The 286,725-nt window shown below is 46.2% G+C and overlaps 1 protein-coding gene across 9 annotated transcripts; it reads right to left on the bottom strand.

Moving 5' to 3' along the window:
• Positions 1 to 85,415: 85,415 nt before the first annotated feature.
• On the bottom strand, positions 85,416 to 264,008 carry SLC33A2 (solute carrier family 33 member 2). 9 transcript variants are annotated; one of them, XR_014961368.1, is made up of 7 exons: positions 263,138 to 263,420; positions 257,798 to 258,584; positions 230,906 to 231,053; positions 215,436 to 215,542; positions 120,355 to 120,464; positions 91,537 to 91,948; positions 85,416 to 85,881 (listed from the first exon to the last, which is right to left on the bottom strand). XR_014961368.1 is itself a non-coding variant. In XM_085604374.1 (6 exons), exons 2-6 carry the CDS (start codon positions 258,501 to 258,503, stop codon positions 85,708 to 85,710), a joined length of 1,245 nt encoding a protein of 414 aa, XP_085460500.1. In that variant the 5' UTR covers positions 258,504 to 258,584; positions 263,138 to 263,420; the 3' UTR covers positions 85,416 to 85,707. The 9 variants fall into 9 exon arrangements, 8 of the variants coding, with proteins under 8 accessions (XP_085460500.1, XP_085460499.1, XP_085460496.1 ...); XM_085604374.1 differs by lacking the exon at positions 91,537 to 91,948; XM_085604373.1 differs by lacking the exons at positions 85,416 to 85,881; positions 263,138 to 263,420 and adding an exon at positions 263,713 to 264,008 and having other exon boundaries at positions 86,064 to 91,948.
• Positions 264,009 to 286,725: the final 22,717 nt, after the last annotated feature.

Raw genomic sequence — 286,725 nt, 5'->3', positions numbered from 1 at the left:
TCGCCTTTACGACCTACATGACTGTAGTTGAAGAGAAGCTCGCGACAGCTCCAATCTGTCACTACAGTCCGCGCCCAGCACACTCTACAGATTTGCTCTGCAGAACTGAAGCAGACTCCCCCGCCATCGCAATGAGGGCTGGGCATCCACGCGAGAGCCGAGAGTAGACACCATCCTGTCACTGCAGTGCGCGAATTGAGCAGTGGTTTCTCAATTGTATCCCTCCTAGTTGTCTGATGTAGATGGGACAGTGGTCCTGGCTTCAGAGCAAACAGGGAACGCGTTTGTCCTATTCACTGTAGGGGTTCAAGGGAACATAGTCAACTAAAGGAGTCAAATAGGCATCTGAACATTGCTGTGCTCAAAATAAACTTCTTTAATATATGCAATGACTCCATCATTGACACTACGGAGGAGTGTTTGACAAAATGTAAATTTCATCATTAAAGCATTACAACATTAAGAATATATCAAAGGGCATAGCTAATGTACGTTTAAGGTTGTATATTACTTCATCACTGCGCCCCTTCTTCCAGCTGACACTACTACTGCATTGGGCTGGTGCTTATATAGTGTAATTCGCCCCGACATCAACAGAAATTTACATTTGGACTGTCCAGGCAGACACTAATTTCAACAGTAAATCTTAAGCTTGCCCAATCCTCAGCCAACAATGCGCCTAAATATATGACTATGCAAAGCCCATCCGAATCCTATACTCAGCCCCATAATTACCGAAGAATCATACCTTTAACCTTACCCTATTACTAACTTCAGGGCTATAACCTTAGCCTCAACTCTAAACCTTACCATACTTCAATCCTGACCTGAGACCAAGTCTAAACCCACCTCTTACCCTAATCTTAAAAACAACCATAAACCTTACCCTAAACACCTAACTTGCAAGTAGTGGTACATGTCGGATATATTGGTTTATATGGAAGTGTACACTGATGAAGTGAATTTGAGGTAGTGGGGTGCGCCACCCACTGAGGAACAGATTTCTCCAAACATTTTACTGCAAAGATAAGGCCCCATCCAACAGAGTACTGCCTCTACCTACATCTTTTGTGTGATACAAATCCAAAGAAATGCAGTAGGAAAGGGAGGAAGCAAGATGGCGCCCCCGTAACGGAGGCTGATGCAGATGGGCAGTGAGGACATTGAGATGCGTTAAGCTCCTAGGACACGGTCCGACCCGACCCGATCCGACCTGATTCCGGCAAAAGAAAGAACAAGCTTCGTGAATACAGCAACGAAACTCCGATATGCCGACGGCACTTACCGGGTGCCGGTTCTCGAGACATGCTCTCCGTCTGGCGCTGGCCGCGTTCGCGGCTCTCACGTCTGCTCACGGATTCCGCGAGCTTCCCGAGAAGGGGCGGAGTCGGATCCAGAGGCCGCGGAGAGTGGTGCCGTGCAGTCTGCGGCCAAGAAAGCTGGAAAGGGGTAGTTCTGACAATCTCTGTAGGAGATCCACGGTTTCCAGAACACAGTGGGATACCATGGCCCCCAAAGTCGCTGTTGGCTCCAAATCTATGCTCCATGGGGGAAAAAAATCTCAGAAGGAGGAGATGGAGGCTGAGAGGGCTGAGGACCTGCGAGGACTCCAGTTGCCAGCAGGACAAACAAAAAGGAAACAGCAGGGGAGAGGCAGGACCCGGCCCGCAGCAGCTTCAATCGCGGATATCTTCCCTAAAGTAGGTAAAGAGGAGGAGAAAGAGAAGACTGTCGAGGTTGTTGTGAACGTATCGGCGGATACTCTCTCTGGTAATTCTTCTTTGACTGTTGAAGAGCGTATTGACTCTGCCACCCCCAATGGTCTATCCTCAGTTAACATCTTAAGCCCCCCAGCTGCCCCTGCAGATAAGGAAGCCCTTCTAGTTGAGCCTCCCCCCCCTGCTGAGGCCGCTACAGCTTCTTTGGATGTGGGGAAAGGATGCCGTAGTGTAAACAACGAAATGCAGTAGGAAAGGGTAAAATTAACAAATGCACCAGGCAGAACAACATATACATGGAGGAAACATAAGAAAGCGGAAGCAACACCTCCACCCTAAAACTAGCCGCCAGAATTATAGGATTGAGTTGCATGCTGTGGACGAGAAGCTTGGTGCGTAAATCAAATCAGGAGGGTGGTTAGGTAGTTGGATCGGGAACAAAAGGAGAGGGATAAGACATATCATTCACAGGGGAGTAATTACAGGACAGCTAGAGGTTCAGTCACTGGCCTATTAGGGAACAGTAAGGTGTGGGAGGTGATTACAGGTTATTCCAAGATCTTTAAAAGTTGACATCCAGTTTGTCAACCATTAGATTTAGATTCTGATAAGAGAAGGACCCATTTTGTCATCTGAGGGATGAGTTTTACAAAGAGTGGAGACGGGGGCCTACGGATTTTGACTACACAATCAACGAGGAGCAGGAAACCACAACGCGAATAATCTCCCACGTGATGATTGGTAGGTATGGGTGGTGGTGGTGTGTGTGTGTGCGTGCGTGTGTGTTCTCTTCACAAGCTATTCACATCTCGATTGCTCAAAGCTCATTTAAACATGAGGTGGCCAGCCCATTGGGTTCTATGATTGGAGTGTAGCAAGCCTACAGATGATGAGTTGAAAAATAGACCTCTTACCGTAGTGCTATGTAAGTTTACTGTTGCTTAGGAATGATATGAACCCAGGAGCTAGCACCTAAATTGTCATAAATCTGGGGAAAATGTTTCAGAGGACTCCTTCAATTAAGTGGTAGCATGATCAATGCACTGCTGCATAAATGCTTTTCATCCTTCGCAAAGAGTCGTGCGACTTGAAACCTCAGAGCCTGTGGTAGAGTGCTCACTTCTGCCATTGGACATTAAAACTAAGGGAACGGCTGTCCAAATAAGTTTGAGTGTTGATCATTTCTGAGAATCATGGCAGTGCGACCCCATGAGGACCGGAATGACGGCAATAACCCAGGAATAAAGGAATTCCATACTAGGGTTTCAACTGTGGCTGAGCAAAGTGTCATGTGAGAATGATATCTAGGAATCAGTTTTAAGGATGACAAAAAAGGTGTCTTTGGATGTGGCAGATTTCAGAGAACCAAGAATTGGGAGCATCTTTATGAAGGGAGTAGAATACATGCTCTATGAGAGCGACCTCTCCATTTTCATAAATCTGAATCCGGGTGTTTGGGGCTTCTTCATACTCAAACTTTGGGGGTGGAGGAGGTTGACTGCTTGGTGAGGACCACACGAGCCTGTAGAAAGACTGCTATTTGCCCCACCTTATCATTGAGGATAGGGGCTTAATCGATTAAGCCCCTTGTGGTTTCTCTGTCCTTTGCAGGTGTTCATTGCTTCTGTATTGAAAGGCAAACAATGAAAAGGCAGGCAAGCCTTAAACACCCATAAGCCACATCTTGAAGATGTCAGTGGCTCATTTGGTAAACTGGGGGTGTTTCTGTTGCATTGCGTTTGTATTATATTGTACACAGTATTGTACTGTGTTACTTGCATGGGTGTTAATGGACCTAGTCCATCTGCATTCCAGACACACTGAGTTGTTTCTAGTGATTGGTTTGGGCATAAGAAAACTACCTCTTGCAGTACTATCCGCTCCCTAAAGGAGACCTTGCCCACAATGTGGAAAGCGCTTAATGCAAGAACGATAGTTTATTTGACATGGTTGCAGCTGTCTGAAGAGTAAGTGAGTGCCTAACAATACTGGAATGTTAGACGAAGGCGCATGTTTCAGCTTGAGGGGAATGGCGAACACTCTAAACATCCAGCAAAAGACCAGAGCAGTTCAATGGAAGCAGGACAAGAAAAAGCTGTTGTTCCATGTTCTCCATAATCCAGTACTTACACAGCGAATTTATATCTCTAGTAAGGTGGTGCGAGGATCTTGCAGCCTCCCTTTTTTCCTTCCAGGTCAAGAATTCATCACCATCTCAGAACAGATATTCTGCAATTTTGTGGCGACACTAAACTTGACTGGTAGTATTATTTCCAACTGTGTCTTCATTGCCAGCAATTCTTTATTGCATGATTAATTTCTCTTCTCTTTTCTGCCATGGCTTCAGATACATCTAAAATGATATGGACAGGGCTACTGTTTATGTTTACCCTCCTTGTGAAACAAAATGCCTCCAGTATTCTGTGTCTGCTTTCCTCATCTCTCAGTTAGACCCTTCAGCATGCTAGGTCCTGGAGTCCCAAGACAGACACAATGATATATTTCCTTTTTGAAAGCCTTGACTGGTATCCCTAAGGCCTCAAAAACTATTTCACTAGAAAGCCCCTCATTTCCTCTTTCTCTCTATCCACCGGGACTACCAATGTGCTCAAATTCCTTGCCTTCACTGCATTATCTAGTCATTCCAGCCTCCTCTCAGCTGTGGTTTGATAGCTGATTACTTTTATCCGTCCTTTCTTCTACAACTGCTTGGCATCTAAGGGCACAGACTATGATCTTGCCACCAATCTATTCTATCCTCCAGTGTGTTATCTGATTTCTGAAATTTGTCAAACTTATTATTCAGAAGTGCAGCGTTTGGTGTCAAGGGGAACCTTTCTCGCTCTTGAATATTTTTTTTCCTTCAGCTACTTGGCATGTAAGGTTGCCATTACCCGAGCCAATGCCTTAAGAGTACACTTTTCCTTCTCTGTGCCCCTATCCCACAAGGTATGCAACCCTAATTGGGGCCGGTACTCACGCTTCAGCTATTTTTTTCTCTCATAACAGCCTAAGAGAAGTCGATTATTTCTCCATTTCTCCACCAGTCACAACCGCACCTCTCCAATCACTGCTGTGTGGGGATGTAAGTGCACTGGTCAACCAGGTGCTGCTATATTTGTGAACCTGGCCCCATTCACCCCAGTGTCTTCAACCAATGTAATCGCCCCTCACTGGCTGGACCAAGTTTGGGGTTTTAGATATAAGCTGTGAGGTGGGTATTCCATTTCACCTTTTGACTAGATCATTCTGCGGTGGTAACACAGATGAAAGGCCTGAACCAGAGGCAGGACACTTGGCTGTCTCCCCTGATTAGCAGGGAACAAACTCGAGGACTACCTAAAAACATTGGTGTTACTGCAACCTGAGAGAGATGGAGGTAGCCTGCCTGGCGCTCTCATAAACTGCTTTATTCAACACCACAAAATAGCCCAGCTGCTGTGAGGACTCTCTACCTGAGAGCAAGAAATGCATCACACCAATGACCACACTGAACCGCCTCTCTTCCTGTGCCCCTTTTGGGAGTGGAAAAGACCCTACTAGATCCACACGTTGGCATGGAAAGGAGGAAAGAGTCCAAGAAGACTGAGGTGCTAATGAGATCCACAGCACTGATCTCACAGCCAGTCACATGTGAGACATGAAGCCGGGGAAGTCGCTCCAACCCTGCTGCACAGGGAGGCTGCAGATGAAGGCAGTCAGCGCATGGATCACTTTGTTGGAGTACTGAGAGACAGACAAGACATGACCATGAAGTTCCAGACCCCAGGCAGGCTGGCGATCTTCGTAACCGTGCCGGACTCACAGACGCGAAGCACTCTAAGACTTCCAGAGCACAGACTTACAAAGGGATATCCTTGACTGTGTTAAAGGTATAAAATCCAACCTGTTACTAATTGCAGGATGGTTGACATTTGTGCCTTCCTCCTGAATGTACTGCTATCCTCTGTAAAATACCGGATTAAAGGCCACTGTGAGGGTGAATTACAGCCAATCTTAACAAACAAGATGGCTTCTAAGAAGTTATTTACAATAAACCTCTTAAACACAGATATGATAGATAGATTTCTCTCTAGGCCTAGACATTAAGTTGCAGATAGCATATCAATAAACTACAAAAACATTAATAAAGACCACACAAATTCAGACTAAAACATGTGATGCGTTCAGTCCATAAAAACTGAGAATGAGAACAATCCTGGACCTGTGAAGAATCAGAAGAAAGACTACCCTGCTGTCTGAAGCCAAAAGGAAGACTTGACCTACTTACCTAGACCCAGGACCGCAGAAGTGACTGCCCTGATGTTATTTGTGAAAGTTGTTTTCTTTCTCACTTAAAAGCATTAGAACTGAGCATATGCAAATATAAATCTGAGTTTAAACTGTCCTCCCTCTTGAATCACGGTTGTAGTATGTCACGCGATGCCAAAAATCACGGGTGGCTCAGTGGACTAATGTGTCCCCAGCATGGGCCTGTGTTCGACCTCATGGTCACAGGTTCAAATCCTGGCAGGTGTATTCAGACTTCCATCCATCTGAGGTCGATAAAATGAGTACCATTGGGTAATAATAAACATCTGTTATTCAGTGCCAACATACCTATGGGTGAATGTGCGCAAGAGTGACTGAGAACTTGCCAGAATGGGAAATCCCTTGTTGAAGGAGAAAGACATCAATAACGAGGAAAGCTTTACCCTGAAGGTACCCAGTTAGTTGATGGCACCTACGAAAGGGTTGCACATGCGTATGTGGCTTAGCTAATGGCATGAATACGTTATTACCATTGAGCGGGACCTTTCATATACCTCGAAAAAAGAATTTGCGGAGAAGAATGTATGAGTTAAAGCCACTGTGTTGGACACGGTCTTTCTTAGGGGAATTTACCCCAAAACCTTTTGCTCTTTCCTCCTAGTCTTTGCCGACTCTCTCTGCATGACCTTAGTAACTTGGCCACATTCCCACTGTACTGCCAAGGGAAGGTGGCGTGTGCTCGGCTCGCCCGCACTAGGCAGGGGGTGCTTACACAATGGGTTTAGGTGCCGTACCTCCATGTGCCCCGTAACCAGTACACCAATACAGGTATGGCACTGGCTAGAAGTGGGACGGAGCACTGAGCATGCCACCCGCAGGATAGTCAATCACCAATGCATTGGGCATGACATCACAGGTCTGTGTGGCGACATTGCGCCCCTGTCTATACTGGTATCACGTATGCCTCAGCCAAACTGAGTGGGTTGTCCCATACCATGAGGGCACCCTCCCCTCCTCCAGGAAAGTCCTAAAGGGCTTCCCTGGGGGGCAGGCCGGGCAGGTGCATGTGCAAAGTCCCTGCCATGGTAGTGAGGAACCTCCCCACCCCCCATGTGGGGCTTCCCCTGCCTTGGAGTTCAGCTCTTCCCATGGGATATTCCTGGGGTGTAGCCGATTCTCTTGTATGGCCTCAGGGCTCTGAGCAGGTCCTCACTGTCAAGGCACTGTGAAGTGCACGAGCTAGGAAGAGACACTGACATGATGTTCTGAAACATGGGCCGGTCTGCCTACGCAGACCTGGGAGTGTGCACTTGCACCTGTGGGGTGTTAACTGTGCGGCCAGCATGCCATTACAGGCCTAGGTGAATGCACCAACCCCCATGGTGTTTCGACTACATGTCCACGCCTGTTGTTGCAGGCTTGATGATTCGCCCTGGCTCCAATGGCATTTGTTATAGGGTGCCCTGTCGGCTATCGCAAGCCGGGAGGGGAGAGGGAAGGTAAGCCCATGTGCCCGGCCTATCAATGCACTCTTGTGGGATGGCACTGGCACCTATGGGCCTGGGAAACATGGTACTGCCTGCCATCGCAGACCGGTGTGCGCGCACTGGCATCTATAATGATTAAACTCATGAGCAGCCTGCCATTGCAGGCTGCTGTGTGTGCGCATCCGCACATATGGTACCCGTGATTGCATGTGCAGCCTGCCACTGCAGGCCTGTGCATGCGCACTGACACAATTGTATTAGTTAAACCTGTGTCCAGGCTGCTGTCGCAGATTTGTGCGGGCACGCTTGCACCCCTGGTGCTGGATACTATATGTCCAACCTGCCATTGCATGTCTGTGTGCGCCCAGGTAGTGAGGAATACTTGTGTGTGTTTTCACTACCTATGAGGCTTGCTCTTCCCATAGGCTAACATGGGGAAGTAGTTACTTAAGGCTGCAATAGTGGATTGCAGTGGAGTACCCTCATGATGTTTCCTATCAATGGATTCGTCATGCCAAACCGTTTCCAGTGGTAAAGGTGGGTTGTGCATAACTCGCTTAGAAATACCACTTATAGAATATGTTTGATAGTAAAGGGGGTTTGGCCCAGATGCGGTCAGGAAGGGCCCACACAACTGTTTCATTAATAAACAGCCTCACTAAGTCACTAAGTCAGCGGTTAGGAGCTTTATTCGAAAAATAAAACGTATAGAAAATGGGCATTTTTATGCTCTAAGAGTCTTGGGCGCCATAGTGCCTGGCTCCAGTGAACACCATGGGTGGGGGAAGCACATCTGTGCATTCCCCATCACCAGCCATAAACCATGGGCATCCCACGGAAACGGCAGACCTTTGCCATTTGAGAGTCGCATGGGATAGATTGGAGGGAGAGGTTTTGACACGTGGACTCTAGGGGTCAGATCATGGCCTCACTAAAGATTAAGATCTACATTCCATGGCAGACAGGTCTATAATTTAGGAAAGATATATGTGGTTCAAAGGGCAACCCCTTAAACCACCCTTAGTTTCAAAGACACACAACAGTATATATTCTGGTGCCATTCTTCAGCAAAGGGTGAGATAGGCTTGTGGGGTTGCAGGATCGGAGAACGTGGACTGTGTGGTGCACTCTGACAGTGAACTCTGTTGTGCACATGGAGGATTACTGCCATTGAAGGGGACCTTTCCGAATTGTGGCTGACCTGGGCTGAAGACCTGCTGAAGTGCGGCACCCTGAAATGTTCTCTCCAAGAGAATAGTGGTGGGCCTCCTGTTCTCTCGGAGATCTCAGGGACATCAGAGATCACCCACAACGGACCTACACCATCTACCTGTGACATCTGGCGAGCGGTGCCCTCTCAAGTGCCCACATTGGCGACTGAATCCCGACAGGTAGCGCGATGTGAGCGTGGAACTAAGACTTGTGCCAGGAGACCAGATTATCTAGTGCGGAGTCCAAGAAATCTTGCCCACATCTAAGGCATGTGGTTCCTGTACCGCAGAGACCCTGACACTCATAAGCGTTTTGTTGGTGGTAAGCGGATTCACCAGTAGTGGGACCCTGTTTGGTCAGTTTCGTCGACCGTGCGTATCTCTCTCGTGCCTCACCCGACTGCATGGTCATTGCGTGCGTCACGTGGCTCTGCTTACTGGACTGGTCTGGTGCAACCTGTATCACTTCGCACCAGACATTGTGTGTCATTTCGAATGAGGTATGGAATCTGCAACTCTTCATTGTGTGTGACCGGAATTGCCTGGTGCAACCCATACCAATGTGCGCCAGTCATTGTGCCTAATTTCCAGTGAGGTACAGAATTTGCAACTCTTCGTGTTTGAGACCTGAAGTGTCTGGTGCGACCAATACCAATGCGCACCAGACACTAGGCCCGGATTGCCTGGGCATAACCCAGATCAACATATACCTGTCGGGGTGCATCCTCCTACCGAGAGATTCACCTATCTCACTTCCTGCTCATCGGTTGTTCCCCTTTGACCCTTTTCGCGGCGGACCAATGGTCCTCACCACACCTGGCCCCTCCCAAAGACATCTTGGTGCAGGAAGTAGCGAGCGAGAGTGACTGAGTTGAAGTAACGCTTACAAGACAGTTAAGAAGCAGGTCAAGAGACTGTGTTATGAAATCTGTGGGTGTCAAGTCAAGTCAAGTTTTATATGATTTCTTCGAAGGAAACCATAAAAGCATGTACATAAAATGGATACTATTAAAAAAAAATTTAAAATATATATATTCCATACAAAAATACAGGAATTATTATATCACCATAAAATAATTCCTATTAAAAAAGGTATTGCTCCCTCAGTCCCAGTCTTTAAAGACCTTACCATAATTACAGACATTTTATAGCACCATAAATAATTCATATTAAGATAGTCTTTCTACAACTAGTTACAGTCTTTAAAAATCTTACCATAGAGAAACTTATGTACTCATTAGGTAGAGACTGTGGAAATAAAAATGCAGATCAACATTGTCTAAACCCATGAGACCTCAATATTGGTAAAACCCAAGTCTTTCTCTGTTCATTATAAAATTTTATAGAATAATACAGTGTGAATTGTTTACTGCTGTGACATATCACAGTGACAAGTACAAAGACAATGCGACCAATCGTTTACCTTAGTTTATCTTGGCTGATTTTCGTTTTTTCCCCTGATTTTATCCATCGCTCTGCTGGGCTTCTGTCCCCTTACTCGCATTTAATTTGGTGAAAACTCACCGCCATTTGGCGGGTCCGGGTCCTGGGGCTGGATAGCTGTGGGTGCCATCTTTGATTGGGGTGAGTGTGTCCTTGCGCGGGCGCCATCTTGGAGCGTCCCGACGCTCGTGCTGGTTGGGGAGACGCCTATTTAAAGTCGTCTTCCCCCGCGCAGCGGGAACGCGCAGTGGGACGCCGTCGCTTAGCCGGAGTCGTGCCAGAGTCCTGCCCGTCTGCGCTCGTCCGCGTCGAGGTAGCGGGTGCGGGCTATGGACTCTGGCTTCCTGCCATTGCACCATCATGTGTAGCATAGCGGCACTCAGGTACGGTCGTGCTGATCTCTTTTCCATAAGAGACAGCCTTTTGGCGTGTAACTCTGTCCCTGTACCTCCTCTCTCGGGACCTTATGACTGTTCTTGCGGCAGTTTTTCCCTGGCTACTCCCAATGGGGTACGACTTGCTCTAGGGACTGCTCGTGGCATTCATACAGATTGCACCGAGCAGGAACTTAATATATGGAGCTTGAATGTTAGATCCTTGGTCAAGCACCATCAGTCACTACGGGACATGATAGATACGGACCTTCCTGATATCATTTTTCTTACCGAAACTTGGTTACAGGACGCTGACACTGCCATTATAAATCTGGCTTTCCCCTCTACCTACACGGTGTTTACCTTGAACCGTTCGACTAGGGGAGGTGGTATAGCCATGGCGATTAAATCCTGCTTCCCAGCTGAGTGGAAGGTTTTTTATCTTCCAATGTGTGAAAGCGCCTCGTTTAAGGTAAGGGTTAGTCATCAATTTACCTTCAGTGGTGTGCTTATCTATCGTCCACCGGGGAACGACACTGCTTTTAAGGCTGCCCTTGCGGATGTGGTTGGCTCGCTGGCTCCTAGGTGTGCTAACTTTAGCATAGTAGGTGACTTAAATATACATCTTGATCAGACGTCATCTCTATCCATCAGCTCCTTTTTAGCGGACCTGGAAGCGATGCAATTTAACCAACTAGTCACCTCCCCCACCCATATAGGAGGTCATATACTTGACCCCTTTTTTACCACCCTAGTTCGGGCTAGATCATCTGACCCGATGGTGGTGGGTTGGACTGACCATCTGTTGGTCAAGGTGTCATGCCCCCTAGAAAATCCGCAATTTAAACCTGTGGATAAACAGATCTTAAAGCGCAATTGGCGTAAACTCAAGTTGGAGGAGTTTGTCAGGATATTGGAGGCACAACCCCTGGGCAAACTGCAGAATGTGGAACAGGGATATGACCAGTATTGCAACTGGGTCCTTACTGCCCTCGATTCTCTTATACCTCTGCGCTGGGCTAAATGTCACGTAAAAAATCGCAGCCCTTGGTATAATGAGACTCTTGCCGAACTTAAGAGAACTTGCAGGCAAGCTGAGAGGGCCTGGCGAAAATCCTTTGATCCCACGTTAAAATCACTGTACTTTGCCCAGCTTAAGACCTATCACAGAGCTATCTGTCAAACCCGGGCCGCTTACTATGCAGCTGAGTTTTCCAACAGCCCTAACCCTTCTAAGTTAATTTTCAAGGTACTCAAAGACCTGATGGGGAAACGGGCTACCTCGCAAGAAATCTGCACGGACTCTCACTGTGAAAGTTTGGCATCCTTTTTCGTGGGGAAGGTGCAGACAATCTATCGAGGATTTATACCATCTGTCTTCGGGGATGCTCTTAGTGATATGAAGGTCCCGGTGTCCGAAACTCTGTCCATCCTGCCGGCTATGTCTAACGAGGTATTTGACACTCTGAGCCTTAAAATTAAATCTGGCTCCCCCTTAGACCCATTGAAGCCGGAGTTCCTTATTCGTCTCCCGCCTCTCTGTCGTGAACCCATTTTGGACGTGATTAATCTTTCCCTCAGTGAGGGCGTGGTCCCGCCATCCTGGAAGCAAGCTGTGGTCAGCCCTATTCTGAAGAAATCCAACTCTGACCCCTTGCTCCCGGAGAATTACCGGCCCATCTCCCTCCTGCCTTGGACCGCCAAGGTCACTGAGGCACACGTGAATTCCATCTTGTCTGCCCACCTCTCTCGTAATAACATTCTTGACGAGAGTCAAAATGGTTTTCGCGCCCAACACAGCACTGAAACTGCTTTGCTCTTCATGACCGAGCATTTGCGGTCAGTGCTGGATGCGGGGCAGACTGCGGCACTCCTATTGTTGGACCTGAGCGCCGCGTTTGACACGGTGTCTCATGACATTCTGATGCGGCGCTTGGAGGAAGTGGGTATTGGGGGGAAGGCTCTTCAGTGGTTCCGCTCCTTCCTCTCGGACCGGTCTTTCAAAGTAGCCATTCCACCTGGCCAGTCCTCTTTCCATTCTTTGGAACTGGGAGTCCCTCAGGGTTCTGCTTTAAGCCCCACATTGTTCAACTTGTATGTGAAACCGTTGGCCGCTGTCGTCAGGCAATGTGGCCTTACCATGACATCGTATGCCGACGACACGCAGCTGGCGGTGACACTCAGTGGGGACCCTGAGGTGACTGCGCCCAGGTTCCGTGCAGGACTTATAGCTGTGGCTAGCTGGATGCGTAGCAACTGCCTACAGCTTAATGCTAAGAAAACCGAGGTCCTGGTTGTGGGGAAGCAGGCGGATCTTTGGGGAGACCAGTGGTGGCCTTCTGAACTCGGGGTGTCCCCCATTCCAGCGGCCGAAGTTAAAAATCTGGGGGTGTGGCTGGATTCCAATCTTTCTTATACCAGCCATACAAAGAAGACAGCAGCTACCTGTTTTGGTATTCTGCGAGGGCTGAGGTCAGTCCTCAAATTCTTTGACCCCCCCACTCGGCAACTGGTGGTTCAGGCCTCTATTCTTTCCCGGCTGGACTACGGGAGTGCCTTGCTTCTTGGAGTCAACCAGGCTGAGGCTACTAGGCTTCAGAGGGTGCAGAACGCTGCTGCACGGGCCATTGTTGGCCTTCCGAGACGTGGCTCTGTCTCTGCTGTTCTGACCTCCCTTCACTGGCTTCCGGTCAGACAGAGAATCAAATTTAAGGCTCTCTGTCTGACATTTAAGATCCTGAAGCTTTCCTCTCCCCCTGCTTTGGCGGGCCTTATTTCTCCTTACGTCCCCACGCGGTCTCTCAGGTCTGAATCTTACCATCTGGCGACTAAGCCTAGGTTCAGGCTGAGTAGGATGGGAGGACGCTCTTTTCGTGTTCTGGCGGCTGATCTATGGAATTCCCTTCCTTTACATATTCGCGCCCTAAACAGCCTGACTCTTTTTAGACGCGCCATTAAAACACATCTGTTTGCCCCTGCTATCTGATTTCTCTTTTCTTGGCCTTGACCTGTTGTGTTGTGTACCTGATCAGGCGCCAGGACGCCCCTTCGCTGGGGCAGCTGTGCGCCTAATAAAAGTGAATAACATAACATAACATAACATCTCTGGGAAACTGATCAAGCGGTGGAATATACCCACCCATACACGTTAGAACAAATCTATCCTGTGTCCTCTCAATAGATTTTAAATATTGCTGCATGTCATAAGTGACCAAAATCATCTGAGTATTATGGACACTCGGCTTCAATTATTTATGGTTTGAATCTTTTTATTGAAACAAGCGCCATATAGTGCGAGGTTGCGGAATAGCAGTGCGACTAAGTGGGCCACGCAGGGCTCCAATGCAAATGAATGGCATACACATGTAGCAGCAAAATCAAACAATAAGAATACTAAAGAGATAACCCCCCTCCCTCCCCAACCCCAGAAAAAGAGAAGGAAAAGAGAAAGAAGATAGAGAAGTGTTGTCCCCTCCGCCCTTCCCACGTCTCCAAATACCACCCACGGAAAGATAAGCGGTTACTGCTCGGCAGGACTCGCCCCCGACGCAGGGATGACTGGTGGTGTCAAGCGCAAAAGACGTAGGTATCTCGGACACGTCAACTCTCTAAAGTCTTTTGCGAGGAGGGCCAAGAAGGGCTGCCATAGGTCGTCGAAATCCCGAGCCATTGCCAGCCGCGGTGAGCGAGATCTTCTCCATGCCCAATATATGCCAAAGGCGATAAAGCCACCCTGTGAGCGTTGGAGTACGTGTAGATTTCCAATGTGTAAGGATATTGTGTGTGGCAGAGCCAAAGGCAAGCGCCACTTGTTTCCCCCTAATGGACTTTAGCGGATAGGTAAGCGGGTTGGGGACCCCCAAGAGCACGTACTCTGGAAGCCGGGGGATCTCTGTAAGTATTTGTCGACGTCGTCAAGGGCTTGAGTCCAATAATGGGTCAGGTGTTCGCATTCCCATAGAAGATGGACAAGCGTACCCATTTTCCTGCATCCTCTCCAACAGTCCGGACTATGTGCGCTGTCAATGCAGTGCATGCGCTCAGGGGTGTAATACCAATAATATGCACGTTTCATGAGGGTTTCGGTGAGGCCTACGTGAGCCGCCATGTGTCGTGCCCTATAGCAAATCCCCTCACATTCCTTGCTAGTGAAATCACGACCAAAGTCTTTCTCCCTATAGGGCCCGGCCTGCATGGAAGGTGTGAGTGTAGCGGGAGAGGAGCATTCTATACAGGTCTGAAATTAGCTTCTTGTCCGAGGTTCGGGTGATCAGCCATCTCTCGTACTGGGTGAGGTGTCTATGGGCCTCTGATCTAATGTCTGGGTGTAAAGCTCAATGCCGTAGCTGCAAATAGTGTAGACATTCAGATTCGGGGAGACCGTAATCCACACGAAACTGTGCGAAGGGCACGACTCCTTCGGCATCGTAGAGAAGGCCTAACACGCGGCAACCAGTGGTTCTCCAAAAAGGGAAGGAGGTCTCCCCCGGTCTGAAGTCTGAATTGCCAAAAAGAGAAGTGAGCGGGGAGGGGAAAGTCGTCTGTTCGTGTCGCCTGTTGGTCTTGTCCCAGACCAACAGAGTTGTGTGGGTTATTTGAGTAGTGTATAGATATGGGGGGCGCTGGGCCCTCCGGAGGAAAGGGATCTTCATCAGGGATGTGCCCGCTATCGCCCGGTCTTGAAAGAGCCAGTGTTTTTCGGATTTGGCCCGGATCCACTCCACAAGGTGTCGGAGCTGCGTAGCTTTATAATACAGCACGAGATCGGGCACCCCTATGCCACCCTCATTCGGAGGAAGGAAGCTGACCAACCGCTTCATCCTTGGTTTACGGCCCTGCCATATAAAGTGAGAAAGTTCCGTCTGCACCCGCTGGAGCCAACCAGTGGGAGGCTGCAGGGGGAGCGTTTGAAACAAATAAAGAAGTTTGGGGAGAATCGTCATCTTAACCGCAGCGACACGGCCCAGCCAAGAGATTGGGAAATGTTTCCAACGCCGCAAATCCGCACGAATGTGAGATAGCAAAGTGGTGTAGTTGACCTCCCTCATCTCCTGTAGGGTGGGGGCTAGCTGGATCCCCAAGCAGGGGACAATATTGGCTGACCATTGTATAGGATGGCGCGCCTGTAGGTCCGCCAGCATCCGGGGCGGCATGGAAAGGTTTAGGGTCGTGGATTTGATGACATTCATTTTGAACCTGAACGCCCCCCGAAGGAGTACAGCTCCTCCAGGAAGGTGCCCAGGGCCGTCGGAGGTTCTGACAGGGTGACCAAGACATCGTCTGCGTACAAACTAATGGTGTGGGCATCACTACTGAAGCGAATTCCCGGGATCCCCGGGTGCTCACGGACTCGCTGCGCCTGGGGCTCCATATATATGGCAAAGAGCAGGGGTGACAGAGGGCACCCCTGTCTAGTGCCCCTATGGATGGGAAATGGGGTGGATGCATGTCTATTAACTCGCACCACAGCCGCTGAGCCACGATAACAATTAAGGATCCAGGACCTCATCGTCTCTCCCAGGCCAAAACGAATCAGTACCTGTTCTAGGTAGGGCCAGTACTCGCGATCGCAAGCCTTCTCAGTAGCGATAGCTAGGAGCATGTAGTCACCCGGTATGCAGGAGGCTTTTTCGATGAGACGGAGCACCCGTTTCGTATTGTCACTGGTCTGTCTGTGGGGTATAAACCCTCCCTGGTCGTGGTCGATTAACCCAGGCAAATAGGGAGCTAGGCGTCTGCCACCCGGTCCCAAGTCCGCCGATTCAGGTGATGAAGTAGGGTGACCAACCGTCCGTAAATTTCACGGACAGTCTGTAATTTCGGCCCTCTGTCCGTTGTCCGTGAAGGATTCTTTAACGGACGCCATTTGTCCGTAATTTTAATTGGGCACCGGTTGCACCACCCTAAAGCCGACGTTCTGTTGTTTCCACCCACCTCCCGTTCTTGACTCCGATGCTGTTGAGGTCGGGTGTAACAGACTCCGATGCAGTACCAAAGCTCAGATACCCAGCAGCATTGGAGAGGCACAGTGGGATGGCAACCATCACACCTTCAGCCCTTGATGAGCTGTTAAGAGGTGCTTGAAGGTGATTGAGAGGGAGGGGCTGCAGCTTCAGGAGCAGGGGCATCTATTCAGATGCAAACAGCCCTGAATGCTTCACACATTCCCTTTCTGCCCAAGACCCCAAATATCCTAGAACCGGCCCTGATTACACCGAGGCAGCACGTGTTTCTCTGCACAGAGCTTAATTACTGTCACTAAAGTGTAGGCAAACCTCGGTTCTTCAAACATGCAGTCTATAATGTAATAAAATTAAGAAATGGCACAATCGCACCCACACTGATTTAAAAAGTATGGAGGACAATCAGTTAAATCAGTTCTCTTGGAGTATCTCCTTTAAGTACTGTACATCACAGTGGGGGGTGGCAAAACTAACATTTTGGAAAGAGAGCCTGTCTTCTCGTTGTCTTGGCTAGGAGGGTGTGAGGAGCCCTACCCCACCCTGGAAGAGACCAAGATGATACTAGAATACTGCATGCCCACCCCTGTGGATCCTGTCCCCCTCCTGTGATGGCTCCTCCCCCCCCTCAGTGATGGCTCCTCTCCCCCCTGTGGTGCATCCTGTCTCTGCCCTAGGTGGCTTCTGTCCCAGTCCTGGAATGGCTCCTGCAGCAAGAGTGAAGTTCTTGATGGGCCTCTTCTCAAAAAGGCTCAGCTCAAAATTAATATGAAAAGGTGGGCGAGTGAGTAAGTGAAGGGATGGGTGGATGGCTGGATGAATTAGTGAAAGGGTGAATGGATGAATGAAAGATTGAATAGATGGATAATGAGAGAGGATGAGTAGATTGATGAGTGAGTGGAAGGATGGATGAGAGAAAAGATAAATTGCTGGGTGGAAGGGTAGCTGGATGGGTAAAAGGGTGGATGAATGAGTGAAAGGATGGATGAGTGAAAGGATGGATGAGTGAAAAGGTGGTTGATGAGTGAGTGGGTGGATGGATAAGTGAAATGATGGCTGGATTGACGAATTGATAAGTGCAAGGGTGAATGGATGGACGGATGAGTGAAAGGGTGGATGTAAGGATGGATGAGTGAGTGAAAGGGAGGGTATATGGACAAAAGGATGAATAGATGAGTGAAGAAGGAAAGGATAGATGGATGAGAGAAAGGATGGATGAGTGATATGGTCAATGGATGAATTCATGAGCAGATGGATGGGTGGATGGATGGATGGATGGAAGGAAGGATGGCTAAGTGAAAGGGTCGATGGAGAGAGAAAGGGAGGATGGATGGATGACTGAAAGGGTGGATGGGTGGAAGGATGAGTGACTGGGTGGATGGATGAGTAAGTTAAAGGATGGCTGGATGGATGAAAGGGTAAATGGCTGGATGGATGAGTGAATGGCTGGATGGGTAGAATAGTGGATGGATACGTGTACAGATGGATAGGGTGAAAGGGTGGATGGATGGATGAATGAAGGGATGGATGGATGAGTGAAATGATAGATGGAAGGATACATGATGGATAGGTTTGCAAATGGTTGAATATGTTTGGATATGGCTGGGCTTACTTATATACTATTGCGCGACCTCCTCTGATGTGTCTGTAAAACGTACCTATTGTCCTGAAGTTTTGTCCTGAATTTTGACCTCCTGTCCTGAATTTGTGTCTGAATTTTGACCCTTTGTCCTGAATTTTTACACTCACCGTCCTGAATTTGCACCAATGCCAGTTGGTCACCTTATGATGAAGGTGGAGGCCGGGCAGCAAGCATAGCAACAGGGCCCTCCCCGGGGCCGGTGCCCACCGGCAGGAACAGAACAGCACAGCTGAGCCAGGGGGACGCACGGCTCGACGTGGTGCGGTCACCCGCGGGGAGCAGGCCGCTCCTCCGCCGCCCACACAGTGACCTCGACCTCCGGGTCCGCCGGGAATAGGGCTCGGTCCGCAGGCGATCCGTAGCTTCCCCGGGTGAATCGTGCCAGGCGGCCCCCGGGAGGCTCTGGGAGCGAAGAGGTCGGGCGCCAAAGCTGCGCAACAGCCACGGGCCGCGGGCGCCGATGACGAAGGTCGGACGTCACCAGCGGTCGCGTGCGGGGCCGCAAAACGTCACCCTGCAGCAGGCCACGGTGCTGTGGCCCAGCGGAAGAGCGTCACTTCCACCAGCGCGGCTTCGGAAGACAGCGGGTCGGTGCTTGAGATCGGCGGGCGGCGGAGAGGCGGCAAAGCATACAGGCCACCCCCGGCTTCAGTAATTTAGAGGACAGTCTTAGTCCCTCCAGTAACGATCAACACTCACTTTTAAATGTCTTTCTATCGATGTGTTCTAGGTATCATACAATTCGGGATGGCCCAGATCACTTATTAAGTCTTAAATATATTTCAGCCATGGTATATGGAGAGCCAACAGTAATTTTAAGACCCACTCTAATAATGTCCCAATTAGGGGTGGTTTTCTCAGTGGACCAGATGTAAGCCAACAAAAGAATTGGCTGGATCTTAATTAGATCAGTTAAGAAGGTTAATCCCAGCTCAGCAACCTGTGGGTGAACTGACCAAGTGGCTGCTAAACTCCTCTTGTTTACATCTACCTTCTAATTAAAACTTGCTACCTATCCCCACCTGCTTCACAAGGACACAGACTAAGTGTGATTTCGGTCACGTGCAACCTAGTATCCGGGAGGAGGGGCTGGATAGCTTTCATTCGGGGGTATAGGACAGGTGAGGTAAACTAGAGCGATGGAGGGAGGAAGCGAACACGAAGTCTGAAGGGTGTTATATATTGACCTGCCGAGTACCTGTGGCATTGCATCAGGGTGCTGAGTGCATATGTGTGCAAGAGTATTCCGTACAGACTGGGCTGATACCTGTATACGTGTAGCGGCACGGAGTGAGTGTGTGTGTGAGTGAGTGATAGATAGTCTGCGGACCGCCTGTGATTCATGACACCAGCCGGCGGTGGCGCTTCCTACGTTGATTGTATGCCAAAAGCACAATACATTTGACATTGGGTTTACCCGAAAGGCTTCGGCCCGCAGTGCTGCAAAAAAGTGTGCTAGTTTTGTGTATGTACATATCTTTCATATCTTTGGGACACGGGGTGTAACTGTAACCTATAACTGTGGGATTGCATTATCAGGATTGCTAGGATGAGCCTGTGAGGGACAGGGTGTCCTCTCTGGGGGGGAGGGGGGAGGAATATTTAGGGTGGGGGGGGATGGGTTGATTAGGAATTGTCCCCAGTGTGAATACTATTGCTATCATAACGAGACAAGTGGGCCTACTACTGCTAGAAATAATTCCAAATGTGCTTTATGTCCAAAAGTAACATGATGTTCATGTTGTGTGTTTCTTTTTGTTTTTTTAAATTTCTTTTTATTGAACAATCCAATCAACACATTAACACATCAAGTGACATCCTGATAAATCTTCAATATTTCACATACCATACCATACAGAGTCTGTACAATGAAAGAATTTAGGGGATCAAGGGGACTCGGGCGCTTCCGCTTCCACCTGACAGGTCGGCGGGTCACAAATCACCCCTATAATGATTCCAGGCCTCCCAGACCCTGCTCCACTTCCTCGGACATCCCCTTGCGGAATAGACTGATCTCTCCCTAAACATACACCAGTCCAAGTCCTCCATCCACTTCCCAATCCGTGACGGCTGGCTGGCACCCCACAGTTGGGCAATGTTCCGTTTCGCGATCATAAAAGCCAACGTTGCCCACTGCACCTTGTATGTGTTTAGGTCTGTGGGCTCCCAGACATTCAGGAGGCATCTGCGGGCCTCTGGCTGAAGATCTGTGCCCAGGACCGCCCCTAGTGTGCAGTGAACCTCTCCCCAATATGTTTTTACCCTTCGACAGTGCCACAGTATATGCATAAACGTCCCAAGTTCCCCGCATCCCCTCTTACACTCTCCGCCCTCTGAACAAACCATCTGGATCAAACAGGGTCCCGTGACATATGACCTGTGTAGTATCTTAAGTTGCACCAACCTCAGCCTCATTTGGATTGCCACCACCCGTGGGAAAAGAAACCGCCTCCCGCCAGTCCTCATCATCCAGTTCCAGGCCATCCTCAGACCAGTGGCGTCTGACAGTTACCAACGCGTCCTCCATGTTGTTTATCAGCTTCTTATATATTAAGGAGATTGTCTTCTCGGGAAGATGCCCATCTAGCACTCTGTCCTCGAGGGGAGAGGCGCCTGGGAGTGTCATGCCCCTAGGGATGTGTGTGTGTAGCGCACGTCGGACCTGGAGGTAGCGGAAGTACTCACTATCGTTCAATTGGTACTGCAGCTTTAGGGCATTAAATGTTTGTATTGTCCCCCCCCCCAGACGTCTTTAATGCGCAGGATCCCAATGAGGACCCACCTGTCAAACCCCTTAGATTTCCATAGACTTCCCTGCCTCTCCGAATTCAAAAGTGGGGTGGCAAGAGTGTATTTCCCCTCCCACTTAAGGTGCCTGTTGGCCGTGTGCCACACATGGACGGCATGCACCGTAGGTCCTGTGAGTGGACATCTGTGGGGCCCGGCATACAGTGCCCTGGTGTAGTCTCCCCCGGGTAGCTGCCATCAGTCCATACCATACCCCGGATCGCCGGGGTATGGTATGGAAGTATGGAAGTACTGCCCTGCCTAGCAAGGAGACTGGGAGAGCCTTCCAGCGTGCCACGTCACTTCTACATCTTGACAGGGGGGGGGCACAGGTTGTTAGTGTAGCGGAGCCTCGAGTCCAGTGTTATGTAGATGCTGAGGTATTTAAAACCGTCAGTAGCAATTTGTATCGGGCAAGTTGAGGGAACGACCGGCTGGTCACCCCTGAGAACATATAGCACTGATTTAGACCAATTCACCGCGAAGCCCGAATACCTCCCGAAAATTGCTAACACATCCAAAAAGCAGATCAGGGACCCCCTCGGGTTGGTGAGGTAGAGCATAATATCATCTGCATAAAGTGATATTTTGTCATCCCACTCCAATGTCCATCGCATTCCACGTATAGAAAGGTCCTGACGGACCCTTGCCGCCAGCGGCTCCAAGGCCAGGGCAAAGAGTAATGGAGAAAGGGGACATCCCTGTCTGGTGCCCCTGCACAGATGGAAGTCAGGGGATCTGTGATTGTTCACAACCACCCGGGCCATTGGAGCAGAATAGAGAAGGCGTATCCAGCTCATAAATTCCAGGCCAAAACCCAGTTTGTCCAGTACTGCAAAAAGATAGGGCCATTCAACTCTATCGAACGCCATAGTGGCGTCCAATGACACAAGGGCCACTGGCTCCTGAATTGTCGGGGTCCTACCCAGTACACCGTGCAGCCTTCGCAAATTAAGCGCCGTATTGCGGTGTGGCATAAAGCCCGATTGATCCGGGTGGATCAAGGTGGTAATGACTTTAGTCAATCTCGTTGCCAGCAGCTTTGCCAGGACTTTAGGTTCCACGTTTAGCAGCGAGATGGGCCTGTATGACGAGCAGCTGGTCTTAGGCTTGCCATCCTTATAGATGACCACTATATTAGCCACTCGCTGATCATATGGAAGCTGCCCCTCGTCCTTGCTTTCCACAAACATAGAACGTAGAAATGGCGCCAGTCTACCAGACCCCAGTTTATAAAGCTCTATGGGGATACTGTTCGGCCCGAGGCTTTCCCAGAGTGCACTCCTCTGATGGCCTGCGCCACTTCGTCATCCGTGAGCGGGGAGTCCAAGTAATCCCGGTTTTCTTCTGATAACGTGGGCATTTGAATATCCCTGACCATTTCCCTGTTGTCCGTTTCTGTGTGGACACTCGCCGAACTATACACCCCACGGTAGTAGTCTGCAAATGCGTCAGCTATAGCTTGCGGGTTTGTGATAATACTGGAGTCTTCCCCCCGTAGCTCCAGCACCAACCTCGATGCCCACTCCCTCCTTTCCAGCCACGCAATCAATTTTTCTGCCTTGTCACCGTGCTCATATACTGTACTCTGAGTCTCTCCGTTTTGTGCCCTAGCGCAGTCCCTAGCTATATTACTAAACTCATCCTGGCTCAGTTTCAAATGGTGAAGGCCCTCAGGAGTCACTGCACGAGATGTCTCCCTTTCCAGCCGTAGCACCACTTCTTCAGCTTTTACCAAATCAGCCTGTCGTTCCCTCTTTCTCCCTGCGATCAGAGATACCGCCTCTCCCCGGATAACAATCTTATACGCCTCCCACAAGGTCTGTGCCGATTCGACCGTGCCCTGGTTCTCCCGGAAAATACCTATTTGTGGCTTTAACTATGCTGTTCTTCGTTGTGGGGTCTCTCAGGTGCCATGGACTAATAGGGGCTATTCTGCCCGCGTTCACCTGATCAAATGCCATTTGGAGCCAAATTGGGGAGTGGTCCGAGACACCCCTTCCATGATGTCGCACCTCCCGAAGGGCGTGTGTCTGGGCGGCTGGGACCAAAACGTAGTCTATTCTAGACAAGCTATGGTGTGCGCTTGATATGTGTGTATAGTGCGTGGCACCTGTGTTGCGTACTCGCCAGCCATCTACCAGCCCCATTGTGTTCAGAAACTCAGGGAGCCACCTCTGCGCCGGTCTCAGCATTCTAGCGGGGTGACAGTCCAGATCCCCGTCCATCACTGCATTAAATTCGCCCCCCAACACCAGGAGGCCCAAGGGTAGGGTTAAGAAGATAGAACACAGGTCTTTAAACGTCTCCGACTGTAGGCCCGGTGGTACATAAATGGAGACCAAGGTAACCGTCTTCCCTTCCCACAGCCCTGATATACCGATATACCTCCCCCGTTGATCGGACCAGGTAGCCTGAATAGTCACGGGAAATGAGGTTTTCACCAGTATGCCGACTCCCCTGGACCCTGTAGTAAAACCTGTGTGTGCCACCAGCTTGTAGCCACTTCTGTGGAGGGCCAAGCACCTATTCCCAATCAGATGCGTCTCCTGTAAGAGTACCACATCTGGCGAATGACGTCTGATAGACTGGTTAACCATCCCCCTCTTTATTTTGTCACCCAAGCCGTTCACATTCCAGCTCAGCACTCTGATCTCCGATCCCGTTCTATCGCTCGTCATTTAACTGATTTAGGAACGTCATGTACACCTTGCTGTCACCTGATGTTGCAAACCTCACTAAACCTACAAACTTTCCCCAGAACAGTTAGCCCCTTAAAACAGGGATCTCCACGAACCCCATAACCCTCCCCCCTCCCTGCACCTCTGCTTACGCCCATCCCCAACTCGCAGTGTGCCTGTCGCCCCACACTCTAAAGAACTAGTTAACTAAAGGTAGTAATGAGGAGGAAGCTGATGTCCCGTCTTCCCCCCCCAGCCCAAATCCAAACAGTCTCTCCGGAGCTGTCTCAGTTCAAGGGTATCACAGAGTCTATCAATTTAAGTAGGGGAAGTAGCCGTGGGTCAAATCCCGCTACCTAGCAGTGCTTCGGAGTCCCGTGACTCGAGCGGTCTCTTTCAGTCCCGCTCCTGCAGTGCGTTTTCTCCCAGTCGATCTCGCCCCTCCAGGGCTCCCGGGGGACGGCTGTCAATCCAGTCCAATGCTACCTCTAGGTTATCGAAGAACCAGGCCCTCCCCTCGACCTCCACCCTCAATCGTGCTGGAAACATCATGGCATACTTCAGCCCTTTATCTCTTAGTTTTTTCTTCACCGCAAGAAAGTTCCAGCGTTGTTTCTGAACAGTTTGTGTGAAGTCAGGGTAAATGAGAGGGTGGCATTTTCATACCTTAGGGGGGCCCCAGATCGAGCTGCCTGCAGGATCACATCTCTGTCTCTGCAGTTCAACACCCTCGCAATTATCGGGCGCGGGGGTGCTCCCGGCCTGGGCCGCCCTCCCGGCAACCTGTGCGCACGTTCAATGGTGAAAAAGTTCCCCAGACCCTTAGGCTTAAGGTGATTGAGGATGAGGTCCTCCACGAATAGGTCCGGTGCTGGGCCTTCGGATTTCTCGGGCACCCCAAGAATGCGTATGTTGTTGCGTCGGGCCCTCCCTTCATAATGGTCCAGCTTCCGTTCAGTCAGGTCATGAGAAGTTTTGAGGTCTCTCACTTCTTGTTGGAGCAACGCCACATCGTCAGTTAAGCTGGTAATCTTGATATCCAGTGACTTGACTTTTTCATTCACTTTTGTGAGGTCCGCCCGGATGAGGTTGACCTCTATGGAGACCGTATGAATTTGTTGTCAAGCGACTCCATTTTCTGTCCCAATGATGACTTAATCCCATCTATGGCTGCCATGATGTCCAGAAGCGTTGGCTCGACCGCAGGGCCCGGTGAGTCTCCCCCTGTCGACTGAGCCTGTCTTGAATCTATAGGGGAGCCCCTAGGCATTGTATAGCGGTCCAATTTGTTCGTCTGGACATGCCTTACCCCTTTAGAGGTTCGCAATTGGTATCTGTCATTCTCTGGTTTGGTCGCCATCAGGGACGCTATGCAACGTGTGCGCCGGCACTCCGTCATCCAGCGGGCGCGACGATGTTCCCAGGCCAGGCCGGCCCCTTCAGCAGACCACTCCGCTCCGTGTATGCCTTAATGTGTCAGGTAAGCCCAGTCACGAGCCCCGGCGATCCCACAGTCAATGCAGTGGCGCGCAGCCTCCGGCGCCCGAGGAGTAGCCTGAGTGTGGTAGGTCCGATGTCCGCCGTGGACCGCAACACCGCCACCACGACGATAGCGCTCCCTCGAAGGCCACACTGCCACGGCGTTTTCGGGGCAGGCCGATGGTCACCGGGGGCCCCACCAGAGATCACTGACCCCCCGGAGCCTAGAGATCCATCACAGGGCCAACCGGCAATCCACCGCCCCTGGCAATTCGCACTCGCACAGTTATTCGCCCCACGGGGTGCATCCTATGTGTCACCAGGATATAGGAAGGGGGGCCCTGTCAAACAAGTCTCCGCCCCCCACGCACCCCGGAGCCCCCTGTACCTCTGGTGCCCCCCTCTGGGCCACGCCGCCTCATCGCTGTCCTTGTTCCGTCCTGCTGCCCGATGTTTCACTTGGTTCGTCCCAGTCCACAGCTCACCGCCGCTGCGCAGGGAATCACATGCGAGGGGACAGAGGGAGCCTCTACAACATGCCCCCACTCGTCCGTCCTGCCGCTGAGGATCGTCGCAGTCCCGGCAGTGCTCTGCAGGAATGCCGGGGCCGGACCGGTGACTTCCGGTTTGTGTCCCCGCTGTTGTGCGCTTTGGGCCAGGCCACGGCCCTCACTCAAGCCCCTGACTTCAGAGGCAGACTCAGGCCGCACACCCCAGGCGTCGTATCTCCGGCCCCCGGTGTCACAGCGGGGCCGGAGTTGTTGTCGGGAGCTCCGCTTCACTTCCCCTACCGAGCCGTGTGCTCCGTGATCAGGATGATGAGCAGGATAATAGGACTGGGGGACGGGCGCCTCGGAGCCGAGGTACTACACTGCCATCTTGGGCTGGTGCGTGACTCCTCCCCCTTCATGTTGTGTGTTGAATACAAACGTTATTTACATACATCCTGTGTGAAGTCTTTTTGTGATGCTCAGTAATTTATCAAGAATGATTGCTGTACCTTTACTTTAACAGTGCCTCTGTGTTAAGCCTAACTGATCAGTGTCAAGCTACCCAAGGGTGAGCGCAGGTTATACAGTGTGTGTAATCACCTGCCCCGACAGTAGTTGGCAGATTCTACCTGGCTGTGGTCTTGCTTCAGCCAACCAGAAAAAGCAAGTTCCAACAACAGCGTACTGATCAAATTACTCCCCCTGTTACAGTAAAAATAGGAGCTATCAGAGAATAACATCAATTTGTTATCTGTGATTCTAGTCCTGTAAACTTGTTAGGAAGAGATCTCTTTTGTAAACTCAACTGCATCATCTACTGCACGCAAGATGGAGTCAGAATTGAAACCGAAGCAGCCGATGCAGAGTTTGAGTTAACAATCGCCGGAGCTTGTTATCAGGTTATTCCCAGTAATTACAAAAGAGGACCTACCAGTTGATTTGAGAAAGACAGTTAGAGAAGTTGTCTAGGATTACACAGAAAGGGAAATTAAATTGATCAAAGGTGACAAACCCCTAAAGATCACCCTTGGAGCCACTGCTGTCTTTCCACACATCCACCCTTATTAACTGACTCCAGAAGCCATCATACAATTACCCCAGCATTGTGAGCATGTCCGAACAGAGCATTTTCAAGTTAGATATCTATGTAACTCACAAATCATGGCTTTACAAAAAGCAAACAAAAAGTGAAGGATAGTTCAGGACCTCTGGAAAATGACCACATTATCATTCCATGCTATCCTGTGATACTGCACCCTTCTGTAATTTTGTGACAAATTCCCCGGGGCCAAGTGGTTTACGGTCATTGGCCTCTGTCCATAATTTCTTATTGGTTGCCTTACATGAAAAGAGCCAGTTTCTCTTTGCGTTCTGGTTCCAAGAGAAGACTATTGCGTGGTGTCCCGCCCTTCAAGGGTATATTGAAAGCCCATCCTATTTCAAGCAGGTACTTAAAAAGAATCTATCAGCTACCATGTAGTTTAACCTTAATCCAATACATCAGTGATCTTTTGATTGCATCAATGGCCAAGGAAGCTTGCAAGCAAGACACAATTGCTCTGCCCAACAACTTGGCAGAGAACCGGCATAAGGGCTCTCCTGAGAAATTACAATACTGTGAAAAGGGAGTCATATATCTGGGATACCAGATGGAAAAGGGAGTGATGCGAGTGTATCATGAACTCATAGAGGCAGTTATTAGAATGATGTTCCCAACCAGTTAGCCAAAAGTGCAAATGTTTCTAGGCATAGTTAGCTACTGCTGACAATGGATACAAAACTTTTCTTTTGTGGAGAACCCTTTATTGAGGCTGACGTACACCCATGCCAATGAAGTGGTAATAAAGAATGATGAACGCATGGAGCCTTCTTGGAGCTTAAAAATTGACTTTGTTGCGCACCAAATCTTGGAATGCCAGACTATACAAACTAATGTGTACTCTTTTGTCATGAAAGAGATGAGTGTGCACTGTCTGTACTAACAAGCCCAAGGGAGGACTAAGCACCCTATCTGATACTTCTCAGCCACTCTTGATTCGGTGGAAGCAGAGTTGCCTGGTTGACTCAAAGAGGTTGCAGTGGTGAACCTTAGCATTCAGCAAACCGAGGGGATAGTGATGGGTTTCACCAATTGTGATGGTCCGTCACTCCACTGAGATTCTTCTTACCCATACACACACACAACATTTGACAAACAGACTCTTAACTCGCTATGAGAGAATAAGTTTGGCAGCAGAAAATTTTCCATCAGTAAATGTAACACGCTAACCCTGATTCTCTGTTGCAGACTCCAGAGGTTTATGATGAGGGTGAATTTGATTGTGACTGTTTTACGTTACTTCGTTGTGCACAAAACCGAAACCCAACATCTTGGATGTACCCCTTCCCGTATCTCACCATACTCTCTTTGTTGATGGATTCTGTTTGAGAGACCAACGTGATATTCTAAGAGCCATTTATGCTGTGTGTATGCTGAGTGGATTTGTGAAGTGGCTTACTTTTGAAATGTAATGTCCACGCAAGTAGCCAAACGGATGGCCCTTACCAAAGCCTCCTGCACTTCAGAAGGCTCACAGGTCTCCATTTACACAATTGTGAAAGACTTTGGGCAGTTGTGGTCGCAGTGAGATTTCACTGCTGGTTCTCCCATTAGGAATGGCCTATATAGCTCAAATTTGTTTGATGCTTCACAATTGCCAAGGGGAATTGCTGTGGTGAAGTGTGCTGCACAAAATAATGGCAGTGATTTGTTTTACCAGGCGCAACTGCTATGCAGATAAAATTGCCCAATATTGCGCTCTTGACTCTAGCACCTTCCACATGAATGAACAATGCAAAGCTGAGGAAGGAACTATTTCCAATATGCCACTGAATACTGTACATAATTTCAATGAGCTGAGAGAACTGCAACATACTGTCCCAGAGCTAGACAAGGCCAAATGGGAAAAGATGGGGTGTATGAAGGATGCCAGTAATATTTGAGTGTCCGGCAACAGGAAGCCAATTCACCCTGACTCCTTCTTTACCCACGATGGGGCGACACATGCATGGCCCTACACATGTGGGTACAGATGGAATGGTGTCTACCGTCAGGCGTTATTGGTTCAATCCCCATTTCCGATCAATGGTAGAAAGCTTGTGCCAACATTACCTATCAGAAACAGAAAGTGGGGAAAAGAGTTGTAGCGGCCATGAGCCACATTGCGAAATACGATGAGCCTCCATCAAGCAGAGCCAGTTGGTCTAAGGCTGCCTGTTTTGTGTGATTAGTTAGTGACAAAAGAATCTGGCTTAGTGGGCGTGGCTGACTGCCGAGCATGGCGGCCGCAGAATAAACGAGCTCCGCGCCCGGACCTGCTGAATCCTATATGATCCTGGCAGTTTCGGCTCCTACCTGACATGCAACCTCCGGAGAAGCAACCCCTGTGGACCGAGCAGGCTCCTGCCCGGAGAAACTGTCTCTACACGCTGTTTGGCCCTTCTGAACACCGGTGTGGGCCGCGCTGCCGGAGGCCTTCCCCGGGAGCAGGTAGCGGAGACGAGGGCCGGGACTGGAGCTGCTGCGGACTTCTGTGCCCCCGCTGCCGCTGGGAGGGGTGAGTGCTGGGGGCTCGAGACTGGCCCGTGGGACGCAACTGCCTGCTGTTCCCCTGACTGCTCCGGGGAGCATTGAGGCCCGGTGCTGCTCCGGGGAGGATTGAGGCCTGGTGCTGCAGAGGCGGAAAGGGCGGAGTGACGCCGCGACTGCCGCCGCTGTTGGCTGCCTAGGACCCTGCGGTGTAGGGCTGACTCTGTCTGTGGTGCTCTGCGCCCGGGGCCCACCTCGCCGCTGCCCTCCCGAACCGGCGGCTCTGAACGCATCTGCGACCTGGGATTCCCTATGCGGGCGGGGCATACCCCTGGTGCTTCCTGCTTACTCCCTTGAATTGGCTGCCGCCGCTATAAGTTCGGGACTCTGCGGTGCCGGGTAGGAGTGATCTTGGCTTGTCTCTCTGCTGTGCCTAGTGCCTGCTCCTCTGACCCGGCAGCTTTGAATAAGCCTGCGGCCTCGGGACTCCGTGAGCGGGCGGGGCCTGCTCCATGGCGCTCTTCCTTGCTCCTACTTGACTGTATGCAGCGGCGGCATCGTGGAGAGCGTCTAGGGAAGTGGTGCCTGCAGCCTCTCTGCTTATTCACGATCACTGGCTGTCTGCTGTGAACTGCCCCCCCCCGCCTCGTATCCTTGAGCGCTGGCCCTGACTTGGGACTCTGGGATCACTTGTGAGTTAGCATCCGCCTGGACCGTGCAAAAGGAGATACTCTGCCTAGGGCCTGAGGTACCCCTTCTCACTTGCCGTGGTTCATTGTGCACATCTTGATCGTGCGTAATACCTGCTCCCCCCGATCCCCCCCTGCGGCGCTGAGCAGTGATCCCCCTGAACCGGTGGAGAAAGTGCTCTTAACGATTGTGGAGGATCTCAGCCATCTCCGTAGCGGTGTCTATCGGCCTGCCTGGGCCTGCAGCCAACACTAGCTCGTTGCGCCGCAATGGGCCGCCCCAGGGTCAAGGGGACGGAAGCTGGCACTGTTGATAGTCAGCAGATTGATGACACTACGCCCGCCACGCAGCCACCTACCAGCGATCCGACCTCTGCCTTGGGGTCTCCCCCAGACAAATTGGACCTTATTCTAAAGGAGGTGCGTGATTCTCGACAGGCCATTGAGAAGCAACTTGGGACTTTGACGTCTGGGTTCACCCTCCTTACAGCCGACCACGACAAGCTTGCTGCGGTTGTCAAAGAAAACAAACTCACTCTACTGGAGTTGGCGCCACAACACAAGGAACACGGTGCACAGATTACACTGTTCCAGAAACAGGTTACGGATCTACGGGAGAGGGCGGACGATGCGGAAGGACGTGCCCGACGCAATGACATCCGTGTCATAGGCCTGCCAGAGCGATGCGAGGGATCTGACGCTACTAGATTTATGGAGCAGTGGTTCAGGGAACATGTGGCTCCGGAGGGCATCTCGGATCTTTTCTGCGTGGAAAGGGCGCACAGGGTGCCGACAGGTAGACCAGTGGCGGGAGAACACCCTCGGCCCCTGATCGTCAAAGTACTGAATTTCAGGGATCGGGACATCCTGCTACAAAAAGTGAGGGAGCTGTCCCACATACAATATGAAAATCAGCGGATATCCCTGTACCCGGACTACACCGCTCTGGTCCAACGCCAACGATCCCACTACCAAGACGTGAAGGTCAAGCTCAGGACACTGAATGTTAAATACGCACTGCTATTCCCTGCCAAGTTGAAAGTGATTCATGACCACAAGACACAATTCTTTGACTCCCCGGACGAAGTGGCAGAATGGATCGAAATTATGTTCCCTCCTGGGGGATCTGGGCCCTCTTCACAAACAGTCCCTGCCTCCCCGCAACCACGGCGAGTACGTAAATCAAAATGTCTCTGGAGGGGGGGGGGGAAGGGGGGGGGGGGGGGCTCGCCGCTAAATCCGGGACTCCCGCCCGGGAACAGGCCTTGCGGAATCAAGCTGAGGCACTGGAGACGGCCGCCCGGTTCAGGGATGAAGCCCATCCAATCCTATCAGACTCCTCTGATGAGGCATCAAACCACTCGGACTCAGGATCTAGTATTAATTTGTTCAGTAACATTCCACAACCCAGACTGCTGATGGTTATCTAGGGTGATGCTGGCTTCCGCTCTCTGCAGAGGCGCGCTGTCTACTGACCCGCCCCTTATGTCTTGCACCTAGCGGCATGATGCCATACCTCTAGTACCGAATCTGCAAAATGTGAAGGTAACAATAGCGGTCCGGGCTGCGTGAAGCTCGTAACGCTCTAACTCAGCTGACCTGGCTGTAGGCATACACCCCCCTATGGCGAAAGCAACACACGCAATGTTTTTAGTTTGCACCGTTGTGCACTGGGTTTGGGCCAGCAAAGTTCCGATAGCTGGCCCGAGTATTGTAGATGGGAGTTCTATCATTTTTAGGTTCTGGCCCGCCACCTGCTCCTACCGACACCCTGCTGCTTCCACTTTACTGCGCAGGCGTTATATGGATACACATCTTAGATATCAATGCAGGATAGCTACAACTTGATTACCTGGAATGTCAGGGGACTGGGGTCGATCCATAAGCGACACAGAGTACATGCACAGTTGAACAGGCGATGTGCGCATATAGTGTTCCTACAAGAGTCCCACCTGACAGCAGCCGAAGCGGCTAAGCTTCTCAAAACATGGAGCGGTCAGATTTTTTTCCACGTCATATTCTGCATTTGCGAGGGGCGCGTCCATATGGATCAGGAATGGGGTCCCCTTTGAGGCGCTGGAGCAGCGGGTGGATCCATTGGGCAGATATGTCTTAGTGAGGGGCACACTCGATGGTGCACAGCTTGTCCTTGGCAGCATATATTCGCCCAACTTTGACCAGGATGCATACCTCTTAAGCCTCAATCCGGTCCTGGCGCCTTGAGCTGAGTGTCCGTGGATACTGGGAGGGGACTATAACACTGTAATGGACCCATCTATTGATAGATCTCACCCCCTAGGAGGAGCAAACACTGTTCAACAAGCGGAGGCATTATGCAGTTGGGCCGATGGCTGGGGCCTGGGTGATGTCTGGCGTTTGAAAAACCCCACCAGTAGGGAATACTCATTCTTTTCCCACCGCACCAACTTCATACCCGCATAGATAGGATACTTTGCTCCAACCACATTACAACCCAGGTAACACATGCAACATATTTGGGTCAGACCCTTTCTGACCACAACCCATTGGAGGTCTCCCTCAGCTGGGGCAGAATCCCCACTCCGGTTCCTACCTGGAAATTGGGGCCCCTGATGCTTGAGGACCCAGTCTTCCGGGAGGCACTGGCGACTGGCATAGACAATTACTTTTCTGAGAACACTGGTACCGCATCCACACCCCAGGTGGAGTGGGATGCATTCAAGACAGTGATCAGGGGGATAGCTATCAGCACCACAGCTAGGGCGCGACAGGAACTACATAATAACTTGAAAGCTGTAGAAAACTCTCTAAATAGTCTCGAACAGGCTGCAGCGACTGACCCCACGAAGGGAACGCACCTACAAGACCCCCGAATACAACATGCAGGGTTGCTGGATACGCTTAGGCAAATAGACTATACTGCCTATACGCACGCAAGACATGCTGATGCGGACAAGGGGGGCCCGCTATTAGCACGCATACTCAGGGATGACCCCCCACATTCCCCAATCCATGGGATCATCACTAGCAGCGGGGACACAGTACATACGCAACAGGACATTAATGTGGCCTTTTGCGACTACTACCAGGCTCTATATCGGGCACCCCCCCCCCCCCCCCACCCCCCCATTGGTGGAATAGGCTCTTGACACCTTTTTAGCTGATGTACAGTTTCCACAATTGGACAAATCAGGGCAGGATGCTCTCTCCGGCCCTATTACAAGGACCGAAATTAAGGCGGCCATCAGGGCCTTACCCCGGAATAAGGCTCCAGGTTTGGACGGCCTCCCGGCCGAATTCTTTGCCACTTTTTCGGTCACTCTGGCACCGCAACTAGAGAGCTTGTACAAAGCCGCGCTGTCCTCAGGGTCCCTGCCCCACTGTACTAGGCAGGCACTGGTAGTATCTTTCCCTAAACCAGGACGTCTGTTGACGGACCTGTCTGGATAAAGACCACTGTCCCTACTCACCAGCGAATATAAAATATTGAGTAAGGTGCTTGCTAGCCGCCTGCTCCCATATGTGCACAAGCTCATACACCCAGACCAATGAGGCTTCGTGCCGGCGCGTTGCACCTCGCTTAATATCAGGAGGTTGTATCATGTCATGGCAGCCACCCCCGAGGAGAGAGCCAACGCTGGATGTGTCACCCTAGATTTGAGACAAGCATTTGATGCGCTCCGGTGGGATTACATGTTCCGAGCGCTAGAACGCTTTGGTATACCCCCGGATTATTTAAAGTGGGTGAGGCTTTTATATACGGACCCCACAGCGTGGGCCCGCACAGAACGACATATCTCAAAGGAGTACCCGGTTGGTAAAGGCACCCGCCAGGGATGCCCTCATCCCCCTTGCTTTCTGTGCTAGCCCTGGAGCCTTTGGCCCTTAGGGTGCGGCTATCGGCGACGCAACAGGGGATCCGCCAGGGGCAGACGACACATGTAATTTCCACATATGCGGACGACATAATTCTGTACGCTGATAACCTCGCCTCTCTCTCACCCCTCCCGAGCATTTTTGATTCTTTTGCGCGGCTTTCGGGCCTTAACATCAATGAAAGTAAGTCTTATGCCTTCTTTTGCCGGCAGGGGGATCGCCCAGAGACTGTTCAGTTTGGCTCCCATTCCCTAACTGTTGCCGCACACACTTTTAGATATTTAGGCATACAGATTTACCGATCAGCGCCAGACCTCATTGAGGGTAATTTGGGCAAAGCTGTACGATTGCTCCTCTCCCAGGTCAATTTCTGGTCCTCCCTACCACTCTCGGTGATGGGCCGAGTAGCGATCTCAAAAATGGTAGTCCTGGCCCGGCTTTTATATTTTTTTACCAACCTACCGGTTGTGATCCCGACCCCGATGCTCAACTCCCTGAACACTACACTCTCCGCTTTGATCTGGGGTAATGGCCGCCGTAGGGTTGGGCTGACCAAGTTACAATTAGACACTGATACGGGCGTGCTGGGTGCCCCAGACTTCCGAGCATACTGCTATGTGAGGCAATTGCAATGGCTATCGTATTGGCTGGCAGAGCGCAACTTACAGGAAATAGATTTTTCCCCTGCAGATGTAGACCGGGGGCGGCTCCACTCACTGCTGCTCCCGCAGGTTAGGATACCAGCGGATGCCCCGCTGCCCTTGCGCACGGCGCTCACTTATTGGAAAAAAGCCACTCATTACACATGTAGCTGCCTTTCCTATTCCGACACTACACCACTTCTTGGGATCCCTACCCCCACTGGACTGCTCACTAAATGACGATTGCTTCCTTGGGCGGAGGGTGGAGTGACCACAGTGGGTGACCTATTTGACAACGGCAAACTAATGGACCATGGTAATTTTGCACGACATCAGTGGGTCACGGATGCATTGTACCTACTGCATGCTGCACTTGTGCAGTATGTGAAGAAACATTGGGCCCCACACAGCGAGGATCCCCCACGCCACGAAATGGTCTTTATGACCTACCTGATGGGTCACGGCCACCATCTTACCAAATGGCTCTACAAAGACATTACCACCCACACCAGAATCCCACTAACGGACCTACGCAATAAATGGTCTGCAGACCTGGGGACAGACCTGACAGATAGGGACTGGGACAAAGCTTTAGCATACCCCAGGAGAATTCCACGGAACGCCAAATTCAAATTCATCCAATATATGGTTCTACACAGAGCGTATCTTACCCCGCACCGCTTACAACTTATTTTTCCGGCCACACAACACTGCTGTCTGAGATACAAATTAGAGGATGCTGACTTACTACACATGCTATGGCAGTGCCCCGTGCTTACCCCTTATTGGTCCGAGGTACTGTCCTTGCTTACAACTGCGGTTGAGATCCCCGTCCCAGACACGCCTGCAGTTTGTCTTTTGGGACTGATACGATGCCCTAAGGCACAGAAAGTGCAACTTCGCTTTGTAGACCTGTCTTTGCTTCTGGCTAAACGCTCCATTACGATGCGGTGGAAATCGACCACACTCCCCCCAACTTTACAGCTGGCATGAGGAAGTAGTGAGATGGGGTGGAGCGGAGAGCGCTGCCATCCGCCGGGAGGAAGCCCGGGGATTGCGCAAAAGAGTTATCTCTTTAGACTGGGACAGTATCCTGGAAGCATTCAGGGCCTTGGCACCGCCACCTGTGCCGATAGCTCGGACGTAACAATTGTTTTATCATCTAGCCCCTGTTTTCCAGTTTCCATGTTTAGGGAATTCCATTGTTTGTGAATCCTGCACCATGGGGTGCATACATACCCCTTTGAATGCTTGTGCGCAGTCGGGAGTAGACACGGGAACACCTTGACATATGCGCTAGGAATGGTTGGTGCCAGATGAAGTTAGGGGAGGGAGGGAGGGATGGGATAGTTGTATTCCTGTGTCGTACACTTACTGTTGATGATAATGCATGTACACTGTACGATGACTTCAATGTATTACGATATTGTGTATGACTGCAAAATGTCGAGATTGATCGGTTGAAAACTAGAAAAATCTAATAAAATGTTTTTTTTAAAAGAATCTGGCTTATCTATTTACTCACCCATATTGAAATGAAGGTAAATGTCATTGACCTTGTTTACAAAAATGATCTGCAAAGCCAGCGCACGCTTTTTTAAAATCATTTCCTGATAGTCTTTAATCACTCCTATGTATTATAGGTTTTTTACAATGCATCTTTTCTGCAAGCATTGTTTCATTGAACTAAGCAGCTGAAGGCTGGTTCCTAGTTCTGCAAGGCCTAACAGAGGTAAGAGCTCCATGAGACCTCGCCCACTGATCCTTGCCTGATAACCAGCTCAGGCTTCGAGAACCCAGGCCTCAGATTCATGGGTGGCTGGTGTTTAAGAGCGTGAGAGGCATTGCCCTACCAACGATGGGGAAGAGGGGAAGAAAATAGAGCAGCCTAGCTCATGATACATCAGCCTAGATTGGGTTTTTTGAGGGGCAGGAGATTAAATGAAACCAGTGTATTATACATCACAGAAATTTTTGATGCGTCATTGGAATTTATGCAGAAATTGATTTCCATTTGGGGAGGTTGAGGATGAGTCTGGCATCTGTGTTCTGTATGGTCTGGAGTATCTTGAGGAGTTGGGTGGTGCTACCGGAGTAAAGTGTTTTTCTGCAGTGTAGCTGGCTGGTGACAAGAGCCTGGGTGATGGCCTTTCTGGTGTTGACGGGGATCTATCTGAAGATTATTCGGAGCATGCAGAGGGTGTGAAAGCAGAAGCCGGCGACTGCGTCGATTTGGTGATTCATGGTGAGCTTTCTGTCGAGGATGATGTTGAGGTTGTTGGCATGGTTTGTTGGTGTGGGTCCATGCTGGGGGGGCCACCAGCTGTGGTCCCACAGTGAGGTGTTCTTCCCAAAGATCAGCACTTCCATCTTCTTGGTGTTGAGCTTCAGGCAGCTGGTCCTCATCCAGTCTGTGACACTGGTCATGGTGTTGTGGAAGTTAGTTCTGGTGGTGGAATGGTCTTCAGTGGGCGAGAGGATGAGTTGGGCGTTGTTTGAGTAGGATATGATGTTGAGTTCATGGGTTCTGGCGATGTCGGCGAGGGGTATCATGTAGGTGTTGAACAGGGGGAGGCTGAGGCACGATCTTTGGGGAACGCCGCAGATGATGCTGAAGGGTGGCAGGCAGATTCTCTGAGTTTGCCCTGTGAGGAAGGATGCGCACCATTTGAAAGTTTCCCCTTGGACGCTGATGCTGTTGAGTCTGTTGATGAGGGTTTAGTGGGATACAGTGTCAAATGCCACAGAAAGATCGAGGAGGATCAGGGCTGCTGTTCCACCCTGGTTGAGGAGGGATCTGATGTTGCCGGTGGCAGGGATCAGGGCAGTGTTATACTGTGACTGGTGCAGAAAACGGATTGGAAGGTGACACGCAGGATTTCTTTTCCAGGTGTTCAGTGAACTGGTGGTTGATGGCCTTCTCAAGGACTATGACAAGGAAACGGTAACTACAAGACTACGGTAGAAATTTTTGAGTTTGGTGGGGTCGGAGTAGGGTTCTTCAGGAGGGGACTGACAGAGTTCTGCTCTGATGTCTTTGGTTCCGAGGTTAAAGAAATGGTGGGGGCAGGAGTCCATGGATGCTCTGGAGTGGATGGAGGCCATGATGGCTGTGGTGATATGCGTGATGAGCGGATTCCATGAGGTGATCGAGTGGCTGGTGTCAGTGGGAGGGCGAAGGTTGTTGAAGTCGAAGTTGGTGGGTTGGGGGTCGAAGTGTTTGTAGATGGGGCTATCTTGCTGTGGAAGTGGTCCGACAGGGTGTCGCTGAGTTCTTGGGAAGGGCGAACTGTGTTCTCGGTGGCTGACGGAGCAGGAGAACTCTGATGATGTTGAAGAGTGCCTTCATATATATGCAGCTAAATCGTTGCTTCACTCACTTATTCCTTCTACACCTGGGAGGTTTACACCACACTATTTTCAAATTTCACCAGACCCCACTGCTCAGAGTCCCTGTTCCCACTAAGGGCGAGCAAAATCCTTTTGTATAAGTCATGACACAACCAGATGGCCATCCGAGTCCAGGCATCTGGTCAGTCCAAACCCCAGACATGGTTGCATACAATAAGCTTCTATGGTGCGCACAGGTAGTCTAGAAGAGGGTTCATTTGATTATTTGAGCCAAGAAAGAGGGGTAGCCCTACTCCAGATTAGTTGGGACAGGGGCCCAAAGACCTCCTTGTTGCCTAGTCCTTCTCACCAGGGTGATGCCAGGGGCTACACAGCACCCCTGGAGCCTAAGTCTGCAGCTGCCTTACAGCACTGCCTTTTGGACCTTCCCTCAAAGCTTTGCATCCTGGAGAGCAGGCAGGGATGTGAAGCTGACATCCCAGTGCAAGGCAGCCTCTTCTGAGGCACTTTAGCCAGCACTGTCCTGTGATCGTGATGACTGGGCTGAAGGGAAGTCCCGAAGATGGCTCGTTTGACTCTCAAAGCACAGCCACGGTTCCAGGAGGTTGGACATGTTCTCTCCAAAGGGCCCTTTAAACTCTGCAGGCATGTATTACAAAAAAGGCAAGAAGCCTTCCTCCAGATTATTAGGGACAAGGTATGAGGGACCCCATTTTCCTCCTGTAGTGTATTTCCTTTTTCTCTTATAGGCTCTGCGCATTGTAATAATATACACTATAGTTGTGGCATAGGACTGAGGTCAGTATGCCTCTATCGAGTACATTAAACTTAATTACTTTGTGTGCCAGCTAACTCAGAGGTCACTAGAAACTTCTCGAATAAACATGAAGGGAGATGTTTCTGGCAACCGCATAAACATGACAACTTTGTTTCCCTTAGAATCGGAACGTGTCTCAGAATCGTGGAAACAATAGATAACAGTTTCACTCAGTCAATCGTGCATGCTTAGTTTCTTCAGAGTTACACAGAAACAGATAGATGGGCGCTTCAATAAAAAGGATTTATTGAACGGTCTTGTTTCTCGTGTAAGAGATATGAGCTGTTACAATCATTAGACAGTAAGCAAGATATAAAACGAACAGCGTAAGCAGTAAGAAGAAATAATATTGCAATAGCATTTTCTTTTACCTATGACATATATTCATATATACATACAATATTAACACAGGCTAAAAAGTGAATACTCGTCTGATGCTTCTAAATAGTTCTACCCCAGTGTACCTAACCTAAGTGTAGTACAAGTTAAGAAGTGGGTGCTGTTTTCTATAGTATGGTATATACTAAGTTTATATGCCAAGAGTCCCTCTAGGTTCTAATCAGCTCCATACCTTAGAATGAGAGAAGTGAGAATCTCTTTGCGAATCTCAAACTCCAACACCCCGCGAAGGGAATCAGAACACTGGAAGCTGGATTCTCTGCGAGCAGGGATGACAGCGTCTGGTCAGTGCGTCTGGCAGGAACTCGAGTTCCTTCCGAACTTGCCGTGGCGAGCCGTATCGAGCTGAGTCGTGCCGTGCTTGCCATGGTAAGGAAAGGTATATTTATACCTGGAAGGTGCTTAGGAATGCTAGCATTGACGTAAAGTCGGGCAGAGGAAGACGTCATGAATGAACCCCTAAGGAATAGTAGTTCATGCATAATAGATGAGTTCTTGGAGAAATCAATAATCCTAGCTGGGGAAAGTCCCGATGGCTTAAGGGTCTGGTTTCTAAGAACTCGTTGTGACGTGGGGTGGACGGATGTAGGTGACCATGCCTGTATTTGGATAGCATGGCTAATGCCTAAATAAGGACTGGGATTCTATGCCTAAATAAGGGCAATGGGAATTGTGCCTATATAAGGACACGATTCTGGGAAACCTATGTACGGGCATCTAAATCGAAACACAACACTCCTGTCTTTCTCCCCAGGTACTACAAGGGCCTGGTCTGGCCGCCCCGGGTCCCAGGGGCCTGAGTATGTGACCATCTCCCAGCCCTGTCCGATTGGTCTTTACTCTGAGTACTGCTTACTAGTTACGCGACCCCCAAGCGACCTTATGAATCGAGGACACCCATGTGAATTCAAAGTATTGTGTGAAAAATTTGGAGTAATATACCTCTTAGCACTTTCTTGAAGGGTGACCTTCTTTTGAAAGGAATGCTCGTTGGTTAAAAAATTTAAAGCATCCTTATTTACTAATAGGATAATGAGAAATAGTACATATATGTTTTGATTAGGTGTAATTATTTTGTTTTTGTTTAACAAAAAATAATATATTGTATATAAGAATATATGATTGTATATATGCATACATATTGAAATTCAAAACATATGTATAACAAACTTTTGACTTTAAAAATTTCTTTCGAGACTTGTGTTTGAACTGCTTTTAGACCATGATTTGAATGGATATTTGATTAATCAAGAGAGTGAAACTCGTAGGAAGGAATAATTCAAGTTTTTCTTCATCCTAATATACAGAATAGATATTTGTCCAAAGCATTATTTGTATATAATATTGCTTCCCAGAGTGCAGACAGGAATATGAAACTCATATCTCCATGAAGGGAAGCCTGCTTGGGGTTCGGTTTACCCAGCACTGTATTGTGATAGTGATGGTTAGGCTGACCTTGAAGTCCCGATGACAGCTAATAGGATTCGCCAATCACAGCCAGGAGGTTGGATGCGTTCGTTCCGATGGCCCCCTCTCACTCGGTGTGCATGGATTACGAGAAAGGCACATATCCTTCATTGGAATTATTGGGGACAACATATGAGACACCCCATTGTCCTCCACTCCTCGCCAAAGTGCTACGAGCGCCTGTGCTTGCGTCACCTGCGGTCCCAGGGACCCCAGTCTGTAGCTGTCTTTCAGACATATCCGACGGGCCTTTCCTCCGAGCCCTGCTTCCAGGAGAGCAGGCAGGGATGCAAGGCTGATACATCTGTGCAGGCGGCCTGCTCAGGAGGGGAGGATGTGGTTTAGCCAGTAATGTACTCTGATTGTGTTCAGAAGCTCTGACCAGACCCTGGGTCAGAGGTCAAGCTGGCCCAGGGGTGGGGTGGAAACCCCTGGCCCTGGGCCCCCTTCTCTGGCCAGCTGTGTTGCAAGTGCCTGGGACAGAGCTCTCACTGGGCTCTGGATCAGTGATCCGTGAGGCCCCCCGAGCCTCAGGTGAGAAGATTCCTTTTTTTTTGTTTTTTAACTTTATTTATGAATTTTCATATATGAACATAATCGTCCACTGTCACAGTTCACACATTGAATAACACATAGTCAAGGATGTACAAACATGTTGTGCATATTGATATCAAAGAGTCCCAGCTGATAGCGAAGATCAAAGTCCTATAATCACAGTCAACCCTACAATGCAGGAGATCTCACCACCCGCCTGCCTGGTGTTAATCTCTCCCGATGCATCATAGACATAAGAGCAGAAGATTCCTTTTTTATAAGACAAGGCACAACGAGATGGTCATCCTTCAAGTCTGGGCATCTGGTTGCACACCATGTGTACTAATGGTGTGCCCAGATGGCTGGGCTGCCCTGGAAGTCCTGATGACAGTTCATTTGACTCCTCAATCCCAGTCAGGGTTCCAGGTGGCCGGATGCGTTTTCTCTGTTGGTCCCCTCTGTCACTCGATGTGTATGGATAACGAGAAAGGAGGATAACCTCGCTCCGGATTAGTAAAGACAGGGTACTCAGGACCCCCTTGTCTGGTGGTTCGCATCCAGGTGAATCTGGGTCTATGGCTGCCTTTCCCAAAGGTCCAATGGGCCTTTCCACTGACCCTTGCTTTCCAGAGAGCAGGCAGGGATATGAGGCTGACATTCCAGTGCAGGCTGGCCAGCTCGGGGGCATTTTAGTCAGCACTGTACTGTGATTGATATGGCCGGGCTGGTCTGGAAGTCCCAGTGAACGCAGATTTGACTCTCCAAGCCCAGCGAGGACTCCAGGAGGTCGAATATGTTCACTCTGATGGCCCCCTTTCACACAGTGTGCATGGATTACACGAAAGGCAGGTAGCATTCCTCTGGATTATTAAGGACAAGGTATGAGGGGACCCCTTTGTCCTCTGTTCTGTCTCCCCAGGTGCTACAAGGGACTGGGCCATCTCCCCAGGGCCGGAATCTCTGGCTGCCTTCCAGCCCTGTACGATGGCTCTTTCCTCTGAGCCTTGCTTCCCGGCGAGAAAGCAGGGATGCAAAGCAAACACCCCTGTGCAGGGCAGCATGCTAGGGCTTGGTTTAGCCAGCACTGAACTTTGATCGGTTGGGCACTTAAAGATGGACTGCTTGACCAGCTTTGGCTGCTGTTTCAAGCAAAGAGCTTCCATCCCGCCAGGACTGTCTAAACAGAGAGTCTGCCTTTGTGGAGGCTACTCAGCAGAGCACATGCCAAGCAGCCTGGCAGCTTGCGAAGTGGTCTGACCAGAGGGGCAGAGGTAACTGCCATGGCCTGAGAATGCGGATGACTTGCGCTCCTCGCTGCCCACAATTCCCCGGCAGCACTAGCTTGTATCACCTACACCTGTAGCCACATGAGTGGTATCGCTAGGCGGGTGCTGACCCTCTGGACGCAGTTTTGGGGGTGAAAACGAGCCACGACAGGCTGAACCGCCACTAGTTCTCTGAGCCTTCCACAGCCATCAAGAAGATGGCTCTGCTTTGTGCACACCAATAGATTTCAGCAGCGGCCATGGTGCAACTCCCTGTCTCCTCTTTGCTCTCATTGACTGAGCAGGGGGCCTCTGGGTTATTATTTTGCTTGGCCCAGAGGCTGTGGTACCGTGAGTGAGGGGCGCGAACAGGCTCAGCCAATGCCCAAGATGGCAGACCCACTTTAATTGCGAAGGCCGCATTTTTCTTCAGGACACGGCCACTGCTCCCTCTTTTCGCTTCTGGTGATTCTTCCAGGTGGAGCTATAGACAGCAATATTACCAAGATATACTGCACTAAAGGACACCAACATAGCAAGGACTTTGTTCACCAACCATTGGAAGGTGGCAGGGGCATTCTTTAGTTCAAAGGGCATCACAGTAAACTGGTAATGGCCAACTGGGGTTGAGAATACTGCCAGTACCCTGATGTCAAATCCAAAGTACTGAGAAACTTGAGTTCTCCAAACCTGTCAATTAATTCATCAGCTCTTTGGATAGTGTGCGCATCTGTCTTAGTGACAGCATTGAAACCTCTATAGTGCACAAAAAAAACCCAGCTCTGGTTTACCACCCTTGAAATAAGGGACGGCCCGGGGCATTCGTATTTTGCTGCTAAATGTGAAAATTTGGACTGACGCAAGATGAGCCAAAGCAAAAGTATTTGCCAAGAATGTCAGGGATTTGAAGACGATCAGATACCATTGTAATTCTCACCATAAACGATGCTGACTAGCAATCCAGCTGCATTACTCCCATGACCTGCTGAGTAGCTTCTGGGAAACCAAAGTCTTTGGGATCAGGGGAAAGTATAGTTGCAAAGCTGAACCTTAAAGCAATTGACGGAAGGGCACTACCAGGAGTGAAGCCTGCGGCTTAACTTGACTCAACATGGGAAACTTAATCTGGCCCGGACACGGAAAGGACAGATAGATTGATAGCTTTTTCTCGAGTCTGGCCGTTCTCAGTTAGTGGTTAATTCCAATAATGAGCGAGACTCCTTAGTGCTAACTAGTTATGTGACTTCCAGTGGTTGGTGTTCAACCTCTTAGAGGGACAAGTGGTGTTCAGCCACATGAGATTGAGCATTAACAGGTCTGTGACGCCCTTAGATGTCCAGAGCTGCACACACATTACATTGAACAGATCAACGTGGGCACGCTTAGCCAACAGATGCAGGTAACCTGCTGAACCCCGTTTGTGATAGAAAATGCAATAATTTCCAGTGAATGGGTAATTTCCAGTGACTAAGCTTGCATTGATTAAGTTCCTATCCTTTGTACACACTATACGTCGCTACTACTAGTTGAATGGTTTAGTGAGGGTCTGGGATCAGCCCCACTGGGGTTGGCAACTGCTCTGGTGGAGTGCCAAGAAGACAATCAAACTTGAATATCTAAAGGAAGTAAAAGTTGTAACAAGGTTCCCGTAGGTGAACCTGCGGAAGGATCATTAAGAGTGGAGTAGCCCAAGTGACTGACAGTGATAGCCTGAACCCCAGATGGAACCCCAGGCACAGGGCCTGGCACTCCCCTTGTGTGTCCTGGCTGGCGGAGCGGTCTGCTGGGCACTTGAGTGAGGACTGGGCATGGGGTCGTCTACCTGGGAGGACTTGGCCGACAAGTGAGGGACCGAGTGGGTGAAAGGCACGATGCAAGAGATAGCCCTCCCAAAAGGGAACCTATTCTCACAAGGCATGCACCTGGAGGTAACCAAATTGCAGTGCCACCTTAGGCTGGCACTCCGGTGAAATGCACTGATACTATAATAATAATAACTTTATTGTTGGTTAATTAAAACCCTTAGTTAATATAAAAACACTTGCAGCATATTCTTTTTTTTTTTTTTTTTTTAATTTGTTAATTTGGTTTTAATCAAAGCCATACATACATTATTGGACGACATACTTGAGACAGTTAACAAATCAAGGAAGAACCATTAGTACTTGAATTAAGTTATGCTCTCACCTCACGACTCCCTTCCTTATTCATTTCCATTTCAACAGTAGGCGACACACAAAGGTTCCCTCGATACACATTCCAATGCGACCACTTTTTATCCCATTTCTTTGGGCACCCCCGAGCCCCAAAGACTGCGGTCTCTGCCAGCATGCATCTATCCATCTCGTTAACCCACAACGTGACACGTGGTGAGTGCTCTCCCCCCCAGCGCCGGGCCAGTTCCCGCTTAACCAACGTGTAGCCCAGTGTAGCGAAGTGCTGTTCGGTTTCCGTGAGATCCGTTGCCTCCCAGATGTTTAGCAGCCCCAGTTTTGGAGTCAGTTCCAGGTCCTTCCCCAGGGATGTCTGCATGTGCTCCGAGGCTCCCTCCCAAAGTGCACGTATTACTGGGCAACTCCACAACGTATGATAAAATGTGGCCTGCTGTCTACACCCCCGTATACACAAGTCGTCAGGTCTGGCTCCTATTTTTGCCAGGATTTTCCCTGTGATGTATGAGAGGTGCAGTATGCGAAGCTGAATCAGCCTGAATTTTAGTGTAATTGGCGCCTCTCGAGGGGACATGAGAGCCGTTTGCCAATCTTCATCATCTATGGGGCCCAGATCGTCCTGCCATCGCTCTCTAAGCTTTGGAAATGCATCTGGCAAGTTATTGCTTAGCTTTTTGTAAGTTAGGGATATTGCCTTCGAGTTAAGAGGTCCATCTAGTAGGCGGTCTTCCAACGGCGACGCTTCTGGTATGTCTTTAAAAGACGGGAACGCCGCCGTCAGTGCGTGTCTTATTTGCAAATATCTATATATTTCTCCGTGCGCCATCTGATAGCGCTTCCGGAGATCATCGAACGTGAGTAATGCTCCCTTCTGTACCAGGTCTTTCACCGTCGATATCCCGATCAGGTCCCATTTGTCGAACCCGGGCTGATAGCACAGCATGCCTAGCTTCTGGGAGAACCACAATGGTGTGGCCCGCGAGAGGATCCCAGCCCACCCGAGCCGCGAATTAACTAGGTGCCAAATTTCTAAAGTGTGTCGAGTAGGACCGAAGAATCTCCCCCTACCTTTTCTCTCGGTAGTGTACAAAGCCCCCAGATATCCGGCTCGATCTGTTTGGTATCGGTCAAGCAGGTACGCCGGGTCGTCGGGAGGGTGGTATACCCAGTGATTGACAGCAACCAGTTGCGCAGCCCAGCTGTAAGTCCGGGAGTGCGATACCTCCGTCGTACCAACCCGTCGTCAGTTTTTTCAGCGCAATCCTAGAGGTCTTTCCGTCCCATAGTAGTGTGCGAAGCTCGCCTTCGACCGCTTTGAAATACACGTCCGGGACTCTGTGGGGGCAATTTTGTAGTATATAGAGGAACCGAGGAAGGGCCAGCATCTTGAAAAGTGCAGCTCTCCCTAACAACGATAAGGGCAGCGACCGCCAATGCTGCACGTCGGCTCGTAGTCTGGCCAGAGGGGGGGCCAAGTTGGACCTATAAAAGCAATCTGGGTCAGGCGTCACGAAAATTCCCAAGTACTGAAACCCTTCAATCTCCACCTTTATGTTGCAGTCCGACGGGAGTCGAGGGGTCTGGCCTCTCAACATATATAGTGTGGATTAATGCCAGTTAATGGCATATCCCGAATATTTACCGAAGCTTGTGAATATGTCAAGTACCGCAATGATCGATTTGTGTGGGAAAGCCAGATACAACAGCACATCATCCGCATATAAGGATATGCGGACCTCCAGGCCTTCCGCCCATCGCAGCCCTTGCACCATTACATCTCTTCGCACCCAGGCCGCAAGAGGCTCTAGTACGGGAGAGAATATTAGCGGAGACAGCGGGCATCCCTGCCTAGTACCTCGTCGCAACACGAACGTCCGGGAGGTATAATTGTTCACTCTCACCTGTCCCATCACTCCAGTATAGAGAAGCCGTACCCAGGCCACAAATTTAAGGCCCAATCCCATCTCTTCAAGTACCGCGAACATATAGGGCCATTCTATAGAGTCAAATGCCATTGAGGCATCAAGAGAGAGCACTGCCACATCCTCTTCAATATACTCCCTGCGGGCCATCACGTTATATAGGCGTCGGATATTGAGGGCAGTGTTTCTGCGATGTGATAACTGTCACCAGCCTATTCGCCAGGACTTTGGCTAGCACCTTCGTCTCTACATTGATCAGCGAGATCGGCCGGTACGAGCCACATTGGTTTGCCGGTTTACCTGGCTTGTGGATGGCCACTATGGTGGCTAATCGCTGGTCCGCCGGTAGACTACCTGTTTCCAGGCTTTTTGCATACATGGCATTCAGATGCGGTACAGTCAGGGAAGCAGTTGCTTTCAGAAACTCTATCGGGATTCCATTTGGACCCATGGCCTTTCCGGACTTGATCTGCCCCAGTGCTTTACGTATTTCCTCGTTCGGGAGATCCGCCTCCAAGGTCTCTCTATCTCCCTCAGAGAGCCTCGGCACATCACTATCCTGAAGGAGCAGACGCGAGTCTTCAGCTGTATAGTGCGTTGAGGGGGTGTATACTCTTTCAAAATACTCAGCAAATTGATCCGCTATTTCTCGCGGATGCGTTACCGCGTCCCCTCCCGGTGTCGTCAGCTTATGCACCCATCTATCTTCCTGCTCCCTTCGTTCCAACCATGCCAGTGTCCTACCAGCCCTATCACCGATTTCGTAAAGTCTGTGTTGGGTGGCACGATGTTTAGCCACCATATGTTCCCTGGTTTTCATCCTATATTCCTCCTGCTTCAGTAGAAACCTGTGGCTCACCTCTGGGGAGGGATTCTGTACGTGTTCCATCTCCATCGCTAGGAGGTCAGATTCCGTCTGGGCAATTAGTTCTCGTTTTTTGGCGACATAACCAACTTTCAGGGACAGCGCTTGCCCCTTGAGAACTACCTTGTACGCTTCCCAGAGTGTTTGTGCGGAGGCTACCGAGCCCACGTGTTCGGTAAAGTAGTTCTCGGTTTGTCTACGGAGTTCCTCTCTTATATCTGGTACCTGCAGAAGCCATGGGTTAAGAACTATGGTAGTGCGTGGTTGTCGTTCCCGGTGTGTGTATTCCAGCCAGACTGGGGAGTGATCTGATATACCTCTTGGTAAAACTTTATACTGGGCGAAGTCACCTGTCGAGGTCAGACGGGTTAAGAAATAATCTATATGTGAGAGGCTACCGTGAACATTCGAGAAGTATGTAAATAGCTTACCCAGTGGGTGAAGCGCACGGCCTACATCCGTCAGCCCTATTGCCATCGCAAAATCAGCCATTAGGGTGTTGGCTTTCCCTTTGGGTTTCGGAGGTTGGCGATCAATCGTGTCATCCAATGTGATGTTATAGTCTCCCCCCATGATCAGTGTGCCCTCTCTAAGTCCCACCAGTTTAATCCCCAGGTCCCCCAGCGCTACCCTGCCCAGCGCGGGCGGCAGATACACTGAGAGGATATTTATATGTCTCCCATCCCATTGGGCCTCTGCCCCTGCGAACCGACCCCCAGCATCCGCCCATGTCCTGTGAACAATCAGGGGGGTACTTTTTTTGACTAATATGGCTGTTCCCCTGGAGTCTGTGGTGTAGTCCGAATGTACAATAAGTTTGTACCCCCACCTAGTGAGGGCCTTGGATTTGTGGCCTACCAAGTGTGTTTCTTGCAGCAGGACTATATCCGGCGAATGTCTTTATAGATACTGCTGGACAATCCCTCTCTTGATTCTATCGCCAACCCCATTGACATTCCAGGTCATTACGGAGAGCGTTCGGTCCCTATCCCCTTCCATAGCTTAGCATCACACAGTACACCCATCTCCGGATAACCACAAATCGGGAAGAAGCTTGATGTCCCCCACCAATCATTTGTCGCCCCACATGCAGCGTGAATATTTTACCTTTCAAAAGCGTAGTATAGCAGAGTTTACCAATAAAGCCAACAAATAAACAACCCGCCCAATTTCCGGGTCCGCCAGCTTTCTGCCCTTCTCCCATGTTTCTGCCTGCTAGACAATTGGGTTTCAAACACCCTCGTTCCCCCCCCACCCTAACCCCCCTCCCCCCTCCCTGCCCCCCTGCCCGTGGATTTAGAACTACCCACCCCCAAACATGGCAGAGTGCCTCTCTCCCTCCCCGGAATGCTAGTTGTGCACGGGGTGATCAGCGCCCCTCCCCGCCTGTTCATATCACAGTTAGCTAGTAATTCTGCCATCCACGATTCTTGCTACCGAGATCTGAGCAATTTCCAGTACTTGAAACCCAGTAGTTCTATAATCGCTCACTAAGACCTCCATGGTAAGTCTTACTTTACTGGGTTTAGCAACTTCTACCCCTGGTCCCCCCCCAACTCTGCCCTTTCCAGTCTGGCTTCAGCTCCCCTCCTGTGGGGCCGGGGATCAGCACCTTGACTCTTTCAACTGTCCGCTCTCCTGCGGGTCCCTCCTTGCTTCCTCCGCACGGGCAGACTTGTGTTGATGAGGCCCCCCAGAACGTGGTCTTCCCTGGCCTCCGACCGTACTCCAGCCGTCCATCCAGTCCAAGGCAGCCTCGGGCTAGTCAAAGAACCACGATTTGCCATCCGACTCCACCCTCAGCCGAGCAGGAAAAAGCATTGCGTATTTCACCTCACGATCCCTCAGTTCTCTATTTACCGCCTGAAAACTTCGACGTTGTGCCTGGACCCTGGCCGTGAAATCAGGAAAAAAGGCCACCTCATAGTTCTCAATCTTCAATGGGGGGGTATCTCTCGTGGTCTGCAGGATACTGTCTCTGTCGCGAAAGTTGAACACTCGCGCTATAAGGGGCCGTTGGGGTGCCCCCGATTTTGGTCTGCCTCCCGGCACTCTGTGGGCCCTCTCAATGGAAAAGTAACTGGACAGCGTCTTGGGCCGTAAGTACTTCGTGATGAGGTCCTCCACATATAGGTCCGCCGCCAGCCCCTCCGTTTTTTCAGGAACCCCTAGGATGCGGATGTTATTTCGGCGTGCCCGACCCTCGTAATCATCAAGCTGTTGTGCCATCCTTTCCTGCTTCTTCTGCATGTCGAGCATCTGTTGTTGGAGTTCCGTCGTGTCCGACTGCAAGGCGCCAGTGACCACCTTAAGTTCCTTGACTTTTTCGTCCATCTTTCGGAGATCTGCCCTAATGAGAGAGACCTCCACCGTGACTGAGTCCACTGATGCGCGCACTCCGCCGATAGCTGCCATAACGTCATGTAGGGTGGGCTCCGGTTCCCGTGCGGCAGCCGTCGCCCCCCCGTCTTTCTCCCCTTTCGGCTGACCATTCGCCTCCTCTGCCTTGGACCAGGCGTATTTGGCCAGCTGCTTCTGGGCATTTGCCCTTGGTCCTTTACCTCCCGAGGCCATGACTGCGGCCCCAGCAACTATCTCCTTAATTGAGAAATGGGGGGCAGCCCCGGGCAGATTGTGCACGCACTGAGTCCGCAGGTTTCACCCCCTGGCTCGCCCTTCAGTCCTCCCGGCACCTACACATAGACCATCCAGGATGAACTGTCATATTCAGCGTATTCACCACCAGGGCAGTGCAGCAGCTTGCGCAGAGTTCTCCCTCGGAGGCACCTTCACCCCCCGACGAAGGCCACCTATGTCAGCGTTTATGTTTGTTGTTTTTTGGGAGGGGGGAGAGGACTATAGCTCTCTTTTACATGTCCCGCTGGCATCGGGGCATGAGTGTCTTTTGGAGCCCACCCTATCTCCCCCGTCGCCGCAGGACCACTCGATCTAGCTGCGGCTCGGCTCCCGCCGGAGACACCAGTCGCCCTGCTTGACCAACAAAGTTCCTCCAGTGGGCCAGCAGGCGTCTGCCTTTTTCCTTCCACTCCCTTCTGTGCCTGTCCTCGGGGTGACCCTCTTTTGTGTTTATTGATGGGGTCAGAGGCCCGCAGGTCCGCCGATCCCGGCCTCCCTACGCCTCGTTGGCCCAGGCCTCCGCCGCCGACCCCAAGTAGGTCCAATGTGCCCAATCCGCAATTAGTATGCCCCGAGGGGGCCCCCGGCCATCCACCCCAGGATGTCTCTCTCCGTTCGGCGGGTTTGGCTCCCCAGCCGACGCTCTTCCCCTCTGGCACCAGCACGGGTGGTGGCGCAGGCCGCAGACCGGGGCCTCAATTTAGGCCGCTCCCGATTGGGACTCGGGCTTCTCTACTTCGGCGGGCCCCCAACTGGTCACTCCCCCGTCATACCTCCAGTCATCCGCTTCACTTGCCTGGCGTCTCCGTCGAAGCCAGAGCCACGCCGCCGTCGCCGGGCCGTAGCAATCTCAGGGCCCCGAGCCAGATCCCCGCTGGCGGCAAAGCTCACCCGGGCCCACTGCCGATGGCCGCGCTGCAATTCAGCGTCCTCCACAGGCCTCCCAGACGGCCCCTTCGATCCTCAGCTAGCGCCGGAGGCCCCCTTCAATCTCGCGCAGAGCCCCTCAGGGCCGACCAATTCACCGCTCCGGAGGCAGCCGCGCCACTCGCACCCCCCTCGGGGTCCGGAGCCGCCGCCCAGGCCGCAGGAGACAGCGGGAGCCCGTCCTCACTTCTTCTTGCGCAGGAGTCTTCACGAGGGGGGGTCCAACCGGGACAGGGTCTAATTCATGGAAAGTTTGCCGTGGATGGCTCCATATAAGGCAGCACAGGCTCCGTGGAAGCAGGAGCTGATTCAGGCGGCGGCCATTCACCACGGCTGCTCTTGCAGCATATTCTTAAAAAAAAAAAGGCTCTGTATAAAATTGCAGATACAAAATTGACGTTTTACTTAAAACTCTGCAGAGCTTCTTGGCAGTTAGTGATCGACTCGGGTACCAGGTTGGGGTCAGCAGATTGATGGTGGTTGGAAATCAATTACTTCACCCAGGCATGAAGTGCCGCGCTGCCATAATGAGGAGTGGCTGGGAGCGCCAATGACTTCCAGCAGTTTTTGCACCTTGGTGACAAGTTTTGTTAACCCGATATTCAGCTTCGTGTTGTCTGGGTTTAAGGCTGCTATTACGGCTTGGCGGCATGATCGAATTCCGAGCCTAATCCATTCTTCTCACAGTAGAAGTCGTCTGATGGTGAGCGTTGCGGGACATAGACAAACTATGTGTTCCATTCCTTCAGTATGGTAGCCGCACAGCCTGCACTGGAAGTGATTATCTGGTCGGCGCCATTCTTGAAGGTTCTTTAAAAAAGGCCATTCACCCATCCTTAGAGCCAGGAACTTTCTTTTCCAATAAAGTGTGAACGTGCTTGATAAATAGAAGGGTACAACTCCTGGTTTAAAATTTGTAATCACTGCCCAGGCGTGTTTCCTTTTTGACAATATTGCCCTATCTGAATGAAAGGACCACAACCGGACGTTCTTTTTGATGGCTGCTTTCAATGCCGACTGGGAGGGATTTGTTCCCCAAAATTCCTTGACACCGATTAGTTGTAAACTATGATTCAGGCGAAGCCGATATTTGTGACTGGCGTGACTTTTCTGGACTTCTTGCCAAAGTCTGGCCTCCAAGGAACCCTCCCGGGTGTGGCACAGTCTATTGCAAAACTTTATAAATGCGCTGGCCTCTACACCATGATTGTCAAATAGACCTACTTCGAGGCGAACTTGTGCTGGCGATGCTGACTTTTGCAGATGAAATGCATGTTTAAAGATTTTGATTATTAGTTTGTTTAAAAGAGTGTTTGGAGATACCCTTCGTGATCTCATGGCCCTACGTCAATGTGTTAGTTATCATCGCCTTCATCACTTACAACATTGGAATTAAACTGGGACCAAGCAGTTTTTTAGACAGTTTCGTGGCGGCGACCTCTAAGGCCAAGGCTTTAGTCCTCAGTGCTTCTTTCTGTTTGACAAATGAGCTTCTGGTATCAAGAAATATTCCCAGGTATTTATAGTGTGGTGTTGAGTCAATTTTTACTTTGTTAAAGTGCCACCCTCCACGCGTCTTCTTCAGCATCCCAAAGGAAATTGTTTTTTTTTTTTATAAGTTCAACTCTAAGAAGTTGCTTGTAGTATAGGGGAGCAGTTCATCAAGTAGTCTCTGTAGGCCCACTTTCGTATGGCTAAGCAGCATCAGCTCATCAGCGTATAAGAGGTTGCTGATATGTACTCCATCTAATTGAGGTGGGTGGCAGTTAACATTGTCAAGAATTTGCGAGAGATCCGATATAAACAGGTTAAAAAGGAGTGGAGCCAGCACGCAGCCTTGTTTTACTCCGCTACTCGTCTTGATCTTCCTAGAGACATGGAAGCCTTCACCCAGCTTGATTCTAATCCATGTGTCAGAATGGAGTTGATCTATTGCGAGTAGCAGAGGCCGGGGTACACCCCAGGACTTTAATTTTTGCCACAGTAAGCCCCGGGGTACTCGGTCGAAGGCCGCTTTAAAATCTACAAAACAGCAGTGCAGTTGGGTTTGTTGGACTGACGCTTTCTCTATCAAAACAGACAGGGTTAGTAGGTCCGTTGTTGTACCAGAGTTGGCCACAAAACCAATCTGATTGAAGGGGAGGCGCTCTGTTTCGTTGGCCCAGGCCAGCAGCTCTTCTAACGAGATACTGGCGTAGTATTTAGACTCGACATCAGTGCAATCATTCGATAGTTACTGGGGTTGTTTCTCTTCCCGCTCTTGTATATGGGATGAATGATAGCACCTCTCCAGGACTCCGGAACAATGTTGTTTAGCCAGCAGTAAGAAAACAGGGGGGTCAGATGGACTGTCCCGAATTCGGCCTCCGATTTAAACTAGGCCTGGGGAAGACTGTTTGGCCCAGGTGCACCATCAGCTCTGGCTTTCTTTATTAAACGTAGAATCTTATGGTTTAGTTCTTCCGGTGTCGCTGTTGACTCAGAGAGTGGATCTATGCTGTCCCCACAAGCCACATTTACTAGTTCTTCAAGAGGACTAATGACTGAGAGGCTAGGGCCATGTTGGCTTCGTAGCCTCCGTGGAGAGTACCTTTTACCTTTATGTTGGATATATTCGGGAATTTGGGGCTGTCGACTTTGTTGTTGTTGCTCTTAAAATTAGATGATAAAAAGGAGGACCAATTATCAGCACTGATGTTTGCACTGTCATAGCCGCTTCACCTCGCTGGCCCCTGTTTACAAGAGACCAGAATTGGTTTGAGTTTGTTTTCTTACTTACGTAGAGGAGCGTTAGCCAGAAATGATCCGAGACCACTTGTTTTTCTCTGCGTACTGCGAGCTTGAAGGCAGCTTGAGCTTGCTTGTAATTATTAGAGTTGATTTTATTACCTGGGCTCTTCCTAGATTCCCGAAGGGCACGGTTTCTACGTAACTTTAGTTTTTTTAATGCTGGTGAAATGTGTAGTCGAGATATGTACTGCTCAGTGCTCCTCTTAAATGGAATTGCTTCTAGTAGTTGGTTGGTAAAACGAGCCCAGCTGCTAGTGGGAGAGGAAGCCAATATCTGATAGTTGGCTTAACAGTGTTCTGCATTTTTCCATCAAGAGTGGTGCCGCGTCAACTGACCATTTCATTTGTTTTAAATTCTCGGTATAGCAACCTACATGGGTGTAGGCAAGCTCCTGATGACGCGGGGTGTTGGCAAGAATTGTTATAACTTCAGGCCGATGATCACTCTCACTTTGTGGTGCAATATGATAACTTTAAATCAAAGGGAGAATTTCCGTGCTCCCTAGGGAAAAGTCCAGAAAGGAGAAGGTTCAGCCGTCGGATCGTGTCCAAGCTGGAGGAGTATCTGTATGGAAACGACCATTACCAATACAGTATCACCTACGCTGCCTAGCTGAATGACTGCATACTCACCCAATTTTGAAGGTCTGTTTCCTACGGGAAACTGACTGTGTGGCAAGATGTGATGGAACCATTGAGGGGGCGATCTTTGGTTCCTCAAAGTAGTTGCAGTAAAGGTTGGTATTAAAATCTCCTGTAATTATACTTAGTATACTACCATGCTCACTGAGCAGGTTGCAAGCGGTGTTGGCCAGACAATCCAGTTTAGATTTTTTCTCAGTGGTGCATGGGGATATGTAAACATTCAGAAGAAGCAACTGACTATCAGTCTTTTGACTGCACAGAAGGATTCCAGAGAGCCAGTCTTCCTCAAATTTTAGCTGCTTAGTGGGCTGGGATAGTTTGGTTGACACAGATCGCCAGGCCGCCCCTCGGCCTGCCAAACTTGAACTGTCTTGATGAAAAAGACGCGAATTCAAGGTAACCTTCAATGGGAATACTGTCTACTGCCCAGGCTTCATGCAGTAGAATAATATCATGTTCCTTTAAAAAACCAAGGGTGGCTGCTGATTGGATTTTGTGACCAAGGCCATTGATGTTCCAGGAACATATTGATAGACCGGGGTTGGGGGTATTTCAAACTTTCCGGCTTCTCACTAGGGCCCCTGGGAGCCATGACCAGTCGGCCTTTTTGGGGTTTTGCTGGTTTGTTCTGTGCTCTTGGGATGCTGTGGGCGAGCGACTTCTTGCTGACTTTAATACAGAGAAGGGGACCGAACTGTCACTTAGAGCCTGGGTCTGATTATTTTCCAGTATTGATGGATAACAGGGGGCACTGAACGTTGACAGTGTTATGCCCCAGTTTTTAAATTGATCAGTTTTTGACTGGACCAGTTCTTGAATTGCTGAGGACCCAAGCGTTAATTCGGTTGTTTTGCCCGCTCTAGTACCTGATGATGGGATACATTTAATGGCGATTATGTCGTTGGATTGCAAGGCGCACAAGTCTGGAAATGATTTAAGAAGTCTTAATATGTTCCCGCGATTTAGGATGTCGTGGGGGCCTCTTGAGACATACTCTGGGGTTAGCAGTAGTGTGGTGTCTGAGTTGGTGGTAGGCTGCGTGGGAGCTTCATCAGTCATAAAAGGTTTGATTTTCTCTGAATTGTCGATAGAAACCTGCTTGGTCGTACATGTAACTGCCGATGAAGAAGACGGCTCACAATATTTAATAGTTGGTGGTAAAGCAAAGAGTATTTTGCTCGTGGGCGCCAGCAGTTGGTCGCTTGACAAATTTGAAAGATTCGGGTGAGCGTGTTTTTTGACTGTGCATTGCAGAGCGTAATGGTGGTTACCCACCCCTGTTGATGGACAATTGGGGCGGGTGTCTAAGGGCAGTGTCAAGGGAATTTCGGTTCCCAGATGCAATATACCTGGTGCAGGCACGCCTATTGAAGGTTGACTGGAGCCAGATATTACTTGCGTGGAATACTGTGAGTGGGGCTGTCGATCTTGGAGGCCCCTGTTGGGTATTTGGTTGTGGAGGATCGGTCTGGGGAGTCAGGACTTGTGCTGCTGAACTCGGACCGAATTTGCTCTGGATGTGGGCAACTGCACTCGTGCTTGTTCTAAGTTGATAGTGATGAGGCTGCTAGCATTTCATTTAGGATTTTGGTTTCGGTTGCGTGTTTGTTCCGACTCTTCCGTAGTCTTTTTCTTTCCCGTTTTAAAAACCTGTGTGTGTTGTGTTGTTGAACTGATTTAGTGGGGGTTACTTTACTATCTTCAATCTCCGTACAATGCAGGGAAGTGGGTGGAGATTGGTGTTCCATGACAGGGGGTCCCTCGACTGAGTTGAGAGCTGGGGGCAGGGTGTCTGATGGCCCTGTCGATGATAGCTTTTTGATTTCGGTTAGCATTGAAGAAAGAAATTGTGGTAGGGATGATAAAGAATCAATAATGGGGAACAGCAGCATACCGATTGGACCAATTGGGCTTGGGCTTTAGTAATGAGCAGATTGAGTGCCTCAAGCTTTTGGTCTATACCTGCGGTGTACACCGCTAACGTGTTCAGAAGGTGCACCTGAAGGTCCATCTTGTCTGAGTGATAAGCTAGGGCAGCTGCCGAGGTTTGGAGAGTTTGCAGTAACTGGGACCAAAGAACATTGAGGTCAATTGATGATGAGGTTGCCTGGGCAGCGGGTATTTGAGGTTCGTTTGAAAAAAGCAATAGATCTAGGGGGGGAAAGGATAACATTCTCTCCCAGCCCTTCTGAATTACTCGTTAGGTCGCCTTGGTCGGCCTTTTTTAGTAGAATTTCGGGGTTGAGGTTATTGGATTGAGGGCGGGATGAAACACAACTTGGGGGATAGGAACACTTGCGCTCTTATTTTGGCTGTCAAGTAAAGTTGCAGTTGGAAATTTTGATGCTGGTGGAGAAAACTGACTTGAGTTCTGAGCGGACTGAGCAGTTGACGAACTGGCTTCTTTGAAAAAGGGGACTTGGGAAAGGACCTGTTCTATTTCAGCTGACTGTTCATCCAAGAAGGGCTGTCCTGATGTTTGAGAAAGTCAACTATCTTCAGTGGCATCTGGAGAGTCCGTGTTGTGAGGGTCCGTGGTCGCTGTAGAACATAATAGCGAACACAGTAGCTAAGAACTTTCGGCTTCATTGGCAGAGGCGTGAATCATGGGCTGGATCAGAATTTGATTCAAGGTGGCAACTGTTTTCGTAGGGGGGGGAGCCTGAGACAGTTCTGCTGGACTGAGGTTTTTCTTCGAGGACGCCGATGGTGCTAGGCTCCTTAATGACAGTCGTTTAGTCAGTGGGTTTGGAGGGGCTATTATGCCCGGTTTTTGCGCCTCGTTTCTCCAATGTTCCTCCGCTGTAGCCATCCCCCCTGCAGCGGGATATGGCAAGTGGGTTTTGGCAAATTGTTCTTGTACTGAAGGCTGCCAGGGTTTAAGGTCGTATCCTAGATCGGGGTCAGAGCCTGTATGTAGATTCACGGGGGGTTTTGGTTGGGGTTGCTCGAGGGATTCGGCCAATGCTTCCGGGATATTGGAGGAGGCCTTCACTTTTGTGTTTTTTTTATTTACAGGCTTTGTTGATGCTTTTCTCACCCGCCCCGATCTTATGCTTGAAAACGCTCTTGCTGGAGGGGGGTACAGCCGGGTCCCTGAGAGTTCAACTATACAGAGGGTTGATGTAGTAAAAAAAAGGAGCTGAGGTAATTAAAGTCTGTTTAAATCAATTTGAAGACAAAAGAATAGCTCCGATGGTTGTTGCGGGGCTGTAGGCTGTGTGGCTGTAGGCTGTTAGGCAGCTGTGGGCGGCTGAAGCAGATTCAAGGTGTGGAAAACGGGGCTCACAAGTCAATTGCAGGCTGTAGGCTGCACCTGATCTAACAGGCCGCCAATGCAGATTGCCATGGGCACTCACTTGATGCAGCCACCCGCTAAAGGGCAGCCGCGCTTGCCCTTTTCAAGCGGTCTGCTGCGGTGGTGCTAGCGCTGCAGACCGTATCCTCTAGCAGCTAATAATATTTTTTTTTCTGAGGAGCCGAGCAGTGCCGAACAGCGCGGGCAGCAGGGGAGTGGGGGGAGGGAGGCTAGAGTGGGGGAGGTGATCAGCTACTCCCGCGGTGCCAAGCCCAAGCCTGGCACCAATGGCCTTATTGCTTTTACCCAGCCGTATCACTCCCGTTGCCTTCTCCTTCAGCCGGGTGCCACTGAGTGCCAATTAACCTCTCCGGTTAACCTTGTTCTGGTGTCTGCTGTCTGGGTTGCGCTGCCGCTCGGTCGCTCATCCACTCGTTCGCAGGCTGACCGGCTTGCAGCTCACACTCTGCTCACACCACTAAACGACCGTCACATGACTGGAAAGTCTGATACCTAATCACACTCAAGTCCGACGCCAGCCTGCTTGGGCTTTGAGTGACTCAGGAGTGGCTTGTCTTAAGTGGCACAGCAGCCTGGATGTGAACAAGCCAGACCATGAGGGCCCTCTTGGAGATGCCATGCCCCTTCAAAGCCAGTGTGAACTGCTTCGAGAGGTGGGAGGAGATCCTGGCCCTAGCTTCCATGTGTGTACCGGAAGCAGGTGAGTTGCTTAAATGGTGTGCTCTTCTGCCCTCTGTGTCTCCAAACAGGGCAAGGGAGACCCCCAGCCTGCTGGCATGGCTCACGGCTTCTGCCTCAGCAGGGGACTCTTGGCATGCAGTGGTCGTGCCCTGGCTCCCACCCGTCCTGGTGGGTTGTGGATGGCTGATGTGCAGGTGGGACAACCCTCCCTTGTTGCCAGATACCTGGTGAACTGGTCCTATGTGGCCAGGTTTGGGTTTAAAGACTCGTATGGTCCTGTCCAGGATGGCCGGTGGTGGAGCTTCCAGCCTCTGCTGCAGAGGGAGCCTCTCGCTTGCCTGCCTGCTGTGGGGGTGGGGCTCTCGGGCTGAGTGTCTGTAATCGCTTTTTCACATTTTGGAGGCCGGCTTCCACGCTTCCATGCTTGGGTACCAGGGAGGTGGAAACGCACCAACATGGGGCACCTTTAGAGGTGGACTGAAGTGACAGTTTCTACCAAGAGCATGGTGGCTGCAGACTGGGGAGGACTTTTTTTTTTTTTTTTTTTTTTTTTTTTGTGTTTTAAAAACCTTTATTGTCATTTCAAACTGTACACCGCTATTTAGCCAACAACCCGGAGGCAGGCAGCAAAGTGACGTGGCGGCACACCGCCAAAGATTATCCACCGTGTACATCTGAGCGATATATCCAAAATATGAATATACACAATTTACAGTAACATACAACCAAAAAGCGACAGTCGAAGAACAGTAGCACATTCCAGTCATCAGTACTCCTGCAGTTACTAACGCGCACCTATGCAATGCCGCAGCCTCGGGAACCCTAGTCGTCCCATCCAGTCATATCACAGCCCAGCCACCAGAGCAGCAGCGGCCTGGGCAGCGCAGCCCCAACGCCAATCAGCCTCCACATGCAGACCCAAAGTGCGCCCATATCAAACCACCAGTCCACTCTCCCACGGCCTCAATCCTCGCCAGCCGCATCTCTACTCGCCAGCCATTCTACTAGCGGCTGCCATATATCCTCTGGTCGTGAACGCTGCGGCATCTGATCCCAATAGGCAGTGAGTTGGTCCTTGCAGTATATCGCAGACCTAACCCATCCTGCAACAGCCGGCGGAGCCTGCTTCTTCCAGTGTACTGCCAGTTGGCGCTTAGCGAGTAGTAGGAGAAGGGCCACAAGGCGACGCAATGCCGGGGGTATATTCTTGACGAAGCCCAGGAGGGCCACCAAAGGGTCCGGAACAATGCGCATGTCCACAATTTCACTGACAGCTTTAAATATGGCATCCCAGAAGCCGTCAATGGGACCGCATGTCCACACCAGATGGAAGAACGTAGCGTCCCTCACACCACATCTCCAGCACTTCGTATCGGCCTGCAGGCCCATCTTGAAGAGCTGCATAGGTGTACGGTACGTCCTGTGTAGGTAGTTGAAGTGTACCAGCCGCAGCCGGTAATTGGGCGACAATTGCTCAAGCTGGGCACAGCAGAATTCCCATTGTTGTTCCGTGATGCGCACGCCCGCCTCCTCCTCCCACAGTGTCCTGGAGTCCATATGCGCAACCGGCGTCGCACGCTGTGTAGACCTGTATATGCGTGTTATTAATTTCCGCGAGGAGGAGTTGGACAGCACGTCCTCCAAGGCCGCCAGTGATGGCGGGGCCTCCGGGAACGTAGGATATCTCTTCCTGCATGCCGACCGTAATTGATAGTATAGCAGCAGCTCCGATGCCGTCGGTTCAGGGGTCGCGGCCATGTCTGGCAGTGTGATGAAAGTATCGTCCGGATACAGGTCACCTGCCACCGTCAACCCACACGCACCGGCCCGGCGCGCCACCGCCGCGTCCGTCAACGGACCCAACAGGGGATTTCCCTCCAGGGGCATGCTCGGGGCGTAGAGATCAGAGACGCCCGCGCGTCTGGCAATGCCCGCCCAGGCCCAACGCACCATTTCCACGGTGTTGATATCTTCCCTGGGTCATTTATATTTCTGGTACACCGCCGTCCGTATCGGGCAGGGCGCCGCCACGTCCAGTTCTATCGCAACGTGTGGCTGGTAAGGAATCGGGTGGTGCCAGTAGTGTAAGTATTGTGCCTGCGCGCTGTACGCATACAGCTCAAAGTCCGGGGCTGCCAGGCCCCCCTGACTGAAGGGAAGTGTGAGGAGGTTCCAAGCCACTCGAGGCTGCCTGCCCGCCCAGACCAGTTCGATCACGGCTGAGCGGAGGCGACGGAAGAACGCCTTTGTTAGCGGTAAAGGGATGTTTACAAATAGGTAGAGAAACTTGGGCACCACGACCATTTTCGCGATGGCGATGCGGCCCAGCATGGACAGCGGCAGCGCCTTCCATCTCTTCACCTTGGTCTCCAGCCATTCCATGGCCACCCCAAAGTTAGACAGCCACACTTCCTGAATTGAGCGGCTGATCTGAATGCCCAGATACTTGACCTCGTCGGTGGCCCACTCAATCGGGAATTCCGTGTGACACACAGCCGTGCCGTCCGTCAGCGGCAGCATCACTGACTTCGACCAGTTAATATTTATGCCGGTTAGGCCGCTATAGCGTATCACCTCTCTCATCAGCGGATCAAAATTCTCTGCCGGGTTCATCATATATATGGTAAGATCATCAGCGTACAGCGAGATTAATAGGCCACGGGACGTGAAGCCTATGCTGCGCTGGGTGTGGTGCTGCCTCAACCGAGCCGCCAGGGGCTCCGTGGCGATGGCAAAAAGCAACGGCGAAAGCGGGCAGCCCTGCCGAGTCCCTCTGGTTATGCGTAGGGGCGCAGACGTTTGACCATTCACCCGCACCCTTGCCGTCGGGCCATTATATAGAACACCGATACGCCTAGCAAAGGGCAGGCTAAAGCCCATTCGAGTAAACAATGTCCGCAAGAATTTCCACTCCAGGGAGTCAAACGCTTTGGTCGCGTCCAGCAACGCCGCCGTCGCCTGCACCCTGGGGTCCAGGTAGTGTAGGAGCCCAAAGAGCACCCTCAAGTTCTGAGAGGTGGACCTCCCCATGACAAAGCCCGACTGATCCGACAGCGCTATCTGTGGCAGCATGAATTTGAGGCGGTCAGAGAGCAGTTTCGCATATATTTTAGCGTCAAGGTTTATCAGGGAAAGTGGGCGGTAGGAATCCGGGCTAGCGGGGTCCTTTCCTGGCTTCAGCAGCGTGATGATCAGCGCCTCACGCATTGACTGGGGAAGGATCCCCGTTTCTACCGCCTCCTCAAACACTCTGTGTAAGCGCGGGACCAGGATGTCAGCATATTCCTTATAGAAGGCCGCCGTAAGCCCGTCAGGGCCCGGTGCCTTACAGAGGGGTAAGCCAGCGATCACTGCCCTTATGTCATCCGGCGTAAATGGGAGATCCATGTATTGTCTGGCTCTATCATTGAACCACGCAAGCGCTATAGTGTCCAAGTACTCGCGGAGAGCAGTGTCGTCCGGATCCACCTTGGAGGTATATAATTCTGTGTAAAAGTCTGTCATAGTAGCAAGTATATCCGGCGGCTCCCGCACCACCTCGCCATTCTCCCTCCGTAATTCCAGGATATGATCCGCCCCACGCGGTGCCCGCAGCAGGTTCGCCAGCGTGCGGCCCGCGCGGTCACCCTCTCCATACCGTCTGGCTTGACAGTCTTTAGATAGGTACGCGACCTCACGGTCAGCTTCCTCCTGATATTTAGTCAGTGTCGATCGGAACATAGCCCTCGCGCCATCAGAGGGCGCCGCGAGTAACGTGGACTCAAGCCGCGCAAGTTCCGCCTCCAAGGACTCAAGCGTGCGCCGTATGGTTCTCAAAACTCCCGATTTTAGTGACATGCAGTACCCCCTGGTGACTACCTTGCAGGCCTCCCACAGTATTCCCGGGGACTCTACGGACCCCTCATTAAGCTCAAAGTACTCCTCGAGCTTCTCGCGGAGACCTTGCTGGAATACCTGGTCGCGCAGCGCTCGGGAGGGGAACCGCCAGCTAAAGGGCGTAGCATATTTGGAGGGGGTAGCCAGTGACAACAACACCGGGGCGTGATCAGAGAGTGACCTCGGTAGGTGCTCCACCTCCAATACCGAGGTGTGCAGGTCCCTGGACAACAGCCAGTAGTCCAGCCGGGACCAAGCAGCCCTATGCGCAGTGATGCACGTACCCGCCCGATCTCCGGGGTGCAGCACCCTCCAGGAGTCCACAAGCCCCGCATCTTGTATAATATCACCGAGCGTTTCCGCCGCTCTAGGATGATGGTCCCTGGCCGCGCCCTGCCTATCCATCGTGTCAGAGAGCACAACGTTGTAGTCCCCCCCCCACAACACTGCCGCCGGCCCCCGGGTCTGTACCTTATGCCATAGTTCTTCATAAAAGTCAGGGTTGTCATCATTGGGGCCGTATACATTCACCAGCACCACCCTCATACCATGCAGCGCCCCCACCAATATGATATATCTACCATCTGCATCCCTAATCGTCTCATGGGTGGTCCATGGGAGCCCTCTCTTTATTAAGATCGCCACCCCTCTGGAGTAATTGGAGTATGCCGCATGCACTGGCTCTGCCCAACGATGCCGCCTGAGGAGCTGTGTCGCGGTAGCAGTTAGATGGGTTTCCTGCAGGAGGCAGATGTCTATGTCTTTCCTAAGTAGGTAGGCCTGCACTAGCCGGGCCTTGCGGCCGTCATTCATACCGCGCACATTCCAAGTCAGGCACCTCACTCTCTGCACTGCGCCAGGTACCTCAGAAGATCAGAAGCCAACCGCAGGCCATGATCGCTCAGCTCGCCACTCTCGCCCCACCTACAGACACTAGGGTCAAACACCTGTCGCACGGCTAGTAGTCTGGCACAAAAAGGAGCGCGGGACAGCGTGCACCATGATGGAAAACATTGCAGTGTGTACTGTACAGTAAAAGATAAATCACAGCGATGTGCTTCTTCTCGGTCGTCGCCACAAACCCCCCAACTACCCCGAACATCCTCCCAACTCCCAAAACCAGAAACCCCACCCGCTCCAACCCCCCAATCAGGTTGTGCAACTGCCCCCCCAATTACCCACCCCACCCCACAAACAGTCGCTAAGGCCATCGATAGCAGCCCGTAAATGGGAATCATCCCCTGAGGCGCGCAAGTTGGCCACCTACTAACCCTGTACTTTTGACAGGGCGATCGAGCGCCAGTGGGTTGTGCCAGCTCGAGGACCCCCACCCCCAGAATCAAGAGGTCAGATTAATAGCAGCCCAGCCATCTGGAGGAATTCCCCAATGCCCACAGCAGACACCAGTGTCCGGTCGAGCCCATACAGGCAGGTCATAGGGAAACACCAGAAAAAAAACCCCTGCGGACACACTCATTCCACATCACTTAGCCTGTCCGGAAGTTCTGGTCCCTCTGCAGGCGGGCGATTCTTTTGGTCTCTGGCTAACTGCTTCGCGTACTGCATGGCTGCCTTCGCATCCACGAAGAATGAAGGTTTCCCGGGGCCATGCACCCGGAGCTTGGCAGGGTAGATCAAAGAGTATTTCGTGCCCGTTTGTTGAAAAATTTTCTTCGCCGGCATGAATTCCCCGCGGGCCATCTGTACCTGTAGCGTGAAGTCCGGGTACAGCGCGATGTTGTTTCCCTTGTATTGTACGTCCTTCATGTCGCGTGCCATTCGCAGTATCGTGTCCCGATCCCTGTAATTTAGGATGCGTGCAATAATGGGTCTGGATGGTGCTCCCGGCTTAGGTCTAGGTCCCAGTGTCCTATGCGCCCTTTCAACAAGGAACATCTGCGAAAGGCCGGACCCAAACAAGTCCTTCATCATCTGCTCGACATACTGCTCCATGCTGGTGATGTCGGTCGACTCCGCCACCCCTGTGATGCGGATGTTGTTACGCCTTGAGCGAGCCTCCAAATCCTCGTTCTTTTGCTGTATGAGTGCCAAGACTTTTTCCATGCCCTTCATTTGCGTGGCCAGCGCCGTCTGGCTCTCCTCCGTCTCCGCAACACGAGCCTCCAGCCCTTCCACTCTGCCCTCCTGCTTGTCCATTCGCGTCGTAATGCCATCCATGCGCGCCGCTAGCGCGTCCATCTTGCCATCTATTCCCTGCAGGCTTGTTTTTAGGTCCAGAAACATTGATTTAATGTCCACGTCTTGAGAGCCGCCCTGGGCATCCTCCACCGCATCGGGGTCTCGAGTGTTCGGATCCGGCGCTTTTTGCTTGGATTTGTCAAATGTCAGGCGCGGTTGGCGGGTATCAGGCTTGCCCATTGTTACCTCGCAGCGCCAACTGTGGAACGGGGCCTACGCTGTCCCCAAGTCGTAATCCAACCGCAGGCCCGCGCCGCGGAGTATGTCCTTCCACGGGGTAGCACGCTTCGTCTGATCAGTTGCGGCACAGATCACCATCCGCCGGCTGCCCCCAGCGCGACCTCCTCACTGCGGGGCTCCCAGGTCAGGGCTTCGCAGCAGCACCTCACAGCGTCAGCATCGCTCCAGCCCGGCAAAATGGCGTCGCAGTCAGTGTCGGCAAGGCCCAAGCGCCACCACAGGCACAGGCCCCGGACTCCGGGGGGTGCCGGCCCGCTATCTCCTGTTCCTAGGGCCCCAGCAGTAGGCACTCCTCACCGTCTCACAGCCGCAGACCTACGCTACCGGGTGCCCCCTCGCAGGCCCCCGCGTCGTCGCCGATCCAGGCGCGGCGATCGATCTTCGTCCCTGATCCCAGGGCACAGTGCGGACCCAATAGTCAAAGGGGAGCAGAAGCGACCCACGATCACAGCACGGGTTACCCTGCCGGGCGGATTAGCAGTTCGCGCCCAGCTCGCGGTCTCCCACAGGGCCTCTCTCTGGTCAACAGGCCAGGCGCTCGCGCCACGACCTCCGTAATGGCTTCCGAGCACGGGGACCCAGAGTGCCCCGATCTCCAGCTCCAGCTCCGCCAGCGGCGGATCCAGTCCAGGGCGAACCGCCTTCGAGTCCCAGCGTCCCCCGAGGGGGCAAAGTCAGTGATCAGGCCTGGGAAGAGCAGCCTCACGCCCGCGAGCAGCACCGCGCCGCTCCGGGCACCAGTCCCACGCCAGTCCCCGGCTTCTAGGAAGGTCGTAGGCCCCGCCTCCGGTGCTCCGCTCGGCAGGCCGATAGTCGCCGCCGCCGCTCACGCCGCGGCAGGGATCCTCTCCGGCCGGGCCCCCACACCAGGGGGTTCAAGCGGGGGCGAGAGGACCGAGACTAGGCACAATTTCGACGGATATTCACCGGATTAATTCGCTCGATCGGCGGAGCTGCGGTTTCAGGCAGCCATTCCGCCTCGCAGCCAAGCCACGCCGACTGGGGAGGACTTTAGTGCCCTTTCAGAGTGTGGAGCGGAGACGGGACCAAAAGTGAAGGCCCAAGCAGATCCCGGGGCAGGGTGGCATCCGCCTGGGGACCGTGACAGCTGAACAGCACCAGTAATCCACTGTGAGAGATGGGGGAAGCCATGGCTTTCACCTGGGAAGCCCAGTCCCTGCAGGCCAGGGCTACAGGCACCAAGCAGGGCCACCTTCCCTACCTGGACCAGGGTGAGGTCAGACTGGGGAGGAGTCTGAGGCTCCTACAGGCTGAACAACTTTTGTAATCCCCCCTATTAGAGGCCCAGTCCCTGCAGACCAGTGGTGCCAGCCAGCAGGCATAGCCTCTCTGACCCTGCTCAAGGCAGGGTGGCACCCCAACTGTAAGGCTTTGGCAGGTTTCAAGATATCCACCAGTTAGCTTGTCAGCTTCGTGTGGGCAAACTCCAAGAACGATTCAATCAATGAACGAATATGGGTGTGCCAACTCAGTGACCCATATCACCAGTTTAACCTTCTTAATATGAATTATGCCCAGGTCTAGAAGGTGTGCACTTTTAGACAATGCAAATCGGCAAATGGCCAATGTGTACATGCACACGTGCATACACACACACACATGTTGAATGTAATGATTCCCATGACATCCCCCAAAATACTTATTTATTAACTGCATGAATATCTTCATATTTTCAGCCGAATTATCTCTGATCAGTAAGCTGCAGCTTTTAGTCTGAATATGCTCCTTTCTTTTGTAGGTTTGCGGTCTGGCACCATTGTCTTCTTGCCTCATTTATCCTGCCTCTTTTTTCCTACCCACTCCTCAAGCTCACCCCTGACTATCCCTTCCCTCTCCCACCACCTTCCAGGTTCCACATTTTTTTTTTTTTTTTAATGAGAATAGTTCATAGAAAATATTTCAGAAGTGACAATATGTAAGGAGTGCACTTAGGATATGTCTTATTGTCTTTTAATTTACTTTAAGTACATGCTCAAAACCCTTAATAAAAATTAATAAAATGAATGGCAGCTGTGGTACAAACCCAGTAAACAAACGTGAAATCAGTGCTTCTTTTTAATCAGTGGTCACTATATTCAGTCGCTGCACGGTCCAAAAGGCCTGCCACCATCATTTTAAGCCCATCAGACGTGGCAGAGCCATAAAGGTCTAAACAAATTCCAATGTTTGAACGAGAATGTTGAGTGAGAATATTAAATTTGCCGTACAGTGTTTCACAAACTGTGGTTTATAGCCGGCCGGTGAGTCGCAAGTACATTTTTGGTGGGTTGCGAATGTCCAAGCTATAATTAAAGATGCCTTTAAATTCTGGATTTGTCTTGTCACATTTGCTGTGCTTCAAAGACAAAGGGAAACTGTTGGGCTATGTCTTTTGAGAAATTGTTGCTTATTTCTTTAACATGAGGATTGGTGTTTACACATTCCTCACTTTGCAGTATGAGAAGGAAAAGTAAAGTGAATTATGTGACAATCTTGCTGCAGTACAGGAAGTGTGAAAGGAAAGGCTATAGGATGTATTTTTTGTAGACAACAAAAAGTGAGTACCTGTAAATGAACTCTTTACATTCAGCAGTTATGGAAGCAAAAAGGATGCAAATTTTTTGTAATTCTAACTTGTGATGGAAACAAAGAGTTTAATAGGATCAAAGCAGAGGGCGTGGCTTGCCGGGCTGCGGAATGGCTGCTCCCTGAGCGAGCTCTGCCGGCCGAGACAGAATCCTTCACTTATCCGCTCATAATACAGGGACGGATTTCTGCTCCTGTTGCTATCCTGACATCGGAACACCTGTGGCCACAAGCGGTGTTCATCTGTGCCAAATCTGATGATCCCGAGAAGACTCCGTGACGCGGTGGGCGGGACACGCGCGGCGCGCTGTGGAGCCGGGCTGCGGCTGCCTCGGGCACCCGAGGCCGTGGTCTGAGATCGGACCTGGGGGCAGAGGCGGCACGGCTGTGTGTAGGGGCGGCCTCTCTGGCCCGAGAGCGCGTCGGAGACTCGGAGGAAACTACTGAAGGCTGCCGCCAGTTTCTGAAGGCACAGGCACTGGAGGGGAGTCGGGTGAAGAACCCTGCCGCCGCGGCCGCCATTTTATATGCTGGTGAGGACAGACTGGAGGCAGCATAGGAGCATTGAGGAGTATCAATGCAAGAGGATTCCGGCGCGAGGGGTCACTGCCCCTGGGTTGCAGCCTGACCAGTGCTCGATTAGGGGACTGACCGGCCACGAGAGTACATCGTGAGAGGCTGGCTGGATATTCCGTTAAAGTGGGCAAATTGGCAGCTTTCCACCGGCGAACATAGGAGAAACCCACAGCTCACTGAAGGGCGCAATAAAGGAACGGAGGCCCAACCATTGGCAGGTACCTGCGTAATTTTGGTGTAGATGGTGGAACGCCGCACTTACCTGTCTGGACGCTATAGCCAGGTCCTGCGTGCGATTGTGGAGGGGAGTGTCATGGATGCTACAGGCACACTGGGTTTGCGCGGACCATTTTCATGCCAAACCAGAAAGAAGGTTGTGAGCGACACAAAGACGCTGGACTGCCATGAACATTGTAGTTTTTATAACTTTATTTTGTATTGTCAGATTGAAATTAGTCTAATGCACAATATTTAGGTTTGATTACATGTGATTCTGTTATGGCATCGTGCATATACTCTGGTCGCGCTATTGGCTGTACCTGATTGTAACCGCAAGTGGAGGTGGGGCGAGGTAATTTTTACTTGAGCCAATGGGTTGTTCCTGCTGAGACACATTGCAAATTCCATCCCTTGCAGTTTCTTGGCCACCCCATGCAAGTAAGGGATACCGCTCGGCACTCACTCGTCCCCATGGGAAGTTTCCCTGGTGTATTCTATTGGATGTGTTTCAAGGGGGGGGGGGGTTGCTTCAACCTAGTTGGGGGGTTGATGTGGGTGGGAGGGTGGGGTTGGGGTCAGTTTCATATTTGATTGGTGGTGTGTGGCCATGCCATGGTTGGTACGACGTACGATACAGAGAAACATTCACTTTTATGGGGGGATGCTATGATGAAACATATATGACTGATATAACATACACGAGACTACAATAAATAGTTTGACCTGGAACATACGCTGCCTTAACGACGGTAGGAAGTCCCGCATGGTACATGCTTATCTTGCAAGACACAATATTGATATATGCATGTTGCAAGAGACTCATCTCAGTACCCCAACATCTGTAAAGCTCAGACACAAAAGGTAGGGGTCATCATATGCCTCAGTATACTCCAACTATGCCAGGGGGGTGGCTGTTCTGATAAAACGTGGTTTAGACTGGAGGGAGCGGGGGGTATACACAGACACCGACGGACGATACATTATACTCTTGGGATACCTGGGGGGTACGTTGCTGACACTGGTTGCGCTGTATGGCCCAAATGTCAATTCGCCAGATTTTTTTCAGGAAGTCTGGGCCAGGGTCAGGGCTACTGGGTGCGCCACGATCCTCTGGGGTGGGGACTTTAATGCCATTGTGCATGATGATCTAGATAGAAGATAGACAGGGGACAGCGAGGACGCACCACCCTGCGGCCGGTAAGGTCCTAAATGCCCTGCTGGAGGATGGAGATATGGTAGACATTTGGCGACTCCGAAATCTTTTGACTAGGGAGGGCACATGTTTCTCGGAGCACCGCTGCACTTGGTCTCGCCTAGATATATTGGCTGTTGACGAGGGATGTGTCCAGTTGGGTGATCGGGGTGAAACATTTGTCGAGAACAGTATCAGACCACTCCCCATGTTTGCTGACATTATCCCTACCCAAAACTACACGCAGGGAATTCACCTGGAGGCTTCCCCCAAGGGCGCTTCTGGACGAGTCATTTAAGGAAGAAATACGCACAAATATATCTGAATACTTTGCGTTGAACACTGGGTCTGTGGATACAGAGGCTTCGCTTTGGGAGGCTTTTAAAGTGGTTATCAGGGGGAAGTGCATCTCTAGGCAGGCCGGAGTCTTAAAGGCCATTAGAACTAAGTTGGGCAACACTGAGTCCCAGATAAAAGAGTTGGAGACCCGCATACAAAACGGGGGAGGAACTACCCTGCTTGCGGATCTGAAAAGCAAAATGTTAGAATACGAAGAGGAAGCACACAGAGAAATAAAATTCTTCGGAAAATATGCTGAAGCGCGCAGAAATGGCGAGGGGGACAGACCAAGGCGCACGCTTGCAGGTTTGCTTAGAGTCCAGCGCCTCACAGCCTTTGTTCCCGAAATTATCAACAAAGGGGGCAGCACGACAAGGGGTTCCCCTGCCATTTTAGAGGAATTCTCCTCGTTTTATGCGCAGTTATATAAAGCCACGCTAGCAGAATGCCAGGAGGGCATGCAGGAATTCCTAGATTCCGTGGCTTTGGCATGGTTTAATGACAGACACAGGGAATACATGCATTTGCCATTCACAAAAGAAGACGTGACTAGTGTCATTATGAGCTTGCCATTGGATAAGGCCCCGGGGTCGGACGGGCTGACTGCAGCATTTTACAAAGCGTAGGTGGAGGAGCTTGCTCCTCGACTCTTGGCAGTTTATGAGGAAGCACACGAAACAGGGGTATTGCCTCCATCCATGCGTGAAGCCATTATAATTACATTACTGAAGCCGGGCAAACCTGATAATGAGCTGGACTCATACAGGCCATTATCACTTATAAATGTAGATGTAAAGATTCTGGCCAAATTGATAGCTAACAGGCTGCAGCCTATGCTCCCCATGATTGCTTTGCCGGATCAATCGGGGTTCATTCCCGGCAAATCCACTTCCCATAATCTCCGAACGTTTTTTTCAATGATACACTACCTCCATCCGGACGTGCAGGCGGCGATGGTGTTTTTGGATGCCACGAAGGCATTCGACACGCTCGAATGGCCTCACTTATTTAGAATGCTGGAAAGGATGGGATTTGGCCCGCTGTTCCTCCGATGGATAAAGCTGTTGTATACTAAACCATCCGCCCGGGTGCGAGTCAACAATCTTATTTCGGACCCTCTTCCGATTACATGTGGCACACGACAGGGGTGCCCGCTGTCCCCATTATTATTCGCAATAGCGATGGAACCCCTGGCTGCGCGGATTAGACAACATCATACTGATAAGGGGATCGGTTTTAGCGCTCAAAGTCTGCTAATATCGCTCTACGCAGATGACGTCACGCTGTACATTTCGAACCCGGAACGCAACCTGGATGTGGTGTTGAGGGAATTTATCAAATTTGGCGGCCTGTCCGGAATATCAATTAACTGGAATAAATCGGTGATCTTTCCCTTCACAGACAACACCAAGGCGGTCACCTCGGAATTCCCGCTACAGTGGGAAAACGACACAGTGAAGTATTTAAGTATATGGATTAGCCGAGATATGCAAGAACTCTGGAACCTGAATTTTTGGCAGGGCTGTTAATTGGTTGGAAGACAAGGTAGCCTTGTGGGGCAGGCTCCCGCTGTCGCTGGCTGGCAGAGTTGCACTGAGCAAAATGGTTATCCTGCCTAAATTTTTATATCTATTCGCCACTCATACTCACTCAGTCCTTTTTCAATACGTTACGGTCGTTGTTGATCTCGCTGTTGTGGGCGGGAGGTTAGGCTAGGGTGTCGTGGGACCTGTTGACATTTCCTACTAGGCTGGGCGGGCTTGGTGCCCCAGATATGAAGTTATATGCAATTTGTGCGCAGGCGCAATTCTTACAATATTGGGTCCATCAGACACCATTTCAGCCGCATGTCGCTGTTCAGGAGGATGCGGTTGCACCGGTGCTGTTGCGTGTGGCAGTATATCAGAGCTACAAACGCCCCACGGATGGGTTGGATACTACTGAAACGTTCAGATGGGCGTGGGAGGGACTGCAGAGAAGACCAAAAATACCAGTACTGTACGCTCTCTCGATCCCAATCGCACAAAATCCACTCCGGCCTAACGTGCGGGACGAGATAAATAGTAAAATTGCACAGGTGATGAAGCTCCATACCTTTGCAGACCTATACCCTGGAGGGATATTCAGGGACTATCCGAAAGCAGTGGAAGGAGAGAGGGTTCCCTTCGGGGAGGTATTTTTGCACCACAAACTTCGAGCGGCTTGCCGTGAGCTGCACGCAAATTTCCCATCCCAGCCACCTACGCTAAATGCCCTGGAGAATCTGTTGACTACACCGTCGCCACGCAAATTGATTACCAGACTTTACACACGCATGCAGACAGATGCCCCCGCGGTTACCTCCGGTGCCCGCTCTAAATGGGACGTCGAGCTACCCATGCCCCTGACAAACGTCGAATGGGCCTACTGTTGCGCCCAAATGACCGAAATGTCACCTAACTACAAACTTCGACTAATTCACTTTAAATTTTTACACCGTTAACATAGGACGCCAATTGGCTTACATAGGATGGGATTAAGGGACGACGATTGCTGCTGGCGTTGTGGAGCGGCTGCCGCCTCGTTCCTCCACATGGCTTAGGAATGTCCGGACATTGCTGTATACTGGACAAAATTTTTCGAAACCATCAATCAGATCCTGGGCATCCAGGTGCCTCCATCCCCGTTGTTGGGCCTACTGGGATATGTTAAACATACGCACATTAAAAAGCGCAAGTTGCATGCACTGCTTTTGTTATTTGCTAGATGACAGATAGCTATTGTCTGGGGGAAGCGAAGGAAAAACACAATTAAAGAATGGTTGAGGGAAGTCACATATGGCCAAACTCAGTTGGCAGCGTACTGGGAGCTTATGCCACCTGCCTCCAGGCCCAGGGAGGTTTGTGAGCCGTTTCTTGACTGGGCCCGGGCGAAATCTAATGATCCTGTCAACCACAGCGAGACTGGGGCAGTACATCATATCAAACAACAATGTCTCAGAGTGGATTTCATTTGGGGAACAAATGCGATAGGCAAAGTCGAGTTGCTAAAGATTCAATCAGTGTAGGGAAAACACAGGGAGACAAGAATATATGGGATTTTCTGTATTTAGAAATCATTTAAAACATGTTGCACATATTCAACATCATATGTACAATCAAAAGGAGAACAATCACTGCATTACATTACTGGAAATGTAACCAACAGGATACTGTGCACAAGTGCTCGTGAGAATTGTGACGGCGCAAGTGACACATGAATTGGTATATACAGCGGTAGTGAAGGGCGCAACAAGGAATTAAATAGTACAATAATTTTCAATAATTCGGGACAACCAACAGTCAATGGTAGGTAAATTATAATGAACAATGAGTAGGATGTCCGTAATAAGGGGGCGTCAGGATTTACGCTGTTGGAGTCTACGGTGTTTCGGCCTGTGGAAATCTAGGCCATCATCAGGACTGGTTACATACAATTTAGGGTAGTGCTAGGGATGGAAGGGAAACGAATCACAAAAAATGGAGTGGACCACGGAAAGACAGAGGAGAGGTCAAGTGAAAGGAAACAACGCTTAAGGTTCAGAGCGCGCGCAGTGGTGTAGGATAGATGCAAGGACGCGAAGAAGATGAGGAACGTGGAAGACTCCACGGTCGCCTGTGTGGTACGGCTAGACTGGGGAAAGTCAGAAGTACAGGGCGGGGTGAAGTGAAAGGAACGACGAGTTAGAAGAGTGGGAGCAGGGTGGAGGCAAGTCAAAAGCGATGAGTGTGAAGCGCATGGAAACGGAAAAGGGTTGCCAGTGCTGGCCACAGAAAAGGGGGGGGGGGGGTATGTGGGGAGGGAGAAAAGGAGGGGTTGTTGTGTTGGTAGGTGGTTGTATGGGCGAAACCAGCAAGGCCTAAACGGAGGGCAGGGTGATAGGACAGATGGCTGGGCTGCCCAGGTGAAGGCACCGTGAGGCGAGGTGTGCCGAATACCACGAGTTGTGAGAAGGCCCGGCGGAAAGGGGAGGTAGGGGGAGGGGGGGGAAAGGGAAAGGAAAAGGAAGAGTGTAGGGGGCGGTGGTGGTGGAGAGGGAAAAGGTGTATGAACGGAGGGGAGGGAGGGAAAGGCCGGTGGGAGAGCAGGAGTGCTAGCGAGTGAGCGAGACAATACAACAACACACTGCAGGGCTGGTCAGATGGTCAGGCTTGTGGCGGCGAGGTCCAGCAGGGAGTGAGTGATGGATGGTGGCGGACAAAGGTAGAAGATGAAATGGTGAAACGGTGCGACGAGTGCGCGAAGGGAGGTCGGAACTGAAAAGGTAGACTTACTGCGGTAGAAAAATTTAAACCGCGGGCCGCCCGGTGTGCCCGGCAACGGAAGTGCGGGTCCCTTGTTCGGGCTTTGAGATGGCTGAAAAGAAGGGGAGCGAGGCGAGAAAGGGCGGGGGTGGAGGTAGGCAAAAGGACAAAGTGGTCGGAAAGTAACTTACGCTGGGCGGCGATCCAGAACCCAGTGTATAGGTGACCTGAAGGGAAAAAAATTAAAGGGGAGAGGTAAGGACAGGGGTCCGCATGAGGCAGTGGCAAGAATGGCTCGTAGAAAGGAGCGCAATTGGCGAGATACTTACAATTCAGGAGATGGAGTAAATCACGCGAAGGAGGGAGGGGGATGTGTACCAAGCCGGCGTGAGTCTGGTGGGAACTGAAGAAGCCAGGCAAGGGGGCATATACAAGTAAGGGGGAGGTCACGTGGGGGATGGCCCGGCAACTAGAGCGCGCAGGAGAGCATCAAGAGAGTAGCGATAGGAAGAAGGTGAAGAGCGAGAAAAGACTAAAGTGGTCATACAAAATCCATGGACAGCGAACGGATCCAAAAGAGAAAATATATTTACAAATTGAAGATTGAATATATGGACAATTCAATTGGCATCATAACTTAAAATGACATCAAAACATAAATATGAGAGTGCAATGAAAATACAATTACAATGGGAAAAAAAGTTACAATAGATAAAGGGGAAAATGTTGCAACAATTTGGATGAGACCCTTCCCGACGTAAGGAGCGAAAGCGAGGAATGGTGGTGGGAGGTACATGAGCCAGAAGGGGGACGGGTAAAAAAGGGAGGGGTGTTGGGGGGGAGAAAAGGAGGGGGGATGGATGCGGGGCAGGAAGGGTGGTTCAAGGAAAGGGAAGGAGAAAGTGAAGGAGGAGAAAAAAGGAGATAAAACCCAATTGCAAAGGGGGTTGTAAGTGGGTGATGATAAACGGAGGGAAGCATCAATAGTATGTTACATTCTTGGATATGCAGGGACAACAGTAAAGGCTAGGAATGCAATTACGTTAGTGTGAAATTCCATTCGTCAAGAGTGTTCAAGCCCTGTTCAATGGTATTACAACGGGCTATCGAGCAGCATTCACATCTGTTAAGTAGTTTTTGGATATTGCCACCTCTTATGGGTTTTGACGGTTGGTCTATCACCATCCAGGTGAAGTCAGATTCATTGTGATTTTTTTCTTTGAAATGTGAGACTAAGGGTGCTGTAAGAACCCCACATCTGATGTGCCTTCGGTGTTGCAGGATGCAGTCCTTGACCATTTGGGTGGTTTGTCCTATGTACAGCATGTTGCAGGGACATTTTATAGAGTACATAACATTCTTAGATCTGCAGTTAGTGAAAGAATGTAGATCAAATTTGAATCCGTTGTGTTCAAAGGTTTTGGTATTGTTAGTGGAAGAACATGCCGAGCATCTGAGGCATTTGTAATGTCCCAACAACGGTGGGAGGTTCCAAGACCCCCGGATGGTTTCGTCCCTGGTGGTGGTTTGAGGCCAAGTGATGGCGTGTACCAGGTGGTCAGATATGTTTTTTCATCTACGATAAGAGATTAGAGGAGGTTCCTTGAAGATAGCTAGAGGACCTAGGATATTCCAGTGTGATTTGATAATCTTGGATAGCTTATTGCTGAGGGGAGAGAAAGTGGAGACAAAAGGGATGCGGGTATTGGACCTTCTTTCCTTTGGATTGAGTAAGGTCTCACGATGGTTGTACCAAGCTCGTTTACGCGCCCTGGTGACCAATTTCTTGGGATATCCACGGGCGATAAGTTTAGAGCTGAGTATGGCAGCCTCCCTGAAGAAGTCCCTGCGCCATTTACAGTTACGTCGAATCCGGAGAAATTGGCCAAACGGAAGGCCATCTCGAAGGCCTCGTGGATGGTAGCTAGAATAGAGGAGTAGGGTGTTCCGTTCCGTTAGTTTTCTGTAGAGTGTTGTTCCAATTTTCTGGTCTTCTACCCGTAATGTGAGGTCTAAGAAAGGGAGGTCCTCTTATTTAGGATCAATGGTAAATTTCAAATGTTGTTGGCAGCTGTGTAACCAATCAACAAAACGTGACAGAGTAGCCTTGTCGCCTGTCCAGATGAGCAAGATGTCGTCTATATATCGACGCCAAAATGTGATGTTATTCCTAAAGGAATTGAGGTTGGTAAGGAATAACGTGTTTTCCAAGAGGTGAACATAGAGAATCGCAAAATTGGGGGCAAAGCAAGCGCCCATAGAAACTCCTTTAATCTGTAAGTAGTAAATGTCTTTGTATAGGAAGTAATTGTTCTCTATGGCAATTTCTAGGAGGGACATCACAAAGTCAGTGGGTATTCTGGTAGGGAGTGGTCGAGTATTGAGGATGGATCTTATGACTTCAAGGCCTTCTTTGTGGGGTATATTGGTGTAAAGCGACATCAATGTCCATACCGACCATCAAATTCATGCCTGGTGTGAAGGGGGTATCTTCGATGAGGTTAATCAGATCCATACTATCGCGGACAAAAGTGTCAGTCAGAGGAACAAACTCTTTAATCATACTATCAATGTATTTACCAATGGGCTCCAATATGAAACCACACCCAGACACAATGGGCCTACCAGGAGGGTTCTGTCAAAACCCATAAGAGGTGGCAATATCCAAAAACTACTTAACAGATGTGAATGCCGCTGGATAGCCCGTTGTAATACCATTGAACAGGGCTTGAACACTCTTGACGAATGGAATTCCACACTAACGTAATTGCGTTCCTAGCCTTTACTGTTGTCCCTGCATATCCAGCCGCCTGAAACTGAACTCGGACAAGACGGAGGTCCTCATCCTGGGCTCTTCACCCTCCGCCTGGGACGACTCCTGGTGGCCTCCCGCCCTGGGCATCGCACCCAAACCGACAGACCATGCACGCAACCTGGGCTTCATCTTGGACTCCTCCCTCTCCATGACCAGGCAAGTCAACAACGTCTCCTCGGCGTGCTTCAACATCCTACGCATGCTACGGAAGATCTTCTGGTGGATCCCCACCGAGACCAGGAAGACCGTCACCCAGGCCCTCGTCACTAGCCGACTGGACTACGGCAACGCCCTCTACGCCGGTACCACCGCCAAGCTCCAGAAGAGACTCCAGCGGATCCAGAACGCCTCAGCCAGACTCATCCTCGACATCCCACGAACCAGCCACATCTCCGGACATCTGAGAGACCTTCACTGGCTCCCCGTCAACAAAAGAATCACCTTCCGCCTCCTCACCCACGCACACAAAGCCCTACACGACCAAGGCCCGAGCTACCTCAACAGCCGAATCAACTTCTACGCTCCCAAACGCCACCTCCGATCAGCCAACCACGCCCTCGCCGCCGTCCCCCGCATCCGAAGAGCGACTACAGGAGGAAGATCCTTCTCCTACCTGGCCGCCAAGACCTGGAACTCCCTCCCGACCGACCTGCGCCTGACCCAAGACCACCTCTCCTTCAGGAAGAAGCTGAAGACCTGGCTGTTCGAGCAGTAGCGGCACCCCCCCCCCACCCCCAGCGCCTTGAGACCCTACGGGTATGTAGTGCGCTCTATAAATGTCATTGATTGATTGATTGATCCAAGAATGTAACTTACTATTGATGCTTCCCTCCGTTTAGCATCACCCACTTACAACCCCCTTTGCAATTGGGTTGTCTCTCCTTTTTTCTCCTCCTTCACTTTCTCCTTCCCTTTCCTTGAACCACCCTTCCCCCCCCCCCCAACACCCCTCCCTTTTTTACCCGTCCCCCTTCTTGCTCATGTACCTCCCACCACCATTCCTCGCTTTCGCTCCTTACGTCGGGAATGGTCTCATCCAAATTGTTGCAACATTTTCCCCTTTATCTATTGTAACTTTTTTTCCCATTGTAATTGTATTTTCATTGCTCTCTCATATTTATGTTTTGATGTCATTTTAAGTTTTGATGCCAATTGAATTGTCCATATATTCAATCTTTAATTTGTAAATACATTTCCATGGATTTTGTAAGACCACTTTAGTCTTTTCTCGCTCTTCACCTTCCTATCGCTACTCTCTTGATGCTCTCCTGCGCGCTCTAGCTGCCAGGCCCTCCCACACATGACCTCCCCCTTACTTGTATACGCCCCCTTGCCTGGCGTCTACAGTTCCCACCGGACTCATGCCGGCTTTGTACACATCCCCCTCCCTCCTTCGCGTGATTTACTCCGTCTCCTGAATTGTAAGTATCTCGCCAATTGTGCTCCTTTCTACGAGCCATTCTTGCCACTGCCTCATGCGGACCCCTGTCCTTACCTCTCCCCTTTAATTTTTTCCCCTTCAAGTCACCCATACACTGGGTTCTGGATCGCCGCCCAGCGTAAGTTACTTTCCGACCACTTTGTCCTTTTGCCTAACCCCCCCCACCCTTTCTCACCTCCCTCCCCTTCTTTTCAGCCATCTCACAGCCCGAACAAGGGACCCGCACTTCTGTTGCCGGACACACCGGGCACCCTGTGGTTTAAATTTTTTCTACCGCTTTCTACCGCAGTAAGTCTACCTTTTCAGTTCCGACCTCCCTTCGCGCACTCGTCGCACTGTTTCACCATTTCTTCTTCTCCCTTTGTCCGCAATCATCCATCACTCACTCCATGCTGGACCTCGCCGCCACAAGCCTGACCATCTGAGCAGCCCTGCAGTGCATTGTTGTATTGTCTCGCTCACTCGCTAGCACTCCTGCTCTCCCACCAGCCTTTCCCTCCCTCCCCTCCGTTCATACACCTTTTCCCTCTCCGCCACCATCGCCCCCTACACTCTTCCTTTCCCTTTTCCCCCCTCCCCCTTCCTCTCCTTTCACCCGGGCCTACTCAAAACTCGTGGTATTCGGCACACCTCGCCTCACGGTGCCTTCACCGGGCAGCCCAGCCATCTGTCCTATCACCCTGCCCTCCGTTTAGGCCTTGCTGGTTTCGCCCATACAACCACCTACCAACACAACACCCCACCCCCTTTTCTCTCCCCCCCCCAAAAAAAACCTTTTCTGTGGCCAGCGCTGGCAACCCTTTTCCGTTTCCATGCGCTTCACACTTATTGCTTTTTACTTGCCCCCACCCTGCTCCCACTTTTCTAACTCATCGTTCCTTTCACTTCACCCCGCCCTGTACTTCTGACTTTCCCCAGCCTAGCCGTACAACACAGGCGACCGTGGAGTCTTCCACGTTCCTCATCTTTTTCGCGTCCTTGCATCCATCATACACCACTGCGCGCGCTCTGAACCTTAAGCGTTGTTTCCTTTCACTTGACCTCTCCTCTGTCTTTTCGTGGTCCACTCCATTTTTTGTGATTCGTTTCCCTTCCATCCCTAGCACTGCCCTAAATTGTATGTAACCAGTCCTGATGATGGCCTGTATAAGGCCGAAACGCCGTCGACTCCAACAGCGTAAATCCTGGCACCCCCTTATTACGGACATCCTACTCATTGTTCATTATAATTTACCTACCATTGACTGTTGGTTGTCCTGAATTAGTGAAAATTATTGTACTATTTCATTCCTTGTTGCGCCCTTCACTACCGCTGTATATACCACTTCACGTGTCACTTGCGCCGTCACAATTCTCACGAGCACTTGTGCACCGTATCCTGTTGGTTACATTTCCAGTAATGTAACGGAGTGCTTTTTCTCCTTTTGATTGTACATATGATGTTGAATATGTGCAACATGTTTTAAATGATTTCTAAATACAGAAAATCCCATATACCCTTGTCTCCCTGTGTTTTCCCTACACTGATTGAGTCTTTAGCAACTCGACTTTGCCTATCGCATTTGTTCCCCAAATGAAATCCACTCTGAGACATTGTTGTTTGATAACTGTGGTTCAAGGTAGATAATGATCGCATTTAATGGCGCGCTCCGGGAGGGGTACCATCCCTGGTTGCTAGCTTAGTTGAACAGCGCTGACTTAAAAATCAATGCAAAGTTAGATGTGGTCTCTCTGCAATCATCGGGCATCACGGATATCACTATGTAGTTGATTTGGACAAAGTGAATATGTTTCACATCTCCGCTATGTATATGGCTGTTACACACCACTATAATGTTATGCGTTTTGTACTGTATTGTATCATTGTTTGAATAATCAAAATAAAATTTCAAAAAATAAAAAAAATAAGATCAAAGCAAATCAAGACACTTTAATTGGTGATGCAAAAATGAGAAATATTCACTGAAACCCTATTCCTACACGTTATCGTTTGTGTGCAATATAGTTATTTATATCAGTTAAACTTCGTGTGTGCAAATGTAGTGTCCATTTCGATGAAAAATATGCTGTCTGTAAATGACACTGCACTACCACATGATACATTACATTAAAGAATCCCTCGCCTCATTTCCATTAAAGCCAGGTGGGTCGTGAAAGTGTGTTGTCCGAATTATTGGGCGTGGTTCTGAAACGTTTAGGAATCACGGACTAGAAGGTTGTATTGGTTTTTATTTTCCGACCATTTATGCTTGGTTCCTGGATACTGTGAAATGCTTAGGTACTTGGTGAATCATTTACTGGTGACCAAGGCACTGGTACCAAAATGAAGCCAAGACGTCTGTCGCATACTCCAAGGTCCCTTGCCCAGTGTGGAGCCTCCTCTGCACCAATGCCACTAATGTGTTGAAAGAGAGCAGATCAACAGGCATATGGTCCAGTGGTAGTCTCTATGCCAGAGGCAGCAGATGATGCACATTGTGCCTCTTCGACGCCTTGTTTTGAAGATGTCTACTGGGTATGGCGTGAGCCCACGAGGGTCTAGTGACTTTAGATCTCATCCTCCAGTGTTTTGTCTTTCGGTTCAGCACTCTGGGATTTGTGACCCTGTTTAGCTCATCGTCCACAAATCTGCTGAAAGTGTAAGGTGCATTTTCTGAGCGCCCATTTGGCAATGTCTGCATACCAGGTGCTCTGAATAGTGGGAAGGCCAAAGAGGAAATTCTAGAGTTAAGCTGTTCCCAACATCTTTTCGTCACATTTGGTACAAAACATGAAGATCTTTTTTTTGAGATTTTACCACTAGGCCTCAGAACTTTTACATAACTTGCATAAATGACACAGGCTATCAAAAGCAGAAGACATTCAAAACCACTAAACAAAGATGTATTAATACAATCTGAAGGTCAGACCATGTTTGAACTGAAAATGGTCCCCTTTAAACCAAGAACTGTAGGAGAGGACAAGTTCAACTGCCCTTTAAAATACTGCAACATGCAAAACCTACGTCTGAGAACTTACAGACTAATAGCTATAGGCTTATGTAAATTGAGTGTTAAAAAAAATGTTGAGGCCTTAATCACAGCTCCCCCAAAGCCCAATAGAGATCCTAAAGCGAGATCCTCTTACAGGCCACTTTCTATATTAAATGCTGACTACAAAGCGCTAGCTAAAGTTCTGGCTAATGGATTCCTTCCATTATAACCTACCTTGATCCATCATGATCAGACGGGATTTATCCCTGGATACAACACTCAACCTGCGTATGAGACACCGCTGCCTTCGTTGCTGAGGTATGCCCTTGTGCGGCTTCTATAGCTCTAGTCCTCTATAACGCCTTGGACTCCTTGAATTGGCATTGCATGGATAAGATACTTGAATCATATGGGGTTTGTTCATACATGCACAAATGAATTCAGATCCTTTATACCAAACCCACTGCTAGGGTGAAGACTGGTTGCTGTATCTCTGCTTCTTGTAGTATCCATGGGGGTACTCTGCAGGGCTGTCCTTTATCACTTTTGCTTTTTTGCCACGACTATTGAACCATTCGGAGGACACACAGGAGTGGTGGTGAGTTTGAACCGGTCTCCTGATAAGCTGACAGCCTTCTGATTTATGTTAAGGATGCCATGATGAGAACCTCAAGTATCACCCAAATGCTGAAGAACTGTAAGAAGATATCTGGACTTAAATTCGATTGGACTAAATCATGCTATTGCCCTCCGAATGCGCACTACATTGCTCTGCTTGGTCGTAAACTCTGATCAACTGCTTTGGGAAGTAACAACTTTTCGCTATGCAGGTAACCACTCTGCGTCCGACCTGCAGGATGGCAACCTTGGTAAGGTGGTGCAAAACCTAAAACTGAAATTGCTTCGTTCCTCACAACCACTCTTAGTGATGGGTTGAGTGTCTTTAGTTAAAATTACTATATTTCCGTGAGCACTGATTTTACCGCATTCCTTTTTCAAATTTTTGGACCAACCGAATACTACTTTGGTGTGGGCAGGTGGTTGTCATAAAGTAGCCCTGGCAGCATTTCGACTACCAATAGAGGCGAGTTGGGTAGGCCATCCAAACTTGAAACATACTATCTAGCAGCCCAAGTGCAATGGCTTAGCAGAGGGATGGAAGGAAATTCCTAGCCAGGGAAGGGTTTCCAGGGGAGTCATTTGACAGATGTCTCCCTGTCGATATGAACACATTCCAAACTGCAGTCTGTTAGCTGCAGCCTACATTGTTGCACACTGCCTTGATTTGTTTAAAACATGCACTCACTTTGACGAAACATGTCATCCCTTATGCACCATCCATGCCTTCCATTACATTCTCATTGACTTTCCACTGCAGCTGGACCACTAAAGGTATAGATACTGCTGAGGGGTTGTTCTATGGTGGGTTCTTGATGCAATTTGAAACACTTATACAAGACTATGGAAATCTGCACACAATAAAGAATTTGGCATGAACTCCTGGAGTTATGGCAAATGCGTGACACTGAACCACCTAGACATGCAGTTGTTAAGACCTTACACAGTAAGGGCAATGGCACATCTCACAAATGCTTGACTCTACACACCGTGGGCAATGACGCATCTCTCACAAATGCTTAACGCTACACACTGTGGGCAATGACACATGTCTCACAAATGCCTGACTCTACACACTGTGGGCATTGGCACATCTCACAAATGCTTGACTCTACACACTGTGGGCAATGGCACATGCCTCAAAAAATGCTTGACTCTACACCCTGTGGGCAATGATACATGACTCACAAATGCTTGACTCTACACACTATGGACAATGGTACATTTCTGAACAAATGCTTGACTCCACACACTATGTGCAATGGCAGGTCTCACAAATGCTTGACTCTACACACAAAGGGCAATAGCACATGTCTCACAAATGCTTGACTTTACACACTAAGCAATGTCACATGTCTTACAAATGAGTGACTCTACACACTGTGGGCTATGACACGTCTCACAAACGCTTGACTCTACATGCTGTGGGCAATGGCACATGACTCACAAATGCTTGCCTCTACACACTAAGGGCAATCGCACATGTTTAAAAAATGCTTGACTCTAGACACTATGGGCAAGGGCACATGTTTCACAAATGCTTGACTCCACATACTACGGGCAATGGTACATTTCTCACAAATGCTGGACTCCACACATTATGGGCAATGGCACGTCTCACAAATGCTTGACTCTACACACAAAGGGCAATGGCATGTCTCACAAATGCTTGACTCCACACACTGTGGGCTATGGCACGACTCAAAAATGCTTTACTCTACATTCTGTGGGCAATGACACATGACTCACAAATGCTTGACTCTACATACTACGGGCAAAGGTACTTGTCTCACAAATGCTTGCTCTACACACTATGGGCAATGGTACATGTCTCACAAATGCTTGTCTCCACACACTATGGGCAATGGCACACGTCTCAAAAATGCTTGACTCTACACACTATGGGAAATGGGCATATGTCTCAAAAAGGTGTGACTCTACACACAATGGGCAAAGGCACATGTCTCACACATGCTTGACTCTACACACTAAGGGCAATGGCACATGTCACAATTGCTTGGTTCTTTGGGCAATGGCACGTCTCACAAATGCTGGTACAAAGCATTCGCACATCATCTTGATATCACTAGACAGAGGTTCTGCACACAGTGGGAATGTGACTTACCTAGACTATTACATGATTTGGAATGGAAATAGGTTTTAGCACCCCCTTCTAAGATCTCACGCAATGTGAGGTTTACATTAATTCAGTTGAATATAGTGAACAGAGCCTCTTCAGTTTTCCCACCCTGTAAAGTACCTGCTGCTAATCTTCCATATATGATTTTGGTCTTGTGCCTCCTTGCATACTTACTGGGTGGTCATTACTGCTGCATCGCCTTAGGTTGCGGGTGAAACCACACGTAATACACTCAAAACATGTATCCTTAGCATCCTTTCACAACCTAAACCAGACAAAGCTACTGGAAAGTTTATCGACTTGGCAATAATATTAGCTCGTCCGAACCCTACCATGAACTGGAAACATGCTAGTCTATCACCACATGTCATACAACCGCTCTCGAGTGGCTCGAGGCCAAAAGTAACATATTGCATAAAGAAGAACATGCTGGCCTGAGGAAACCCTGTATCACTCACAGCTGGGATATAATGCTGGAAGCTCTGAAGGCATACACCAAGTCGATGCAGCCCACTCTTAACAGTTTATGCTTGCCTTTCTGCTAACTTTCATTCTTTTCCTCTGCATAATTGTACTATTGTTTTAAATGAATGTCATTGATAGTCATCCTTCAAAGTAGGGGCTGAATTGTTCTTGGCATTTATTCCACTAGACAGCACATGGGGGTTCACATCTGTAATATATACGGATTGTTTCCAGCTGAGCGACTGAGATGAGGACAAATGCAGTAACAATAGGGTTAGGGAGGGGCGTAGATTAGTAGATCACAGTTTTGTTGGGGAAGTTGCATCATGTTACCCAAAAAAATGGCCTGGAAACATGCGACAATGGAACCGACTGTACATTAAGCAGTGAACAATAGGAAGATGTGTTGTACTATTACAGTTTCAATTGTATTACAAATGCTGTCCCGCTCTGTGATTCTATTGCCATGCCAATACAAATCTAGTCAAAAAAGAGCTTGAAACCGGATCTTGTTTCATTAAGAAAAATAAAGGTTTGCTTCTGGGAAAAAAAATGCACTTTAAAAAAGAAAACTTTTTTATTCAAAATGAAAAACGTGAAAGCAAAATAAGCATAGAGCAATGCTATTAAATAGTAAACACCTAGGTCACAAGTTCCAAATCTTCAAATGCCTTAGAAAGCGAGCATTGACAAAGCCAATATGTCTCGCCTTTTGGATCTATATGTTCTGCCAATGCCTACAGCATCGTGCTTTTCTCGACACTGTGCAGCACTGTCAAACAACATGATTGCTACTGGTAGTTGGAAACTGGTATGAGCATGCCTGATGTCATATGCTGGTACAATTTGCTTTAGTTTTTTATTTATTGATACTAAATGGCAGAGAGCACTTGGATTGGTAATTTTGTTTTTTCAGCACAAAAGCGCACATTTACCCCAAAAAAGAATGCAGTGTGGGGTAATGGAGGAGCGAATGAGGGAACAAGTGGTGGGGAGGAGTTGAAAAGCATTGTAGGATGAAGAGAACTAGTCTGGTGCTGTCTTGTGTGTATGCTTCATTGACTGACTGTGTGGCCGCTTTACACCCTCAGCTGCTCTTCACAGCTTTCCCTTGAGAGCTACAACTATCACTAAGGGTTGCCTGGACTCAGTGCAAGGTGCATCAACAATAGGTGTACACCATGTATGAGCCAGCCTCCTGCAGTGTGTGCAAGAGAAGGGCTCCACAGAAATGCACACTCCTATGATGATACCTTCGGCAGAGTTGTCTGCAAATGAACTAGTTAACATTCTGTACTTCATCAACGTGTCATTTCCTTATGTTGTGAAAAACAGTATTATGTTAGTATAGTGGCGTGTGCCTGGTAAATAGAGGCAGATTGACACAATGACACTCAATAAGAGTTAGTTTTTCAGATAAACTAATCATGCACAACATTTTATTACATTCAAAGACAAACACCTAGGTTTCCAGGGAATCTCCTGAGGGTGATGCTCTCATTACGCTGCGTTTCCTGCACTGTTCAAATACGTATGTGGGATGGTGTTAGGTAGACGGCAGTCAAAGTCTCCATACACGAAAGGACCCATAGAGTCGTCCAGAGCACAGCTCTAGGATGGACACAGGATCCGTGCACTGCATTGGGAAGTCAAGACCACTGACGACAAGGATATAAAAAACATGTCTCTTTCACACGTGGTCAGCTTAAAGTAACAGGTGCTTTAAGGATATGAATGACAGTCAGCCCAGACAGCAGAAGGAAGAGGAAATAGCTGGGAACAAAACCAACAGCATCCACGAGTCCACCAGCAAAGGCACTGAAGGTAAGCTTGCCCAACACTTCCACTGTGGCAAGAAAACTGTAGTGAGTGGCCTGCAAGAGAAAACATAGGACTTGAGACCTCTTTCACTGTAATGCATCACATATATTTCAAGTTCCGATCATGTTACTGCCCTGCCCTTGGAAAGTTTGCACGTTCCTGGGTAGGAGCGTGTCACTCGTGTTGCACTCAAAAATGAAAATTCTTCAATTCAATGGAATAAAGTAAACGTTGGTTTTGCTCCAAGGTCAATTGTATTTTATTGAACCTTTCAATTTTAGGAATCCATAAACATTCTCAGATTAATTACTTGTGGCACTTGTTATTCGTATTTGCCTGAATGCCCAATGCATTTCGGGCTGTCAGAGCCCTTCGTCAGGGGCGGCACTACAAAAATAGGAGGAAACGAGGAATCAGCCTGATTTTTAGCGATAAAACATCGTATCATGTGTAATAGTAGAATCAAAGGGAATGAAGTGGGTGAACTGGTGAAGAAACAAAAACAGAAGAAAGTGAAAATGGTAGTCCCAACGTACCAAAAGTTGTGCTCTAAACAGGAAGGTAGTGTGTTACTATTCTAAACATTCGTAAACCAAGCCGGTACTTTAGAGTCTTGAGAATGGTAAAAAATACTGCCGTAGTGAGACTAGTGCGTTGAAATGAGCGGAAAAACTGCGTTGACAAGAACAGCGTGGAAATACATCGTGATTCAACCGGGAAACTAGTGCATTAGAATAGACGGGAGGACTGTGTTGACAAAAGCAGCGTGAGAATGCACCATGATTAAAACGGGTGAACCCACGAAGTAAATAATACTTTGACTGTGATATCACCAATAACTAAAAGACGTGACCTGTCATAGAGATTTAAATGTGAACTTACGGGTTAGAATCAAAGTACAGTGTCTTCAATCCGTGAGACGATCATAACGTAACCGGAAGGGTTAGCACGATGTGGCGTGTGACATCTAGTCAGATGCGCAGCATTCAAATAGTCGGCAAGCAATGTGAACTACAAGAAGAAAAGACTCGTAGTTTTAACGCTACAAATATTTTTGCCGAGGAAAGAATATAGCGGTGAAGGGTGTCAAGTGCTGAAAATATAAAAAGTGGTGTGGAATGAAATGATAGAAGCCTGAAGTGTACAAAAGCCACTCAGTTGTAAATTATAATAAAAACGGGATCAAAAATGGAAAACAGTGTAGATAGCATGTAAAGAATAACGTTTGAATAGATGTACACACATGATGAATTTGACCGGCAAATTAATAAAAACTAATTGTAATTGAGGACCTGAGTAAAAAACGTTTATAACAGTGAAATAAGTCAACAGTTGGAGCGACATAATAACAAATGTTTAGAAAGCTGGCAGGTGTTTTTTAGAACATAAACGTTTGCGGTAAACGGGAATATGAATATAAGAACAGGAATAAGAAAATAAGACAGTGGCAGGTATCAGAAGGTTATACAATCGTGTTCCAAGAAGGGACAAAATGTACAGTCAGTATCGCGGGTTGCAGTTCAGGTGATTGGTTACAGGAAACAGCCAAGGTCATACCGTTCGTTAAGACCTTTTGGGTGAAGGGAATCCAGTTTGTTTATCCAGAATATTTCTCTTTGCAAGAGAAATTTAGTATTGTTTCTTCCCTTAATGATGGGTATCTGTTCTAGAATTAGAAAACGTAGTTGACAAATATTTAAAAACAGTGGAAATGGTTGGCAATCGGAGACTTGACCTGTTGAATTCGGATATTGCTTTTGTGTTCATTAAGTCTTATGCGGACTTCTCTTTCAGTTTTTCCCACATAGACTAAGCCACATGGGCATTTTAGCATGTAAATTACGTTTTGACTGTTACACGTCGCAGTTACCTTCAGTTTAATCGAGTGGCCTTTGTGGGGATGTTGAATAGTATTGCCTTTGATAATGGAGTTACAGTTGCCAGTTTAGACAAGGTGTAGTTTCTTTGAAATCGGACGTCGAGGGTGTACTAGAAGTAGATAGAATTTGTTTGAGATTGTGTGCTCTTTGGTAAGCAAATCTGGGAGGTATTTCAAAGATGTTTCTAAAATCTACTTCATTACTTAACATTGGCCAATATCTAAGAATGTTTTTATTAATATGATAACTTTGTGTAGAAAATTTAGACACAAAAACCATCTTGGGTTCTGTCTTTTTTGAAGGTTTCTGTAGAAGTAACATTTGTCGTGTCGATTTATCCGCTTTTGAAATGGCTTTTTCCAAAACTTCTGATGGATACTTGCGTTGTCTGAATTTTTCAATACATGAGGCTTTACTTGTTTCGCATAGATCATTGGTGCTTGATATCCTTTTCAGTCTAAGCAATTGCGAGTATGGAAGATGCTTTTTCAGTGATGGCTGATGAAAACTGTAGAAATGGAGTAAATTGTTACGATCGGTTGATTTGGTATATACTTGTGCAATTAAATGTCCCTTGTTATTCATTATGAGAGTGTCCAAAAATGTTATGGTACTCTTGCTGATAGAGTGAGTGAATTCAATACGATGATCAACAGTATTGAGGATTTTGATAAGAGACTCAAGGTGATGGGTTGAGCCTTTCCACAAGATGAAAATGTCATCGATGTACCTCTTGTAAAGGATGAGGTTTTCAGCCCATTCTTGTTTGGTTAGGATGTTATCAAGTTCAAATCTATACATGTATAGATTCGCGTATGTAGGAGCGGCACAATTGCCCATAGAAGTTCCAGAGCACTGAATGTAGAATCTTCCAGACCATTCAAAGTAACTGTGGTACAGTGTAAAATGCATGAGTTCCATCAGGAAAACCTTTAAATCATTGGGTTTGTCTGTGTTCAAAAGAAACTATTCAATAGCCTCTAATCCTTTGTCATGAGGTATAGAGGTATATAACGATTTAACGTCTATAGTGCAAAGTGTGGTATCTGGAGTGATTTGATCTTGAGTGGATTCGATTATGTTTAGAAAATCTGTGGTATCCTTGATATATGTAATCATGGACTGAACTGTTGGTTGGAAATGTTTGTCCAAATATCTTCCAACAGGTTCGTGTAGTGAATTGATGGTAGAAACAATGGGTCTGAATGGCGGTTTGGTGGCATGTTTGTGGATTTTTGGTAGCATGTAAATATAGGGTATTGATGGATTATCCTTAATTAAGTATTTTTTGTCCTCCTTATTGATGGTCCCCTTTTCAATTGCAGTGTTAATGATCATCGTGAGAATATTGAGGAATTCTTTAGTGGGATCAGATGATACCTGCATGTATACTTCTAAATCATTAACATGTTCATTCACATTGTCTTCGTAAAAGGATGAATCCATAATTACCAATGCTCCTCCTTTGTCAGCTTGTCGTATGGTTATTTCTCGCTTCGTGGCTAGTTCTCTTAAGGTTTGTTGTTCTTTTTGAGTGATGTTACTGAAGTTGTTCCTGTTGTGATACGTGATCTTCTTGAATTCTTTGCACACAATCGTTTCAAAGGCGTCCAATACTTTGTGGCTGATGGGAGCCATGTAAGTACTCTTATTGCGAATTCCCAATAAAGTGTTGTCCCGTGGAATATCTGGTGTGTTCATGATGTTTTGAAAATAGTGTTTCAGTCTCAGTAGACGCATACATTTGAAAAAACGTATTTCTGTCTCAAGCTGATTGGAGTGATATGTCGGAACAAAGGAAGTTCCTTTCTGTAATGTTTGAATTTGAAAATTCGTGAGATGATGACTGGAAATGTTAATTATGAGATTTTCTGACTGCGGGTACTCTTTGCCACTGATTTTGTGATTGTTTTTCCTCCTGGATCTTCTAGTGGCTTTGGGCCTAAACCTAAAAAATGTTGCCTTGTGTCGCTGGTTGAAGGACCTTCAATGGTTGGTTGCTGTAAGTCACCTGTATCAGCTGGTGTGATGTTTATGGGAGAGGCTCTAGGCGGTCTGTTCCTAGTAGAAGAATCGTTCGATGACGTAGCATCCGTGTCTGATGTTTGACCTGTCTGTTTGCGTTGTTGTCTTTTGTATGCATATGCTTCAGCCCACATATACACTTCTCCTAGCTTGTAATCTACATTGTCACGTTTAAATTTTCTGATTTTTCTCTCAATCTCCTTGGTGTATTCTTCAAGCTTCTTATTAAGGTCTGCTAAAGTGGCATTCCAATCTACATCTGATAATTTAGTGGAAATTTCTTGTCGAAGTTCTTCAATTTCTTTATTTAACTCTTCAAGTAATTTGGATAGTTCCTCAACGATTAACAAAATAAGGTCTAATGAGCATTTGTTTAAGATGGCTTCCCATTTTTCAGTAAATCGTGGGTTGTTTTTGCATAAGGTAGATTTTAGAGCGATTCTTAAGCCTCTTGGAATCCGTTGTACTTTATGATACCTGATTAGAGTACTTGCGTGGAGTCTTTGGTTGATGGCTCTTTTGGAAGTGTATAATAGTTGTCTGATATTGGATTGGATTGATGTTATACTTCAGCTGGTTCCTGTAGTGTCCTCAAAAAGTGCATATATACGTTGTGTTTCTTCATGGGTATTCATGAAAGTTTCAGCTCTGCGTTCAGACGAGTTATCGATATCATCCATGGTATGTTGGTGCGCGTTCTGTGTCACTCAGAAAGGGACAAAAAAGTGTAAATGTAAGCAGAATTGTATTACAAATGCTGTCCCGCTCTGTGATTCTATTGCCATGCCAATAAAAATATAGTCAAAAAAGAGCTTGAAACTGGATCTTGTTTCATTAAGAAAAATAAAGGTTTGCTTCTGGGAAAAAATGCACTTTAAAAAAGAAAACTTTTTTATTCAAAATGAAACATGTGAAAGCAAAATAAGCATAGAGCAATGCTATTAAATAGTAAACACCTAGGGCACAAGTTCCAAATCTTCAAGTGCCTTAGAAAGCGAGCATTGACAAAGCCAATAGGTCTCGCCTTTTGGATCTATATGTTCTGCCAATGCCTTCTGGTGATGCTCTACAGCATCCTGCTTTTCCCGACACTGTGCAGCACTGTCAAACAACATGATTGCTACTTGTAGTTGGAAACTGGTATGAGCATGCCTGATGTCATATGCTGGTACAATTTGCTTTAGTTTTTTATTTATTGATACTAAAGAGCACTTGGATTGGTAATTTAGTTTTTTCCGCACAAAAGCGCAAATTTACCCCAAAAAAGAATGCAGTGTGGGGTAATGGAGGAGCGAATGAGGGAACAAGTGGTGGTGAGGAGTTAAAAAGCATTGTACGATGAAGAGAACTAGTCTGGTGCTGTCTTGTGTGCATGCTTCATTGACTGACTGTGTGGCCGCTTTACACCCTCAGCTGCTCTCCACAGCTTTCCCTTGAGAGCTTTGGTCATCAGGAACCACTACAACTATCACTAAGGGTTGCCTGGACTCAGTGCAAGGTGCATCAACAATAGGTGTACACCAAGTATGAGCCAGCCTCCTGCAGTACGTGCAAGAGAAGGGCTCCGCAGAAATGCCCACTCCTATGATGATACCTTCGGCAGAGCCGTCTGCAAATGAACTAGTTAATATTGTGTACTTCATCAACGTGTCATTTCCTTATTTTGTGAAAAACAGTATTATGTTAGTATAGTGGTGTGTGCCTGGTACATAGAGGCAGATTTACACAATGACACTCAATAAGAGTTAGTTTTTCAGATAAACTAATCATGCACAACATTTTATTACATTCAAAGACAACCACCTAGGTTTCCAGGGAATCTCCTGAGGGTAATACTCTCATCACGCTGCGTTTCCTGCACTGTTCAAGTACGTATGTGGGATGGTGTAAGGTAGACAGCAGTCAAAGTCTCCATACACGAAAGGACCCATAGAGTCGTCCAGAGCACCGCTCTAGGATGGACACAGGATCCGTGCACTGCATTGGGAAGTCAAGACCACTGACGACAAGGATATAAAAAACATGTCTCTTTCACACGTGGTCAGCTTAAAGTAACAGGTGCTTTATGGATATGAATGACAGTCAGCCCAGACAGCAGAAGGAAGAGGAAATAGCTGGGAACAAAACCAACAGCATCCACGAGTCCACCAGCAAAGGCACTGAAGGTAAGCTTGCCCAACACTTCCACTGTGGCAAGAAAACTGTAGTGAGTGGCCTGCAAGAGAAAACACAGGACTTGAGAGCTCTTTCACTGTAGTGCATCACATATATTTCAAGTTCCGATCATGTTACTGCCCTGCCCTGGGCATTCTTCAGCAGGACTGGAGGTACAGATTATGCTTTCTTCCTTTGCTTTAATATACACTATTTCAAAACAGCAGCCATTTTAAACATCTCAAAACTACTAATAATTTTCCTATGAACATCAGATAAAACAAACAGTTCAAAAGTCCTTCTTTAATGTCCGCAGCGTGGCCCCAATATAGTCCTCTGTCCTTGCTTGTACTCTCTCTTTCTTCGCTGCTCAGCAGCCAGTTAAGTGTTCTGCTTTGTTTCTCAGGCAGTCAAACAAGTTACTTACCTTCGGTAAAGCCTTTTTGGGTAGAGCCACAGATTCCTCACCTTTTAATTTCCCAGGCGTCAGACTGTTTCTGTAAGATTTTTCTTCGGGCAATAACCCTGCGAGTAAGTAGGTGGTGTCGGTCGGCTTCGCGTGACATCGTCGTCTGCGCTGGAAGTGACATCGGCGTCACCTATATAGGCTCCACCTAGGCACGCTGACGTCAGTTAATATTTCACAACTTTCCACACCAGAAGCGTGGAGCCATGAAGTGCACTTACATTGGTGTGTTTATGAACAACTAGGGCCCTGAAAGGGATCAGCCCTGACCCTAGAAACCTGTCCGCAGTGCAGGGAGGATTGGTGGATAGGTAAGGAATCTGTGGCTAGATCATGTCTCTACCAAATAAGACTTTACCGAAGGTAAGTAACTTGTCCATCTGATAGAGACATCTAGCCACAGATTCCTTACCTTTGAATAGATACCCAAGCAATACCATTCCCAGAGGAGGGACTGCGGACAAGTTTAGACCTGGGAGCCCTGCAAAAATGCCGTCCCTGTGGACTTGACTGTTCAGGCACAAGTGCTTGGTAAACGTGTGCAGGGATACTAACGTTGCTACCTGACAAATATGGAGGACTGAAACTCCATGTTGCATCGCCGTGGTTGCAGCCTTTGCTCCGGTGGAATGAGCCCTTGAGCCTCCAGAAGTTTGCTTTTTGGCTAGAGCATAGCAAACTTTGATGCAGAGGACGACCAGTCGCACGATAGTCAACTTCTGCACTGCACAATCTTTCTTTGTTTCAGAGTACCCCACGAACAGTTGGTCGATATAGGAGGCTGGCTTAGTATATTGTGCACACTCATTTAAGTAATTCACCCTGCACTAATCCAGGCAACCCTTATAGTAATTTAGGGGTTTTTGATAGCCACAGAAAGCTCTCAAAGTGATAGACGTGGAAAGAAGCCTTCAGGCTTATCTTGAAGGAGCGTTCAGCAGTTTGTTTTACCAGTTTAATCCTGTAGTGTAGGTTAAACGAAAAAGTATCATACAATGTTTATATAAAAATACTTCTATTTATTACACAACACTCACTAACACATTGGTATATCTCCATCCCGGAGAGGTCAACATAATATACGACAATACTTTAATTGCAATAAGGTTAGTAGTACAAAATGCAGTGGTCTCCAGGGGGAAACCAAACCATATACTAAGAAAGGGGAATTCAAACTGTAGGAGAAGACGGGACTTGCACCAGAAGATCCAGAGCAGCCGGGTACACACGGAACTACCCAAGGTAATTTTCCAGGAACCCCAAGGAGGCTGTGTGCAGAGTGGAAACACAACCGTGTCCCCAATTAAAGTCAAAGGAGAAGTCGCTGTTGCAGTTTCGGAGAAGAAGGACCCTTCCCAGAGGACCCGGAGAATTCCCTTGGAGGACGATAGGTTGAAGAGCCACCCCACCAGTGGATGATCCAGAGACCAGGTTACCTACACCAGGAAAGCCAGGTGCATAGGGGTGAAGAGACGTCGGAAACCACCGTAGATCACAATGGAAGACTTATAGAAAAGTGCCTCTAGAGAAGAAGGTGAAGCAGTCCGGTGGAACCGATGGGTAGATTCTGGAAGTGAAGAACCTGCAAGCAAAGGGGACAGAGTCTATGCCACCCAGGAGTGACCAGAAGGCATAGAAGAGCAATGCCCACCGATGTCGGGCGGTTCAGACAAGTTAATGGTGACCTTGGCATTGCAGCTGTGAGGACCAGGCAACTCTGAGGAAGACCAAGAGACATGCAAGAGCTGTCCCATGTCGGTGACCAGGAGGTCGGTGTCCAGCGGGAGCACCAACAAGCCTGGGAAGGCACAAATGGCATGGAGAACAAAGAAGGAGCAACGTTGGGACCAACAAGATCCAACAAACTTACCAGAAGCAAGAGAGTCAGAACAGGCCTGAGCAAGCAGGGGAGTCAACTGAGGCAGGAGAAGACCCTCAGGAGGACCCACAAGCCAAAGACACAGGAGCCGCAAGAGGACATAAAGCAGCTCACCAAGAAGGAAGGCATATGGTGCAGCAGATGCGGTGTGAAAGCTGTACTTGGCTGGAGATTCTAGTAGCCTGAAGATCTCTGGAGTGCAGAGCCAACAAGCCTTGGGAACTTCAAGTCAACGCGTTGCACAGGGGTTCAGTCGTAGCGGTTCTGACAAGGTATACTGGCCTCAAAATTGCAGAGAGGACAGGTCAGGACTCGAGGGAGTTGTAGAACCACCACCTATGTTGCTGAACCTTTCAAAGTCCATGGGATATCAGGAGTAGCAGACCGATCAGCTTTGCTGCGGTGCCTGCAGATGCAGGGGAGCGACTCCTTCACTTCAAGGGAGATTACTTTGGGTGTCCTTGATGACCACAGGTCTTTGGAAGAAGCATAGACACAGATGATGAAGAAGACTTGCACAACATGGAGACCAGGAGCAGCAGGAGTCTTCCTTGGTGCACACTTGGTTCCAGATGAAGTCCAGCAAAGTCCAAATGTGCAGACGGTCGAAGAGTGATGTGGTTTCAGGCTTGAGTCATGTCCCATGACGAATCTGAAGAGCCACCCACAGGTAATCCCTTAAGAACCCCAGGGAAAAGGGTTGGAATGACTCAGGGGTCCCTCCCAGAGGAGGGGCTGGACAGAGGGGAGAATACTCTCATGTCCTTAGTTCAGTTTTGCGCCAGAGCGGGAGCCAAGGGCACCTTGAACTGTCTCAAACTGGAGTATGCAAGGAGGGTACCAAATGTGCCCTTCAAAAGCAGTCTGGTGGCGCTGGCAAGCACCCCATACCCCAGCTCAATAATTAGGTTTGTATCTTGGGGAATGCCTCCGGGTGCGGTCGGGGGGACCCTTCAGGTTGAGGCTGCAGGCGTCAGCTTGAGGGAGGTCAGGGATCACCAGATCCGAGGTCAGGATCGCTGGGGAGACCTCCTTGGGGTGTTGGGCCACATGTTCGCCTGGACCACGGTTATGACACTCCTGGGCCCTGGCACTGTGTAGATGTATTATCTAATTAGCTTTCCATATCGGTGCTGATGAATTGCTGCAGATCATTTTTTTTACTAAGTTAAGGCAAGAAACATGTTAAACTCACAATAAATCACCCACCAGAGATCATTGCCTCCGCTGGTGGCAACCATACTTTTAATGAGACAGGTGGACACGCAGAATAATAAGTCCCTAGTCCTGTACCCTACCTGATCTTTTTTAATCACTTACCACTCTCCACTAACACCAGCACACATCTACACCTAGGGCCCTATACAGACACTTCACAAAACGGCCTAGGATAAAAGATCCCTGCTTAAGAGCCCCCTTGTGGGGGCCCATCAAGGATTGCAGCGCCACCTTGGCGAGGAGCAAAGGCAAAGGCTCTATGATGAAGCATGGCACCCTGTAAAGGTGTGTGAGGGCTCTAATTACAAAAGGGACAACCCCCTCTTGCCACTGTACTTCACTTGACAGGTTACAACATTTGAAGATGTTACTTCTCTTTCCTACAGGAACTGCATACCTAAGAAAGACAGTACTAGAATAACGAATGCTCTACCAACTTCTACCCGACAAGAGGACAACGTTTCTGTGGCGGATGCAAAGGACAGGCCAGTAGCATCAAAGCAAACGGTAAGTATCCTTCCTTCTGCCCAGATGAGAGTAGGGGTGCGACTGGCAGGTTTCCTCCTGGCCTGGGCTTCAATCACTTCAGACGCATGGGTATTACAAACAGTGCAGAGCTTCCACATAGAGTGTTACGGTTGCCCTTACCAGGTTATCTGCCCAAGGCCTATATGCTTCTCTGCCTGCGACGCAGCGCTTATAGACGACAAGGTCTGGCCCTCCTGCACAAAGGTGCCATCTGTCATCCGGGTTGCACCCCAATGGGTTTCTAAGCAACATTTTTGTGGTCCACAAGACCGACAAAGGCCCCAGACCAGTTATTAATCTCAGGTACTTCAACGAGTGGCTGGTCTACTGCCACCTCAAGATGGAAGGACGTCATTTCCTCAGGGATGTGCTGCTTACATCAGATTGGATGGTGTGCCTGGACCTGAAGGACACATACCTGTCAGTCCCAGTGTTTCCTCACCGCGGATTCCTGCAGTTTCTGTGGCAGTCCCAGACTTTCAAGTTCACTGCGCTCCCATTCGTCTCTTGTCAGCCCCTTAACCCCCGTAGTGCATCACAAAGGTCCTCAAACCGGCTGTAGAATTCCTCAGAGTGTAAGGGATCGGGCTAAATGTCTACCTGGAGGAGATTCACCTCATTGCTCAATGCTCCAAGAAACCTGTCTCCCACTTACAGACTGCGATCAACCTCTTGCGCGGTCTAGGGTTGTAATCAATGAAAAGTTGTCGCTTCTCTCCCCTGTCCCAAAGAGCAATTTTCTTAGACTTTGTCGAAGATTTTTCTACGGTGTCCCTCAGCCTTCCTTCTTGGAAGATGATAAAGATCAGGAACGAACACCACCAAACCCTAGCCAAGCCTTAAACATCACTCAGACAGATTTCCTGCCTGGTGGGCCTCCTCTCTTCCTCGATCCAGGCAATCTTCTCAGGGCCGCTCCATTATCGAGCCCTACTGCGACTAAAGGTGCATCATCTGAGGAAGGGTCTGACATACACCCAGTCAGTTCCGCCGACAGATGAGGTCCAAGAGGAAATAGGATGGTGGCTTATCCATATGGAAGCATGGAATTGGAGGGCAATCCTTGGTTCCACTTCCGACTTGGTGATTGAATTGGACGCCAGCAGGTCTGGCTGGGGTGCCCGGTGTGGACATTTCGCCACAGCAGGAAGTTGGTCACCGAAGAACAGAGCTTACATATATATTGTATAGCGCTCCTGGTAAGATAATTTGCGGTCCTGTTTTGGACCGAGAATCGAATACAGTCTTGTGTCCTGTTAAAAATGGACACTGTCTCAGCAGTGAGATATATCAATCATTTGAGAGGCACCATGTGCCACGCCCTGGCAGAAATGGCAAATGATTTCTGGAACTTTTCTCTGGAAAATCAGGTATCTGTCACTGCGGAGTACCTCCCAGGCTAAGTGAACCAAATAGTGGATTTGCACTCCAGGTACTTCCAGGACTCGAGTCTATGAAAGCTGGATCCTCAGGTCTTCCAAAGACTAAAGGACTCCTGGGGCCCTTTCTTGATGGACCGGTTTGTGTTGTGTCTCGATCACCAGCTGCGGCGGTTGTTCAGCTAGAGACTGGACCTGCAGGCGATGGCAACAGATACATTTCCACAAGACAGGAATCAGGAGCCAGGTTATGCTTTTCCCTCCTTCATAAAGATCACTCAGGCGTCGGCTCAGATGCACCAGCAACAGGACGAGGTGGTCATGATAACGTCTGTATAAGGGTCGCAGGAGTCGTTTCCGGTTCTTCTGGAACATTCTTGGGATTCTCCAATCCGACTTTCTGGGTTTCCTCACATTCTGTTCAATCCGGATCTAATGCTACATCGGCAGGTAACGGACGGATACTTGCAGTTACTGGCGTGGCAGATAACAGACAACCCCAGGCTTTACATGGCATGTTGAAGTCCTCCTATCCAGCGCCTGGGTGGACAGTACTTCCAAATGATAACCGCTCTTCTTGGACAAGATGGGTACATTGGTGTTTGCGATGAGGTGTGGGTCCCGTGGGCACAGATATAGTACAGGTGCTGAATTTTCTGCCCAGTCTAGCAGAAGACGAGTTAGCATACCATTCGATTAATGCCTATGGGCCCGCTATTTCTGCGGGACATGCTCCCAATGACGGGGACCCGGTGGGAGAACATCCGTTTGCTTGCCGGTTGCTTAGATACATTCACATTTATCCCCCTCCTTAACCACGTTATTTAGTACTTTCAGACATGATCTTGGTCCTGAAACCTTTCCTGTCACGGCAACCGAATAGGTTTTTATCCGAGAAAGAACTTTCAACTAAATTAGCAATGCTTCTTTGCTTTGTCTTGTGCAGGCAGGTTTTGGATGCGCATGCATTGTATTTCACAGCCAGAGTATTTTCTCGAGATGGGGTAGTTTTTACAATAAGTAGACATACCAAATCAAATGCTCGTACAATATCTTATCCAGCATTCAGAAACTCTCCTAAGCTGTGTGCTGTGCACTGCCACAAAGCATATGAGGAAATGACTGAAGAGGTCTGACCTCCGGGCGAAAAGCAGCTTCTCATTGCATTCAGGAAACCATACAAAGTGGTGTTGTCTCCAACAATAGTCCGATGGGTCCGTTGGGTGATGCAAGAAGCTGGCATAGATACCAAAGTGTTCGGGGCACAGTCCGCACAGTGAGCAATGGTTTAGAAAGTTTTCTAACTGGGGGCACACCCAGAGGATCTATTGCGTGCAGCGGATTGTACCTCAGACTCTGGTTTTGAGAGAGTCGATTTTAAGCCGGTGGGGGAAGTGGCTGAATTGGTGGTGAGTAAGCTTTGAACTAGCATAATCCTCACCTCCGGTTCTAACGTAGAATGAACATTTGCCTAACTGTGTGAAGGTAAGTTTCAATTCTATTAAGGAAATGGAGGCGAGGATTATCTTACCCGGCGGTCAAGAGAGACACGCACCCGCCCTGTTATAAAGTAAGTAATCTTGTTTCCATGTTAAAGCTTACAATCCTATAGTGTCCAGCCGTTAATATGGTTACGTTGTCCTTGTCTCTGCATGCAGTAATGGTTATACAGTGTTACCTGCTTTTGACCAAGGATGGTTTGGAATGGAATGGAAACGTTGCAGGGATTGGCGGATCGAAATCAGATGCGTGAAATGGAATTTACGGCATGATTCATGCAAAGAAAGAGGGAGTACAAGCAGAGACAGAGGATTATGTTGGGACCACTCTTCGAACATTAAAGAAGGACTTTTATACTGTTTGCATTCCCAGATGTTCATGGGAAAAGTAGTATTGAGATGTTTAAAATGGCTGCTGTTTTGAAATGGAGAATATTAAAGCGAAGGAAAAAAGCATAATCCACGCCTTCACATCCTTAATAGAATTGAAACTTACCTTCACACAGTTCAGCAAATTTTCATTCTTCTGTGTAAATAAACAATATCTACAGGGATGGTTGAGTGAATCAGTAATTGGAGGGAAGATTACAGAACGCTTTATTTACTTTATTAGTTTGTCAATGTTACTGAGTCTTTCACTTTCATCTTTGGGTTCAAGCTTCTCCTTTCAGTATATGTAATTATCCATTACATATACTGAAAGGAGAAGCTTGAACCCAAAGATTTCTCTAGGGACACTCCTCGTCAATAGTTTATAATGGTGAATAAATGGGTAAAGGGTGGACTTAATAGCAACACAGCAATTATTTGTGTTCAAAATGCCCTAAATTCTGTTCACGCGGTTAATATGGCAGGTTTTAAATCGAGGTTGGAGTGGGGGAGGTTTCTGTGTGGTGCAAACTTCATAACTACGCATACATGGCAATTTTTTTACGTTGATGAAGGGCATTTGCTAGGCATTATGAATTGATATAAATAGAATGCATGTAATTATAATCCACTCATTCATTGAAGTTTGTTAGACTAACAGGGGTTCTTTCTGATTTCTAGACTTATACAGCTTTCCCTGACGAAGGGCATCTTCAAGGCCCGAAATGCATTGGATTTAAGTTCTCAAGCTGTTTTTTGTGAAGTACATGGCCCTACGTGGAGCAATAAGAGGCCTGGATGGGCACAATTGCCTCATGAGAAGCAAACGGGGTCCTTTGAATAGCATTGTTGTCAATAAACTGTGTTAAGTTACAAAGATGGATTATGAAGAAAACAAGGAATAAAAATGCTGAATTTACAAAGGTTGGAATTTCCCCTTCTTATGCAGTGCGATTGGAATGCAACAGATCTCTGCTGCTATTTTGTCTGATATTATTATTCACGTGCCACGAGGCGAGGCACGTTTCCAATCTGCACGCAAACTTGCCTAAATGGATTACTATGAGAAAGTCGATAAAGAAAGGTGTGCAACTGCATCTCTATGAGCATTTAACAATGAATTTTTTGCCTCACCAGCAGGACTGCACCCGCACTAAAATGACTCTTTTGTTCGCGCTACAACTCCGGAGACAATGCTTCCTTAATTCACAAACCAGAAGTCATATCCGACCCGTGGAATGGTGGCATAGACAGCCATGAACTAACAAAGTGACCATAGGTCTTAATTCGGACATGTTACATCAAGATGAATGAAATTATTATTCATTGTTTAATCTGTTTAGATTAATGTATTTAACCCTATTCAATTGCCTTTTTCAATTGTAGTTTTTTATGTTAGTATAGCATCATTGAACTTTTATAATTTGACACGGGATGTGGGAGGTCGAAAGCTCCTTTTATTTTGGAATAGTTTGAGAGCAATGGTAGATGGGACCTGTAGTTGTTTCAGTTTACTAGGATGCTGGTTTAGTATTTCAAGTATTCTTTTACGACACAAGACTGCATATAGTTTAAGTGAATTGTGGTAACCCATCGCGATTGGTTCAATTCAGCTCAGAAAGAGAGGTTAAATTACAAACGCAGGTGAAGAACATTTAGCTGCTAGCCGTCTTGGCAGAGAGAGAGATGAGCGAGTTGCGAGCAGTCACGATCAGTTTCAACAGATTAACTGGTAAATGGGTTTAACTCGGGGTGGAGGGGAGCGTCATTATAGAATTAATTTCAACTCTCATTTTCCTAAAGTTAAGAGCATCGGAAAGAAAAAAAAGGGTTCACTCAGGGAACATTAGGCAGGGTGAATGTTTGCTTAACCACGCGGTTAATATGGCAGGTTTTAAATCGAGGTTGGAGTGGGGGAGGTTTCTGTGTGGTGCAAACTTCATAACTACGCATACATGGCAATTTTTTTACGTTGATGAAGGGCATTTGCTAGGCATTATGCATTGATATAAATAGAATGCATGTAATTATAATCCACTCATTCATTGAAGTTTGTTAGACTAACAGGGGTTCTTTCTGATTTCTAGACTTATACAGCTTTCCCTGACGAAGGGCATCTTCAAGGCCCGAAATGCATTGGATTTAAGTTCTCAAGCTGTTTTTTGTGAAGTACATGGCCCTACGTGGAGCAATAAGAGGCCTGGATGGGCACAATTGCCTCATGAGAAGCAAACGGGGTCCTTTGAATAGCATTGTTGTCAATAAACTGTGTTAAGTTACAAAGATGGATTATGAAGAAAACAAGGAATAAAAATGCTGAATTTACAAAGGTTGGAATTTCCCCTTCTTATGCAGTGCGATTGGAATGCAACAGATCTCTGCTGCTATTTTGTCTGATATTATTATTCACGTGCCACGAGGCGAGGCACGTTTCCAATCTGCACGCAAACTTGCCTAAATGGATTACTATGAGAAAGTCGATAAAGAAAGGTGTGCAACTGCATCTCTATGAGCATTTAACAATGAATTTTTTGCCTCACCAGCAGGACTGCACCCGCACTAAAATGACTCTTTTGTTCGCGCTACAACTCCGGAGACAATGCTACCTTAATTCACAAACCAGAAGTCATATCCGACCCGTGGAATGGTGGCATAGACAGCCATGAACTAACAAAGTGACCATAGGTCTTAATTCGGACATGTTACATCAAGATGAATGAAATTATTATTCATTGTTTAATCTGTTTAGATTAATGTATTTAACCCTATTCAATTGCCTTTTTCAATTGTAGTTTTTTATGTTAGTATAGCATCATTGAACTTTTATAATTTGACACGGGATGTGGGAGGTCGAAAGCTCCTTTTATTTTGGAATAGTTTGAGAGCAATGGTAGATGGGACCTGTAGTTGTTTCAGTTTACTAGGATGCTGGTTTAGTATTTCAAGTATTCTTTTACGACACAAGACTGCATATAGTTTAAGTGAATTGTGGTAACCCATCGCGATTGGTTCAATTCAGCTCAGAAAGAGAGGTTAAATTACAAACGCAGGTGAAGAACATTTAGCTGCTAGCCGTCTTGGCAGAGAGAGAGATGAGCGAGTTGCGACCAGTCACGATCAGTTTCAACAGATTAACTGGTAAATGGGTTTAACTCGGGGTGGAGGGGAGCGTCATTATAGAATTAATTTCAACTCTCATTTTCCTAAAGTTAAGAGCATCGGAAAGAAAAAAAAGGGTTCACTCAGGGAACATTAGGCAGGGTGAATGTTTGCTTAACCACGCGGTTAATATGGCAGGTTTTAAATCGAGGTTGGAGTGGGGGAGGTTTCTGTGTGGTGCAAACTTCATAACTACGCATACATGGCAATTTTTTTACGTTGATGAAGGGCATTTGCTAGGCATTATGAATTGATATAAATAGAATGCATGTAATTATAATCCACTCATTCATTGAAGTTTGTTAGACTAACAGGGGTTCTTTCTGATTTCTAGACTTATACAGCTTTCCCTGACGAAGGGCATCTTCAAGGCCCGAAATGCATTGGATTTAAGTTCTCAAGCTGTTTTTTGTGAAGTACATGGCCCTACGTGGAGCAATAAGAGGCCTGGATGGGCACAATTGCCTCATGAGAAGCAAACGGGGTCCTTTGAATAGCATTGTTGTCAATAAACTGTGTTAAGTTACAAAGATGGATTATGAAGAAAACAAGGAATAAAAATGCTGAATTTACAAAGGTTGGAATTTCCCCTTCTTATGCAGTGCGATTGGAATGCAACAGATCTCTGCTGCTATTTTGTCTGATATTATTATTCACGTGCCACGAGGCGAGGCACGTTTCCAATCTGCACGCAAACTTGCCTAAATGGATTACTATGAGAAAGTCGATAAAGAAAGGTGTGCAACTGCATCTCTAAGAGCATTTAACAATGAATTTTTTGCCTCACCAGCAGGACTGCACCCACACTAAAATGACTCTTTTGTTCGCGCTACAACTCCGGAGACAATGCTACCTTAATTCACAAACCAGAAGTCATATCCGACCCGTGGAATGGTGGCATAGACAGCCATGAACTAACAAAGTGACCATAGGTCTTAATTCGGACATGTTACATCAAGATGAATGAAATTATTATTCATTGTTTAATCTGTTTAGATTCATGTATTTAACCCTATTCAATTGCCTTTTTCAATTGTAGTTTTTTATGTTAGTATAGCATCATTGAACTTTTATAATTTGACACGGGATGTGGGAGGTCGAAAGCTCCTTTTATTTTGGAATAGTTTGAGAGCAATGGTAGATGGGACCTGTAGTTGTTTCAGTTTACTAGGATGCTGGTTTAGTATTTCAAGTATTCTTTTACGACACAAGACTGCATATAGTTTAAGTGAATTGTGGTAACCCATCGTGATTGGTTCAATTCAGCTCAGAAAGAGAGGTTAAATTACAAACGCAGGTGAAGAACATTTAGCTGCTAGCCGTCTTGGCAGAGAGAGAGATGAGCGAGTTGCGAGCAGTCACGATCAGTTTCAACAGATTAACTGGTAAATGGGTTTAACTCCGGGTGGAGGGGAGCGTCATTATAGAATTAATTTCAACTCTCATTTTCCTAAAGTTAAGAGCATCGGAAAGAAAAAAAAGGGTTCACTCAGGGAACATTAGGCAGGGTGAATGTTTGCTTAACCACGCGGTTAATATGGCAGGTTTTAAATCGAGGTTGGAGTGGGGGAGGTTTCTGTGTGGTGCAAACTTCATAACTACGCATACATGGCAATTTTTTTACGTTGATGAAGGGCATTTGCTAGGCATTATGAATTGATATAAATAGAATGCATGTAATTATAATCCACTCATTCATTGAAGTTTGTTAGACTAACAGGGGTTCTTTCTGATTTCTAGACTTATACAGCTTTCCCTGACGAAGGGCATCTTCAAGGCCCGAAATGCATTGGATTTAAGTTCTCAAGCTGTTTTTTGTGAAGTACATGGCCCTACGTGGAGCAATAAGAGGCCTGGATGGGCACAATTGCCTCATGAGAAGCAAACGGGGTCCTTTGAATAGCATTGTTGTCAATAAACTGTGTTAAGTTACAAAGATGGATTATGAAGAAAACAAGGAATAAAAATGCTGAATTTACAAAGGTTGGAATTTCCCCTTCTTATGCAGTGCGATTGGAATGCAACAGATCTCTGCTGCTATTTTGTCTGATATCTAAATTCTGTTCAGGCACAGCCTTTTCTCTCTGGGACCACCTTGAACTCCTTGATCAACTTCAAAAAAATTGTGGGACAGAGGTGAAGACAGAATAATGGCTTTCCACATTTGAAAAGATCCCCTGAACCAATTAAGGATATCGTGAACTCCCATGACACATTGACGGCACATACAAACAATTCCTTTAGGGTGGAATGATTTAGAAAACATGGCAAGATAATGTCACACTTGGCAAGATATTCTGATACTGCCCTTGAATAAATACAAAGGGACTGAAATTGAATTTTATTTTATCTGAGGGAACATCCTTTCCACCCATAATGAAAGCAAAATTGGAAGCCCATTCAAACAGCATTAGATTTAGAATTTTAATGAAGACTTACATTGTACTATTTTTGCTTCCTTAATCTGGACATATGTCTCTTTTGGAGAAATCTTTGGCCAGCTCTGCACAACAGCGGGATAGAGAGAATCTATCCAATTAAAATGGTCTTTTCTAGGACCATGACCACCTCAACCTTGTTTTTTCATCACAGTGGAAAACATCTTCTTGGCCTCCAACACCAACTTGGCTTGAAACATTGTTAAGTTCCTCAAGTGGTATTCCTCCAAGGAATAACTCCGATAAAAGTGTCAAAATCTTGTCTTCTTCGTGAGTGGCATAGCATGTTTTCTTGAGATGATGGAGAGCTGTAGCAAAGACAGCTGCATGTGTACAGTGGATTGTTGTGATCCCCAACCTGGCCACCATTGTGCACGAGTGGTGACTGAATTGGTTCTTGCTTGGCTTTGAGTATTTATTAGGCTGGTGAGACACAAGCCTTTGGCGAGAAAACAATATAGCTGAGCAATTGTGTTAGGGAAGAACAACAACCCAACAAAGAACGCCCAACAAAAAGCCCATACTTAACATGGCCTGTAGGGTAGGCTGTCAGAATAAACTTAAGAGTGCAAGTGGACCTAAAGGACTGTAGAGAGCAATGGTTGGCTACCTTCTGCCATCATTGACTATTCCTGTTCACGCAAAAGCCTCACAGCATTGCAGCCTTCGCTCACAGTCCAGCTGCAAGTGAATCGCGTCTTTATATTTTCAGCAAAGGTGACTATTCTACTCTGGCGATCTCCACCTGGAGATAGGGACATTATGAATGATATTTGACATCACAACAGGCAGTAAGCCGAGGAGTACAGCACACCTTAATAAAACTCAACATGAACACACTAGCATCACAAGTGCCCTTGAAGACTCAGTATTTCAAATTCAGTTATCTGAATAAGCTGTGCCCTCAGCAATGAGAGTTTGGTATTACATGCTGTCTGCATTTATTAGATGCACAAGCTTCTGACTTTTGATTCAAACTATCTTTCAGACTCAAAGCCATAACACCCATCACTCGGTCACACATATTCCCTTCTTCTAGTATAAGTGAGCCATACCTGACTACTGTCACTCGGTCACACACATCACTGATCACTGGAATAGGTGAGCCATATTTGTACACTCTCACACGGTCACATATAGCCCATTCTCTGCAACAGGCAAACCTTACCCGAACCCTGTTACTCGGTCACATATATGCCATACTCCAGTGTAAATTAGCTGTAGCCCCCTGACTCTGGTGTGGTTGAGTCATACACGTAGCCACTTATACAATCACATATATATCCTGTCCTCTCGTGTAGGGGAGTCATAGAAGTCAAATCTAATACAATCATACATATCCCGTCCTCTGTGATAGGCGAGTCATACATGTAACCTCTAATACAATCACACTTATATCCTGTTCTCCGGGGTAGGTGAGTCATACATGTAACCACTAATACAATCACATATGTCCCGTCCTCAGGTGTAAGTGAGCCATACAGGTTACATCTAATACAATCACATATATCCTGTCTTCTCGTGTAGGCGAGTCATACACGTAACAACTAATACAATCACATATATCACGTCCTCTAGGGTAGGTGAATCATACACGTATTATCTAATACAATCACAAATATCCCGTCCTCTGGAGTAGGTGAGTCATACACGTAACCACTATTACAACTAGGGGTGGGCGGAATTTGCGTAATCGCGTTACGCAAATCTCCGCGAACATGCAGAAATTCCGCGAACACGCGGAATTGCATGTTCGCGATGCTTTTTTCCTGTTCACAGTTGCTGTTTGCGTGCTCAGGGAGTAATATCTCGCGAACACGCATTTTGAGAACGCGAACAAGAAAAAATTTCGCGAAGTCGCGGAAATCAGAATTTTGGGCAATTTCGCGTTCTCCGCGGAACGCGAAATTACCGAAATTCCGCGAGCGGAACGGAATTTACCGCCCAGGCCTAATTACAACCACATAGAGCCCTACCTCTGGTGAAGGGGAGTCATACATATAATAAAATCAAATATATATATCCCATCTTTTGGTGTAGGTGAGTCATACACGTACGTAACCTCTAAAACAATAACATATATCCTGTCCTCCGGTGTAAGGGAGTCATACAAGTAACATCTAAAACAATCACATATATCCCCTCTTCAGGTGTAGGTGAGTCATACACGTAACCTCTAATACCATCACATATATCCCATCCTCCAGGGTAAGTGAGTCATACACACAACATACAATAGAATCACATATATCCCGTCTTCTAGTGTACGTGAGTCATGCACATAACCTTTAATACAATCACATATCCAATCCTGTGGTATAGGTGAATCATAAACGTTAAATGTAATACAATCACATATGTCCCGTCCTCTGGAATAGGTTAGTCATTCATGTAACCTCTAATACAACCACATACATCCTGTCCTCCGGTGTGAGTCATATATGTAACCTTTATAACAATCACATACAGCCCGACCTCTGGGTTAGGTGAGTCATACATATAACATTTAATACAATCACACATATATATCCCGTCCTCCGGTGTAGGTGAGTCATACACGTAACTACTAATACAATCACATATATGTCTCATCCCCTGGTGTAGGTGAGTCATACACATAACCTCTAATACAATTACATATATCCCTTCCTCCAGTGTAATACGTGAAACATCTAATACAATCACATATAAAACCCATCTTCTGGTATAGGGGAGTCATACACCTAACCACTAATACAATCACATATATCCCACCCAAGGTGTGGGTGAGTCACAAACGTAACCACTAATACAATCACATGTATCCCGTCCTCTGGTGTACGTGAGTCATACACGTGACCTCTAAAATAATCACATAAATTCTGTCCTCTGGTGTAGATAAGCCATATACGTAACTTCTGATACAGTCACATATATGCCACCCCCCCGAAGAAACATCTAAGACAATCACATATACAACCCATCTTCTGGGGTAGGTGTGTCATACACCTAACTAATAATACAATCACATATATCCCATCCTAGGTGTGAGTGACTCATACAGGTAATATCTAATACAATCACATATATCCCAACTACGGGGTAAGTGAGTCATACCCGTAACCTCTGATACAGTCACATATATCCCATCCTCCGGTGTGAGTCATACACGTAACCTCCGATACAGTCACATATATCCCGTTCTCCGGTGTGAGTCATACACGTACCCTCTGATACAGTCACATATATCCCGTTCTCCAGTGTGAGTCATACACGTATCCTCTGATACAGTCACATATATCCCGTTCTCCGGTGTGAGTCATACACGTACCCTCTGATACAGTCACATATATCCCGTTCTCCGGTGTGAGTCATACACGTACCCTCTGATACTGTCACATATATCCCATCCTTCCGAGTAAGTGAGTCATACACGTAACCTCTGATGCAGTCACATATATCCCATCCTTCGGTGTGAGCCATACATATAACCTGTGTTACAGTCACATACATCCCGTAGTCCAATGTATGCGAGTCATACACCTAACCACGAATACAATCACATATATCTGATCATAAATGCGAGTGAGTCATACAGGTAACATCTAATACACTCACATACAGCCCATCCTCCAGTGTAAGTGAGTCATACACATAACCTCTGATACAGTCACATATATCCTGTCCTCCGGTGTAAGTCATACATGTAACCTCTGATACAGTCACATACATCCCGTAGTCCGATGTACGTGAGTCATACATGTAACATCTAATACAATCATACATATCCCGTCCTACGGTGAGGTGAGTCATACATGTAACCTCTATAACAATGGAATAGTTTCTTCCCTATAACTCCAGTTCTCTCGTAGGGCTATTTCCATTATAGTCCCAAGCACTGAATAGTCCCGTCCACGTGCGGGGACCCCGGAGCACTTCAATATATCTTAAGTGTAGACTTTTGCCTTTCTTGAGGAATGCCTGCAAAGACAGTTAAGTAAGAGACAGATTATGCAGCCTATAACCAAGGTTACAATGGCCACATTCTTCATCATGAAGACAAAAAAGGGCCAAATTAAAGTAAATAAGGACAAAATGAGATGATTTGCAAGCAGCATAAATCCCCCTCACAAACTCTTTTTTATGATAGGAATACAGGAGAGCAGGACAGAGTAGCCTCATAGGCAGTTATTATCTGGCTAAAAAAGAAACTGCACCTTTAGGAACCCTGAGAACACCAGTATCCCATCATGCTCAGCAGATGGCAGTTGCTTCAGTTCTTTTTGAAGGCGAAGTGAGAGCATATGTATTTTGCATAAATACCTCTTTCCATTCCACCGTGGAGGTGGTAGGGTTGCTTATCACTATAATGGAAATGCTCCTACGAAAGAACTGGAGTTACAGGTAAGAAATTGCTCCTTCTCTTGCAGGGGATTCCCATTTATAGTCATAAGCACTGAATAGAATAGCAAGAGCGGTGGAGGGGACCGAGGATGAACTAGGATGTTCCAGCAAAGAGATTCCTGAGGAAGCCTGCTCCACTTGAGCATCTGCTCAAGCATCAGAGTCTAGGCAATAATGCTTTTTGAACGTATGAACTGATTTCCAAGGGATTGCAGTACTAATTTCTGGACTAGGCATGTTCCTTCATAAAGCAGCAGTAGTCAGCTCACCCCTAGTGGAGTGTGCTTTACGGTTAGGTGAGAGTGTTTTGGTAGCTTTTTGATAGCACAATAGGATACAAGAAAAACTATCCAACGGGGAAAGGATTGCTTGTAGGTGGCTAAACCTGTATGGACCGGATCATAGTTAAAAATCAATTGGTGCAATCCGTGGATATTCAGTGTTTTCTCCTCACATCCAGGGAATGAAGAGTTCTTTCCGCTGGAGTAGAGGGATTCTGAAAGAATGTAAGTAATGAGATAGTCTGGTAGACATGAAAGTCTGACATAACCTTTGGGAGGAATTTTGGGTGAGTTCTTAGAGCCACTTTGCTAGGGCGAAGACAACAGTGTATGGTTCATTGTAGAACAGAGTTTTGCTCTCATTAACCATGCAGGCAGATGTGATCGCCACAAGGAAAAAGATTCCCAAGATAGATGTTAGAGAGATGCTTTGTGTATGGGCCCATGAGGAGTCCTGTATAAAGCATACAGGATCTACAGTAAGTTCCCCTGGAGGGGAAGGGTACAAAATGGGAAGGAAAAAATTGCTTCAACCCCTTTTAAAAAATCCTTGATGACGGGAATTCTGAAGAAAAACAGGGTTTTGAAGGATGTTTTCTATAGGCAATAAAAGATACTAGGTGGAGAGAATTGAACGCCAGATTGAACCAACTGGAGAAAGTAAGGGGGAATTACATTTTTCTGGCAAGGTGTAGGTTTAACATTCTTAAAGGAACATCATATGCAAAATCTCTTCCATTTGCGACACCTGTGGAAGGCCATTTAGCCTCTTTAAGAATGCCTATGCAGACTTTCGGCCAAAATAATTATCCGAACAGCACTAGCTCAGAAGCCATCCTGTCAACTATAAGAGGAGAGAGCTGGATGTCCCATCTGGCCACTGAACTTCGTTAGCAGGTCTGGGCTGCATGGTAGTTTGAGATGTGGACAGACCGGAGAAGGAAGCCCATGAACCACCACTGAGGTGGCCACTCCTGAGGTATGAGGATAATCTTGATTCTTCATTGAGACAATTCGTGGAAGTCTGTTGGGTTCAGGTGAATCGGCGGAAAAGCAAAAAGCAATTTGCCGGACCAGTAGACCCGCAGCACATTTCCTAGTGTGCTAGGTTGGAAGTACCTCGAGGAGAAGCTTCAGTATTTTCTGTTGTCCGTAGTGACGAAGAAGTAGATGGCTGAGTTCCCCACCTTAGGAAGGTGATTTGGACAACGTCATCGTTTAAGACCCACTCGTGGTTCTCTTGTAAGAGTCTGTTGAGAGAGCCTGCCTGCCTGAGCATTTTATACACCTGAAAGGTGAGCTGCTTTTAGCGTGCGGTCCCCAGCTAGAAGCCATTTCCAGAATGTCTGGGCCTTATGTGACCAGAGCCTGGACCTCGTCTCTCCCTGCTTGTTGAAGTAGTACATGATTGTTGTATTGCCCGCCTCAAACAGCAGAGAGTGGGATCTGGCGGACGGATTAAATGCCTTCAGCGCTAGATGGAGAGCGCGCGGCTTGAGGATGTATGTCGATTCCCTCTGTGCCCAGTTGCCTTGGATTTGGAGGCGATATATGTGGGCTTCCCATTTCAGTAGTGAGATATCCGTGACTATCGTTTGAGGAGGGATTCTCTGATGAAATGACATACTTCGAAGTAGGTTGGTTGGAGAGCACCACCATCTGAGGGAAAGCTTAGAATGAGGGGACAGCTGTATCCTGTCTTCTCAATTGCTTGCCAGTTGGAATCTCTGGTCCACTAAACATTCCTGCAGAAGGCGCCTGTGGAGACAGGCCTTCAGAGCGAGAAAGATGTTGGAGGCTATTGAGCCGAGTGGCAAGGATACTGTTCTCACCCTTGGATGAGCGGCTTTCTTGAAAACCTGACACTTCCTAAGGATCTATAACCGTTTCTCCTCCAAAGGACACAATCTTGCCTGTATAGTGTCGATGGAGGCACCCAGATAGTGTATAGTCTGGACCGGGAGAGGTGTTGACTTGTTGTGGATGACCCTGAAGGCCCAACCTTTGGAGGAGACTGCACGTAAAGTGAAAATGAAGCTGAGCTTCTTGAGGGATGGACGCTTTAATCAGCCAATCGTTTAAGGGCAGACAAATATTTTGTGTCTCCAAAGGGCAACAGCTACTGTCATGCACTAGGAGAATGTACTGATTAATGTCTTCAGGCCAAATGGAAGTTCTTGATACTGATAATGGTCTCGCCGAATTTTAGGAGCGACCTCAATTATATGCTTTGCAGCTGGCTTCTGCTTGAAAAATTGTGAGATGGAGTCTTCTACTGGAGATAGTGACAGAAGAGAGGAAACAAAGGTTAATGGCTTAGTGCCTATTGTCTATTGTCCCTTACTTGATACTAAAATGGGTATGAGGGAACATTTTTGGTCCTTGAGCCTTTCCAGGCCGAGCGCCGGACAAATCTCCATTTATATATTCTATGTGCGGCATCTTATTGCCGAAGAGGGGAAAAACTCTGGATCTGAAATATCAAGTATTGTCTGCTGAGACTCTGGAGTAGGACCCTAAGACGGAGCCAAGAATGCTGGGTAAAGGGAGGAATCAGTTACTCCATTGATGACCTTATTAAGCACTGTGAAGCCTGTATTGACTATTTGTAGGAAGACTTCCCGTTGTACCCTAGGAAGATCATTCATCAACTTCACAATGGATTCCCAGAGCGCTGTCTCATAACATCCTCTTGTACCAGTATCTTTCATGGAGGTTGCGGCCGTGATTGATGGTCAATACAATCTGTGAGACAGAAGATTCTGAGCAGAGGACAAGAGAATCCTGCTCGAGAGAAATCGATATAGCAGAGGCCGGATGTAGCACAATTCCTATGGTAGCTTAAGAGCATCGGTATTAAAGAACGTAATGGTCACGAAGCTGACCATGATATGTTAAGTGGTGCAGCATCTCTTTCCAGAATCGTTTAGAAAGAGAAGAGCCTCAAACTATTTCTGAAGCCAAAGACAATGGAACTGACATCTGTAATGCAGGCCAGCTAAGAAAAGCAAGACGGCGGAGAGTCCGACAGAGTTGGCATAATTCTCCCTGTAGAAATGGAGGAAGAGTATTGTGATTGACGCCTAGATCATGTGCGTGATCTGTCTTGATCAAGACACAAGACTTTGGAGGTGAAAACGCCTATGAGATGTGATGGCACAAACAATGGTGCTTATTTTTATTTCATTTATTATTATTATTATTATTTTATTTATGTATTTATTGGAGGAAAAAGGAATATGCTACTTACCAGTATGCATCTGTTCTTGGCATGTAGAGCTGCAGATCCACACACTAGCATAGAAGATCGCCATCTGGTGTTGGGCTCGGATGCTTGCACGTTGTTGTTGTCTTGGAAGAAGTCTTTGTAGTCACAAGGTAGATGACTCCTCCCTTGGACGATAGTGCGCATGGGCATCAACTCCATCGTTAGATTGTTTTTCGCCATGATGGGAAATGATGGAGTTAGAAGAAGAGAGAGAGATGTCCAAGTGTGATATCTAAGTAAGATAAAGCTGGAACAGATACAGGTCCCGGGGAGGTGGGTGGGCGTGTGTGGATCTGCAGCTCTACATGCCAAGACCAGATGCATACTGGTAAGTATTATACTCCGTTCGAGGCATATGAGCTGCAGATCACACACTAGCATAGACTATATAGCAGTATGTCCCCTAGCGGTGGTCACCTGTATCGGTTGCAGCAGTTTGAAATAAAGTTTTAAGGATAGCTTGGCCCACAGAAGCTTGTTGCTTTGCTTGTACGTCAACACAATAGTGTTTAGTGAAGGTATGTGTTGTAGACCATGCGCTGCCTTACAAATGTCTTCTAAGGGAATGTTCCCTAAGAATGCCATGGAAGCCCAAGGTTTGCATGTGGAATGTGCTCTAGGAGGAACTGCTAGTGTGCGTTTAGCTTTCTGGTAGCATATTTGGATACATTTAACTATCCACCTAGCAATCCCAGATTTGGAGATGGGGTTGCATTTATGTGGTGGAGAGAAAGCTACAAACAATTGTTTTGTTTTGCAGAAAGATTTAGTTCTGTCAATGTAGTAAAGAAGGGCTCTTTTAACGTCCAAGGTGTGAAGAGCTCTTTCCGCTACAGAGTCTGGGTTTGGGAAGAACACTGGTAACTCTATTGATTGGTTGAGATTAAAAGGAGATATGACTTTTGGAAGGAATTTTGGATTTGTCCTAAGAACCACTTTGTTACGATGTAATTGTAAGAATGGTTCTTGTATGGTTAAAGCCTGGATTTCACTTACTCTTCTGAGGGATGTGATTGCGATAAGGAAAGCTACTTTCCATGTGAGGAACTGTAGTTCGCATTTATGTAGAGGTTCAAATGGGGGTCCCATGAGCCAATGGTTAGATTCCACACCGGAGAGGGTGGTAATCTGGGAGGAATAATTCTCTTTAGTCCTTCCATGAAGGCTTTGATCGCAGGGACTCTAAAGAGTGACAAGTGCTGTCGATTTTGTAAGTAAGCTGCTAATGCTGCTAGGTGGAGACGTATGGATGAGTATGCTAAATTACATCTTTGCAAGTGTAGTAAGTAGCAAATGATGTTCTGGATGGATGCATCCAGTGGGTGTATATTATTATTAGTGCAGTAAATGGCAAATCTTTTCCATTTTGCAGCATAGCAAGCTCTAGTTGTAGGCCTTCTGGCTTCTTTTATAATATTCATGCAGTCTGGTGGTAGGCTAAGGTAACCGAACTCTAGGCCTTCAGGAGCCAGATCGCCAGATTCAGTTGACCTGGGTCTGGATGTCTGATCTCTCCATGGTTCTGGGTTAAGGACGGGGAGAGATACAGCTTTTGGTGTGGAACTAGAGAGAGTTCTAGCAGTGTTGTGAAGCACGGCTGGCGTGCCCATGTGGGAACTACTAGGATTAGTTTGAGAGACTGCTGCCCGAGCTTGCGTACCACTAGTGGAATGAGTGGGAGAGGCGGAAATGCGTACGCAAATCTGCCTGACCAGTTCATCCATATCGCATTGCCCTTTGACTCCGGGTGGGGAAACCTGGCGGCGAAGGTTGGGTATTTTGCATTTTCGTGTGGCGAACAGATCTATGTCTGGTTGGCCCCATTTTGAGAAAAGGGGCAGTAGAACTTGGGGATACAGTTCCCATTCGTGGATCTGTTGTGTCTGTCGACTTAACAGATCGGCAATCTGATTGTGAACCCCTGGAAGGTGTTCTGCAAGTAGGTATATGTTCTGAGGAATGGCCCATCTCCAAATGTTCTGTGTGAGCTGGGACAGCTGCAGAGAATGTGTGCCTCCTTGTTTTTGTATGTAATACATGGCTGTCATGTTGTCTGTCCGGATAAGGACAGCCTTGTTTTGTACATGTATTTGGAAGGATTTGAGTGCTAGGAATACTGCTAGCAGTTCTAGGTAATTAATATGGAGCACTTTCTGTTGAGTGGTCCATTTGCCCTGAGTGGTGTGTCCGAGTAGATGGGCTCCCCAGCCTATGAGCGATGCGTCTGTTGTCAGCACTATTTGTGGAAGAGGCTCCAGGAACGGCCGCCCTTTGGACAAGTTTGTTATGTTCTACCACTGTAGAGAGCGATGTGTGAGGCTGTCCACCTACAAAAGATCTGTAAGTTGTCCGTGAGCCTGGTTCCACTGATGTGCTAGACATTCCTGTAAGGGACGCATTTGCAGTCTTGCATAAGGCACAATGAAGATGCAAGATGCCATCATGCCTATGAGCTGCATGAACACTCTGGCTAGAAGAGAGTGTTGGTTTTGAAATGTTGTGATAAGAGTTTGTATACTGGCTATCCTAGCTGGACTGGGATATGCTAGGGCAGTGGAGGTGTTTATTGTAGCACCTAGAGATTGGTGGATATGAGAGGGTTGGAGATGAGACTTGGGGTAGTTGAGGGTGAACCCCAAGTTGTGTAATAGTTGGATGGTTTGGTGAGTGTGTAGAACACATTGGTCTAATGACTTGGCTTTTATTAGCTAGTCGTCTAGATACGGGAAGACATGAATTTGTTGTCTTCTGAGATGTGCTGCTACTACTGCAAGACATTTTGTGAATACCCTGGGCGCGGTTGTTACCCCGAATGGGAGGACTGTGAACTGGTAGTGTTGTCCGTCCACTACAAACCTGGGGTACTTCTTGGGAGCAGGATGTATAGGAATGTGGAAGTAGGCGTCCTTGAGATCTAGTGTGGCAAGGAAATCGCCTTGTTGCAGCAGTGGGAGCACTTGCTGAAGAGTGATCATATGGAAATAATCTGAGTGTATATACAGATTTAGGGGTCTGAGGTCGGGTATTGGTCTCAGAGTCCCATCCTTTTTGGGGATTAGGAAGTACAGTGAGTGCACCCCTGTCCCTTGATGCTCTAAGGGAACTGGCTCTATTGCGTGCTTATGAAGCAGTGAGAGAACCTCTTGTCTGAGGAGCGTAAGATGGTCTGCGGACATGGGACGCTGTTTGGGCGGCATGTGTGTGTGTGTGTGGGGGGGGGGGTAGCTGTAAGTTCCAGGCAGTAACCATACTGGATAATTTGTCTTACCCACTTGTCTGTTGTGATGGAGTTCCAGACAGGTAGGAACTGTGTTATTCTGCCCCCGACTGGAGTGGAATGGTCTGGGGGGAGCGGAAGAAAGTCACTGTTTTGTGGCAGGGAAGGTGCGAGTGTTGTTATTACCTTGACCTTGACCTCGACCCTTGTTGTTGCTCCCTCTGTAGCCGCCTCTAAAATATCCTCTACTGGGGGATGGTTGTGTAGTGGCTTTGAATGTAGATGAGGTGTCTGCGCCCATATTTTTGGAGGCTCCTCTGTAGAAGGAACGCCGAAAGGAGCCACGCGTTTGTGGAGACTGTAATGCTCCCATGGACTTAGCAGTCTCGGTGTTCTTTTTCATTTTTTCAAGGGCAGCGTCTACAGCCGGCCCAAATAGCTGTTCTTGGTTGAATGGGTGACTGAGTATGGTAGTTTGTACCTCTTGATTAAAGCCTGCAATGCGGAGCCAGGCATGTCTGCTGCGTCAAGTGCACATTTAATTGAGGCATTTGAAATTAGTTTGCCCTCTTGGATAAGGTCATTTGCCTGGGTTTTATACTGGTCCGGCAGATGTTGTAAGAGATTTTCTAACTGGTTGTAGTGTGCCCTGTCATATCGTGCCAGTAGTGCTTGGGTGTTGGCAATATGCCAGTGATTAGCTGCTTGTGCTGCTACTCTTTTGCCAGAAGCTTCTAGCAGTTTGGATTCTTTATCCGGGGGTGGTGCATCTCCGGAGGTCTGGGAGTTGGCGCGTTTCCTAGCATTGGAAACGACCAGAGAATCCAAAGGCAACTGTCCTTTGATGTAAGTAGGATCATCAGGGGCAGGCCTATATTTCTTTTCTATTCTAGGGTTAAGAACCCTGGCACGGACAGCGTCTTTAAATACTTCAGGGGCGTGCTTAATGACTCCTTTGATCATAGGTAATATTTGCACTGACTTTTGGGATTGTTCAAAAGTGTCTAAGAGGAAATCTTCCTCTGGTGCGTCGGAGTGCATTGTAACCCCATGGTAAAGTGCAGCTCTATTTAATAATTGGCCAAACCCCAAGTGATCATCTGGGGGAGATGGTGTTGAGGGATATGGTTGTGGGTCTGGGTCTGGTGGGATAGGGAATGCCCAATCATCAAGTGGTGAGGTATCTGGATCCGTGAACGGGTCATTAGGATCCCTACCCCCCCCAGGTCATCATCATCTTCATCTGGAGGTGGTGTATGTGGTGGAGAAGTTACCAGTAAGGGTGGTGTAGGCAGCGGAGGTGGGTTAGAAGGCATTGTAGGAGAAGAAGGGGGCATAGGCGATGTTGCAAAGTCCTTCTTGTGTAGAGGAACTGGAGCAGATGGTGTGTCCAGTTTTCGTTTTTTACATGGCACAGCCGTGACATGTCCAGTTTTTGGGTTGATATAAATCTTTTTCTGCCTCGGATCGATGGGATCTGGGTGAAAAAGTTCTTGTTCCCCGGTAACAGTTTTCGGTGCCGATTTTTTCGGTTCGGAGTGAGGTTGTGTTTGATCCTTATAGCTTTTGGAGGTGTATGAGAGTCCTTAGCCGTTTGTTTCGGTGCCGAGGATGTTTTCGGAGCCGAAGCTGGATCTTTAGGCTTGGGAAACTTTGAAGCCGGCTCTATGGGCCTTGGCGTTTTCGGTGCCGATTTGGAGGTGGAAGGCGTCCGAGCCGATTTCGGCGCCGAGTGTTCTTTTGGCTTCGGTGCCGATGGTGCGGGCGGGACGATGACATGCGGTTTGCTTGGTCCCGGGTTACCGGAAGGCTTGTCTTTTTTCTTCGGAGCCGAGCCCGGATGCGGGCTTCTGAAGATGTTTTCGGTCTCGACTGGGGCCATCAGGCGAATTCTTGACCAATGCCTTTGGTTTTGGAGGGGTTGGGGCAGGAGCAGTAGTACTCACACGTTGCCCAGGAGTGATGAGGTTGTCTGAGTCTTCTGCCTCGGAGATGATTTCGAGATCCTCTGAATCTTCTTCTGGGACATCAGGGCCTTCATCAAAGATGTCCTCTGGTTCCGGAGCTGGTCTCTGTGCCATGATGTGTCTTCGAGCCCTTCGATCTCGGATGGTCTTTTTGGATCGAAAGGATGCACAGGCTGGACAGCTGGACTCGTTGTGTTCAGGTGATAGGCACAGGTTGCAGACCTTGTGATGGTCACTGTGCAAAACTTTTGTTCCACAACTGGGGGCATTTTTTGAAAGGCGTCCTTTCCATGAGCCGTAGGCCTTACGGCGTGGATAGGCCCAGCGGCCCGCGTCGATGTCCGGAATTGAGCCGATGAAATCGACGTCGAAGATGAAGGTGATTAGATTGTTTTTTCTGTAAATTTTGCGCTTCGAGAAGCTTGGAATTAAGATTTCCAACCGGAGCGGAAAAATTGCATCCAAACCCAATGGCGGAAAAAAACTATCTAAGGATGGAGTTGATGCCAATGCGCACTATCGTCCAAGGGAGGAGTCATCTACCTCGTGACTACAAAGACTTCTTCCAAGACAACAACAACGTACAAGCATCCGAGCCCAACACCAGATGGCGATCTACTATGCTAGTGTGTGATCTGCAGCTCATATGCCTCGAACACTGTTGTTTCAGGCAGTATTAGCACCGGAATGACTCTGAGAACAGAGAGTAGAGGTAGAGGAGGCAGAGGAACAGAGCTATTAATGACCTTAACATCAGCTCTCGTCGGCACCGAGATGGCGACATGCTCCTCGATGCTGACCTCCTGTAACAACACCTCAATGTTGATATGTCTCAAAGTCGGTATACTCCTCCTTGTTCTGACTCGCCTTGACGCTGAACCATTCCTTGACGTCAACTCTGACCTTGACATCGATGGTCATGGCGTTGAAGCTCATGGCGTCGAAGCTCATGACGTCAAGAGTCATGACGTCGATGGTCATGACGTCGATGGTCATGACGTCGATAGTCATGACGTTGATGGTCATGTTGTTGATGGTCATGATGTCGACATTCTTGACATCCATGACGGCAAAGCCCATGACGTCGATGGACATGACGTCGAGGGTCATGACGTCAAGGGTCATGACGTCGAGGGTCATGATGTCGAGGGTCATGGTATTGATGGTCATGGTGTCGATTGTCATGACGTCCGAGCCCATGACGACGATGAGCATGACTTTGATGATCATGCCATTAATAGTCATGATGTTGACACTCTTGACGTCCATGGCGAAGACCATGACGTTGGCACTCTTGACATCCATGACGTCGATGGTCCTGATGTCGATGGTCCTGATGTCGATGGTCCTGATGTCGATGGTCCTGGCGTCGATGGTCCTGGCGTCGATGGTCATGACGTCGATGGTCATGACGTCGATGGTCATGACGTCGACTGGAAAATATGTTGTTTTTGGGCTAAAAGCCTCAGTTTGGACCTTCCACGTCCTTTAGAAGTAAATGGTAGAGCCCTGGTAGAGGTCTAACCCTCTCCTTGCTCTTCAAAGGCAAATGGCAGAGCCCTGGTAGAGGACTGACCCTATCGTCGCTCTGAAGTCCTACCTTCAGACAATATTCTCTTCTTCATAGTATGCTAGAAATTTCCCGTAATCCGAAAATATTCAGAGATGGTCCCCCAGGCAGGTCATTTGGACAAATAAAAAAGGGCATTTTATTTGACAAAAAAACAATTTTCTGTCAGAAAAAAGCAAAGCTCAGTGCTCCAGGATCCTGTCAGCAGGAGCTGGAAAAAAGAACTGAAGCAACTGCCATCTGGTGAGCACGATGGGATACTGGTGGTCTCTGGGTTCTTAAAGGCGCAGTTTATTTTTTAGCCAAATAATGGCAGCCTGTGAGGCTATTCTGTCCTGCTCTCCTTCATTCCTATCATAAAAAAGGGTTTGTGAGGGAGATTTATGCTGCTTGCAAATCATCTCATATTGTCCTTATTTACTTTATGTTGGTCCTTTTCTGTCTTCATGATGAAGACTGTGGCCATTGCAGCCTTGGTATATAGGCTGCATAATCTGTCTCTTTCTTAAGTGTCTTTGCAGGCCTTCCTCAAGAAGGCAAAAGTCTACACTTAAGAAGATATATTGAAGTGCTCTGGGCTCCCGCACCTGGACGGTACTATTCAGTGCTTATGACTATAAATGGAAATCCCCTGCGAGAGAACTCATATATCCATCCCGTCCTCCGGTGTAAGTGTGCCATGGCCACTAACTCGATCACATATATCCTATGCTCTGGTTTTAAGGTTAGCCGTACCTGTCCACTCTTGCTCTCTCACTTGTCCACTCTTGCTCGGGGGTAGGTGAGCCACACCAGCACTCTCACTGGATCACATACAGTCAACCCTCTGGTACAAGACAGAAATACCTGGATACTCTCTGGTGCCTTCTGTGTGCACTGCATCATAAGGCTGAAAGTGAAAGTAGTGATCATCCCGGCCAGGAAGTGCTGTATGATGATGCTGGAGATTGCAGCCACTGTCACATTCACAAAGAAAGAAAAACAAAAGGTTACCTCTCAGTGGCTCTTTACCTAACTTTCAACGGGGAGCTAGATAGAAAACCGGGAATGGGAAGAGAGTGGGCTAGAGAAAGACAGATGGATAGGGTGGAGGTAAACAGACTTCACCAGATGGAAATGGGAAGTCAGAAGTACAGGAGAAGAAACAGCAGTGAGGAGACACTCAAAGCAGAACATACTCAAAGAGGGGAACAGGTCTCTAGGGAGCACTAGCCAGGTTTCTCTGATTAGACAGTAGTATCTCATTGTCGTGTATACAGTCGTACATTAATGCGTTCAAATAGTTAAGACAAAATGTGAATAAACAGCAGTTGAAAATGGGAGGGCATGATTTGTAAAGCACAGTGTAGATCTAGATTAGGCTGACAGAAGCTTAAAAATAAGACAGTAATTATTAAAGAAACTGCAGAACATACACAATATTACTTAAAATGGGGCCAATGCTGGAAAGAGGAAAAAGACAACAGTGGTCAAATATATCCACGGACTTCACGGCTGTGAAGAAGGAATTTTTGACGTTTTTCTTGAGGGTGAGAAAACAAGAGGCAAGCTTGATCTGGGTGCCTGGTGCATTTCTTAGGGTTTTTTGAAGTAGTTCACCTGGATAGGATCATTCTGGGATAGTCATACTAAAGGATTTCCCAAATGTAGAATGTGTAGCGAAGGATTCTACCCAGCCTAGCAGACAGCTTCCTCTGATAAGAGAGGGTTCAATAATAATAGAGGGAAGAGGGCATTGAGAGCACAGAATGCCAGACTACAGCTTTGGACCAAAAAGGGCAGAGCTCTGTCCTTTCTAATTCATGTAGCTATGTAATACAGTCAATATTTGGTGCCCTTGAAAGAATTGATAAAAAAAACTGCAAAAATCTGTGGCCAGGAAAAGTAAATGTTAGTGAGAGGGCTGAAGCTTGGAGAAAGCAGGACAAGAGAGGCGTGTGGGGCTGCCCAGGACCCTGGCGAGCAGAGACTTTCGACTGGAGCTACAGGGGAAAGAGGAACAGTATCCACTAATGGAGTTTGACTGTGCGAGCTCCTGCAAACGATGCTCTACAACCATGGTACAGCAAAATAAGAAAGAAAGCAAGGTTCATGCTCTTCTAAAGGACGTGGACTATTTCGCAATCAAAAAATCTTTCTGGCCTCTTGAAAATGGGAATCGATTGCAGCTTGACTTGTATTGATCTCGTAACTTGACCCAAGTTGCGAGAAAATTACTTTACAGATGACTTTCCATGTGAACTGCTGGAAACACTGCAGGACTGGAAGATTCCTGGGCCTATTGTCGGCGAAGGGGGGAGAAGGCGGGAAGCGATGTGATGTTTTCAGTGTGTGTTTTGATCCTGGCAACGCAGTGCTCAAAGTTTAAATTTCTGAATGTGTTTAGTGAGCCTTGTGAAATACACGTATTGTTTCTTTTGTATTATTGTCTGTCCCTAACCAACCTGGGGAGGGAACTGTCACATATCTGGAAAGAGGCTCGGTGCCAAAGGTGCACCCATTGACACCAAGTTATTTTTGGGCTACAGCATTTCACATGCCGAGCTTTTGCAGCACAACCTTATAATGGAGAAACACTAAGTCACTACTCCCAGAAACATAGGTCCTGCTGGTAAAAACAGGCAGGTGTGGCTGAAAGTGTCACCTGCAGCAAAGGGCAACTCAACAGCAAAGCTCTCACGTCAGACTCGTCTTTGAGAAACACTGGAAGAGTCAGGGCTGTCAAGGGTCAGCATTCGCCCTTATTGGCTGAGGAATGGTCAGTCACAAGCCAATATCAGCAGCAGAAGGCCAGTAGGGCTGGGTAACGATCGGTCCAGTGGCAGATTTGGGTCTTAAATGAATCTAGGGCTGGCTAAAATCCAGTCACATGTCGAAGCGGGACTGAAAGGATACTGGTACTGGGTATGTCATTCACATGGCAGGGTCACTTCTGAAACAGCAGTTGAGATAGAGGCAGAATCTTTTGCGTGGCAGCCTGTCACCTGAAGGGCGACAGAGCTAGAAAACAGTCTTGCCCCAACCACCTCATGTACCTGTCTGACTTTACTCCCACGCAATTAAAGGGGATGAAAATTAAAACTAAATATACAATATTTTTAAAAAATTCTGTAAGAAAACGAAGTTGACTGGAGACCTTGTTAATGGAGTAACTTTATGGAATAATTGGACCTGTGTTTCTAGCGGCTACCAGTTAATGTAAAACACCAAACATTAAATTCAATTACTGTCTTGAGGTAAACAGCTTTTAGAAGACAGACATTTCTGCGGGCATACCTTTAGCAAGCATGCCTTTACCATGAGTGTATTTAAGATAAGTGTGTATGTATATTTTACCTACTGGCTGTCGCTACTAGGTCATTTAATCAGGTCTGCTTTTCCATAGATAAAACGTTTTTTGGTTTGCGAATTACTTTAGCCATGTTTGACGAATCTTCACGAAACTTTCCCCAAAAAAGTTCAGCCACCTCAGCTCCTTCCTGGAAAGTTTCAGGGTGATCCGTCAAGCGGGGGACAAGAAAAAAGGAGTATCAAAACGTAAAATCTCCAGCATTTTCCAGACTCCTTTTAGATTGATTATAACAAAAACTGCTGAACGGAATTACACCAAATTTGGCAGGAAGCTAGATCTTGGTCCGCAGATTGTGTTTTTTGTGATTTGGTGTAAATCAGTTTAGTAGATTTGAGATGTTAAGAGTCATGAATAATTAGATATTTTGGCAGTTGGGCTCGCAAGAGTTTCGGAGGAGTCCCGCGAGAGGGTGAAATCATAAATGGAGCCCGGTGATTGGTCAAGAGGCCTATTTTTCTTGTGAGCCTTCATGCTCTCGCGGGAGGGACGGTCTCCTGCAAGTCCTGTGAGAGGGAGCGCTCTGATTGGCAGCCTGTTGAAATGTTAGTTTATTGTTAGAAATTGAAGGTGTTGTGGAAATGAAGTAAAAGAGCTATATAAGGGGGCAGCAGAAAGGCATGCTGTCCCCCTAGATTTAGAGAGGGTGTGTCTAAGAAATAACTACTGTGAAGAAAATAATTGCATATTGTTTTTGAGTTTTCAAAACACTATTAGTAGGAATGAATATTGTGGTCCTTGTTTTTGAGAGAAAATGTGTGAGAGATAAGTAATGTGATTACTTCACAACAAAAAGAAAATGCTACGATCTTGAGAGACTCCTGCGGGATTGTGAAAAGTAGGAAGTAGTAGGTGATGTTTGAATACCTTTGGCAGGCACACTTGTTACTGTAGGAAGGAATCTTACTGGAGATGGTGCTTATTAGAGTATACTAGTTATGCCCATCGGCTTAGGTAAGAGTTGTGAGTGAAGTACAGTCTCTTTCCATGCCCTACTATGCACACCTATTATCAGAGAGAGGGGTAATAGCAGGGAGTACAGTCCCTCTCCACTCACTACTGCACACAACTGTCATATGAGAGAGATGTGTCAGTAGACAGGCCAGTCTCTCTTACACCCTACTATCCACACCCGACATCTGTGAGAGGTATGACAGGACAGGCCTGTCATTCTCCACACTCTGCTACGTACACCAGTCATCTGAGACAGAGGTCTGAAAGGAAAGGCCAGTCCATTTACACACACTAATACGCACAAGTGTCATAAGTGAGAGGGGTCTCAGCAGAGAGGTCAGTCTCTCTCCTCAAACCTTATCACACTCACCTGTCATCTGAGAGAGAGGTCTGGCCGGAGAGGCCAGTCCCTCTCTACGCACTACTATGCACACCTGTCATCTGAGAGTGAGGTGTGAAAGGACAGGCCTGTTATTCTCCACACACTACTACGCACACCTGTCATCTGATAAAGAGCTCTTAAAGGAAAGGCTTGTCCATCCAGACAACCTACTGAGCACACCTGTCATCTGAGAGAGAGGTCTCATCTGAGAGGCTAGTCTCTATCCACACACCCTACCACGTACACCTGTGATCTGAGAGAGAGGTTTGAAAGGAGAGGGCTGTCCCTCTCCACTCATACTATGCACACACGTCATCAGAGAGAGAGGTCTCAAAGGAGAGTTTACTCCATACACACACCCTACTAAGCACACCCGTCATCTGAAAGAGAGGGCTGAAAGGGGAGGTCAGTCCCTCCCCCCTGACTACTATGCACACCCGTTATCTGAGAGAGGGGTCTGAAAGGAGGGGCCAGTCCCACAATACACCCAACTATGTACACCCGTTATGCAGGAGAGGGGTCTCAGCGGAGAGGTCAGACTGCACACACCCAACTATGCATAGTTGTTGTTTGAGAGAGGGGTTTGAAAGCAGAGGGTAGTCCCTCCTCAAACTCTAGTATGCACACCCATTATCACATGGAGGGTTTTTAGTGAAGAGGCTAGTGCTCCCCATATACTACTGTTTCCCTACAAATCTGGTGTGATCCAACAAGAGTTTTGTGATAGAGGGGTGCAAGCTTCAAGGAGCGAAGCTTGCCACATGGGGCTTGTCCGGTCCCACAAGACATTTGTGAGACCTACATGGAAACTCACTGGGCCTGCCACAGGGTGTTTTACAATCCCTCAAGAGTCTCACAAGATCATATGGGGACAAGTAAAAAATAAAAGGGCCAAGGCTCAATCAATAGTTAGCATTCTTATTACATGGTTAAATAAATGCTGTGATGTGATTGGGTGCAGAACAAGAGATAGTTCAGTTTGTTCTTGGTGCTTTGCAGGAAAAGGATATTGTTTGAGTTGTACTCAGCAGAAATGAATTTATTTGAAGCTGAAAGAGACTGGTGTCTTCATCTGCATTTAAGAAAGAACTCCAAGTGCAGGTTATTAATAATATATATTTAAGTTTGTTGTGAAGTGTCAGTAAGTGTACTAATATTGGTAAACTTATTTATACAGCATGTTTACAGAGCGAAAAGATGTTTAGGGAGGTGTAGATCTCTCAATATAGCTTTTGAGAGGTAGACATTAGAATGTAGAAAGATATCATTAAGTATTGAATATTGTATTGAAAGATGAAGTGTTCCAACTGTATGTACTGGTAGAGGCAGTCTTTCTCAAATAAAAAAATAAAGAATATGGATTGAGTTAATAAAAGCCCTAGCGTTTTTATGAACCTAACTGTACATATACTTCAGCTCTATGAGATGTTTGAGTGGTGATAAATCTATTTCTAGAGTGAAACACCGTGCTCAGTGTTAGCAAAGGATTCTCAAGAGGAATGTTACTTTTATTGATTATTTTGTCTTTTTGTAGGAGGAACATGGAAAACAGAAGTTGTTAACAATAAAACTAGCTCTCACCCGAGTGATGGCGGCAGTGGTGGGTTCTCAGGTTCCAGAAGAGGGAGATGACATATACTGAGAGTGACAGGGAAGACATGCTGGCCGAAGTACACCAAAATATGGCTGGTAGCAGGTGTGGCAAAAAGGAACATAGCATGAGCGTGGGAAGGGTCAACCGCCCCAAAGATTGAAGACTGGAAAAGAGATGTGGACTGGTGCCAGCAAGCCGAAAAGATTATCTACCAAAGTAGGAGCTGCAGCCCGAAGTGGGAAATGATATGGACTGCGTCGACTAACTACAGAACCGCATCATGAGAAGTGAGGTTGGGAAGAGCGGACGGGAGGGAGGAGGGGCTTGGGTATGTAAGTTGTGTGCTTAAAGTTGACACTCTCCTCCTTTTACCAAATGATTTGTATATGTGACCAAGTTGTAAACGGACCCTCTGATTTGTTGCCTAAAAGACTTACTTCTGTAAGTGTGCTACATGGAAAGATGCAAGAAGCAATGGTTGAATAAAAATAATGTTTTAAAAAAAAAAAAAACCTTTGCAGGTCTACTTGTCTCTGAGGAAAAATTATCTGCTTAAACAAACGGCAAAAAAGAGCCTTGTTATCTTAAGCAGGGTTATTGTCTTGTTGAGCAGTAACTATCTTGCCAGGCAGAGTGTATTCAAGTTGAAACGATGTGGAAGGACCTAAAGAGCTTTCCAGTTCTGTAACACCAGCTAACACGGCCCGAGCTATTCTTTGTGAGCTCTTTTTTAAAAATTGTACCTTGCAGATGTGCTACTTTAATGAGACTATTTTGCCACATTGCCTGCTATGAAACAGGATAAAACCCCCGACTCTTTGGCAGGATAAGGTGGCTAGAAGGCAGTAAAAGAAGCTCCATGTACATCAAAATCCAGTAGGCAAATGAAGAAAAAAGTGGGGAGACATTAGCGCCTGCTGATGTTTCGTGTTAAGTTACAATATGAAAGCAATTCCCTTTCAGAATAATGTCTGCACATAGGTTATATTATTCAGTTATTCTACCATACACACACTTTTTTTTACAATTTACTTTTAAAAAAGCCCTAGACATTCACACAAAAAAACAAAAGTTAAAGTAACATTATAGTTAGGTCTATTTTCACCAAAAAAAAACATAGAAATTCACTGAAAAAACCAAAGGTTAAAGTAATGTAATACTATGCTGTGTTCTGAACTAAAAAACTGCACAGAAATTCACCAATAATAGTTAGCAGCACTAATTATAACATGCACTTCCGCCATGCACTGCTTATGACCTCACAAACATCACCACTCATGGCATGTTCTCTGACATCACTGATGACATGATGACAACACTGACGACATCTCAAATGACATCACTGATGGCATCATCCAATGAGTGTGCTAGTGTTTTTTTAGTTTAAAACATTAATGTCACTGAGAAATTCACCTGACTATAACGTTACTTTAACATTTTGTTTTTTCATTGAGACATATATATATATATATCACAGCAACTCGCGATATTCACCCGCTTGCGCGCGGAAATCACCAGCGTAGACCAACTTTGTGCAGCATTATTTTATTTCCTCTGTGTCATGACGCGTTTCGGCCGTCCAAGCGGCCTTGATCACCTGATCATACGTCACAGAATTGCCCATTTTTAAAGTGCAAGTGCAACATAATCATTGATAAACATGGAAGACATACTAATGTTTGTATGAACATATTTCATCATTGTTAATACTTTTTGCGCGAGTGCAATTCCCCATATATAAAGGAAATCTAAAACATATAATAGAAGCATAAATGCCCTGTTTACCTCATATATGTATTGTTAATTATATTACTCAATCTTATGGTGGAAAAATAAATTTTGCATTTTATCCAACCTTTCTCATGAATCAATTAGTTGCACAATATACATCATATAATATTGAGTGCTCACCGAGACCATAAAAGATCCCAAAGATTTTTTCTTTTTTCAAAATAAAGTGCTATAGTGCTATCATTCTAAGCGTATAAAATACCTAAGGGCCTAATACGCTAAAATCCAAAAAAGTGACAAGTGCATTAAAAACCATTGCATAAATCCATTGGACACAAGTTTGAAAAGACTACAAATTCAGAAATAAGAGATACTGTTCATACTTATAGAGGTAGAATGTATAAGATCAATGAGAATAAAATACTAAAACATAGACAACAGCCCAGTGACATGTCTAAAACAATCAATAAAAAGACACATAGATAAAAACTACCCATGAAATTCTTAAAACTAACTGTAAAAAACAATGTCATAGGACTACAGCCCCTGTAATAAACAATTTTTCCTCTATTCCCATTATTATTGTTTTAATTAGTTAACCCTTCTCACCAAGTTTTAAGGGACTGGGTATTCTAGGTTTACTTGTATAGATAGTATAGCCATGTTATTGACGATCAGAAATTTATCAAAAATTGTTAGAGATTTTTTAAAAATGTTTCACTCAGGTGGCATATAAATGTATTTTTCCTTTCTTTCTGATAATACAGCACCCTACATTCCCAATTTGTCTCATAAAAGGGTATGTAGATCTTCAGTTGTGTTCAAACCACCCGGCCACTTACAATTAAACTCCAATATATAATTAGTCTCAAGCCTTCGTAGGGAAGCCTCCCTGTCCCCTCCTCTCTTTGTTATGGGGATGGATTCAATGGCAAAATAATGAAGAAATCGAGGATCACTATTATGCGTGATTTCAAAATGCCTTGCAACGGGATAGTTCTGATCTTTATTTGTTATTGCCCTTAAGTGCTGTAGGATTCGCTTATGTACTGCCAATTTGGTGCTGCCCACATATTTAAGATGACAGTCACACTCCAGGACATACACACAATATTCAGTTTTACATGTCAAATGTTGTTTAATTTCTCAGAGAAAAATGTCCTGTAGGTTTTGGTATTAATTCCAAAATGGCATGCCCTACAGCTTGAGCATTTATAGAATCCATTTCTGGAAAGTAGCCAGCTCTCCTTTTTACAGATCTCCTGACTATTTTTGGCCAAGACATTGCCCATGCTAGTAGATTTACGAAAAGCTATGGCAGGGTTAGGGGGCATTAAGCCACCTATCACCGGATCATCTCTGACAAAATGCCAGTTACGTCTGACAATGTTTCTCAGCTCCTTTTCCTGTTTTGAATAGGTTAAGATTAGGCGAACTGGCTCCAATTTTTCTTTTTCTATCTACGTTTTGTATTGAAGAAGTTCTTCCCTAGGCTTGAGCAGTGACTTAGTCATGGCTGCTTTGACTACTCTGGGGCTGTATCCTCTATCTAAAAACCTTGCCTGGCTTTCAATTTGTTTTATTTTCATAGCCACTGGATCACTACATATGCGTCTGATACGGAGCATCTCCCCATAAGGTATACTATTTATTAAATGTTTGGGGTGTGCACTCGTGGCATGCAGTAGTGTGTTGCCTGCGGTAGGTTTTCTAAAAAGGGTAGTTACCAGCATATTGTTATATACTAAAACCTGTACATCTAAAAATGTCACTGAGCTTTTACTGATGTTAGAAGTAAAATTAAGGTTAAGATCATTATGGTTAATACTTTCTACAAATTGTAAAACACTCTCCTCAGTACCTCGCCAAACAATAAATAAATCACCAATAAAACGCATCCAGGAGACTATATTGCACTTACAGGTTTGTTCAAATTCCCGCTTGATGACCAGCTCCTCCCACCAGCCCATAAACAAGCAGGCATAGCTGGGGGAGAAGCTGGCCCCCATAGCCACACCCTGTACCTGTTGATAAAATTGGCCATTGAAAAGGAAGTAATTATTCTCTAGACAGAAAGATAACATATTGAGCAGCATTCGTGTATGTTCTGTATGTTCCATCGATCTCCTGCTCAAAAAATATTCAACTGCTCTTAGACCATCCATATGCCTAATGCATGTGTATAAGGAGGTTACATCCAATGTTACTAATAGTAGATCTGTATTCCATGCTAGATCTTTGATTTTGTTAAGAAAGTCACTAGTATCTTGTATATAAGAATCTAGCATCTTCATGTGAGTCTGTAAAAAGTAATCTATATATTTGGAAAGATTTTCTAGAGGCCCATTACATGCTGCAATAATGGGTCTCCCAGGTGGAGCTGTTAGACTTTTGTGGACCTTGGGTATGAAGTAAATATATGGTACAAGTGGATGTTCTTTTTTTATAAACCTATATTCATCCCAACTCAAGAGTCCCAAACCCTTCCAAGCTAACAGACTTTGGAATAACATGTCTTGCATTGCTTTGTATTTCAATGGATTGCTTTTCCTGTAACATTGGATGTCATTTAATTGTCTATGTGCTTCCTTAAGATAATCCGATACTGGCCATAGGACAATGTTTCCACCTTTGTCCGAGTTTCTTATTATCAAGTCCCCTTTCTGCAGTTTCTCCATCAATTGTTGATACTTTCTTTCATCATTTGAATATTTTTTCTTTTGTCTATTGTTGGCGAGGGTCAGTCTTTTAACTTGCGCAACCACATGTTCATTGAATGCATCCAAGCCATCACTTGACGAGATAGGAATAAATATGGATTTTGGTTTAAAATGGGTTTCCGATTTCTTCTGACCCATAAACGCTGCTGCTTCCTGTATATTGCTATTGTCCCCTGAAGCAAGTTGACACATATCCTGCAAGAGGCCTAGGTCTGAGATCTTCAAGCCTGGAGCCTCAATTTCATTGGTTGAATTCAATCCTTGATCTGTAGTGGCTCTTTGTAGATGATATTTCTTGAGCTTAAGTTTGCGGATAAATTGGTATACATCAGCTCTTGTTTTGGTGTATTGAAAGTTTGATTCTGGACAAAAGCTGAGTCCCAAACACAGTAGTTGTCTTTCTGCTACCGACAGTTCCATTGTACTGAGGTTGATGATAGATTTAATTTTCTCATCTTCTGATATCCTGCCGTTGCATATTACTTCTTTCTCCTTTGCCTCTAATACCTGCGACCTCTGCCCCGACCCCGCTTCTTTTGTTCGACATTGTTTGCGGGCCTGGCGTTTCCCCCTTCTCCTCTGGCATCTTGTTTTGCCTTTACTTCTTGCGGGCGTGGTCTCAATGTGTCCCTCCTGCTTTGTTTCAGGACGTCCAATTCTTCCCCCAACGTCAATATCACTCCAGTTGTTCTGTTAGCACATTCACTATCTGATTCACTTTCTGGTGCTGAACTGGAGGCTGGAGACATTTCTTCTTGCTGTTGTTGTGCCCCTTTAGTTACTTGAATGCGTTTTTTAGCTGTGGCTGCTCTAAGCGAGTCATAGCGACGTGCAAAGGTGAAAATCTGACCATGTAGATAGTCATCTCGATCTCTTTTGAATTTGTACGTTTTACGTATTTTAATTTTGTCTTCTTCTTTGGTTAGTCTAGTGGTCATATCCTTCCTCAATTTTGTTATCTGGTCCTGGTGGGACTCTTCACTCTGCTGTTTTATTTTAGCTTCCAGGGCATCAATTTTGACCTGTAAATCTGCCCGGTCTATCTCTGCGTATTTAACCAAAATTTGGATGAGGCGTTTAGATGAATCCAGGTTACATTGTCCCCATTCCGCCATCATTAAGGGATTGGGCGCCTCATAACTAGGGGCCAGCATAATACGAAGCCCTCTGGGGACTCTCCCCACATCCAAATATCTTTTGAGTGAGCGTGCTTCCCACCATTTGGCCTGCTCTTGCTTTTTGTATTTTTCCAGTAACCTGAAGGATTCCTTTAACCCAGTAGGTTCTGTCCCGGTATTTATGCATGCATCATTATTATTGGTTGCAGCTTCATTTTCTAAGGCATCTGAAAATATATCGTCCGCGGCGAGCTCACGGGCTCTTCGTGCGTCATCAGACATTCTGCGAGAAAAAATTGAAAATATGCTTAGCTTGTCCAAAGGTCGCCTCTATGTGTTGTGGGTTAATACTAAACCGTGTGACCAGCCGGTCCTTGCAGTATAGTTACCCACTCTGTTCCGGCCTCCTCTGTAAGCTGTAACCACCCGACCCACGTAGCTGCTGTACCAGGGCGCGTTTACCTTGAATTTGTCAGAGAGCTCCTCGTATTGCCTCCGTCTCCTGTCTGCTCAGCCGAGCGACTTTTTTGACAGCAGCAAGATCCTCCGTTACTTGACTCTCTCTGATCAAATGTCCACGCTACTTCCTCCGACAGCAATAGCAGTATCGCAAAGCCACATGGGGGGCTTACACCATATCCTTATTCGAAACTCCACTGAGTGCCCCCGGGGTCCACGCCAAATCAGCACCACGAGCCCGCAGTGTTGAACGCCGAGAAACGCCGAAGGGCAGGTAGACTGCCTGTGGTGAAGCCTTCTTTCTTTGGGGGGGGGGGGTCTACGAACCGGCGGCAATCCAAAGCCGCTAATACTTCACAGCAACTCGCGATATTCACCCGCTTGCGCGCGGAAATCACCAGCGTAGACCAACTTTGTGCAGCATTATTTTATTTCCTCTGTGTCAGGGCGCGTTTCGGCCGTCCAAGCGGCCTTGATCACCTGATCATACGTCACAGAATTGCCCATTTTTAAAGTGCAAGTGCAACATAATCATTGATAAACATGGAAGACATACTAATGTTTGTATGAACATTTCATCATTGTTAATACTTTTTACGCGAGTGCAATTCCCCATATATAAAGGAAATCTAAAACATATAATATATATATATATTGAATATGCTACTTACCAGTATGCATCTGTTCTTGGCATGTAGGGCTGCTGATATTCATATCTGTGCATAGATCGCCGCCTAGTGTTGGGTCCGGATGTTTGCACGTTGTTGTCCTGGAAGAGTCTTCGAAGTATCCTTGGATAGGTGACTCCTCCCCTGGACTACAGTGCGCATGGGCATCCTCTCCATCCTCAGATTGTTTTTCGCTATTGTGGCAGTGATGGAGTAGATATAGAAAGTGATGACCATACTTTACAGTAATTCTGAGAGCTGCAGCTGCTACAGGCGCCGGGGAGGAGGGAGGGCGATATGAATGTCAGCAGCCCTACATGCCAAGAACAGATGCATACTGGTAAGTAGCATATTCAGTTCGAGGCATGTGGGCTGCTGAATTCATATCTGTGCATAGAATATATAGCAGTGCCCTCTTATTAGCGGCGGCTACCAGTGCCAGCTGCAGCGGTCTGAAAAAGAGTTTTGAGTCGTTAAAGTGCGTTTAGCCTTTTGATAGCAAATTTGAATACATTTAACGATCCATCTGGCTATACCTGCTTTGGAGATAGCGTTACCTTTGTGGTGTGGGGCAAAGGCAACGAAAAGTTGTTTTGTTTTCCTAAAGGGTTTGGTCCTGTCGATATAATACATGAGGGCCCTCTTTACATCTAGTGTATGGAGTGCCCTTTCTGCGATAGGCTGTGGGTTTTGAAAGAAAACAGGCAGTTCAATAGTTTGATTCATGTGGAACTGCGATACCACCTTGGGCATGAATTTGGGGTTGGTACGTAGTACGACCCTGTTGGCGTGAACCTGTATAAATGGCTCTTGGACGGTTAGTGCCTGGAGTTCACTAACTCTTCGTAAAGAAGTTATCGCTACTAGGAAAGCTACTTTCCAGGTAAGGAATTGAATCTCGCATGAGTGTAGAGGTTCAAAGGGTGGACCCATCAGGCGTGTGAGGACCAAGTTGAGGTTCCACATTGGAGCTGGTGGGTGGCTAGGTGGAATGACTCGTTTGAGTCCTTCCAAGAATGCTTTGATGGCAGGCACTCTGAATAGAGAGAGGTGCTGCCTGGTTTGTAAATAGGCTGAAATTGCGGTCAAATGGACACGTATAGAGGTGTACGCCAGATTGCATCTGTATAGGTGTAATAGGTAACAAATAATGTTTTGGATGGATGCGTCTAGCGGGTTAATGTCATTATTATTGCAATAAATGACGAACCTTTTCCATTTGGCTACATAGCAAGCTCTGGTAGTGGGTCTCCTGGCCTCCTTAATGATGTCCATACAGTCAGGTGGCAGGTTTAGGTAGCCAAACTCTAGGACTTCAGGAGCCAAATTGCCAGGTTCAGCTGTTGCGGATCTGGGTGCTGAATCTCTCCATGGTTCTGCGTCAAATGCTCGGGTTTGACCCCCAGCCTTTGATGCGGCACCACGGAAAGTTCGAGAAAGGTGGTGTACCACGGCTGGCGTGCCCACGTTGGAGCAACTAGGAGGAGTGTCAATGAGTGTTGTCTGAGTTTGCGTGCCACCAGCGGTATCAGTGGTGCTGAGGGAAAAGCGTACGCAAATCTGCCGGACCAGTTCATCCATATCGCATTGCCCTGCGACTGCGGATGTGGGAACCTGGCGGCAAAGCTTTGGCATTTTGCGTTTTCGCTTGTGGCGAATAGGTCTATCTCTGGATGACCCCACTGCTGGAAGTACGGTTGGAGTACTGATGGGTGTAACTCCCATTCGTGCATCTGGTGGCTGTGTCTGCTGAGCAGATCCGCCACCTGGTTGTCCTTGCCGGGAGGTGTTCTGCCATGAGGAACATGTTCCTCTGAATGGCCCACTTCCACATGCTCTGAGCCAGATGAGACAACTGTGGAGAGTGTGTTCCTCCCTGCTTTTGTATGTAGTACATGGCGGTCATGTTGTCCGTCCGGATCAACACGACTTTGTTGCACAAGTGTACTTTGAATGCTTTCATTGCGAGGAAGATTGCCATCAATTCCAGAATGTTGATGTGCATCTTCCTTTGTTGTGTTGTCCATAGTCCCTGCACTGTGTAGTTGAGTACATGAGCTCCCCATCCCTGGAGAGACGCGTCCGCTGTCAGTATTATTTGTGGAACAGGCTCTTGGAACGGTTAGCCCTTGCAAAGGTTTTGTGGATTCCACCAATGCAGAGAGTTGTATGCCCGACCACTCACCAACACTAGGTCTTTCAACTGTCCTTGAGCCTGATTCCACTGACGTGCTAAGCACTCCTGAAGTGGGCGCATATGTAGTCTCGCGTGTGGGACTATGAAAATGCAGGAGGCCATCATGCCTATCAACTGCATGAACACTCGCGCGGGAAGGGAGTGTTGTGGTTTGAACTTGGAAATCAGCATTTGCATGCTGTTGATTCTCACTAAATTTGGCTGAGCTGTGGCCGCCAGAGTGTCTATAGTCGCACCTAGGTACTGTTGTACGTGTGCGGGCTGGAGATGGGATTTTGGGTAATTTAGTGAGAACCCCAGACTGTGAAGGAGGTGAATGGTGCGGGACATGTGGCTGGCACATTGCTGGGCTGACTTCGCTTGATCGAGCCAGTCATCCAGGTAAGGGTAGACGTGTATGTGCTGCCTCCGTAGATGTGCCGCCACAGTAGCTAGGCACTTTGTGAACACCCTGGGTGCTGTTGTTACGCCGAAGGGAAGAACTTTGAATTGGTAGTGCTGCCCCTGAACAGTGAACCTGAGGTATTTTTTGTGTGAGGGGTGAATGGGTATGTGAAAATACGCATCTTTGAGGTCCAGTGTGGCCAGGAAGTCTCCCTGCTTGAGCAGCGGGGGGACTTGCTGTAAAGTGAGCATGTGAAAATGCTCGGAAAGAATGTACCGGTTCAGGGGTCTCAGGTCTAATATAGGTCTGAGTGACACGTCCTTTTTCGGTATTAAAAAGTACAGGGAGTACACCCCGGTACCTTGCTCGTGGACGGGTACGGCCTCTATTGCGCCTTTTAGTAGCATACTTTGCACCTCCTGCTGTAAGAGCGTTAAGTGCTCTGAGGACATAGGACGGGTTTTTGGAGGTATTGTGGGTGGAGTTGAGGTTAATTCTAGGCAGTAACCGTATTTGACAATATCTTTGACCCACCTGTCCGTGGTGATGGAGTTCCACGTGGACAGGAACCTTTGTAGCCTTCCCCCGACAGGTGTTATGTGGTCGGGAGGAAGGGAGAGGGCGTCACTGCTTGTTCTTGGGGGAGGACCTGGTGTTGCCGTAGCCGCGTCCTCTGCCCTTTGTGCTGGAGCCACGATATCCACCCCGGGTGTTTTTATCGTAGGTGCTTTGTGTGTTGCCCTTGTTGTATGTTTGCTGTGACCCCTGTCCTCTACCTGCTCCTCTATTTCCGGGGCGACGAAAGGAGCCGCTCCGAAAGGACTGCGTTTGTAGGGCCCCCATGGACTTTGCAGTGTCTGTGTCCTTTTTTATTTTCTCTAGGGTGGTGTCAACCTCCGGCCCGAATAAGTAGTCGGGGTTGACAGGTTGGTTGAGGATGTTATTTTGTACCTCAGGTTTGAATCCGGAGATTCGCAACCAGGCGTGTCGTCGCAACATGACGCTAGTGTTTATGGCTCTGGCAGCTGTATCTGCGGCATCCAGTGCACATTTAATGGATGCATTTGTGAGCAGTTGTCCCTCCCTGATGAGGATCTCTGCACCTTCTTTGAATTGGTCAGGGAGATGTTGGAGTAGTTGTTCTAATGTGTCGTAGTGCGCTCGATCGTAGCGAGCGAGGAACGCCTGAGTATTGGCAATGCGCCATATGTTAGCTGCCTGGGCGGCAACCCGTTTGCCGGAGGTCTCTAGCACCTTGGACTCTTTGTCCGGGGAAGGAGCATCACCTGTTGTTTGCGAGTGTGCCCTCTTGCGAGCATTCGCAACTACAATGGAATCCAGAGGTAACTGGCCTCTAATGTAAGTAGGGTCCCCAGGCGCCGATCTGTATTTCTTGTCGATCCTGGGGTTTATCACTCTTGCCCTGGTGGGTTCCTTGAAGATGTCCTTTGCTGGTTTGAGGACACCCTTCAACATGGGCAGAGTCTTTATATTCCTTTCTGAGGATGCGAAAGTATCCATGAGAAAGTCGTCCTCGACGGTGTCAGAGTGAAGTTGCACCCCATGATTGGCCGCAGCACGTTCAATTAGAGCGTTGAACGTGGCAGTGTCCTCTGTGGGAGATGTTTTTGCTCCATAGAGTTGCGGGTCCTGTGCATCCATAGGTGCACCTGAGTCTACAGGGTCATCTCAAGCTTGATCAGGGTCCTGTTGGCCTTCAGGGTCCATCTCTCCGGGGTAGGGGACTTGGTCACCCATGTATTCCTCCAAAACATCTGTGTCGGAGTGTGTGGGAGAGAAGGACTGTGGATCCTGGTAGGGGGAATGGAGAGGTTCGTAAAGAACTGGTTCCGAAGCCACTGGTAGCTTTCTTTTAAGTGGGATCCGGAAGGAGTCCAAAGCTGGCTCAGAAGTTATTCTCCTGTTGTGGAACATCATCCTGCCGGTGTCGGCGTCGATGAGATGTGATGGAGACGTCTCCGCAGGAGAGCGTTCGGCAGGCGTGATTGTGGTGTGGGTGACCCGTGTCCTGATTTGGAACAGTTTCGGGGCCGTGGATGGTGGCAGGCCAAAAGTAATGTTGGCCGGTGCCGAAGAGGCTCTTGGAGCTTTTATCGGCTCGGAGCCCGACGAGTCCTGGAGGACTGTTTTGTTCTTGGTGCGTTGCGCAGCAACGGGTCGCACCTGGAGCGCCATCGATTCCTTTGCGCCGACCGGTTCTGTAGAGGCGGGCGTGGACTTTTTTGGCGCCGGTGAGTCATCGAGTCGAGGGGCGGTAATGGCCGTCGACGTCTTCGATGAGTGTGCCTTTGGTGGTGCTGTCGAAGCGGTGTGAGACGCAGCAGGCAGTTTGACCTTTGGGGTCGGAGCCGATTGCGTCGGTGCCGGGAGCCGAGTAGGTTTGGTGGCACCGAAGGTCTTTTTCCGTATGTCGACTCCGACGTCGGCTGCAGCAAGCTCGGCACCGAAGTCTCGTTTGGTGCGCTCGGTGCCGACGGGTTTTGCTGGCGTCGAAGGTGTGGTGGGCCTCGATCCGACCAGCGTCACTTTCGGTTTCGGTTTCAGCTGAACCAAGACAGCTTTTGGTTTCGGTTTCGAAGAAGGGAAACCAGCCGGTTTGGGTGTTAATGGCTGCCGCTGAATGTCCGAGGCCGGGCCAGAGGGCGGGGCCGAAGAACTACGGGATAGGTCTTGGGTAAGGCCCGAAGGCGATCCCTCGACCGGAGCCATAGACTGGCGCACTGGGATATCCTCAGTCTGCACGGGTAGGCCTTGCTCGTCACCGGAGCTACTCTCTTCGGCCCCTAAGGCCTCATTGTAGTCTCCTACCTCGATGTCGTCTTCATCTCTGCGAAAGAGTCTTTCTTCGACGTCTTCCGATCCGGAGTCATGTTCGGAAGCGGGACTGGAGGGTAGGTTCTCCACGTCTTCGACATCTTCGTTCTCGGCGCTGAAGTTGTCGGCCGGTGGCCGGTGCCGCTTGCTGCGCCTCGAGTCTCGCTGCTCGTCGATTCCGGAGAGTCTTCTTGGATCGGAATCGGGCACAGGCCATACATGTAGATTCGTCGTGATCCGGTGAAAGGCATTTGTTGCACACCGGATGGACGTCGATGTGGGGATATTTCGCATTACATACAGGACACCGCTTGCATGGTGTCCTCGATTCCATCGTCGATGACGGGTCGATGGTCGGGTAAGATGCGAAAAAGTTGGTTTTTGAAAGTTAGTAAACTAACAAGATACTATCGATACCGATCGGGAACAGTACCGACGCGAACTAAAGGCCTTTTGGCCTAGAAAAAGTTTTTCCTAACTTGAGTCAAGATAAGCACATCCGAACCCAATGGCGGAAAAAAACAATCTGAGGATGGAGAGGATGCCCATGCGCACTGTAGTCCAGGGGAGGAGTCACCTATCCAAGGATACTTCGAAGACTCTTCCAGGACAACAACGTGCAAACATCCGGACCCAACACTAGGCGGCGATCTATGCACAGATATGAATTCAGCAGCCCACATGCCTCGAACATATATATCCACAAGAAGATTCCTCCCCACCAAGGAGAGAATATATATATTAAAGGCCAACAAGCAGCACTGACATCCCTGAAACAAGCAAGTTCCTTTGTGATTAAGCCTTCAGACAAGGGGGTATTGTTTTGCTGTGGGACATCAAGAAGTACATGGCTGAAGCCAAGAGACAGCTTGACTTTTCCGGAAGCTACACTAAGACTAATGTTGGGCAATATGTTGCCACTATTGATTTTTCGATGATATGCTGTCCAAATGGCACACCTTGGGGCTTTTAAATCAAGAGGAACTTTTGTTTTTATCAGTCAAGAAACCCGTTAGTCCTTGTTTTTACATGCTGCTCAGAGTCCATAAGCACAGTACCAATCCACCGGGTAGGCAAATCATCTCAGCCAATGGTAGTCTTTTGGAGAATGCTTCAATTTATCTAGGCCATTTCCTGTTCCCTTATGTCTGCAGCTTATCTTCTTATTGCCGCGACAGTATGGACTTTATATCCAAGGTCTCTGGCATACCATGGCAATCTGACTACATCTTTTGTACTGTGGATGTGGCCTTACTACATAATTGCATCCTGGGAATTCAGGCTTGCAGACATTTATTAGGGACAGACCCATAGCCACATATGACCACACTAACATTCTGCTTGAGATGGTCCATTTTGCCTGGAAAATAACCATTTCCTGTTTGGTAAGTGTAGGAAGGTGGATATCTGACTATGGTTACCCCCAAATTTTTGCCTAGTGTCTAGCTGGTTTTTCGACTTAGTTGGCCTGAGATCCTGCCATTCAGGATCTCAGCCTGGCTGTTCTCTCTTTAAAATGGACTCCATGTACCCTAGGTACATACCCAATTGGTTGGATCACCCTGTGAGCCCCTGTACCAGTGTACACTAGGTACCCAGGGCATTGGTGTACCCAAGGCCTGCCAGGGGCTGAAGCATGTATTATGCCACCCCAGGCTTGGCCTAACAAATTTGACACCACTGGCTGATCACTCAGCTGGGGTAAGTTGGTGTAACCACCTCTTACTTAGGTGTAGTATATCTATACCTAACCTTAAATGGGACACCTGGTAACCTATAAGTCACTCCTATGGCAGGCCTTAACAATCCTGAAGGCAGAGTGCTTGGTTCCATGTGAGATGGTGCTCTGGCATGAGCTGAGCCTGTCTGCAGTGGTCGGAACAACTTCCTTCTACTGTTTCCAGATATCGTCATACCATATACTCTTAAGTGCATTATGAACCTCGCGGTTAAATGCTATCTTTGGTTTGGCTTTATCAAAACATGTCGAGTAAGGTGTCATACGAATTGGAATACTAACCCCTCGCCAATTCTGGCGACGGGGTTAGCATTACACCCTGCTAGAGGGACACGACATGTACAGTACCTGAAACCCGGGTAAAATCAGACATAGCCTCAGCTCCACAAAATGGATGCTGCCACCACAGACACAAGTCTGCCCTCCTGCTGCTGGGAGTCCTTCCAGCTTGGGAGGTGTGGACAAAGGGTTTCCTGCCAGGGGAGGTGCATGCACCACCCCAGACAGGATTTTGTGTATTGGTCAGGTAGGGCTTGAAAGAAACCAGACATGCCTGTGGCTCACAAGGAGCCTCGGTGCATATGCCAGTTCAAACCGGTCCTGGGGCACACCAGTCCCGGGCCTGGGGCGAGCTGGACAAAGGATTGGGGGTGTAACCACCCCCCTTCCTGGTCCCACCCATAGGGAGGGACCTAGCAGGTAGTCCGGCCCCTAGAATCCGCTTAAAGGTAGGAGCTGTGTCCTAAGACTTCAGACATCCTGGAATCAACTTGAAACTAAGAAGAAGACGGGAACTTCGACGCTCTGCCGCACAGAGGACTGAAGCCAATCTCCCCTGTGGTCAGGGAGTGACCACCTTGCTAACGCAAGCACCATCCAGCGAATCAACGTCTGCTTTGCCGCCGCCTCTCGCCGGAGCCCGAGCCCAGAGACTGACAAGACCTGGACCTCCAGACCTCTCACCGCCCGATCCACAGTCCCTGAAAAGAGGAGACCCGTGGAGGCACCGAGACACGTGGAGCCAGCCATCTTGAAACGACCACGACAAGCTGACAAGTGCAACAACCGAGGCTCCCTCCAAGTTGTGCTTTGGGATCTGAGAAGCCCAACCCTCGAGCAGCATCTGCACCAAAGGTGAGCCCTCCAGCATCTCCACGATCTTCGTGGGGCCCTTCTGCATTTTGCCACTCGACGCGCCTAACCGGTTGCTGGCCCGCTGGCTAGTAGCCATCTTGGCGACGAACTTTACGAAATACACCGCTGGTCTGGTTGCTCCAGACTGGGCCTTGCTCCCCTCCAAAGGCGCAGTTCCTATGACCTTGCTGGTCAGAACCATCAGCTTATTTCATCTCCTACAACAATTGCTTTTGCCAAGGCTTGTTTGCTTCGATCAAGTCGCCGACACCGCCGACAGCGAGAGCCTGCGTGGGACAGCTCGTGACCCGACTCCTGGACGTCGTCGACCTTCAGGGACCACGTGGCTGCAGAGACAAGCTACACCTTCCTCCCTGTTTGCACCCGACATCGCCTGGTACCCACCTGGTGCCACGCTGGTCACTGGCTAGTGACTGTGAACACTGTCCCCTCTGCTTACAGGTCTTCAACATCTCCGATCCACTCTTGGATCCACCGCATCTCTTCCGGGGCGACCGCCTGCAGCATCTTTACCTACAGGCTCCATTGAACAGATAGAAGAAACCCGACGCACTTCGACGCCTATGCACCCGCTTCCTGTGGGTGAGGTAAAGCTGGCACTCCGGTGCCCAAGTGTAGAGTATCATCTCTAGTGTCTGTGTTTCGAATCTGAAGTTCATAGTCCATCCGGAAGATCCTCTTTGCAGTAACTTTGTACTTTTTACGCACCCATTGAAAACCTATGGGAGCTTGCGTGTGACTATTTGCTCTGCACACGCAACCCGTGGACCTCCTGGTCACTAACTAAAGTTAGTTCCTTGTAGGCCCAGCGATTCTAGAGGCCCTAGGCCTTTTCCCTTTTTTGTTCGTGGTACTTATACCACTATTTTAGTATAAGGTTTGAGCGGCCACCAGGGCCTATCCATATAAAGTGCAACTTCTGTGTATTCTACTGTAATCTTGTTTGACGATTTGTGCTCCTGTGCTCATAAAGAGACTAGGGGTTACTTTGAGAAATAAATACATATATATTTTGAATATATATCTGTGTGGTGTCCTTTCATTGGTATAAAAGGGGGTTACATTTGGTAAAACAGCCTGCTTAACACGCTTCACGAGTTTAGCCTCAAAGACTGCTTAGCCTACGCTACCACTAGGGCAGCTAGTCCGAAAAGGTTGACTTACAACCACACCATAAGGGTTGCTTGGCATGGTACAAGGTGGTCACTTTAACTAGTGAACATCATATACCAGGCCAACTTCTCACAGTAAGCAATAGTATAGGCAACTCACCAGGGCTGCCATGGGCAGTTGCTTCACGCCAGGGTACACCTGCATGTTCATGGGGTGGTGGGAATCAGAATGTGTCTGGTCTGAGGCCTTGGACAAATACACAAAGCATCTGGTCCTTTGGACCAGATACATTGATGATATTTTTCTCATTTGGGATGACCCCCAACTCATCTTGGATGAGTTTCTGGATATCATATCTGGCAATGACTTGAACCTCAAATTTACAAGCAAAGCGAGCACCAACAGGATTGATATCCTGGATGTTGGACTATACAGACTAGTATCCACAGAAAGGAGACAGCTGGCAACAGTATCCTGCATGCCAGAAGCCACCACCCACCTAAACAGTATCCTGCATGCCAGAAGCCACCACCCACCTAAACCCAAATGCAGCATTCCCTATGGGGAACTCCTTAGAGCCTACAAACTAGAGGAAGGGAGGCTGGTTGGGAGATTCCTGCAGAGGGGTTACACGTGTAAGGTTTTGGAGGATGCCAAACGCAAGATCAGTGGAGTGCAGAGAGAGACTTTGCGTAAACCCAAACCACATATGAACACCAAACCCGAGATCAGGCCTATAACTACATACAACTCGAGCTGCACCGAGGGTCAAGCAATAGTCAGGAAAAACTGTCATTTGGTCAAATTGGATCCTGCAATAGGCAAGCTAGTTAGCCCAAGCCCACAAATCACATACCACAGAAGCAACTCGCTGAAAGACATGCTGGTGCATACCATGATTGAACCAGGTCAGTTGCAAAGCGGTACATGTTTGAGGGAACTTCCCCGTTTCCATAAATGTGGCAAGTGCAACGCATGCACCCACAGTACCAACATAGAGTCTGTTCCCTTTCCCAATGGCAAACAACAAAAGATTACGCCGTTATTAACAGTAACAGTGACTTTGTTGTTTATGTTTTGACATGTGTGCGGCATGAGGTATGTGGGGAGTACGATTTTTCCATTGAAGAAAGGAGTCCTGGAGCATCTCAGGGCCATTCGTAACAATGACACAACATATCCCATGGCAAGACACTGCAACACTATGCATGGCTTAAACTGAAGCTCAGAATCTCCAAATTCTCTATTTTGGAATTGGCAGGGTTCCGGCCAAGAAAAGAGGTGGTGACAGGGAACGGTCCCTCAGAAGACTGGAATCCCGATACATACTCAGTCTCAACAGCAAACACCCGGGAGGCCTCAACCAGGATGAGGATCTACATGTACATCTGGGATAGCACACCCAGCGGTGATATCTGTCCTTTTCCCATCAGTGTTTTCTTCATCTTCCGGCTGCATATCCTTGCACTTCTTTCATAACCAGGGGGTCGGGGGCTCTGTGACACTGGAGTCTTGCACTTGCATTTAAGGAGCCGGGATTCCATATGAGACATGAAACTATACTTTGTGTGAGATATTACAGGGGTAGATGACATTACACCTTATACAGGCTACCACTGCCACACTGGCACTGTATCATCCTCCAGCCTTGTTTGTCTCTATTGGGTCTCTGTGAAGATCTCTTTTTCTCTACCTCTGGTGTGTCTACTCTTGTCACTTCACATCCCACACCCAGTTCCTTCCCCCCACCCCCCATCAGTTAAACCCCCCTGTGTGTTCTTGTATGTCACTTGACCGTCATTCTCTTTTTCTGGACTCTGGTCTGGGCACCCATGACAGAGACTGTATCACCAGTGATCATATGCACTTGCATAGTATTGCACCGTTTCTTATTTTGTATTTTTTTCTAATTTTAATTTGTTTTTTCAATTTATTCTATTCTTTCTTGGTGAGATGCTATGTTTATTTATTTTTAGGGAAGAAACATTTTTTATGTTAGACTTATGAAGTCTTTTTTCCTATTACTGATGAGCACACATTATGTAAAAGTGCTGAAGTCTTTTCCCTATGTTTATTGATCATGCAAAAGCGTCTCTCTGAGTATATAGAGAACACTGTCACAATGTTTCCCCAGCTGTGAGAAAGACCGTTTGGATGAAACGCGTCAGCAATAAAATAAAGAATCTTTTGGACTAACCTGGAGTGCGGGATATCCTTGCAGCGCGACGGTGTGAGCAGTGGATGTGTGTGTGTCTGTGTCTGTGTTTATGTGTATGTGTATATATATATATATATATATATTCACTTAAAAAACCATAGGTTTCACACATGTTATAGTTAGCTGGACATTTCACTCGTAAAAAACCAATGAAATTCCCCCGTTATAGTTAGTGCAGGCAACTATAACTCACGCGACCGCAATCCTCTGCTGATGACGTCAGATATTACATCACTGTATTTAGACACTTATTTACCCATGTCTTCTTCCATTAATCTTTAGCTATACATATATTACAAATAGAAAGACACATGTCATCAGTGATGTAATATCTGACGTCATCAGCAGAGGATTGCGGTCGCGTGAGTTATAGTTGTCTGCAGTAACTATAACGGGTGAATTTCATTGTTTTTTTACGAGTGAAATGTCCAGCTAACTATAACATGTGTGAAACCTATGGTTTTTTAAGTGAATTTGCAAGGTTTTTTAAATGCTAATTCATAACTATAACGTGTGTGAAACCTATGGTTTTTTCAGTGAATTTGTACGGTTTTTTAAATGCTAAGTTATGTTTTTATTTATTTATTTTTTTTCCAGGCTTTACACCGTGCGCGCACCGTGCGCGCTCTGTGGGCACTCGGTGCGCTTCGCGAGAGACAAAATGGCGGCCGACACTTCCTGGTTTCGACCGATTCGAATGTTTACCGACATCTAACAACCAATCAGAATTGCGCTCGCGCACGGCAGGGTGCGCACACAGTGCGCGCGTATAGATATTGATATGCTTTTAAATGCTATTTTCTCAGGAAATACTGAACAGATTTACACCAGACCTGCAAAAGGCACTTCCTTGACCTTATGGCTACCTCTCTGCCAAATTCCACGTAATTCTGTTCAGCTGTTCGGGCTGTAGCTGCGTCTAAAGGTCCTATGGAAAAATGCATGGGGAAAACGCGTTTTGGGACCCCCCCTTTTTCTCGGCGCCCGCTTGATGAATCACCCTGAGACTTTCAGGGTAGGAGCTGAACGGAGCGCCCCTTTAGTTTTGAAAATTTCGTGAGGATTCGTCAACCGGCGCCAAAGTTATTCAAAATAGAATTTTGAGATTTCCTATGGAAACTAGGTTGTAACTATAACTATCTACATGGTGTCGATTCGTCCCACTCCACAGCCTTTCTCATTTAGAAATGGTGCTTTGGGCACTTTGGTTTCAAAATACTTACACGGCAGCCCTGCCGTGGAGAGCTGCACCATTTCTTCATCAACGAGAGGCTGGGAGTCGGAACTGTGCCTTGACTCAATTTACAGTCCTTCAGAGGTGAATAATACAAACTGGCATCAGCTTCATGGCCCACTGAAGGGAAATAAAAGATCAATAGCCCACCGAGGTTAAAAAGTGAATAGAGACTCTGATTTTGGACTACAAGTCCTAGCATGCAACTGACTAAGCAATGCACTTTGCGAGGCCCACCAGGGATATTTAAATGAGACATGTTGCAAGCGAAGCATCTGTAAAAATTGTTTGTGTTGAAGATAAAGTGGTTTCCCTTTAGTATGTTGCTTTTCTTGCACCACCACATCAGAGACTGTTTGGCTTGTGTGATGAGAGAGAGTTTGTCTTCCCAATTGTCTTTCCAGGCGGGACCATTGTTCTTCATGAAACAAAACTGTTGAAAAGTTCTAATTTGTAGAGGTCTATCTTATCTTGTCTTGGTGTTGACCCTGCTTTCAACGGTTGACTAACCGGATTTATTAGAGAAATAGCGCTGGGAGCTAAGTTTAGAGGAGTAAGATGTTCAAGAACAGGATCCTCTTGTGGAATTATTAAAGTTGGTCTAATCAGATTTTCTTCTTCTGGTTGATGGGTATTAGAAACTGATCAAATAAAAATTTCTGAATGTCTCCACGTCGATCTCCTTGACATTGTGTATCTTGAGGGAGATCTCAACGCTGACATCAATGAAGTCGATCTCCTTGACATTGACTAATGATGTGTTGGAGTCGAGTAATCTGCCATCTAAAATTTCACCATTGACGGTTGCGGTGTCAGAGCTGGAATTGACGTCGAAGGTGGATTCAACAGTACCTATGGTGTTGTCATCAACATCGGCAGTGTTTTCGTCACTCCTCAACGTTGACTGATGTTCTCGAGGGTTGGTGAGAATGTCCAGACTGATTGTGGCAATGTTTTTTATGCTTCCTCTCTCTAGATCCTTCTCTACGGAAGTCTTTAGTGCGAGAGGTTCTGGATTCAGAAGAAGGAGCCCATTCTCTGTCCTTTTTTCTCTGTTTTTTCTTCTCTTCCTAACGCAGGTTCTCAAGTTTTCCTCTCAGGTGAATATCCTCGCAATCTTTTAGGGATTTCTTTGACATTTTTGACAACATTCTCACTCCTTAACTGAGTGAGAGGCAGGAAGACATACAACACACATAATGTGGGTCTGATGAAGTCTTTCTTCGTCCACATGAAGGACATTTCACTAGAAGTGAAGGCATTTTGAGAAAATAATCGCCACTTTTGATGAAAAATTGGGTGAAGAATGTAGAATAGCCTCTAAGATATTGAATGAAGCAAACTGACCTAACATTTAGTGGCAAAAAAGTTAAGAAAAAACTGAGTAAAGTAACCCAGAGAGCGTTCAGAGATCCTCTCAGCATGAGCTGGAAAAAATGAACTGAAGCTGCGAAGCAAACTGACAGTGTAGTGCATGCTAGAAAGCGAAGCTGCTGTCTCCTTAAAGTGACAGTGCATTTTCCTTGCAGTCCCTGAACTCTGGACTTGACAGGCTCTTTTTTTTCTTTAAGTTTTCTTTTTCTGTATGTGCTCAATTAGCGTTTTAGAATTAAACCCAGGGTCCTTCTTGTCAGATGCTGCAATGTAGTCACATTGTATTGATTAGATGCCTATTTATGGCCGTAACAATTCAGTAAAAATGCAGTCCTGTCATGTTTTTTTAACCAAGGTAACTCTTAATCTATGGACATTGAGGTGGTTACCTCCATCTAAAGATTGACTTTCAATAATTGAAGAAGTGTTCCGGGATCCCAGCAAATGCACAAGAATATTCTATGTTTATGACTATCAGTGAGGATACTATGATACAGAACATGAAGGATACAGCCCTGTGCAGTGCGTGCATGTTGAATATATGTGCTGGGTGTATGTGTGCCTGTAAAGAGTAAACTGCATGTAGGACTCTGGATTCCATTTAAGTAGACCCAGGGCTGCAGGGTGAAACATGAGAAGAGGAGGTGGAGGAATCCCTCAGACAGATTATTTATCTGAAAGAGATTCTCTCTCCGAAAGAGGTTCTGACAGTTGTATTTTGTTTAAGATCGCTAGTAAATCCTGCTTCCTCTCTTTAAGTAGTTTGTTTTGTGAAATTTTGCAGCAAATATTTTCAGAAAGCCTCCCCCCTCCCATTTCTCTCCAATAGAGCCGATTCGCTCGTATTTTCAGGGCTGTAGCAGAAGAATCACAAATTTTTCTCCCCACAGCATCCATCTTTTTGCTTTCCTTCTCTGGAAGGACATATGTTTCAGGAGTTGAAGGATGTTTCTTCCTGATAGCAGAAATAATTACTGAATCATGATTAGGTTCTTGCCTGAGATAGATTGGGCCCTATTCTGCTGCTTTAAATATCTTCTTGGTGTTGCTGACTTCAAAATGGCTGGTGTGAGGAATTTTTCTTCTGACAATTCTGAAAACCCTGGAAATAGAGGTGCAAAATCTTCATAATGATTGAGACTGTTGGTATTGAGACCTCTATTTGATTGCCTAATTTTGCAGCCCTTTTGAAAAGTTAAAAAAATCAACAACTGGTGAAGCACGTAGAGGAGGAAATGTAGGAGTGTATGACATGTCTGTGTCATGTAGGATGGCGTTGAATATGTTCTCCTTATGCGTCTGTCCGGACTGGGAGAGGCGCTGTTGGTTCTGTTGGTCTTGGCTCAAAAGGTAGCGTTGGACCTTGTTGGGACAAAGGAATGGAAGGTGTACACCCCCCTTGAGGATCTGGTGCATTGAGAGGTGTCCTATCCTGCACAATCAGAACAAGCATTGGCATAGCCAATAGGTCTCGCTTTTGGGACCTTTAAGTACTTCGTTATGCAGCACAATATCCTTGGTGAAACAACATGAACCGTTACATGGCTAAACACTTATAAGGTCCCAAAGACAAGACCTATTGGCTATGCCAATGCTTGGGGTGATGAACAAGTTACTTACCTTCGGTAACGCTTTTTCTGGTGGATACAGTATCTGCCTGTGGATTCCTCACCTTGTGAATATCCCTTGTGCCAGCAACATTCGGAAACTTTTGTAGCAGTCCACGCCGATGAGGCCGAAGACGACGTCACAGAGACACGGCTCCGCTCGCAACTCCGCTGACGTCACCGGCTCCATAAGAAGACCTCGTTGGCGTGATGACGTCAGTTCCGCCCCTTTTTTCCGTGCCTTCGAGGCACACGGACGGACTGACAGCAATATGTACATAAACAGTATACACAGTACACAATATGCATATCAACACACTCAGTGTGGAAAATAAATAACAAAACAGAAATACCAGTATAGAAGGATGGACAACGGGGAGGCGGGTGGGTCAGTGAGGAATCCACAGGCAGATACTGTATCCACCAGAAAAAGCGTTACCGAAGGTAAGTAACTTGTTCTTCTGATGGATACATCTGCCAGTGGATTCCTCACCTTGTGAATAGATTCCACAGCAGTCCCCACTCCCGGAGGAGGGTGTCCACCCTTCTATACCAGAAAGTCCTGAAGGACGGAACGAGCAAAGTGTCCGTCCCTCCTCACCTCGGTGTCTAAGCAATAATGTTTTGCAAAGGTGTGGAGGGAGGCCCAAGTTGCCGCCCTACAAATGTCCTCCACAGGAACACCCCTAGACAAAGCAGACGTAGAAGACTTTGCCCTGGTAGAATGAGCCCTCAAACCCTCCGGAGGCTCCTTACCAGCTAGGGAGTAGCAGATCTTGATGCATAGTACAATCCATCTTGAAAGGGTGCGCTTGTGCACTGCACGACCCTTTCTGCAGCCAGCAAAACCCACAAAGAGCTGGTCATCAATCCTGCAGTCTTTTGTCCTGTCCAGGTAAAAGCTCACCGCCCTCTTAGGGTCCAAGCGGTGAAGTCTCTCCTCCTCCTTGGAAGGGTGTGGGGGAGGATAAAAGGAAGGAAGGGTAATGGACTACCCCAGATGGAAGGGAGTTACCACCTTAGGCAAAAATGCAGCCCTGGTCCGGAGCACCATTCGTTCAGCATGCACAGTCAAGAATGGAGGTTTTGAACTAAGAGCTTGAAGCTCACTTACCCTCCTTGCCGAGGTGATTGCAACGAGGAATACCGTCTTAAAAGACAACAGCCTCAGGGGACACTTGTGCAAAGGCTCGAAGGGAGAACCCATGAGATAGGTTAAGACAAGGTTCAAGTCCCATTGAGGCATAACAAAGGAAGTTGGAGGAAATTTGTTTACAAGGCCCTTTATAAAACGAAGAACAATAGGAGACTTAAACAACGACGGCTGATCCGGCAAACAAAGGAAAGCCGATAAAGCCGATAAATACCCCTTCACTGTAGCCACAGCAAAACCCTGCTGAGCAAGAGAAAGGGCAAACTGTAGAATATTAGACAGGCGAGCCTTCAAGGGATCAATGGACCTCTCACCACACCAGAGAACAAATTTAGACCACCTATATGAGTAAATAGATTTGGTGGAGTGTCGCCTGGCCGATAAAATAACATCCACCACATCTGGCGGGAGAGAGAAAGAATTCAGGTTGCCCTGTTCAATCTCCAGGCATGAAGGTGTAAGCTCTGGAGGTGGGGGTGTAGAACCTGCCCCTCCGACTGCGAGAGGAGGTCTGCCCTCAGAGGGAGACGGAGCGGAGGGCACGAGGAGAGGTGGAGAAGATCTGTGTACCACACCCTTCTTGGCCAATCCGGGGCGATCAATATGACTTGGGCCCGGTCTTGGTGAATCTTCCTCAGGACCCGAGGAATCAAGGGTATGGGAGGAAACGTAAAGGAGTCGTGAGCCCCAACTCAACTGGAACGCGTCCCCTAACGCTCCCTGCAACGGATACTGGAGACTGCAGAATGACGGGCAGTGCGCGTTCTCGTAAGTGGCAAACAAGTCCACCCGAGGAGTCCCCCACGTCTGAAAGACATGACGAACGACCTCCGGATGGAGCCTCCACTCGTGGTCGGCGGAGAACTGTCGACTGAGACTGTCCGCACGCACGTTCAGAACTCCGGCCAGATGATTTGCCATCAGACAAATCCGATGGTCCTGAACCCAGGACCATAGACGCAGGGCCTCTCTGCAGAGACAAAGAGACCCCACTCCTCCCTGTTTGTTTATATACCACATCGCGGTTGTGTTGTCCGTCAGGACTTGAACAGACTGACCGCGAAGGGAAGGGAGAAAAGCCTTGAGCGCCAAACGTATCGCCCGTAACTCCAGAAGGTTGATGTGAAGCAACCTTTCCTCTGGAGACCAAAGACCCTTGATCTCCAGATCCCCCAGATGAGCACCCCACCCTAAGGTGGATGCATCCGTTATCACTGTCGTCACCGATGGAGGTAGATGGTAGAGCTTTCCTTGGGACAGATTGCCCTCCACGCTCCACCAAGATAGATCCGCTGCAGCTTCTCTGGAGATCCTCACAGACTCCCTAAGATCTCCCTTGTGCTGATACCACTGCTTGCGGAGGCACCACTGGAGCGCCCTCATGTGCCAGCGTGCATGGTTGACCAACAGGATGCAGGAGGCGAACAGACCGAGCAGGCGAAGGACCTTCAGAACTGGAACGACCGCTCCGTTGTAAAATAAAGGAATCATTTCCTGTATGTCGAGAATCCTTTGTGGAGGAGGGAATGCTCGACACACAGTAGTGTCCAGTACCGCACCTATGAACAGGTTGCGCTGAGAGGGCACCAGGTGAGATTTGGGCACATTGATCGAAAAATCCAATCTGTACAACAGCTGAGTTGTATCCTGCAGATGGCACAGCACCTTCTCCGACGACTCCGCCTTGATCAGCCAGTCGTCCAAATAAGGGAAAACCGAAATTCCCGATCTTCTGAGATGGGCTGCCACCACTGCCATCACCTTTGTGAAGACTCGAGGTGCCGAAGTAAGACCAAACGGGAGGACCGCAAACTGATAATGTTGCGACCCTACCGTGAAACGGAGATACTTCCTGTGCGACTTCAGAATGGGGATGTGAAAATACGCATCCTGCAAGTCGAGCGACACCATCCAGTCCTCCTGATTCAGTGCCTGAAGAACCTGAGCAAGGGTGAGCATCTTGAACTTTTCCTGTTTCAGGTAAAAGTTCAGGATTCTGAGGTCTAATATCGGACGCAATCTGCCGTCCTTTTTCGGGATCAGAAAATACCGGGAGTAGCATCCCTGACCCCTCTCCTGCTCCGGGACCACCTCTATCGCACCTTTCTGAAACAACTTCAGGACTTCCTCCTGCAGGAGAAGACGGTGGTCCTCCGAACAAACCCCTTGGCAAGGAGGGTAATTTGGAGGGAATTCCCGAAAGGGAAGGGCGTACCCATTTTCCACAAGATCTAGAACCCAGAGATCTGTAGTTACAGATTCCCAATCTTGTAGAAAATGGGTAAGCCGGCCCCCCACAGGACCAACATGATCCGGAATGTCGGATCTAGGGCTGTTTTGCAGTGGTGGGAGGGGCTGAGGAAGAGGAAGAGGAAGAGGAGGAGGAGAGCTGACGAGAGCCACGTGTGCGACCCCTGATTCTTCCTCTGTAACCCCTGGACGAGGAACTTTGCTGCTGCTGCTGCTGCTGCTGCTGCTGAGTCTGCCTATAGGTACGAAAGGATGCTCTTCCAAAACCTCTGTACCTCTTAAAAGACCCTCTCGACTGAGACTGGAGTCCCAAAGATTTAGCAGTTGCCTTGCTCTCCTTGAATCTTTCCAGAGCAGCATCTGCCTTTTTCCCAAATAGGCCAGACCCATCAAACGGTAGATCCAATAAAGTAGACTGTACATCCTGAGAGAACTCCGACGTTCTCAACCAAGCACTTCTCCTAGTTGCAACAGACGACCCCATGATCCTTGCAACAGAATCTGCAGTGTCCAGCCCACTTTGGATCACTTGCCGCGCAGCCGCCTGAGCATCAGCCAAGATGTCATTAAATCCAGATCTATCATCCTCAGGCAATTTCGGCGCCAGTTTCCTAGCCGAGTCCATCAGCGCGTGAACATAGCGTCCCAAGAGACATGTGGCGTTAGTCGACTTCAAAGCCATGCTGGCTGATGAAAATACTTTCTTAGCTGACTGGTCCAGCCTTTTAGCCTCTCTATCCCCAGGGACCTGTGGAAAAGCCCCCTTAGACTTTCCAGAACAAGCCGCTTGAATCACCAGACTCTCAGGTGACGGATGGGACGACAAAAATTCAGGATCTCCTGGGGCCACTCTGTATCTCCTTGCAATCGTCTTTGAGACCGCAGGAGCAGAAAAAGGTTTGCGCCACACATTCAATACAGGCTCCACAATGGCCTCATTAAAGGGAAGCAGAGGCTCTGATACCGTCGCTGGAGAATGCAGCACTTCAGTCAAAATGTTTGACTTAAACTCTGTTGTAGGAAGCTGGAGATCAAGCAACTCCGCAGCCCTCCTTATGACTGCATGGTAGGGTGCGACATCCTTGGATGGCTCATCAGATGGCGGAGTAATCTCCCACTCAGGAGAAAGGTCCAAGCCACTAGCTTCCTTAAGCTCATCAAAAACCTCATCCGACTCTACCAATTCGCCATCCTCCGCCTCCTCTTGAAGGTACCTCTGCTCCTCAATAATCCTCTGAGTCTCCCTCCTGGAGCGAATTCGAATCCTCGGCGTCGGCGGCGCCGAAATCGACTCCGACGGCGCCGGTGCCAGTGGAGCCATCGGCGTCGAACGTGGATCCAGCGGAGCCTTCGACGTCGAACGAGGTCGAGCCGGAGCCGGCGAGGATGGAAGCGGCGTCGACGTTCTCGGAGCCGGAGGATTCCAAGACGGCGTCGCTGGATAAAATGGGTAGAAAGGAGCCTGAGGATACACCTGCGGCACTCCCAAGTTAAAGGCCAAAGGACCCATCGGACCCGTAGGTGCACCAGGGGCATACATGGCACGAGCAAATACCCCATACATCGCATTTAAGTAATGCGAAGGGTCCTGACCTGGCCCAGGAAAGGCAGGATACTGGTCAGGCCCCACCGGACTCGGGCCAACCGGCGCCGACGGTGGATTCAACGGCGTCGCAGGCTCACCCGGGGCTTGAAGTTCTTCCGGGGCCGGAGATGGAGCCGGAGCCGGGGATGAAAACGGCGTCGGAGTCCGGACCGGAACTGGCGAAGCCGGAGACAAAGGGACCACTAGTAACGAAGGACCAGCCGGTGAACCCGGCACAGGAGAAGGAGAGACGGAGTCCCTTCGACGCCGAGCAGGTGACTTCGGCTTCGGCGCCGTACTCTTGTCAGAATGACGCCGAGAGGAATGCCTTCTCTTTTTCTTGTGCTTCTTAGCTCTCGAAGCATGCCCTGACGTCGACCTCGATGCCGGCCTCGACTTCGATCGAGACCTCGATCTCGATTTCCTCCTCCCTCTCTTCTCCTTCTTCATCTTGGCAATAAAGAGTTTTGCCTCCCGTTCTTTCAGAGCCTTTGAGCTCATTTTACAGCAGCTGGTACAGCCATCCACATCGTGGTCCGAGGATAAACACCACACACAGTCCTCATGTGGGTCAGTGATGGACATATGCTTGCCACACTCCCGGCAAGGCTTAAATCCAGACTTCCTCAATGACATTTTCAAAGAAGACAGGAAACAGCAATGAAAATACACAAAGTATCCACGACGCTAACAACAGCGATTCCCGAAATCCGTTGGCTTCGACGGCGCGGAAAAAAGGGAACTGACGTCATCACGCCGACAAGGTCTTCTTATGGAGCCGGTGACGTCAGCGGAGTCGCGAGCGGAGCCGTGTCTCTGTGACGTCGTCTTCGGCCTCATCGGCGTGGACTGCTACAAAAGTTTCCGAATGTTGCTGGCGCAAGGGATATTCACAAGGTGAGGAATCCACTGGCAGATGTATCCATCAGAAGCTGGGGCTATAGAGAGAGGCTGTGGCGAGAAGGTGGGGCTAGGAAGAGGTCCTGGGGCTGTGGGGTGATGCTGGGGCTGTAGAGAGACGCTGCAGTAGTGGAAAGAAGGAGGGCTAGGAAGACGTCATGTGGCTGTGGGGTGATGCTGGGGCTGTAGAGAGATGCTGCAGCTGGGGAAAGAGGGGTCTAGGAAGAGGTCATGTGGCAGTGGAAAGAAGGGGGCTAGGAAGAAGTACTGTGGCTATGGGGTGATGCTGGGGCTGTAGAGAGATGCTGTGGCGAGAAGGCAGGGCTAGGAAGAGGTCCTGTGGGTGTGGGGTGATGCTGCAGCTGTGGAGAGAAGGCAGGGCTAGGAAGCTGTCCTGTGGCTGTGGGGTGATGCTGAGGCTGTAGAGAGATGTTGCAGCTGTGGAGAGAAGGCGTGGCTAGGAAGAGGTCCTGTGGCTGTGGGGTGATGCTGGGGCTGTAGAGAGATGCTGTGGCGAGAAGACGGGGCTGGGAAGAGGTCCTGTGGCTGTGGGGTGATGCTGCAGCTGTGGAGAGAAGGCGGGGCTAGGAAGAGGTCCTGTGGCTGTGGGGTGATGCTGGGGCTGTAGAGATGCTGTGGCGAGAAGGCGGGGCTGGAAAGAGGTCCTATGGCTGTGGGGTGATGCTGGGGCCGTAGAGAGATGTTGCAGCTGTGGATAGAAGGGGGGCTGGGAAGAGGTCATGTGGATGTGGAGTGATGCTGGGGCTATAGAGAGATGCTGTGGCGAGAAGGCAGGGCTAGGAGGAGGTCATGTGGCTGTGGAGTGATCCTAGGTATGTAGAGAGATGCATCTGTGGAGAGAAGGCGGGCTAGGAAGACGTTATGAGGCTGCGGGCTGATGTTGGGGCTGTAGAGAGATGCTGTAGTTGTGGAGAGAAGGCGGGGCTAGGAAGAGGTCCTCTGGCTGTGGAGAGAAGGTGGGGCTAGGAAGAGGTCCTCTGGCTGTGGAGGGATCCTGGGGCTGTAGAGAGATGCTGCAGCTGTGGAAAGAAGGGGTGCTAGGAAGAAGTCATGTGGCTGTGGGGTCATGCTAGGGCTGTAGAGAGACGGTGCAGTTGTGGAAAGGAGGGCTAGGAAGAAGTCATGTGGCTGTGGGGTGATGCTGGGGATGTAGAGATTTGCTGTGGCGAAAAGGCGGTGCTAGGAAGAAGTCCTGTGGCTGTGGGGTGATGCTGGGGCTATAGAGAGATGCTGTGGCGAGAAGGCGGGGCTAGGAAGAGGTACTGTGGTTGTGGGGTGATGCTGGGGCTGTAGAGAGATGGGGGGGGCTAGAAAGAAGTCCTGTGGCTGTGGGGTGATGCTGGGGCTGTAGAGAGATGCTGCAGCAGTGGAGAGGAGGGGGGGCTGGGAAGAGGTCCTGTGGCTGTGGGGTGATGCTGCAGCTGTGGAGCGAAGGTAAGGCCCGGAAGAGATCCGGTGGGTAGCTGTGGAGAGGAGTTAGGTTTAGGGAGAGGCCCTGTGGTTGTGGGGAGATGATGCTACAAAAGTGGGCTACGAACAGCTGTTGGGCAGTGAAGAGCTGCCTGGACGGCAGGGATTAGGCAGGACTATAAACACAAACAAGGGGTGTGGATAGAAGGATGGAGCAGAGGCCGTGGAAACACAGGACAGTGGAGAAATGGGGCAGCTGTGGTAAGAAGGATGGAGCAGAGGCCGTGGAAACACAGGACAGTGGAGAAATGCGGTAGCTGTGGAAAGAAGGATGGAGCAGAGGCCGTGGAAACACAGGCCAGTGGAGAAATGGGGCAGCTGTGGAAAGAAGGATGGAGCAGAGGCCGTGTGTTAGACTTGGGGGTCTCTAGTTGGCACAGGTATGCACTTGTGACAAATAGGGACCCTCTCCTCTGGTAAGGGGGTACACTCCTAAAATAACCCCTACTCACCCCGTTGGTAGCTTGGCACGAGCAGACAGGCTTATCTCAAAGGCAGTGTGTAAAGCATTTGTGAACACATACAGTAACCAAGTGACAACACTACAAATGGACACCACACAGGTTTTATATTAAAATTAAGTATTCTTTATATAGATTTACCACAACACCATTAAACGACAAAAACACACAATACTGTTACTTTTAGATGGTAGGATTTTGCTTAGTTCTCTTAAGTTCTTAAATGCGACACTTTAAGTCAATGTACCTTTTAGATGCGACACGCAGGGCAACGAAAGTGTTGCAAAGATGTTGATGCGATTAAGTTTTTGATGCAAAGAAATAAAGACGTGAAGATCTTCCAGATGTGTTACGCTTCTCCGATGTTGCGAGAAGACTCGACTCGATGCGTCAGCTGCAGCGGCGACACCCTTTACGCGATGCGACGACAGCGGCCTTGGCAGCGGCACTCTTCTCCGATGTTTGCGAGACGCTTCCGCTCGATGCGATGTTGCAGCGGCGACACCCCTGTACGCGATGCGACGACAGCAGCTCCGACGGCGGCACACTTCTCCGTGGATGCGAGGCGCTTTTCTTGATGCGGTGCAATGCGACAACTACGATGGCTGCGATGGCGACACGCTTCTTCGGCATTGCGAGACACTTCCTGGATGATGCGAGACGCTTCCGCTCGATGCAATGCTGCAGCTGCGACACACTTTACAAGATGCGACGACAACAGCTCCGACGGCGGCACGCTTCTCCTTCTTGAGTCGCGCTTCCAGCTCCTTGCGACACGCAGTCCCTCAGAAGGCCCAACAACAGCAGCAGGCACTTCCAAAGAACTCTGGGGAGCTGGGGGGTGAAGTCTGTTGTTCCTGAGACTTCAGAAGGAGGCAAGCTCTTTTCCAAACCCTTGGAGATCTTTCACAAGTTGAGCAAAAGTACACACAAAGTTCCTTTCTCCTCTCTTTGGCAGTAAGGCAACCACTGCAGGCCAATCCCCCAGGTTCAGGGATAGTTTCCTCCTCAGCTTCTTCTGGTTCCTCCCTCAGCAGAGGTTCTTCTTGTTTTCCCAAAGTGATCTAAATTCTTGGGATCAGGGTCCCAATATTTATACCCAGAAATCCTTTGTCCTCTGAAGGCAGAGGGGCCTTTGCCCAGTCCAAACCAGTTCTGGAGCACTCTGTTTACATTACTCCTTCTTTCCTTTCACAGTGCAGGGCAGAAACATCAGACGCCCCACAGGAGGTGGAGCCAGCATTGTGGAGGGAAAGCACAGCCCTTGAGCACTTTGTTGACATGATTCCTTCTTTCCTATCACAGTGCAGGGCAGAGACATCAGACGCACCACTGGGGGTGGAGCCAGCACTGTGGGGAGCAGGCACTGTCCTATTCAGGTCCCAGGTGCAACTCCTCCCTCCCATCTAGATGCAGATCTCTCTATTCACCACTGGGCGGACTCACCCTGTCTCCTGGAATTCCCCAGCCCTGTCACTCAAACTCCAGACAGGGAATACACAGCCGAGCAGAGGCAGGTTTGAATGGTTAGACAAGAAAATACCTACTTTCTAAAAGTGGTATTTTCAAACACAGAATGTTAAAACCAACTTCACAAAAATATGTATTTTATCAGTCTGAGTTCAGGCGTACTAAATTTGAATTTCTACCATGTTCCCTGAGTCAGTTAGGATTATAAGATGTAATAATCAAACTGCCCATTCTGGCCTATGGAGAACAGGTAGCCTTGCAATAGTGAAAAACGAAAATGGCTGTAATTCACTATTAGGACATGCCACACACACACCAGGGCATGTCCTACCTTATACTTACAATGCACCCTGCCCTTGGGCCTACCATAGGGGTGTCTGATAAGAAGAAAAGGGAAGGTTTAGGGACTGGCAAGTGGTTGCACTTGCCCAGTCAGCATGACAGTACCAGACTGCACGCAGGCTCTGCAATGGCAGACCTTAGACACATTTTTACAGGCTGCTTCTGTGGATGGCACAACCAGTGCTGCAAGCCCACCAGCAGCATTTGGATTTACAAGCCCTGGGCACTCCTGGTGCTCTGTACTAGGGTCTGACAGGTAAACCAAATCAACCAATCATGGAATCACAAATCATACATTAATTTACAATGGGGAGAGCATATGCACTTTAGCACTGATCAGCAATGGTAAAGTGCCCAGAGTCATAAAACAGCCAACAACAGGTCAGAAAAAATATAGGAGGAAGGCAAAAAGTTTAGGGATGACCCTGCAAAAAGGGCAAAGTCCAACACAACCCCCTTCCAGCCAAAACGCAGGGTAGACCAATCACTATCTTGATGGGCTTCCCTGCTTTGGCCGATAGAACAAGGACCTGGCCCGCAACTGCTGGGGCAGACTCCAGTTCTACGCCAATCTGAACCTATTGGAATCCCTCTGTCCATACTCTCAGGGCCCACCAAGCCTATCCATGTGGAACCCTTCTCCTCACCTGTGGACACCACCTGTGCAGCACCTAACCTTAACTGGCTCACAGGTGTGTCCCAACAGACAGACAGCAAAATGCCACATTGGCCACTGACAGTAGTCAGGGATGAGACCCAGGACTTATGCCTCTCAGGGCTCTCAAACCTCTGTGGCGCCAGGGAGCGGGGCTCAGTAGCCCCAGGTGCTTGGCACCCTTTGTCCATTCTCCCTCCTGTCAGGTCAGGTATGACATCCTGGCACTGACCCACCAGCCCCAGGCCTGTACCCGGCAGCTGGACCAAAGACTGGGGTGGCCTCTCCCACACCCGGTCCTTCTCCTTGGGGCTCTGTACCCTCCCACTTGGAGTGATACCCCCTTCCAGAATTGCCAGGACACCTGTGGCAGGTGTCGTGCGCAATTCGCCCACCAGTTCAGGGGTTCTATCCTGCAACTGGGCGTCCACGTCAGGGGGGACACCCTGAACCTGGCCCTCCAACCTAGGGTCTAAACCCTTCAGTTGAGCCGGGGTCAGAGGCGAGGACTCCCTCCCTCTGCACCCCCTTCCAGATGGCTGTACCCTCCCACCTGGAGTGGTACACCAAGAAGACAGACTGGTAGGGACACTGATTACAGATGTCCCTCCCTCCAGGTTAGACAACACCTGAACCTGGATCTCCAACCTAGGGTCTAAACCCTCAGGCTGCACTGGGGTCAGAGGCGAGGACTCCCTCCCTCTGTACCCCCTTCCAGAGTACTGCACACTCCCAACTGGAGTGGTACCTCTAGAAGCAACCTGGGTCAGGACACTGATTACAGTTGTCCCACCCTCCAGGTCAGACAACACCTGAACCTGGCTTCCCAACCCTGGGACCAACCCATGCGGTTGAACGTTCGCCTGGCGCACCAGGACTTGCCGGGGAGCACGCATGCCCCCCCTGAGGGTGACACATAACTCATGTGTCTTGTGACAGTCTGCCTGGCGCAGATCTCCCGACCCCTGTCCATCTGACAGTGTGCGAAGATCCCCCAGGACAGAAGTGGTGTCACCATGGTCATTCACTGGTGACGCAGCCCTTCTGGCTGGCCCCTGACCCACTGGTTCTACCACTGGGTACTCTTTCCCCCTCTCACCCCTCAATCTGGACTTCTGCACTCTCCCAACTGGAGCGGTACTGCCAGACACCAGAACAGAAGGAGGCCTGCTTACAGACACTCCCCGTTCACCAGACACTAGGGGATCCCGCACAACGGGCAGCCCCTCAGGACAGACTAGGTTCCCCACCTGGTGTTCCCTTAAAGAACCATCCAGGCTCTGAGACTGAGGTTGGGCACTACCGGGACATAACCCATTCTCACTCCTTCCCCTTAAAGACAGGGCGTGAGGCCCTACACCCCTCTAACTACTACAGGACCTAGCAGGGCTACTCTGAGCCACTTCCACCACACTGGGTTTGAAGATACCTGAACCACTCATTTTGGGATCACTCCCCAATGCCTTTCCAGACCCTATGGACTCCACCAAAAGGTCTGCCTCCAATGTGAGCTCCCTGCGGTCAGAGAACTCACTCTCCCACAGGTGCTGGCATAGCTCTGGAAAACAGGGACTTACAATATGCTCTCCCACAATTGGATCACACAGCCCCCTACAAGGGTTTACCAAACTATCCTTTACCTCACCATTCAGTGCCTTGCACACGTACTCCACACCCCTCTCCTGAGATTGGCAACACAGTATCTGACTGTCTCTGTCACTCAACCCACACTCTTCTGGGCGGTCTTCACACTCACACACCAGCATCTCAACTATGGGGAAATCCCTCCCACCACTAGGACTATGAACCCCTGCGCCAGTTTCCCAATTCACCTCAAGAACACTGCGCACCACTGGAGCTACCTCATATCCTTGAACCTCCTGGTGTAAATTAACCCCCTCCTTCAAGTCAGGCGCCACATCTCTGGGTGTGTGTACTACTCTCTCAGCACTAGAAAATTCAATATTGCTGCCACCATCTGAGCTGGATTCCTCCTCCCACTCAGCAAAGCTCAATCTCTGAGCTACACACATTTCTTGTTGCTGGTCTGAGACACTCATGGTCTCAAGCCTCTCGAGCTCTAAGTCAAGCTTCCGCATAATCAACTCATGCTCCATTTCCATTTTCTTTTCCACTAGGGCTAACTTTCTAATTTGCCATTCCAATTCTAACTGCCCACTTAGCTTGAGCTTGGTCAGCTCCATTTCGTGCATCCTATACTCTCTTCTATCTGCCAGCTCCTCTGGAGACAGATTTTTACCACAAACACTGCTACCGGCAGGGGAAGGGGTTCTCCTTCCTCTTGGACACACTGGTCCATCCAGCTGCTCCTCTGCATTATCATCATCAGTGGTATTCCTTGCTTCTACCCAGGCACTCAGCGCCTTGTAGAACTATGCCTTGTTTTTGCATCCAGTAGTGCAAACATTACATTTTTTGCAAAAGAATTTCAGCTGTTGTACTTTGTAGCTATCCAGTTTCTCTTCTTCCCATTCCCATTCATTATCAACAGAGACTATGGATGCTGCTTTTTCCATCATGATTAAACTTGGCAGTTCTCAAAAATAGAAAGTCTCAAAAAGAAATCTACCAACAAGTATTGGTTGTGTTATGGTCTGCACTCACTAAGTAGTGTTCACCAATCACTGTACATGAGTCACAAATGCAAGTCCAGAATCCTCACCGCTGACCACCAATGTTAGACTTGGGGGTCTCTAGTTGGCACAGGTATGCACTTGTGACAAATAGGGACCCTCTCCTCTAGTCAGGGTAAGGGGGTACACTCCTAAAATAACCCCTACTCACCCCCTTGGTAGCTTGGCACGAGCAGACATGCTTATCTCAGAGGCAGTGTGTAAAGCATTTGTGAACACATACAGTAACCAAGTGACAACACTACAAATGGACACCACACAGGTTTTATATTAAAATTAAGTATTCTTTATATAGTTTTACCACAAGACCATTAAACGACAAAAACACACAATACTGTTACTTTTAGATGGTCGGATTTTGCTTAGTTCTCTTAAGTTCTTAAATGCGACACTTTAAGTCAATGTACCTTTTAGATGCGACACGCAGGGCAACGAAAGTGTTGCAACGATGTTGATGCGATGAAGTTTTTGGTGCAAAGAAATAAAGACGTGAAGATCTTCCAGATGCGTTACGCTTCTCCGATGTTGCGAGAAGACTCGACTCGATGCGTCAGCTGCAGCGGCGACACCCTTTACGTGATGCGACGACAGCGGCCTTGGCGTTTGGGAGACGCTTCCGCTCAATGCGATGTTGCAGCGGCGACACCCCTTTACGCGATGCGACGATAGCAGCTCCGATGGCGGCACGCTTCTCCGTGGATGCGAGGCGCTTTTCTTGATGCGGTGCAATGCGACAACTACGATGGCGACACGCTTCTTCCTCGATGCGAGACTCTTCTCTTGATGCGGTGCAATGCGACAACTACGATGGCTGCAATGGCGACACGCTTCTTCGGCGTTGCGAGACACTTCCTGGATGATGCGAGACGCTTCCGCTCGATGCGATGCTGCAGCGGCGACACACTTTACGAGATGCGACGACAACAGCTCCGACGGCGGCAAGCTTCTCCTTCTTGAGTCGCGCTTCCAGCTCCTTGCGACACGCAGTCCCTCGAAAGGCCCAACAACAGCAGCAGGCACTTCCAAAGAACTCTGGGGAGCTGGGGGGTGAAGTCTGTTGTTCCTGAGACTTCAGCAGGAGGCAAGCTCTTTTCCAAGCCCTTGGAGATCTTTCACAAGTTGAGCAAAAGTACACACAAAGTTCCTTTCTCCTCTCTTTGGCAGTAAAGCAACCACTGCAGGCCAATCCCCCAGGTTCAGGGATAGTTTCCTCCTCAGCTTCTTCTGGTTCCTCCCTCAGCAGAGGTTCTTCTTATTTTCCCAAAGTGATCTAAATTCTTGGGATCAGGGTCCCAATATTTATACCCAGAAATCCTTTGTCCTCTGAAGGCAGAGGGGCCTTTGCCCAGTCCAAACCAGTTCTGGAGCACTCTGTTTACATTACTCCTTCTTTCCTTTCACAGTGCAGGGCAGAAACATCAGACGCCCCACTGGGGGTGGAGCCAGCACTGTGGGGGGCAGGCACTGTCCTATTCAGGTCCCAGGTGCAACTCCTCCCTCCCATCTAGATGCAGATTTCTCTATTCACCGCTGGGCGGACTCACAAGGTCTCCTGGAATTCCCCAGCCCTGTCACTCACAGGGAATACACAGCCTAGCAGAGGCAGGTTTGAATGGTAAGACAAGAAAATACCTACTTTCTAAAAGTGGTATTTTCAAACACAGAATGTTAAAACTAACCACTAAAATATGTATTTTATCATTCTGAGTTCAGGCGTACTAAATTTTAATTTCTACCATGTTCCCTGAGTCAGTTAGGATTATAAGATGTAATAATCAAACTGCCCATTCTGGCCTATGGAGAACAGGTAGCCTTGCAATAGTGAAAAACGAAAATGGCTGTAATTCACTATTAGGACATGCCACACACACCAGGGCATGTCCTACCTTATACTTACAATGCACCCAGCCCTTGGGCCTACCATAGGGGTTTCTGATATGAAGAAAAGGAAAGGTTTAGGGACTGGCAAGTGGTTGCACTTGCCCAGTCAGCATGGCAGTACCAGACTGCACGTAGGCTCTGCAATGGCAGACCTTAGACACATTTTTACAGGCTGCTTCTGTGGATGGCACAACCAGTGCTGCAAGCCCACCAGCAGCATTTGGATTTACAAGCCCTGGGCACTCCTGGTGCACTGTACTAGGGTCTGACAGGTAAACCAAATCAACCAATCATGGAATCACAAATCATACATTAATTTACAATGGGGAGAGCATATGCACTTTAGCACTGATCGGCAGTGGTAAAGTGCCCAGAGTCATAAAACAGCCAACAACAGGTCAGAAAAAATATAGGAGGAAGGCAAAAAGTTTAGGGATGACCCTGCAAAAAGGGCCAAGTCCAACACCGTGGAAACACAGGACAGTGGAGAAATGGGGCAGCTGTGGAAAGAAGGATGGAGCAGAGGCCGTAGAAACACAAGACAGTGGAGACATGCGGCAGCTGTGGAAAGAAGGATGGAGCAGAGGCCGTGGAAACACAGGACAGTGGAGAAATGGGGCAGCTGTGGAAAGAAGGATGGAGCAGAGGCCGTGGAAACACAGGCCAGTAGAGAAATGCGGCAGCTGTGGAAAGAAGGATGGAGCAGAGGCCGTGGAAAGACAGGCAAGTGGAGAAATGCGGCAGCTGTGGAAAGAAGGATGGAGCAGAGGCCGTGGAAACACAGGACAGTGGAGAAATGCGGCAGCTGTAGAAAGAAGGATGTCCGTGGAAACACAGGACAGTGGAGAAATGCGGCAGCTGTGGAAAGAAGGATGGAGCAGAGGCAGTGGTAACACAGGACAGTGGAGAAATGGGGCAGCTGTGGAAAGAAGGATGAAGCAGAGGCCGTGGAAACACAGGACAGTGGAGAAATGCGGCAGCTGTGGAAAGAAGGATGGAGCAGAGGCCGTGGAAACACAGGACAGTGGAGAAATAGGGCAGCTGTGGAAAGAAGGATGGAGCAGAGGCCGTGGAAACACAGGACAGTGGAGAAATGCGGCAGCTGTACAAAGAAGGATGTCCGTGGAAACATAGGACAGTGGAGAAATGCGGCAGCTGTGGAAAGAAGGATGTCCGTGGAAACACAGGACAGTGGAGAAATGTGGCAGCTGTAGAAAGAAGTATGTCCGTGGAAACACAGGACAGTGGAGAAATGCAGCTGTAGAAAGAAGGATGTCCGTGGAAACACAGGACAGTGGAGAAATGCGGCAGCTGTAGAAAGAAGGATGTCTGTGGAAACACAGGACAGTGGAGAAATGCGGCAGCTGTGGAGAAGTGTGAGAGTCAGCAAGACCCATCCCTGAGATCTGTGCATTTCACATCCTCGTGAACGGATAATTTAAATTCAAGTTAAAAGTGGACGTTTCTGCAGATCTCGGCGTGAATAAAAGGAACAAGAAAGTTTTAAGATTAACTATAATGTTGTTTCTGAGGGCAGTTACAATAACACACAGCCCCCTCGGCTGAGGGCAGTTACAAGAATACGCAGCCCCCTCGAATGAGGGCAGTTACACAACCCCCTCGGCTGCATATTATTGTAACTACCTTCAGCAAGATCTCTATAGTTGTTAAAACAATTGGTCTCACATGACTTCCCCCGCTCCCCGCCGCGTCGACCCCCAAGAGTGAGCCCATCTTTGTAGTACAAAGCTTCTAGCAGGGAGGTGCCACCCCCACACCTGGGTTGACGCTATAAGAGTGGTCGCGGCTGAGAAGGTTTATATCATCGTGTGCATACTCCAGCCCCAGGCTCCCTCGGATTGACCCCTCAAGGCGTCCCCCCTCACGATGCCCCGTGCCCGCGCTGCCCGGCCTTCCCTTGCCCAAACAACTGAGCCGAGGAGAGGCGCAATATGCAGGTCCCGCCTGAGTCCTCGCTTGGCCCAGAGAAGAACGCGCGGGTGCCAGCAGGTAAGACGACTTTTACCCCAATACTACACCGAAAGAGTTAATTGGTATCGGGCATGAGCTGAGAGGGGTAACGTGGCCGCGTCCCCCTAAAGGGATCTCAAAAGAACAGCCATAGTCAAAGGGCACATCCCGCCCTTCGGAAAGACCCACACAGTCATATTTTCCTAACTTCTTGCTAAGCCAGGCGTTTGGGGTTCAGACGGGGTCCAAGAATCAATGTGTGTGGTGTTTGTTTTTTTAATTCAGTGCGTTCTCTATGGGAAGCGGGTACGGGTGTTATCTGCACACCCAGCAGAGGTGCTCGTTGTATGTTAAAATTTACAGATTCTGAAAAGGGGCGCTCTGTTTTATAACTGGGAGGGGGAGCATATTCATTGAGTGAAAGTCGAGGGAGGGCGAGGGTGAGACAAGCAGGGGAGCGAGAGTAGAGAAATGTCAACAAGCACGCGCGGCCACGCATATTGGAAACAGATGGCCCCTGCGCGCCGCTGCTCGCTTCCGCAAGGTGGATGCCGCCATAAGCACGAGTGCTTGAAAAGTGCAGACAGATTTCTAAAGGTCATCTCCTAGAGCAGCGCTGCGCTAGGCTTGACCTAAAAATGACCAGACCTTGGCACATAGTTAGTGACCTCCTTGTGGCTGACACCCTACAATCTGTCATTATTGATCGGACCGGAGTGTTAGAGCAAGATGCCGCAATTTACAATGTTTGGGTAGAAAAGGCTACTGACATCATTGCCCCTAAAAAAAAGAGTACTCTGCTAAGAGACTTAAGCCTTCAGCCCCTTGGTTCTCTGACTCTTTAAAACTTCTTAAATCTAGCTGTAAGCAGCTGGAGAGACACTGGAGAACTATTTCCGATGTAGAGGCCAAGGCAATTTATCAGGAGGCTCTTAAGAAATATCTTTAAGCCATATACATGGCTCGTAAAGCTTTTATCGCCCTGTTGATCTGCGAAGTAGATAATTCCCCCAAAGAATTGCTGAAGGTGGTTAACGCCTTTCTTTCTCCACTGGTGACTAAAAATATGCTAATTACTTCAATGGAATTCTGTGCAGAACTTTCTGTTCTTTTTCATAATAAAATTCAGGTTATTTACAATTCTTTTCCTCAGCCTTCCACAGCCTCTTCAGACTTTTTCTCTCTTTCTTCTGCTCCACTTTAGTGTTGTTTTTCTCCTATCTCTTTTGAAACATCTGCTAATGACCCTGTCAATTGTAAATCAGGATCTCCACTTGATCCATGCCCGACTATTCTTAAAAGGGCAATATCAGTGATTAACCCCTGTGTGAACAACTTGCTCAATGAATCTCTTGCTTGGGCAATGGTCCCCTCTGGATGGAAGCAGGCCTTGTAACTTCCCTTAATCAAGAAGCCTTCCGCTTTGACCCTAAGATTTTGGGGCAACTTCAGGCCCATCTCTCTCGTGCCTATTATGGCACAGTTGGCAGAAAAAAATGTTAACAGAGCTAACTCTTTTTTGGGAGGAAAACCTTCTGCTACATGACTCGCAATCAGGTTTTCGGCATGGTTAGTACTAAGAACACTCTTCATGAGGATTCTGAGCATATTAAAAGCAATCTTGACCGAAATTCCCCAGTTATGTTAATGCTCCTGGATCTCTCTGCGGCATTTGATACGGCCTCTCATGCTATTTTGCTTGAGAGACTAGAAGGCATAGGTACTACTGACTGTGCCTTGTCTTGTTAAGTCCTTAATCTACAACCATATGCAGGCAGGCTTTCTCACTCCCTTTAAGCCTGCAGCAAAACCTTTGAATTGAGACATTCCACAGGGTGCAACTCTCAGCCCTACCCTTTTTAATGTATATATGTCACCCTTGGCTAATATTGTGGAGTCTTTCGAAGTGCGAGTAGTGTCGTACGCTGGCGATACACTACTGTATTTGGCATTTCATAAGAAACTTGAAATGCCAAGACCATCATTGAGATCTTTCAAATCTTGTCTCAGATCTGTCCTAGAATGCATGAATACCAATGTTTTGAAGTAGAACTCAGATAAGACTGAGATTCTGTTCTCTGGTGCTAAATCTATACTGGACTCCAACCTTTGGAGGCCATCTGAGATAGGTAATCTACCTTGTCTGTCCCCTGTGGTCAGAAACTTGGGGTTTAAATTCGCTGCTGAGCTCACCTTTGAATCCCAGATAAAAGCACTGTCTAGTCCGTGTTTCCTGACGCTCAGATCTCTGAGACGCATGATGCATTTTATTCTTTTGGAACACCAGAAAACCATTGTACATGCCTTGATTACTTCTAAACTGGACTATTCGAGCAGTCTCTCTCTTGGGCTGCCTTCCTTTCTTATTCACCGTCTTCAGATTATTCAAAACTCTGCTGCCAGATTGATCCTGAAACTTCCTCCCTGGTGCTCTATCTCCAATCCTTTGAGTCAGCTTCACTGGTTGCTCATAAGTAGAAGGATCCAGTTTTTGCTTTCAAGATTTTTTAACTCGAAGAGTCCTTTCTATCTGAGGCACCGGATCAAACTATCCCTCCAGGTGTGATCCCTTCGCTCTAATAACCTCAAGTTGCTTCAAACTCCTCTTATTGCTAAATGCAGAAGAGGAGGTCGTTGCTTTGCCTACCTGACAGCCAGACCGTGGAACGCCTTATCTTTGGCCTTGAGAAGCTGTCCATCTGAAACAGTTTTCATGAAAAAGCTTAAAACGCTTCTTTTTGACTCTGTTATAACCTCCTCTTAAGCCGGTTTCTGCCTTTTAACCAAGTGGATACTCTTATCGCTAGCGCCAGGACACCTTTTTAGGTAGCTGTGCGCTTTACAAATGCATTGTATTGTATTTCTAAACACTGAAGAGGAACCTGTGAATAGTCTTCTGCTGGAATGATTAGCCTTGGTCCCTTCGCAGTAACAGGTTTTTTTATAGGTTCACAATCTTTTCTTGCTCTTATAGATGGTGCGGATGATGTTGAATGTCTAGAAGTTGAATGTATCGACATCAATGATGATAGTAACATATTGAGACTAAAAATGACTTGCTGTGGAGTGCTTCAACAATAAATTATGGTATCTGAGGGCCACTGACTTTGAGTGTGTCAACATTGGTCTAGTCAGTACAGGAGTTACGGCTTGTTCCACTGCTGACATCAACATCGATGGTTGTGTTTATGTCGATGGGGTCGACCTCAATGGTAAAGGCACTGAGAGAGAAGAAGGTACGCTAAGTGTTGGCGAAGCCGTCAATTCTTTTGACGGAAAGCATGTTGGTGCTGATGGTCTCGACGTCGATCAATGCTCCAGTGAACAGTGAGGGTTTTGAACGGTGATAATGATGCCTTGTATGTCTATTTTCTTTGACTCACCCTCTGTGGGGTTCCTTTTTATGGGAAGAAGACCGAGCAGTTTAGGAAACCCCATCTTTTCCTCTGTTTCTTTCTTTCTTCTGCAGCTTTGAATTCCTCCGCTTCCCTATGAGGTGAATGCCCCCTATGTCTTTAACAGTTCTTTTTGACATTTTCTGACAAAAAGGGCATACTTTCACAGAACGTGATTTAGGTAGACAGGCCACGGCATGTGGGTCAGAAGCAGCCTTTTTCCTACCAGAGGGGCCCCCACCAAATATGAAGGCATTTCTGTATGAAATACTTCTCTTGACCAAGTCACAAATCAGGGAAGGTATTAAAGTCTTCTAAGGACATCAAGAGAACATTTTTACGAAATTCTTTATCAAGAAAAGCCTCAGAAAATAGATGAGTTTCTAACCATGGAGTGTTATGAGATTCAGTACAACACGAGCCGGAAATAAGAACTGAGCCTGTCAGTCAAACTGCTGGTAAAGTGCATGATAGGTAATGGAAGCTGCTGGCTCTCTTAAAGCTACAGGGTATAATGTGTGCAGCTACTACACTTTTTTTTTTAATACATTTATTTATTAACATTTTCTTTAATACATTACAAAGACATTGATTAATAGCAGCACACAGTGGCACCCTCAGCGAGACATCGGCATCATACAAAAACAAAAGTGGCGGGTGATCAAGTAACTGTTCTAGAATCTTACACATTTGTTGGGAGCATCTTTCAGCTGCATAACCCACAAGTCCTTCGCTAGAGATCACTGTGAATCAGAGAGCGACAATCCATAGTGTGTCAACCATGGCTTCCAGCTACTACACTTTTGAACCAACAGCCAGTTTTCCCTTTACTTGTCTCTGCAGTTACAGCAAGGTTGCATGTCATTTCACATTGCAGCACTTAATGCTGCTATGTGGTTTAGTATCATATTTATATTACTTTAGTTTTATGCCAATAAAATGCAATAAAAGCTGGCCTGTCACAAACATGTGCAGGTATCATCAGACCGTTCCTCACTGAGGTGGCTACTTCCAACAGCAGTCAGAAGTGCATATATATATACATCAGTGTTCTTCGTTCCTCACACGTAGATGGGACTATTCTGCGTTCATGACCATCAGTGAGAACCCTTCGAAGCAGAACGATGGGCTTGACTGCTACCCAGAGCAATGGACAGTGGTTTAAACTATTTGCAATCATTTCACCCATCATATGTTCCATATTTGGGGCACAGTTTAAAACCAGCTGTAATCCGGTTAAACTTGGGCCAGCACACCTCACCTTAGCGTTCTTAACACAATTGAACCTTTCCTTCTAATTACTAGGAAATCATGTATCCTCTGTCACGCTCAGAGGCGAAGATTATGCCATTTTAAAGCTCACCTATTATCAAAGTCACACTGTCTGGTTTAGGTTTAAAATCTAGTTTTGGTTTAAAATAGAACTACTTAAAGGCTGAATCAGACAACCAACCAGACGCAGTTATAAAACCTTATAGTTTACAAACCAGTGAGTAAAACTTTGTAGCCAAGGGTCCCCTGTTCCCAAATATTCCTGTGTGCAACCCTGCCTCCAAAGCATCTATTCTGCAACTGTAGGAGAATAGACTGCAGAAAAAGGCTTTGTGACAGACCGCAATACATGCTACACTGCTGTCTATCTCGTGGCTATGCTTTCAGGCTAGGCATTATGCACAATTTTGGACTACATGAAAAACATAGGGTACCAGACAAGTGTTGGATTAGGTATATTAGAGATGGTAAACATCATCACTTTATGGGTACACTTCCTACCTGTCAAATTCAGCTTTCTCACATCTGATACATGCTTAAGTGTAATGATGCATAGCAACACTGTCAATCTCTTTCCATGACAAATACTCTTTCCATACCCCATCATTAAAAAGGGGAAAAACTAGTTTTACAGCACATAATGGTGATTACTTAGGCTCTGGCAAATAGTCAATATTATCCCTTTTAGTGGTTTACATACCAAGGGGTGTTACCCCACAGAACAACCATCCACTGGATAATGCCAGGCAAAAGGGTCAACCTAAAGGAATTAATTGTACCACAGACCAGGCCTTTTTCTGTTACCTCTGAGAGAAAGTTAACAATGTTGGTCATTGTCTTTCTCAAAGGATTATAACTCAATTCCATAAACCCCAAAAAACATCTTCTTCAAGCTGACACATACTTCTTGTTAGTGCCTGCTGTCCGTGCTAGCTCCATAAACAGAGTGCATTCTGTTTTGAAATGTAATCAACCCTGTATTCCTCCATGTGCACTATTCCCTACTGCACGAATGGGTGTATAAAGCCCCTGGGAAACATAACAGTTCAATGAGACTGGGTTACACGAATTAGAATATCCCAAAAGGGTCTAGAAGAACAGGAATACAAACTTGCACCTCACAAATTGTTTTTATTAGAAACAAATGTGCCTCTTTCCTCCTCGTGGGATCATGGGCAAGTGAAGAAAGACAATTGGTTGAAAGTGACCAGTTCTGTAGATAGGGATTAGTCACCAATGTAACTGGATCTAGCCTCCTGGAATAAAATATCAGTAACTGAACATTGAGCCTTAAAGTGACCAGGTCCACCTGGCATAGATCCAAGATGCCCATTTCCAATTTCTGTAATCTGTCAGGTGCAAGGAGTGTGAATCAGCCATTAAGTTAATTTTCCCTGGCATACAGTCTACTATCACTGATATCTGTTGGCTGCACTAGTTCCAAAATCCCTTTGCCAGTTCAGTGAGGAGTCACAACAGTGTGCTTTCCAGATGATTGATTTAACTGACTGCCAACATGCTGTTCACTCTCAACAGAATGCAGTATTTTGCCCTTGGCACAGAAGAAGTTCCCAGCAGGTTAGGTGGAGATTCAGTTCCTCTTCTGACCACTTTCTAACGGAAGAGACATCTCTAGACCTGTAGTCCCTGCCAGGTCTTCTACCGTCTGGTTCAATAACAAAATCTAGAAGGCTCCAAAGTAGGCTCACTCATTTCAAGCATGAATACTGAGCACGCACTACTGCATTACTGTCCTGCTCTACTCTGAAAGAAGAATTTTCTCCATCTATGTCAGCCCCTTTTGCAAGTGAAGGATCTTAAGAATTCACAAGACCACGTAGTTAAGTAGGTCTAAGAATATGGTTTGAATCGAAGAAGCTAACAAACCTAATATCCTGTTGAAGGTCAAAGGGACACACTGTCCACCATGCAGGGCACGGCAGGAACACCAACACAGAGTCTACCGCAAACCCCAGAAACTTAATTTTCTTTTTCGGGATCAGGTCTGACTTGTCTATGTTGATAATAAAGTCCAGACTCTGGATAAAGGCCAACAGACACCTTAAATTGATCCTGCAGGAAAACCTGATCCGGAGCATGATGCTCACGTCATCCAAATGATTCGCTTTACCTGTCTGCCTGGAAAAACTCTGCTCCTAGGTTCATCAACCTTGTGAGGTAACAAGTATCGACCCACAGGTCGAAAGGAAAGGCCAGAAAATCCAAGACCTTAATGAATATGCTATGTGGTCCAACTGTCATCTAGAAGTCATTCAGCTAGCTGTCTTCCAACAGGATGTCTCTTCAAGATAACACTGCTTTTACACATAAAGAACATTACAGCTCCAATGACTATCTCAATAGGGAAATCTTCTGACTGATCCTAGGACTACTCTGAAGAAACACAAAACCGCATTGTATCATAAATGTGCACATGTTTACTAAATCCCACAAGCACTTTGCTACAGCCTAGATCACCGAAAACTACAAGTATTGTGTATATGCCTGTATGTATATGCATGTATCCAGATTCTCCATCTATAGAAGTTCCTTGATTCAATACATCCTTTCTGTACCAGAACCTGGATTTCATAAGAATCATTAAAAACAAATGGTGCACAGGAAGGAATAGTACCACCAACATAGTGTTGATGAATTAGAAACAAATTACTGTTTGCACAATACATTGTTAAATTATATGTTCACAAAGATGTATTGATGTTCATAAACAGAATCTGAGTGAGTGATGCGTCTGATGAATGGTTGTTGAGGTGATACATATTAAAGCAATTTTGATTCCTGCTAAGCGAATACAGATGGTATGATAAAGTTAACTTGAGTCTTACAGGACATGTTTTTAATACAAAAAAAAAAAGTGTTCTCTTTTTGATATAAAAGTAGCATTTGATAAAGTCAGATGTGCGTGCATATCAAATTAATTTGAAGCGAGAGTAGGGCGAGTTATTGTTTTTCCTCACAGGCTTGCGAGGATCTATGAATGTCTTTTTTTGCCTCCCTGGAACACTTTTCCAAAAAAAGTGAAATAATCAGGCTGTAGGCTACCTCATCTACTACTGCAGCACTCTGCCTTGAAGCAGTTACTTAGTTCCCGAACTATGGACTTCTGGAGGCGTCTCTATATATTAAGTACCACTTTTCAGAAGGGGCCCATTCTGCTCAAGTATGGTGGTACAGGTTGTTGAGGTTTAAACAAAGCCCCCTGATCCCCAGACTGGCCATCCTGTTAATCCTCATGGCAGGATTTTCACTTCCTGAGTCTGTCTCAGTATTTTTTGTTTTTTTGCTGGGGTGCCAGTTGTATGTCTTTTGAACCCAAGCTTTAGAAATGGCAGAGAAATTCTCCTCATACGTCATCAGTGCCATCACTTTACAGAAGTTCTCCTGGTAGGCAGACTCTCCTCTTGAAAAGTGTTCACCTCTGTCCAAGGAAGAAGGGCTCTGTTTCTCTGCATTCAACATGAATCCATCCTTTACCCATACAAAAGAGTCAATATGGACCTCTCTGTAGCCCTGCAGCGGCCTGTGGCCTTTATCTTACCCTTGTTCAAATAGACATAGGCACTCATAAATCTACTTCCCTCAGAGAGAAGGATAGGAAAGATGCTACGATTGACAACTTCTTCATCCTTTTAACCAGGGTATCAAAGCTGCCGACACAGCATGCGGAACTAAGTCATCAGAAAGGCCATCATATAATGCAATAAGGCTTGCTGAATTTTCTACGCTATCTCCTAGCTTATACTCATCTTCATGGCACTTTACGCCATTTCCTAGTGGGACCCTTAAACACACACTTTATGTGGTTCACAGTAAAATCAATACAGCTATCTAGACCTTATATATATATATATTATATTGTCTACTGGCGGTCGCCAGTAGGTGGCTATAGTTAGGACCTATTATCCATAGGAAATCCGCAACATTCTATTTGGAATAACTTTGGCGCCGGTTGACGAATCTTCGCGAAATTTTCAAAACTGGTGGGGCGCTCCAGTCCACTCCTATCCTGAAAGTCTCGGGGTGATTCGTCAAGCGGGGGCCGAGAAAAAAGGGGGGTCCCAAAACGTGCTCTCCCCATGCAATTTTCCATAGGAACCTTTAATCGCAGCTACATCCCGAACTGCTGAACGGAATTACACCAAATTTGGCAAAAAGGTAGCCCTTGGTTCAGAGTCGTGCCTTTTGGTTAAATGGTGTGAATCCGTTCAGCAGTTCCTGAGAAAATCAAAAGTAAAATTACATATATATCTGGGCGGAGCCTAACTACACATCTCATCGTGAAATCTGATTGGCTGTCAGCACTTCATCCAAGAAGTGTTGGCAGCCATCTTGGGACCAATATACATGATAGCACCTCATTAAAAAGCATTGCAGTTAATAGAAGGTTTTAAGACTTTAGTTGTATTATAAATCATTTGTTGATGGTACCATACTCATGTTAGGAATTGTGGTGTGTTCTAAGGTGATTTTACCATGTGAAAAAGCCTTCTGCTGGGATATCATGAATCATGTTTGAGAGAAAACTATTTTCTCATGCTTTTCCCACAGAGGTTTGGAAGGTGATCTATAAGCTAAACTGAGAGCATATTTTCTGTAAGTTCACATTATCTTTCTTAGCCATGCGAGAATGAAGTCTGACATTCTCAGTAAAACATGTACATCAAACAAGGGCAGAGACTATCAGTTGATTCCTTTGTGTTCTACTGCAGCTTCCCAGAGTGCTCTAAAGAACAACTAGAGCGCTAACAGTCCTACTTATGACCAAAATATTGCACACCTGAAGCCATCTTGATTGGAATAAAGTGGTAACACTTAAAACATTTAATTTGCAAAGGAGCAAAATGAGGGGGTTCATTTTGCCATAGAAATTATGATTAGTGCTGCAGAAAGAAAAATTAGGGCACATTTTGACTTCTCAAACCCTCTTCTATTCCATAAAAAAATTCTGACATGCAGACTGAAACATGCACTTCGAATACCAGCAGCAGACTTCCCTGGTGAGCAGTAGCTTTACTACAGTGATCTAATGAGCAACTAGAGTGCTAACATTCAGAATGTATGGCAAATGTGTGACACATCTGAATGCCTTCTTGATGGAACCAAAGTAAAAAACTGAAAGTATTTCCTACTGAGGAGACTCCAGTAAATGAGGTAATTAGGAAACCTCAAAACAAATAAGTCTCCCAAGATGGCCACCAGAGACAGAAGAGCCCAAATATCACCCAGATGTAGCCCAAGTATAGCCCAATGACAAAATGTCCCAGAGTGTTCTTAAGGACAACTAGAGCGCTTACTGTCTTACTTATGACAAAAGTATGGCACACCTGAAGCCATCTTGATTGGAATAAACTGGTAACACTTAAAACATTTAATTTAAAAAGGAACTCAATGAGGGGGTTCATTTTGCCATAGAAATTATGATTAGTGCTGAAGAAAGAAAAATTAGGGCACATTTTGAGTGACTTCTCAAATCCTCTTCTATTTCATTAAAACATTCTGACATGCAGACTGAAACACGCACTTTTAATACCAGCAGCAGACTTCCGTGGTGAGCAGTAGCTTTACTACAGTGATCTAATGAGCAACTAGAGTGCTAACATTCAGAATTCATGGCAAATGTGTGACATATCTGAATACCTTCTTGATGGAATCAAAGTAAAAAACTGAAAGCATTTCCTACTGAGGAGACTGCAGTAAACGAGGAAATTAGGAAACTTCATAACAAATAAATCTCCCAAGATGGCCACCAGAAACAAAAGAGCCCAAATGCAGCACAAATATCACCCAGATGTAGCCCACATGTAGCCCAATGACTGACAGAAGTGTGCAAAACACTTTTTATTCTATGTGTTTTTGCAGTTTTATATAGTGCAGACTTGTCAGGTATTGGAGTGCTTTACATGAACATTGGTTACATCGCACAAGAAAAAATTCATTTTGGTTGTAGTGATGGAGCGGGTAATTCTAAAATTTTGTATACCCTGCCCATTTTGCATGTTTACATTAATTAAATTAATTACTCAATTATAATCGAACTAATGGATTGAAGTGGAAATTATTAATCAACCTTATTAATGACTGAAATACACGTGGGATTGCTTTGCATGACTTTATTAATTTGTAAACTCAATTATGTAGGCCTACTAATGATAGACAATTAGAATATTGCATGAAATATGTTGCTTTTGTGATGTATTTGTGATTTGTGCTTTATTTAGTAAGTATAAATCGCTTGAGTGTTGCTTATTGCTAGATAAATACATACACATATGGGTATTAGTGAGGGAATAACATTTTATTAGTTTTTTCTATGTATTAATTACGTTTTGTGTTTCTTTTGCTTAAGTTGACCATTTGGGCCTGCCACAAAATGGCTGCCTCCGGTATCTAACCTGACCGTCGACGCTACATGAGGTTTGGGGTGAAGTGCGCCTGCGCTAACGCCAGCTACAGTGGCCTCATCATGACCCTAACCAGACTGTAACCACCAAGGTCGCCCTGAGAAGCAAGCCAGCTTTTCAGAAAGAACAATAAGACGCCTTTAAAACCGGAACAAGCAAGACTGATGATCTAAGAGACATTATTTTGTGACAACCCTGTCAGACGATTTTCGATTGTCCAATCAGAGGAGCTGAAAACCCATATTTGTTACAATTTGTCAATGATTTTTACTATAAATTATGGAAGAATAGAGAGGTTGGTGCGGGTTCGTTTTGGCTTTTCTCGATTTCCTGACGTTATGCTGACGGAGAGGACGGTGACGCTGCAGGACAGCTGTTTCCCTGAATCTTTGACGGACTGAATTAATGCCCAAACTCCTGATGAACTGAAATTACTAAATTTGATGGGCACAGATTTGCGAGACTATCAGATTTGACTTAGAGGACGACAATTACCCAGAATAGGTAAATATGATTGGCGACTTGATTAAATGAATGATTTAATTAGCATTAATTAGATAAAGATTGAATTGAATAACTACAGAATGAGTTGGGTTGTTTATTCATTGAAAATGTATTAATTTAAAGGTAAATTAGAGAATTGGAGGTCAACCTAAACCTGCAACTAACTGATCCATCCCGATTTATGAGAGGAATACTAAAGATGAAGTTCAGGGCCTAATGAGTGTCAGAAGGTTGCGTAGATTTGTTGCTCATTAGGGTAAAAATGTAATTCCTTTCATGTCAGCGTTTGGATGATATTTGCCTCCCGAGGAACACAGATTGATGGTGAGTGAATGTTGGTGTTATGGGCCCCACCAGGGAATGTATGGATAGTTTATGTTTGTGAAATCTTTGGTCTGTGACGGAGGGAAGGATTTTGTACTCCACGCTGCATCAGTTTTTTTGGTAGCAGTATAATGGTTGTTATTGTTTTGGTTTGGTGATTATTGCTTGTACATTGCTTATTGATTGATATTGATTTATGTACTAATACTCTATGTTGAGTTGTGTTGAGTTATATGTTGTTTGCACGGCTTCTGGGATGTAGGAAGTCGGAAGTTTGTAACGGTTCCGTAGTAGAGCAGAGGTAAGCGCTGCTCTCGGGAAAGACGGAATTGTTGTTGCCCTGTAGGTACACAGGGGAAACGTGTGACGATTGAAGTTACACGACGCATTGTCTGGGTTCGATTCGGTAGCATCGTCGTGTGTTGCCATTAGAGACATTTACAGTGTGAGAGAAGAGTGTATGATAGCGAAGGTTACCTGTGAAGTTCTGGTCTTAGGTACCAGGGATCCAACTGGCATTCCGATAACGCTTATCACTGGAAAGGTAATAGGTATTCTCTGAGCTTGCTAGAAGTACAAAGTAGAGGTAAGCGCTGCTTTGTTAACGTGTGTCATAATTCTGTAGTAGGACAGACTGTTCGCTGTTCTCGGGAAAGACAGGATTCTGTATGAATGTACTACATTTTCTAGTGTGAACGTGCGTGAATGTAAAGGCATTTGGGTTAATTGCGAAACTCTGGGTTTATTTCTCAGGAGCATTGGGTCTCCAACTATGTGTCTTAAATACTAGAGAAACAATTAGCTAATGCTTGTTAGAAGGGTGAAGTAGAGGGATGTGCTACTTTATCAACGGAAGTAACAATTCCGTAGTAGGGCAGAGGTAAGCGCTGCTCTCGGGAAAGACGGAATTCTCGTGAGAAAGGTCTTTTGCTGTACTTTGGTTAGCGAAGCTGACAATGGAGACGTTTCTATGTTGTTACTAACAGAAGTGTAGAAATTGAAACAAAAAATTTACTGAGCAGGTTTGTAAAGGAGAGGTAGACAGGAGCAAGAGCTGCCGCAGCGGCTGCTGACGTCAGAACGACCGCGCTGGGATTGGACAGTCGGTCAGAACTGTGAAACGCTCCGGATTGGTGCGTTAGTGTACGCCGCGCTAGGAGTGGAGAAATACAGGGTGACGTAGACGCTCCTTATTGGTGCGTTAGTGTGAGTCGCGCTGGGATTTGAGGATTGTGACAGTGACGTAGACGCTCTGGATTGGTGCGTTAGTGTGAGTCGCGCTGTGATTGGATAGAATAGCGGTACAGTTGTAAAGAAAAGACTAGTGATACACGGAAGACAAGAAAATGTATTACGATCCACCAGAAAAAGAGAAAAAGTCATGGTTAGGAAGAATCAAGAAGTGGTTTAAAAAAGACAAACCGGTCAAAACTAGGGAAGGACAGTTACTTCCTCCACCGAAAACCCCCGCATCCTTTATGATTGCGAAATATGGGTATCATACTTGTATTTGGTTAGACAATTGGGTGAGATACACGAAAGAGGACGGAGTATTAGCTTTTCCAGAACATTTAATTTGGCTGTTTTGAGAAATTTGAGAGAGAAAATGATGAATTTAGAACCAAGACCTAGACCGACACAGTTTGAGGCTTTGACGGAATGGGAAGACGAAATGCATGAACGAGAGAGACAAAGAAATGGTAGAGGATATAGGTACCTGTTTGGAAGACCATACGGACATGAAACGCATAATGATCGAATGAGAAGATGGTGGGATGCGAGTATGACTGAGGGTTTGTTCCATGTAAGAACTGCAGGAGAGAATGAAGGACGAAAGTGCGTAGAAAAGAGGCATAATGTGGAGTCAAGAGGGTATGGAGTGAATGAGTCCGAGGATGATGTGCTTGATGATATGTTCTATAAGAATCCACCACCGTATCGACCAGAACCAGAAATATTAACCCCAAGTGCCCCAATGAGAGAAACAGTACGAATTATAAAAACGGAACCAGAATCCCAAAGTTTGGGTCTAAACAATGCTATTAGAGAGTTAGAAAAGAGGTCGAAAGAAAGAACAGATGGAGAAAATTCTGCAGAATTAGCAAAAACGACCCTAGAATTAACTGAGAAAATAAGAGAATTGACTAAGAATCTAGAAGCGATAACTGTTCCAGTAACAATAGGACCAGTAATGACAATTTTTGACAAACAGAAGGACAGTGAGCATTGTTTGACAGTCCCTTACAGAAGTAATAAACCAGTTGAACAACCAAGAGTGAGTCAGAATGAGAATCCGTGGAGACAGACTAGGAGTATAGTTGAACCGAATTTTTCAAATAACCCGTTTGTAGGTCAGAACTGTGCAGAGAGACGTATGACAATGATAGAGACAGTGTCAGAAACACAAAAAGATTTTGGACAAGGAAATGTAGAGAAGCCAGTAGGACCATCGACAGAGGAGTTAAGTGAATGGTTGAGAAGCTTGCAGAGGAAAGACAAAGAATCCAAATCAATTGATGTGGCCAAGTTACAAATGGTATTGGAAGAATTAATAGTAGGGACTATCCCAACAGAAAAATTGAAAACCTATCAGGATGAAGAATTACTATTTTTATGCAAAAGTGTGACCTGGAGAGCGAAAAACTTACATGAAAGGTTAGAAGAAGTGGCAAATGAGATGGGTATTGATATTGAAAAGGTAAAAGCCTTACAGAAACCATATCGAGTAGATTTCACCGAAAAAGATATTGAAAACATGAACACCACAGGACGAATAGGTCAGATTAAGGACATAATCATTTTATTGAGAAAATGGGGAGATGTGGATAAATGGAGAAGCAGGTGGTATAGAAAACGTGATGATGCCTCAGATAAGACATTTTCAGCATTTCCTGTAAGAGAAAAGGAAAAGGTAGTGACAGAATTCCCTATGAGAGAGATTCCAGGAGGAGGATATGTACATGTCCCATGGACGAGACAGGATATTTTGTCTTTTACGAATGATTTCCCTCGACTGCGTGAGAAGCCCGTCGGGTGGTACAGGCAGGTAGACAGATTTGTAAAATTGTCTAAAGTATTATGGATTGATTTGAATAGTCTATTTGACATAATTGTACCAGCAGATTTATGGACAGAGTGCAAGCTGATGATTAATTGGCCAACCCAGGAATATCCTAGGGATCCTAAAACAGGAGCTCCAGACCCCGAGGTAATGAAGAAATATGAACAGGTTATGGTATTTTTGAAAAACAAAGTGCCCCCTAAAGAGACAGATTGGGTAAAAATTGATCGAACACACCAAGAAAGTAAAGAGTCAGTACATGCATATTATGAGAGATTAATACTAGCTTTTAAGCAGTTTAGCGGAGATGAGAATTTGAGTGAAAAGGATTTGAGTCATTTTGTATACAGATTTGTATATGGTTAACATCCAGAAATTGATGAAATGATTAAACAGCATACGGTAGATTGGCAAAACAAGAAGATAGACGAAGTATTGAGACATGCTAAATATTTCAGTGATGAAATTGAAGCAAAACAGCGGAAACTAAAGGAGAAGGCAATGAGGGCACAGGTAAAAGTAGCAGAGAGACAAGAAGCACAATTAGTGGAACAAGCAGGGTCAAAGCCGAAATTTTATCCTGGGAAAAATAAAGGGAATATTGAGGAAGCTAAAAAGAAATTTACGTGTCATAATTGCGGTAGGATAGGGCATTGGAAATCCGAGTGTAAATTTCCCTCAAGTACTAATAATGAAAATCCATCATTGAACCCACAGGTGCAGCATGAGGTGAGTGGTCAACTGCAGCAACAGCAGCAAGTTGTTACCCCACAGAATCAGGTGCCAAAACCGCCTTTTCCACAGAGCAGAAACTCACAGAAGTATAGTAGTGAATCGGGATTCTACAATGAAGAACAGGTAAATAAGCTGCCACACGCTAGCGCTGTTTCGCAGTATTGGCTGCAACGCGATGAAAGTGACTCAGAAGAAAGCTATTGACGGTGCCGAAGGGAGGAAGGAGAGTGCGTACTTGGCGCAACTCTAGAAGCAGACCAGACAGGACCATTTGTAGATGGGAAGGTTAATGATGAAAATATTACTTTCCTAGTGGATACTGGTGCTACTCGTTCAACTGTTAGGTCAGCTGATATTAAAAATCTTCCTCTCTCGGATGAAACGATCCAAGTAGTTGGTGTATCCAACAGACAGATTAAAACATACCTTACAGAACCAGTGAAAGTTAGCATAGGGACATTTTCAGAAATGCACCGCTTTGTGGTGTGTGACACCAGTCCTGTGAATTTATTAGGTAGGGACCTGTTGTGCAAAATGAATTGCACTATATTCTGTACTCCGGATGGAAAAGCTTTTGAAACACATATATGACCATAGCTAACAAAGAAAATTAGGTTACTGAAACATATGATGTATTCAACCCTGATGAATTACCTAAAGAATTGAAACAGTCTGTAAAAGCGGAAGTTTGGGATTTCACTGGAGAAGATGTAGGGCTAATGAGAAATGTAGATCCAATAAAAATAACAGTAAAGGAAGGAGTAACATACCCAAATGTCCCGCAAAATAAATTGACACCTAAGATAATTGAAGGAGTAACTCCTGTAATAGAGAAAATGATCAGGCAGGGGATCTTGAGAGAAATAATGAGTAGTCCATGTAATTCACCAATAATGGGACTGAAAAAGCCTAATGGGAAATTCAGGATAGTGCAAGATCTGAGAAAGGTGAATAAAATTGTGGTATCATGTTGCCCCATTGTACCAAATCCATCAGTGATCTTATATCAGATTCCCCATGATGCAGAATGGTATACAGTGATTGATCTGTGTCATGCTTTCTTTTCCATCCCATTGCACCACGACAGCCAGCAAATTTTTGCATTTCGTTTTGGTGAGCGTATTTTGGCATGGTGCCGAATCCCACAGGGGTATACAGAAAGCCCCTCAATATTTAATCAGTTATTGAAGAAGTCTTTGGAGAGTCTAAAAATGCCAGAGAATTCAGTGTTAGTTCAATACATTGACGACCTTTTGGTGGCGTCAAAAACACGTGAAGCCTGTGAAGTAGACACAATAGCTTTGCTGAATCATTTGGCAAACGGAGGACTTAAAGTGTCCCCATCAAAGTTACAATTTTGCAAAAAGGAAGTACAGTATTTAGAACATAACATTGAGAAAGGACTAAGAAAAATAACAATAGACAGAATCAGAATTATAAAAGGAATGAGAGCTCCCATGACTCAAAGAGAGGTGAGAATGTTTTTGGGAATGGTTGGATACTGTTGTCAGTGGATCAGCAATTTTTCTTTGATTGCCAAACCTTTGGTACGACTGACGAGAAGTGATGTGAGAGATCCGATTGAGTTGAACAAGGAGGAATTGGCAGCATTTAGAAAATTGAGAGATGGTTTGTGTGAAGCACCTGCATTGGGTATGCCTGACTATGAGAAAGAATTCGAGTTGTATTGCAGTTAGAGAAATGGATGTGCACTTTCTGTGTTAATACAGAAGCATGGAAAATTGAGGAGACCAATTGCATATTTTTCATCTATGCTTGATCCAGTAGCTGTAGCTTTACCTGGATGTTTGACAGCGGTAGCTGCAACATGCCGAAGTTTGGAGCAGAGTGAAGGAATTGTGATGGGATATCCATTGAAAGTGTTTGTACCTCATGATGTAGCGATCCTGTTAACAAGGAGTCGTACTCAGTATATGACACACAGTCGGCTGACTAAGTATGAAAAGGTCATATTAGGTGCAACTAATGTGAGCCTTGCAAGATGTTTGAATGTGAATCCTGCAACATTGTTGCCTGATGCTGAGATTGTGGAAGTAAGAGATGAAGTAGATCATGATTGTTTGGATATACTTGATTTTTGTACAAAACCATGACCAGATATAAAAGATGTACCTTTGCCAGAAAGTGATTTTGTGATGTTCGTTGATGGGTCATGTTTGAGAACAGATGAAGGAGTGCTGAGTGCAGCGTATGCAGTATGCACAGTCGCAGCAGTAATAGAAGCATCCTATCTGAAAGGAGTAAAATCGGCCCAAGTAGCAGAGCTTGTGGCTTTGACTAGAGCATGCAAGATTGGGAAAAGTGTGAGAGTGACTGTGATAACTGACAGCCAGTATGGCTTTGGAGTGGTCCACGATTTTGGCCAACTATGGCTACAAAGAGGTTTCCTGACCTCGAGTGGAACTCCTATTAAGAATGCTGAAGTGGTTGGAAAATTGCTTGAGGCGATACAGCTGCCTAGACAATTGGCTGTTGTAAAATGTGCTGCTTATAGTCAAGGTGGTGATTATATTGCCACAGGAAATCGATATGCAAATTACATGGCACAGTATTGTGCACGTAATCAGAATTCAGTCAATCGGGCTAAGGAAAGAGAAATGTCTTCTTGCTCATTGATGTTTACTAGCATTGTAGGAACTTGGGAAGAGGTAAGACAGTTGCAAGAAGAGGCAGGGGATGAGGAAATGAAACAGTGGGTAAAAGCAGGATGTGCCCCAAGGGAAAGGGATCATGTGTGGGTATATCGAGATGGAAGACCAGTTATGCCTGATAGCATGATGTCTACCATGGCACGGATGTATCATGGCCAGGGACACATAGGGAGAGATGCCATGATTAGGTCATTTAAGCAGACCTGGTACAATGCAAAATTCAGACTTGTAGCAGAAAGTCTTTGTCAAAGATGCCTAATATGTCAGCAATACAATCCTGGGAGAAAGACAGTAGTGAGTCTGGGAACAATAGGTCGAGAAGGAGGGCCTTTCACCAGAATGCAAGTAGATTTCATTGAGATGCCTCCCTGTAACAGACTGAGGTATGTTTTGGTTGTGGTCTGCCTATTCTCTAGGTGGGTGGAAGCATTCCCAACAAGGAGAAATGATGGGATGACAGTAGCAAAGCTACTACTGAGAGAGTTCATCCCTAGGTTCGGGTTCCCAATGACAATTGAATCAGACCGAGGAGGACATTTCCATAATGAGATTGTAGGATTAATTTGTGAAGCATTGAATGTACAACAGAAACTACATTGTGCCTACCGACCAGAGGCTTCTGGTATGGTTGAACAGATGAATGGTACTATCAAAAATAGAATAGGGAAAATGTGTTTAGCCACAGGTATGAAATGGCCTGATATCTTGCCTCTGGTACTCATGACTATTAGATTAATTCCAGACAGAACTACAGGATTAAGTCTCATGAAATAACCATGGGACGAGCCATGAGACACGTATTTATACCAGTCAACAAGCTGATGACTATAACTGATGACATGGTGTTGGAATACTGTAAAGGCCTGGCTGAGCAGTTCATTCTGTGTTTCATCAGATTGGAGCGGATGCCACCACACTTGAAAAGAAGCCAGCCCATGATCTGAGCCCCGGTGACTGGGTAAAGGTCCACAGAAGAAGAAATTGTTTGGTTCCAAGGTGGGGAAAACCAAGACAAGTCATTCTGACTATGACAACAGCTGTGAAGTGTGCTGGATCCATGCAAGTCACACATTGAGAATTCCAAATCCAGTGGACAGCTCAGGAAAGGAATATTTTGATGAATCAGAATCAAGTACTGAGTCAGATGATGAAGAGTCAAAAACACGAGAAAACTCTGAAAGGGGGGAAACAGAACCAAGTCTAACTTTAGTCCCCAGAAGTAGCTCTCTGAGAAGAAGATTGTAGATTTCTGAATCCAGCGATTCTGGAAACGAACAAGAAACGCAAGGTTCTAGAAAAGAACACAGAAAGAAAAGAGGGGAAAAAATGAAGAAACAATAAAAGAAATTCATGAAAAGGAAGTACCAGATGAGAGACTGAGAGAAATTCCATCGGAAGTAACAAATTTGAGTGAACAAGGGACAGGTACAGAGAGAGAGGGACAGATTTCTGCGGAAGACCCCCGAGGAGGTGTAGGGAACTGCAACATCCAGTTAGGTGAAGGGACAAGTAGCCAGAAGGAAGATTGCGTGTCGGAGATCCGAGGAGGGACAGAAGTAGGGAAAACAAAACAAGTGGTGGAAGAAGAAATTGTTGAAAAGACAAAGCAAGTTGAGACAGAGTCTGAAGAGAGTGAAAATGAAATACCTGAAGGTCGAGTTCTAAGAAAGAGAGCTTGGAGGAATGAAAAGAACAACAAAGGCAGTAAAGTAAAAAGAGTTGCAAAGGATGACATTTGGCCCAATAAAATAAGGAAATTGAGATATCGACTGACACGAGTGAATTCACCAAGAGCTGAACAGGTGAATGAAGTGAAAAGTCAAGAAAAATCAAAAGAAGACGATACAACTGAGAATAAAGAAAGTAAAAGAACAAGGAAACCTAACCAGAAGTATAAGTCGCCGGAATGGACGTACGTGGCTCTGCTTGAAAAGGGAGAAGCGGCAGATAGTCAAGGAAATCCAGAGGAGGCTGTACTGAAAGTGGTTGAAGAAGAAGAAGAATCGGAAATCCTGAGAGTTCTCTTGTCCGACATTGGAGAAGAAGAAATGGAAGTTCAGGAAATTCTGTATTTGGATGACGAGAGGAAAGTGAAGAATGATGAGATGCCAAACTGAATAGATCAAGAAAGCTGTTGATGAAGAAAATAAGAAATTAAGTCAAAAGATAGATACTGGTAGAACCAAATAGGTGTTAGAGCCTTAGGTTAGAAAACTAGTTGTGAAGTGAAAGAGGCTAAGTCAAAAGACACGTTCCATTTTTAACAAAGATGGCTAACATAGATAGTAGCAAAGGTAGATGTACATTCATGAAAAGATGGTGTAAAATGTGTTGTTGTTGTACAGGATTATTAATGCTTTTATGGAGCATCCTTGCTCTTCTTATTTCTTTTAAAGTCACTATAGATACATTAGAAGGACATAGTGAGAACAAAACTAATATAGGGAAGAGTCCAAAGGTTGTTCCAACTAGAATAGATAACAATTATTTACATAAAGAGAGGTCAATAACAGATTTTTCTAATAATGTGTTTTCAAAATTATTGTATGAATATGTAAAGACAATGGATGTAAGGGACTGCTACGTATGCATGCAGTTACCTGCCTCTGTGTCTGAAGGAGTGACTTATCATCACGTCCCAGCAGCGTATGGAATAACATGTTGTGTAATAGCTAGTTTATTTTATCAGACAGGAAAATTCGAATATTATTTTTCAGATGTAGATAACATTTTTGCGCAAGTGCCTTCCTTTAATAAACTAAACAAGGTAAAACCTGATAGGGTATTAGGTGAATTTTTCTTAGAAACTAAAGAATTAACATTAGAATATATTTTTAGAAATAATTTGACGTGCAGTTTGAAGAAAGAAGAAAGGACATTCTTAGACATGGTTGAAGAAAGGAGACTGAAAATGCAAAGAAAGGCAGCAGAAGGGAAAGTGGAGAAAACTGTCTGGGATGTAGAAAGCGAAAAACACTTGAAAGGAGAAGCTAGTCCAACTATAGCTTTAGATTGGCCTCAGAAAGGGAAATTTTGCATTCAAAGGAATCAAACTGTGTATGATAATTATTTTCTAGGTAATAGTGAGTGCCATGATACATACCGAATCATAGGTGGATGGGGATTTAAAGGCGGAAAAGATCCAGTCTTTCCTGGATTATATTTTATTTGTGGGAACAGGGCATATTATCGTTTGCCAGACCATTGGTATGGCACATGTTATGTAGGCCTGGTTTCAACAAAAAAAATTCATATGGATAGAGGAGAAGATGGTGTACATAGTTTAAGTAATCATTTAGTACGTAGTAAGAGAGAATCTTGGGCAGAAATTGTAGGTGACATTTTTTGAGCATTGATACCAGCAGTGGGAATATCTCTGAATGCAAACAAAATTAGAAGACTTTGAACAGTAGTGGATCGCTTGTCAACAAGCACCGCTGGAGGATTTTTATTGGTAGACACTAAAATGGTTGCCATGCGTGCTATGGTAATGCAAAATCGACTTGCCCTTGATATATTATTGGCAAAAGAGGGTGGAGTCTGTGGAATGCTGAAAGTTCAACATTGTTGTACTTACATTCCTGACGAAAGCAAAGATCTGAAAATTTATATTAGGAATATTACTGAATTGCATGATGAAATTGTACCACTAGAGGTTGAAGGTGTTTGGGAAAAGATCGAAAAGAAAATAGCTGCTATTAAAAATTTCTTAGTAAAGCTTGGTAGTACATTTATAGGCAAAATATTGTTTCCAATAACGTGTGATTTTCATAATATTAGTGATAAGATTAGGTTGTATTTGTTGTAAAAATAATAAAAACAAGAAGAGAGTAAAAAGCGAAACGTTAAGAAGAAAAGACAAGAAACAAGAAAGAGAATTTGAGGAGATAGAATTAGAAGAGTGGAAGGAGAGTATGTATGAATTCGCAAAAAGAGAAGACGTAAGTGAACCTGAATTATGATTAAGAGCAAGAAAACATTTTAAAGTTTCCGTAAAAGACAGAACAAACTTTTTGGGTGGTGTGGTGATAAAATCACCAAAGGGGGGATTGATGGAGCAGGTAATTCAAAAGTTTTGTATACCCTCACCATTTTGCATGTTTACATTAATTAAATGAATTACTCAATTATAATCGAACTAATGGATTGAAGTGGAAATTATTAATCACCCTTATTAATGACTGAAGTACACGTGGGATTGCTTTTCATGACTTTATTAATTCGTAAACTAAATTATGTACGCCTACTAATGATAGACAATTAGAATATTGCATGATATATGTTGCTTTTGTGATGAATTTGTGATTTGTGCTTTATTTAGTAAGCATAAATCGCTTGAGTGTTCCTTATTGCTAGATAAATTCATACACATATGGGTATTAGTGAAGGAATAACATTTTATTCGTTATTTCTATGTATTAATTACGTTTTGTGTTTCTTTTGCTTAAGTTGACCATTTGGGCCTGCCACAAAATGGCTGCCTCCGGTATCTAACCTGACCGTCGACGCTACATGAGGTTTGGGGTGAAGTGCGCCTGCGCTAACGCTAGCTACAGTGGCCTCGTCATGACCCTAACCAGACTGTACCCTCCAAGGTCGCCCTGGGAAGCAAGCCAGCTTTTCAGAAAGAACAATAAGACGCCTTTAAAACCGGAAGAAGCAAGACTGATGATCTAAGAGACATTATTTTGTGAAAACCCTGCCAGCCGATTTTCGATTGTCCAATCAGAGGAGCTAAAAACCCATATTTGTTACAATTTGTCAATGATTTTTACTATAAATTATGGAAGAATAGAGAGGTTGGTGCGGGTTCGTTTTGGCTTTTCTCGATTTCCTGACGTTATGCTGACGGAGAGGACGGTGACGCTGCAGGACAGCTGTTTCCCTGAATCTTTGACGGACTGAATTAATGCCCAAACTCCTGATGAACTGAAATTACTAAATTTGATGGGCACAGATTTGCGAGACTATCAGATTTGACTTAGAGGATAACAATTAGCCAGAATAGGTAAATATGATTGGCGACTTGATTAAATGAATGATTTAATTTGCATTAATTAGATAAAGATTGAATTGAATAACTACAGAATGAGTTGGGTTGTTTATTCATTGAAAATGTATTAATTTAAAGGTAAATTAGAGAATTGGAGGTCAACCTAAACCTGCAACTAACTGATCCATCCCGATTTATGAGAGGAATACTAAAGGTGAAGGTCAGGGCCTAATGAGTATCAGAAGGTTGCGTAGATTTGCTGCTCATTAGGGTAAAAAGGTAATTCCTTTCATGTCAGCGTTTGGAAGATAATCGCCTCCCGAGGAACACAGATTGATGATGAGTGAATGTTGGTGTTATGGGCCCCACCAGCGAATGTATGGATAGTGTATGTTTGTGAAATCTTTGATCTGTGACGGAGGGAGGGATTTTGTACTCCACGCTGCATCAGTAGACATGGGGAGATTAAGTGATTTGACCAGAATCACAGAATGTAGAGCTGAAGCAGAAACTCCAACCTGGTTCCCCAGTTGCAAAGTCTGCAGCTCTGGAAGTAACACCACATCCTCTCCCCTAAGTGCAACATTTAATCAAGTGGTCAACTGGAAAAAACATAAAGATAACAAATAATTTAAAAGTGCTTTGTGGCAGCACAACAGACTATGGAGGGCAGTGGAAAGGGGGGCAGGGGCAACAAACCAACAATACAGGACTGGCAAGAGAGGCTGTGGCAATATAATAGACCATTGTGGGCAGAAGGAAGAGGCAGTGGTAGTACAACCATACATTGCAGAAAATACTGGGACCCCCTTTATACGAGATAATTTTCCAATAGGTCAGGGAGAAAAGGGGAAAATGAAGCCAATCTACCTAATAATACTCCCTCTTGACCTAAACAACAGTTATTTATATATAAACTAGCACACAAAGCACAAAAGTGTATTCTTAGTATTTTTTTTATTTTTCGTATTTTTATATTTTCATTTTTTCTGTATAAAAATATAATCAATTTTGAACAGATAAATCAATTTTTCATAAATGAACGTTTTCACTTATACTTTACACATTGTTCATGTCAATTCGATAAGACAAAGATATTCTTTTGATTCATGACAAAAAAAGGAAAAACAGATAAACAGACAAATAAGAGGAAGAATTTCCACTGTGATTACGTCTTACAGTACAAACAGCAGGCTTTGTAGGGTGATATTGTCCCCCTAAATAGTAAGTATCCTTCTTTACTGTATTTATAGGACTATTACCAAAAAAACAGGATTTCCTTACATAGATCCATACCTTTCTGATCAGAGTAGAGTAGAGTATTATAGGGATTATTTCCACTCACACACTTTCTCTTTTTAATTTCTGTCTAAGGTAACTCTCTCTCATTAGAAATTGTACTTCATAGCGTACTAATTTGTGTGTTGATTCTCTCAGACTATCTTTATTATTCTTTCTTCTTCTCATTTTTACTTGAATGCTCAGTTGTATAGATTGGCCCAACCGGTGTCTTTTATTATAGCACACAGTATTGACAATAATAATGTTTAGAGACTAGTGACTAATTTGTCTTTTGTATGTAAAAATTCTCTTTTCTTTAGATACCCCAGGTTTTGATAACTTGCGCTAAGAGAAGTAGCTGGTCCTGAAGAAGGTGGTTTCCACGTTTTGCTTATACCACCGAAACGCGTTGACCAAATCTTCTTGTAGATCCTACAAAATGTTTTGTAGCAGCTCCTTTCTTTGGGGGCTATTAGGACTACCTTACCACTCATTATGTGTTAAGTGGTAAAGCTACTGAGATATATGTGTACGGAATGTCTGATATGTGTCTGCATGAATGAAGAGTTTGTATGTGCAGTGTTCTTTCTCCCTGGGTTTTGTTTTCCTTTTTTTGTCATGAATCAAAAGAATATCTTTGTCTTATCGAATTGACATGAACAATGTGTAAAGTATAAGTGAAAACGTTCATTTATGAAAAATTGATTTATCTGTTCAAAATTGATTATATTTTTATACAGAAAAAATGAAAATATAAAAATACGTAAAATAAAAAAAATATTAAGAATACACTTTTGTGCTTTGTGTGCTAGTTTATATATAAATAACTGTTATTTAGGTCAAGAGGGAGTATTATTAGGTAGTACAACCATACATGCCAACAGACCCGATTCAGCCAGGAAACGTCCAATGTTTTTAAGCTCAAATGGGCTTTATTTGATCTGTCTCCTGTCTACAATCTCCTCTTTTTCAATGTAACTCAAAGGGGAAAATCAATACCCCAGTTGTTTTTCAAAATCTCCCTCTTACCAAGATCAAAATGTTTGCAAGTATGGTGCATTGGATCATGGAAGGCAGGAGGAAATGGGGTAGGGACATGGACTCGGATAACAGAGGATAGGAGGGACATGGAGAAGTGCACCAAACTGACCCTACAGGGCAGGCATCAGGGTTTGCAGCAGCAGCACAATACACCACACAGGGCATGCGGGACAGGAGTGCAGCATAACAATCCATAGAAAGCAATATGGAGGGGACAGGATCATCACATGGACAACAGAGGGGAAAGAGGCAATGGTAGCTAGCTGACCATAATGGACAGAGAGGAGAGAAAGCTGCAGCATAACAGACCATAAAGGGCAGTAGGGACGGATCAGGGGCATTACGATGGAACAGACAAGCCAGGAGGGAGGGAATAGGGATCTGCACATGGAATCAGAGGGCTGGGGGCAAGGGGGCAGGAGCAGCAAGATGACCATGGAGGTCAGGCAGGATGGGCACTAGAAGCAAGACACACCATGGAGAGCAACAGTGAGACTATGATGGCATACACACAGACCATGGAGGGAAGGTGGGAGGGGGTCAGGGGCAGCTAGCTGACCACACAGGGAAGGTGGGAGGGGCTGCGGCAGCACAGAAGACCATGCATTGCAAGCGGGAGGGTTAGTGACAGCACAATGGCTATGATGGGCAAGAAGGAGGGTGCAGGGGCATGCACAAAGGACCATGGAGTATAGAAGGGAGGGTCAGGACCTGGGCACAGACAAGAGAGTCCAGGGGAAGGGGCCTCACAACAGACCACGCAGGGCAGGCAGGAGAAGCAGTTGCAGCACAACAGACCAGGGAGGGCAGAAGGGTGTGGCAGTACGATGGACCATGGAGGACAGGAGGAAGGGGATAGGGGCATGGAATGTGGACAGGCAGGGTGGAGGTGGCAGGGACAGGTTACAGTCATCTGACAATGCTAGCCAGGTGGGAGGAGAGTAGCAGTTCAACAGAACACTCAGAGTAGATAGGAGTGGCAGGTCCATGGAACATGATGGGCAAAAAGGATGGAGCAGGGGCATGCACAAAGACATCGGAGGGCAGGGGGAAGGAGAATAGGGGCAGCAAGCTAAGCACAGAGGCTAAGCAGGAGGTCAATGATGGGCCATAGAATTGGGCAATGGAGGGCAGGAGGAGTGGACTGGTACATCATGCTAAATGGAGGGCAGTGGCAGCACATCAGACCATGCATGGCAGGAGGGAGGAGGCTAGTCCATGGATTCAGACAACAGAGGATAGGGAGGAGGTGGATGGGGCAGCAAGCTAACTGTTCAGAGAAGGTGGGTATTAGGAACTTTATTGTTTTTAAAATGTGTGTCTGTGCGAACTACTTAAAATATGAACAAGTATGCAGCATAATCTCACTTTTATTCAGGAAGAAGAGGACGTTTGTGACTGTGACTCCGGGCTCACTTGGCAGAAACACCCCCTGACCCTCCACCCCCCATCGCAAAATGTAATGTCCGTGAAAAGGGTAGGTGGACGCAGTGTTATATAGAACATAGTCCTGAGAGCACGATTGAAAATGAAAACTAGATATAGTATATGGTATAAACTATGCACCAAAAAGTGTGATATAAGATGAACCGGGGCGTGAAATTTAATATGCAATACATTGTGCGCAATGACAGATTCATTGGAGAGCGCGAGATAGCACAGGCACTAGCTCGTTCTATCCGATATGCGCCTTGGAGTGTAATATGCACAGGACAGTGTTGTGTAACCTAACTAGTCTCTAAAGTTGTAATATAAAATATGTGCTGGGGACTGTAACGTTGCATATGCACTGTGACAAAGATATGGATCCCAGATTGTAATATGTATTGCATAGCGCTGTGCGTTATAACATAGGCATCGAGGAAGGCACGTTAGATGGGGCCATATAACCCGTGCGAAGGCAAGTGTGGCACGACATATTCACGGGGTGGTGTTACAGTGCACATGGGCTAGAGAGCGTCATAGCATACGCACTAGCTGGTGGAAAACAACACAGAGGTGTGAGGCACTCGGCGGGCACTGGTGGGTGTAACACAGCATTAGGCTCATCCAGGAGCACGCTGTGACACTCAAGTGAGGTTCGTCTCCTTTCCAGAGAGTAAAATAAAAAGTATTACACATCCGGCGGTGGATGTGTGTTTTATTAACCGTGAGGGGGGTTTCTTGCATAGTTTGGTCGAATTTTTGTTGAATCCCCTTTGAATGGCTTGGTGTGCGTGTATATTAAATGTGCCCGTCAATAGCTACCCATGTTTGTATAAATAAACGACAAGGGTGTCTACTTGGAGAGTACCCACCGGCGGGGCGCCGGGATTAGGCACGGTAGGGCATCAGACACGTCAGAGCTTCACTAGCGGTGTAAATACATTCCATGTGGATTCATTCTATGCATTGTTGCCTTTTAATGATTATCCCACAAATCATCATGGTGATGGGTACATACGGTTTGTCCAGCATGTCCTAAGTGTTTCTATAAATATATATATTTTTTTAAATAATAAAAAACAAAGGCCGGCCCCGGGGGATGGGGTCCCCGGGGCCATAAGTGGCCTGAGGAGGGGGGCAAAAAAAAAAAAAGGCCATGACCCGGGGATTGGGGTCCCCGGGGCCGATTAATCCTTGGGAGGGCCAATTTTTTTTTTTAAACAAAAAAATTACGTTGCAGGCCCTGTGGGATGGGGTCACCAGGGCCAGTAAATTAGAAAAAGAAGGGGGGCCACACAGCCCTCCTTCTTAAAAAAATAAAATAAATAAAAGACCGGTATCGCGCCGGAGGCCACGCCCCCTCCTAGCAGCACTCTGCAAACGCACCCCCTGGTCAGTTGTAAGTTGGGGAATTAATTCCCCTTCAATACTGAGGGTCCCTGAGGGCCAACTAGCCCAACAGGTATCTCCAGTATGCGCCAGTGAGCTGCGTTGCAGACAGGTGTTCTGAGGCCACGCCCCTTTTTACACCTCTATGCAACGCAGCTCTGTGGCGCTTACTGGAGGTACCTAGTGGGCTAGTTTGACCCTAGGGACCCTTAGGATTCAAGGGGACTTAATCTCTCAACTTAGAACGGCCACAGGGCGCGTTTACACAGTGGTGAAGGGAGGGGACGGGGCCTGAGGTGACGTGTGCAAACACGCCCTTTGGCGCGTTTTAAGTTGGGGAAATAATTCCCCTTTAATCCTGAGGGCCCCTGGGGGCTAACTAGCCCACCAGGTGCTACCAGTAAGCGCCACTGAGCTGCGTTGCAGAGAGGTGGTCCAGGCCGTGCCTCTTTTTACACCTCTCTGCAATGCAGCTCTGTGGCGCTTACTGGAGGTACCTAGTGGGCTAGTTGGACCCTAGGGACACTCAGGATTCAAATGAACTTAATCTCCCAACTGAAAACGGCCACAGGGAGTGTTTACACAGTGGTGAAGGGAGGGGACGGGGCCTGAGTTAACGTGTGCAAACAAGCCCTGTGGCGCGTTTTAAGTTGGGGAAATAATTCCCCTTCAATCCTGAGGGACCCTGGGGGCCAACTAGCCCACCAGGTGCTTCCAGTAAGCGCCACTGCGCTGCGTTATAGAGAGGTGGTCTAGGCCATGCCCCTTTTTACATCTCTCTGTAACGCAGCTCTGTGGCGCTTACTGGAGGTACCTAGTGGTCTAGTTGGACCCTAGGGACCCTCAGGATTCAAGGGGACTTAATCTCCCAACTTAAAACGGCCACAGGGCGTGTTTACACAGTAGGGAAGTGAGGGGACGGGGCTTGAGGTGACGTGTGCAAACACGCCCTGTGGCGCGTTTTAAGAGGTAGTTTTAATCACCTGCCCTATTATATACTAGGGGCTTACAGAGGAGGTCATGCTGATCACAGGGGGACCCTAACGCATAGTGTTCCCTATTGTATGTAGGTGTTTTCACTGTATTCTGAGTGTCTTTTAACATAGCACTGGCTCTAGGACTGGTTAGTCAGACTCAGTTAACACCAGTATCCGTATGAAAAAGTTGAGGGTACAGGATGATTTTGCAACAAGGCTTCTTTCTTTTCTTCTGTTTGATCTTTCTGCACGTTATCCTTCTTCCTGCACTTTTCTTCGTCTTTGAGGACTTCTGTTGCTTCTTTCTGCCTTTCTTTTTTTTCTTTCTGTGCGTTTTTTCTTCTTTCTTCACATGTCCTATCTCTGTAGCCATAGTTAGAAATTAGCATTTAAAAAACCTTTGAAATTCACTGAAAAAACCATAGGTTTCAGGCTCGTTATAGTTAGGAATTAGCATTTAAAAAACCTTAGAAATTCACTGAAAAAACCATAGGTTTCAGGGGCGATATAGTTAGCTGGACTTTTCACTCGTACAAAACCATTGAAATTCCCCCCTGATAGTTAGTTCAGCTAACTATAACTCGCGCGCCCGCAATGCACTGCTGATGACGTCACATATTACATCACTCATGACATCGTCAGTGACATCACTCATGACATCACTGATGACATCTCAAATGACATCACTGATGACATCACTGATGACATCATCCAGTGAATGTGTGTTTTTCTGAAAATTACATATGTTTTATATATGTACATCTCAAGGTCGATGGAAGAATAAATGGGTATATAAGTGTCTAAATGGATTATTTGTTTTTGAAAAATTGATTGTATAACTGACTGATTAAGTGTATCTTAGTGAATACATGGCTTAGTGAGTAATGTTTAAATATGTAAATATCTGTATCAGTCTCTCACTTTGTGTATAAGTGGCTGCATGGGTTGGTGAGTAGCTACATGAGTGTCTATATAGGTTATTAGTTGGTTTTTTGAGTATCAGTATGAGTGTCTGAGTGTCTGTATGGTTCGGTGGGGGGTATTACGTAGTGCATAAGTGCATGAATGAGTGACTCACTGTTTGTATGTGTTGAAGACAGCATGTGTGCAGGACTGTATGGGTGGATGAGTGTGTGCATGGGTGTGTTAGTGAGTGAATGACTGTTTCAATAGTGTCTTTATGAGTAACTACATATGTTTTAAACTAGTATATGTGACTATTAGTGTATATAAGTGAGTATATGTGAGAGTGAGAGATTGAAAGAGTTCCTGTATGAATAAGTATGTGTTTCTATAAGTGATTGTTTAAAAGACTAAGTATGTGTAAGTTTCTGTAGAAGTAAGTGTGGTGGTGTGTGTATAACTGTATATGCAAGTAAATGGATGTTTGATTCTTTATTAGCATGAGTGACTATGTGTGTGAGTAACTCTATGGATGAGTGGCGTTGTGTAACAGGATGTATAGGTGTATGAGTACATATGATGAGTGAGTACATGTATGAGTGACTGTATAGGACTGTTGGTGAATGAGAGGATGTGTATGTGGATCTTAGAATTACTGAATAGGTTGTTGTAACTGATATTGGTATGTCGATTATTTTGAAAATTTTAGTTTCTATTTTTGAATGTATGTATCAAAGGTTATATTAGGGGAGAGGAGGTCTGCCACTCTATCACAAAGATGATGTCATCAGTGATGTCATTTGAGATGTCATCAGTGATGTCACTGACCATGTCATGAGTGATGTAATATGTGACGTCATCAGCAGTGCATTGCGGGCGCGCGAGTTATAGTTAGCTGAACTAACTATAACGGGGGAATTTCAATGGTTTTGTACGAGTGAAAAGTCCAGCTAACTATAACGACCCTGAAACTTATGGTTTTTTCAGTGAATTTCTAAGGTTTTTTAAATGCTAATTCCTCACTATAACGTGCCTGAAACCTATGTTTTTTTTAGTGAATATATATATATATATATATATATATATATATATATATATATATATATATATATATGTATATATATATATATATATATATATATATTCCAATACGTGTGCTCTGCACTTGAAGGTGCACTCGGTGAACTGCAATCTGTTCGTTAGGGCACTGTCAGCACTTCAACCTCGAGTGTTTGCCTGACGCGTTTCGGATGATTCCTTCCTCATAGGCTCACTCCAATGATTTGCTATCAGCTGACACTCATTTAAATGCTCCAATGAGCTTCTTCACCTTTTCCCAACGCCTGCTGGGACTTGTAGTGTCAGCCGCCGCCTCTTGCTCAAATGAGATTAGGTAAGTGTATAGTCCTTCAGCACGATTGCGCCGTGATGTGCCGCTGATGCCCATATTAAATTCAGTCCCCCACAACTGGCGACGACATGATTTGCGCGCCGTGGCCCCCTTTGGCAATCCTGGGGTGGTGCTACCTTCCTACGCCTGAGCAGGCGCGACAATATTCCAATACGTGTGCTCTGCACTTGAAGGTGCACTCGGTGAACTGCAATCTGTTCGTTAGGGCACTGTCAGCACTTCAACCTCGAGTGTTTGCCTGACGCGTTTCGGATGATTCCTTCCTCATAGGCTCACTCCAATGATTTGCTATCAGCTGACACTCATTTAAATGCTCCAATGAGCTTCTTCACCTTTTCCCAACGCCTGCTGGGACTTGTAGTGTCAGCCGCCGCCTCTTGCTCAAATGAGATTAGGTAAGTGTATAGTCCTTCAGCACGATTGCGCCGTGATGTGCCACTGATGCCCATATTAAATTCAGTCCCCCACAACTGGCGACGACATGATTTGCGCGCCGTGGCCCCCTTTGGCAATCCTGGGGTGGTGCTACCTTCCTACGCCTGAGCAGGCGCGACAATATTCCAATACGTGTGCTCTGCACTTGAAGGTGCACTCGGTGAACTGCAATCTGTTCGTTAGGGCACTGTCAGCACTTCAACCTCGAGTGTTTGCCTGACGCGTTTCGGATGATTCCTTCCTCATAGGCTCACTCCAATGATTTGCTATCAGCTGACACTCATTTAAATGCTCCAATGAGCTTCTTCACCTTTTCCCAACGCCTGCTGGGACTTGTAGTGTCAGCCGCCGCCTCTTGCTCAAATGAGATTAGGTAAGTGTATAGTCCTTCAGCACGATTGCGCCGTGATGTGCCGCTGATGCCCATATTAAATTCAGTCCCCCACAACTGGCGACGACATGATTTGCGCGCCGTGGCCCCCTTTGGCAATCCTGGGGTGGTGCTACCTTCCTACGCCTGAGCAGGCGCGACAATATTCCAATACGTGTGCTCTGCACTTGAAGGTGCACTCGGTGAACTGCAATCTGTTCGTTAGGGCACTGTCAGCACTTCAACCTCGAGTGTTTGCCTGACGCGTTTCGGATGATTCCTTCCTCATAGGCTCACTCCAATGATTTGCTATCAGCTGACACTCATTTAAATGCTCCAATGAGCTTCTTCACCTTTTCCCAACGCCTGCTGGGACTTGTAGTGTCAGCCGCCGCCTCTTGCTCAAATGAGATTAGGTAAGTGTATAGTCCTTCAGCACGATTGCGCCGTGATGTGCCGCTGATGCCCATATTAAATTCAGTCCCCCACAACTGGCGACGACATGATTTGCGCGCCGTGGCCCCCTTTGGCAATCCTGGGGTGGTGCTACCTTCCTACGCCTGAGCAGGCGCGACAATATTCCAATACGTGTGCTCTGCACTTGAAGGTGCACTCGGTGAACTGCAATCTGTTCGTTAGGGCACTGTCAGCACTTCAACCTCGAGTGTTTGCCTGACGCGTTTCGGATGATTCCTTCCTCATAGGCTCACTCCAATGATTTGCTATCAGCTGACACTCATTTAAATGCTCCAATGAGCTTCTTCACCTTTTCCCAACGCCTGCTGGGACTTGTAGTGTCAGCCGCCGCCTCTTGCTCAAATGAGATTAGGTAAGTGTATAGTCCTTCAGCACGATTGCGCCGTGATGTGCCGCTGATGCCCATATTAAATTCAGTCCCCCACAACTGGCGACGACATGATTTGCGCGCCGTGGCCCCCTTTGGCAATCCTGGGGTGGTGCTACCTTCCTACGCCTGAGCAGGCGCGACAATATTCCAATACGTGTGCTCTGCACTTGAAGGTGCACTCGGTGAACTGCAATCTGTTCGTTAGGGCACTGTCAGCACTTCAACCTCGAGTGTTTGCCTGACGCGTTTCGGATGATTCCTTCCTCATAGGCTCACTCCAATGATTTGCTATCATCTGACACTCATTTAAATGCTCCAATGAGCTTCTTCACCTTTTCCCAACGCCTGCTGGGACTTGTAGTGTCAGCCGCCGCCTCTTGCTCAAATGAGATTAGGTAAGTGTATAGTCCTTCAGCACGATTGCGCCGTGATGTGCCGCTGATGCCCATATTAAATTCAGTCCCCCACAACTGGCGACGACATGATTTGCGCGCCGTGGCCCCCTTTGGCAATCCTGGGGTGGTGCTACCTTCCTACGCCTGAGCAGGCGCGACAATATTCCAATACGTGTGCTCTGCACTTGAAGGTGCACTCGGTGAACTGCAATCTGTTCGTTAGGGCACTGTCAGCACTTCAACCTCGAGTGTTTGCCTGACGCGTTTCGGATGATTCCTTCCTCATAGGCTCACTCCAATGATTTGCGATCAGCTGACACTCATTGAAATGCCTATGAGGAAGGAATCATCCGAAACACGTCAGGCAAACACTCGAGGTTGAAGTGCTGACAGTGCCCTAACGAACAGATTGCAGTTCACCGAGTGCACCTTCAAGTGTAGAGCACACGTATTGGAATATATATATATATATATATATATATATATATATATATATATATATATATATATATATATTATCTACTGGCGGTCGCCAGTAGATAGTTATAGTTAGGACCGAGTTCCCATAGGAAATCTGAAAATTCTATTTTGAATAACTTTGGCGCCGGTTGACTTATCTTCGTGAAATTTTCAAAACTAATGGGGCGCTCCGCTCAGCTCCTACCCTGAAAGTCTCGGGGTGATTCGTCAAGCGGGGGCTGAGAAAAAAGGGGGGTCCCAAAACGCGTTTTCCCCATGCATTTTTCCATCGGACATTTAGTCGAAGGTACAGCCCGAACGGCTGAACAGAATTACTTGAAATTTGGCAAAGAGGTAGTCCTCAGGTCATGGATGTGCCTTTTGCATATATGGTGTCAATCTGTTCAGTAGTTCCTGAGAAAATTGCAGTTAAAAGTACATAAATATCTATATGCGCGCACGGTGCCGTGCGCGAGCGTAATTCTGATTGGTGGTTAGATGTCAGTCAACATTCAAATCTGTCGAAATCAGGAAGTGTTGGACGCCATTTTGTGTGTGGCAGTGAAAAAGAAAGGTGGAGAATGTGAAAAGGGGGCAAGGTAGAGAGTTCCTGACCCCCTAGTCTTTGTCAGGGGGTCCCTGAAGGACCCCGAAGGGTGAAAAAAACATTTTATTTTTTTTCAAAAATCGCGGGGTGCGCGCACCCCCTAGCCGCCATTTTGAGTTTTAGAGGTAGAAGAGAGTTAAAAACACAAGTGGAGAACGTGAAAAGGGGGCAGGGTAGAGAGTCCCTGACCCCCTAGGCCTTCTCAGGGGGACCATGAAAAACCCCTAAGGGCCCAAAAAAAAAAAAAAAAAAATTATAAATATTGCGCGGGGCGTGCACGGTGGCAAAAAATTCATTAAAAAAATAGAATCAAAAATCAAGTTTAAGTGTTTAGATCTTGGTTGGCTCTAAAAAGAGCCGTTGTGTTCATTGAGTGTTTTTTTGTACCTATAAGTAAGTACCGATGCAGAGTCTAAAGTTCAAGAGGAAGACTCTGTTCCCTTCATCTGTGAAATGAACACCGTCTCCTCTATAAATGCCTTGCATGTTGTAACGCAAGTTGTTGTGGTATATAGAACCCATACCATAGTCTCTGAGGAAAGCAGAAACAGACTTATTGACGTGCTTTTTTGGTTTCTCAAACTGCGGACAATATTGGTTGGACCAGTTCCACTTTGCCTTTGGCATATATTAGAATATACAAAGGTAGTTTGTGGAAAAAGTGACATCAATTGCACAAAGGTGTCCTTAACAAGCATTTCCAGACCTACCCCAGTTAAAGTGCCTAGGTCATTTCCACCACAGTGCACAATTATAAGGTCAGGCTGTGGGAGATGTAGAAAGGATTTCACAAAAGGCATTCATTGGTGCCACTTTAACCCTCTCTGACCAATCCATTTAATGTCTACATTTGGCAAAGCAAGGTCTTTCACAATACCTCTTTTTTCTGCATACTTTTCACTCCAGTAGACATAGCTATGACCTACAATCCACACTGTGAACATCTTTCAAGGAGATCTGGATGCACTCAGAAGGAGTATTTCAGTAGAATGGCAATATGAAAAGAAAGATAGTTGTGAAATGGAGACTTACATACTTTTTTTTTAATAAAAAGAGCTCATTGGCTGTTTCAGACCATTCAACACTAAAAACTAGGCTGTATGTTTAAATTTTTAAAAGCATGTTTTGTATTGGTTCAGAAAAATGTGTTCCCACAGAAGATTACTTTGGATATGCTGTTAGGTTTGAAAAGTCAACCACTCTTGCTCTTTGGATTAGAAACATTGTGTGCTGAACTTCTGACCTCTCTGCTCACATGAGTGTTACATGATCTGTTTCTATGGTAGCAGGCAGAAGTGATGTTGGGGGTAGGAATCATTTTGAAAGTGTTGAAATTTGCAACCAATAGAAATGTGTGTTTCCATTTAAAAAAATGTGGGAAGCAATGGGATTTGAAGTTAATATGTATATGTGTGAAAAAAGAGAGGGAAAGTTTGCCATTTAGTGGTTCTGGTGAGAGGAGTACAGCTCAGAGATTCTCCTTCCCTCACATTCCCTAACTGTCACTATCCTTTACTCATAGTCACTCCTATTCTCCTACTTCACTTTCTCCTGTCTGTATCTCACACATCTTCACCTTTTCGCATTCTTTCCTTCACTCTCCCTCACTCTGCTTTGCTCATTGAAATCCTGACTCCCTTTCTCTCACTCCAGTTTCCTAAATCCCTCCATTCCCTCACTCCCCATCTCTCACTTTCCCTTACCCCCTTTTCTAATCCTCATACCCCTTATCTCACCATCACTCCACTTCTCTTACTTTCAATCCCTTTACCCTGCTGTACTTCATCCGCTTCATCTGTTACTCCCTTTTCCTATCTCCGTCCCTTACTCCCCTTTTCTCACTCCCCCTCCCTCACTCTCCATTACTCACTGCCATTCCCTTACTCATTCACTCTTCTAACCTGTATCCTCTACCCTTAGTCCTTTTGTTGCAGTCAGTCTTTCACTTCCCTTTCATGACTGATCATACTTTCCTTTTCTCACTCATTCTGTCAGTCCTTTCCTCCTCTTCACTCAGTCATTTGAATCATTTCAATAATTCATTTATACACAACACGTTCATTTAATAAAATTACATCACAGTATATTAGGAATATAACTCTTCTTGGAGAAGTGAAGTGAGTTCTGAAAAGAACTGGTTTTTTTTGTCTTTTTTGTTTTGTATTTTTTTTTTAGTTTTTTAACAATTTTGTATTTTTTTTTATTTTTTTAGAGCACCAAAAAAAAACTGGGAATGCAAAACTGTTCAGCAGGAACAAAAACAATAAATGAAAAAAATTATGGGGTGGAGCATGTGTGCTGCTGGATTTTGTTCTAAATCAAATTAATGCTGCTCTCTCCGTAACAAAGAACAGCATTGCACACATTGCAATGTATGTGCACCTTCTGGAACAGTGGGCGGATATCCAGAGATCTTGTACACGGTGAAGCTGCGGCCGCAGATGATGTGCTCGGCTGAGCAGGTGGAGGGTTGTCCCTTAGGGCTCTAGTTGTTTCTCGAGCATAGCGTACTGGATGCACTGTTTTGAAGTGCCTCAGCATCGAATAAATACTAAAGGAGTATTTTTTGCTGGGATCTCCTCCAGATAGGACAGTTCCGCAAATAGTGCATGTCACCTTCGGCGCATTCACCTTTTTTTGGCCCTCTGGAAAAGTGAAGTAATTCCAGATGAAAGAGTGTTTTTGTTTGCTCTTCCTTGGTGGTTCCACAAAGGTCTCCTCCTCACTCCCTGAAGTTGACTGCTGTTCTGCCATTTTCAAGTAAGATTTCACTCGAGTAGCTGTTCAGCTCCTTCTTCCAGGAAATAAGAAGAAATGGTGAGGGGAGTGGGTGTGGTGTATGAAGATTCTGGAACAGAAACTACTATGAACCAATGAAAAGTGTTGTTTCGTAATCACATGACTTGCCGTGCGCGCACGGTGCTCGCACGTATGCGCGCACCATGAGCACACGGTGCTTGCACGCATGCGCGCACGGTGCTCGCACGCATGCGCGCACGGTGCACGCACAGATCAGAAATGAATTACTTTTAACCCGATTTCTAAAACATGAAAAGGAGGCATAGAAGACACTCCCTGACCCCCTAGCCTTTGTCAGGGGGTCCTTGAAGGACCCCGAAGGGTGAAAAAAACTTTTTTTTTTCCAAAGTTTATAGAAGATATTAACTATGCTGTTCAACTTTATCCAAATAAAAAAAAAAGAGCTGCGCCATTCCATATTACAGGATACAGTCAATCTATACCTATATACATAGGTAGTTTATCGTAAAATAAATATATAAAAAATATAATAATACATACATAAATTAGCATTTAAAAAAACCTTACAAATTCACTAAAAAAACTATAGGTTTCACACACGTTATAGTTAGAAATTAGCATTTAAAAAACCTTGCAAATTCACTTAAAAAATCATATGTTTCACACACGTTATAGTTAGGAATTAGCATTTAAAAAACCTTGCAAATTCACTGAAAAAAACCATAGGTTTCACACACGTTATAGTTAGGAATTAGCATTTAAAAAACCTTGCAAATTCACTGAAAAAACCATAGGTTTCACACACGTTATAGTTAGCAATTAGCATTTAAAAAACCTTGCAAATTCACTGAAAAAACCATAGGTTTCACACATGTTATAGTTAGCTGGACATTTCACTCGTACAAAACCATTGAAATTCCCCCGTTATAGTTAGTTCAGCTAACTATAACTCGCGCGACCGCAATCCACTGCTGATGACGTCACATATTACATCACTCATGACATGGTCAGTGACATCACTCATGACATCACTGATGACATCTCAAATGACATCACTGATGACATCATCCAGTGAATATGTGTCTTTCTGAAAAATAAATATTTTTTTTTATATGTATATCTAAAGGTTAATGGAAGAATAAATGGGTAAATAAGTGTCTAAATGGATGTTTTTTTTTGTAAAATTAATTGTATAACTGACTTATTAACAGTATCTTAGTGAATACAAGTATTTGTGAGTAATGTTTAAATATTTAAATATCTGTATCAGTGTCTCACTTTGTGTATAAGTGGCTGCATGGGTTGGTGAGTAGCTACATGATTGTGTATATGGGTTATTAGTTTGTTTTTAGAGTATCAGTATGAGTGTCTGTATGGTTCAGTGGGGGATGTTACTTAGCGTATGGATGCATGAATGAGTGACTCACTGTTTGTATGTATTTTGAAGACAGTATATGAGCAGGACAGTATGGGTGGATGAGTGTGTGTATGGGTGAGTAAGAGAGTGAATGACTGTCTCAATAGTGTCTTTATGAGTAACTCCATATGTTTTAAACTAGTATATGTGATTATTGATGTATATAAGTGAGGATATATGAGAGTGAGAGATTGGAAGAGTTCCTGTATAAATAAGTATGTGTTTCTATAAGTGATTGTTTAAGAGAGTTAGTATGTGTACGTTTCTGTAGAAGTAAGTGTAGTGGTGTGTGTATAGCTGTATATGCAAGTAAATGGATGTATATTTGCATGTGTGAGTATGTGTGTGAGTAACTCTGTGTATGAGTGTAGGTGTGTAACAGGTTGTATAGGTGTATGAGTACATATGATGACTGAGTACATGTATGAGTGACTATATAGAAGTGTTGATGAATGAGTGGATGCGCATGTAGATTTTGGAATTACTGAATAGTTTGTTCTAACTGGTATTGGTATCTCTTTAGTTTTCAAAACTTTAGTTTGTATTTTTCAATGTGTGTAGCAAAGTTTATATTAGGATAAGAGGAGGTCTGCCATTCTTACACAAGGATGATGTCATCAGTGATGTCATCAGTGATGTCATGAGTGATGTCACTGACCATGTCATGAGTGATGTAATATGTGACGTCATCAGCAGTGGATTGCGGTCGCGCGAGTTATAGTTAGCTGAACTAACTATAACGGGGGAATTTCAATGATTTTGTACGAGTGAAATGTCCAGCTAACTATAACATGTATGAAACCTATGGTTTTTTCAGTGAATTTGCAAGGTTTTTAAAATGCTAATTGCTAACTATAACGTGTGTGAAACCTATGGTTTTTTCAGTGAATTTGCAAGGTTTTTTAAATGCTAATTCCTAACTATAACGTGTGTGAAACCTATGGTTTTTTCAGTGAATATATATATATATATATATATATATATATATTATCTACTGGCGGTCACCAGTAGATAGTTATAGTTAGGACCTATTTTCCACTGGAAATCCGCATCATTCTATTCCCAATAAGTCTGGCGCCGGTTGATAAATCCTCGCGAAATTTTCCAAACTTTTGTCCAGCTCCGCTCCTACCCTGAAAGTTTTGTGGTGATTCGTCAAGCGGGGGCAGAGGAAAAAGGGGGGTCCCAAAACGCGTTTCCCCATGCAATTTCCCATAGGATCTGTTGTCGCAGCTACAGCCCATACCGCTGAACGGAATGACACCAAATTTGGCAAAGAGGTAGTCCTCAGTTCAGACTCGTGCCTTTTGCATAAATGGTGTGAATCCGTTCAGTAGTTCCTGAGAAAATTAGAGTTAAAAGAACATAAATAACTATGGCCGGGGAGGATCCGCGGACCCTACCTGCACCGTGAGCGCACCCTCCCCAAATCATTGGTTGTATGACTACTTTGTACACTGAAAGGTAGGGTGTATATTTCTGTTTTTTAAAGGTATGATTCTTATTGGTTAACAAAAACAGATTGTAAGGAACATTGTATATAATTAGCTGATATGTTGAAAAGTGAAGCACACTTCCTCTCTTGTGTAGCAACATTGTGTGCTGAACTTCTGACCTGTGTGCTCAGTGCAGTGTTCCGTGACCTGTTTCTATGGTAACAGGCAGAAGGCAGATTGGGGGAAGGGTTAAAATGTATTTCAGTTGGAAAGGGTTGAAATGTTTAACCAATAGAAATGTGTGTTTGCTTTTGAGTTTATGTGTGAAGGATTGTGATTTGATGTTTGCATGTATATGTGTGGAAAATGAAAGGGAAACTTTTCCATTCTTTGTTTTTGCTGAGAGGTGCACAGTGCAGATATTCTGTAAAAGAAAATATGGTGAGTGACTGATATACTTCTTAATCTACAAAAGAACTTGAAAGATGATTTATTTAATTGTGAGGGGATGTATGTAGACTATTTTGATTTTAATCAGACTAATGTATTTCTCCTGCTAAAGTGTAGGGAGTACTTTTTTCTCTACAATCTTATTGACAGTGTGTGTGCATGTAGAAACCATTCTGTGATAAGCATTTGTGTTTTTCATGTGTTTGCAGACAGATAACTGTGCTGTTTTTATATTTTGGTAGAATTAGAAACCAGTCCTTGTTTATGAATTTGTGAAATGAGTTATGTTATGTTTCTATACTAAAATGTAGTACTTCTTCTAGATGAAGAAATGTGTTTTGGTATAGTGCAAGGGATAGTGTTGTTTGTCTAGAATCACACAGTGAGTATGTGTGCAATTGGGAACCACTGTGAGAGACATTTGGTAAGATTGTGTATTTGCTGACAGATAACGGTTTTAACCTGTCATGTTGTGAAGTTTTAGTAGCATTAGAAGACAGTTATGGCTTATGCTTTGATTAAATGAGTCAGGCTTTGACAGAAAAGTGCAGTCCTGAAATATGTAGATTGTGTGCAGTTCCCTTACCACTTGCACTGTATTAAATGAGTTTTGGTAAACTCCTAGGGATAGTGATGGTTGTCTAGAATCACACTGTGAGTTAGTGTGTATTTGGGATCACTGTGAGAGAAGCATTTGGTAACATCATGTATTTGCTGACAGATAACTGTTTTAAAACCGGTCATGTTGTGAAGTGTTAGTAGCATTAGAATCCAGTCTTTGCTTATGCGTTGATTAAATGAGTCATGCTTTGACACTGATGTGCTGTACTTAAATATGTAGATTGTGTGCAGTACCATTAACTCTTCTAGACTAGTGAATGAGTTTTGGTAAACTCCTAGGATAGTGTTGCTCGTCTAAAATCACGTTGTGAGTCTGTGTGCATTTGGGTAAGGATTGTGAGAGAAGCATTTGGTAACATTGTGTATTTGCTGACAGATAACTGTTTTAAAACCGGTCATGTTGTCAAGTTTTAGTAGCATTAGAAGCCAGTCTTTGCTTATGCATTGATAAAATGAGTCAGGGTTTGACACTAAGGTTGAGTACCATGTACTATTCTCTTCACTGTGGCAGAACTGAAAATTTAAAAGTTTTACCCAAGCACTGTCCTAGAAGTAGTCTGATGATTTAGTCAGTTTCTAAGTACCAAATAGACTGCTTCAAATGTCTATGCAGTATGCATGTAGTGTTCTAACATACTATACATTTGTCTTTTACACCTTCAATTCCCTAGTCAGTATCCATACACTTCCAGGAAACACCCTGTCACTCCCTTTGCAGTCCTCTAGTGACCCATTCAACACCATGTACTAATCCATTCACTGTGCCAACACCCAAACACTTATAAATTCAACAAGACACTCTCTTTCCAGTACTCTAATGATTCAGTCACTGACTAAGTATTCATGCACTGAGCCAGGCCTTAGCACATGGACTTCTTCAAACCCCTATCCACTATGCATGCAGTCCTCTAACCACCTACACACTTGTCTTTCACACCTTCAATTCCCCAGTCAGTATCCATAAACTTCCAGCAAACACCCTGTCACTCCCCTTGCACTCCTCTAGTGACCTATTAAGCATCATGTACTAATCCATTCACTGTGCCAAAACCCAAACCCTAATAAATTCACCCAGGCACTTTCCTTGCAGTACTCTAATCATTCAGTCAGTACCCACGTACTCATCCAGTGACCCAGGCCTTAGCATATGGACTGCTTCAAACCCCTATCCACTATGCATGCAGTCCTCTAACCACCTACACAATTGTCTTTCACACCTTCAATTCCCTAGTCAGTATCCATACACTTCCAGGAAACACCCTGTCACTCCCTTTGCAGTCATCTAGTGACCCATTCAGCATCATGTACTAATCCATTCACTGTGCAAAAACTCAAACACTTATAAATTCACCAAGATACTATCTTTGCAGTACTCTAATCATTCAGTCAGTGCCTAAGTATTCATGCACTGAGCCAGGCCTTAGCATATGGACTGCTTCAAACCCCTATCCACTATGCATGCAGTCCTCTAACCACCTACACAATTGTCTTTCACACTTTCAATTTCCTAGTCAGTATCCATACAGTCCAGCAAACATCTTGCCACTGCCTTTGCACTCCTCTAGTGACCCATTCAGTACCAAGTACTAATCCATTCCCTGTGCGAAAATCCTAGCACTTATAAATTCACCTAGGCACTCTCCTTGCTGTACTCTAATCATTCAGTCAGTACCCAAGTAGTCATGCAGTGAGCCAGGCCTTAGCACATTGACTGCTTTAAATGCCTATGCAGTATGGATGCAGTCCTCTAATCACCTACACAGTTGTGTTTCACACCTTCAATTCCCTAGTCAGTATCCATAAACTTCCAGCAAACACCCTGTCACTCCCCTTGCACTCCTCTAGTGACCTATTAAGCATCATGTACTAATCCATTCACTGTGCCAAAACCCAAACCCTAATAAATTCACCCAGGCACTCTCCTTGCAGTACTCTAATCATTCAGTCAGTACCCAAGTACTCATCCAGTGACCCAGGCCTTAGCATATGGACTGCTTCAAACCCCTATCCACTATGCATGCAGTCCTCTAACCACCTACACAATTGTCTTTCACACCTTCAATTCCCTAGTCAGTATCCATACACTTCCAGGAAACACCCTGTCACTCCCTTTGCAGTCATCTAGTGACCCATTCAGCATCATGTACTAATCCATTCACTGTGCAAAAACTCAAACACTTATAAATTCACCAATATACTATCTTTGCAGTACTCTAATCATTCAGTCAGTGCCTAAGTATTCATGCACTGAGCCAGGCCTTAGCATATGGACTGCTTCAAACCCCTATCCACTATGCATGCAGTCCTCTAACCACCTACACAATTGTCTTTCACACTTTCAATTTCCTAGTCAGTATCCATACAGTCCAGCAAACATCTTGTCACTGCCTTTGCACTCCTCTAGTGACCCATTCAGTACCAAGTACTAATCCATTCCCTGTGCGAAAATCCTAGCACTTATAAATTCACCTAGGCACTCTCCTTGCTGTACTCTAATCATTCAGTCAGTACCCAAGTAGTCATGCAGTGAGCCAGGCCTTAGCACATTGACTGCCTTAAATGCCTATGCAGTATGGATGCAGTCCTCTAATCACCTACACAGTTGTGTTTCACACCTTCAATTCCCTAGTAAGTATTCATACACTTCTAGCAAACACCCTGTCACTCACCCAGTGTGTCTCCTTATAGTACTTTAATCATTTAGTCAGTTAGCATGTAGTGTTTTAGTGAGGTATGCTTTAGGGCATGAACTGCTTCAAAGTAGTATGAACTATGCATGTAGTGTTTTAACCATCGTCACACTTGTGGTTCAGGGCTATAGTTTCTTAGTCAGTATTTATATAAAATGTGTTTGTACAGTAATGGAATAGTATAATATTGAAAGTTATTAATATACATTTATTTGTGATTCTTTTTTTTACAGATACAGAACAGGAGTGTTTCTCATCTGTTTGCACTCTTCTCGTGCAAGATTGTTTGGATGAAGGGTCCTTAGGTGTTTCATCATACTTGCTGTGCCGCATGAGTATTTTTTGTTAGGATCCCCTCGTAACAGAACTCTTTTGAAAATCTTGTGCATGATAAAGGTGGCATTGGTCTGTTTGCCCCTCGAGAAAAGTAGACAATTTCTACATCACTGAAGGAAAACGTTGTGAGCGTGGTGCATCCTGAAAAAATTCATCTTTAGATTTGCTGAATATTTTAAAGCGACATCATTTACAGTTTTTGTAAGTTAAAGTTAAAAAATGTTGTTAGCTGTTTGCATTTTATATATCTGTGATTTGTATCTTGTTTTTGTTTTGAGAATGGCATGTTGTTTTTTTTTTAACAATCTTTGAGATTGTGTTTTTAATGCCCGCTGTTAAGTGATGAGTACGATTGAAATCACTATTTTTAGTGAAATTTAATATATTCTGAGAACAGCAAAAAAGGCAAAAAAATTACTTTGTGGAAATTATGCTGTGTTGTAAAAAAATTATTATTACATGTTATAATTTTTTTTTCCTTTTCTTTCACAGATCCAAATTTTAAAATAAGCAATTTATATGAATTTATATTTGAATGAAAAACAGAAAAAAATGTATACCATTTTTTATTCCTATTACTGTGAAGGTAAGTCTAACTAAGTCTCAATATGCAGAATGAAGAGGTCTGCAAAAGCTACAAAGTTGAAACACGTTTCTAAAAACACTCTGTTTATGTAGTTTTGAAATCTGACCATCATCAGATATCATGTGACCTGCAAAAAAAGAGATTTGAGGGGTTCATAATATTTCCCATTTTAGCTATTGAAGTACCGCAATCATTTCAATCATTCTTCTTTGAACATCTTTGCAGACAAAACTCTGTGCTTACCTTCTATCATTCGCAAGGAAATTTAAAAACGGAAATATGTCACTTTTTGTAACATAGTTATTGTGCAAGATACTCTTTCATGTTTACAAAGAGAGGAAAAGGCACTCTGTGCACTTTTTATACTCCATATAAATATAACCTCATCATGCACACCACTTTGTGTTGAAAGGGTGTTCTGTAAGTGTTGTTGTGCATGATTGCACTTAATACTCATAGAACAATACACATGTCTAGATTTATCAGAAATCATAAATCTCGATATGTGTGTGAATGCTGCACCATTCTAAAATTGGTGTAGGAAAGCACAACAAGGTGAATTGTTTTAATTTCTCCACATTTTTATATCTTCAATGCATGCTGAAATGTTCAGCATACATTGAAGGAGAAAAATGCATTTTCTCATTGTTTTTGTGCAGGAACGTGTGTCTTCCTGTTGAAAAACAAACAGCACATGACACAGATATCCTTGCACTATGGTGCAAGGGTGCCTGTGTCACCACATGGCTGCAGTTTAAGCAGCCGTGCAGACAGAAGCATAGATTTGCAAAATATTTATGTACATATGTTGCATCCCTGTGCTTCGGAAGTACTACAGCACACTGCAGTTACAGAGGTTACTGTGTGATGCTGCAGTACTTCCTCATACTTCTGCACTTATACATTCACCATACGCTGCTAACGCATTCATTCAGTCAATTACGTACTACACATACATTCATCTAAACTAACACTAACAAAGAAATGTAGCTCTTTTTTGAAACCAGGAAAGTTAGTTCTTACAAGAACTTTTTTTTTCTTCTTTCTTCTTTTATAATTTTTTTGGGGTTTTCTGAACAATTTTTAAATTTTTTTGTTTTTTCTGCAAAAAACAAAACAGGAGAAACCAAACAATGAACTTCAGGGAATAATAAAAAAAAACAAAAAAAATAAAATAGCAAATGTGACTGCGACTGCTCACCATAGCACAAACTCTTATTGCACTTAGTGCAGAGCACTTTTAAAAATTGAAATTGAGGACGGATGTCCAAGGTTTGGGCTGATGGATGCACTCTTGATGTGCTCGGCTGCGATGGGGTGGATGGCGCAGGAGTGTTTCTCATCCGTCGGCACTCTTCTTGTGCAAGATTGTTCGGATGAAGGGTCCTCATGTGCTTCATCATACTTGCCGTGCCGCAAGAGTATTTCTTGTTAGGATCCCCTCGCGACAGGACTCTTTTGCAAATCTTGCACGTGACCAAGGTGGCATTGGTCTTATTCTGCCCCTCGGGAAAAGTAAAAAATTTCCACACCACTGAAGAAAAACGTTTTTTGGGTGGTGTCTCCGGCAAAAATTCATCCTCAGAAGTATGAGGTGATGCAGGTGATGCCTGCTGCCCTGAAGCCATTTTTGGTTGAAAAAAGTTAGAGCTACGTGTAAACTTAGTCTAAAAAATCTTCTTATCTCCAAAGAGATGGTGCTCTAAAGAAGGTCAAAGAAGAATGATTGAAATGGGTGGGGTCTTTCAATGGTTAGAAGAGGAAGTGTAATGAACCAATCAAATCTCTTTTTTTGCAGGTCACATGGGATCCGCGCACCCTGCGCTTACGCAGCACGCACCCAGCGCGCATCCACGAAATTGAATTTAAAAAAATTATAGGATTAGATGTAAAAATATTTTAGTTTTAAGACTAGTTTAGAGTTTGTCTTCAATTAATATTCACATGAAATACATACATATGTTTTTTTAAATGTTAAATACTTCGCGGGATCCGCGCACCTACCGCATCATAGACGCAGATGACGCATCGCAGAAGCGCGTAAACATCGCGTTACGTTCATCGAACGTGTCGCGTATAGGCTGGGAGTCGCGCACTAAACACGTACCCGATGCATACCATGCGCGGATGCTATCGCGTAGGGATCGAGAACGTGCGCATAGGGTGCGCGGATCCAAAAACATTGAAAAAATATATAAAATACAGTTTTGAACATATAGTTAAAAAAATATTTTGAAAAATATACAAAAATATGTTTGAAAAACCCATTAAGTTCAAATAATATTTTTTAATTTTTAAAAGAATTGTAAAAATAAGTTTAAAAAATGGTGATAAAAAAGTATTTAAAAAAAAGATAATTAATGAAATTGACACACTGAATTTGAAAAATATAGAAATCCAATCAAAATCATTAAACATGATATCTTCAGAGATAAGTTATAGATAGGAATTAGCATTTAAAAAACCTTTGAAATTCACTGAAAAAACCATAGGTTTCATGCACGTTATAGTTAGGAATTGGCATTTAAAAAACCTTTGAAATTCACTGAAAAAAACAAAGGTTTCAGGGGCGTTATAGTTAGGAATTGGCATTTAAAAAACCTTAGAAATTCACTAAAAAAAACATAGGTTTCAGGGGCGTTATAGTTAGCTGGACATTTCCCTTGTACAAAACCCTAGAAATTCCCCTGTTATAGTTAGTTCAGCTAACTATAACTCACGCCCCCGCAATGCACTGCTGATGACGTCACATATTACATCACTCATGACATGGTCAGTGACATCACTGATGACATCTCAAACGACATCACTGATGACATCATCCAGTGAATGTGTGTTTTTCTTAAAAGTTTAAATATGTTTTATATATTTATAGTGAAAGGCCTATGGAAGAATGAGTGGGTGTATAAGTGTGTGAATGAGTGATTTTCTAGGTGCGTAACTGACTCTATAAGTGAGTCATTAAATGTATCTTACTGCAGACTAGTGACTAAACTGTGTGAATGTCTGTATGTGTCTGTGTGTTGGTGTATAAGTGGCTGCAAGGTTTTGTGAATAGCTATATGAGTGTCTATATGGGTTATTGATTAGTTGTCTAAGTATCTGTATGGGTGCCTGAGTGTTTGTGTGGGTAGGGTGTGTGTGACTCTGTGCATAGATGTGTGAGTGGGTGATTCTATGGTGCATGGTTTTAAGAGTGCAACTGTGATGGACTGTATGGTTGGGTGAGTGTATGTATGAGTGTGTTAGTGATTGAATGTATATCTCAGTTGTACATGTGTCAGTAACTACATATGTGAAACGCAGTATATATGTGTGTAAGAGTATATAACTATCTATATGTGAGAGTGTGTGATTGAGGGAGTGCCTATATGGATGAGTGTGTGCTTGTATTAGTAATTGTATAAGAGTGTCAGAATTTGTTAGTATTTTTATGAGTAAGTGAACTTGAGTGTGTTTAACTGTATAGGTGAGTAAATTGGACTGTGTTTAATTATTTGCACAACTGACTAGGTGTGTCAGTAACTCAATGGATGATTGGCGGTGTGTGCGTGTCTATATAGGTGTATAAATGCATATGATAGTCTTGTACGGAGTGACTGTAAGTATGAATGACTGTACAGGTGAGTGAGTGGAGGTGTATGTAGACCTAAGAGTCAATGAGTGGGTATGTAGTTATTGGTATTGGAGTATCTATGGTTTTCAAAATAGCCGTCTGAAATTTTGAGTCGGTGTATCAAAGGTTATATTAGGGTGTGAGAAGATGCACTAATTTATCACATGGATGACGTCATCAGTGATGTCACTGACCATGTCATGAGTGATGTAATATGTGACGTCATCAGCAGTGCATTGCGGGGGCGCGAGTTATAGTTAGCTGAACTAACTATAACAGGGTAATTTCTAGGGTTTTGTACGAGGGAAATGTCCAGCTAACTATAACGTCCCTGAAACCTATGTTTTTTTTAGTGAATATATATATATATAATGCTACAGAATGCCCAAAAACATTGTATTCTCCGCTCAGTGCTAACCCACTATTGCTTGCAGGTGGGGTCAACGGTAGACAGCATAAGCCCCTACCTAGTCCCTAGACCAGTCACAGTTTGCTAAAGAAAACTACTTTGAAAAACAGTCTCAGGCTGAAGGTTGCGAAACGCAAAACTCACCTCCTGTGCTTCTTCTGACAAATGCACACTAATCACTCCATGTCCCCAGTTGCTACTGTCAAACGCCTACTTGCTCAAATCTGAAATGAAATTCCCCGAACAAGGACGGCATCTCAAGCAATTAGCAAGAAGCATTACAAGTCACAGTAGAACTCTAAGCAACTCTTCCTGCTAAACCAACACTACAGACCAAATACACGATAACACAAAACAAGCATTGGCATAGCCAATAGGTCTCGCCTTTGGGACCTTATAAGTGTTTAGCCATGCAACAGTTGCATAACTAAATACTTATAAGGTCCCAAAAGCGAGACCTATTGGCTATGCAAAGCGGCCGCGAAAGTGAAAGTAATCGCGGTAAAGCGCGGCGCGTGCCCCCGCACACCTGCACTGTAGCTCTAGGCTGGCCTGGTAGCACTTTTTGGAGCCCTCACAAAATGTCTTACCAGACCAGCGCATGCGCTGCGTCAGGCGAGACCTAAAAAGGAAAGGAAAACACCTATCCGTGGCGGTTGCAGCAAACAAGAGGCAAAGAAGGAGGCCGATATAGGTTTCGTGGACTGCTGATATTTTACTGAACTATAGCAGTCATCCGTGTGGAAGCTTTAGCTTCCAGGTTTTCTGGGAAGGGTAGTTAATATTCATTTCTTGGTGCTCATAGCTGCTGAGTTCATGTGAAGATATTAAAGCATAACCCTAGACTCTAGCCCTCACACGTCAGGGGGTTCCAAGGAGTATATATATAGTAACTTGCAACTGTTGCATGCTTCCAGAAGTACTTGGGAAACCCTTGTGAATTCAAGCAATGAACGGTGACAGTAAGTAACAGTTTACCACCATGGAGGCCCATACACCAGTTGTTTTTTCCTAGAGGTGAATAACCTTCTTAATTACAATTACCTTTCAGAACACTGGACGTGCTGGTAAACGTGTGGATGATGATGGTTTGGAAGCCAAGGCCGACGAGACGCCAAATCAACGAAGTTTTTACAAGTGAAAGCAGGGATCTGAAAGAGAGCACAGACTATGAACTGGTGGAGGAAAAAGATTCACTCTGATCGTTTCTAGCACGCAGCACATACTACCGTCTGCACCTCTCAGCAAAGAGCTTACTTTTCAGCTACTTGAAAGTGGGGTGCCCAATCAAGCTATAAGGTACAATCCATGTCAGTTTCCAAGGAAATCCACATAAGCCACATTTACATACAATGAATGTTACAATCTCGATAGTTATCCTGAAAAAATTGCATTTATATCTTTAATCATTCATATAGCACACCTGGGCCTCATCGGTTTGAAATCACGGTACAATGCATCAATACAACAATGATTGAAAGTTTCAACAACATTGCTCAGACAACTATGTGGCTTATAGCATTCCAAGGTGGAGTCACTTTTCTCCTGTTGCCATGTCCTCAGGCACAACATTGCCGCAGACGTCTGAATTCTCTGCAACTCAAATCATCCACCCCTTTCCCATCAAATGATGTTAGCAAACTACTGGTATGGTAAATCATTACAAGTATTAGCAAAATAAACAGGTCTGACTAATGTACTAGTTCATAATATAAACACAGGCATGAATGAATGTGAACAGACCAGACAATCTGATCTCCTTTCTGCATTGGTGTCGGCGATAGGTTCTGCAAGGACTGGGGCACCGTAAAAAGCATTGCCACCGAGCTAGAAGTTGGGGTCAGATTCGTGGGGAGAGGGGTGGCACAGTTGGAATGTGGTGTGGACCCTCAAGAGGTAAATCTATTCGAGCTTCCTCAGATCATTGAGGCCCATAACCGCCCCAGAGGGGTTCCGTTGAGCAATGAAGATTCGGTCCATAGCTTTAAATTCTCAGAGCTGTTGCAGCATTGCAGCAGGGTCCAGAAAGTCAGGTCTGAGAAGCATGAGGAAGCCCAATAGGTTCTGGGATCGAGGACCGAGTTTGTGGCCTGAGGGTACCTGGGGCTTTGCATGACTCCGAACAATGGGAGTGGCAGGACATGGAAGAGCCATAATCGCGTAGTTCTGGTGTTTTTTACTCTTGGACTTACCTGATGACCTTCACTTTGAGGATGACCGGCCGAGGAAGCGCGTCCGCACCCTCGATTTGACCTTCTTCGACATCTGTTGATGTTCCGCAAAGTACAGCTTGGCTTCACGGTCGCAGATGAGTTTGAAATTTATCTCGGAGCATTTCTGACACAACGCTGAATCGTGTCTGAAGTCCAGACAGCACAGACAAACCTTGTGTAGGTCAGTCACTGGCACTTGCTTGTGGCAGTCTGCATGGTTTAAATCCTGGTGTTTTAGGAGGGCGAATGGCCTTTGGACACTGGAAATTTGTGTAGTGGAAAAACTCTGTCAAGTCTGACAGATTCGAGGTAACGGACTCCGGATCTATGTTGGAAGGCGCAGAAAGAAAGGAACTGATGTCAGCGCGAAGGTGGTGCAGATATAGTTGCCCCAAAATCACATACAGGACAGGACGGACCTGTCAAGTAGCTGCACAATGCAACTGACACTCAAGGGAGTTGCTATGAGAATTTTCCAGATCCATTTTGACATCTGAAGAACTTCACAAGGTGAGGAGTCTGCCATTAGAAGTCTGTATCAGAAATTTAAAAATCACTTTGAACCAGGTTGCCACTGGACCCTATATTTCTTTTTTTTACTTAGCCAAAAACTCCTATTGATTTCTCAACAATGACTTCAGAAAACTGTTAAGGTGATCCATGTAAGCGATAGTGTTCCTATTTACATTTTATATGTTTTAACTTCATTGTGCATTCAGTGAGATCATGTTTATCATATCAAAATATCATTTTCAAATATAAAAACAATAACAACCTCTCCACCCTCACTACCCATTACGCTCTACTAGAACACACAGAAGCACTACATGGTGCACAAAGGAATCGTCCCAATGCAAAAATCAATTTGAAGTTGTGTCTCCACAAGACCATATACAGTAGTAGCGCTCCCCCTTGTGATGCGCTGCCCTCGAGGGTAGCCCCCGCGAACAACCTCAGACTACCCTAATTCCATTAGTTGTCGAAATCTAGATTGGGTGAACTTCTAGCAGCAGCAGCCCGTGCAGGTAAGAGTGGTGGGGCCAGGTTTGGGGGGGATTCGACAGACGACTACAAGAAAAAATTAAATAAATAATTATTTTCCACTTGTCGTCGTTTGTTGAAATCCCCTTTCCCCCTCGGCTACACTGCTCTTAGCTGCACGGGCTGCTGCTGACTTCAAGAGGGAAATCCTTGGCTAAGTCGTGGTGTTCCAACCACCATTAGACTGCCTGAGAAAGGTCCAGAGTTACTGGGGCTTCCTGTTCATACAGCTTTGACTTGGGATCCCAAAATCCTAGAAGGGGGTTCCTTAGGGGATACAGATACAATCTAGCCCAAGGGAAGATAACACAAGCATTGGCATAGCCAATAGGTCTCGCTTTTGGGACCTTATAAGTATTTAGATATGCAGCACAATATCCTTGGTGCAACAACATCAACTGTTGCATTGCTAAACACTTATAAGGTCCCAAAGGCAAGACCTATTGGCTATGCCAATGCTTGTTGAAGAATGGAAGGCAAACTAGTGTGTGATGACTTTGCACTATTGAAGTCACAAGTGAGCGTGTACAGGTCTAAGCACAAGTCAGTGCAGCCTTACTTGACTCGAGATGGGGACAAACATGTGAGTGCCGCAGAGGCTGAAATGTCTAATCAACATGTCAAAGAAGGGTCAATCTTATTTGCTGCAGAGAAGTAAACAGCGTGCACAAAAGTGGACCCAAAACAACATACATGAGTGAAGGCCAGTGTCTCCGGAAGAGAACACACAGCAATGTTCCTTATTAGAGAAATGTCAGTGTTTCCCGAGTGGGACATAAACACGTGTACTGTTGTGGAGAGAAAAACAGAGCCCAGAGAAAACGTGCTGGAAATAGGAATATTAGTGTAACGGTCATTGCCCTGTGCAGTGCGCCAAGGTATCAAAGCACTAACATGGTAAAATGAGATAAACTACCACTGGAAGGTGTTGTGGGCGACTCTGTTGCACTGAGAATCATCAAGAGCGTTAGCACGGAGGCAAGGTGTTGTTTTTCTCCATTTGTCATCAGGATGGGTGGCTCCTGACAAAGACCACATCTGTTACTAGATGTGCTTCTTATGCCAACAGAAAAAGTAAGGAGTCTGTGAGCAGCTGAGAGTGAGCTTCGTGACACAGTCGTCTTGGCTGTTTGTGCTGAGATTGTCAGATGTGTTTACCACAGTCACGCAACCACTGACAGGCGGGAAAGGTGGCATTGCTTGGTAAGCAGCAAATAAGTAAACGACAAATAGCAAAGGGAGGTGAGAGAAGACAGCCAAGGGCACATATCGGGTAGACAAGTTATTTTTAATCATCCCAAAACTGAAGTGTCACGACTGAAAGTGCCAACAATAGACCAGCGTTCAACAGCTTGGATTCTAAAAATAGGGAAAAGGCTAATTTACGGATCACGAAATTCTCGTAAACTAATAACGGCTGTTTGTTTTTACTCATTCTAACAAAATGAATATTGCCATATAACAGACTTTTGCAGGACCCCCAGGCTAAGGCCACAGAAATAAACGAAAAGAAGGGCCAATTTCATCATTAGCTACTCATGAATGGCATGCTGCTGCTAATGTACTATGCCTGGTTAGAAGGAAAGAAGCCTGCGAGAGCGTGGCAACTAGGCCAGTGTTTTGACAACCCTCCCTGCATGCAAAATCTTTTCATGAAATGTGTTACCTGCAACATCTGTCTAAAATTATGTGTGACTGTGCTGAAAATTGATTCTTATCCTCAAACTATATTATGCTTTCTATCGGACCAGCAGGTAATTCCCACTCAGCAATGTGTTTTTAATTTAGGCTACTTCGAACAGGAAGCCACGCGAGTCATAGTTTCGGCATGAGGGTACCGCAGCAGACAGCATGTTTCATAAAGAGGCAGAGACTGCAATCCGCTCGGGCACTCGGTGTCTTAACAGATGGTTCCGCTTCAGAAAGGCCTTTGCTACAAGTACAGTCTCGCAGGGAAGCCTTGAAACGCCCGCTTCAGGCTGGCAGCACCCTTCCCACTGGCATAAGAACTGCCTGTACCGGTTGGCAACTGCAAACTAGTCTCCCGACATTGAAAACGCGCACACATTTCCAAAAGTGCATTCATGGAGCTTGTACATTGATCACTTGCATTTGTGATGTAGCGAAAAGCGTTCAAATACATATTAAACACAGTTTATTCTGTGTTATTTTAGACCGCCAAAGAGGAAGCTTCACCTACGGCTGCCAGAAAACTGCACGACCAACAAAAACAAACAAGCATTGGCCGCGCGACCGCGAAAGAATACAAGCAATCGAGTGCTTCCTTTAATCAGCATCCTTTAATAAGGTTTATTGTTCGATAAAGTAACTAGCAATCTAATTGGCCTAAAAACTTTAATAGCGACAAAGCATTTTCAGACCGCATGGGGGGGTTAGCATTTTTGTCATGTGAAGTTAATTGTAGTTAATTGTTCAGAATTTTTACACCGCATCATGAGAAGAGAAATAAAAACGAAAAATGCTTTGTAAAGCATATTTCCACGTGAGGTTTGTTGTTCAATATTTGCACACCGTCTCTGCTCGTGCCTGTGCGCGTAACCGCACACTGTATGCCACACAAAGCTGTGGTCGGACTTTGAAAACTCCACTCCTAAATGTCTCGCCAGAGCAACCCATGCGCTGGCTCAGGCGAGACCTAAAAAACTGATGCGTGAACCTCTGGACTTTCAACCATTCTTGTGCTGTTGAAGCTCTCTTGGCCAGAAGAGAGATGAGACAAGAGACCGACTTCGCCTTCTTAGATGCAGAACTGATCAAAAAAGCACTCCTTTAAATTGCAGATCCAGGGTGGAACCAAGTGATATTTCTTGTGATTTAATAAAAAATTAGTGTTCTTACAGCAGGATGCAAACTTCCTTCACGAGTTTGTAATAAACAATTTCACGTCCAGTGAAAACAACAATACGATTTGTTCTTGATAAAGCAGCTCTTTATATTCTATTCATAAAGATCGCAAAAGTGACGACCTCTTCCCCGAAGTGCAAAGGGACCCCACAGCTGCCACCACAAGCAACTCAAGAGCGAACCTTTTCCAGCCAGCAAGCCCAGCAAGCTATGCTACTTACCCTGGAGTCAAGCGAGAGAGAGAGGCTGGAGCTTACCCCATGGAGCCCACGCCCCAGGGCTTCCTTTAAGCTTCACGGGCAAATAATTGCTGGATATTCAATTGTGAAGACTGTTTGCTAAGGCAGACAAAAAGAACAGGGAGTATGGTGGGACTCCTCCCTCTTTGTTATCAAGTTAATGGAAGAGGCATTGAAGGTAAGAGGTGGGTAGGATTGGTTCTGGGTAGGCTTCCTTCATGGGAGGTGGAGCACCGCAGATAGTTGGAGGAGGAAATATAATATGATTGACTATAGCCCAAGTGATTTTGGTTTAGTTACTTTTAAATTGCCACAGGCATATAATGTACTGCCTGTGGCAAGCTGGACCTATTGAAAAGCCTTTAATGTCTGGCATCCCAAAAATCAAGGGACCCAGTGGAACACACATGGGGTCACTCTTTGGGGGGGATATGGTCCTGCATGAGTGAGTCAGAAGTGAAATGTTTTAGAAAGACTCAAATAAACAATGTAATGCAAGGTATCTCTGCCAGCTATTAAGGATGAGCAAGGTCTTCCAAAGATTGGTTAGCATGCACAGACCATGAAACCATATGGTTGTGATTTTGTTTTATACTGCACAGAGGTTGATAACTGTGATCAAAGGACATGTACCCCAAACTGACATTTGAGCTCCAACTACTTCCAAGATTGACCACCTTCAATGCATAAAATTTAGCATCTGTGTGCATTGAAATCTGTGCAATGGTAATCAACAAGGGGCACTAGTTTCCAAAATGATCTCTTTCTGTGCAAAGGATCTAGAGGAGTAAAATGACACATTAATTGCACTTTGGGGAAAGGGATTAAGGCATTGCACCAATAGATTCATTGAGTTGTACAGTTATGAGCAATCTATAGATATGACACCTTTTCCATGGCCCATAGCCAATGATACTTAATTTACTGATATGCCCCACCATCACATAATTACCCGAGCAGACCCCAGCCCTTTGCTGCTGGATTGTTTATGCACCCCTATTCAGCGATAATTAAATATTTTGTTAGATCTCCCAAGCACTCCATCTCTTTTGTCATGTTGTACACCCATACATTAACGATTGCAAAACCGGCATCATTAACGCTGGCACCTTAAGATATAATATAAAATAAGGAGGTCTAAATCGTTATGTTGATTTTTATAGCACCCTATCAACCATAAGGATATCCCAGAGCTTTTTATGTACTCAAGACAATCTTCTATTTTTTTTAAACTTACATGAAGCAGGTGGTGGCCCTAGCCCCCTAGGACTTACCTGTGACCAGTTCTTGGACCGGTCTGGACCCCATCAGACCCGGCTCCAGTGCCTCCTGGCTCACTCCTCTCTCCTGCTCTTAACTGCTTTCAACACTTTTTTTCTCGTTTCGTGCCTGTGTCTTTTAATTACATTTTTCTGTTTTCTCTGCCTTTTGTTACACTGCCCTCTTTTAGCCACTCTCTTGGTTATGTGCCAGCCTTTTTCTATGCATTTTACCCGTTTTCCCCTGCTTTATGTCTTTCATTGTCCCGTTGTCTTTTGCCTCACATTGTGCCCCAGTTCTCGCTGCTCCCGCCTTTTCTGCAGCCGCTCCCTCTAATCCTCACCTGCTACCTTTTCCCGCTCCCAGTTCCACCTGTCATGCCCTGCGTTCCCAACGCCCCTACGAAGGACCTACTTAAAGGCGGCTAGAGAGCAGAGGGCACGCCCACAGCACGCCAGCGGCAAGCCCGTCAATGGCTAGACCACGCCAAGTGCCTAAAACCCTAGTCCTTCTCTGACCCTTCTGTGATTCTGTCCTCCACGCCCTCAAACCCCGCCGCTGCTCCGAAGCTGCTGCCATACCACATCTCACAATACAAAGTGCTTTCATCTGCACCTCCTGCCGTATCACCTGCAACACCACACCCACTACTCAAACACCCAGTGCGACCACGACGACAGCACCCAACAACCCACCCTTAAAACTACACCCATGCGCACTCCACTCCTCGCTATCATGCATGCTCTTCAACACCTGCTCTCTCAGAAAACAAACCACAGAGATTTGGGACCTACTGAAGGACGCCTCCCCGGATATTCTTTTCCTCAAAAACACATGGCTGACCACAACATCAACACCACACATCTCTTCAGCCATACCCATCGGCTACAAGATCATCAGACAGGACGCCCAGACAGACCCAGAGGATGAATAGATATCATTTTCAAGGACACAAACAGCTGCAACACCAACTAAGAAACCAGAACCAACAACATGGAAGACGTCAACTTCAAAATGCAATTCACAGCCAGTTTCATCCAGAGCAGAACTCTGAGCTACCAACCCCCCCCCGGAACCCAAGCCAACTTCGCCAACCACATCTCAGACTTCGACACCCCACTAGCCATGGAGGTTAAGGCCTCCTAGGAGTTCCAGCACCTGTATCCACCTAGGAAGCCTTAACTTCCACCTAGAAGATCATACCAACCACACCTCAACAGCACTCCTCGAAAGCCTTGGAAACCTCGGACTCACTCAACACATATCACACAGCAGACACATCCACAACCCAGTTTCATCTCATTAAACGGCATAACGATCAACAAACCCACTCCCTCCACATGGACCGACCACATTATCCTCAGCTGCCAACACTGGAGCAAACTGTCAGAGGTGGTCTGGCCTTCTGCCCTCCACAAAAACTAACCAGAGCCCACAGGCCACCTATCAATCGGCATCAATAACTTTGACAACTGGATCACCGACAGTGCTGACACTTGAGTCCCTCGGAAAAGAAGCTAAGTAGCAAGAATGTGAATGCAAGTCAGCTAGTACACTGAAGAACTCAGAATGAATGCCACTGCAAACAACTGGAACAGAAATGCAGAGCGAGCCAGGATTAATCGGACAAGGAAGCATTCAAACCTGCCCAGAATGATACCACCAGCAAATCCTGGAATCTAAAAGGAAGGCTCTAGCCGAGGACATAGACAACAGCTCGAACAACAGCAAAGAACGTTTCGCTATCATCAGGGACTTCACCACACCAGTAGCAGCCATCAGCACTATCCCCTAACCCAAGAACTGTGCAATGACCTCTGAGACTTTTTCTGCAACAAAATCACAGCCATCTACACTAACTTTTACCCAAATTCAGACCGTATCAACCTTGCAATAAGTATTCTGGTATCAGACAAAGGTGAGATCCGGATAACATGTAATCTCATTACTATGGAGGAAACCACAGCTATCATGAAGACCACCCACTCCAGGGCCCTGTATGACCCTTGCCCCCACCAGGCCTTCAGCGAATGTTCAACCTCACCATCAGCAAGGCTCTTATCTCATCCTCAACAGCCATGTACTTGGAAGCATGCAGCACTCAACGCCCTCCTGAAGAAGCTCTCAGCAGACCTGGCAAAAACTCACAAAATATCAACCGATCTCCTTGTTTCCTTCCACACCCAGCCAGAGTCCTAAAGAACACCATCAATAGACGCCTCTTCAACCTTCTCGCCAACCACCAGCTCCTCGACTTACACAACCAGGTTTCTCAGTACCAACTAATCTCCTTCCTTCCTTCCATACCCCGCCAGAGTCCTAGAGAAAACCATCAATAGACGCCTCTTCAACCTTCTCGCCAACCACCAGCTCCTTGACCTACACAACCAGGTTTCTCAGAGAGATGGCTCCCAGAACAAAAACAGATGACATTTGAATGATCCTTGACAAAAGGAGAAACTACAGTTCCCATCCAACTAGACATCTCTGCAGCTTTCAACACTGTCTCCCATCCCATCATGATCAGACAAGATGCCACCTTATTCCTCAGTAGTCCGGAAACTCATTTGGGGTGTCCCACACGGTTTCTCTTCAGTTCAACCCTCTTCAACATCTGCATGATGCCGCTGGCTGGTGTTGTCTGTGTAGACATCAACATACTCACCTACACCGACAACACACAACTCATGCTGTCCCACTGGGACAAAACACACAACACCAGGAACAATTTCAACTTATACATGACCTAAGTGGCTAGCTGGATAAAGTTCAACTGGCTCAAACTTAACACGGGCAAGACCGAAGTGGTACTCTTCAGAAAGGATGCCTCACCGTGGGTCTCCTCCTGGTGGCCTATGGACGTAGGATCCACCCCCACTCCCAGCACATGCAAGAAACTTTGGTAGAATTTTCAACAGCAATCTGGGCATGGCTGTCCAGGTCAACGCTGTTATAACGGCCCGCTTCTACACCCTGAGGATACTGAAAATTATATTTAAGTGGCTACCTAATAACACCATGAAAACTGTCCTCAAACCTTCATCATGAGTGAACTGGACAATGGGAATCTCGATTACGCAGGAGTCACCAACCAAATCATAACAAGCATTTGCAATGCAATAGGTCTCTCATTTACGAGAGTTTGAGCTATTGGCATTGCAAATGCCAATGCCATTTAGTTATGTGTTGTTTTTAAACAGATAAATAAAATCCATTGTCATTTACAATGCCAACAGCTTAAACTCTGCAAATGCGAGACCTATTGCATTGCAAATGCTTGTTACAGTAAGAGACCACTCTCCTGGCATCTCTGTTACGTACTTTCTCCATATTACATTTTCCAGAAGTGGGTCTCGTGACGTTTGGGTAAACATCGTTTATATAGTGATATCTTCTACAGTACTTTTTCGGCATACAATTGTGCTTTAACGTCCTCGTTTACGAGTAGAGTGGGAGCTGATCATATATTTTTTTTTCAAGTCACTCAAGTGTGCTCTTTTAAGGCAAGAAAATGAGTGTTGCCCACTGAGAGGTCGCCGATACAGGCAGTATAATTATAAACGTGTTAACCCAAAACGTGAATTAAAAGCTCTCTTGGTTTGAATGTTGTTACCACCTCAGAGATCCTTCGGTAAACATTCTCAAGCCGAACACTGAATCAGTCTCTGCGATCATAGTTCTTAAATTTCTTTTCGTCCTGGGGATCAATAAAAGCGCTTGATCTTCTAATTACTCTTGCAGAAGGCGTTCCTTCTGAGAGAAAGCAAATATAGCACCTGCGGGGGATGTCATGGTGGCGATGAGGGGGTCACGCGCTGGATATTGCACACACCCCTGGAAATTATTTGGTTGGAGCTCCCCGTTTAGCATGCCCTAGGCGGAGAGTCCCTACCGGCAGCCCTTCTAAATATAAGCTAACAGCGCTCATGGAAACTCTCCGAAGTGTATAACATAAGCACCAGAGGCTTGCTGCCAGGCTGCGGGAGCCGTTGCACGCCATGGCTTGCGTAATGGCTTCAGATTGCTGGGCCTGCCTGGCTGACGTCGGTTGGAGAGGAAACTCTCGGGCTGGGTTACCCCTCCTTACCATCCGTTTTCAGTTCCAACGTATGAGGCTGTGATTTTGTTTCAATTAAATAAGCCATGAACACAAATCTGCTTGCTATATTAGCTTGGCGAAATCCTCTTAAACCAACACCCCTATGTAGAAGAGAACAGCACCTTCACACTAAATTGGCACCGTGCCCATTCAGAGATGGCTGCCGACATTCGTGGGCGGGAGGGGTGTAGGGTCAGAGCGGTTTGTCATTGTTGTCCTTCCTCTGTTTCCACTGCGCAGCTGCGCTGTGTGACCATGGGTTATTTGTAGTCCTCGCCGATGTCACGGAGTCTTGAATGCGCTGACGTTGTCTCTGACGCGCTTGGCTAGTGCAGTGTAAGCTCGCAGCTGTGAGCCCAGCACGCGCTGGGCACAATGGAGCTCTGTCTGCAGCCGTTGAGCAGAGGAAGGCAAGCGCCATGGGGAAAAGAAAAACTCTCTTGAACAGGTCAGGCGGGGAGCAAAGGTGAAATCCGGAGCCCCCCTCCAAGGACACAGAGATCTTTCACCTGCCGCCCACCTCTGCAGTGGGAGCGTAAGTAGGATCGGGGAGACTATAGCATCTGTATCTGGGAGAGACACCGTGGACAGCAGGTAATGTGCACGAAGCCCTGTGAGCAGTTTTAGATACGGCGTGGTAGGAGGAAGCCAACAACCATGAACATTTTTGAGGCAAATATTACTTAGCGAGAAAGCCAGTTGTACACGCGACCACCAACGCGCCATAGGCTGTCGCATGCAAATTAATCTAACGCCGTGGTACACGTTCACGGGTGCATTCATAGGCTGTCGCATGCAAATTAATCTAACGCCGTGGTACGCGTTCACAGTGCGTTCATAGGTTGTCGCATGCAAATTAATCTAACGCCATGGTACGCGTTCACGGGCACGTTCACAATCTCCAGTCGCCCCTGCGCGTACTCATGTCCTGTCTCCCTTTCAAAGCAAGTCAGTAACAATAGATCTCGCTGGCGACAGCGCTTTCGCGCTGCGTCGCCAGGCGAACCCTAAAAAGGCTACAGGCAGTTCAGAACGGAGCTGCCAGACTAATCCTAAACCTCCCACATTGGTGTCACGTCACACCACACCTAAGGGAACAACACTGGCTCCCTATACATCAGCGCACACCGTTCAAGTTCCTCACCCAAATATACAAAGCACTACACAATACAGATCTTGCCTACCTGAACAGTCATGTACAGTTCCATCCACCCCATAGGCACCTACGCTCTGCTAGACTCGCTTGCACACATTCCACGTATACATATGTAAAAGCACAGCAGGAGGTGTTACTTCTCACACATCGCTCCTAAAGCATAAAACAATCTCCTACACCACATTAGAGCCTTCTTCATTGCTTCTTGAAGTCTGCAGGAACCTAAAGATCTGGCTCCACATACCTAAAAAGAACCCGGATACCCTCATGGGTGATAGGGCGCTATAAAACTCAACATAACATAACAAAGTGAACCTTCTCATTTTCTATTATATCTTAAAGAGGCAACGGTAATGATGCAGGTGCTGCAGCAGTTAATGTATGGTTGTACAGCATGGCAAAAGAGGCATATGTGCTTGAACGATCCAACAAAAAATTGCAATATCTCTGACCGGGGTGCACGAACTATGCAGCAATAAAGGGGTTAAAGTCAGTAAATATCCAAAGGGACTACTGAGTAGGCAAACACTCAGGTGGTAAAAACATAGCATGTACCGCATGCTTTAAAGTAAAGATCGTTAGTAGTGTTATTACTCAATAGAATGGTACTGAACGTATCTCCCGTGGTAGGCTACATATGCATTGACAGTATTTGAGGCTAGCTTTCAGTGTGCACGTGGGTACGCACACTCAATGACACACATTTCGGCAGTGATGATTTAACTCGTTGAGCTATCTTAATAGGGATTTGCTTGTCACATCAGACATTTTAATTCAAAAGGCAGGGAATAAATATGTGTACAAGTATTAAAAGAAACTAATGCTGACCCACTCATGTTGAGCAACTTAGACCAATCTCCCTTCTCCCTGTTTTAGGAAAGATGCTGGAATCTTTGGTGAATTGTCAATTCACCAATTATTTGGCGTGAATAATATTCTCCATCCTTCCCTATCTGGTTTCCGTGCTGGGTTTAGCAGGGAATCTGCCCTTTTGGAGCGCACTGAATAAGAAAAAAACCTTGATTTGGAACGTAAGGCAGTGGTCATTCTATTAGATCTTTCCGCTGCTTTTGACACTGTGTCTCACAACATTCTCATTCAGAGATTGGAGAAGACAGAAATAGTGGGTAGGCAGTTAGATTGGCTGTGTTCCTACCAATCCGAAAAGTAACAAGCAGTATTTTATCTCCTTTTACATCTCAGTCCAGATCTGTATCTTGTGGTATTCTGCAGGCTGCAGCTTAGAGCCCCACTCTTTTTAACATCTACATGGCCCCGGTGGCACAATAGTGGGGCCTGAACATCGTATCATATGCAGATGACACACAACTTATGCTTGCCTTTCAACAGCTTGGTGATTCCGTGGCCAGTGATTTTCAGGGCTGTCTTAATGACGTTGCTGACTGGATGCACAACAGTTGCTTACAGCTCAACACTGAAAATAAAGAAATCTTGACATGTGGTACACTTTCTCTAATCGATTCTTCAATACTATAACCTCCTAAATTTGAGCAAGTACCTACATCCTCGACAGTTGCTAGAAATCTTGGGGTGTTGTCGGATTTGACTTTATCCTTCAAACCCCAAGAACATACCACATCTGCTACCTGCTTCTGGCTGTTAAAATCACTGAAAATGTTTTAAAGTCTCTTCCTTTAGTCACCAAAAGAGGATTATATATGCCCTGATTTCATCTAGATAGGAATATGCTAATATTTTCTATTTGGAAAACACTTGAGATCTGCTTAGATGGCTTCAGCGCGTCCAGAGTGCTGCTGTCCATCTTGTACTAAATATTACAAAAAGACATTCCATCAAGTCAGGCTTAAAATCACTTCAGTGGCTGCCAATCAGGACGAGAATTAAGTTTAAAACACTTTTCATCATGCATAAAGCTATCTTCCAGAAGGGCCTGGTGTACATCCAGAGCAGATAAAAAAAAACATTCTCCTTACAGGGCAATTTGCACATCAAATCATAATTTACTTTACGTTTCTAGAGTGCAAAGAGCCAAATCAGGTGGAAGATCATTTTTCTTTCTTGCACCCACCATTTGGTACTCTCTACCACTGTACCTTCGCAAAGTTTCTAGTGAAAGTCTGTTCAAAGCCCAACTAAAGACCTTACTGTTCTGTGAGCCTTATAATCTCTTTTACTTTTCTGTTTTATTTTACCACCAGGGCGCTTCTCATGAAGCAGCAGTTGTGCTTTATAAATTAATTTTCATTCATTCATTTACTGAACTGCCTTCATTCACGAATAAAGGATTTTTTAGGTTGAACGTAAAAGACAGTGCCTATTTCCAACTTACATAGAACTTAAAGTGGGCTTACCATTGGCTGGCTTTATTGTCAGTCTCATGTGCTCGCTGCTTATTCGATGGCTTGCATTGTCCAACTTGTGTCTGTCCCTCCCTTGGAGCACATATTCTAATGTGCTTCTACTGCTCACTTTCAATGAAAGTCTTTTTCTTTTTGCTAAGCGCTGCATGAGAACCCATGTGTGTTACCTGTGCACTTCTCCCTTCTCCTTTGTGTTGTTCTCTCCCTCATTTGTGTCTGCCTCTGCCCTCATTGTCCAGCCATCATGTTCTCCTTTTCCCTTCACCTCCACCCGCTATTCAGATCCCCTTCTCTGTTGCATCTTTTTAGGTCGAGCCTAGAGCAGCGCATGCGCTGCTGCTCGACTTTTAGTAAGGGGCTTTTCAAAGTGGTACACTGTGGCCTAGAGCTTGCGTGCATGTGCGCAGGCACGCGCTTACGAGCAGAAGCGTCATATGGCTTTCCTCTCTCGTCATGGGTTATCAGCTTTCAAGATACGAGAGCTTTCTTTCACATTCCTGAAGTCGATAGCTTCCTTGTTGCTCTTTGTTACTACAACTGTCCACAAGGTGGTGGTGTTCCCACATTGTATATGGAAGCTACTTAATACAGGCAACATAGAAGTTAATAGGCATAGTGTTGCTTCCTGGCCAGTATTGTATTGACATGGCTGGTGTTTGTATGTCACAACCGTTTAAAAAAACAAGCATTGGCATAGCCAATAGGTCTTGCTTTTGGGACCATATATGTATTTAGTTATGCAACTGTTGCATGGCTAAACACTTATAAGGTCCCAAAGGCGAGACCTATTGGCTATGCCAATGCTTTTTAATTTTAGTTTTCTTTTTGTTTTGGAGGGCCAAGCATGACATTTTAGCCAGCCTTTGCTTTTGATAAATAAAAGTGCTTTTGTACTACTTCATTTTCATTTTTTTTATTTACCAACCATTTTGTAAATAAAAAAATAATGGTGCCCATGTCATGTGCACGCATCAAAATGCATGTGTACACTTACAAAATGATTCAGCTGGGTCTATTAAATGACGTGGTAGCATCCTCTAGTCTTTTTTTCTTCCCTTTTGTTCATGTTGTACAGTGTGTTAGAGTTTCCTGAAGGACTAATAGAAACCAGGCTACAATACATCCTTTCCCGACATCACCACCAGTCACAATACAAATGATTTCTGCAAATCACAATTATACATAAATATATAATAAAACAAAACATTCTATATTCAGAGATTAAATCATACACTAATAAAAGTAATTCAGAGAAGCACAGAACAGTGTTTCACAAGCATGTTTCAAACCACATGTTACCTCTGTCTAGATATCAGCACTCCGCCCAGAGTGGAACCCGCAATGGAGAAACACATGGCCACCATCCCACTCCAGAATCCGAGCTCTTGGGATGAGAAGCCGCCATCGAGCAAGAAGAGCGGAAACATGGTCATAGCACCCTGTTCACCTGAAAGGACAAGGGCCAATTGATGAGGTTATGGAAGAGCATATCCAAGAACCTACAGTTCTTTTCAGATATTTTCTGAGAACTCAAGCAATACCTACCAGAGACCGCTATAATCCCTTCAGAGGATACAGTTCAGCCATTATCATCCTCGAAAGAAAAAGAAAAAATTCTGGGCTTATCCTTTGGCTAATAGGGTCTGGCGTTAACCATGACCTTTTGCGTTTATTAAAATTCTGTCTCTCTCTGTCTTTCGGCTAGCTTCACTGTGAGTGACAGCATTCTGTTCTTTCACAAGGAGCATAAATCGACACACAGTTGTTTTGTTCAGTGCCAGGAACTACTGTGGCAAGTGTGCTTTTTGAGACCAAAACAATTTTTGCTTTTGCCAATGTTTGTTATAATGATGAGGGCCCAGCAGCTCCCACATCAATAAGGTTTTACAAAAAACATGCCAAAACAAGTCCCTCATTGTCAAAACCAAAAGGCTGACCACCAATTTCCTGACCTATTGGCTTTACCAATGCTAGTTTATTTTTATGTTTCCAATAATCTTATTAAAACTGGTTACACTAATTTTGCATTATGAATATTTTTGGGAAACAAACGCTAGCAACACATTTTACTAAATGAGGCTGCAAAAAAACTACCTAAAATGTTACAGTAGTTTAGCAAAATGTGTTTTGCATTTCTTTTGTGAACATTTTATTTTGAAACGAAAGAATCATCAATCTTGCTTTCAAGCTTCTGGATGTATTTGCATCTCATCAGAGAACATTCTGGGAGCAGTATGCAGAGCTTCATATTGCTAAACATTAAAAATGTGTGTACACAACTTTATACTGTAATCACTGTCAGTAGTACAGTATGAGCTTACAACATGTACTTAGATCGCTCACCCTAATAATAAAAGGTTTTGCATTAATGAACCATAAATACACGTTTGAACGGCGTTAACACATGGGCACAAATATTACCTTACCTGCAGGCAATGCCTTTCCCTGATCCATAATTTGGTACTGTAAACTGGCATCCAAAGGGTTTATGATGAAGGGGGGGGGGTTGGGCCTACTTGTCCCAAAGACAAAATACACATGAAAACTTCATGCCCTTGACCCCAAACAATATGTCCCAGGAGTCGGGCGATAGGAATTCCACATCCCTGTGGAAAGGCATAGAAAACGATACCCAAGAATAAATTCTAATCATTTTCTTTGTGGCAAGTTGCTAATTCAGCCAAATATAGTCTTTTCGCAAAACTCCCAAGACATAATAACTAAAGTAAATAAAAAGGAAATAAGTAAACTACTGTTGACCTCCTCAGAATGTCCAAAAAAAGTGTGCATTATTTATGAATGAACTATCTTTTTACTACAAACAAAAATGGGAATGTTAACAGAAAAATGGAGCAAGAAAGCCACGAGGTACCGATTAGCTATACGTATAATGGCAGATAGAGAATGCTAAGAATACTTGCCACTAATCCTCATTATGCAGAGCCCTACTCTTTCTTAACCCAGTCCTTACAACTTTGTGAGTTCTAGCCTTCATGACAGAGCCCATAGGAAAGTCATAGCCTCGTAACAGCTTCCTGCAAGTATACAACTACCCTAAAGGATTAGGAACTCCTTTTAATTATAGCAGGTAGTTAGAAATCAATACGACCACTCCTTCAAAAACAGCTGGCATGAGGAAGAGAAGGACTCAGTGTAAAGACGGTAAAACAACAGGCATTGGCAAAGACAATAGGTCAACAGGAATGAGAACTATTGACTGTGTTAATGTTTTTAGCCATGTTGAACAGCACTGATGGTGCAATGCATCAGGGCGGAAAAAAAATAAGACTGTTTGGTCAATTTGTAGGCATGCTCATGTGTTCAACACACATGCATACACTTACAAAGAGCACTGTTTTGTCTTTTTATTTACAGATCCAAGATGCATTGGTAAATTCTTTAAAAACGGTAGCGCAAAAGTTCTGTCTCGAAGCACTTTTTTACAAAATAAATAAATAATGGATGAGCTGGTTGACAGGTGGGTGTGGTGAAGCAACACAGCGGGTGGGGAGACAAGCGGGAAAGAAAATTGGTGAAGGAGAACAACATGGTCTGTGGGGCCAGAAGCACACAGTGAAAGAGAGCTATGTGCAGCGTGGGGGGCAGAAGCACATGGTAAAATAAAGCAATGTGGGGTGCGGGGGCAGAAGCACAAGGGTGAGAGAGCAACACAATTGTGGGTGGTGGGAGACAAGCACATGGACAGAGAGAGCTAGGAGGGATAAAAGCACAGGAGGGGGACAGCTGGAAATCACATTCACTATCATGGAGTGGTTGACCAAAACAGAAAAACGAATTCTCTAAAAGCGAGCAGAGGAAGCACAGAAGCTAGCCAATCAAATACATGACTAAAGAGACCATGCTTCAAGGCAGGGACAAACACACAGCTGACAAAAAAATGTTAATAATCAGCAAGTAAGTGAGAGTGCCAGGAAAGAAACTAATGGTAAGCAATGGGTAGGTTCCAAGCCCCTGTATGCTCTTGGCAAGCCTACAATGTGTCTTTTGCAAGCCGATAACATGTGCTGTCTAGAAGGCCCAATCTAAAAATAACCTTTTCAGGTGGGAAACAAACAACCCAGAAAGAGCGGATATAGACAGATTTAAGTCTAGAAGTGCACAAATTAAGACGATTAGGTTAGTTAAAAGTAGAAACTAAAACGTTTATCTGGACAAGTTAGTATTCATGTTGACCAGCATAAAACAGTCACTCACTGTTTTAATAAAACATGTACAGCTTTGTACGTGATGTGGCTATCCCCTTAATGTTTTTACAGATGACGATCGTGTACTATTTTAATTTCCTCCGGGATAAATCTACTGAAGCTCTCGTGGCTGAAATCACACAATGGGTTCAGTTTATTTTTTTACTGACAGATTAGCATTTATATGTTTCCCGACATTTTTCAATTTTGTCTCCATCTGCCAGTGTACCATAGGTCCCGAATAAATACATCTTATGTGTATTCCTAATAAACACATTGTGTGTGTGTGTGTCTATATATACTTTATATATTGCATTATACCATACATGTATATCTATTTTGATTAACGAAAATAAAAAATTAAGAAATACATTTCAACCAAGAGAGCGCTTGCTACAGCGCTGTTAATATAACAATTGTTAAATAAAGCTTCCCATCCAAAGAAATAAAAGAGAGCACTTTTAACACAGTATGCCTTTACTGGCCCAACAAAATCCAGCAGAATCATTATTTTTAACTTGTAGTCTAGTGACTATGACTACATAATGTGGTCTAGGCTACACATCTTTGCCAGAAAAATACCATCCTAAAGCAATAGCAAAAGGGAAACAGCCTTTACCACCCTGTCTTTACCATGCATGCCTTTTCTGCGCTGATGCTTTTACCATACAAGGTAAGCATGTGTGTGTATATATATATATATATATATATATATATATATATATATATATATATATATATATATATATATATATATATATATATATATATATATATATATATATATATATATATATATATATATATATATATATATATATATATATATATATATATATATATATCCACAGTAACACCTCCGAAAAAGGAGCCCCCGACCGCAATAGCAAAAGGGAAACAGCCTTTACCACCCTGTCTTTACCATGCATGCCTTTTCTGCGCTGATGCTTTTACCATACAAGGTAAGCATGTGTATATATATATATATATATATATATATATATATATATATATATATATATATATATATATATATATATATATATATATATATATATATATATATATATATATATATATATATATATATATATATATATATATATATATATATATATATATATATATATATATATATATATATATATATATCCACAGTAACACCTCCGAAAAAGGAGCCCCCGACCCTTCAGGGCGGCCTCTCAAAGGCGGGCACGGAGAAGCCCGTCACTTCAACAACATGAGAACACAACAGAGGCCCATTTCTGAGGACAAAGCGCTTTATTCCAGGCAAATGCAGCACAAATTCTTCCAAACGTCCAACTAGTTTCGGCATTTGCCTTGATCACGGACTGGGAAGCGGGAAACCAAGTGCGTACGTGCCTGCATTTTATAGGTGTATTTAAGGTCACATGACTGTAAAGCATACAACTTCCAGAATGCCACGGGGATACAGGTAAGTGCTGACATTAGAAGAATAGTTCTCATAATTCTGGCAATCGTTAATCCTTTGCTCATGGCAGCCATCCCGTGCATTACACATTAAATAAAACCAAGTGGAATACAGTCACGGCAGTTTGTATGCCAGAAGTATATATATATATATATATGTGATCAAGGCTCAGGGAGAGCCGAAACGTTATGACGACATCGAGCAGTTGAGCAAATAAACTCTTTGCACTACAGAAGGTGGTCCGTGTTCGTGTTGTTGCGCGGGGGCTATGAGGAGGCTGCCCTGCCAGGGATGCAACTGAACTGATATATATATATATATATATATATACATCCAAACGAAAGTTGTCTTTACCACATCACAGAGACAATGCCTTAGCCCATATCTGCTTCAAACGTGAGTTTATTATCACGGAAAAGAAATCGAAGCGTCCGTGAACAAGAAGTGGACACTTCGAAATGCGCAGGGTGATTTCTTTTCCGTAATAATAAACTCATGTTTGAAGCAGATATGGGCTAAGGCATTGTCTCTGTGATGTGGTAAAGGCAACTTTCGTTTGGATATATTAAGGGTTGGCGACCCTACCGCGGCCCGCCAATGTAAGCGGCACGGATCCTTCGCCATTCTCGTGTTGGATATATATACATATACATATATATATTCACTGAAAAAAACATAGGTTTCAGGGGAGTTATAGTTAGCTGGACTTTTCACTCGTACAAAACCATTGAAATTCCCCCGTTATAGTTAGTTCAGCTAACTATAACTCATGCGCCCGCAATGCACTGCTGATGACGTCACATATTACATCACTCATGACATGTTCATTGACATCACTGATGACATCTCAAATGACATCACTGATGACATCATCCAGTGAATGTTTGTTTTTCTGAAAATTAAATATGTTTTATATATGTATGTCACAAGGTCGATGGAAGAATAAATGGGTATATAAGTGTCTAAATGGATTATTTGTTTTTGAAAAATTGATTGTATAACTGACTGATTAAGTGTATCTTAGTGAATACATGGCTTAGTGAGTAATGTTTAAATATGTAAATATCTGTATCAGTCTAAGTGGCTGCATGGGTTGGTGAGTAGCTACATGAGTGTCTATATAGGTTATTAGTTGGTTTTTTGAGTATCAGTATGAGTGTCTGTATGGTTCGGTGGGGGGTATTACGTAGTGCATAGGTGCATGAATGAGTGACTCACTGTTTGTATGTTTTGAAGACAGCATGTGTGCAGGACTGTATGGGTGGATGAGTGTGTGCAAGGGTGTGTTAGTGAGTGAATTACTGTCCCAATAGTGTCTTTATGAGTAACTACATGTGTTTTAAACTAGTATATGTGACTATTGGTGTATATAAGTGAGTATATGTGAGAGTGGGTGATTGAAAGAGTTCCTGTATGAATAAGTATGTGTTTCTATAAGTGATTGTTTAAAAGACTAAGTATGTGTAAGTTTCTGTAGAAGTAAGTGTGGTGGTGTGTGTATAACTGTATATGCAAGTAAATGGATGTTTGATTCTTTATTAGCATGAGTGACTATGTGTGTGAGTAACTCTATGGATGAGTGGCGTTGTGTAACAGGATGTATAGGGGTATGAGTACATATGATGAGTGAGTACATGTATGAGTGACTGTATAGGACTGTTGGTGAATGAGTGGATGTGTATGTGGATCTTAGAATTACTGAATAGGTTGTTGTAACTGGTATTGGTATGTCCATTGTTTTGAAAATTTTAGTTTCTATTTTTGAATGTGTGTATCAAAGGTTATATTAGGGGGAGAGGAGGTCTGCAACTCTATCACAAGGATGATGTCATCAGTGATGTCATTTGAGATGTCATCAGTGATGTCATGAGTGATGTCACTGACCATGTCATGAGTGATGTAATATGTGACGTCATCAGCAGTGCATCGCGGGCGCGCGAGTTATAGTTAGCTGAACTAACGAGTGAAAAGTCCAGCTAACTATAACGCCCCTGAAACCTATGGTTTTTTCAGCGAATTTCTAAGCTTTTTTAAATGCTAATTCCTAACTATAACGTGCCTGAAACCTATGGTTTGTTCAGTGAATTTCAAAGGTTTTTTAAATGCTAATTTCTAACTATGCCTACAGAGATAGGACATGTGAAGAAAGAAGAAAAAACGCACAGAAAGAAAAAAAAAGAAATGCAGAAAGAAGCAACAGAAGTCCTCAAAGACGAAGAAAAGTGCACGAAGAAGGATAACGTGCAGAAAGAACAAACAGAAGAGCAGAAAGAAGCCTTGTTGCAAAATCATCCTATACCCTCAACTTTTTCAGACGGATACTGGTGGTAACTGAGTCTGACTAACCAGTCCTAGAGCCAGTGCTATGTTAAAAGACACTCAGAATACAGTGAAAACACCTACATACACTAGGGAACACTAAGCGTTGGGGTCCCCCTGTGATTAGCATGACCTCCTCTGTAAGACCCTAGTATATAATAGAGCAGGGGATTAAAACTACCTCTAAAAAACGCACCACAGGGCGTGTTTGCACACGTTAACTCAGGCCCCGTCCCCTCCCTTCACCACTGTGTAAACACGCCCTGTGGTCGTTTTTAGTTGGGAGATTAAGTTTGTTTGAATCCTGAGGGTCCCTAGGGTCCAACTAGCCCACTAGGTACCTCCAGTAAGCGCCACAGAGCTGCGTTGCATAGAGGTGTAAAAAGGGGCGTGGCCTCAGAACACCTGTCTGCAACGCAGCTCCCTGGCGCATACTGGAGATACCTGTTGGGCTAGTTGGCCCTCAGGGACCCTCAGAATTGAAGGGGAATTAATTCCCCAACTTACAACTGGCCAGGGGGCGCATTTGCAGAGCGTTGCAAAGAGGGGGCATGGCCTCCGGCACGATGCCGGTCTTTTATTTATTTTATTTTTTTAAGAAGGAGGGCTGTGTGGCAGCCCTTTTTTTTTTAATTTATTGGCCCTGTGGACCCCATCCCCCAGGGCCTGCCCCCTAATATTTGTGGTTGACAAAAATTAATTTGGCCCTCCCAAGGCCTTAATCGGCCCCGGGGACCCCAACCCCCGGGGCATGGTCTTTTTTTTTGGTTTTTTGTTTTGGGGGGGGGGCTGCATTGCCCCCCTCCTCAGGCCACTTATGGCCCTGGGGACCCCATCCCCCGGGGCCGGCCTTTGTTTTTTATTATTTTAAAAAGATATATATTTATAGAAACACCTAGAACATGCTGAACAAACCGTATGTACCTATCACCATGACGATTTGCGTGATATTCAATAAAAGGCGACTATGCATACAATGAATCCACGTGGAATGTATTTACACCGCTAGTGAAGCTCTGACATGTCTGGCGCCCTACCGTGCCTAATCCCTGCGCCCCTGCCGGTGGGTACTCTCCAAGTAGACACCCTTGTCGTTTATTTATACAAACATGGGTAGCTATTGACGGGCACATTTAATACACACGCACACCAAGCCATTCAAAGGGGATTCGACAAAAATTCGACCAAACTGTGCAAGAAACCCCACTCACGGTTAATAAAACACACATCCACCGCCGGATGTGTAATACTTTTTATTTTACTCTCTGGAAAGGAGACGAACCTCACTTGAGAGTCACAGCGTGCTCCTGGCTGAGCCCAATGCTGTGTTACACCCACCAGTGCCCGCCGAGTGCCACACACCTCTGTGTTGTATTCCACCAGCTAGTGCGTATGCTATGACACTCTCTAGCCCATGTGCACTGTAACACCACCCCGTGAATATGTCATGCCACACTTGCCTTCGCACAGGTTATATTGCCCCATCTAACGTGCCTTCCTCGATGCCTATGTTATAACGCACAGCGCTATGCCATACATATTACAATCTGGGCTCCATATCTTTGTCACAGTGCATATGCAACGTTACACTCCCCAGCACATATTTTATATTACAACTTTAGAGACTAGTTAGGTTACACAACACTGCCCTGTGCATATTACACTCCAAGGCGCATATCGCATAGCACGCGCTAGTGCCTGTGCTATCTCGCGCTCTCCAATTAATCTGTCATTGCGCACAATGTATTCCGTATTATATTTCACGCCCGGTTCATTTTAGATCACACGTTTTGGTGCATAGTTTATACCATAAACTATATCTAGTTTTCATTTTCAATCGTGCTCTCAGGACTATGTTCTATATAACACTGCGTCCACCTACCCTTTTCACAGGCATTACATTTTGCGATGGGGGGTGGAGGGTCAGGGGGTGTTTCTGCCAAGTGAGCCCGGAGTCACAGTCACAAACGTCCTCTTCTTCCTGAATAAAAGTGAGATTATGCTGCATACTTGTTCATATTTTAAGTAGTTCGCACAGACACACATTTTAAAAACAATAAAGTTCCTAATACCCACCTTCTCTGAGCAGTTAGCTTGCTGCCCCATCCACCTCCTCCCTATCCTCTGTTGTCTGAATCCATGGACTAGCCTCCTCCCTCCTTCCATGCATGGTCTGATGTGCTGCCACTGCCCTTCATTTAGAATGATGTACCAGTCCACTCCTCCTTTTTTTTTTTTGCAAAAACAATTTTTATTGCATAATTCAAGTACAATAGCCATCCGCAATGACCAGCATATCATTGGTCTTCTCCTAGTAATATACTCCATTGCATAGTACAGTGCAGACCACTTCCAACTATCAACGCATTACCCCCCAACACTCCCCAAATACTCCCTCCCCCCACCCGCATGTTAGTGTGCCATAGTCGCATGTACCGTGATAAGTCTTTCTCGTGATTGGCCGCGGGAGCGGCCGCGAGCCACTCTCCACCCCCATGATCAGGCGCCAAGCAGCAAGGAGAAGAGAAGCCCTCCCGCCCCCACGTGTGACCCGTCAGCTGCCTCTCCACCGCTACTCTGCTGCATGCTGCTCCTGTGCTTCAATACCCTCCTCTGCTTCTGCGCCCCACCCCCGGAGGTCTGCCACTAGCGCTTCCCATGCATGTGCCATGGCTAATGCCTTTTCATCATTTCCCCGCAGCGCTAGCTGCAGCCTGAGTGTACTCTCGCCACCCGCCCATTTTGTGAAGGTAGTTCTCCACCTCTCAAAGCTGGGACCAGTTCTCGATTTCCAGTGCAGGGTAATTTCTCTTTTAGCCACCACCAGCCCTAGGTCGCAAAACTTGCTCGTGACTTTTGTGCGCGGTGTGTGGGGAAACCACAGCAGCAGGCAAACTCCCATTTCCACCCCCAATTCCCGCCCCGTTACTTGGGTCAAGCAATCAATGACCTCCCCCCAGTAACCGCTGAGGACGCCACAGGACCAAAACATGTGCTTAAAGTCAGCCCCCTCCTCCCCACAGCGAGGGCACTGCGGAGCGGGACCCCCAAAATATTTAAATAATTTAGCTGGCGTCAAATAAGCCCTATGCAAGATAAAGTACTGCACCAATTGAAACCTGGCATTACGTGTGCTCTTCCAGGCCCGTCTCTGTAACCTGGGCCACGTCAGGTCCGGGATGGGCTTCCCGATGTCCAATTCCCATTTATCCTTCAGCGCACTCAAAGGGGCTAGGTGTTCCATCGCCATTCTCTGATAGAGGCATGTAATGGCCTTGACCGTGCCCGCCGCCATGACCACATACTGACAGCCGGCAGCCGTCTGCGGTTCAGAGAGTCCCGTGTTCCAGTGCTTTTGTAGGGCTGCCACCAGGGCCGCGTGGAGTAGATAGTCTCCCCTCGGGATCCCGAAGGAATCCTGCAGTCCCTGGAATGGCTGGAGCGCCCCATTGAGGTACAGGTCCCCCACCATCTGTATCCCTAGGTCCTCCCACTGAGCCAGCCCCGACCATTCCCCGCCGTGGGGGAGGGCCGTGCACATACCCAATGGGATCTCCGGGGCGTAGGGGTGAACAGTGCCGACCCTCCGCAAGCTGCGGTTCCAACACAACCGGAGCGTTCGCTCCTCAAGCGTCAGTTGCGACAGCTCTAGTCGCTGCTGGAAGACAATAAAAGAAAGGACATGCCGCGGGATCACCCTGTCCTGCGGGTGTTCGGGACCTCTAAACTCCCTTGCCACCGCCTGCGTTAGCCATTGCAGCTGGGCCGCCAAATAATACCACTCGAAGTCGGGCACAGCAAACCCTCCCTCTGCTCTGGGCCGTCGTAGTGTGGCCAGCGCCACCCGCCGTCTGCCAGATCCCCAGATAAAGCCCGTGATCATGGCTGTGAGCCTGCGGAAGAACGACACCGGCACCCAAATAGGGAGCGTACGGAAAAAATACAACAGTCGCGGGAGCGCCACCATCTTTAGTAGCGCTACCCTCCCAGCTACCGAGAGAGGCAGGGGTACCAGTCCACTCCTCCTGCCCTCCATTGCCCAATTCTATGGCCCATCATTGACCTCCTGCTTAGCCTCTGTGCTTAGCTTGCAGCCCCTATTCTCCTTCCCCCTGCCCTCCGATGTCTTTGTTCATGCCCCTGCTCCATCCTTTTTGCCCACCATGTTCCATGGACCTACTACTCCTATCTACTCTGAGTGTTCTGTTGAGCTGCCACTCCCCTCCCACCTGCCTAGCATTATCAGATGACTGTAACCTGTCCCTGCCACCTCCACCCTGCCTGTCCACATGCCATGCCCCTATCCCCTTCCTCCTGTCCTCCATGGTCCATTTTACTGCCACACCCTTCTGCCCTCCCTGGTCTGTTGTGCTGCAACTGCTCCTCCTGCCTGCCCCGCGCGGTCTGTTGTGAGGCCCCTTCCCCTGAACTCTCTTGTCTGTGTCCAGGTCCTGACCCTCCCTTCTATCCTCCATGGTCCTTTGTGCATGCCCCTGCACCCTCCTTCTTGCCCATCATAGCCATTGGGCTGCCACTAACCCTCCCGCTTGCCATGCATGGTCTTCTGTGCTGCCATAGCGCCTCCCACCTTCCCTGTGTGGTCTGTGTGTATGCCATCATAGACTCACTGTTGCTCTCCATGGTGTGTCTTGTTTCTAGTGCCCATCCTGCCTGACCTCCATGGTCATCTTGCTGCTCCTGCCCTGTCCCCTTGCCCCCAGCCCTCTGTTTCCATGTGCAGACCCCTATTCCCTCCCTCCTGGCTTGTCTGTTCCATTGTAATGCCCCTGATCCGTCCCTCCTGCCCTTTATGGTCTGTTATGCTGCAGCTTTCTCTCCTGTCTGTCCATTATGGTCAGCTAGCTACCATTGCCTCTTTCCCCGCTGTTCTCTGTTGTCCATATGCATGGTCCTGTCCCCTCCCTATTGCTTTCTATGGATTGTTGTGCTGCACTCCCGTCCCGCATGCCCTGTGTGGTGTATTGTGCTGCTGCAAACCCTGATGCCTGTCCGGTAGGGTCAGTTTGGTGCACCTCTCCATGTCCCTCCTGTTATCCGAGTCCATGTCCCTACCCCAATTCCTCCTGCCTACCATGATCCAATGTACCATACTTGCGAACATTTTGAACTTGGTAAGAGGGAGATTTTGAAAAAAAAACTGGGGTATTGATTTTCCCCTTTGAGTTACATTGAAAAAGAGGAGATTGTAGACAGGAGACAGATCAAATAAAGCCCATTTGAGCTTAAAAACATTGGACGTTTCCTGGCTGAAACGGGTCTGTTGGCATGTATGGTTGTACTACCACTGCCTCTTCCTTCTGCCCACAATGGTCTATTATATTGCCACAGCCTCTCTTGCCATTCCTGTATTGTTGGTTTGTTGCCCCTGCCCCCCTTTCCACTGCCCTCCATAGTCTGTTGTGCTGCCACTGCCCTTCCTGCCTGCCCAGTGTGGTCAAATTGTTGCCTCTGCACTCTCCTACCTGCCTTCAATTTTCAGAGTCCGTGCCCCTGGCCTCTGCCTCTCAACAGTATTCCAATGAACAACTATATTGCTAACATTCTATATTTATTACGAAAGTGTGGAACGCCTGACGTCATCTTGATGTAATCAAAACTGTAATACCTAGAGCATTTCCTTTAGAAATTACATATATGAGAGGGTCTTATTTGCATCAAAATTATGGTTAGTGCTCTAAAAAACTAAAATGAGGACATATTTTCTGAGTTTTCAAATAGCGACAAAGAACTTTTAAATTATTTGTAATCTTTATGTTTTTGTATCCAGTTGACCACTTGATTAAATATTGCACCTAGGGGAGAGGTTGTGGTGTTACTTCCAGAGCTGCAGACTTTGCAACTGGGGAACCAGGTTGGAGTTTCTGCTTCAGCTCAACATTCTGTGATTCTGGTCAAATCACTTAATCTCCCCATGTCTACAACCAAAATGAATTTGATCTTGTGTGATGTAACCAATGCTCATGTAAAGCACTCCAATACCTGACAAGTCTGCACTATATAAACCTGCAAATACACAAACAATAAGTGTTTTGCACACTTCTGTCATTGGGCTACATGTGGGCTACATCTGGGTGATATGTGTGCTGCATTTGGGCTCTTTTGTCTCTGGTGGCCATCTTGGGAGATTTATTCGTTATGAAGTTTCCTAATTTCCTCATTTACTGCAGTCTCCTCAGTAGGAAATACTTTCATTTTTTTACTTTGGTTCCATCAAGAAGGCATTCAGATGTGTCACACATTTGCCATAAATTCTGAATGATAGCACTGTAGTTGCTCATTAGATCACTGTATTAAAGCTACTGCTCACCAGGGAAGTCTGCTGCTGGTATTCAAAGTGCATGTTTCAGTCTGCATGTCAGAATTTTTTCATGAAATAGAAGAGGATTTGAGAAGTCAAAATGTGCCCTAATTTTTCTTTCTGCAGCACTAATCATAATTTCTATGGCAAAATGAACCCCCTCATTTTGTTCCTTTGTAAATTAAATGTTTTAAGTGTTACCACTTTATTCCAATCAAGATGGCTTCAGGTGTTTCATACTTTTGTCATAAGTAAGACTGTTAGCGCTCTATTTGTTCATTAGAACACTCTGGGACATTCTGTCATTGGGCTACATCTGGGTGATATTTGTGCTACATTTGGGCTCTTTTGTCTCTGTTGGCCATTTTGGGAGACTTATTTGTTATGAAGTTTCCTAATTTCCTCATTTACTACAGTCTCCTCAGTAGAAAATACTTTCAGTTTTTTACTTTGATTCCATCAAGAAGGCATTCAGATGTGTCACATAGTTGCCATAAATTCAGAATGTTAGCACTCTAGTTGCTTATTAGATCCCTGTAGTAAAACTACTGCTCACCAGGGAAGTCTGCTGTTGGTATTGAAAGTGCATGTTTCAGTCTGTATGTCAGAATTGTTTAATGAAATAGAAGAGGATTTCAGAAGTCACTCAAAATGTGCCCTGATTTTTCTTTCTGCAGCACTAATCATACTTTCTATGGCAAAATGAACCCCCTCATTTTGTTCCTTTTTAAATTAAATGTTTTAAGAGTTACCACTTTATTCCAATCAAGATGGATTCAGGTGTGCAATACGTTTGTCATAAGTAGGACTGTTAGCGCTCTAGTTTTTCTTTAGAACACTCTGGGAAGCTGCAGTAGAACACAAAGGAATCAACTGACAGTCTCTGCCCTTGTTGGATGTACATGTTTTAATGAGAATGTCAGACTTTCATTCTCACATGACTGAGAAAGATAATGTGAATTTACTGAAAATATGCTCTCAGTTTAGCTTATAGATCACCTTCCAAACCTCTGTGGGAAAAGCATGAGAAAATAGTTTTCTCTCAAACATGATTCATGATATCACAGCAGAAGGCTTTTTCACATGGTAAAATCACCTTAGAACACACCACAATCCCTAAAATGAGTATGGTACCATCAACAAATGATTTATAATGTAACTAAAGTCTGAAAACCTTCTTTTAACTGCAATGCTTTTTAATGAGGTGCTATCATGTATATTGGTCCCAAGATGGCTGCCAACACTTCTTGGATGAAGTACTGACAGCCAATCAGATCTCACGATGAGATGTGTGGCTAGGCTCCGCCCAGATATATCTATCTTTTTAACTCTAATTTTCTCAGGAACTACTGAACGGATTTACACCATTTAAGCAAAAGGCACGAGTCTGAACTGAGGACTACCTCTGTGCCAAATTTGGTGTAATTCCGTTCAGCAGTTCGGGCTGTAGCTGCGTCAACAGGTCCTATGGGAAAATGTATGGGAAAACGTGTTTTGGGACCCCCCTTTTTTCTCGGCCCCCGCTTGATGAATCACCGTGAAATTTTCAGGATAGGCGAGGACCGGAGCTGGCCAAAAGTTTGGAAAATTTCGCTAAGATTCGTCAATCAGCGCCAACGTTATTCCAAATAGAATGTTGAGGATTTCCAATGGACAATAGGTCCTAACTATAACTACCTACTGGCGACTGCCAGTAGGTAATATACATATATATATCCAAAGGTGCCCTGAGCTTCAAGGACGCCACTCCACCAAGGACGATTGAAACATAATCTTTTATTCAAACCAGCGCTGCCAATTCCGACTCTTTCCTTTCCCTGACGCGTTTCGGAGCGGCTGCTCCTTCCTCGTAGGGGGAAACTGGCAAGTACGAGTTACATCCAACCTTCGATTTCCGCTTTTGAATGCTCTCCCAAGTGAGCTGCATGCCGGTAGTTGCAGTGTTAATATTTCCCCACAAGATATTCAAGATAGACTAATAAAGCAAGAGGAGAAAATTAAAAATCGAAAAGCGCACAAATTTTTGCGGGACAAAAGCGACTATGAAGAAGGTCGCATTTTCACATTTGCGCGCAAGTATGAAAATGCAAAAAAAGCAATATTTAATAAGGGACCTCAAAGCGTAAAATCTCCTCAAGCAACAGGGAACATGATGACAGCAAACGCGACACTGGAAAGTGATTCTTTGACCAGTGAGATCTCATCAGATAATGACAGCACAACCAGTGTAGACATGAATGGACAAAAAAGGAAGATCCTAAATTTAGGAGAGGAGATTGATTTTTTAGCATTCGACCGGCGCCAAACCCTGAGGCCGCGGAATCAAAACAGCAAATTAGAACAAGGAACAACGTGCGGAGAAGGGAGAGGCGCAAGAAACGAAAGAGCGCCTTTGAGAAAACCGTATTGGCGCAAAAGATAAATACAAATAAAAACAACAATACCATCGTTAACCTCTCCACTTTTAAACTTTCACAAGCAGAAGAACAACTGCTTAGCTTGGGATTATCATTTTGCCCGGTAAGTGATTTTAATTACTCCCAAACCAGGGTGGATGTTTTCTGTTTCATAAGAAAATTAAAACTCAGAAAGTTTTTTGCTATCAAAGAAGGACTAAAAGAGATGCAGATTACAAATGTGACCAATGGTAACAGCAAAAGTGGGCCCACTATGGAGTTAGAGGCCTCAGATGCAACAATTTTGCGTGATTTGCAACATTTGAGCAATGAAGGTATAGAGTCAGAAGGAGAATTATGCTCCACGCAGGAAGGGCTGCGCATGGAAAATATTACTCAATTGGGAGCTGGAATTAGTCCCTTCAAATCAAAATCGCTGAAAGTTCTGAGCGCGGGCGGGGCCATGACGGAACGGTTCCGTCATAAGCACAGCCCAACCGACGTGCATGACGGAACCGTTCCGTCATCGGCGTCGAAGAGGTTAAGTAGCAAACACGAAATTATTGTGACCAAATCAGACAAAGGAGGCAACATGGTGATTTGGCCCCAAAAAGATTATATTCTAGAAGCAAACAGACATTTGCAAGATATGGAATGTTATGAAAAGTCATTTTTTACGAAATACAATATAGCCAAACAAAATCTGAAAAAAGAACTTATGACTTTGAAAAGAGAAGGGGTTATATCAATGGAAGAGTTTAAATTTACTAACATAGAACATCCAGTCATACCTAAACTCTATTTTATCCCTAAAATCCACAAAAAAAACCCTACCGGTTCCGGGTAGGCCGATTATATCGGCTATTAATAGTGTGGGCGAAACAGTCACACAATATGTGGACTTTTTTCTACAAGATTTTGTGAAGAAATTACCTACCTACATAAAGGACACTGGTGACTTTTTAAGGAAAGTACAAGGTATCACATGGACAGATAATTTATTATTTATTACATTGGACATTGAATCCTTGTACACCAGCATAGAGCACACTATTGGTCTAAAAGCCATTGAGTACTTCTTAGACTCGAGGCCAATAGAATTTTACCAACATAACAAAATGTTCCTTAATTTAATATCATGGTGTTTGCATAATAATTATTTTTTATTTGGAAATGACATTTTTTTACAGAAAAGAGGCGTGGCGATGGGGGCTTGCTTCTCCCCCAGCTACGCATGTCTCCATGTAGGCTGGTGGGAGGAGCAGGTCCTCAAAATTACACACGCTACAGCTTTTAAGAAACATGTTTTGTATTGGTTAAGATATATCGATGACGTTTTTATTGTGTGGCAAGGCAGCGAATCAAGTGCATCTGAGTTTATCAAACAGATCAATAACAATGCTGCTAATCTTAAATTTACTTCTAATATCAGTAAGAGCAGCATAGACTTCTTAGATGTCAAGGTCTACCATAATGAGGAGAAATTATGTACCCTATACAGAAAGGAAACTGCTGGAAATTTAACGTTGCATGCCAGCAGTGCCCATCCAAAACACATGATTGATAACATCCCATATGGTGAATTCCTGCGTCTTAAAAGAATATGTAACAACAATACAGATCTCAACAGATGCACTGAAGAAGCATATCAAAGATTTAGAGAAAGGGGCTATAGTGAGAAGACCCTTAAAACAGCAATTAACAAAACCAAGGAGCGATCCAGGGAGTCCCTACTCACTAACACAGAAGATAAGCCAACTAATGACAACTCAGCCCCAAGATTGATTACTGCGTTCAGTAAACAAGAAAGAAAAGTACGCGCCATTGTCAAGCGTCACTGGCCAATTGTTTTAACGGATGATGTACTATCCACAAGATTACCATTGCAACCCACTGTCACCTATAGAAAGGGCATTTCAATGCGTGCACAAATGGGGAAGGTTTGCCCTGAATTGGCTGCTGCGAAAACTTGGCTACAACCAAAAAATGGATTTACAAAATGTAGTACATGTAGGGCCTGTAAATTTGGGAAGAACACCACACACTACTTTTCTCCTTTCAGCCCTAAAGAGGTAGCCATCAGGGGGAACTTTTCATGCAGAACAGAATTTGCAGTGTATGTCCTGACGTGCACCTGCGGGCTTCGGTATGTGGGCAGTACCAAGCTGCAGGTGCATGTCAGGATATTATAGCATCTACGTGCAATAGTCAATAACGACCCCACATATCCGGTAGCACAGCATTTCAAACAAACTCACAATAACGATCTCAGTTGTCTAAGCTACTTTGTGGCTGCTGCCATTTCAAAACCACGATGGGGGGGAGATCGTGAAAAGGCCCTAAGACAGTTGGAATCAAGAATGATTTTAGAACTTGATACCAAATTTCCCCATGGGTTGAATAACACAGAGGATCTGCACAACTTTTTATAAATTGATGATTCTTTTTTGACTAGGAGACTTTTTCTGAGAATTTTTTTTGAATATATAAACCTTCTTGATAATATTTTATACGTTGATTATTGGGCTTCCCTCTAGGCAGCATTTTGCAAGGTGGGGAGGCAGCAGAGATTGGAAATTCATTTTTTCAGTCTCGGATGCACTCCCTTAAGCATGGCCTTGTCTTAAAAAACGCTTTTAACACATTTTAGTTATGGTTTAAACATTTTTTCAGTATTTGCACTGCCAGTAACTTGCACTTTAGCACGCACTTGACACTTTTGTATGTATTGTTAGCTATCTCCCAATGTTCCTTATTTTTTAGTATTATTTTTTATTGTAGTGTTTTCCCTTTTATATAGGAGAGTTGGAGTAGGTTCGTGTATTTAACTTGAATATTGGTAAAATATGTAAATGTAGGAAGACTTTTTTGCACATGTTAATATGATTCAATTGTGATATTTTAATATATTTATATATGTATTTATTTATTTATTGATATCATATTTATATTCTTCAGTATTTTAGATACATATGAAAATTTCGTATGCAACACTGTATTTATACAGTCAGCAATACATTTGGGACCTATCACCTCTCTATGAACTATGATATCTCTTTGGAGGATCACCAAGTATCTGGAAAACAAGACACAATCAGCACGGAATAAAAAATAAATAATTGTGTGGAAGAGGAAAATAAGAGGAGATAATAATGATAAATTTGAAATGGGAGAGAGAAAAAATGGAAAAAAGACAAAAAGAAACAAACAGACAAACTGGTGTGGACATATATATCCATTCGCATAGACAGTATTTCTTCTATGTTTATTGATTGTGTTTTATCACGTGGTGTAAGCATTACATAAAAAATGGCGTTTCTTACTTGCTGGTTATGTGAACAAGGGCAAGTGGTGCCCGAAACGCGTCATCAGGAAACAGCAATAAACATCGATTTTTGCCTGAAACTTTGGTGGTTCGTGTATCCTTTGTGGCGGAGGAAGCGTTGACTACGCGGTCAGCTGACGAAGGATTATCAGTGATTTATATATATATATATATATATATATATATACACACACACATATACATATATATATTTGCCAACATCTTTGGCGCCTTCGACGAATCTTCGCGATATTTTCAAAACTAATGGGGCGCTCCGGTCACCTCCTGTCTTGAAAGTTTCCGGGTGATTCGTCAAGCGGGGGCCGAGAAAAAAGGGGGGGCCCAAAACGCTTTTTGTCATTGTTAATTTCCAAGAACTTTTGTCGCAGCTACAGCCCGAACTGTTGAACGGCATTACACCAAATTTGGCAGAGAGGTAGCTCTTGGTCCAGAGTGCACTCTTTGCTTTAAATGTCGTATATCCGTTCAGTAGTTCCTGAGAAATTGAAAAATAAAAAATATCGATATCAGGTGACCGCTGTGGATCCGCGAACCCTCCCGATCATGAGCTCGTCTCTGAGTGGCTACCAACACTCCAAACCAGGAAGTGTTGGCAGTCATCTTGTGACTCGGTAGAACCGAGTCACAAGAAAAGAGGTGAAAAAAGAAGAATAGAGGGCAGGGTAGAAACACCCTGACCCCATAGGACTGCTCAGGGATCTCCAAGAGCCCAAAAAAGCATTTTAAAAAACGGCAGGATACGCACTGGGTGCGCGAGTCTGGTTGAAATTTTGTTTAAAACGATGCACGGGCTAGAAGCCCCCGGGTGGGCCAGGTCCCGGGGGCAATACAAAATTATCATGAGGGGTCCCCGTAGCTCCGGGGACCACCACCTCCCTGGGGCTTTGTTATTAATGTGCAGGGGGTCCGCCACCTCCCTGGGGGGTTTCGTTACCCATGTTACCCCGGTGACCGCCACCTCCCCGGGGCATAACAAATTACATGCGGACCCACCCATGCCCTGGGGACTGCCACCTCCCGGGGGCTTCAATATAAATAAAGTGTGGGGGGACTCCTGCCCCCCCCACACTTCCCCGAGGACCACCACCTCCCTGGGGCACACTGAAATTAATGCTCCCCCAATCCCCGAATAATTAGAGAAGTGTGTAGGGGGCTCCTGCCCACCCCGCACACTGGCCTGGGGACCACCACCTGCCCGGGGGTCCGTTGCTGACCCCCGGCCCTGGGGACCACCACCTCCCTGGGGCTTAAAACATGCAGGGAGGGGGCCTGCATGGCTCCCCTCCAGGAGCCCTCCTTAGCCCTGGGGACCGCTACCCCCCACAGCAGGCTCCGGCAATGTTCCGGGGTGCCCACCCCTCCAAAATAAAAATTAAAAAAAACAAGGCTGGCCTGGCCTAGGGAGATGGGGTACCTGGGCCATATTTGGCCTCAGGAGGGGGGCCAAGCAGCCTCCTTCCAAAGTAAAAACATTTTTTTTAAAGGCTGGCCAAGCCCTGGGGATGGAGTCCCCGGGGCCATAATTGTCCTCAGCAAGGGGGCCACGTAGCCCCCTCCAAAGCAAAAATTTCAAAAAACATGGTTGGCCATGCCCCGGGGGATGTGGTCCCAGGGGCCAGAAGTGACCCAGGGTAGGGGTGCCACGCGGCCCCCCCTTCCATAAAAAAACTCTGCTAGTCCTCCCCTCACTTTTAAAGATGAAAAAGATAGAAAGGCCTAGCACCAGGAGATTGGGTTCCCGGGGCCGTGATCTGCCTCGGGAGGGGGGCGCAAGCCCCCCACCCTTTTCAAATAATGAAAAAAATGGCTCAGGCACCGGGGCATAGGGTCCCCGGGGCCCAAAAGATTCTAAGGAACGCGCCCACACAGCCCCCCCTCCCTAAAATAAAAAAAGAAAAAAGAAACCGGCAACTCGCCAGAGGCCCCACCCCCTTCACGTCCCACTCTGCAAACGGGCCTCCTGGCGTGCTCTGCGTTGGGGGATTAAGTCCCCATCGTTACTGAGGGTCCTTGGGGCCAACTAGGCTCCAGTAAGCCACACAGTGGGATTGCTGAGAGGTGGTATGAGGCAACGCCCCTTTATACACCACTCTGCAAACGGGCCTCTTGGCGCACTGTTGGGGTGCACTGTTGGTGGGGCGATGAGGTCGCCTTGTGTGCTGAGGACTTCAGTACTAAAGGTGACTTCATCCCCCAAGCAGCAGTGCGCCAGGAGTTGCATTTGTAGAGTGGTGTAAAAAGGGGGCGTGGCCTTGGACCACCTCTCAGCAATCCAGCTGTGTGGGGCTTACTAGAGATAACAGGAGGGCTAGTTGGCCCCCAGGGACCCTCAGGAGGCAAGAGGACCTAATCCCCCAACTAAGAGCGCTCCAGAAGGCGCGTTTGCCGAGTGGTGGAGAAAGGGGGCGTGGCCTGAGTCCACCTCTCAGTAAACCCACTGTGTGGGGCTTACTGGAGGTAACATGTAGGCTAGTTGGTCCCTAAAGAGCCCCAGCAGCGAAGGGGCTTCAATCCCCATCCAAGGGCAACGCCAGTGAGCGCGTTTGCAGAGTGGTGGGCAAAGGGGGAGTGGCCTGCTATGAAAATGTAGCAATCCTGCTGTGTGGGACTTACTGGAGGTAATAGAAGGGGTAGTTGGCCCCCAAGGATGTCCTTGGGGGCAAACGATCCCTTGTGTTACCTCCGGTAAGTCCCATACAGTGGGATTGCTAAGAAGTCTTCTTAGGCCATGACCCCTTTCTCCACCACTGTGCAAACGCGCCTCCTGGCACACTACTGGTTGGGGGATGAAGTCCACCTTACTCCTGAGGGACTTTGGGGACCAAGAAGCCTTCCTGATACCTCCTGTAAGTCCTATGGAATTGAATTCCTGAGTGTTGGTCAGACGCCAAGCCCCCTTTCTCCACCACTCTGCAAACGCGACTAGTGTTTAAAGAAGCATTCCTATAATAATAAGGCATCAAAGAGTCAAGGAGTAAAAATCTAAAAGAATATACTAATTGTGACTTTGTGCATACGTGCCAAAGCCCATGCCAGATGACACTTAGGCAATCTTCCAATTATATTTGGGGTGAAACAAATTCCTATTGCTTCTATACCATTTTTTTTTTTAATAAAAATGTCTCAAGTTCTGAAAGAATAAAATCTTATTGAGTGAAAAGAAGGTCTCAAGCGGCAGGACGCTGAAGTTAGACTGCACCACGACTCACCACAAGAGGAGATAAGAAGCATAATGTGTACGCATGTGAGTGCTGTATAAATACAAAGCGAGGCTGCGGCCTGAACATTGCTGCCGATGAGCTAACTCACAAAAAAAGTCTGCAACCAGTTAAAAAAAAAAAGTAAAAAATATGTATACATTTATTGCCTGTTATCTACAAAAATATAAACTCATCTTAAGGAATGTATTTGAATAAACACAGTAGAAATACTACAGCTTCCTTCTACAAATACACAGGGAGCTTTGCTTCAAAAAATGAAAAGGTCCTGTACAAGGAGAGGCAAGTATTATCTCTCTATCCCTCGATCCAATCATTGACAGTAAGGAATGCCACCAATCTTGGGACAGGATATAATTCAGGAAATGCTTTCACCTAAACCCACCCACACTCAGCTGGTGCTATAATTGAACAGCAGACCCCCAGCAGTTCCTGCTTGGTTTCCTTTTTTAAGGACAAGGACCAGGAGTGCTGAGTTTGGTGCTGGGAGCCAACGTCCAACATGTATTACAGTTTCTCCCCTTACTGGGCTTGAAGAGAGCTCTCTCGTCAATGTGGGAGCTCCAGGTTCTTGGGATTGGGAGTATTAGTAAAGGATCCCTGAGAGTTTTAAAGATTATTAAGGGATATGTGCCATGCTTGGCACTAACATGCTATATAACTACTGCTGCTTCGGTTATGTTTTGTACAGGAAGTGCTCTAAGCAGGTAGAAAACAGGAATTAAATTAGGATAAATAGGATCCAATTCAGCTCGCGGTCCGAGAGCTGCGTGGTCGTAGATGAAGACATGAAGACACCGGCCGACGAGCAGGCAGCGAGAGAACCAGCAGGGCCGCGCCTGGCATGATCCTGAGCATAGTGGCTGGGTGTGCAACTGCACATCAAGGTCATGACCACACTGCAGCACAGATGTGGAGTTTGGCCCAGCTGTGGCACCTGCACCGATGGGGGCCTGAAAATTCGTCCAAGGCGGACACGGGGAAACAGCGGCCTGGCGGGTCCGCTCGTGGTGGTGGGTGAGAAAAATCCGTGTGGAGTGACGGAGTGCCTGTGCCTGGACCGAAGAGCTCCTGCAGCGACAGAGAAACCACGGAACGGGGCCCCACACCTGCCGAAGCAGCAACCGTTCAATACTACGAAGTAAAGAGTCAGGTGGTGGGGGGGAGGGTTGGCTGTTGGCCGTCAGCGGTAGAACACGTCAGACGCAACACGATCCTATCACCCCACCCCGCCTACAAGGCCGCCCAACCGGCGAACTTTAACAGACTTACCACTGCGGCACCGCGCCGCACCCGTCCGTGCTATGCCTATGGACTGCACATAACTGATCCCACCGCGTGGGGACCATTGCTGCAAACGAGACTCTGCATAACTTGTGTTCCCCTGGGCCGCCTTAGACACTATATCCAATGTGAACACGTACAAAGCAACTGTTGGCCCCAGCAGTGCGCTTAAGGTATTGGCGCTCACCTATGTTGGGAGAGACAACTGATAGCGTGGAGGCAGAGAGACTGAGCCCGGGAGACGGGCTGAAGGGCATAGAAACTGACACTACATGCAGGAGTTCCCCCTGGCTCCTTCGATGGCCACAGCCTTCTGGAGACGCCGGTGCCGGAGACTGGCGGGAGCCGCCTGTGGCAGGGCTGCAGCTTGGCCATGCGATGGACTCAGCCGTGGCCAGGATAAGAACAGGGACGTTGCAAACTACATGCACAGCTACTAGAAATGCCCTAATCACTGAGGCCTACCAACCGGACTTCTAGGATATAGCTGATAATGCAGCTGCTGGAAATCATTCGGGCAGTAACACCACAAACAGCTGATTGGCCGCATGGCTCGCGGCGCTCCCCTGTCTCCTACCCAAACGTGTCAACACACTTTAAATCACAGTAAGATGGGAAGACGGACACAAAACAGACCAAGTTGGTCTCTAAAAACCGGCAGATTGGACAGCATGGGGAACCTCCACAAGATGCACAGGAACAGGCAACGCAGACGGACAATGCTGGAGTACAAGATGATGATATTCATTCTCTTCTCTTAGAGGTCAAATCCAGCCTAAAAACAATAGACTCCAAAATAGAGCATCTTGCCACCCGGCTCGATCAGATGAAACAGGTGGGCTCGCATGAGCCAGATTGCGCACCTAGAATCTAGGGTCTCTGAAGCGGACAACGCCCTCACTGAGGACCGACAGCGCTTGTTAAAAATGGACACAGTTCTTGATCTTATCCGTGCCACGAACGAAGACCTAGAATCCCGTTCTAGAAAAAATAACCTCCGCATTATTGGAATCCCCGAATCTACAGCCATCTCCAAGATGACCTGCAATCCCTACTCTGCGAACTGTTTGGCACAGCACTGTCGGAAGTCTTCATTGTGGAACAGGCACACCAATTGCTGGGTCCACGACCCCCTCCCGGAGCACCTGCACGGCCAATAATAGCCCACCTACTAAACTATTGTGACCGAGATGCGATCCTGCGGAGAGCCAGAGAACTAGGAGACTTAAGAACACATTTGGGTCTTTGCCAGCGGTCTCAGTACTGTTTCGGGCACACTTTGTCAAAGTACTCACTGGGGCTATGCACAAGGGGATTATATGTTGCAAGATCCTACGTCCAGTTAGGATAGCAAGATTAGTCCATGACAGGTTTTCTCGTTCTAGTGGTTAGAATCACGTCGCCATATGGTTCCCCATCGGGGAGGGTCTGCGGCTGCAGCATGGAGTTACTATATAAACAAGCATTGGCATAGCCAATAGATCCCGCTTTTGGGACCTTACAAGTGCTTAGCCAGAGCTATTGGCTTGTTTTTAAGCTATGTGACCCAAAAAGTGCCTAAGAATAAAAGAGAACGTTTGATGTACCCAACGACTGGAGATCTTGTAAGTGTGGATTAAAACGATACAAAGACCTGTTTTAGTAAAATGTGTGGTGTTTTCAATATATGAACTTTAGAAGGCTGAGGAACTGAGATGGTGCAAATAGCAATGCACGCAACTTTTGGCTGAAGCAAAGTACTGTTTTTCATTGTGGAGTTTGCATGAAGGTGCACGCAGACATGTCCAGTGTGCACACGCATGTTGCGATGCTCACTGCATGAAGGTGAGTGCAGACACCGTCTAGTGACGCCATATGCACACACAGTCACACACGCATGACTACACATATTGGTCGCGAGTGGCCCATGCATAAACCCCCCTCTCTTGCACCAGGTACATGAAATCCACCTGCACCTATTTTCTAGGGTGATAAAGTACTATTCAGGCAAGCGAACGGAACAAAGACCTGCATAGGAATATGGTGCTGAGCAATCTATCGGTGTACTACTCGGCCCAAAAAGGGTTTCCCCCAGACACCCACAACTGATTTCAGAAGAGTAATGTCAAAAGAAAAAAAGAGGCTCAGGGGAGATCCTAGATGACTGACTGATGTCCGTAAGGATTTTACATTTCAACTGACTTATGCACCACATAAGAGGACATGCACAGCTCCTCAGAAGGAAGGTCTGAAGGTTAAAAGACCTCCTCTTCAGAGGACATATGTCCAATGGCAACTGGAGAGTATAGGTGGAGTCCAACATCTATAAAATTACTAGGGGAACACTTGGCCTCCAAATCATCCTCCTCTATGCACCTAAAGTTCAGGTTGGACATTTCCAGTGCTTCTGAATCTGAGCTACAGACTTCTTCCAGGAGTGAGACTCTGTACTCTGGGGAGAAGGGAATCTGACCCACAACGATGTGGGACAGCTTGCTTTGAAGCTATCCAGCATGGCTTTCACAAAGGCCTTAACCTGAGATGGGTCTGCGAATAGAGACAAAACCTCTTTAGCCTCTTAAGATATGGAATCGTATCTGTGAAAGATTAACAAGAAACCAGTGTCAGAGAACAGCCCAGCAAACTCTGAATGATTCTGGGAGTGGGACTGTTTCCTCAGAGAAGGAAGGAATTTCTCCTTCTGATTGGGTCTCTTTTGTTTTTTACAGGAGGACCTATTGGATGACCGCTCCCTGTCAGCAGACTTACCTGAAGGACGGGAAAGGAATGGCGTGGGACTGTCCTTAAAGGCTTGTGCCAGAAATAGTTTGGCTTCCTGTTCCCTGATGGTCTTCGGCTGCATGGAAGTACAGGAGCCATAAGTGGAGGTGTCATGGTCAGGTGTCAAATACCATATGCAAATGTCATGTGAGTCTGAGAGCGACATCATTCCACATCATTGAAAGGACTTTAAACCAGAGACCTTAGGAGGTGGCAGTTGACCTAAAGTGTTTCAGAACCTGGATTCATGTTGAATTTAGTAAGCACTGAACACAGGATTTTGGTATGGCTAGGAAAAACAGGAACAGATGTCAGTGCGACACAATGTGCTGAAGAAGAGTTGTTCAGGGTTTGAGGACTTTGATAAACACCAAAGAAGAACTCTAGGCTTGCTTTGGTAGGGCGAGGAAAAACAGGAACAGATGCCAGAGAGCCTGGTGGCACCATATTTAGGCAAATGTTGTCTTCTCTTGGACAGATGAAGCCAAATATGGAGTCATGTGGCAACACTAGATGGCACTGGAGAACTATTGCTCGATTAAAGGTTTACAGATTCAGTCTGGTATCTGTGGATGCTCATTGGGTGAAGAATTAAGAGGAGTAAGTACCCATTACACTGGATTGTCAAAGAAACAACATATTCAGAAATTCTATGTTTTTAGAAATGTACATTTTGTATTAGTCTGCAGACAGATATCTACGAGGGGCTGAACAGACAAAATAACTTGCCCTATTTTTCACAAAGATCACCTACGGTGTACTGCGTTGTAATGAATGTTAAAAGGTGGGAAAGTGCTAGAGGTGGAAAAACAAGCCAACAAGGAAAGTCTTGAAGGATGCAGTGAATACACAATGTCTTATATTTACATTAAAGTAAAATATGAAACATACCCAGTTTGTAATTGAAAACAAAGAAAAGAGTCCAAGGGGTGCCCGGTACTCTTAGAAGCTCCTGCAGCAACTCCCAAGGGTTGAAGTGTCGTTGGTGGAGTTTTTCCTCTTGGACAGACGTACTGGAGATGCTCTGGAACGGTGCTACTTGCCAAACGTAGATAATCGCCACAAAGTAGACAACGGCCAAAAGTAGGAAAAGTGGAGACCACCCGATAAGGTAGATAACAGTCAGAGAGAGACCGCCTGCCAGCACACTGCCTAGCTTGTATGCCACCACCTGGACGGTGTTCCCATAGCCAATTTCATTGTTGCTTAGAAGTTTCACTGCCATCCCATCAACTACGATGTCCTGAATCGAGGCCATGACGTTCATCAGAATCAGCACTATGGCAAGGGCTGTAAAGTTCACCTCAGGAGACAATATGGCACAAAATAGGCAGGCCACAGTTAATGCACACATGCTCAAAAGCAGCCAGATTTGTTTGGTCCAATATCCATCCACAAAAGGAGCCCAGACAACTTTGAGCAGCCAGGGGAAAAAGAATGATTTGGTCAAACCAATGCGTGTGAAGGAGTGTCCAACAGTTCGCAGGTAAATGGGCAACAACCCAGACTGTAATCCATGGGGCAAGCCTTGCACAAAGTACAGCACTCCAAGAAGCAAATACTTGCTTGATGTCCATTGTAAAGGCATGGTCGGCATCTGCTCTTACAACCCACGTATTCGGGCTGCCAAGGTTAATCAGGAATGTGCGATGGATGGACAGGAATGTGATTTTTAAACCTGAAAATACCAATATACATCAATTAGAGAACAACATAAGCATATGGTTGTTTATAATAAAAACACAGATGTTTACAAACTATTGGAGTTGCTATAAAAACAAATCATGTTTTGCTCTTCAGCTTGCTTAAAACTGTATACATAGGGCTTACCTTTAACAGTTTTGTAAATTATCTTAAAAGAAAACTCAATACCATCAATATAGCACTTTTTAGAAGGTTAAATTAGACTGTCTCTCTCCATAGACACAGAAGAGATATGCATCATGCCAGCATGTACAAAATGTGTTTTTCAATTCTGGTCAGCTACCGCTATGTTGGGGCTAGCTAATTTGCAGACTCGGAGTGCCAAATTAGAGATCAGCATGCAAGAAGCGGATAAAGACATCGAGCAAAGACCACCACGTGCACTTGAACTGGACATTAGATTTGCACATGGATACATACACAGTCATTCCATAGAGGCGGAGGATCACAGTGAAGCTTGGCGAGACGAGGAAGAATGATGGTTCACCGCTGACAGCTGGTCAAAATACGAGACACACAAATATCCTGTTCCTCACTACTTATTAACATCCAATAACCTTTCTGTCCATTTCTGAACGATGAAGAATCATTTCAAGCTTTCTCGTCTGAACTGCACTATTTTGTTGTTTATCATTTTACTTAATTTCGCTAGCTGTGTGGTTCCTGTTTTTTCTACGTTTAGCTTTTTATTACTATTTGTGTTAGTTTATGGGAAGACAAAAATTATGAGATGGAAGAAGAGAGGAACCGCGGGACAGCATAGAAAAGTTCATGGGAAAGGCAAAGTTGCCGGAGAAGAGTGTCCATAACAAAAGGAGACAAATTTCCCCAGTGCATACCAAGGGGGTTATTATTCCCAATTTCAAACTCACATAATTGTTCCCATACCTGTGCAGACCCTCACGAAACTGCCAACTCTGTTACTAGGCCATTTCTTCTACATGTAGGATTATATCTCAGAACTAAATGACTCAGCTTTCATGCCTGGTCCACAATCAGAAAATGAGACTGCTGCCTAGCATGACAGGTACCCAAGCACTGCAGTCCTCATCGTTGACCCGAAGAACCAATGTGGGCTCCACCCAGCCCCCAATTCTACGAGACTGGGTCAGTTCAAGACTTGGTTAAACTCCTTTGAAAGTTAGTTTTCTTATTTGTATATGTATCTCGAGATCCACAACTTAAATTGATGATACACAGTATCTGCAGGTTTCTGCTCAGAGTATTATTTTGATATATTTTTATTAATTCAAAATAATAAAGTCTGTGTTTTTCTATTTCCCATTAGTTAAATGATATAGCAGTATTTGAGAAACTCGGTTAAAAAAAATCAAGAGATCTGCACTTGCAACAAAGAAAGTCTATAAAACCATCATAATAATACATGGGATCATACCCACAGCAAATATCCAAATTCATTACAATCTATACGTCCATTTTTGGTGAAAAGCTTTTCTATCTTGGTATACATTTACAGCCCTTGTGTTCGCCTCCTGCACAATCGTTAAAAGGCAATAAAAAAATAAACTAAGAATGTTATAAATAATTCCAAGCCAGCTGAATTGTCTGTTTTTTGTAACTATAGCTTTCAGAAAAACCAACATATAACTATGGAAGATTTAAAAAAGTGAAATATTATGTTTCAATAACTGAAATTGATCAGACGTATTGTACGAGCCAGCATTTGCAACAGATGGTTCATCCTGTGCATTTCTGAGATGCTAACCTAAATCTGCTAATTGTGTGTTTTTTAACTGAAATCTCCAGGATTTGAGAAAGAAAGGTGACTAAAAATAACTTTTAAACACAGTTTAGTTCATATGGAGTTTAATTGCAGTTTTGCTTTGCTTTCGATCTGTAGTATTTGTTGATTCCTGTGGTGGGCGAGTAGAAGTTTGTCCTTCTTTAGGAAGGAGTTGCTTTGTAAGGACAAGTTCAACTAACCTTTTGAGCATGTGTTCTAGCGTTTGTGATGGATGCATTTTGTTTAAGACGCATTAGAGCTCTATTATTATATTGAGCATCTATATGTAAATATGCTTCGGCGCCTGGACATGCATGGGTATCTTTTCGTATCCATTATGATTATATCTTTGCACTAGAAACTCGGATACCTTTATGCATGCTAGTGTGTAAAATCTGCAAGTATTTTTTCTGGAACGTATATTGTGTATGCATTAAATCGATGCTTCTATCTGAATACATGGATGCACAACCACAGAATAATTCACAAATCTAATGCATTTGACAATGCTTGTTTTCACTCCCTTCTAGCTTAACACTGACTCAGGTCCAGACATTGTAATACATATCCACGTTAAAAACACAAAAGGTGATGGGAGGAATGCTTACAATAAGACTAACCATTGGCATTCGGCTCAGAGTAGTATTCCAACCCATAATTCTTTTGCCCACTACGCCACTTGTTTGGACCCAGACATATGCTGATCAGTCTAGACCCTGCTTAAATATGAACAGTTCAGCCAGAACTGCCAAATCAGGTCTTTTCTGAACCAGAACACAAGCACCCCAGACCAGTTTTAGCCTCTTCACTCAGTTGTAGCTGGCTCGGTGAGCAAGGGACCCACATCTGGGTATATATACCCTTGGCCACTAGGTGCATTACATCATAAAAACATAAGGTGATGGTAGGAATGCGTGCAGGGGCCCAGTCAGGGCAACAGTGGATTTGGATTGCTTGTCATCAGGTTCCATGAGGACCCGGTCTCCCATCACATTTTGTGTTTTTGATGTACTGCCTTAAGTGGCAAGGGATATGCCCAGATGTGAAGCCCTTGCTCACTTTTCCATTGAGACCAACCTATACACGACTGATGAGCCCTAATCAGGGCAAACATGGTTAGCTAGTGTTATCTATTTAAGGGAGAACCTGACCTGGAAGGTTGGGCTGGACTGTTCCCATGAGAAGTGTCAAGACTGATTTGCATAAGGTAGGATCCGAACGTTGGAACGCTACTCCAGTGATTGCCAGTGGTTAAGGCTTATTGTAAGCATTCCTCCCATCGCCTTTTGTGTGCTTGAAGAATCCTGATGCTGCCCAGCTGACGAGGTGTTCTTAGTGTTTCAGCATCTCTATCAGTGCAAGCAATTAAAACATGGTATGATCCCTGGTCAACACAAATGAGTAGCCCCAATACTATGTTCCTGGCATGTACTCGTCATTTATCAAAATCTGGACACCCTACCCTGTGAGTTTGCAACTATTTCCAGCTGACGAGTACTCCCGCGTCATGCGCGACACCCAGTGCTTTAAATGGGCCGGTACTCACCGGTACTGAGTACCGGCACTTCTGAATTTTCTGGCCCTCAGTACCGGCACTTCTCATTCGCCAGGGAGAGTACCGGTACCCTAGTAGATGGCACTGCAGGCTCCGGTTATTTATCTCCTCTAGCACAGGGCAGATGCCGCTCTGCTTCTCAGGAGCTTGTAAGAGCGCCAAGCCTCATGCTGAGTCCCTGCTGGAGATTCCAGCAGCGCCCATGTGAATGGCCTGAGCCTGCAGGGGGCAGAGGGCTTACTGTGCGTCACGCTGTGACTAACAGTGCAGGGTCTAGACAGACCCTTCACTGTCGATCATGTGCCCGAGGACTATTCTGCTGAAAGTGCTTTAGCCTCACCCCGCCCCTCTCCATCAGGTGTGTAAATGGGTTGAGACGGGCAGTTAGTCAGGATATTGATTGCACTGGCCATTCTAAAGCAGTGACAGCCCAACAAAATCCTCTGCCTTCGCCAAAGCCGGTTTTCTTTTCATCTTTTTGTTCAGGACAGGAGCTGCTTCTCTTTGTGGACGGAAGGAGTAGGGATGAATGTAAAGACATGAGGTGGTTGAGTTTTGAAATCATGAATCGTCTCAGAAATTGTATTTTAACACACATTTCTGTAAAGTCAAATCTGGTGCATTTCTTAACTTTAATTTTCCAGACGGCAAATTTAGGGGATGAGTGCAGCATGGAGGGGTGAACTGGAGACAAGTACGGAAAAACGAGGGAGAAAATAAAGACTTGTGGAGAGTAAGCAAAAGAGGAGCAGAACTAGTGAGAAGATTATAGGCTGGGTGATGATTAGAGGCAAGTGGAGATAAAAGGGAGAGAATCAGGACACTCAGATTTTAGAGGGAATGTAGAGAGATAGAGCGTGTGCGTGTGTGCACGCTCGAGAGCATATAGTATTGTGCCACATAACAGCATGGCATTAAAAAGCAGCAAATATTACAGAACGATAAACTGCTAACCTATCATCCATTTTGGGTTTCATTTTGTGTAATGAGTTAACCTGTTTTGGTTACATAAACACATTTTTCATAGTTGCTGCAACTGATATAGAAGTCATTATGTAGTCATATGTTGCCCTAAACCCCGCCCCTAGCCCCGCCCACTCACCACGCCTCTAGCTCATATTAAAGAGTACCTGCACTTATTTTTTCCCATTTAAAGCACTGGTGACACCTTCACACAGTTTAGGCGTTATAGCTAATTTGGGTTAGCAGTATAAAGCTTCGCTTTTACCGGTGGAAAACTGGGCTAGACAGTCCCAGCATTCAAAGTCTACTTGGCTAAAGAGACGGCATGCCGCGAGGGCACTGGCTGGGGCAGCTCCAGTCCTTTACCAAGGGTTGTGCGACGTGGACCATATTCGGGTACCTCAGACTGGCCTGAAGCCTCGTCCGAGGATCCACGGAATCACCGAAGACCTTTGAGTCTCTTTGCAACTCTAACGCCACGCGGCGTTCTAGGAGAGCAGCCACTCCACTTCCGCTCTGACTGTAACCTAGGCGCGCCGCGCGCGGATGATAGGCGAGTGCCGCATTTCCGGTGTCATTGAGGCGCGCACCCTAGAGGGCGCGTGCGTGTTGGAACGAAAGGGAGGCAGGAGAGCAGCCGGATTTCCGGAGCTCGAGTCATGAGTAGCTACGTGACGTGTGAGGGACGCAGTATGCTTTTCAGGTGTTGCCGACTTGCCCTGTGTACACGCGACGGAGAGGATGTGACGTCACCTGCTAGAATGGGACTTCCGGTGACCAGGACGCATAGTGTGCCGCTGCTCACTGGGACGATGTTACTTCAAACTGATTGTTACTCACCTACCGGCTCACAGGGTGCCACCGTGTGACAGGATATCTGCTCCCATCCCACGGTCTCCCGGTGAGGAGCCGGTATCACACATTGGCAGGGAAAACGAACTGAAAGGCTTTGAGCTGCCGACGTCCATCCCCAGGACATCGGCACCAGCCTCAACAAGCATTTTTGTTGAGGTCGATCCTAGGCAATATGCATGCGCTGCTCTGGGAGGCGGGCTGTATCCACTTCTACGGGCTTTGGCTATACCCTCGCTACGGATTGGTTAAACTGTGTTGTTGAGAAAGGTTTTATTCCGTGTGGTTTGGTTTGTTCTACTTTATGTCCCTCCGTCTTGTAGCTAGTTCCCGCCCCTGGTGTATTGGCCTATTACTAGTCTGCTTTCGCTTTGTGTTTGGCACTCTTTTTAGGTCTCGCCTGACCCAGCGCATGCGCTGGTCTGGCGAGACTTATTGAGAGGGCTCCAAAAAGTGCTACCAGGCCAGCCTAGAGCTACAGTACATGTGCCCGGGCGAACGCGCCTCGCTTTATCGTGATTACTTTCACTTTCGCGGCGGCTTTGATGTTTGATCGTGATTGCGATCACTTTCACGGCCGCTTTGCATAGCCAATAGGTCTCGCTTTTGGGACCTTATAAGTATTTAGTTATGCACTGTTGCATAGCTAAACACTTATAAGGTCTCAAAGGCGAGACCTATTGGCTATGCCAATGCTTGTTATCTATGTTTGTGAGCGCCATGCGTTTTTGTTAAGCTGTCGTGTTTGGACTATGTTTTGATTTGAAATAGCGCATCTGCTTGTGCTGGCTTGACCACCTACCACCTCCTTGGCAGTAGCTTAAATCCCAGCAACTGCAGCCACATCAATCTCTCCCACAGAGATCCTCCACCACATCCCCAGTTACAGCAGCTGCACCCTCACTCCCTGGAGACACAACCCCATTTCGCCAACAACATGCAACGCTCTGAGACCAAGGGCAACAAGCACGTGAATGGCAAAGGGGGCGCGTGGATGACAGGCGAGTGCCGCATTTCCGGTGTCATTGGGGCGCGCACCCTGGAGGCCGCGTGCGTGTTGGAGTGAAAGGGAGTCAGTAGAGCAGCCGGATTTCCGGTTTTTGGAGCTCGAGTCATGAGTAGCTATGTGACATGTGAGGGACGCAGTATGCTTTTCAGGTGTTGCCGTGTGTACACGCGACGGAGAGGATGTGACGTCACCTGCTAGAATGGGACTTCCGGTGACCCGGGCGCAACTAGTGGAGTTCGCTGAGGTGTTGGGGTTATGGTGGGAGATGTCTAGGATCCCTCTGGCTGCGACGTTCTGGACGGTATGGAGCTTGTGAAGGAGTCTTTTTTTGATTACGGTTGCCATAGTCCAGTCTGCTATTTATGAGGGCATGTGTGACCTTTTTTCTGCATTCAGAGGGAATCCATCTGAATGTTTTGCGGAGTATGCGGAAGGTGTTGAAGCAGGCTGAGGATACGGCGTTGATCTGGCGGTTTATAGTGAGCGATGAGGCCGGGATGATTCCGAGGTTGCATGCATGGTCTGTCGGTGTGGGGGGATTCTGAGGGCAGGGGGCCACCAAGAGTCGTCCCATGCAGAGAGGGTGGAGCCAAGTGTGAGGACTTCTGTTTTCTCAGAGTTGAGTTTCAGGCAGCTGTCTTTCATCCAGGTGGCGATGGCTTTCATCCCTTCTTGGAAGTTGTGCCTGGTGATGTTTGGTTCCTTGGTGAGGGAGAGGATGAGCTGGGTGTTGTCGGCATAGGAGACGATGTTGAGCCTGTGGTTTCTGATGATGGTAGCGAGGGGCGCCATATAGATGTTGAAGATGGTGGGGCTGAGGGAGGATCCGTGGGGTACCCGAAATCTGGTCTTTGTTGGTTCTGATAGGTAGGGCGGAGTCAACTCGCTGAGTTCTACCTGTGTAAAATTATCGTATCCAGTCGAGGGTCTTTCCTCGGATGCCGGCATCGTGGAGTCTGGTGGCTAGCGTGCGGTAGAAGACTGTGTTGAAGGCAGCTAAGAGGTCCAGGAGGATGAGGGTTGCCTTTTGGCCTTAGTCGAGGAGGTCGCAGATGTCGTTGGTGGCGGCTAGTAGAGCGATCTCGGTGTTGTGGTTGCTGCTGAATTCGGATTGGGAGTGGTCCAGGACGTTGTTGGCTTTGATGAAGTTTGCTTGCTGGGTGTTGACGGCCTTTTTGATTACCTTGGCTGCGAATGGAAGCAGTGAGATGGGCCTGAAATTCTTTAGGCCCTTTGGGTCTGCAGAGGGTTTCTTCAGGAAGGGGTTGACTTTGACGTGTTTCCAGTTTTCAGGGAATGTGGGTCTTGAGGGAGCAGTGGATCGTCCAACGTAGTTCAGGTGCGATGGCCGTGGTGGCTCTGTGGAAGATGTGGGGTGGGCAGGGGTCTGAGGGTGCTCCGGAGTGGATGCTCTTCTTGGTCTTTGAGGTGTCTTCTATCGTGAGCGGGATCCAAGTGAGTAGGGTCTTTTGGGTGGCATTGCTGGGGGTGGGTGCAGGAGCGATGCAGAGGTCCTGGTTGTCAAAGCTGTCATAGAGCTTCTTAATCTTGAGGTTAAAAAAGTACTTAGTCTGTTGCAGAGGTCTTGGGAAGGAGGGACGTCTATTGTTTCGCTGTCAGGTTTGGGAAATTCCTGGATAATGGAGAAGAGTTGGCGTTGGTCCAGGTTTCTGTGAGGAAGGCGACGTCGAGCATGTGGTTGTTAAGGAGGTCCCAGATTTCTATGGCATGCATGTGAAGGGAGCGCACATTGAGGAGGATGCAGTTTAGTGGTTTGTGTGTGATGACATCTGGTAGGCTGGGTGCTGCTGCTGGGGTTCGGAGGTAGGTGAAGGTGCAGCGACAGTGTCGGCAGGAGATCGGGCCTTAGGTGTTGCTCAGCGTTGAAAGCTGGCAGTTGCCGCGGCATCCGGGGTTGAGAGCGTGAAGCGTGTTAGAGTCGTAGCGGAGGCGGATCGGAAGACCAGGGTCCCTGCCGCTGGTTGCGATCGGGTCGCGCATAGATAGGTTTGCCTTTGGTACGCCAGTGGCCGCCATTAATTAGGCATAAGCGGCGGAAGAGTGTGGAAAAAAGGGGAGAGGAGGGAAAAAACAGAGACCGAGCAAAAGAGAGAGCTGAAAGAAAAGAGAGAGCAAAAATCAAAGAGAGAACAAAAAGCACAGAGAGAGAAAAAAGAGAAAAAGGGGGGCACAGAAGAAGCCAAGAGGGGCAGAACAGTAGAAGAGCAGAGTGCTCTCCCACTGGACCACTAGCGATGACGTGCAGGCAGGAGCCTGCGGATGGAGGAGGGCCTCGAACCTACGGCATAAGACGGAGAGCAGAAGGCTCACAAGGGCAGCACTTACTGGTAGAGCTGCACAAGGGGGAGAGCTGACCAGGTTTACAGAGAGCAGTGTCTAAGTATCAGCTTTTTACAGAGAGCAGTGTCTAAGTATCAGCTATTTACAGAGAGCAGTGTCTTAGTATCAGCTCTTTACAGAGAGGAGTGTCTCAGTATCATCTCTTTACAGAGAGCAGTGTCTCAGTTCATCTCTTTAAAGAGAAGTGTCTCAGTATCAGCTCTTCAAAGACAATTGTCTCAGTATCACCTCTTACAGAGAGCTGTGTCTCAGTATCCACTCTTTTCGGAGAGCAGAGTATAAGTATCTGCTCTTTACGAAGAGCAGTGTCTTGGTATCAGCTTTTTAAGGTGAGCAGTATCAGCTCTTTACGGAGAGCAGTGTCTCAGTAGCTGCTCTTTACAGAGAGCAGTGGCTCAGTACCAACTCTTTGCAGAGAACAGTGTCTCAGTATCATCTCTTTACAGAGAGCAGTGTCTAAGTATAAGCCCTTTAGAGCGAGTGCCTTACTAGTGCTTAATTTGAGCCAGTCGTTTCCGGTGCTGAGCACGGGCACTTAATTGGTTTCTGGTGCTCGGCACCTAATTGTCAACACCACACTTAGGGTAGTCTGCCACATGGTGGCACTGCTCATGTAATTTAGAGATGAACAGTATAACAGTTGTTTAGGAAAACAATAAACATTAAAAGATTGCTAATACCTGCCTCCCTAGCCATTCCTTTAGATTTGGGGACCTGGAATAATCTGAACTGTCGCATTTACATGCAAGAGGGATGGTTAGTAGTTTTTTTGGCAGCAATTACTGGGGTGATGGGTGGTGCAAGCTGCAGTGGCCTTCTGGTCAGAGCCCTGGCACTTAATATTTTGCAAATTAAGCACTGTATATAGGTATCGGCACTTTACAGAGGAGTATCTCGGCATCAGCTATTTACGGGGGCCAGTGTCTCAGTATTAGCTCTTTGCAGATAGCAGTGTCTCAGTATTGGCTATTCATGGAGAGCAGTGTCTCAGTATGAGCTCTTTGCGTAGAGCAGTGTCTCAGCATTGGCTCTTTGCAGAGAGCAGTGTCTCATTACTCAAATACAACGATGAGAATGCTGTCTCAGTATTTAGATGTTTACCAATAACAGTCTCAGTACTAACTATTGACAGAGCAGTGTCTCAGAATGGGCTATTTACAGAGAGGAGTGTCTCGGCGTCTGCTCTTTACGGAGAGCAGTGTCTCAGCATCGGCTCTTTACTGAGGGCAGTGTCTCGGCATCAGCTCTTTACAGCGATCATTGTCTCGGTTATCAGCTCTTTACAGAGCGGTGTCCCTGTATGAGCTCTTTACAGAGCGGTGTCTCTGTATAAGCTCTTTACAGAGCGGTGTCTCTGTATAAGCTCTTTACAGAGCGGTGCCTCAGTTATCAGCTCTTTACAGCGATCGGTGTCTCAGTTATCACCTCTTTACAGAGCGGTGTCTCAGTATAAGCTCTTTACAGAGAGGTGTCACAGTTATCAGCTCTTTACAGAGCGGTGTCTCAGTTATAAGCTCTTTACAGCAATCAGTGTCTCGGTTATCAGCTCTTTACAGAGCGGTGTCTCAGTTATCCGCTCTTTACAGAGCGGTGTCTCAGTATAAGCTCTTTACAGAGCGGTGTCTCAGTTATCAGCTCTTTGCAGTGATCAGTGTCTCAGTTATCAGCTCTTTACAGAGCGGTGTTTCTGTATAAGCTCTTTACAGAGCAGTGTCTCAGTATAAGCTCTCTACAGAGCGGTGTCTCATTTATCAGTTCTTTACAGCAATCAGTGTCTCAGTTGTCAGCTCTTTACAGAGCGGTGTCTCAGTTATCAGCTCTTTACAGCAATCAGTGTCTCAGTTATCAGCTCTTTACAGCGACCAGTGTCTCAGTTATCAGCTCTTTAAAGAGCGGTTTCTCAGTATAAGCTCTTTACAGAGCGGTGCCTCAGTTATCAGCTCTTTACAGCGATCAGTGTCTCAGTTATCAGCTCTTTACAGAGCGGTGTCTCAGTATAAGCTCTCTACAGAGCTGTGTCTCATTTATCAGCTCTTTACAGCAATCAGTGTCTCAGTTATCAGCTCTTTACAGAGCGGTGTCTCAGTATAATCTCTCTACAGAGTTGTGTCTCATTTATCAGCTCTTTACAGCAATCAGTGTCTCAGTTATCAGCTCTTTACAGAGCAGTGTCTCAGTATAAGCTCTCTACAGAGGGGTGTCTCATTTATAAGTTCTTTACAGCAATAAGTGTCTCAGTTGTCAGCTCTTTACAGAGCGGTGTCTCAGTTATCAGCTCTTTACAGCGATCAGTGTCTCAGTTATCAGCTTCTTAAAGAGCAGTGTCTCAGTTATCAGCTCTTTGCAGCGATCAGTGTCTCAGTTATCAGCTCTTTACAGCGCGGTGTCTCTGTATAAGCTCTTTACAGGGCAGTGTCTCAGTATAATCTCTCTACAGAGCGGTGTCTCATTTATCAGTTCTTTACAGCAATCAGTATCTTAGTTGTCAGCTCTTTACAGAGCGGTGTCTCAGTTATCAGCTCTTTACAGCGATCAGTGTCTCAGTTATCAGCTCTTTACAGAGCGGTGTCTCAGTTATCAGCTCTTTACAGCGATCAGTGTCTCAGTTATCAGCTCTTTACAGAGCGGTGTCTCAGTTATCAGCTCTTTACAGAGCGGTGTCTCAGTTATCCGCTCTTTACAGAGCGGTGTCTCAGTATAAGCTCTTTACAGAGCAGTGTCTCAGTTATCAGCTCTTTGCAGTGATCAGTGCCTCAGTTATCAGCTCTTTACAGAGCGGTGTCTCTGTATAAGCTCTTTACAGAGCAGTGTCTCAGTATAAGCTCTCTACAGAGCGGTGTCTCATTTATCAGTTCTTTACAGCAATCAGTGTCTCAGTTGTCAGCTCTTTACAGAGCGGTGTCTCAGTTATCAGCTCTTTACAGCGATCAGTGTCTCAGTTATCAGCTCTTTACAGCGACCAGTGTCTCAGTTATCAGCTCTTTAAAAAGCGGTGTCTCAGCATAAGCTCTTTACAGAGCGGTGCCTCAGTTATCAGCTCTTTACAGCGATCAGTGTCTCAGTTATCAGCTCTTTACAGAGCGGTGTCTCAGTATAAGCTCTCTACAGAGCTGTGTCTCATTTATCAGCTCTTAACAGCAATCAGTGTCTCAGTTATCAGCTCTTTACAGAGCGGTGTCTCAGTATAATCTCTCTACAGAGTGGTGTCTCATTTATCAGCTCTTTACAGCAATCAGTGTCTCAGTTATCAGCTCTTTACAGAGCAGTGTCTCAGTATAAGCTCTCTACAGAGCGGTGTCTCATTTATCAGTTCTTTACAGCAATCAGTGTCTCAGTTGTCAGCTCTTTACAGAGCGGTGTCTCAGTTATCCGCTCTTTACAGCGATCAGTGTCTCAGTTATCAGCTCCTTAAAGAGCGGTGTCTCAGTTATCAGCTCTTTGCAGCGATCAGTGTCTCAGTTATCAGCTCTTTACAGCGCGGTGTCTCTGTATAAGCTCTTTACAGAGCAGTGTCTCAGTATAATCACTCTACAGAGCGGTGTCTCATTTATCAGTTCTTTACAGCAATCAGTGTCTCAGTTGTCAGCTCTTTACAGAGCGGACTCTCAGTTATCAGCTCTTTACAGCGATCAGTGTCTCAGTTATCAGCTCTTTACAGCGATCAGTGTCTCAGTTATCAGCTCTTTACAGAGCGGTGTCTCAGTTATCAGCTCTTTACAGCGATCAGTGTCTCAGTTATCAGCTCTTTACAGCGATCAGTGTCTCAGTTATCAGCTCTTTACAGAGCGGTGTCTCAGTTATCAGCTCTTTACAGCGATCAGTGTCTCAGTTATCAGCTCTTTACAGAACGGTGTCTCAGTATAAGCTCTTTACAGAGCGGTGCCTCAGTTATCAGCTCTTTACAGCGATCAGTGTCTCGGTTATCAGCTCTTTACAGAGCGGTGTCTTAGTTATCAGCTCTTTACAGCGATCAGTGTCTCAGTTATCAGCTCTTTACAGAGCGGTGTCTCAGTTATCAGCTCTTTACAGCGATCAGTGTCTCGGTTATCAGCTCTTTACAGAACGGTGTCTCAGTATAAGCTCTTTACAAAGGGTGTCTCAGTTATCAGCTCTTTACAGCGACCGGTGTGTCAGAACTTGAATTGTAACATGAGAGCGATGTCTCAGTATTTAGATCTTTACAGAGAGCATTCTCGGTACTATCCCATCTTGCGCAGGATACCAGGGACGCCGTGAAGCAAAGGAGGAGGCCGATGATCAGTGTCTCCGCATTGGCTCTTTGCAGAGAGTAGTGTCTCAGTTTAGCTAATCACAGACAGTGTCTCAGTATTTAGCTTTTCACAGAGAGCACTCTCAGTATTAGCTATTGACAGACGATTGTCGAAGTATCCGCTCTTTACAGAGCGTCATGGCTCACTTTCGACTGTCAACAAACAATACTAGCTGCTGTCTTCCTTTTAATAGAAAGCGGTGTCTCGTCCCCTGCTCTCGGCAGTGAGCTGCTTTTCAGCTGTGTATCTTGACAGAGAATAGTGTTGCAAGCCCTTCTTACACAGAGCAATGGCGCTGCCCTCTCTTTAGGCAGAGAGCTGTGTCTCCGGCTTCGGTGGGCAAAGAGCAAAGGATCAGTCTTGTCTCCCGAGGCAGAGCAGTGTCTCAACCACTCCATCACACACGGCAGTGACTCTTGATGGCGGCTGTGCCTCATCACCCCGCCTCTCCCTAGAGGCAGAAATAGCTCAGCTCTGTCTCTTGGCAGTGAACAGTGGCCTCTCGGTCATGTTTTGACCAACGGTGCATAGGTAGCAAGTTTCCCCAGGTCCATAGATGTGCTGCTCCAGTCCAGTTTATTTTCCTCTGAGATCTGGGACTTGAACTCCTGTTTTACAATGGAATGAACAAGATTACAAGTATCAGAATTCAAAGAAAAAAAACCTGGACTGGAGCAGCACGTCGCACACGGGCCAGGGAAACTCGACAGGGCTGACAGTGATGTCTCAGCCCTGTCTGTTGAACGGGGACACGTCTCAGCTCTGTCTCCTCCTTGGGAGCGTTGTTTCAGCACTAAAGTGAGCATTGGGCACAAAAGGTAAATGTTAAAAATGTGAACAAGGCTATCCAGCCCGGCTAGGTGCTACGCAGCAGGGGGCTTAAAGAAGCTAGAATTAGGGGTGTGCTACAAGAGCCTGAAGTACAACTGTCGGCGAACTCATACTGTACAACAGCACGAGCCATCCTCTGCAACGCATGGCAGGCTTAGTGTTATTTGCAACAACAAAAAAAAGAGAGTACTGGCTGAAATGGACCCTCCTAACATGGCTATGATGAAAGGAAGGAGGACAGCAGCGGCCCATGGAGAGGGGGAACTTGTACTAGTGCTGGTGTACGGAGCACTGTAAGCACCCGAAGGGAGTGGGTACTATAGGATCCAGAGACACTGGAGTGTCGAAGGGTGGGTGTGTCATAAGAAGCTGGAACATAGCTGTCAGAAAACTTCACCAGAGTAACTTTCAGCAAGTATTGGTTTAGCCAATAGCACCAGTGTTGGACTTAGCCCTTTCTACAAGATCATCCCAAACTTTTTGCCTCCACCACCCTGCTCTCTGATCCAGTCTTTTGGTTGGCTTTCAGACTCTGCACACTTAACTACTGCTATTCAGTGCGAACGTGCTTGTACTCTCTCCTCTAAACATGGTAGAATAGGCATATACCCAAAAGGCACATTTAATATGCTTGTAATTCCGTAGTAAAGTGGTATCTCATATACCCACAGCCTGTAAATTAAAGCCTACTGGTGTGCCTGCAGCACTGATTGTGCCATCCAATCAAGTAGCCCAGTAAAACACATCAGAGGTCTGCCATTGCAGCCTATGTGTGCAGTTTTTAAACTGCCATCTCAACCTGGCAAAATAAAGCGTTTCCCAGGCCCACACCTTCCTTCTTAATCCATATAAGCACCCCTCGGGTAGGCCCTTAACAGCCCACAGGGCAGGGTGCAATGTATTTTAAAATTAGGACATGTGATATTAAGTTTTACATGTTCTGATAGTGAAATACTCCTAAATGTGTTTAACCTTGATAGACTATTGAAGTAAGAACTTTAATTCAGGTGCAGTTAGCTGCAGAGTTATTTATTTTTAAAAATATGTATTTTTATTAAATTTTTCCATCAGTGCAGTGACACCAACAACAGAAAAAAATAAAGGACTCAATTCTCAATGTATATATCAGGAGAAATCCGTACTTCCCGCGTTTCCTCCCTAATGCCCCAACCCTCCGCCCTCTCTACCCGCACCCCCCCCTGCCAGTGTGCCCACGTCAATCCCTCCTTCACTGCTGCTGGGAGGGACCCGGGGTCCAGGAAATCTGAGCCCAGGGCAATCAAACGAGCCTGTCCACTGTTCTCAAGAGACCGGAGACCCCCCCCCCCCCCCACCCCCCATCCAGATCCCAGACGCCCGCCACAACTATTCGACAGTTACCAATACATTGTGCAAACGCTGAGTCCTCCACAGGTGGACAGTTAGCTGCAGAGTTACCGGCATTATGGTGCATCTTAACTCACCTGTAATGTTTTTGCACATTCACTTCCCCAAAATGGAATCAGGGTGTCTACTAGACAAAAGAAAAATCAGGATTTGGAATCAGCAAGTGGATTGGTATGACTGCTTGTGCAGGAGTTCTTCTCTGAAGACAACCAGAATGGTCTGCTTTGATTAACCTCTTCACTAAAGCAGTTAACTTGTGGAATGTTTAATGTTATTTGGTATCCAGAGAATTTCCTCCATTATTCAGAATACTGGAGTATGGTGTGGGGCATGCACTGTGTTAACTTGCATGGACAAGGACTTTGTGAAACTACAAGCACGGGGACCGGTGTATTACGGGGACATACCATATTCACCTGCAAAGGATGATAGTTTTGCTCCAAGTTCTTTTCTCCCACTGCAAACATGGCAACATGCGTGTGTTTATGCTGGAATCCTATTTACCACCAGCAGTACCCCAAAAGAAGTGCAATTCCATCCGGCCGACACCCTTTTGCAGTATGAATCTTTTCTGAATTCACATGCTGTGCATTATTTTGCCATCTAGTAGTTGGGTCCGGAACTCTCCTCTTGTATATTAGTCCTTCTCTCTCACTTTTTTTTTTTTTTTTGGTTGCCGCCTGTTCCCACTATTTGTTCAGTCCAACCTCTCGGCGTCAGACGCCCCTCCATGGAAGCCTGCACACGTGATTCCCATCGTCACATTCTTTTTTAATACTGTTGGGTCTGGAAGCATTGCTGAAGGCTCTGCACTTGCTGAAAGGAGAGGATTATCCCGAAAGCTTGTCGAAGAAAACGTTGAAGCTCCAGAGGAAAACTGTTGGTATCGTGATCTGATATAGAGAACCTAGGTGGGTTATTCCCAAAGAAGTAAGGGTTTTAGGAGACATCACATCGAAGGAAGATTGGAGAATGCATGGACAGAGGGTCTCCTGTTCAGGGTGATATGGAGAACACACCTTTTTGATTCCTCTTGGAGTGTCATTACAAGTTTGCCCAGAAGGACAACCATACTGTGTGCAACCTTTGTTACCAAGAGGTCACTCCGGACAACTGTGAGGCCTGCACAGAATTCAAATCGAAGACCTTAAGAACAGGGGAGAAACAAAGGCAAGCACATTACGCTATGCAGGGACGAAAACAAACTCCATCCCTGGAAGACCTGGGGCTTGTCGCGCAAGGTAGAAAACCTCAGATGTTGAAAAGAAGGTCATTAACGTCTAACGCGAAAACCGAAAACATAAGGATAAAGAGCCACAGGTAACCTCATTGAAGAAAGAGTACGGGAAAGCCTCAAACAACAGACTCTAGAAACCAAAAGCTGCTTCAGCACCAAAGTTCTCGCCGACCAAAGGCAAGCAGAAGCCGAAAAGCCCCTCGGGTCCCACATGAAGAACACCGCAGGCGGACGTGCCACCAAAAAGACACTGGCGTCTTAGACGATCGACGTCGAGAGAGGCGAAGAAAGGGTTGAGTGAAAGGCCGACACTATAGGCCTCAATGTCGAAAAAGTGATGGACACCAACACTCAACACCGGAAAGATCAAAGGGAAGAATAGGTGTCTCAAAGCCGAAATGGAAGCAGTCACCAGTAAAGGAAGGATTTAGATGCTTCACTCAGAGTTCAGAATTCTGTCAAAAGTTTTGACGGAGCACACACAAGAGGGAAAGGATTTGGAAGAATTATAGCCTCCAATGACCCTAGAGCGACAGCAAAAGGAGGATCAGGAGATCTTCTATGAGGAAGAGGACCCACAGTCTCAGGGCTTGTTTCAAAATAAGGAGGGGTCAGAATACCTCAAACACAATGGCAGGACCTCGTGACAAATTCCCTGGAGGAGGGAATAGACACATCAGTCGAGGTCTTCACCCATGGATGGTATTACCATGTACAACCAACTAATAAAGAGGATTTCAGTCAAGTATTGTGTACAATTGGAGGAGTAGAAGTCTCAAACATATTTTTATTAGAGACATTGCTACCCTCACAGAGTGAGAATGAATACCTGCCGATGCTGCCAGACATACTGAACCAGGGGTGAGAGACGTTCAAGAAACTTGCAACTGGCAGGTCAGTGACACCCGCGGCTGAAAAAAGTACAAGCACTCCTCAAAGGACCCACCATACATTAGAGGTAACGTGCCACCTGACTCCATTATTGCAGCCAGGAAGAGGGCAAACTTCAAAAACTTCCAGGCTGCTTCCAGATAAGAAGAGTAAGAGAATGAACATGGTGGACAGAAAGTTTGAAAGGGGAGCAGCAGCACAATGGCCCATAGCTAACTCTACTGCCATTGGATATGCTTATCAACACCGAGAGGAGACGGCAGAGCTGAAGAAACAAATCGGTATCAAGAGTGCGGCATCCCTCGCAGAAGAAGGGAAGAATATCAGCAACACCTGTTTGAAATCTTCGCTAGATGCTGCAGATAAATGATGGCAGGGACAACCCTAAAAAGGCATGCCTGGCTGCGGGTGTCAGGCTTCAAAAATGAGGGTCCTGCAAATATCATTAAAACAACTTTAAACTGGGAACAGCTTTTTGGGAGCACAGTAGATGATACCTTGCAGAAGCTGAAGAAGGATAATGATACTGCAGATCGATGGGAGTCCTATTGTTCGGGCACAGCAAGGCGAGGATGTACACCTACCAGAAGACTGTTGTTCCAAGGGGGTTTTCAAAGTGCTACCACATACCAGAGCTTCCAAAGTGCAAGCCAAGTGCAGAACCCAACCCAAATGTGGGAGTACCAAGAACCACAGAGGCATCCCTGGCGGGCGAGAGGCAGATCACAGCCACCAAGAGGGGCTGTACCATTGAGCAAGTGACTTAGAAAACCAACACCCCCAAGCACACAAAACACCTGTGGTTGGGGCTGGGGAGGGATAGGGACGCTCTTCCAGGAGTGGAGGAAGGTCACTTCAGAAAAGTGGATACTTCACATGATCCAACAGGGCTATTGCATAGAATTATTCAAACACTCACCAGTGCAAGGACCAAAGAAAAACATCCACACAAGAATTCTTTTTGTTGACTATGACAAGTAGTGAAAGAATTGCTGGAGAAAGGGGCAATTGAGAGGGTGCCCAGGAAGGAGATCAACCATATCAACCAAGACTGAAGTTACTCTGTACCCCCCGGTGGACAGGGCCCCAAGACTGAAGCTACTCCCCTCAAAGCCCCCCCGGTGGACAGGGCCCAACACTGAAGCTACTCCCCTCCTCCCCGTGGATAGGGCCCCAAGATTGAAGCTACTCCCCCCCCTCCACCCCCCTGTGGGTAGGGCCCCAAGATTGAAGCTACTCCCCCCCCACCCCCCTGTGGATAGGGCCCCAAGATTGAAGCTACTCTGTCTCTCCTGGTGGATAGGGCCTCACGCTTAAAGCTACTCCCCCTCCCCCTCTGTGTGTTCGAATCCCTCTTGAGGCGCAAGCCGGGAGGTTGCTGTGCTACTTTGTAAAAATTTTATGTTCCTTGTATTTGCCTACTTAGCTCGACCAGCTTGATCTACTAAGCGTTATTTTAAAAATTGTTGTAGGGATCAGCTTGATACAAATATACTTGTATTTTAAAGCTGTGTGTAACGATCGGCGTGACTCACTTCACACTTTGTTATCCCCCCGCTCTGCTTAGACCTCTCAGCGCGGTCTCAGCACCTCCCCACCCTCGTATTCTCACACTTACCGGGTCCGTCCCAGCCGACTCAGGCGCTGAGGAAATTTCTCCATCTTCGGGCGAGATTTAAACCGCGGCGGCCATCTTAGGTTGGGGAAAGCGTCAGACGCTTCCCAGTGGACAACTTAAAAGAGGAAGGGCATGCCTCCGCACAGCAAAACTATCATCCTTTGCAGGTGAATATGGTATGTCCCCGTAATACACCGGTCCCCGTGCTTGTAGTTTCACAAACTCCTTGTCCATGCAAGTTAACACAGTGCATGCCCCACACCATACTCCAGTATTCTGAATAATGGAGGAAATTCTCTGGATACCAAATAACATTAAACATTCCACAAGTTAACTGCTTTAGTAAAGAGGTTAATCAAAGCAGACCATTCTGGTTGTCTTCAGAGAAGAACTCCTGCACAAGCAGTCATAGCAATCCACTTGCTGATTCCAAATCCTGATTTTTCTTTTGTCTAGTAGACACCCTGATTCCATTTTGGGGAAGTGAATGTGCAAAAACATTACAGGTGAGTTAAGATGTACCATAATGCCGGTAACTCTGCAGCTAAATGTCCACCTGTGGAGGACTCAGCGTTTGCACAATGTATTGGTAACTGTCGAATAGTTGTGGTGGGCGGCTGGGATCTGGATGGGGGGCGGGGGAGGGGGGGGTCTCCGGTCTCTTGAGAACAGTGGACAGGCTCGTTTGATTGCCCTGGGCTCGGATTTCCTGGACCCCGGGTCCCTCCCAGCAGCAGTGAAGGAGGGGTTGACGTGGGCACACTGGCAGGGGGGGGTGCGGGTAGAGAGGGCGGAGGGTTGGGGCATTAGGGAGGAAACGCGGGAAGTACGGATTTCTCCTGATATATACATTGAGGATTGAGTCCTTTATTTTTTTCTGTTGTTGGTTTCACTGCACTGATGGAAAAATTTAATAAAAATATTTAAAAATATAAATAAATAACTCTGCAGCTAACTGCACCTGAATTAAAGTTCGTACTTCAATAGTCTATCAAGGTTAAACACATTTAGGAGTATTTCACTATCAGAACATGTAAAACTTAATATCACATGTCCTAATTTTAAAATACATTGCACCCTGCCCTGTGGGCTGATAAGGGCCTACCCGAGGGGTGCTTATATGGATTAAGAAGGAAGGTGTGGGCCTGGGAAACGCTTTATTTTGCCAGGTTGAGATGGCAGTTTAAAAACTGCACACATAGGCTGCAATGGCAGACCTCTGATGTGTTTTACTGGGCTACTTGATTGGGTGGCACAATCAGTGCTGCAGGCACACCAGTAGGCTTTAATTTACAGGCTGTGGGTATATGAGATACCACTTTACTACGGAATTACAAGCATATTAAATGTGCCTTTTGGGTATATGCCTATTCTACCATGTTTAGAGGAGAGAGTACAAGCACGTTCGCACTGAATAGCAGTAGTTAAGTGTGCAGAGTCTGAAAGCCAACAAAAAGACTGGATCAGAGAGCAGGGTGGTTGAGGCAAAAAGTTTGGGATGATCTTGTAGAAAGGGCTAAGTCCACCCCTAGTGCTATTGGCTAAACCAATACTTGCTGAAAGTTACTCTGGTGAAGTTTTCTGACAGCTATGTTCCAGCTTCCTATGACACACCCACCCTTCATTCAATATACTCCGACACTCCAGTGTCTCTGGATCCTATAGTACCCACTCCCTTCGGGTGCTTACAGTGCTCCGTACACCAGCACTAGTACAAGTTCCCCCTCTCCATGGGCCGCTGCTGTACTCCTTCCTTTCATCATAGCCATGTTAGGAGGGTGCATTTCAGCCAGTACTCTCTTTTTTTGTTGTTGCAAATAACACTAAGCCTGCCATGCGTTGCAGAGGATGGCTCGTGTTGTTGTACAGTATGAGTTCGCCGACAGTTGTGCTTCAGGCTCTTGTAGCACACCCCTAATTCTCCAAACCCGGGACCGTTGAGGGACCGCGGACCGTCGACGGTGGACCGATGTGAGGTATCTTAGTGCCGTGAGTCTTTGGAGTAAGTGTGACAACAAGTCCACTGTCCCTCAACGGTCCCGGGTTTGGAGAATTTCTAATAAACCCTTAAACTTGTTCGCTCTTGAAAATTTTCCAGAGTACAGGACGTAAGCAATATTGCCTGTTTGTCGATATAAGGTAAAAAAAAAAACAAATAGGGGTGAAGACCAGAGTAAAACGGGACCAACACCCTGATGAATGCCAGGAAAACACCAATATGCCCTGCTTTAACGCATTTGACCCCATCTCCTTAGAGGAGTCTCATCAGGCCATTCTATTGAGTAAATCCGGATCTCCTTTCGACCCCTGCCCCCCTTCGTTCCTACAAGCCTTGGTTAACGAGGTAAACCCCATCATCAACAGCATTATCAATTCCTCACTCTCCTCGGCTGAAATCCCTAGCGAATGGAAACTAGCAGCCGTCAAGCCCCTCCAAAAGAAACCCCTGTCTGATCCGACTATCCTCTCCAACCTACGTCCCATTTCGCTGCTCCCTCTGTTGTTTAAACTGACTGAAGCATTTGTCAACAAACAACTCACAAAATTTCTGGAAGAAAATAACATCCTGCATGCCAACCAATCTGGCTTCAGGGCCAAACATCAACCGAATCCGCCCTTCTATTCACGGCAGAGACCCTGCGAACGGCCATGGACCAAGGGAAGAAGGCCGTCCTGATCTTACTTGATCTGTCGGCGGCCTTCGACACGGTCTCGCACACTATCCTGATTGACCGTCTATTTAACTCAGGGATAAGAGAGGTAGTGCTGACATGGTTCAAAAATTTTCTTGGCCAAAGACGTCAAGTCACTGTACTAGGGGAATTCAGCTCTGAGGAAAAATATATCAGCGCAGGGGTCCCTCAGGGCTCTAGTCTGAGCCCTGTACGTTTCAATCTATACATGGTCCCCCTGATTGAGCTTATTTCCTCCTATCAGATCAGCACAATATCATACGCTGATGATACACAGCTCATCCTGGTGCTGGACAGAGAGCTGCCTGGAGCTGAAGAAAACCTCAAAAACTGCCTCACTGCTACTTTCGAGTGGATGAAGTGCAACCACCTCAATTGTAATTCGGGGAAAACCGAAATTTTGCCTTTCGGTCCACAAAATCTGTTCTCGCCCAAACAGTGGTGGCCTGAAGATGCCGAAACTCCCCCAAACACCATCTCCTCTGCCCGTAACTTAGGCATTAAGTTCGATGACGCTCTGTCATTTAAGCAACAGGCAGTGGTCGTGGCCGGCACCTGTTTTCACATCATCAGAACCCTCAGAAAGTTTTTGGACCTCCTCCCCCTCCCAGCAAGAAAAACGGTAGCGGTTGCACTCATAACATCTAAACTGGACTACTGAAATAGCCTGTATGCAGGAGCAAATAAATCCGTGCTCCACAGACTGCAGTTGGTCCAGCACGCAACCGCCCGCCTGGTCCTTGGCTGGCCTAGGAAGTCATCTGCTTCGGCTGCACTCAATGCCCTTCATTGGTTACCAATACATAAGCGTATCTTATTCAAAATCCTGGTTATCACTTTTAGAGCCTTTCACTTACAGGGGCCCAGGTATCTGTCGAATGGCTTCAGACGCTATCTGCCTGCGCGTAGCCTAAGGTGCTCCAATCAAAACCTACTAGTGACCCCTAAATTCAGGCTCACCAATAAGGGTGGGAAATCCTTGGCTGTCATTGGTTCCAGGGCGTGGAACAAACTGCCACCACAGCTTCGGCAAATCTCAACAGACAGCCTCTTCAGGAAAGCCCTGAAGACCTGGGTTTTCTCCCTTACAGACACCGCCTGTAAAGTCCTAGTATAAAGTGTACAGGACCCTTCGAACGACATCAGTTAGCCAACATGTTCCACCTAGGTTGGCACCAAGCGCCAAGATGCTCCTTGGAGTGATAGCTGCGCTATACAAATGTATTTTCCATTCCATTCCATTCCTCCCGGTGGATAGGGGCCCCTAACTGAAGTTACTCTGCTCCCCCCCTCCCCCCCGGGGACAGGGCCCCAAGACTGAAGCTTCTCTGCCCCCCCCATGGATAGGACCCCAAGACTGAAGCTTCTCTGTCCCCCCCAGAGGACAGGGCCCCAAGTCTGAAGCTACTCTGCCCCCCTCAGTGTACAGGGACCCCAAGACTGGAGCTACTCTGCCCCCTCCCCTGGGAGGACAGGGCCCAAAGACTGAAGCTTCTCACCCCCCAGTGGACAGGGCCCCTAGGCTAAAGCTTTTCTGTCCCCCAGGTGGACAGGGCCGCAAGACAGAAGCTTTTCTGTCCCCCCCGAGGACCAGGCCCCAAGACATGTACTCGGATCTATGTATTTATTACTTTCCTTCCAAAAAAATATATGTATATATTCAATGCACTAGCCTATTACTCACCCCATACCTCTATCAGTATCTTTAATCTACATATACTTCCTTCATTTATGCATTTATAAACTTTCCATGTACTTATGAATCTATATATTTATTACTTTCTTCTAATTCAGCATATCCAATGCACTACCCTATTTCGCACCCTATTCTTCTCTCAATATATCTTCTAGCTCAACTCTCTGACTCATCCCAAACCCCATACCCCTACTATGATCCCCAAAATAGCCTTTTCTAAATTCTCCCCTACTCTTCTCCTCCTTGCACCATCTGACACCTTTTTTTACTATACCGATCGCCCGAAACAAGCCTTTCTAAACTTTCCTCCACATCCCTTTTTACTCATCCCAAGCCTCCCACTACTGCTATGACGTCCACAAAATATATATAAATTCTTCACTCTTCTATCCCTCCACTATCCTTCAAAATAAATAATGAATAAATATTGGACTACACTTGTCAAATTTCATATTTCACTATACTAATTCACCACTAATCCTTTATGGATTCCGAGTAGTGTGCTACTCGCCGAATAAAGCGCTTCAACACCTCATTAGGGGTAGCAAGCACTGTATAAATGCAACCCTTTTTCCCTCTTCTATCCCGCCGCTATCCTTCTCAATCCCAATAACTGACTATTATCCACCACTCAAATTACTCTCATATTGCACCATACTAATTGACCACTAATCCTTTTATGGGTTCCGGAGTAGCCTGCTACTCGCCAAAAAAGGGCTTCAACACCCCATCAGGGGTAACAAACGCTAGATATATATGCAAACCTCTGTCTCTCTTCTATTCCTCTGCTACCCTTCTCAATCCAAATAACCGACTAAAATATCATCCACCACTCAAATTACTTTCATATTTCACTAAACTAATTCAACACTAATTCTTCTTGGGTTCCGGAGTAGCATGCTACTCGCTGAAAAAAGCTCTTTGACGCCTCGTCAGAGGTAGTAAGCGCTATATAAATGCAGTTACAATACAATACTTACCTCTCCCATAGGGTGACATTGGAGGTACTTTATTACATTTAATAAGCTGTAAATTCCAAATGGGACCAGGTAAAACAGTTTATGTTTAGTGTCTGTGGAATTGTAATGAAGAATCCCCTTTTATGGACCCCTGGGGAAGAGTCAGCACAAGTCGTGCTATACCAGCACAACAGCAGGAAACGAACCCCCTGGCCGCCCGATGATGTCTAAACAATACGACATAAGGTACTATTTGACCTCATGAGCATCAGGTTAATACACCTTGATTCACCAAGACCCTGACGAAATACGGTCTTAAATCACAGAGACACACACGGTCTCCATCACTATTTCTTCTTTCTAGGTCCTGAAGAAAGCCCACTTGACCCGCATTGGCAACCACGAGGGCTGAAACATGTCGACCTTATTACGGACATACTGAGTGCAGGAAATTCCTAATCAATCTTCCTACGCACTAAACAATTTTTAGAACACCTCGAACCCAGGCTTATTAAATTTCTCAACCTGGCTATACGAGTCTTTTAACCATTTTTTTACAATGTTTTTTTTCCTTTTGAGATTCACTGCACGAAAACCCTTTATCACTGATCACTACTGCTCTAACAAGTGTTTCACCACCAGGTGGAGGAAGCATAAGAACTAACCCTATGATGATGCTGTCATGTTTTTAAGAGACAGGCGGAGAATCAAGATATACCGTCACCCCAACCTCTGAACGTGAATGAGGGTTTTTTATCGGTATATTACATGAAAATTGATAAACCCTGGTTACTCAGGACAAGTGATCCATTCCCCATTTGATTTTTTTGTTATATAAATAAGGAAGCTGAATGGATCTTCTTTCTCCCCCCCCCTTCCACCCCCCCTCCTGATTTGATATAGCCATTTTAGTTAGCCATGTGCTGGCCATGTGCTTCTTGTCTCTTTACTGTTGCCTGCTTTTCTATTCTGCTTGAGTCATCAGTTACAGTTAACTCCTTCAGCACTGAGCCAGAGCAATGTATGATCAGAAAGGCCTGTGGCTGCTAGAATACACCTGTTTTAGAATAGAACTGTCATGCTATTCCAACTGATGTAAGGGTTTTTGTTACTCCTCCCATTCTGTTGACTAAATAGTTTTTAGTTGTCCATATATGTGAATAGCTATTCTTGTGTATACTTGTACCGCCTCTTTTTGAGTCTTGTGGTAAATAATTTAATTACCGGAACTTAGTTTGATGCGGAAAATCTATAATAATAGCTCAGTAAAATAAGAGGCAGAATCCGTGGTATTAGAGGTTCGGAACGGGCTTTATTCCAAAATCAATTCGAATTGAGGACTCCATATTCCATCACCACGAAGGTTCAGGAAGTGAAGGACCCCCTTTATTGACAAGTAATCATTTATATACAGTAGGCATTACAGTGAAACAGATGCCGGAGGCGTAACAGTTGATAATGAAGATAAGAACATACATGCGTAACTAAAGTAGGTGTAACTGGGCGTAACTTAAAGAACGTCATCAGGTATGATGTCACAATAGGGTGGTTCCATGGAAGAATTTCGCAATGTCAGCAGAAATACTTGGCAGAGATGCGCGCGCAGCAGCATGACGTGTGATTGACGTGCAACTAGGGGATGAAGGGGACTTGACATTTAGCTCTACATGTGGAGACAGAAGTCTGGGGTTATGTCAACCTAATCCCAAATCATATCTATTATCCTATGTTTAAAGAACGGTGTTATCCAGAAAGAAAGGACTCTTAGGATAGAATCTTATTCTATACTGACTATACTGACCGTTAGTGCGTGTACAAGCGTCTAAGTGTCTACACTAGATGCGAGGGCAGAAATCTTCCATAGTAATAGGGCTATGAATTACTTGCATGAAGACAGAGAAGCCGGGCCCTTTGCTCGGTAGCTGGGAGAATGTTTACTTAAACTACTAGACAGGAATGTTTTGGATAGGGAGCGGAGCAAAGCAGATAATCTTGAAGGTGAAATACAGTTTTTGGCAGGCAACAGGCTGGAGTCAGGCACCGTTAGCCGCGCAGGGAGTAGAACAAAGTTCATGGGTTCAGATGCGAGCTCAGACTGGAGCTTTCAGAGGCAGAAGGCAGAAAAGGCTTGATGGCAGAATCAGGGCCTACTCGTCTGAACTGCAAAATGGGATAAGTGAACCATATAAAGCCAGTGGCCTTTCATACTTAGAAATAGAATATCCGGCCCATTCATGGCGGATCTGAAAGAGGACATGTTGACGGTGGACGCACATGTGTTTGCGTCTTCATAACTGGAACTGGAGGAAACATACATGTACTTATGGTTTATACATGAAACCGTTGGGGTCCAAGATAGGGGACATAACTGACTATAAAAATCCATATTTCCACATTCCCTCCTTGTCTCCTACTTGCCCTTAAGAGATATCAATCTTCATCAATCCGTTGATCTGTTCATATAGCATCATTTGCTCTTCTTTTTTCTTCTGGGATGAACGAAATCTTGGTGGTGGAATACATGATGTGGCACACAGACCACAGATCGCTGGTCCACATTGTAGGCATAAACAGCAACTGAATAGTATGAGAAAGCCAATACCTAGGAAGGATAGAACCCTCCATCCAAAGGTAGATAATACACTCCAAAACCAACTGGACCAAGTCCAGGTGCCTGGATTCTGGTGTATCTGGCTTACAATCTTATGAAGACGAGTTATGGCTTTATATACAGATGGCGAATTTTCTGGTATGAAAATGCAACAGCTTGATCCGATGACCCTACAAGCTCCGCCCCTATCGGCCAGGATGACGTCAAGGACAAGACGATTTTGAAGCACAACAATCCGCATAGCAGACTGCTCTTCTGTTAAATTGCCTAAGGCGGAAATAGTTTCATTCACTACTGCTTCAAGGGTTCTGGTTAATCTACGTATCAGCTTACTATTGGTAACTGTACCTATATAGGGAAAGAGACCTTTATTGAAATCTTTGTATTTTTCCCATGCTGTCTCAGTGTAATCGACCATTGGGAGATCTCTCCGTTCTCTATTGTGTACTAAATGAGTATTTCTATGATAATCAGGAGGAGCTAGGAAAACAGGTGGCAAAAGGAATCCAATGTAGCAGGTACCATCCCAATCTAGAGGCAATCGTATATATGCAGTCTGACCACATACAAAGTAGGAATGGCGAGAAGCTCTAAATGTAGACTTGCCTTGATCACTGAATTCTATTATAGTGATGCATTTACTATGGCCCATGTGTATGGAGCCATTCTTTCTTATACACAGTTCACCTTTAACTGGAAATACTGACATAGCGGGCAAAATTGGTGCAGCTTCGGTTTCGACATTCAGGATCATGAGATTAAGCGTGAAATTACCTAATCCATATACTTCATTTTCTAGATCAGTTCCTGTTCTTTTGGGAAGTCCCTCCTTGCTAGGGTAACAGGCTTTAAGCAAGACTAAGTTCAGGTTTCCCCATACCCAGTTGTCTTGATAAACTGCGGAATTCGAATCTAGGGAATTAATTAAACTAAACCATGCTCCACAGGAGCCATTGTGTGTGAACGGATATGGAAAGAGAGGCAAAATTCCATTATAGTTCTGATAGGGAGGGAGTCGGCCACATATCCAACAATTTGTAGCATTGCTAGCCTGATGAGAATGATGTAACATACTAATAAAAGTGTTATTGCGCAGCGCAAATCTATATGACAACTCATGCGGGGGAAATTCACTAAAAGAATGTTCAGCAGTAACATTATAAACATGTTTAGAAATAGGATAATATATGTGCAACAATATACTTGCAGCTATTATTAAAAGACATAAGAAAAACAAAATTAATAACGTCACTGTACAATGACTACGCAGTGATTTACAGTACGCATGTTGTTTCATTCGCTTCCTTCGGTGTCTTTCTCTATTCAGGCCTAGGGGATTCATGTCAGGGACAAATTCGACCGATTCACCTTGGAGAGGACTTAAACAATCAAATTGTCTGACTTTTTGGACCGTAGTTTTAGTCTATATTGTTCTGAG

The sequence above is a fragment of the Triturus cristatus genome, chromosome 5_1 (assembly GCF_964204655.1).
Source record: "Triturus cristatus chromosome 5_1, aTriCri1.1, whole genome shotgun sequence".
NCBI classification, from domain to species: Eukaryota; Metazoa; Chordata; class Amphibia; order Caudata; family Salamandridae; genus Triturus; species Triturus cristatus.
This window is presented reverse-complemented; position numbering and strand designations above follow the sequence as displayed.

Bases quoted from the DNA above. Each gene is read 5' to 3' on its own strand.
- SLC33A2 (XM_085604373.1), bottom strand. From the start codon at position 258,503: ATGCCGACCATGCCTTTACAATGGACATCAAGCAAGTATTTGCTTCTT. The intron at 231,054-257,797 runs GTATGTTTCATA...TTGTCCTTTCAG, and splicing joins TGTTTTCAATTACAAACTGG to GTGAACAGGGTGCTATGACC. The intron at 215,543-230,905 runs GTAACATGTGGT...GCTCTCTTTCAG, and splicing joins GTGCTGATATCTAGACAGAG to ATCCCTGCTTTCACTTGTAA.